This window comes from Armigeres subalbatus, chromosome 3 (genome assembly GCF_024139115.2).
Source record: "Armigeres subalbatus isolate Guangzhou_Male chromosome 3, GZ_Asu_2, whole genome shotgun sequence".
Taxonomy (NCBI): Eukaryota; Metazoa; Arthropoda; class Insecta; order Diptera; family Culicidae; genus Armigeres; species Armigeres subalbatus.
In genome coordinates this window covers 215,211,861-215,455,653 of record NC_085141.1, presented here as the reverse complement: position 1 = coordinate 215,455,653, position 243,793 = coordinate 215,211,861, and the positions used below count along the sequence as shown (strand labels likewise).

At 41.3% G+C, this 243,793-nt stretch overlaps 1 protein-coding gene across 1 annotated transcript; it reads left to right on the top strand.

Annotated features, from left to right (window-relative positions):
- Nucleotides 1–1,674: 1,674 nt before the first annotated feature.
- LOC134219542 (somatomedin-B and thrombospondin type-1 domain-containing protein-like) lies at nt 1,675–226,707 on the top strand. The gene is made up of 5 exons (XM_062698288.1): nt 1,675–1,769; nt 97,578–97,941; nt 213,494–213,688; nt 224,331–224,451; nt 225,409–226,707. Exons 2-5 carry the CDS (start codon nt 97,668–97,670, stop codon nt 225,773–225,775), a joined length of 957 nt encoding a protein of 318 aa, XP_062554272.1. The 5' UTR covers nt 1,675–1,769; nt 97,578–97,667; the 3' UTR covers nt 225,776–226,707.
- The last annotated feature ends 17,086 nt before the right edge of the window (nt 226,708–243,793 follow it).

Below are 243,793 nucleotides of genomic sequence, written 5' to 3'. Positions count from 1 at the left end.
TATAAACTTCCAACGAGTTTAGCACCGCCCAAACGTTGACCGATTTGGCTGAAATTTTGTCCAGAGCATCAGGGCATCAAATAGAACCGAATAAGAGGCCTATCAAAAAATTTGAAAAAGTGTTTTGAGCCACTCTAACGTAGCTATATGGGAACCTAAAACCTAAAGTTTTTATCACCCTTTTGGCTCATTATTTTTTTAAGAGGTTAATGTATTGCACACTGTCAGCTTCCATTAAAACATATTACGCTCGAGAACCAGAACATGCACACTCGGCGGGACGATGAATCGCTTCCTGAAAAACGTTATCCATCGTTAATGTGACGAAGTGTGAAATGTGGATACACGCTCCGGATGAGTAATTTGATGCTATTTATTTTCTTTAATTTGCACTATTGTGCCCCCAAATGGCGAATTACTGTCACAAAACGAGACAAATTGGGACGAGTTTAATTTAGAAGCTACGGCTCGATGTCCCATGCTGAGAGCAATGGATGTTTGTCCTCAGTGTTTCCGTGGTCTGTACGTTTCCCATTCCTTCAGCAGCATATGTGCTAATCATGAAAATGGGTGCGAGTGGTTTTATTTCTTCAATTATTCTAATGCATAGCATTAGCATAGCATTAGCATAGCATTAGCATAGCATTAGCATAGCATTAGCATAGCATTAGCATAGCATTAGCATAGCATTAGCATAGCATTAGCATAGCATTAGCATAGCATTAGCATAGCATTAGCATAGCATTAGCATAGCATTAGCATAGCATTAGCATAGCATTAGCATAGCATTAGCATAGCATTAGCATAGCATTAGCATAGCATTAGCATAGCATTAGCATAGCATTAGCATAGCATTAGCATAGCATTAGCATAGCATTAGCATAGCATTAGCATAGCATTAGCATAGCATTAGCATAGCATTAGCATAGCATTAGCATAGCATTAGCATAGCATTAGCATAGCATTAGCATAGCATTAGCATAGCATTAGCATAGCATTAGCATAGCATTAGCATAGCATTAGCATAGCATTAGCATTAGCATAGCATTAGCATAGCATTAGCATAGCATTAGCATAGCATTAGCATAGCATTAGCATAGCATTGGCAAATCAAATAATTGTTAATTGTGCTTATTTCATAAAAAAATGGATTAATTTGACACGGGATGCAATTATCGGCATTGTTATTTTATCCATCACCATTAATTTCCATCGTCTACCCATGTTCAATTAATTCAATCATGCAACAATACCCCGTCAATCGAAAACCATACATATGATTTTGTATTTCCTCATCCTAATACGATTACCACAATACAATCTGAGAGTGTTCATTTCATCAAAACATACTCCTCCACAATTAGCAACGGTATAACCAGCGACGGTGTAGCATCCAATCCCAACGTTCATCTCCTTCGAACCAGACACTCCAGTGCAGCGTGTTGTGCCGGGTGTCGCTATGCTGAGGTATGCTCAGTTCTGCTCTCCTTGTTCTCAGCAGAGAGCAAAACGCGGCAATCTATGCTCGGCTTAGCCACCTTCCTTCACATAACTTTTAACATGGTGAGCAAAGGTGAGAAGGGAACATTTCGATGGCGAACAGAACCTTTGGGTCAACGTGCGTGATTTCTATGCTGGTGCGATGCACAGGTTTGTCTCATTGTTGATCGGTGCGTTGTTCCGTTCGGTCGTGTCTGGCTTCTGAGGGCGACCAAGTTAGTTTGAAATTCCGGTCAGTCGCCGCGGAGTGTTACGTATTTGAATCTATTGTAAGGAGGTACGTGTCGTATGGATTGCAGCGTGCGGTGTTCTTTTGGATTTTGCTGTGATTGTGCCAAACTTTTCGACTTTGTTATGCGAGTTGGTAAACGCACTTGTTGAAGGACTTCTGTTGAGTGCATTAGGGGTTTCACTCAAGTGTAACTTTTTTTGGGGGGCCAAGTTGGAACTTTGTTTCTAGCGAACTGCAAAAACCTTCAAGACTATTTACGCGCACAAAAGTTCAACGTTTCTTTTTACATATCAGTAGATTGGGTTGGTAGTTCATCAAAAACGGAAAGTTGTTCTGCGATTTCCCGCCTGTGTGTGCGATAAAAGCGTCTATAGATTTTCGCGCGAAGTTCAACACCAAGCCTTTTTCGTGTTACGAGGATTAGCCTGCGACGTTTTCCTGAAAGCACTTTCATCGGTTGCGGATTTACCGGATAAATCTCTGCTGTTTTTGTTCATGGTGCCATAACGTGCTACTGTTCCATTAGTCTTTCTCGTGAACGGGAGTGGGGCTATGCCGGTGCTGCCGCCAACAGAAGGAATAAAACGGAGCAGGAAAATTAAAACACACGGAGTGTGAAAAACGGTGAAAAGTGTGTTTTCTTGCTCTCGGTCTCGGTAGCCAACGTGTCTGGTCTGTCTAGCCTAGCAACACCGCCGGCCTGAAACGTTCATTTGAAACGGAACGAAGTGTATGACCAACTTTTATTACAGTGCGCTATTTGCACTTGGTGAAAATGCAAACAAATAATGTTTTGAATACTTCACGCCGTGCTGTTATTTTTATTTGGTGAAAGGGGCTACCGCCGCTGATGACTGATGAGAGCTGCAGCAGGATATTGACTTTTAAAGGTATGTATCAACATAACACAAGACTGTGAATCTTGGGGTACATTACATTAGAAACGATCATAAACTATACATTTGCAGACTGTGACGGTCCATAGAAGCATTGTAGAAGATCTATAGAAAAAGTAACTAACGTGATCAGATATCTGAAAGCTATGGATTGTTCTGATAATTTTTGTGATATAAACTGAAAATGGTCGTTGGTCAAGTTTTCCTGAGGTAGATAGATTCAAATCTTTAAAAAAAATGTTGGCCAGTCCATTTCATCCATATACATAAAAATATACATAAAAATGAATTTCTGTCTGTCTGACCCTCATAGACTCGGAAACTACTGAACCGATCGGCGTGAAAATTTGTATGCCGGGCCGCGGAAGGTTCTTAAAAGGTTCTCTCCCCGCTCCAAAGGAGGGGGTTCTCACATAAATAAAACACATATTTTTAAAATAATCCATTTTTGGCGAGACGACGTTTGATGGGGCTGCTAGTCTGGAATAAAACTCCAAAACCATTCAAATGTCTTCGAAAAGTGGGAAAACAATGAACATTTTAGGAATACGGTAGCACTATATTTCACCTCCCTTAACGTATGTTTTTGCCTTTCTCGTACAACAAAGTTGTACCGAAAGGCTATCATTTCACTCCGAAAACGTACTTTTTATAGAGGCCTCTGAGACCAATAATATACCAATCGACTAACCTCGACGAGCTGAGCAAATGTCTGTCTGTCCGTGCGTATGTGTGTGTATGTGTGTGCACAAAAGGTAGGAAAAACATTAGTCAACTTTTCATCTAGTAATCCTTAACCGATTTTCTCGCAACAAGTTGCATTCGACAGGTAACAAAGCCTTGTTGATCACTATTGAATTTGATAACGATCGACCATTGCGTTTAAAAGTTATTAAGAAAATGGTACGTCGAACCATATAAGCGCCATATAAGGTTGGTGTCTTGGCTAAATGCGAGAAAGGCAGTATCACTACTCGGTGAATTAAGTTGGGTTTTCTCTGAAATTATCGCAAAACTAATCCCTCCTCAGCAAATCTGAATTAATTTTGGCGATAAATTATTGCTAATTTATATAAATATACCGATTCAGTTGAAAACCTTTTGATTCATCTTTCGCCACTCAATTTTAATTTTCGACACCTCCGTGGTTTAGTTTTCGCCATTCCTTTATTTTCCCCTTGAAATGTTGGTTTGAACTTGAGGCCTAAATGGGAGAAACGCGAGTACGAATGCGCCTCCAATTGAACTGTATAAAAAACAGCAGCCAATCGAGTAAGAGATCTGTCATCTGCCGGAAATTTTTACCTAGATATACCGTTTTGGCTCAAATCCCGAACATGATATATATTCCAAACACTGGCGTTTTAGCGCCCAAAAATTGAAACTTTCATAGATTTTCCGCACTGAGGATCAAAATTACAAAAGAATTCAAGCTCCTGTGGAAAAAAATACACGAATGAAGTCAAATGGCTTTTTAAAAGCGAGTGCTTGGAATTTGAATCATGTTTGGAATTTAAGCCAAAACGGTACACTGCCGCTCTACGCATACTTGTACCAAATTAAACAAAATGCAAATCGCATTTGGAACAAAACTACAATTTTTACTCCAGACCTCATACGAGTAGATAATTTAAAAAAATCATAACTAGACTATACTGCCGCTAACCGCAAGTCGAGCACATCTGTATATGAGGCTCCATATACAGATGTGCTCGATTTGCGGTTAGCGGCAGTATAAGGGGAACTCTATTCTAATGATCTAATGAGAAATTTAATGTGTAGCGCGAGCACATTTAGTTTTGGATTTCGTAAAGATTGTCCTTAACAGAGTTACATTTTCTATCCACGTTTCTCGTATCCAGGCTATAGTTTGAACGGATATTGAACGTTTGAAGGAGGATGGGGGCAATATGCCCAAGCTAAGCAAAGAATGCTTCCATGTCTTACCTGTAACGATTTTCATTGCTATTTTTAAATCAAGCACTAGTTGAATAATATAACTAGCTGATGCCATCTAAAATTAGAGAAAATTTTAATCAAATACATAATACCGGAAAACTCACATGGCACTCAGCTGGCAGCCCCAAGTGAACAATGCACCACGCGCCAGCGAACCAACATTTTGGTATGGACAGTGCGTGAAGACGAGTACATTTTAGGTTGGTCCCACTAGGGCGTTTTGTCTCGCCGAAATACCAAGTTTTGACTCAAATCCCGAACATGACTCATATTCCTAACACTGGCGTTTTAGCGCCCTTAAACTAAAATTTCCATCGGTTTCTGGTACGGAGGATCAAGATTACAAACGAAATCAATATCCTATGGAAAGAATTACACGAATAAAGTTAAATTGGCCATTTAAAAGTGCGTGTTCGGAATATGAGTCATGTTCGGAATTTGAGTCAAAATGGTATTAGATGTTTCATCAAAATGTGGAAAATTTGGGTTTTTCCTACCGTCCTATCTATTATTTCGACACTTTTTTCGCCTAGCTTACATAATTTTAGGTCTAGTTTTGTTATGGCCATTTCAAACACCCAAAAGTCGTTTTGCATCGGATGGCGTATTGGGGCATCTTCTAAGGCAACGCTTGTTGCCTAAGAAGAGCTGTAGTAAATAGACAAATCCAAGAAAAAATAAGAAGAAGCCATCTGATGGTGTAAATGGTGACGAAAATTAATACAGATTTAATTCTCAGAACAATCAATGGAATTTCACCAGTGGCGATAATTGAAATCACCAAATTTGCAGCCACCTTCTATTTAACTAAATTAAGACAAGAACATGATCTCTTTTATATAAAACCGTTAGTTAAATATCGCATTTTATGAATATCACCTAACCGGTGATTGTTAGATTTTCTAACAATTATGTGTAAGAACCTTCCAAAAGCTATATAAGAGCTGGGGCATTTGCGCAAATGCTAAAGTCTTATACACATATTGTATAAGATTTGCTCGCAACAAGTTGCATTCGGTGGGGAATCTTGTCACATTGTTTTCTATTGAAAATTGGCAAGAACGAACTATGGGCTCAAAAGTTATGGCCAAAATACATTTTCTTTAGACAAAAATCAGTGGAAAAGTTTAGCTCATTTTCAAAGCACTTCATTAACCGATTTGCTTGCAACAAGTTTCATTCGGCGGTGAATCCTGCCCAGTGCCGTGAAATTTCAATGTCAATTTAACTTTTTGAACCGAATGCGAACTTAGCCTACACACTTAAAATAAATCGCCGAATTCGGTAAAATTTTACCGAAATCTCAACAGCAGAACTGTTCGGTAAATAATTTTACTGATTTTCGGTGATTTTGACAGTTGAGCAATGGAAAAAATTACAAAAAATCTGTAAAAAAAATTACCGAACAGTTCTGCTGTTGAGATTTCGGTAAAATTTACCGAATACTGTAAAATGAGTTAAGTGTGTACGTAGATCTCAATTGAATAACAAAAATGTCAATTAAGTAGCCCGATCTATTCAATTGATTGACTATTACCGCATATCATGTCAGTTTGAACATTTGACGTGTATCAATTTATGGAACAATTTTTACCACAATTGGCAAACATATCAATTCAGCTTCAATAATGCATTTGAAATCAGGAATATAAAATATGTTTCTCTTGTAATTTGCTATTTTTCCAACTACCAGTCATTCGAATGGAGTGTATTTCAATTGACAAAACAGAAGCTTTCAAATGAAGAGAGGCACTGATCAATTGAGATGGCATGGAAAACGAAAGGGGCAAAAAATGACTGACTAGATTTACCATTCGGGTTTCAAATGAATGAAAAGTAATTTATCAGCACTGATCCTGCCCCATTGTTTTCTATTGTAAGTTGGCCGAATCGGACTATGGGCTCAAAAGTTATGGCCAAAATACATTTGCTTTAGACAAAACCGAGTGGAAAAGTTAAGCTCATTTTCTTTATTTTACTTATCTTTAACCGATTTGCTCGCAACAAGTTGCATTTGGTGGGGAATCCCGTCCCATTACTTCCTATTGAGAACTTGGCTGACGGTATCAAAAGCTATGGGCAAAAAACATTGTTTACGCAAAAAAGGGGTGGAAAGTCTCACCAACTTTTCAGTTTCCACCAATTGATTTGCTCGCAACAAATTGTTCGGCGGGAATCCTTTCCGATTGTTTCTCATTGAAAATTGGACTGATCGGACTCTGGGCTCAAAAGTTTTAGTCAATATACTTTTTTACAAAAAAACAGTTTTAAAAGAGGCCCGGAGACTAAATTTTTATTGGTAAAATCCATTTGAAAAATAACTTGTTTTTGGGACGCTTAGTCTTAACTTGTTTACTCACAACAAGTTGTACAGGATGGCGAATCCTGTTTCATTATTTCCTATTAGAAACCAGACTATGGGCTCAGCATTTATGGCCAGTATATTTTTTTATATGCAAAATGCGTTTCAAATACTCACTCATTTTACGGGCATTTATCCTTAACCGACTTATTGCATCAAGTTATAGCCAGAATACTAGGTATTAAAAAATAAATCATTTTTCGAACACGTTCAAAAAGAGATCTGAGTAGGCCGCGTAGTCGATAGCAGTTCTATTCTGCTGTCAGTTTTTCCATGAATTTAAAAAAATGTGAATTCGTGACAAGTGAAGTCTCAATATAGTCTACGATAAAATTAACAAAATCATGAGGATTACTACCCCTGACCACGCCCATCTTCACCGTAACTAGGAAGGAAATGTTGATGTGGTACTTACTTAAGAGAGGCCACCGACTTAGCGACACCCATAAATACCACGGAGTTGGATATTGGAAAAGGTATTCGTTGGATCAGGATTTGCCTGAAGCTAGCAATGTGACCATGGTAAATCTTACTCCGTAACACACCATGTTAAGGTGTCTATCCGGTGTTACGCCATCACAACACAGTTCAATACAAACAGAGTGTAAGAGGTGCCAAAAAAGTACTGCACTATAATTCCTAGCGTCCGGATAAATTCAAATCCCACAGCCTCGCCGACCTACAGACACAAAAATTCTACACACTTAAAATAAACCGCAGATTTCTATGAAATTTCACCGAAATCTCAACAGCAGAATGAAACAAAATTCACCGAAATCAGTGAAATGATTTAAGTGTGTATGCTAAGAACAAATGTAAACAATAATACCGGACTTAGTTAACTCCTTGATAGTGCATTATATGTAACAAAAACGTCGGATATAAACGTAAAACCCGTTTTTGAGCATAAGATGACTGAAAGCTATAACCTCAATTAAGGCAAAACATCAAACTTTTTTATTATTTTTGTTCAATTTCATATATTTTTTCAAAGTTTATATCATGTGGATTGGTTATTTACTACTTTTGCGAATATCCTGCACCCTGCACATCCAAAGCGTGTGGTCCCCCAAGTAACACCAAGCATTACAATATTGCACATATATGAATCACAAATTCGCATGCTAAATGCTAATTGCATTAGATCAGTTTTGATAGTGTAAAATTGCATTTATTTATCAACTGTCAGGCAACGATACTCTAAATCAGCATTACGAATGCAGCGATACATTACTGATGCTTTATTTCAACATGTCAACATTCAACATTGCCCTTTTACACTTTTAGTCAACTTAAGGGGTGTATTTTTTACAAGCACATATAGTAGGGTAGTTCAAAAAATCGATTCTGCTCCGCAGCGCTCATCTGATTCTTTATCATGTTTTGAGTGTCCTCTGAAAATTTGAGCTCATTTGGATTAGAACTGATTTAGCACAAGCCGTTTCAAGTTTGCATGCAAATTAGTTGAAGGGTTACGCAATTAGCTCCATAAAACTACGGTTTAGATTTAATTCGATTACTAATTATTGGAGCGATTAATCAACCTGCGGTTTTCGTTGGGTGAAGGCTCTTGAGTATTTCTTTTAGCTATATAGGTTTTCTTCTAACTTGCGCTTAATGGGGAAGCGTCATTATCGGTATAATGAAAAAAATAAATTTTCCCATACTAATTTGCATGCAAACTTGAAACGGCTTGTGCTAAATCAGTTTTAAACCAAATGAGCTCAAATTTTCAGAGGACACTCAGAACATGATGAAGAATCAGATGAGCGCTGTGGAGCAAAATCTATTTTTTGAACCACCCTAAATATAGCTTCGTAGTTACTTGGGTCGTGCCATCGGAAAAGTACCAGCCGAATACGTTAGGTAATTGTCGGGGACAAAATGGTTCTTACTTGTCGTCCGTAACTAATCAACGTTGACGCTCAATTCAAATTATGCCGCGTTGGCGCGATTGCGTATGCCGAGTCACGTGAGACGTAAGATTATCGGCAATGGATATTATACATATTACACACTGACTAACGAGAATTCAAATAACTATTAATTCATGGCACACATTTCCCCTCTTCTCGAAAAAAATAATCCTGTGCCTTCAAAAAGTTTCACGGTTCAAAAATTGTTAAGAAGCAAAATTGTAATTTGATTTCTTTGCGAAATTATAATTTGATAACTTTACGCACACATAAATTAATCCAAAATTTAAGTTAAAATTCTTACAGATAAGAAAATTGTTTAAAATATCTCTTAAAACTGTGATAGATTCTTTTTTTTTTATTTCTCATGATTGTTATCAAAATTGTAACGACTCAAAGACCCAACCCAAGACCTGCTCCAGAATGATGCGGAGAGAAGGGAAAGTTTCGTTGTCCCAGATATGTATTACGAAATAAACGATGCAGTAGTTGAGCGGATGTCGTAGGGTCATCTATAAGCATCTCTGCGATTGACCCCAGGTTCTTTGTTCGATTTCATGCTTTAGATGGCCGTTTGAATCTCTAGCAGTGATGGAGATTCAGTATTGATACGTGGTATACGTCGGATCCTAGGCAGATCATGCCGAGGGGTAGCCACTTAGCTGCCACTTGAAAAAGCTGTTCGAAGTGCATGCTGGTCAGTTGGGTCGGTCAGTAGCTGACCATTCGAGACTGCCGCAGGCATCGTTACATTTGTCTTCGCCACGTTTAAGCATCGTGAGTTATCGTAAAGGGGGCGAATGTCCCTGATTGCTGCAGCTCTTAAGAGAGCACCACTAGCGCTCAAAATGTTTTAGCGATTTGGATACGCATCGAGAACGTTTGTAAGCACCACTTGGACTCAAAATATTTTAGTGATTTCATCACGTACTGAGCACTTTTGCAAGCAACATTGCAACAATATTTCAGTGATTTTGAATACGCGCTGAGCACTTTTGCGAGCACCATTCGCGCTCAAAATGTTTATGCGATTTTTCACATGCACTGAGCACTTTTGCGAGCACCACTCGTGCTCAAAATGTTTTAGCGATTTGGATACGCACTGAGCACTTTTGCGAGCACCACTCGCACTCAAAATTATTTAGCGGTTTTGCGAGCAGCACATACGCTTTTTGTAGTTTCATTGGACATTTTTATTTATTAACTTTGATCGGCCCATCCTTTTCCGATGCCGAGTTTATTAATTTGAAAAACAGCCAGATTATCTGGCGAATTGAAAAATTCACGTTAATTTTAAATCATGCCCAGCATGGATAGCCAAATGTGTGGCCTCGTGCCATCGGAAAAGGCCCAGTTCTGCTGGACTCCGAAAGGTCCAGGGGGGGGGGATAATAAAAAATAAATATTAAAATGGAAAAATCAATAAAACTCCTCGGATTTGTTAAAGAATGTTTTGAAAATCCTGAAAATCATCCAAAATTTTTGTTGTTGTCCCCTAAAAATATAAGTTTTGGGCAAAAAAAATCCGAAGAGGGGGGGAGACATAATTGTTTTTAAATATTTGTATCGGCCTAATTTTCGGGGACAAAATGATTTTTGGGTCTGTACACAAATTAGGTAACGCTTTTGGGGGGAGGGGGGAGGTCCAACTTGCGTTTGTCGCCTACTACAAATATGTGCCTGTCCCGGTTCTGGAAAATAGTTTCGTGAAGCTGTTCTGGGATCGCGAGATCATAACGGATGTCCTCATTCATGCCAATCGGCCCGATATTGTGGTCTACGACAAAAGGATGAAGCGGGTAACCCTCATCGACATTGCTGTACCGCTAGACCATAATGTCCAAACAACATTCTCCAACAAGATAACGAAGTACCACGACTTGGCGGAGGAGTTGAAGCAGATGTGGCATCTGGAGGACGTGCGTATAATTCCGGTTGTTATCTCAGCAACCGGAATCGTCCCGAAATCTCTTCTGAGATCCTTAGGAGAGCTGGAACTATCTCATAACCTCCATAGCATCCAAAAGACAGTGGTTCTTGGAACTTGTAGCATCGTAAGAAGATTCCTGAACCACCATAACTAATACATCCGGTGCAAACGTTTATTATAGGATTTTAAGTCAACCGGCGAATGAGATCCACAGAGCCTAATCCCCTTTGGCATTCAGATTGCCCGGGGTAGGTGAAAATTCCCAGCACGCTTGCTGAGGAAGTGCCAAAACTCTATAATAATAATTATAAATTAAGGTGGGAGCTCAGGTGAAATACCCTGGGCGTCCATGAAAAACCACCATTTCGAGTAGGTGGGAGCTGAAGGCCCAATTCCTAAGCACCAATGAAAAACCACCCTCGGGCGAGCACTGGCGCTTGAACCTAGCTATTTAGCACTGTAAAGAATTAAATAACTTTACAGAACCCGTAGCTTCCGGGAATGAAAGCACACCCAAATATGGAGTTACGCTCAAGAAGAATACCACCCATGCGATTGCCAGAGGAGGGAGCCCCTACTGGAGCTGGTCCTGGAACGGGGGACAGAGCGAGCGGCCAGCGGCTGGAGGAAGGAGAGGTGCAACAGCGACCCTCTAGTCATCGGGCTCAGCCCGTGCCGACAAGGCAAAACAGAAACGGCAGCAGAAGAAATCACCAAGGCAATGCTGCACCTGCTGATGTTGCTGTGGTTGATCGACGTCAATCACTCACGTTAGCGGGCCGCCGACGGCAACGGATCATGTGGACAAGGGAGATGAATCAGTACGTGATCCGTTGCTACTACGTTTGCACCAGGATGGAGACGGATATGTCCGGCAGACCGGCGATGCTGGAGATGTTCAATGAGAGGTTCCCTCGGTTTGCACCCCAGCTTGACCAGAACAAATTGTACACACGCCAGAGAGCTATTATGTCACATAATATGCTGACTCCAGAAGACGTAGAGTACATCAAGCGGGAAGTGCAGAGGGAATTAGGAGAGGAGGAGGAGGCAAGATCGAGCGATACGTCGAGAAGGAGTTCTGTTGGGTTGGATGCATCAATCGCAAGTAACCGTCGCGATTCGATTGCACCCGCCGCTCCAGGACCAACAGTGGAATTGGAATTGGACGCCCAGGGTATTTCACCTGAGCTCCCACCTTAATTTATAATTATAATAGGTGGGAGCTCAGGTGAAATACCCTGGGCGTCCATGGAAAACCACCATTTCGAGTAGGTGGGAGCTGAAGGCCCAATTCCTAAGCACCAATGAAAAACCACCCTCGGGCGAGCACTGGCGCTTGAACCTAGCTATTTAGCACTGTAAAGAATTAAATAACTTTACAGAACCCGTAGCTTCCGGGAATGAAAGCACACCCAAATATGGAGTTACGCTCAAGAACAATACCACCCATGCGATTGCCCGAGGAGGGAGCCCCTACTGGAGCTGGTCCTGGAACGGGGGACAGAGCGAGCGGCCAGCAGCTAGAGGAAGGAGAGGTGCAACAGCGACCCTCTAGTCATCGGGCTCAGCCCGTGCCGACAAGGCAAAACAGAAACGGCAGCAGAAGAAATCACCAAGGCAATGCTGCACCTGCTGATGTTGCTGTGGTTGATCGACGTCAATCACTCACGTTAGCGGGCCGCCGACGGCAACGGATCATGTGGACAAGGGAGATGAATCAGTACGTGATCCGTTGCTACTACGTTTGCACCAGGATGGAGACGGATATGTCCGGCAGACCGGCGATGCTGGAGATGTTCAATGAGAGTTATTATTATTATTATTATTATTATTATTATTATCCTCTTCACTATTATACTAGCCATAATTGTCCCATGTTAGTTTTTGTTCTTTTTTACTTTTTATCTCAAAACAGGCTATTTTGGTGTATTTTTTTTAAATTATTAAAGACAGCGAATCAACCTTCAAACCAAGCCAAAGTTCGTAAACAGTTCAATTTACAGAAAAATATATAAAGCTCTTTTAGTGGAATGTATTCAACTGTCTAAGACGAATTAAGTACTCTCCATTTAATTCCACCAGTTAATTTTCGATATCTTTGCAGATACGTATTTCGACCACAACTGTGTGGTCGTCTTCAGTGTCTCGTAAGTCGAGTCAAGTACGAGACACTGAAGACGACCACACAGTTGTGGTCGAAATACGTATCTGCAAAGATATCGAAAATAAACTGGTGGAATTAAATGGAGAGTACTTAATTCGTCTTAGACGGTTGAGTTCAATTTAAAAATGTGTCTATCGTTATCGAATATTGTATTTCTCGACAGAACAGCCCCGCAAAACTGTTTGAAAGGTCTGGTCGCAAATTCTGTTTTCGTTTCTACAAGCTCCTTCCTAGTATTCCTTGGTTTTTGATCATGTGATGTTCCTATTCTAACAGTGTTCAAAGAAAGAAAAAAAAATCTGCCGTTAAATTTTTCACAGTTACGCGTTATACGGGGGAGGGAGGGGGTACCAAAAATGTTACTTTTTGTTACGAGGGGAGTGAGGGGGTCAAAAACTCGAATTTTTGCGTTACATAATTTGTGAACAGACCCTTTACGTGTCGTCCGTAACTAATCAGGCTAATCAGGGTAAAAACTGGTTGCTTTGCAAACGTGCTGTAAGTCATGGCCTACTGACGCTCAGTTCAAATTATGCCGCGTTGTCGCGATTGCTTATGGCGATCCACGTGAGACGTAAGGTATCGGCAAGGAATATTATGCATATTACACGCAGCCTAACGAGAATTCAAATAACTATAAATTCATGGCACACGCAAAGGTAGATATGGCAATTGTAACTATGACGAATTTGCTTGATATTATGTTAAAGTTTTTCTCAGAATCTTTTCGGCATAAGGCTTTCTGCAGATTCTTTGGTTACACGATATATAACATTGCCATCAATAGAAGGTATAACAAATCACATGGATTAAGCCTCGCAATGCCCTTTAATATGTCGTTCACTAACCAATTACAGCGAAGCTGCTTATAACTAATGAACGCATATAATTCTCACTACAAACTAGAGATCAAGATTTATATATAAATTTGTTCATTTCTATATACAGAGAACTTTAACTTACATCAAATCAGTTCAAAAGTTCGTGAAGTTTTTTTATTCATTTAGTTGATTAAATCAACAATATCTGGACTGAGAATCGAACTCGCCATCACCGGACTAACATTGCTACGTTTTTGCCAGCTGGAGACCCAATTTTAAAGTGAATCGCGGAAGAATCCAATTTAATAGGTAAGGTACTCCGGGGCAAGTGAAAATACGGGGAAGTGGGTGGCCGATGAATCGATGAACGTTTTTAATGGTAAAAATGTTCTAGAAAGATGAAGCAGAACTATCAACGAATTCACCCGACACCATTTGAGGCGCCATACTAATACTATCGCTTGATCGTGACTTTTAAATACCGGGAAAAGCTATTACTTTTATTTTAATTTGATGGATTTCAGAAAACAAATAGTCCTTTCTAAATTTATCATTGATGTGGAAAGTGAATATTTTAAGCAATTAAATAATTGAGTGATATCGAAAAAGATTTGAAAGTCTTAATTAAAGCCAAAATCTGCAATTTTAACTTGCCCTTGAGTTTTAACATACATGGGTCAAGTGGGACATATTTGAACAACATTATCGATAGAGCCGATTGTTTTTAACACTGTTTTTAAATTGTTGTACAGTGAAACATAGCTTCGACACTCATATATCATAGTTTCATTCGACAGTATAAAGCAGAATAGGTTTCAAGGGGTAGTGGGCCCTACAGATAAATTTATTTCTGTCACTACCAATTTTTTTGTAATCGGTAAAAAAATTGGTAAACTTCCAACACGTCTGCACTTCAACAACGGAAGCATATAATGATGTATATATGGTTAATGTTCTGAAATATCCTGTTTTCTAAGTATGCGTATAACAATTTTGCATTTTTTTTAAGTCTTACTTGCCCCGGGGGTACCTTACTACATCAAGCTTTCAGAAGCCTATATCTACAAAAACAAGAGACAAACAACAATAAACACCACTTTTTCATCTTTGCTCCGTTGCAACATGCAGGACAAATGATTTCCACTGATCGCCTATTAATTGACATTAGTGCCGTCGAAAACGCGAGGTGAGGAAGACGGCCATTGTGGAAGCCATTTTTGGACTCTATCTTGATTGTCCTTAATACTAGACTCCGATGCGTTTCACCATAATTACAACGTACCCCATCCCACGCGTGCCAACGATTTTCAACGGAATCAGCTCGGAATGTAGAGCACAAAAGAGACAGAATGAGCTTTGACAAATAGATTGAATATTTACCACAATTTGCGATGAAAATTATTGTCATAAAATTACTTTTTCGTTGTGTTGTTTACTTTGTGTTTGACCGAGCCAACACCAAACGTCAAACATCAATAAAATTATTCGAATAACCATAGCTTAAAAAGCAAACGATTGTCTGTTTGTCTAGGTTTCCAGCTCGTTTGCAGGTGAAATTCATTTGCATAATGCATTGGACACGTACCGATCGACTGTTGACAGAAGTCATTTCTGATTCCGTACCGGATGGAACGACGACGGTTCTCTCTCAGTGATAGTGCTTGGTCAGATAGTATGCCTGTTACGCGGGCAGATGAGTGCAAACATGCCTGGAAATCTTGAGCTGCCGGTCCTGAGAAACGCATGTCCACGTGTGAGATCGTTGCTGGATATGTCTGCATGTGTTTGCCGTGCAATCGATGGATTCATCAGCGCGTGCATTTTCATTGGCACGTTTTGTGAATTCCGACAAGGGATGTAATCTGATTGATGTGCTTCTGGGAAGTACAATATATCCGTACTTCCCAGCTTGCAGGCCGTTGTCTAAGCTGGGATGCATGTGAATCAATTCTGATTGCCAATTGAAAGGAGCTTAACTTGAGGTTAAATTTGAAAGTGATTGGTGGCAGCGGGAAATGCAGACTGAAATAACTGAAATAATAGACCAGCTAATTGACCAAATTTATGAAAGTTGATCATAGCTTTTGGGCAAGATTCTATTGATATTATAATAACTTCTATATGAATAGATTGTTCTTTAAATAAATAAATAAATAACATCAAACGACATTTCTTAATTATTCGATAATAACTGATCAATATAATCAACTGCTTTCGCGCAACACAGTTTAATTGAAGAGGAATGTTGCCAAGTTATAAACAAAACAAAAACATTTCACCAATCCGCATAGTTTACATCATTGGCTTATGAGAAGGTGGCTAGGATTTCCCGCATGTTATTAATTTGGTAGTAGTAGTAGAAAGTAGAAAACGAAATACGTATCTGATGATACATTAGTGATTATAGTGGAAGTAAATGGAAGTTTGAAATATTTTAACCTTGTAACATTTTCCCCTAAGACGCTCAATATTAATTATTTCATTAATTTGGTGTTTGCGACATACCAACCTGCCGTAATCTGAAAAAGTGACGTATGTGCCATTTTACCCATTTTCCTGTTAAAGAGTACGATAAATACTACTCGTCAACATCATTTTTGGAAAATGGCGTATACGTCATTTTGTCAGATTACGATTCAAAATAGAATTTCGATGACATTGAACTAAGTATGGTAGGGAAGATGAAAACTAACTGAAAACATATTTGGTGCCCTCTACAATATTTTCCCAAGATCAAGTTATACAGCATTGTATGGACGGTAATCAAAGGGAAGCACGTGTCACTCTGAAAGAGACTTTATTTTTTTCTGTTTTCTGCCCAACGGAGAAAAAACAAAGGTATGATAATAATGCCTACGAGAAGGCAGTAACACTACAACAGCCTGTCCAACCTTTTCAGGTTAAAACTCTCAAACATATATTAGCCTCTTCAAAGGAATGAGGAATACAATGCATGATACAATGCCCACCACAATGCAAGGACCCGCAATCAGCTTATGCGAGAGGATCGCCGCATGTTTTTGCTATTCTTCTCATGAACCTGTTTACCCTAGGTTTTCCTATTCTTCTACTGCTTTATTCCGTTTTTACAACTTACAACTCTCTCTCTTATGAAGGCACAAACTGTTGGCTTGTTGATGCCTAAGGGTTCCGCCAGTCAGTCAGGGAGGCATCACACATCCTTTGAACCTCATTGTTCTTATTTGAAGGCGTCATCCCGCTGGCTGTTAGTTCAGGTTGTTTGTTTCTAACTCCAACGTGATTAGGATACATATTCATGAAACTGCACATCTTCCGCTTTGAAATTGAAATAATAAAGCGTCGACTGTTGGGATCATGACTATTGACTATACAAAGTAGGGGAAATTTGTATAAAATGCGCCACCACTATTTCTTGGTCTATATAACCCAAATTTTGTCTCAATATCGTAAGCAGCTGAAACCAAAAAAAAAACATTTTAAAGCAGTCAAACGAAAAAAAAACTTAGTCAAGAATTTAGTATTTAAAATCGCCAACGTCCTCAATGCTTTTCTTTATACACAAACATAAGTACCGTTAGTATCAGTCTCAGTCTCCTTATTACCGCCAGTCGCTAACCTTGTGCAAAAGAGTTTAAAAATTTTGTGAAAAATATTGGAATATCTTGATAATCATTTTAGGTGGTGGATGGAAGTCAAAAACTGATGCCACACGATTGAAATTTCGTTGCAAGCCAATTATTGCGCTTGCCAGTCAATAATTTGTCCTACGATACAGTAACAAAATATTATTTCGCAGCATCCATGGCCTGACATTCATATCGATGAGTTGGAGAATGGTCTCACAATCAGTTCCACCTTAAAGAACATCGGCGATGGTCAAAGCTCTGGAAACATTTCTTTGCATTCTGAGGGTTTCAAGCTCAATCAAGCGACAACGGCTCTCGCAGCTGGGTAATCGAAAAGGGTCTCTCCAAGGCAGCTTTCGGAGCGCAGAACGAAGAAACTGACGCTGTATCGATTTGATGCGTTCCTCGCCGTTATTATAAAACGGACCCCAAACATCAGAGCAGTATTCTAATGTGGATCGTGCTAGAGAACAATAGAGCGATTTCAGGCAATAAATGAATCATTTGTTTGAGAAACTGCATAAGTCCATTTTACACAATTTCGAGAAAACAACAAAAAACTGTTTCTGAACAAATTGGCAACGAACCTTTCGATTTCTTCGATACATATTAATAGTTTTTGGCAAAACTCAACACCCTGGTGCACTTCCAGTGTAAAAACTGTAAGCAGTACTCCATAATTGCTCTTCAAAGTGCGTGGACATATGTAGTTTCTCAAACAAACGAAAAAAATTTCATATCCTGAACAATTTTTTTTTCGTGTTTTTTGCCAGAATACGTATTTTTGGAAGAGGATTCAGAATATATAAAAATCTCATTTTGACCAAAAATGTGACATATGCAGTTTCTCAAACAAACGGTTCAAATGTAGGTGAAAGTTTTTGCAATTCTAAAAATGACTCCAAGAGCTCTAGGTGCCTTATCGACGATGTAAGGAATATGATGTTTATAACTCAACTGCTCGTCCGAAATAACTCCCAAGTCTTTCACATGGTGAACACGCTCAATCTTCATCGGCTGCCTCTTTCGAGAAATCGTAATGACGGAGCACCTCACCGGATTGATAACCATACAGTTTAGATAGCACCAGTTAACCACAGCATCTAGACGTTTTTGCAGAGTCAGACAGTCCGCTATTGATCCAATCTTTAGGTACATTTTAAGGTCATCAGCGAATAATAGTCTTGGTGTTTCAATAGTAAAATGTACGTCATTAGAATACAGCAAGAAAATCAATGGTCCTAAGTGGCTACCCCGAAGAATGCTGGACGTCGCATAGAAAGTAGAAGACACACAATCACCTATGACAACTGTAAGTTGGCGGTCAACTAAGTAGGAATGGAACCACTCGAGAAGATTGCCGCTGACACCCAGCCTGTCCAGTTTGGCGATAGTAGTAGCATGATTAACTTTATCGAATGCGGCAAAAAGATCGGTGTAAACAACGTCAGTTTGAGACCGTTCAGGAATCTATGACAAAAGATCGAAAGACATAAGGTCGAAAGACAAAAGGTCGAAAGGACAAAAGGTCCAAAAGATAAAACGTCGAAGGGCACAGAAGGTTGAAAGGACAAAAGGTCGAAAGGCACAGAAGGTCAAAAGGTCGAAAGGGACAAAAAGTCGAAAGGGAGAAAAGGTCGATCAAGAACAAGTTGACAACAAGTTGGGGTATTCCAAAGAAATTTGTGAAACGCATTTAAGGCTCAAGAAAAAATAGGCGATGAAAAGAGCTTTCTGAATGATTTACCACCGGCGGTGTGTCGTCTGTCTCTTTCCGTCCTTCGGGAAATAGTGATTGTGGTAGTGCAACACCGAGAAATAACACAACACCTAATTGAAAAAAATACGGATTTATGTAGTGGTTTGATGCCAATCTGTCCCCCCCTTAACTTCAAGCATAAAAATAGCACACTAATCTCATCAATCAAAGTTGAATAATGAGCAATTTTTAAAGAAGGAGTAATTACTGTAAAACAATACAGCAAACAATTTAGCAAAAATGGTTGATTGCTGGTAAAATGTGCGATTTTCAGATTCTAACATTTTTAAGTGCTAAAGGACTGTCCATAAACCACGCGAACATGCTAGTGGGTGGCAAGGGTTAGTGAAAAGACATGGGAAATATATATTTATCATCAATGGTGACTGGTTGAGTTCCTGACAAGTAAGAACTGCATCAAGGGAATGTCCAAAAATGATGTTACGAAAAATTAACCATTGTTAATCCCTCCTCCATTCGTTGTCCCACTTTTTGTATGAAATTTTATATAAATTGATATGAGTAGTCACTTTTAGAAACCCTCTCTCTCCTCCACGTGACGTAATTTATGAACGTTCCCTAAGATAAGGTGGCATCCGTTGATAACTTAACAATACATTTGAAAATATTTGACCTCCTCAACCCTTTCGGGACGGATGTGTCATATATGCCCAGCGTTTGAGATTGGCTGTAAAAAACTACCGAAGAGAGCTAGGTCCCCAGTTTCTTCAGCAAAAATGTTCATTAGGATGTCAACTACCCAGGAAAAATATTGGAGGACAAGTTTGACTATACCCTGAAGACCTAGATATCCAAAACCGTGGGAAGATTTTGCTTCTGACAGCTTGCAGTTGGATCTGAAATATTTGGATCCTATATCACATTGTTTAATAAATCAAGTTTAGTCATCTTGATCGTTGAGACAGTGATCAGTTTTCTGGAATACGAGATGCTCAAGGTTCTTTTGAACGTTTTCGAATTCAGCCCATCAACCAAGGCTTATGCAAAATCATCATCGTCGTCATATACCCAATCCAGTCCAATAGGCACATGCACATCATTTAAATCCAGGTTTCTCAATGATGTTCAAGGTACTCCAAAACATTCTCGAGTTCAGCTCAAGGTATCTTCCAGGTCAATCAATCAAAGTTTTTGCAATGTCTTTGGCATAAACTTTATATACAATAGGAATAATGTAAACACAATTTGCTGGAATACGAGGGGTCCACGGTTAGATCCGGTCCGGTCTAAAATATTTTCGTTTGGGAAACATTCTAGATTCCCTGGGCATAGCGTTCCCTTTGTACTTGGCTCACAAGATAGGGGAGACTGGGTACTCTTGATCCCCTTTTCTGATTTCCGATGTATCACAGCCAAAAATAAATAAACATACGCGATTTCCACACAGATTCTCTAAGAAATATAGTATTTAACTTTACTGATGTATGACAGTCCTTAAATTATTGTTGTTATTGATACACAATCGATTTTCTAGAGTGCTGTCAAAAGTCTACTTTTAAAATATTCGGGGGAAATTGATCCCTCTTCAAGAACTTGCTTTGATACAATTAGAAAGGTGCCCTCCGATTTTTTAAATATTTTTCCTTCAAAATACGCGCAATTTTCGAATTGCTGTGCGTATACATGAACGATTTTTGTTATTGAATTCGACAGCACATGCAATTTTAAAATTTGGGGAGACTTGATCCCCTTTCTATGATATCTACCCAATAAATAATGTTTCCTGCCAACCCTTCATCAAATCTGTCAAATCTACAAAAAATCAGAAGCCTGAGAACAGATTTATATTTTTTTGAATTTTTTCGCCAAATTTTTGTATGGGTGACTAATGGGGGATCAAATGTCCCCATATTTAGGCAATAACTTCAAATCCAAATATCCTAAAACTTTGATGGAATGTTGACATTTTTACCAGTACAAATCATTTAGCACATTTATGGCTTTGTGCTGTGAAAAAACAAAAGCATTTGGTCATTGTTATGAAAAGTTATTCAAATTTTGCGTGGCCAATAAAAATATCTTTAGGAAGGTCAAAACATACAAACCGCCCTGCAGAATAAATAAGGTTGTCAATCCAAAAAATAACTCACCACATAAAGGTCATTTGTCTAAAGGGTCTATACTAAAAAATACGCTAGAACAAAACTACTTTAGTTCTCGATAAAACAGGGGGTGATCATGTCTCCCCGGGGATCAAGTCTTTCCACCTTCCCCTACATACTCATGCAATAGCGGGCATAGAAAAGCTTTCAATTAATAACTGAGCAAATGCCTATAGAATACTAAGTTGCAAAGCAGGCCAAGCTCCAGTTGGAATTTAGAGCCATTAAAGAAAAAGAAGAAGAAAAAGAAGGTCCTCCAAAATGATTTTGAGTTAAGATCAAGATATCTATCAGATGCACAATATCTAAGGAGGTGTGTGTTTGTGTCGAGCAATTTTGCTGCAGACTTTTTTGTTGAGGCGTATAACGGACTTGGATGATTACTTAAAACAATACGACTTCCAGAATATTTTAGCCAACCGTAAAAGCCTGCAATGGCTAGAACAAGTGATGATTGACGTCATATAAGCTAAATGGTTTCACTAGGGTATCATATCTAACATCATTCATAAGTTGGATCATTGGATAGGTCAAAGCCGTTTTGAAAATTCGGTAGTGCATTGATCTGAGATTCAAGACGTTTTGAAGAGATATAATAAAGTCGGTATTGAGATGTGGAACAGAAATTCTTGGAAAATTGTTCGAAAAGACTATCAAAGTAACCGTGAAAATATTTTTATATGGCATCATTTGTTCCAACGATTTCGATGTCGAGTCTTAGAACATCAACTCATGGAGGGTCCACTGTAGCTTGTAAAAGAATTAAGTGATATCCTACCAGCTCGATGGAACTGCTGGAATGTTTGTGATATTATGCACGGATATATCATTTAGTACTTGGTTGAACGGGTAGATCACATGTTCGAAACTTCAGAACATTTTAGACAACAGAAAATACTTGTAGTAACTTGCAAAAGTAATAAGTACCATTCTATCGGCTGGACGGACCTGCTGGGATGTTTAGTGATACACAGGTACATCTTTCAGGACTTGGTTGAGCAACTAGATCACATGTTCTGTACTCAAGGACATTTTGAACCGAAAAGGCCTGTAGCAGCTTGTAAAAGTAATGAGTGAAATACTATCGGCTAAATGGATCTGCTGGGATGTTCAACGATACATGGATACATCGTCCAGGGCTTGGTTGATCGGGTAGATCGCATGTTCTGAACTGATTTGAGCTCAAAGATGTTTTAGAGAGACTAAAAGGGCTATAGTTGCGTGTAAAAGTAATGAGTGAAATCTTATCGGCTCAATGTACCTGCTAAGATGTTCAACGATGCACGAATACGTTGTTCAAGGCTTGGTTGATCGGGTATATCACATGTTCTGAACTCCAGGGCGTTTTGGAGACCCTGAAATAGTTTACGTCTTATGATCACATAGATATTTTTGGACATAAATCCCAGCTTAGGAGATTTTGTTTGTAGACATATTTCCTACCCAAGTAACACGGTTTGTTGTATGAGTGTAAAAAATACATTTTTCGAACATATAGTTTGTTACGTTTTGGTATAAAAACCAGCTCTCATTACTTTCACACGACCCAAACAGCGCAAAAATTATCGATATTTTCAACATCTTTCAGTCGCAACCTTGTTTTTGATTGCACATTCACAAGACTAAACTTAAGTACTAATGATGTTTTCAATGACCGACTCTCAACATGGTTCTGTCAAATTGAATATCAAAACGAAAATGTTGACCAACACGTTCAAAGAAATAAATTTTATACAAAAAAAAAACGAATGAAAACAAGCATGCATGAAATGATGAATACCATTTTAAAAATATTAATAAAAATATACATACTGAATAAAAAAAATCAAATTTGTTTCCATGTCTCGGTCGAAACATTATATGCGGTTCATGTTTCATTGGCTAACTTTTCATTTTACTTCTCCTAAGTTCATGCGCCAATGATTGGAGAAAAATTTAACTAAGCCAGAGCATATTTTTTGCAATTGATATGTAAACAATTTCTCGAATCTGCAAGAGAAAAACAGAATGGCGAGTTCTTGATAAATAACAAGGTCGACGAAGAACGTTCATTGTATTGATTTTAAAAGATGTTGAAATTACGTTCAAAATGCATATTTTAGCTAAACTGTTATCATTGGGATATATATTCTGACAAAACAAGTGTAAAAGAGTGAACATGTTATAACCTTGTTCGTAAAATCTTCCTGTAGACATGTTTTATGTCGTGAGAATGTAAAACGAAACATATCAAATAACCAAACAAATGTCAAAAACAACATGTTATCAGCAAGTTGTAAGAATGTAGTATGAAACATCTTCAATGATCAAATTGCTGTATGTTTTACAAAAACCTTTTCGTAGCTTTCCTTGAACATAACATGTTTTGTATTTCATTTTCCCGACCATTATTCAACATTATTATTAGATTTTTGTTAATAATGATGTTTTCGGTGTTACTTGGGTAATGCACTCGAGGATATGTACTCCAGAACAGTTTGGACGGCCTAGAACATCCGAAAAAGTTTCTCAACGATTTTTCGGTTATATCAGAACACCAGATAACAATGTAATCATTCGTCCTGAAGTAATAAAGTGCAAACAAACCCGCATCTTGTCACTTTTATTTTGATGGGGAGAAGTCGGTGAAGAAAACCTTGTCTTGTTAGTTACGGCTTTTTTACCGCTAGTGCTTGAAATACTATAAATGCAACATTTGGCCAGACACTAAACCAAGTTATTTAATTTTAGAAGCTAAATCTCTAAAAAAATGATTGAATTTTCTTGTTGATAAAAACGGAATATTTTTGTTGACGAAATCGGAGCGTGACAAAATCGGAACGTGATAAAATCGGAACATATCTGTATTATGAATATCTGGATATTTCTGTTAAAGATAAAAAAGAGTGTTGGGAAATGAATTGCGCGGATCAGAGTTGTTCTATACAGATGGCAGAAAAATGCTCTATTAGTTGTACTCACTGAATGAATTTTATTTAATTGTTAAAAATTGTGAAAAATAAAAGAGCAGAGTTTTGTCAGCTGTGTAGGGCAACTCTGGTGCGAGATCGATTCTCTCCGTTCTAGAGTGCTTTGAGAATAGGTCGTATGTGCAAAAGAGAGTTTCTCTTTGCTTCCTTTCTCTTTCGATTATTTCAGATCTATACTACACTTTACTCCATGTTTCTTGGCAGATGACTAAAGATAAAAATAGCTTTGTCTAGCGTTCTGAAGTGAAAATGTACCAAAATATGCATAACTAGTTTATATATTAGCGAAAGAGAGCGTGACCAAAGAGAGCCTCTCTTCTGCACATACGACCTATTCTCAAAGCAATCTAGCGTTTCAGTTTATTGTCTTTCTCGACCTTTTGTCCCTTTTGACCTTTTGATCTTATTGATCGATTGTTTCTTTCGACCTTTTGTCCATTTCGACCTTTTGTCCTTTTCGACCTTTAGGCTTTCGACGTTTTGTCCTTTCGACCTTTTGTCTTTCGACCTTGTCACGATGTCAAGCACAGTAGATTAGTCGTCATCCATCGAGCGCCCAGCATAAAACCCATGCTGGTCCGAGCAAATGATATGTTTACAGTACGAAATCATCGGATCAATCACCACCATATCAAAAACTTTTGATGCGGCACTTAGCAAAGTTATACCTCGATGTGAATGTCACGCTTACTTCCTTTCTTATAAACAGGGTACGTCTGTGCCGACTTGCAATACAATGGAAACGTACCACTTGAAAGAGAAAGTTTGAAAATATGTTTAAGTGGTGAAAGAAGACTGTAAGAGTGTTTATTGAGCAGAGAGGAAGGAATTCCGTCACTGTTCGACTGAATTCCAAATGTCATCCTCGATGGCTTTCGATTTCAGCCTAGAACTCACTGCAATGAGTACACCACCTCCGGTTGTCTTCCTGCTGTTATTACTGTTACGATCACAACGGAATACCTCGTAACCGTCGCCGAATATGTAACTGGAGACAGTTCGACAGTCAAGCCACGCACTCGCGATTTGTAGTATATTGTGAAAGGCGTTTTTCGCAAGCTGTTACGATAATAAACTGATTCGGAGAGCTAAATTCCTTTGAAAAAAGTTCATATTGCATTTCAATTTGTTTTACAGATCTGTGCGAAAAAAGTGGTCCCCAACGGAAAATAAGCGAGATCGAAATGTTTTATCATAACTTTTCGGTTGTGCTGCCAATCCTATTCTATTTTTTCGCACTTGTATACAAGCTTAGCTTAGCTTAGCTTTGATTGACTATACATATCTATGGTTTGGTTGCTACTCCGTAATTGACCGGAATCAGAAAAAAATGCACAGTTAACTAACTGAGCGGCTGACGTGGATAAGTCAATCATTATCACTGTGCAAGTTTAAGTAACTCAATAAATACAAAGATCAATAAGGCCACCGGTCACATCCTTACAGTCAGTTAGAAATAAAGAAGGATCATAAGTAGGTGACTTTTGCTACTTCACCTCTGCATTTGTCATCTCTGTTGGAACATTTGTTAATGGGTAGGAATCGTTGGGTCTGGATTCGCTCTGATAAATTCTGCGGCCAATGTAAAACGCGAGCAAACGCACACTGTAGGTTTAATTTTCTAATTAATAAACTCAACCACACAAAGCAAAACCGAACACTTCTATGATCGCGCGATCGTTCTGCGTCTAATATGAGTAATATAAACATGTTCAATCGCGAACTAATTTATTATTGTTTCGACCATCCAAAACAGCACTAAGCACACGGAACCGTGTTCGGTATGAAACATGAAACACATCGTGACTCCAAATTATTTTTCGCATTCCGCATTCCTGTTCCAATTGGCGTGTCCAGCACCAAAACGATCGAACCCGCACCAACTAATTTTCCGTACTTCGATGCAGAAATTAATTTATGCCTTTCTCTTACACCGAGATGTAACGAAAATGCAATATATTCACTCCAAAGACGATTTTGTGATATTTTTTCTCACTTCGCGTTCTTCCGGACTAGCTGGCGTGCCCAGCCACAACACAATCGAACCTCTTTTTTCGGACTTGTCTACAACTGGAAGTTTCGAAAGATCTGGGTGATAAGTTCTGTTTTTCTGCAATCGGTAAGTAAAACAAACAGGGTGGTCGGAAAGTAATGCGCAAGCGCTTGTGAGTAACTTACTTTGATATAACTTCGTATAAAATAATTATTTAGTCTTTTACCAAGACAATTTCCTATAGATTACTTCTTCATTTTACCAACTATCCCTTACCCGTGGTGCTCACGGAGATATAGAGTATTGTCAGTGTTGCTAAGTTTTTATTCTTGTTGTAAATGTTATGTTCTATCTTTCTATATATATAAAAATGAGTTTACATTTCTTTTGAGGCAATATAGCTTACGAACGGATGGACCGATTTGCAAGATTTCCTTACTAAGCGATTCGTCTTGGCATCAGCTGTGTTTGCATATATGAAAAGATCATGGGAAAGATGAACAAATGTAAAAATGCTACGTTTTCATGAGTTCCAGAGAAAACCATCATGCTCGAACTGAAATCGAGTGAAAAGAGTGCCACGCTGTAATCAATTGAACGAGGGAAACGACCATACGACGGGTGGCTTCCAATGTCCTGCATACAATAAGACGATAGCGGACCATTGCCCATGATTCCATAGTTGACGTATGAAATGCTATTCTTCGGAAGCTAAATCTAAGATGGCAGCCCCATCCCAGTCAGTAGATAGAGACCTTAGGCCAGTGGTCCCCAGCATGCTTACTATCTAGGGCCGCATAGCAATTTTGAACTGTTGGAGCGGGCCGCAGTACATTTGCATGATTTGTTTTTCATTCCATGTAGAATTTTACAGCTTAATCAAAACGATTTTATTATGTGTTCCACATTTCAGTAACATGAGTTGTGATGAATCTTTTCAAATTACATACTTCTCGCGTGATTTTGAAAACGTCGTGAGTCCAAATGAGAGACTCTCTTTCATTACGCTCTCTTTTGCTAATATCTAAGCTAGTTTAAAATTTGTTGCAATATTTTCACCTCAGCACACTAGACAAAGCTATTTTCTTCAGATCGGTGCTGGAAAATCCAATGTAAATGTTAGTATGGCTTTGTAATAATCGAAAGAGAAAGTATACAAAGAGAGCCTCTCTTTTGGACTTACGACGTTTTCAAAAATCACGCGAGACTTGTAAAAACATTATATTCCACGGGTTTTATCACCGTAGCTGACTTTTTGTTGACTGACATTAACAAATTCTTTTGTGGCAGCGGACATGACACGAGAAAAATCTTTTCGCAATAAAATGTTTTTAGCATAGTTTGCAGTATATGTTCTCTATTTTCCCAAATGATCATATGTCTTCCGATTCTAATATTTTGAATTTATTTATTTATTTATTTATTTTCTTGTATATCTTCATTTGACTATATCTGTCTCTATGAAGTACTCTGGTAGGGAAAAGCACAAAAATTGGCATAAAAACCCTGCATCTTTTTTTTAGCATACAGTATTACAAATAGAACACATTAAAATAACAAAAATTAGTCTAGTTAAAAAATAAAACACATTCAAGGTACTCCAATCGCTTAAAACTAACACATAATTTACAATTATTATTCACGGATTTGGTTGCTTAATCGGCGTCCGAAATCAGCTGCATTGACATCAAAGTCGTAGCGGTCGAAGAATAGATTAAAAGTCGACATCATGAATCTTATCGGCTCAAATTGTCCATAGCGACTGTTCCTGGCACTCAATTGAAAGAACTGACGACGTCTTAGTGATCGCTCTGGCACATATATATTCAATTCGTTGAGCAAAGCAGGGGCATCAATCTCATTCGTAAGGATCTTTGCGATGAAAACGGCTTGCATATTTGACCTTCTCTTCTCTAGTGTTTCGATACCCAAAAGTGTGCATCGGTGTTCGTACGGTGGGAGGTTCGTAACGTCTCGTAAGGCCTCGAAGAGCATTGCGGACAAATTTCCGTTGAATTGCTTCAAAACGGTCAATCCAAATTCTGTTGTAAGGGCACCAGACAAGCACTGCTGACTCCAGTATAGAGCGTACAAGAGCACAATAGAGGGATTTCAAACACAGCGGGTCACGAAACCCATCAGCAAGCCTCAGAATAAAACCAAGCTGTCTATTTGCGCGAGCTATCACATCTTCATAATGAGGGCGGAACGATAGTTCAGAATCCAACAAAACTCCGAGATCTTTAACTATGTTGAGGCGTTCCAAAAGTATGTCCGACCAAAGAATAATTGAATAGAATCGGCTGTCTTTTCCTGGTATACGATATTGTACTACATTTGGCAACACAAAGCTCGAGATGGTTTCGCTTGCTCCATTCTTCAAATAAGGTCAACAGATTCTGTAGCTCCAGACAATCTTCAATGTTTTTGATGACGGAATAAATTTTCATATCATCAGCGTAGAAGATGCGTTTTCCTCTAGGCACTACAAGAGCAGCATCGTTGATGAACAGGGAAAATAAGAGAGGACCCAAATTACTCCCTTGTGGAACACCTGACGTGATTGCGATAGTCCTGGAATGCGCTGCACCTAGCCTTACTTTCATTGATCTTCCCGAACGAACGACCAGAATCGTTTAGGGTGCAATCGTAGATTCCTTTGTGTACGTTCAATGTATCGATTATACAAAAGACGGTTGTACGTTTTATACTTATTGCTGGCTAATACAAAGCAGCACTTCAGATGTAGAGAGCGGTTACGCCTGTATAGACGAAGCGCAGATCGTCTGCGACGTTTAAGTTTGCGTAGGAGGCCGTTACTCCAAGGTGGTTTCGCAGGGGCACGTTGGACCGGAACATGTTCTTGAACCACTCGCATAATTTCATTATTGAAATGTTGCAGCATATAATCAACATTTTGATGAGAGTTCAAAAAACCCCAATCGGCTGCCGATAGTGCTTCACTAAGCAGATCGTAGTCAGCACGCCGGAAATCGTACTGACGGACCGAAGTAGCTTCAAAACTTGGTGGCAATTGTTGAAGGATTATTGTTCACTACACACAACAGTAAAGGATTTCTTAACTTTTTTCTACCTGTTAAAAGACTTTAAATATGCGCCTAAATGCATGGAATAAAAAACTGATAAGTTTATTTTCCTATTTGAGCACTCAAAATATTGAAATCTCCCAATTCTATGACAAAGAACAGATAAAAATCAAAATTTCAAGACACCATTGATCATAACTTGTCGTGTCAAATAACAACAAACATGTTTCCAAAGCCAGGTGAACTTACCAGTAGTTTTGAATAGAAATCGAATAAATCTGAATTCCGTAATATTTGCCGTGTTTCCAGATTTCCGATCAATTGAATTTTACAGAAACTTTTTATTCACCATCTAATTGAAGCATGGGAAATTTCTTGACTTTGTTAAATATTTTGAGTACCATCGTTCGAGGATTCCGTCGACAAACCAGGGGCTATTTTGGACATTTTGAAACAAAATTATAACGTAAGTTACTAGCAAATTGCTATTATCACCATTTGGGTGTCGTGTTGATAGTTGGATGTCAACTTTCTGTTTAAAATTTGATATTTTTTTCGTTTATTTTTTTTGAAAATCAAAAATCCAAAGTAGCCCCAGAGTCAACAGAAGCCTTGCACTACGGTAGTGTAAAGTACGATGATATTCAGATTATTTTCTGGAGTTAAAAATAAAGCAAATTTAAATTTTGGCAAACCCTAACTTGTATTGAAAGTTTCCTCAATTCAGAGCAGTATAGGACAACATTAGTTTGACCAGTAGTTCAACATTTAGTTCGTTTGAATCTGCGAAATAATGGACGAAGTTGCTGTTTTCATAGCCCGGGGCAATACAATCGAAGTTGGCCTACGTAACATTTATGAAGTGATAAATTATCACGCTTAGGATTAAAGGGGCGTAACTGTATTGATCGATTTCTTTAAATCAATCTTTTGAATTAATCATGATGGTGCTAAAACATCGTAATTATGTGAACTTGACAGATTCCCTGAATATAACAAAAAACTGAGCATGATGAGAAGCTTTTCGTGTCATCTAAAGCTTATCAATGGGCCACATGTAGTGTAGATTCAGAAATCCTTCGCGGGCCGCAGGAAAAGGCTTCGAGGGCCGCATGCGGCCCGCGGGCCGCACTTTGGGGATCACGGCAACAACCTACTGTTCCCGAAACTTAACAAACCGTTGGAGCCAACGGAAAAAATCAAGAAGTTTTCTTGCTAACAAACGATTTAAAATAAAACGCTATAGTTCTTACCCAAACGAAATTATATTGAGCCGCCAAACAGGGGGTTTCCAAACAGTAGCCGTTGCCATGATTCCGTGTTCCGCTGATGTTATTCCGGCACTTTCTTTTTTCCTCGCAGCGCCAGAACCCGTGATTTCTTGGTTTGTACCTGGTTCATAGAAGCATAAATTAAGTAAAAATACATAATCAACCATGTTTTTATTCTTACCGTGCAAATTGATGTTTCGTCCACATTGAATATTCTGCTTGGGGGGAACTTTTGTGGGCTTCCTGTACCCTCAAGGAGAACGAAAAACTTATCAACAGCAACTCGATTGAATCCTTGAAGGCGAGCAACTGACGTGGGTTCTGCAATCCTGAGAGAAAGTTTCTGGTGCCTGGTTCGGAAGCCATAAAACCAATCCCAACCGGCCAGTTCAGTGTCTCGGTTGAACGGATGGTTTATGTTGTTGCGCTCCGCTAGCTCAAACGCAAGGTTGCGCACATCTCGAGGACCAATTCCGTAGCATCGTTTTTCAAGCTCCAAAATAAGGTTCACTAATTCCTCCTCCTGCCGCGCATTGAAAACAGGCTCGAAACGACCCAAACTCATCTCCAAGCTGGCGCCGGGAGTGTTCTCGTTGAGCTTCAGTTACTTGGCAAGTGTCTTCCTTGGAACTTTGTGTTCTTCAGCAGCTCGTTTCACCGAAGGACCGCACTGCCGCTTCCATTCTGGCCGCTTGCCAACTTTTTCGGGACGAAATTCGCTGGTATTTACGCACCATCCTGCTTCACTGTGAACGCAAAATCTTTGTTAACGTTTTTGGCAGCTTCACTCTCGAGAAAAATAACGAACATAGTAGGTGGCACTCTTGCCCCAATATTAACAAGTTTCATAAATTAACTTTTTTCGTGAAAAAAAACTTTTTTGACTGGGTTATCGCTAGAAACAATTACTCTTTCATTCAGTTCCACACTGCAATATACACTTTCTCGATATTTTGTTTATATGTAATCTGACAACTTATTTGAATTGGCTGGAATATTATAAAATTGCACGCAATTTTGTTGCTCATTATAAAATTGATCATAAAAAAGTGGAGATTTGACAATTCTATACAAAACTCCATATATAGGGTTTTTTTTTCTTCCTAAACAATTGAGGGGGAATCTGCTCAACAGACATCCTGGGTTGACCAGGAAGTGCGGGGTTAGGGATCACCGAGGGAGGCAGGACTACATCCCCGACCCGCTAAACCGTTTCCATTGCCGCCAAGCCCATAGTCCCTTCGGTACAACCAGAAAGTAATGCTTCAAAGGGGGGCCAGTGCACAACGCACCCTCGAGGTTAGCTGAGTGTCCTTGCAGCACCGAACATCGTAACTCGCTTTTTTAGAAGAACACCATGGTATCGTGCCAGCGCGTTGCCGGCTTTCCAGGTGGCCTTACCACGCCCTATGTCCTCGGAAGGTGGGAAGGGTTGACTTCGCGCCTGCTTCCCTCTGCACGACTGGTATCAAAAATGATGATGCCGCGTGCACCCCAAATTGACCTTTCTGCGATATGGCCTATTCGCCAGCACACAGAGGGACTTGCAGACGCGGTGCCTACGCCTGCCCCAGCCTTGACGAGGACCCCTTTCCGTCCTCGGGCTCGGAACCCGCCCGGTTGACCGACGCCGCGAAAGCGACGATACCATGTTGTTCTTCGCGCGGCCACTTGTTCGATAAAAGGATGGAGTTCGACCACAGAGCATGACCACCGGTATGACCTATGAAGCCGACTCCGATCCTTTGGACCACCTCTTATTTGCGCCTGAACTAGCCATCCTTGAGTCCAAGCGCCACCTTCTGTGTAGCTCCGAGACGATTTGGGCGATAGCCGATAAAACGGCGTTCCAGCCAACTTCATCTTTACACATCCTCCGTACTAGGTTGTCCGGGGTAGTGTCCAGACCACATGTGGCGAGCATGTGGTCACGCATTGCGCGAAAACGTGAGCACACGAACAACACGTGTTCCGCCGTTTCCTCTAAACCTGCGCACACCAAACACTCGGGCGAGGCCGAGCAAGCCAGCTGCGTTACCTGCACTTTGATTTTGCAGCACGCTTAAACGCCGGGCACATCGAACCCCCCATGGAGTGCTTGCTGTTCACAGCTTTGCTGGAACAAATCAAACAATTGAGAGGGCTCGTGCAGCATTGTGCCTTATGTCCCTCCAATCCGCAGCGTCGGCAGATATTGCTTCTGTCAGGGCCTTTGCAGTTCCATTGCTTGTGCCCCGGTTCCAGGCACTTGAAGCAAACTTCGGGTTGCTCGTATATGCGCACAGGGCATACCGACCATCCCACCTTGACGCTCCCTAACTTGACTACCTTGGAGGCGTCCGCTGCAAATAGCCGAACCAATGCTACCTGCGTCCCTGCCGGACCTTTCCGTAGCCGAACGGCTGCGGTGGGCGTCTCCACTTCACACTGTCGCCGCAGTGCCGTGACGAGCTCTTCGACTTCAGTGATCTCGTCCAGGTCTTTAACCCTTAGATTCACCTCCGTCGTGAGTGCCCTCACCTTGACCGTCTCGCCTAGGACCTCCTCCGCCAACTTCTTGTAGGCGGCGCCCTTTTGCGAGACGCCCCGCTTTAGCTCGAGTATCATCTCGCCCATCCGGGTACGTCTTATTCGACGTACGTCGGCGCAGAGTTCACCGAGCTTGACGTCACTCCTCATCGCCTTCAAAACATCCGAGTACTTAGCCTCGTCCGCCGTGATGACTAGGGCATCGCCCCTGGAGCGATTGGCGCCTACCCTAGACTTCTTGCTACTCTCATTCGCCTGGGCCTTCTTTTCGGCCCTTGACGTCTTCGGTTTCCTCTTGTTCTTGACCAGGGTCCAGGAGGCGTCGTCCCCCTCTATTTCCCTGGTCTGGTGCGGCTGAGAACTTTCAGCCTGCCGTAACCCATTACCACCGTCTTTCCTGAGTGGACGGACCTTTCCAGGTCCTTCCTCCCTCGGTTTTGGAGGTACCTGACCGGGGTTCAGCTTCCCAGCCCCACTACCTTTGTTCGGGGTAGTAACCCTCCGCATTTTGGAGCGGCCCCCAGGGAGCTCATCCCCTGGAGACTGTCTCCCCCGTTTTTGTATCTGCTCCGTTGGAGCAGTCACCCCCGACATACCCGTAAATACTTGAGCCTCAGTCTGGGTAGGCTTTGGCACCACCGTCTTCGCTGGCATGCCTTCGGTCGATTCGACCTTGCCCGAGTCCGCGAATCCTTGGGCCTCAGTCTGGGTAGACCTCGACTCCACCGATTTCACGGGTTTACACTTGGTCGTCCCGACCGCCCGGGCGCGCCCTCTCCAGCTTGGCGTCCAGCATCGACTTTCGAAGTTTCTGCAAGCTCCTCTTGAGGTCCTTGCTGATATTATGCTTCGATGACGCAAAGTCGATGATGGCGTCCAGCTGTTCCGTCGCCACCTCGAAGGCCGAAAGCCCATCGCGTTTGCGGTTCATCGCCTCCACAAGCCATGGGCCGTCAATAACCTCTACCGGCGTTTTTCTAGCCGAGAGGAAGGTTGAGTGACCCACGCTGGCGCTGCGCACTGAGCTGCCGACTATTGCCTCTGGCCTCCTAGGCGGAGACCTAAACAACCCACCTCTTGCGAAGGGGTTGTCGCCTACACTACTACCACTAATTGAAGAATTGACTTGGTTTTCCATTTTGGTCCCACGAGTTGCTCGGGAAAAGAGGTCCACCACGCCAGAGCCCAGCATGACGCGGTAAGGGACAATTACTGTGGAGGGTGCCAAGGCCTAGCTTATTATTTTACCCCCCTGGCCATGCATCCCCTCGGCACGGGTCGCTTGACGCCTTGGGATTAGGGGTTAGGGACGATGGTCCCGGTCTAACTCGCAGTGGCCATGGGGAGGGGTCGTCAAGCCCTTGGACAAAGTCCCTGATGCCCCTGCATATATAGGGTGTTTGACCAGGTTTGACCTACTGTCATGATGTTGTCCCTCCAATAAAGTAGTTGGTAAGTATAGTATCAAAGCTGAATCGTAGACAAACCAGCATAAAACCAAAATGTTACTGGGGTATAGATTGATAGTCAGATCATAGACAAACAGACGTAACACTGATGAACTTCCCACTAACACTGATGAAGTTTCACATCAAGGGGCGATCGTATACCTCACGGTGTCTTTGTCCAAAAAGATTTTATTTCCAAAAATCAGTATCTCTGAAACACCCACTACACGATAGTACAGGTTTCACATGTTGCAATGTTTCACGTAAGTGCAATTATAAAAACTACCAAATAATCGAACCCAGATTACTAAATGATCGAAAACATTCTTGGTGGAAAACATCAAAAAGCGGAATTTTTTGCACAGATTGTAGGACAACACTGCTCGACACAATTCGTTCAAATATATCAGAATCCCATAAAATCTTTGATAAGTCTCGATGCCGATTGCCCAACGCTAGAAACTTGCATCAACCTGCCGAGAACAATTGCAAATGCTGTGTACAGTATGGATTTTTGCCGTACAATGTTGCGTTAAACCTAGAGAAACAAAATCTTGACGCTTCCAATTTCCAAAATTATTTATCAAACTCGTATTCCCTGTGACAAGCACTAAAAATCAAACCTTTTGCGAAGATGGAGGACTCAAGACTTTTTTTTCTCTTTTACTTTCGAGAGATTTCATATCGTTCAAAATCAACACTCGAGCACGCGTGTTGCTGTATTTCGTAGTAGTTAGTTCTCCCAACAAATTTCGTCTCGCCCAATTGTGGTCGATTATTTGTTAATTTTTTAACCAGCCCCATGCTGGTTTGTCTCGTACTGGAAAATTGTATATCAATAAATGTATGTAAATTCATAGATCTAGTATACAATACCTGCAGTTGACGAAAACCTTTCAGACGTTGTCTTCACGTTAATGATTCATGTTCAACCTCGAATGTCGATAGGATAAAATGGACAAGACACACCAACCTTCGAAATTATTGTTGTATGCCGCATGTCATTTCATCCATTGATGATTTCTCAACCTAATGCTTACTACCAATTCGTCCGTGAGCAACACTATAAAACTGGTTTCGGGGGATCATAGGGATTTACCTTACCTCCTTTAGACAACCGTATACTGCAGTGCTTCATCTTCTAGCAAGCAAAATGCAACCGAAACAAAAATTGCTTCACCACAAGAAATGATTCACCGCGAAGACAAAGCATGTGCAGTGCGGTTCATAAAAACTTGCTGGTTCAGTGGAATCGAGAAAAATTAGGCAGACAACCATCCGCTGCTCCCAACCGTCTCCGCCAAACCCCAAAAGACAAGAGCACGACAAACCGCTAACTACGGAAGACACCCAGGCTCCAGCGTTGATGGTGGCGACGAAGGACGGCGCGGTGGTGGGCGACACGACCGACGCACCGCTTGCGTTCGCCAGTGACATTGCCTGCGGTGACGATGAATGACTCTATCTAAATCACTCTTGAAAGACGTCATTAAAGATAAAGATGGCAGTTAAAAATCGTTGCTCTTGATCCACAGAACGTGCCGAAATTAATTAAAACGGAGATCTGTCGCTTCCAGCTTCTGAGGGTTCTTCGGGACGTCGAGAGCGCTTTATGGAAGGTGAAATTGGGTTTTGTGCGGGAAGAAAGGGAAAATTCGCGACGATTTTCCGGGATAAGATGTTTTATCCGGCTTAGTTCCGCGGTCTGTCTGGCACGGCAGGGTTCCACAACATAGAGAGAATGAAGGGTTTTGCAGAAAAAAAAGTCAAATCGAGCTCAGCTTGCTAACGTTGATTGATTACGTGCGTTGGGAATTATTTTTTATGTGTTTGATGTGGGTTATTTATGTTTGCGGACTCACAAAAGACAGACAAAAGTGGCAACAAAATTGAATACGGAAAACTTTGGCCTATGCCATAAGCCTGCCAATGTATGACGTGATTCGCTGCTGGATACAAGCAGCATCGTAGAACATTCAAAATGTAATTACGAGCTTTACATTCGAGACACAGTCGTTTTGGCGTAGGGTGTCGGTACCATGCGGACGTATATGTAGATAGGTGTACGTATGTTGGGTTATAATATACTGCATACAGCATAAAAAGTTTTTCATTCTCGCGAGACATATATTTTGCATGTCACAAACTCAGAGTTACAAGCATGATGATGTTAACATCCGCTCCATTTTTGTTGGAATTAAAATATTAGTCTCTTTATTAAAGAAGTTCAAAAGTTTTTAAAAATAAAGAGAATTTAAAATTATGGGAACATTGAAAAAAGTGTAGCCAAAAAGTGGAAGCTTGTATCCTAGACACGACCGCCAATTGGACGTAGGATTACGTAAAGTGTGAATTATTTAATTTTGAAATTCTGAATATATTTACTGATGCTGATCTTTGGTTACACTGTAACCGCTGTCAATGCCATTGTTGCGATTGAACTGCAGTAAGCAGGCGTCCCTTGCGTCTTTTCTGTATGAATTTACATTATGGAATGAAAATGTGTACATATTTTCGTACAATTCGTAGCTGCTACTTAGTGATTGACTGGAACTTGTAAGGTTGCACAGATAACAATGTGAATGGAGCATGAGATTTGTTATCCATTATCAATGTACACGTTCCAGAAGCTCACTTATTTTAACTCAATAACGATGCCGGCCACGTCCTTACGGTCATATAGAATCTACAGAATAACACCCTACCTTCCCGACGTAATCCTACGTCAAAAATATTCGACGGCGCAGCTGAATATTTCATATTATAAACAAATAATTCTTCCTTACTCAAAATTTAAGAGACGAGTACGGCTGTCTGCACAAATTACATAATGCTTGAGGGGGAGGGAGGTGGTTGGGCAACCGCTTCTTATTGTGACATAGGAAGGTAGACCTGTGCGCTGGTTGAAATTTTACCGGCGGCGGCGGCTTGATAGATCATTTTCAGCCAGCGCCGTGGCGCCGTCACGCCATTAGTAATCGGCAGCGGCGTGTTCCGGATTCCTCTAGGAATTCCTCCGGAAGTTCCTCTAGGAATTCCTCCGGAAGTTCCTCCAGGAATTCCTCCGGAAGTTCATCCAGGAATTCCTCCGGAAGTTCCTCCAGGAATTCCTCCGGAAGTTCCTCCAGGAATTCCTCCGGAAGTTCCTCCAGGAATTCCTCCGGAAGTTCCTCCAGGAATTCCTCCGGAAGTTCCTCCAGGAATTCCTCCGGAAGTTCCTCCAGGAATTCCTCCGGAAATTCCTCCAGGAATTCCTCCGGAAGTTCCTCCAGGAATTCCTCCGGAAGTTCCTCCAGGAATTCCTCCGGAAGTTCCTCCAGTAATTCCTCCGAAGTTCCTCCAGGAATTCCTCCGGAAGTTCCTCCAGAAATTCCTCCGGAAGTTCCTCCAGGAATTCCTCCGGAATTTCCTCCAGGAATTCCTCCGGAATTTCCTCCAGGAATTCCTCCGGAATTTCCTCCAGGAATTCCTCCGGAATTTCCTCCAGGAATTCCTCCGGAATTTCCTCCAGGAATTCCTCCGGAATTTCCTCCAGGAATTCCTCCGGAATTTCCTCCAGGAATTCCTCCGGAATTTCCTCCAGGAATTCCTCCGGAAGTTCCTCCAGGAATTCCTCCGGAAGTTCCTCCAGGAATTCCTCCGGAAGTTCCTCCAGGAATTCCTCCGGAAGTTCCTCCAGGAATTCCTCCGGAAGTTCCTCCAGGAATTCCTCCGGAAGTTCCTCCAGGAATTCCTCCGGAAGTTCCTCCAGGAATTCCTCCGGAAGTTCTTCCAGGAATTCCTCCGGAAGTTCCTCCAGGGATTTCTTCGGAAGTTCCTCCAGGAATTCCTCCGGAAGTTCCTCCAGGAATTCCTCCGGAAGTTCCTCCAGGAATTCCTCCGGAAGTTCCTCCAGTTATTCCTCCGGAAGCTCCTCCAGGAATTCCTCCGGAAGCTCCTCCAGGAATTCCTCCGGAAGTTCCTCCAGGAATTCCTCCGGAAGTTCCTCCAGGAATTCCTCCGGAAGTTCCTCCAGGAATTCCTCCGGAAGTTCCTCCAGGAATTCCTCCGGAAGTTCCTCCAGGAATTCCTCCGGAAGTTCCTCCAGGAATTCCTCCGGAAGTTCCTCCAGGAATTCCTCCGGAAGTTCCTCCAGGAATTCCTCCGGAAGTTCCTCCAGGAATTCCTCCGGAAGTTCCTCCAGGAATTCCTCCGGAAGTTCCTCCAGGAATTCCTCCGGAAGTTCCTCCAGGAATTCCTCCGGAAGTTCTTCCAGGAATTCCTCCGGAAGTTCCTCCAGGAATTCCTCCAAGAAATTCTTCTAGGAATACCTCCAGGAAGTTCCTTCAGGAATTCCTCCGGAAGTTCCTCCAGGAGTTCCTCCGGAAGTTCCTCCAGGAGTTCCTCCGGAAGTTCCTCCAGGAATTCCTCCGGAAGTTCCTCCAGGAATTCCTCCGGAAGTTCCTCCAGGAATTCCTCCGGAAGTTCCTCCAGGAATTTCTCCGGAAGTTCCTCCAGGAATTCCTCCGGAAGTTCCTCCAGGAATTCCTCCGGAAGTTCCTCCAGGAATTCCTCCGGAAGTTCCTTCAGGAATTTCTCCGGAAGCTCCTCCAGGAATTCCTCCGGAAGTTCCTCCGGAAGTTCCTCCAGGAATTCCTCCGGAAGTTCCTCCAGGAATTCCTCCGGAAGTTCCTCCAGGAATTCCTCCAGGAATTCCTGCGGAAGTTCCTCCAGGAATTCCTCCGAATTCCTCCAGGAATTCCTCCGAATTCCTCCAGGAATTCCTCCGGAAGTTCCTCCAGGAATTCCTCCGGAAGTTCCTCCAGGAATTCCTCCGGAAGTTCCTCCAGGAATTCCTCCGGAAGTTCCTCCAGGAATTCCTCCGGAAGTTCCTCCAGGAATTCCTCCGGAAGTTCCTCCAGGAATTCCTCCGGAAGTTCCTCCAGGAATTCCTCCGGAAGTTCCTCCAGGAATTCCACCGGAAGTTCCTCCAGGAATTCCTCCGGAAGTTCCTCCAGGAATTCCACCGGAAGTTCCTCCAGGAATTCCTCCGGAAGTTCCTCCAGGAATTCCTCCGGAAGTTCCTCCAGGAATTCCTCCGGAAGTTCCTTCAGGAATTTCTCCGGAAGCTCCTTCAGGAATTTCTCCGGAAGCTCCTCCAGGAATTCCTCCGGTAGTTCCTCCAGGAATTCCTCCGGTAGTTCCTCCAGGAATTCCTCCGGTAGTTCCTCCAGGAATTCCTCCGGTAGTTCCTCCAGGAATTCCTCCGGAAGTTCCTCCAGGAATTCCTCCGGAAGTTCCTCAAGGAATTCCTCCGGAAGTTCCTCCAGGAAGTTCCTCCAGGAATTCCTCCGGAAGTTCCTCCAAGAATTCCTCCGGAAGTTCCTCCAGGAATTCCTCTGGAAGTTCCTCCAGGAATTCCTCCGGAAGTTCCTCCAGGAATTCCTCCGGAAGTTCCTCCAGGAATTCCTCCGGAAGTTCCTCCAGGAATTCCTCCGGAAGTTCCTCCAGGAATTCCTCCGGAAGTTCCTCCAGGAATTCCTCCGGAAGTTCCTCCAGGAATTCCTCCGGAAGTTCCTCCAGGAATTCCTCCGGAAGTTCCTCCAGGAATTCCTCCGGAAGTTCCTCCAGGAATTCCTCCGAAGTTCCTCCAGGAATTCCTCCGGAAGTTCCTCCAGGAATTCCTCCGGAAGTTCCTCCAGGAATTCCTCCGGAAGTTCCTCCAGGAATTCCTCCGGAAGTTCCTCCAGGAATTCCTCCGGAAGTTCCTCCAGGAATTCCTCCGAAATTCCTCCAGGAATTCCTCCGGAAGTTCCTCCAGGAATTCCTCCGGAAGTTCCTCCAGGAATTCCTCCGGAAGTTCCTCCAGGAATTCCTCCGGAAGTTCCTCCAGGAATTCCTCCGGAAGTTCCTCCAGGAATTCCTCCGGAAGTTCCTCCAGGAATTCCTCCGGAAGTTCCTCCAGGAATTCCTCCGGAAGTTCCTCCAGGAATTCCTCCGGAAGTTCCTCCAGGAATTCCTCCGGAAGTTCCTCCAGGAATTCCTCCGGAAGTTCTTCCAGGAATCCCTCCGGAAGTTCCTCCAGGAATTCCTCCGGAAGTTCCTCCAGGAATTCCTCCGGAAGTTCCTCCAGGAATTCCTCCGGAAGTTCCTCCAGGAATTCCTCCGGAAGTTCCTCCAGGAATTCCTCCGGAAGTTCCTCCAGGAATTCCTCCGGAAGTTCCTCCAGGAATTCCTCCGGAAGTTCCTCCAGGAATTCCTCCGGAAGTTCCTCCAGGAATTCCTCCGGAAGTTCCTCCAGGAATTCCTCCGGAAGTTCCTCCAGGAATTCCTCCGGTAGTTCCTCCAGGAATTCCTACGGAAGTTCCTCCAGGAATTCCTCCGGAAGTTCCTCCAGGAATTCCTCCGGAAGTTCCTCCAGGAATTCCTCCGGAAGTTCCTCCAGGAATTCCTCCGGAAGTTCATCGAGGAATTTCTCCAGAAGTTTCTCCAAGAATTCCTGCGGAAGTTCCTTCAGGAATTCCTCCGGAACTTTCTCCAGGAGTTCCTCCGGAAGTTCCTCCAGGAGTTCCTCCGGAAGCTTCTCCAGGAATTCCTCCGGAAGCTCCTCCAGGAATTTTTTCGTAAGTTTCTACAGAAATTCTTCGGGAAGCTTCTCCAGGATTCCTCGGAAAGTTTCTCCGAGAATTCTTTCTAGAATTCTTTAAAAAATCCATCCAAATTCCGCAAGCAATTCCTCAGAAAGTTTCATCAATAGTTTCTTCTAAGGATCCTCAAGGAATTAATTTGGAAGTTCGTCCAGGAATTCGTTGGGAAGCTTCTCGAGAATTCCTCCTGAAGTTCTCCAAGAATTGCTCCGGAAGTTCCTCTAGAAAATCCTCCTTAAGTTCCTCCATGATTTCTTTTAGAAGTTCTTACAACAATTCCTTCGGAAGTTTCTCCAGGATTTTTTCCGAAAGTTCCAACAGAAATTAGTAGGGATAGGTAATTTTCCCCAGGAACTCCTCGGAAAGTCACTCCAATAATTCTTCCCGGAATTCCTACAAGATTCAGGAAATTTCTTCAAGAGTTTCTTCGGAAGTTTCTAAATGAATTCATTCTGAAGTTCCTCAGGGAGTGCTTCCGAAAGTCCCTCAGGTAATTGAGGTAATTTCGAGCAGACCATGTCAGTTATTGCGGGACCTCGAAATTCATTAATAAATATTAACTCATTCCATTCCAGTTCCCTTCGTGATATGTATGTATGTGATATGAAAATATGTAGGTATTTCCGATAGGTTTAACTTACCAGTAAAAATGCTTTTTTTTTACAAAATGTACGAAACCCAATAAACTATTAGTTTAATAGTCCTTCAATAGTCATCGGCGTTGTAACGGCATGAAGAATTTTCAATTTTTATCATGATTGAGTCTTGTGAATTTGATCCATCAAGAACTCGCATGATGTTGGCTGGCTCATGTTGTGTACAGCAAATGTGCATTTTCAATGTTGTACTTTATAAAACGGATACATTAGTTTTAATTGAAAGATCACTGTACGCTTATTTTTTTATATTTCAATTATTTTGCTGAATGTTGGATTGCGTCAATGGATTTGAAAGTTTTTTGTTTAAAAATAGATTTTCCTGATTTATTGGAAAAGATTCCAAAAATAGGCAACCGTAGTTTGCCGTAGTAATACCCCAATTTCAGAATAGGAGAAAATATTTAAAGTAATATAACAAAACAGCGATGATCATTAACACTATATTGGTTGGTACACTATCGGTAATAGAAACACGATCCGTTGCGCTAATTTTTTTGCTTGTTAGAAGAGTCTGAGAAAACGCAAAGATTCTGGATCACTGTAGATCAGGAGGCACTGCATCAGGCAGAAGGCAATGTCTTACAGAAACAAAATTTATAATAAGTTTCAGAGATGAAATATTAAAATTGTTCCATCGAACGATATTCAGATACACCACCCTCCCTCCATAGCTGGCTACGCCCCAAAACGGGACCATAAAGTGTTCTGAAAAATTTCTTGTTGATATTCGTCTTATCGTTGATAACAATAAATATTCATTAATTTATTGGTACTGTACGATAACTAAGAACCACAAAGTGTTGAGCACTAGAAATAGGCCATGTAGCGAATTGCAAAGCTACTTGGCCTCTGAATGTGGTTGCATTAGACCCCTCTGATTGATCCTGAAAGCAATCTCGTTTGTAATGCAAATAACTAACGATAAATGCTTACAAATCCGCTCACCGCTTATTCAAGTGGCGAACAGAACGTTAACAAGCTTTCTCTGTCCCACGAATGAATGAGAGAAACGGACGGAAAACATGACAATTGCAGGAGCACCCCTTTTCGATCCGATTTGCCTGGAATCCAATCCATAGATTGTGTCCATCAGATAGCCCAATCTCGGGCGCCTGGCTCTTGTCATGTCAACTTGAAGGATTTCTTTCTGTTTATCTGATGGTATGCAGAAAAAATGGGTTGTGACAGAAAATCAGCCAACAGTCATTTGTGCACCCTTTGGGCTGATACATCTGACGTACTCTGTTCACATTCCTGAATGCTGGAAACGCTGTAGGTGCCTACACGTTGGATATGATATCTCATGCACATCTGAATCTCCGTTCAGAATCGTTGCCCTCCTTCTGGTAGCTGCCAGCCAAGCGAGAAAAGGTGCACACGGCTCCGTCTAATGAATGACCACCATGTCGGAACTGATGGACGAGTGCAACCAACTAGCAACGGGAACAGTGCGGTGGGTCGCTCGCCATGATCATCGTGGTGGTCATTGTATGAGCGGGGGTGGCGCGCAGCATTTGCAGAAGGACGATAAGGTATACGATGTTTCTGGAAACTGAATAAATAAAAGATGAGCTTCAGTTACCGAAATGTCGTTCAACCACCGCCGCATGACAACTAACACACATCGGGCTGGAGTCAGGATTACCTCACAATTATCAGAGCTAGGGTTGCAATTTCGTAATTCTGATTTGGATAGAAAATAGAATCAGAATTCGATTAGTATGGTTTACAGAGGACACCGACGTGTCATGCTTCGTGATGTTATGCAAAGCTACGACCATTCGTTTGTATCATCATTGCATTCGTATCAAAATTGCCAAACTGTATAGATATATTACTAATGTCTAAAACTAATATACAGCTGTGTATCACAATTATTATTGTAAGCCGTGAATACATAACTTATTGTTTAACGTTTTCGGGTTTAAATCAAGAGAGAAATGAGACTGAATTATAAATGATAATTATCAATTGAGAGAAAATTCTGCAATTACTGATTAAAAGTGCACATCATGAGAAGTTTCTACTCAATGGTTGACTTAAACTTCCATATTGTTGTATTTTGTAGGTTTGGGATTTGCTATCGATTCTCAACATACATGCGAAAATTATTAGGAAATTCCTGAAATCCGTAGATGAAGAAGTTAGGTTTAACGTACGGATTGTGAGAAAAATCCAACTTCGCTATCCTCCAGTTCCGGTTTTCAACTGGATTGAGAATATATTTAAGAAAGGCTCAGCGCAAACTTCTTCCGTTTTGAATAGAGACCGAAGCGTCCAACATACGTCGCAGAAAATATGGCCAGATCTATAAACAACGGGCTCTCCGTTTCCTCCAATCTCATACATATATATTTTTAAACCTTTTTAATTTATTTTATATTAAGCTTTGTATCTATTTATATACGAACGAGTTTGGCAAATAAAATGAATAAAATGCTTTTCATTTTTCACCTCAAACATTCTCTTTGAAATTGAAATTTATAATAACATTCTTGTATGACAAACTCAATTTCATAAAAAATCGATTTTATGATTTGAGTAAATGTAACTCATAATAAAATATCTCTTTAAATAACTCAAAATTGAGTTAAGGGTCGTGAACTCAATTTTGTCTTGAGCCAGTTTTTCCGATTTTGAGTTAAACTGACCCAAATTTGAGTTCAGCTGGACGAGCGTGTACATTGCTTCCATGCGAATATATTATCAACAAGTGTCATCCATGCATCATTGTCGATGTTAAACAAATTCATCAATTTTTGGTATGTTCCACCGACTCTGTGCATCTCCAATAAATATTTAAAAAATTGCTAAATTGGTTGAAAAATGGAATCCATGGTGGTATACCTCAAAATAGCCAACCACACCGAAATGCAGGGCTAGTAGCTAAATGTGTAAAATAGTTTTTGATCATTAGGATGGGATCACAAAAATATATTCTAATTTCACAACTTCTATGCTAATTTGATTCACTAGTAAATAATAATATAAATATGAATAGATAAAAAAATTACTTACTATCAGATTGCACGCTGCACACATCGTTCGTGGGGAAATGGGTATCCCCGGGAGTCCACATTTCATCCGATCCTAAGAGCATCAATAGTTTATCCTTGAGGAAATTCAGAACCAAATCTGTCGTTATGCAGCATCCATCATTTTCGGTCAGTATTTGAGTCACGTTTTTTCCAAGCATGTTTGATCCTATAATTATATCACAGTATTTAGTAAATGTTAGTTTGATAATGCCTTTTAAACAAACCTTGCTGAAGAAGACTTGACATGGATCCGAAGGAAGGCACAAAAAATCGTCGCATCCGGGTTGAGTCGCATATTCTGAATAACACCATTGATTCCATGATTTCTGATGGTTTAGTTTAACAGTGGAATTGCGTGCTTGATGAAAAGGTACTCTTCTTTGTTTTCGGTATAAGATTCCAATGGTGTACGATCAATGAGCTCCGTGATATTTGTCACTTCCGGATTCAACGTTTCGTTTTGAACAATTAGCAAGCCTTTCTCATGAATATCAAAAATAATCTGCTTGTCGCCATAAATGAAAATATTTTTGGACTCAGGGTCGAAAATCAAAAGCTGGATTCTTATTACGAAAAAGTTTTCACCAAACTCATCGTGGCCAATGAAGACAAATTGCCCCTTTTTATAATTATGATCACAATAAATAGCTTCTTCGGCGTATATATTCCGATCGCTTATCAATCCTGCTTCCATTAGTTTGGATCTTAACGCGGTTGATAAATACTCAGCCGAATCTAAATATTTTTCTACTATGAAGCTTTTATCAAATCTATAGTTTTTGGTATTAAGTAGACCTTGGTAATATTGGTGATGTTCACTACAGAACTTGACCACATTTTTAAAATTAAGCGTACTACGGAGAGCTCTTTTAAAAAAGCAGTACTTCCGTTCGCAGAATAAAGTACAATAGCTCATTAACGGACCTAGCCAAAGAATCAAATTGGGGTAATGGTTTGTAAAATGATGTTTCGGTTTCAAAGGAACATCAAACTCGAGTGTCCTCAGTTCCAAATACTCTCTTATAAGTACGGAGAGTAGCTGCACGTGCTCAACGGAAACTACGGGAGAGGTTATGATGTCTGTTATCTGTTTTATTAACAGTAACATACACAATTCTGGGCTATTGTAATCTACAGAAGTTCTAATAAAAATTAGTGGAACTATTTGAATAAGGTGCCAAATATCACAAGCTTTGGCTTTAATGGTTTTACTTTTCCTGGTAAAATCGAGAGCTATTTTGGTTTTAATTTTTAATTGGTAGAATATACTGTTTATTCGGGCCTGCAAATAGTTTAGGGATACCACTTTCATCCGTACGAGTCTTTTTAGTATCAGGAACATATCGTTATTAACCCAGTCCTCAAACAAGTCATGAGCGATGCAGGGAGCTGAACCATAATGAAACATATGGAAATAAGCAAGCTCATTCAAAATACAAGACGATTTCACCCCACGGTGAGGTATTTCCGAAGGTTTATTTTTAATCACATCAACATCTAGGTCACTCGGTTGAGGCGTTCTTGGGTCGGCTAACATGAAACAGTTTTCTTTAAATGTTTCATGTACAACATAACAAAATCGGCAAAAATATGCACTTCTCGAAAAGTTCTCGGTGAGTCCCGCTAGTTGATGAGCTCCCAAGTTATCATTCATTGTAATGAAAATTGAACCGTATATCCTCTCCTCAAAACCCCCTCCATTCACAATAATTCCACACTCTTCTAGCGTTTTTAAATCTTCTACAAGTCTTCGCAAAATTACATTTGTGCCGAAATATGCAAAATCCTTTGTTTTGCATAGTAGGACTAATTGAACGTTGTCGGTAAGGTTACGTAAATGAGGTTCAAGGTTGCCATTGAAATAAATTCAATGTTTTTCTACCAAAAAAACGACTGTTTTTGTATTTTAGTCCATCTGTGTAATCTGTCATGTGGCTTGTCACGAAATACAGCATCATATACATTTTCGTCATTCAACATCGATGTAAGCGTTTCAAGTACAGGGACATAATAATAAAAACAATTCTTATGATCCCGATCTCTTTGCAGAGGTACTTGGACAGGCGAAACGTAAGAAAAATTTCCTTTGAAAAACTTTTTCCTGGTATGACTGGAACGGAACTTGCCCTGTGGCCCGAAAAGGTCATCAAAAAGGTTATCCCTACACATCCACTGCACGAGTTCTTGCTTAGTTTCAACAGAAAGTCCTGCTTTAGTTGTGAAATTTTCACACTTGAAGAGTAAAAACTTATTGAAAATTTGAACTGCCTCATTCACAGTGTCCACGACTTCTTGTATAACCACATCAGTGACATGGTTCTTCGACAGCAATTTAAGGATCAGGGATCCAAAAACCATCTCAAAGCTTTGTTTCATTTGGAACACATCTTCGCATGCTTTCTTTTCACTAGGAGCACTATCTGGAACTAATTCTTCAGCGCCAGAAGAAATTTCTGAACACTCTACTTCTGTCGCATCATCTGACTGCGGAGATTCATTTTTGGTCACTTTTTTCAGATTGCCGATCCGATGGTAATACATATTATGTATCCACAAAGCATTAACTGTAGCGAACGGTTTTCCGGTACGGCATTTAAATGGACAGAAAACGGGATGTCCCTGGTTGATATGCTCCATTGTGTGCTTGGTCATTAACTTGAAATCGGTGGCAGAAAAATCACAGGATATAGCGGAACATTGCACTTCCACGGGGTTTTGTTTTCCAATATGGCGCTGATGCATATGTTGCACAAAAGCGCCGAAGGATTTGAAAACCACTCCACATGTTTCATTTGGACACTCAAACTTCAACTCCCTCCTATGTAATCGCATATGCTTTATAAAAAAATGAATATTTTCGGCAGATAATCCACAAAATTTGCAAATCATTTTGTTTTTCACCTTCGCGCTCTAGACAAAACTCAGCCGACATCACCGACGACGTTTTACTTATGACGTTTTATTCGTTCATGCAGCGCTTGCGTTTAAGTTCCATAGCGCGCAACTTTCAGTCATTTCACACTGAAAATTAAAGCATTCGTCATAATTATGCATTTCCCTAGCATTTCCATACTATGAATTTACGATCATGATAGAAATATTATGTTTGCTATGATATAGTAAAAAAGAATGGATTGAAGACGTCAGTTATGATGTAAAAATAAATCAAAATACAAATTACGTCACGTATATTACGTCACAATTTTCAATTGAGTCATCTTCAATATTCAGATTTTTTTAGTGTGTGGTTTCAGTATCCGTAGATGAAGGATTAAATTTGATTTTGTATTGAGTCCTGTTTTGTTAGAATTCTTAGTTCGATTTTGTTCTGTTTAAAATTTTGAATAACTGAATTCCATAACACGTGATTGATCTCCATATTTTATTTGTAATGCGTCATTGTACACAAAAAACATGATTTTTTCCTAATTTTGGAAAGTCTACATAGACTTCAAGGAGGGGAAGAAGTTTTGGAAAAGTCTACGAAAGTCTACTAGAGGGAAGGGGGGTTTGAAAATGTGAAAATTTGGTCTATGTGGTTTGTGCACAGCCCAGCGGAAAAAAAATTATAACTTCAACATATACAATATCAAAAGATTGGAATTTTTTAATTATTTATTACAGTATCTGTATGAAAAGCTTATATTTATTATATCAAAACCTTGCAGACTTCTATATGCCACGATTTCATACAATTATTGTTAGATTTGTTAGATTGTTAGATTTGTTTTCTATGAAATTATGTTCTTACGTGCATTTACCAATGTTATCATCAACGGTACGTTGGATCTATTTGTTAACGCTGAAACTTTTTATATGTTGCACATTTTTTTTTCCTGTTCGGGTGTGCCACTGCGACCAATTATTAGATCTATTGTAGCGTTACCCGTATCCTTAGTGTTTAAGTGCATGTCGAATTACTCCAGTGCTATTGAGAAGCAATGCAGTATCGGTTTCGATACAGTAGTTGTTTTGTTTTCTCAAGACCACCATGACAAGGTCCCGCTATTTAGACCCTTCATAGAGAGCAATCCCATTGAAGGCGCCCCTTATCAATGGGAAATCAATCCTTTCTTGAGAAAACAGAACAGTAATACTGTTTTTGGCCATGCATCGGAGCCCTAGCCACATCCTTGTCTTGCTTCTAGAATATCACCAGTGAAACTCTTAAAACCCGGGATTTAGCTCTGTCTACAAGACCATTTCAAGCAAGAGAATTTGTTCAGTAATAAGAACTTCCGTGTGTTCCTCTCACTACCATTGTTCACCAGTTCAAGAAGAGTTAGTACGTATTTAAACCCCTAACTCGATTTTTCCAGCAGTCAGTTCAGCCTAGGACCGGGTACCGAGGTTTTTTAACTAATTGCTTGAAAAGTTGTTTCCGCTGCATACAGTTTAGCCTCAAACAAGAGGAATTCGAGTCTTTCGACTGTCTGCAAGGTAACATTGATTATGTTTTATTTCTGAGACTGCTGTTGGTAGCAAGGACTAAATACGATGAATCCTTAATTACCACAACTTATTGCCCTAGAAAAATGGATTAGGCTAGGGCTCTGTTTGGTAGATCTTACACCGCAACACACTACGTCAAAGTGATCTACCGTGTTACGGGAACACATACTAATACTATTTCTTTATTATTTTGATCTCTCCACAGGTAAGATCGGACATCATATTTCAGCTAAAGGATATACAAACACACAAGTAAGACGACCAGACACAGAGAAATGTTGTAACTCCGAAGGTTCCTCTGGTGGCCCAAAAGGTATTGCTCCAGTAATTTTACTCCTACTGCATCGCTGATGATGTGTGTTTTTCCATACACTGCTTTTCCGGCTCCTAGGTGCGCTGTTCTCCGGTGGTAAGACAACTGCGTCTGAAAGACTGGATTTAGTTCAAACGTGCCATAAATAAAACGATTTACCAGCCATAATTTAACTGTCGACAGAAAATCCTTTTGGATCATTTTGGATCAGATCGCCAAAGTCGGAACAAGCTTGGGGTGGCATTGCGCATCTCGATTCGAACGTAATTTTATCGAGTCGAACATGTTTGGTATTACGGCTTTCGATTCGATCTCGAAAACGACTCATCGTTCGAGTATACTCGAGGAGGTACAAGAATAACGAGATGTTTTGGCATTATGGATACTCGATAGCACACTGAAAAACGACTCAAGTCGAATGAAAAACACTCGTCACCTTTCTAGCTTTCGAATGTTTTTCGAGAGTCATTTCTTGCTGAAAGTTTTTAATTATATTTGATATTATTACTCTACGGGAAGAGAATAAATCTTTCATTAACCCTTATGCGGCCAACAAAAAAAAAAACACGTGGATGGCCGACAGGGTACCCGTGTTCCACTAAATTGATATTCTCATAACTTCAACAATTTTCAACCGATTTGGATAATTTTGACAGTTTTGGAAACAGAAACTCATATACTTTTTGCCCATTGTCAAGGTTTACAGCCTTTGCCCATGGTTATTCAAGAAATCTTCGAAGTAAGGCTTAAGAGTCTACACGCGTAACCAAAAGCTATTCAACCAGTTTCAAATATGCTACAAGTTCTTTGCGCTTCTTAGAATTGAAGGTATTCACAGTATATCTTTCGGGTAATGCAAAAATCCCTTAAATGAGGTCTTAGTCATCCGAGAAATCTCTGGAGTAAAGCCTAAAGATCTACTCGCGTAACCAAAGGCCTATTATGCAAATTCAAATACGGTACATGCTCTTTGTGGTACTTAGCATAGAATGCGTTCATAGTATATGTTCCGAGTCATCCAAGAAATCTCTGGAGTAAGGCCTTAAGGTCTACACTCGTAACCGTGGGTCTATGGACTTGTCTCAAAAGTGGTACATGCTCTTTGTGCATCTTGAAATCAAATGTGATCACTACATTTGTTCTGCGCTATCGAAGAAATCTCTCGGATAAGTCCTCTGTCCCCTTCATTGCATATGTTCATGGTCATCCAAGAAAACCCTAGAAAAGGCCTTCAGGTCTACACGCGTAACCAGAGATCTTTTAGTTTGTTTCAAAAGTGATTTATGCCCTTTGTGGTACATAGAAAAGAGCGCTTTCATTGCATATGTTTATGGTCATCCAAGAAAATCCTGGAAAAGGCCTTAAGATCTACACTCGTAACCAGAGATCTTGAATCTATGGAGTTCGTTGACTACCTGGAGCCCACGACAATAAGAACTACTTGAAGTACACACATATACCAAGAAGGGGTCACAAAACTTGTTTATTCTTCGATAACTGCCTCCATTACGAAGATGGATCCACAGACCTTGACTCTATGGAGTTCGTAAACTACCTGGAACCAATGACAACAACAAGAACTACTTAGAATACAAACATATACCAAGAAGGGGTCACACAACTTGTTTATTCTTCAACTGCCTCCATTACGGAGGTTGATCCACCGACCTTGGATCTATGGAGTTCGTAGACTACCTAGAGCCCACGACAACAACAAGAATTACTTGGAATACAAACATATGCCAAGAAGGAGTCACAAAATTTGTTTATTTTTCGATAACTGCCTCCATTACGGAGATTGATTCGAAGACCTTGACTGTATGGTGTTCGTAGACTACCTGGAACTCTACCTGGGATCTTTGGGGGCCCTCCTTAGCCGTGCGGTAAGACGCGCGGCTACAAAGCAAGACCATGCTGAGGGTGACTGGGTTCGATTCCCGGTGTCGGTCTAGGCAATTTTCGGATTGGAAATTGTCTCGACTTCCCTGGGCATAAAAGTATCATCGTGTTAGCCTCATGATATACGAATGCAAAAATGGTAACCTGGCTTAGAAACCTCGCAGTTAATAACTGTGGAAGTGCTTAATGAACACTAAGCTGCGAGGCGGCTCTATCCCAGTGTGGGGATGTAATGCCAATAAGAAGAATAAGAAGAAGAACTGCCTCCATTACGTAGGATGATCCACAGACCTTGAATCTATGGAGTTCGTTGACTACCTGGAGCTAACGACAACAACAAGAACTACTTGGAATACAAACATATATCAAGAAGAGGTCACAAAACTTGTTTATTCTTCAATATCTGCCTCCGTTACTGAGGTTGATCCCCAGACCTTGACTCTATGGAGTTCATAGACTACCTGGAGCCCACGACAACAACAAGAATCACTTGGAATACGAACATATACCAAGAAGGGGTCACGCAACTTGTTTATTCTTCGATAACTGCCTCCATTACGAAGATTGATCCGAAGATCTTGACTGTATGGAGTTTGTAGACTACCTGCAACTCACGACAACAACAAGAACTACATGAAATACAAACATATACCAAGAAGGGGTCACGCAACTTGTTTATTCTTCGATAAACGCCTCCATTACGGAGATTGATCCGAAGACCTTGAGTGTATGTAGTTCGTAGACTCCCTGGAACTCACGACAACAACAAGAACTACATGAAAAATAAACATTTGCCAAGAAGGGGTCACAAAACTTGTTTATTTTTCAATAGCTGCCTCCATTACGGAGGTTGATCCACCAACCTTGGATCTATGGAGTTCGTAGACTACCTAGAGCCCCCGACAACAACAAGAATTACTAGGAATACAAACATATGCCAAGAAGGGTTCACAAAATTGGTTTATTCTTCGATAACTGCCTCCATTACGGAGATTGATTCGAAGACCTTGACTGTATGGAGTTCGTAGACTACCTGGAACTCACGACAACAACAAGAATTACATGAAAAACAGATATATATCAAGAAGGGGTCACACAACTTGTTTATTCTTCAATAACTGCCTCCATTACGGAGGTTGATCCACAGACCTTGAATTTATGGAGTTTGTAGACTACCTGGAACCAATGACAACAACAAGAATTACTTGGAATACAAACAAATACCAAGAAGGGGTCACACAACTTGTTAATTCTTCAATAACTGCCTCCGTTACGGAGGTTGATCCACAGATCTTGACTCTATGGAGTTCGTAGACTACCTGGAGCTCACGACAACAACAATAACTACTTGGAATACAAACATATACCAAGAAGGGGTCACAGAACTTGTTTATTCTTCGTTAACTGCCTTCATTACGGATATTGATCCGAAGACCTTGACTGTATGGAGTTCGTAGACTACCTGGAATCAATGACAGCAACAAGAACTACTTGGAATGCAAACATGTTTTGAGAAAAGATCATTGGATGACCCGGAATATATACTGTGAAAGCATTATATGCTAAGCACCATAAAGAGCATGCATTGTTTTTGAATTTACACGATAGACCTTTGGTTACGTTAGCAGACCATAAGATCTGATTCCAGGGATTTTTTGGATGACTTAGGCCTTACTCCAGGGGTTTTTGGAGACCCAGAATATATACTGTGAACACCTTCAATTCTAAGAAGCGCAAAGAGCTTGTAGCATATTTGAAACTGGTTGAATGGCCTTTGGTTACGCGTGTAGACTCTTAAGCCTTACTTCAAAGATTTCTTGTATAACCATGGGCATAAGCTGTTAACCTTGACAACTGGCAAAAAGTATATAAGTTTCTGTTTCCAAAACTGTCAAAATTATCTAAATCGGTTGAAAATTGTTAAAGTTATGAAAATATCAATTTAGTGGAACACGGGTACCCTGTCGGCCATCCACGTGGTAAAAAAATCAGATGCCCCTCCCCACGTCCCTCCTTACTGTATCAACGTGATTTTCTCACAGATGCTACATTTTATGGAGTTCTTAGATGTCACCGAGTTTCAGCTTTCAGCTATAAAAATTCATTGAAATATCACCACTTGAAGTTGAAAAAGGAACACGGGTACCCCGTCGGCCGCATAAGGGTTAATGTATCTTGAAGGAAATAATGTCATTATTATACCTACTTTTATAGTTTCCAGACAATATGCAATTTCTAATTATCCCGAAATCCGCGTAAAAACGACTTCAACTAAAGTTTTTTTTTGTAGTTTTCACGTATTTCTTGACAATTTCGAAATAACCGATGGGGAAAATCTGCGTATAAACGTGTATATTCTAAAATCTACGTAAAAATAGTTGAGTTAAATAACAAAAAACGCGCAAGAGATAACCCAAGTGCATTTAAATAAAACACATGGAAACATCAAAGTATTTTTTATCGAATCCTTATTTATGGCCCGTTTACATATGAGCTAGTTCTAGCATACAATTCACTATCCGACAATACTAGTGCAAAATTAGCGTAATGTGAACAGGAATTGTCATTTACTAATAGTGGGCCATTGGCTTTAAATTATTTAGCTCAAAATTTGATCTGTGGCGTATGACCCGTTTACATATTCGCTAGTTCTTGCGGACAATGCACTCCGACAATACTAGCACGATATTAGCTCAATGTAAACAGTAATTGTCTCCGCTAATAAGAGTTTACATTATGCTAATTTAGCGCTAGAATTGTCGGATAATGCATTGTCCTCTAGAACTAGATAATATATAAACGGGCCAATAAAACATAAAACTTATAATTTGTGTCGTAACAATATCTCAATCTACAAAACATATCGTATCGGCATAATGTTTTAATCGGTTGCAACTGCTCAATAAATAATATTCCTTTTTATAGTCATTGAGCACAATTTGCTTATTTATAAATTAACCGCCAATTCATACCCTGAAGGATGCCTTTCCAACAGGCAACATGCTACACGCAGATGAAATTACCCTTTTTCTCTCTGTTTAGTCACATTCGCCATGCGCTGAAGGTTGTCTCTCCAGCGGGCGGCACACTAAACACGGAGACAGCTATCTCTTATTCTCTCTGTTTACATTTCGTTTGACAGAAGATACTCGATTGAACTAGTACAGCACCATTCGAAATCTTGTACTGCGACTGAATGAAGTCGAACGAAATACATAATGCCGCATTTTTTTCGAAACGAATGCAAAAACGTACGAATCGAGTGATTCGATTCGAGATGCACAATGCCACCCCTGGTTTGCTCGAACGGAATTTATCAGTCATCCTTTTCCAAAGGATCCTGAAAAAAAATTGACAATGTGGCAGCATAACTTTTGGTGTGTATGGCTGGTGTTAAAATTGAAGGCGGAAACTTCCCTAGCTGATCGGAAGTGAGCGATCACTGGGGGGTAAGACTTCATTCATTCATTTATTTAGTTAACATCTAAACAGATAACACTGAATCAACAATTTGACGCCACAATGCACGGTTCGAGGCCGCATCTCTCCATCCTCGGATACGCCCCACGCTCGCCAAGTCGTTTTGCACCTGGTCTGCCCATCTCGCTCGCTGCGCTCCACGCCGTCTCGTACCTGCCGGATCGAAAGCGAACACCAGGGGTAAGACTTATATCCTTCAAAAGCCCGTTCGTTCGCCTATGGCAATAGGACTTCCCCTGATGCCGCAATTCCCGGGAATCCAGGCGAAAGGTGTTTGGCGTTATACCTGCCAAGGATTCCTTGGATCCACGGATGTTTTGGGGTGTGGCTTTGTAGGGCGGCGACCACACTAGCTGAGTCCGTGAGGATCGCTATTGGCTTATTTGCTGGAATGGTAGCTGCGACGAAAATGGCTACAGCTTCGACGGAGAAAATGCTACATTGAGGAGGTAGGCTCTCGGACTTGGGAAGATTGGTTCCGGAAACGCCGAAGCCTACCCCTCGGCTAAAGACAGAACCATCCGTGTACCTGATAGTATGGTTCCGGAAGCGAGTGGCGATGAGCTCGAGAACCGACCTTCTCAGCTCCTCGGTGTTATCGCCTCTCCGGAAGCGTGCGGTAATGGATTTCTCGACCTTGATGGGAGACATCAGCCAGCTTCTTGCTCCATGCCAGTAGACCCGAGCCACTGGGGAAAACCGGTGATGGCCACGTTCCTTAGGATCCGGTCAGCCTCGTCGAGGAGAGGGATCCTGTGCTCTCCTGAGGTCACAGCGGCAACGGAAGCGGCCTTGCAACAGATAGAGTCATGACGAAATAGGGTAATACCGGCGTCGACGCAGGCTGCTTTTGCTGGAGTAGATGGAAGAGTCCGAAGGCAAGCCATACGTAATTATTGAAAACGGGAGATAAAATGTCAATAAGGTCTCTCCAGGATGGTTAGCTCCAGACCATAGAGCAGGCGACTGTCTATCGACGCTTGGCCAACTCTTAGTCTAGCGCGTCAGTTTTTCATGCGGTGTTTTTGGCCAAGGTCTTCATCAGGTTGATCCGGAATTAGCAGGCCACATTAACGGCCCAGAAGTATGGAAGGAAGGTGAGCCGCCGATCGATGTCCACTCCGAGAACACGGACAATTTTCCGGTTTGGAATGGGATCACGACCGACCTTAATGGACGGTCCTCTTAGTTGGTGCTGGTCACCGCAGATGTGGCCCCGGATACACTTTCCGGCATTCATAACGAATCCAATTGTTTCAAAAACTCGAACTGTGAGTGCATCGTATCCATGGTCTCGAAGAAATGAGCGAGATCGGATTGCTGTTCGTATAATTCTATGGAAATGTGGGGATCGATATTTCCCATCGAGTGGTTCACAAGGTCACGTGGATCTCCCATGACTGCTTCATTGAAAATCAAATATACATCATCCAGAAATGGAAACGGAGCCTTTTTCTTATGCAGAATAAACGTAGTGTCAATGTTGCGTTTGATCACCACCTTCTCATAGTTAAAATGCGCCGGATTTGCGGTTTTCCGCATCATTTGCGCAATCTCAAACTTTACGGATAGGTTTGCGTAACAAATAAACCATATACAGCGCAATAAACAAACCACGAAAAATAATGAATCAATTTTTTTCTTTTGCAAAATCGTGTACTGGAAAAGATTGATTTGTTTATTTACGGATGAGAAATTCATCAAAGTGTGTTAAGAAGATTCGTGAAGTTCATTTTTTTTTTGTGATGAGAAGCAACCGTCTTCAGAATCCCAGCGAATCTCTAAAACAATTTCATCCAGAAGATCAACGAATTTTGAAAAAAAAAAAAGAAATTCCAGAAAGAACTTCCGGAGGAATTCCAGAAGGAACTTCTGGAGGAATTCCAGAAAGAACTTCCAGAGGAATTGCAGAAGGAACTTCCGGAGGAATTCCAGAAGGAACTTCCGGAGGAATTCCCAAAGAAACTTCCGGAGGAATTCCCAAAGGAACTTCCGGAGGAGTTCCCAAAGGAACTTCCGGAGGAGTTCCCAAAGGAACTTCCGGAGGAGTTCCCAAAGGAACTTCCGGAGGAATTCCCAAAGGAACTTCCGGAGGAATCCCCAAAGGAACTTCCGGAGGAATTCCCAAAGGAACTTCCGGAGGAATTCCCAAATGAACTTCCGGAGGAATTCCCAAAAGAACTTCCGGAGGAATTCCCAAAGGAACTTCCAGAGGAATTCCCAAAAGAACTTCCGGAGGAATTCCCAAAGGAACTTTCGGAAGAATTCCTGTAGGAACTTCCGGAGAAATTCCTGGAGGAACTTCCGGAGGAATTCCTGGAGAAACTTCCGGAGGAACTTCCGGAGGAACTTCCGGAGGAACTCCTGAAGCAACTTCCGGAGGAATTCCTGGAGGATCTTTTGGAGGAACGCCTGAAGCATTTCTTACAGAAATTCTGGAAGAATTTCATGAGGAATTTTCGGAAGAAATATTAGAATGATTCTGAAATAACGAGAAAATCTTATGTAAAGGAACACTATTGCCAATAAATTCTCAAAGATTTTTGTTTCCCGTAATATCCAGAAATCCTCAAAAATTCTCTCAATTCATTAAGAAATCTGGTTTGGTGTTCTCCTTCGCTTGAGTGGCTAAATTGAGACCTAAACCTACTTTTTGCCGGCACAATTACGTACTGTACATGCATGTTTTCCTTTGCGGTCGGCAACAGTATCCTTTACTGTTGCGACGCTTACCATTAAAATTGAGAACTATAAACGAACAATCTCATGTACAGTTTGTGGTACGGTTATTAGACAAATAGCAATATATTGAATGAGTTGTTAAGTTATGTCACCATAAAAAATAGGCATTCTTTACGTGCAAAATTTTTGCTCGACATTACGTCAAAAGGTTGACATATAATGCAGGAAATTAAGAACATTTTAAGGACAGCATGTTATTTATTTACATTTAGTGTTAATGTCGAGAAGTTATGGTTAAGTCGACCAAAAATCATTTGATGTAAAATTTTACAATAATGATTCAGACCATATAACATGTTCGAAAACTGATCTTAATTACCCAAGCAACCAAAAGTTCAGATTAGACTTGAGGATGGAACTAAGAAGTTCACATTTAGTTCGAATATAGCTCAATTGTTCATAAACCGCACTTAACTCTCAATTAATACTATTAATGAACTTGAAAGTTAAAAAAAAGTTGCTTATTCCTCTTCATCTGAACTTTCAAGTTCACGTCATGCTACTTAAATTATTGTTCCGAACTTCTAACAAGAAGTTCGGTTCAAGTACTAACCGAACTTCTAATCAGCTTGAAAAATCAATATTATTCCGAACTAGAAAGTTCACACCACGCTACTTTGGAACTTGTTCCGAACTTCTAATATCAAGTTCCACGATAGCACAAACTTAACTTGTTCTCAGCACAAAAGTTCACAAAATATTTTTTTCACTTCACAAGTACAAAAAGTACGAATTTGAGCATAGGCACACTGCTACAAAAACAAAACAAAGTGAAACGTCAAACTGTTCAAAGCCGCCAATCAGGTCCACATGAACTTTTTAAAAGTATACTTTAAAGTTCAGAATCAAGCTCCATACGAACTTTTTGTAAACTTTCAAATTCATATGAACTTTTTGTGACATAAAGTTCCCATTTAGTGCCACCTTGATATTATATGAACTTTCTAGTTCACATTTTATCCTAATTGAACTTATGGTGAACTTTGACACAATTGTCATATATGAAATCAACACATGAAGTAAAAATTTTCCACTTTACATGTCGGTCGTATGGAGCAGTGGTACGCATCCCGGATTATAAGAGGAGGACTGTAGTTCAATACTTGTGGTAGGCGCATCGTCACGTGGAGTCTTGCATCCTAAATAAGAACAGCATCTACGTTGTAGCGAACAATTATTGAAAAAAAATTATAATAATTCGTACAGTACATCGCCTTCTGGTTTTTATTTTTATTTGTAAAGTACACTTCAAGTTCATTGTCTAGCTGAATAGGACTCTAGGAACAGGACTCTCACCGAACTTTTTGTGAACTTTGATGTCCACTTTAGAAGCTTGAAAATAACCTAATGTGAACTTGATAGTTCGGTTAGCTACTTAAAAAGTGAGCTGAATAGAATTCTATTCAGGATCTCTTTTGAAGCTGATTAAGCCAGAAATGAACTGTTATCTGAACTTTTGGTTGCTTGGGAAAACATTTTATAACTAATGTTTGCACTCACCTTCATTGATCATTGGGTAATTCCTGTCCATGGTTAATAACTATAAGCAATTTAAGACAAAGTTAACATTATACATCCACACATTATACAGCATAAGCAAATTAAAATAGATTAATTTATATATTTCACATGCGTAACTGGAAGTAACAACCCTAGTTCGCACAAAATGTGTGCCATGACAAGTGGGGTAGAATGGATCTCCGCCACAGAGGTAAAAGGTTCATCCCACCTACCAGTCGAGCACATACATACTTCTATTATGAATGTAGATGAATGCATCGGAAAGTGCGGAACTCTGAATGCGAAAGGAAATTAATGAAAGAAAACCTGATTTGCTTTACAGAGGCAGATGAGACAAGGAGTGCACTTAATGTGTGGCTGATAGTAGAACATTAATCAAGCTACCATAGCCACAGTCAGCCCAGTTGTTGGGTGTTGGGCCGAAGTGGCGGTAGGACGCCGCTCTCTGCGGCTGCGGTTGATGGACTTGGACAAGTACCCATTCTTCTTGACTGACATTTTAACTTCGGTTGGATGCGCCTTTCTAGCCCGACGTCGTTGTCGTCCGTAGTCATTCACGCTGAGGAGCGAGTGGTGTGGTTCCGGGCGTGATGTGATATACGATCTGCTCTCATATTCAGGTCATTTTCAGTTACATTGGATCCCTGAGATAATTCCGTTTCTATGTTACAAGGGAGAACTGCATTGCGGTGGTCTTAGTCCAGCATGCGTGTGGTCCAGGTAGTTGATGCTCGATTAAATTTTTGTAATAACTCATTTATGTATAAGAAAGTAAATTTTTACATTTTCCGGGAGATTTTCAGCTGAGTTTTATGACATATATTTGTTTTGCAAACACACATCTATGAAATCATTTTGATAAACGTGTCCGGCTTAACGAAATCTCCCGCTTCGGATGGAGATTCTTATTTTGTACTGTGACCATCGATTAAATTCATTATAGACGTGATGGTTTCATTTTTTAGCTTTGACCCCATAACTAGCAAAGTTTTTTAATGAGTTCTGCAAAAAAAGACTGCACGACCTGTAGTTAAAGAAGATTACCTCCAGCATCCCGATTAGCGAAACAGGTCAGTCCGGGATTGCATATATATTTATCACTTATATCAATCAAGTTCATATCATGTTTTGTTATTCTGTTCATGGCCTCTGCCCGGGATATAAGCCGTCTGTTAAATTTGCCTTGGCAACACACTTGTGGATGTTCTACATGATGAATCAATGAGTCTGTCTGTTTTAAATTCTATTCCAGATGGTATTAAAGTTCAATGAAAGTAAAAATTAATAACACACTAAGGTATTGTTCCGTGCAATTCGTATCGATATTCTCCTGTGTTAAAATTTCAACTTCTTCGTACAGGACTTGGAGAACAAAACAATGTCTCATGAGTTGTTGGGTACCAATATTTGCACTACGCCGTTTTACTTCCAGCCAATTGGAAAGGCAGCGTCGTTTGCTATATCACAAGATAATTGATGTAACGGAGACGTAGATATCACGGAATCAACATTTATCGCCCTTATAATTCCAGCAATACGGGTGTTTCTGATGAAGGTCTGAACCTCCACGTGCTTAGTTTACAATTTTCATTCTTCGCCTCGTTTGTATAGGTATAGGTCGATAGTGATAAAGTACAGCTGCGTCATCTTTTCTCTCTTTACATTATTTTCATATTACTTTTATTTGCACAAAACACGAATGGATACTGAACTCTAATGTTTTCCTTAATAAAATGTAGTCACTCATGTAATGATAGCATAAAAAAGAATCTGATAAGTGTTGATTTTCCGCCATATATTGAAAATCACATCTCTGTTGACCCCATTCTCCTCAAATGGCACTCACAGTTTAAATATAGTCGGAATTGTATTGTATCAAGTGGAGCCTTTGTAACGAAAATGCAATAACGACCCTCTCGGCCGTTAATCAACGAATCCCAAGCTCTCGACGTGAAGCACGGTTGACCCCGCGAGTTTGCTCAATGTGCTCGATGGGTAAAAAAGGTGAAACTCGTAATTTACACCAGTTGGCAGTTGGCCGGAATGCAAACAACGAACCCAATCCGTAAAATGCGCCGCCCGCTGCCGTTCGGATTCCGCTCAACCACGGTGGAATAAACCATCGAAGAATCCCAAAAACGCCCATTAAACCTTGGAAACTCTCATTTTGCATGCTTGTCTGTCCGTTTCTTTCGATTCTGGGAAATAAAAATAACTCCAGCACAGCGCCGAGAAAGAGCAAAAAATTAAACAAAAAGGCTAAAAAAAGGAAAATGTATCATCCGTTTGACACGCAGCTTGGGGCTCGTGAATTGGCGCGTTTCCAATGAGGTAGCTAATGGAAGGGGTCATTCAAACAATTGAAACAAACTAGACAATTCGGAGTCTTCTGCACAGAAAAAATAAAGAACCTAAAAACAAGTTTAAAGAACTCAACTTTGAGTACGAAGTTCAAATTTTTAACTCAATATTAGGTAGTTTTCTCACTCCCTCTCATGAATGATATTATAAACAAAGAGAGCTGCATCGACCCAACGTATGCTGTTCCGTGGAAGAAGCCAAATTTGAGTTGTTTTCACCATAGTCTCGAGTGAGTGAAAATAACATAAATTTGAGTTGGTGAAACTTCATAGTGGGTGAAAATTCAACACGGGAGTAAAGGCAAAGTACTCACCGGAATTTTTCGCATTTAACTTATTTTTGGCTTCTTCCACGCAAGGGCGGATTTGAGTGAAAGGAACCGTTAAGTGAGTTGTTTCGCGGTTCCGTGTGGGAACATATTTCTATTTCTATCTGCTCACACTTTAACAATATCGAGAAATATGCTATTCAAACAATAGATACAGGCAGCTTTGGATAAACAACAGTGCTGTTGTTGAAAGAGCATTTAGAATTGGACTCTACGATTTGCGTAACCTGCATAATTTGGATCAGTTCAATTCGCGCTAATCAGAGCGCAATTCTACAAGCGTAATCGGGGATGACTAACGATCATCCTATCGAATCGCTAGGCTTTGTGCAAAAAATACGTAACGCTTGAGGGGGGGAGGTATTGAGCTGTTATTATGATACAGGGGAAGAGGGAGTTTATCAATCGTCACGTAACAAAAAAAATCAGATGCGTAATTTGCATTATTTCAATTTACTTACACTCCCGGCCAAAAGTTTATACAAATATAGGCAAAAGTTTTTGGCCGTATTTTCGCCATCTTACATCCGATTTCGGGTATTGTTAGCTCAATACAAAGAATATGAGTAGATCTTGCATCGTAGGTATTTTAAACTTACAATTTTCATTTTTTCATGTGCTAAAATATTACATTAAGATACATATTTTTCTTAAATTTATGTGGTAAAAATATGTTGATTTTTCTCAAAATTGAGCCCACGATATTTCGAAATAAAAAGTGGAACGGAACCCAATTTTAATTATCATTGAGATGCATTGATGAAATTTCTGAGAAAAAATCTTGTTTTATTTAAAAAATCAAAATGTTTACTCAAGTGCATGGTATGCATCGGCCAAACGTTTGGGTTCACCGTTTTTTCGGTTTAAATTTAGGCAAAATATACATTGAAGAATTGGGGCCCTTCTTAGTCGTACGGTAAGACGCGCGGCTACAAAGCAAGACCATGCTGAGGGTGGCTGGGTTCGATTCCCGGTGCCGGTCTTGGCAATTTTCGGATTGGAAATTGTCTCGACTTCCCTGGGCATAGAAGTATCATCGTGTTAGCCTCATGATATACGAATGCAAAAATGGTAAGTTGGCTTAGAAACCTCGCAGTAAATAACTGTGGAAGTGCTTAATGAACACTAAGCTGCGAGGCGGCTCAGTCCCAGTGTGGGTATGTAATGCCAATAATAAGAAGAAGAAGATACATTGAAGAAAGTTAGTTTCCAAACAAAACGTCAAGAACTGTACTTCAGACAATATTTGGCTAAAATTCAATTGAATCGCATATCCGTAGAGGGAACCCGGTGCCGGTCTAGGCAATTTTCGGTTTGGAAATTGTCTCGAGTAGTAGGGGAGGAGGTTCGGTTGTGGGCACCGTTCGGTTATGGGCACCCCTATGTATCTTTTGATAGATAAGAGATGCTGTCATTCTGACAACCGTCATTTGTTTGCTATAATAGCATGATGTTTTGTGCTCAATATCAAACCGGATGGGCATCTCTACTTTGAACTAGAAACAAATAATTTTTTTGTACAAGAAAAACAACACGAAAGTTTTTTTTTGCCTTTTTCAAAGTGTCATAAATTGAAGTGATTTAATTCAAAAAGTGAGTTCTTATGCGTATTTACACAGTAAATTTAATCTATTTTGAGGCCCAGTGTTGATTGCCATCAACATTTTAGAGGGGATTTTTTTTTCTCCACATTCCAGAAAGGCTGCGAAATTCGGTTGTGGGCACCCTAATTTTATTGATAAATCATTCAATATCGTTTTAGTTGTTCCTTAACTTATTTTTAATAACGTTTTTATGCAGTTTTATAATTATTTTGACATAATTGTTCGAAATAAGGAGTTTATTTAATATTTTTGTTCTTTGGGCATGTCTATTTATTATACACACACTTTTTGAAACAAAGCGTTGACCGATTTGCTTGCAACAAGTTGCATTCGACGGGGAATGCTTTCCCATTGTTTCCTATTGAAAATTGGTCAGATCGGACTATGGGATCAAAATTTATGGCCAAAATATTATTTTTTTAAAAGAACGAGAAAGGCACTATTGCCGCTAGGGTGATCAATCAGGATTTTTTTGACTGTGATGCATACCAATAAAACGTAAATCAATGTAAAATTAAAACCCATTCACCTAAAGTGCTATTTTAGACCTTTCTTATGTGATTTTTTTCAACATCCTCCTTAATTCACCGAGAGGGACATCATCACTGCTAGGTGAATTGATTTGAGTTTTTTAGTGACTCCTGGCTTTTAGAATAAATTAACTATTCCTTGTCTCTAAATCTGGGTGGTTTTTATTCATGCTTCTTTGTTTTTAACGAAGTTTTCAAGGGTGCCCACAACCGAACCACAAAATGAAAATGTCCAAAAATGTCAAATTTTCTAAATTGTCAATATTTTTTTCCAAATCGATGAAATCATACTAATTTCTTTGCTAGTAGTAAGGTTATACGTTAAGCTTTCTATTGCTATGCAAATGTCGACATAAGATCAACCAGGGCCAAAGTTATGGACAAAACAAAAAAGGGTGCCCACAACCGAACCTCCTCCCCTATCATTGTGTTAGCCTCATGATATACGAATGCAAAAATGGTAACATGGCTTAGAAATTTCGCGGTTAATAACAGTGGAAGTGATGAATGAACACTAAGCAGCGAGGCGGCAATGTCCCAGTGGGGGATGTAATGCCAATAATAATAATAAGAAGAAGTGGTGCAGAAGGAAGTGGTTTCTGCCCCTACGTAGAGCGTGGCCGACCCAGCCCCACTTCCGAGCCCGAATTTCTTTTCTATCGGCCTCTGGCGACAAACCGTAGCCTGTATAACGTGCTTCAAGCAATAGAAACGCTCGTTGACGAAGTACTCTCATTGGAGCGTGTATGTTTATTTGTTATAGTAGTTCAAGAGAGTCATGTTCGCCGAGAAGAAGTTTCGCCACAAATACAGTCTGGGAGTTACCTCTTCTGAGTGCTAGTGTATCGATACTCAATAATCTGCAACGTTCTTCGTACGGTGGTAAGTTGATCGGATCGTTCCAAGGAGACTTCGAAGAGCATATTGCACGAATTTCCTTTGTATTGCTTCGAACCTAGAAATCCATGTTCGTTTCCAGCATCGATCTAACTAAAGCACAATATAACGATCGCAGACAAAAGGTATCACGAAATTTGTAAGCTATTTTGAACCTTTCATCGTAGTGCACTCGAAATATAATAAGTATAACACCCAAGTCACGTATTTCTGTCACACGAGTCAACGGTTGATTGTCAATGAAGTAGTTAAAAGCTATTTCCTATCGATTTTGATGAAAGGATACAACATGCCATTTTTGTACACTTACAGTGAAAAGATTCAGCTGGCACCATTCGACGAAATCTTCAATTAACTGTTGCATGGTTGTGCAGTCCTCGATACAGCTGAATACTAAATATAATTTACCAACGTCTGCATAAAACAAGCGGCAACCGGAAGATAACTTGTTGGATAGTTCGTTGATGAAAATTAAAAATTGAATATGAGTCAAAAACTATCCGGAGTGTTCACCGCGTCGGCTACCAGTAGGTGGTGAGATAAGCTCGTCAGTTCAATCAAAATATCTTTTCTGATCAATAACCAACTGGAACCCGGAAGATAGATTCTTTCCACACAGAAAAACGAGGCTGGAAAAATAGTTAGCGTTATTTATAAACCATTGACTTTCGTGTCACCTGGAGCGGATATACAGAAGGCTTTAACGCCGAATTATCTTGCTGCTGAGCTCAAGGGCGTCACCTAACCCTTTTTTCAGATCCCGCAACGCCAGAAGTCCCTCAGGACCAACTGGCGATTAGCAACAAGCCGGAGGAATCAATTTTTGGCCATTGTATATAAGAGTACTTGCCAGGAATCGTGAGCCTTATCAAGTGGATCAAAAAAGAAAAAGAACCGAAGGTGTCAAACTAATTTTCCTCTCTTAATACTAAAGTGTGAGGACATGGCCGGCAAATGAAACTCCAAAGCATGCATAGGTTTAGAGAGCATGCATAGTAGAGAATAGTTTTCTAAACTCCGGCTGCCGACGGAGTCCAGGAGGAAAGAACTGGGGCCATCGATGCATCGACGCAGCTGCAGCGAGGAGAGGATTGGAATCGCTCGACGAGGAACCGGGATGGCAGGATAGTTCACCTCGTCAAGCACAGGAACACGATTCTTCTTCGGTAAGGTTCCGGTAAAATCCTTCTTCCGGATTTCCAGGAACTCCGCCGGCTCATGACTGCTCTTGGTAGTGACTCGATGTTTGTCGTCGCAGCTGGCGCACTTGATGTCGGCCATCTTGTCGAATTGATCCGTTGGATGCGAGTCATCACACTTGTTGCAGCGAGGCTTCATGCGACAGTTCCGAGTGCCGCTGTACCCGAGGTCGGTGCAGCTTGTCGCAGCAGCTGCAGTTGTTGCCGACAGCAACAAGTAGAAGTTGCTAGACAGAAAATGCTTGGAGGGGTTTCCCTCGCCTTCATTTGTGGTGTGCTTTGACACCTTGCAAGCGGTCACTATGGGGAATTCTCATACAAATGGGTGGCCAAAAATATTTTTTCAATGAAAACTGTTTCTATGCAACATATTTTATGTGCAGGAATATTTAAGAACCTTTTTTAACCCTTTAAGGGCCATCGTTAACCCTTCAAAAAATGTCACCCGCGAAAAAACAAAAAAAAAAATTAGTTTTTTTTCGGTATTTTTTTTGTTTTTTTTTTCAATACAGCATGCATAAAATAGCAAACAATTATATTTCTAGTAATAATGTTGTTAATTTTTTAATCATAACGAGGTATAGAGAGTAAAAACCACAATTTTCAAGAAAACTTTGATTGCAGCGTTCTCGTGAACGCGCAAATATGCGCAAGCAAATCACTCACTAGAAGGTGGTACTAGGGTTATATTTAAATCCCCCATTTACAGATCAGGGGACATTTGGGGACATAAGGTTTGCGGGACCATTTTATAGCAAAGAATTATGATAATTAAAGTTTTTGTTCTACAACTTTTTGATATTTAACTTCGCGTGCAAAACGCCCCAATCTATCGGAAAGTTAATGTTTTAAGCTTTGAAATGGTATATAAAACCTTATATTTGGAGAAAAAATGACTTCATAACATACAAATCAAAGTTAGTAATATTTTTTTATTTTTATCAGCTTTTTTCACTTCACCAGCCCATATATTTTGATTGAATAAACACAGCGTCTCAATATTTTTCCGATTCTCTTATCTAGGATATATACTTTCATATGATATATAAATAAGACAAATTGGAGATAGTAAATTTTCCGACTAATGGCCACCCTTTTCCCCATAGTGCGGGTCGGCCACTGAATCTCTTATAATGGGCCCGGGCACAACGGTAGGTTTCGTCAAATTTCACGACATAAATCGATAACTCGAAAACCATCAGTGCTAGAGTTTTGACGTCTTCAGAAGAAATGATCTGCAAGAAAAAAATTGCCATTAGGATGACCCTTTTGTGAAATTTTTTGGAAATGTATTTTTTTAATCTTTTGAGTTAGGAGATTATATTGTTCTATAAAGTTGAAGAGAATTTCATTCTAAGCATTTTTGCTTATTTAACATTAATTTTATCTCATATAGGTAATGTTTTATGACAAAATTACTATATTTAGATATAAAAAATAGTTTAGCTTCCTCTTTCATCAATACAAAATAATTTCAAAAACTATCTTTGCATCGCTTCACGGTCTTTGGATAGCGCATCTTTTGGTTACATAAGATGGTTGATAGCTTCATTTTCAAGCATATTATAAGCGTTTGTTTTTTAAATGTTTTTATTTCTCAAAATAAGTTAGGTTTTGGATAAATTAAACTGAAATTTGATGGATTATTACCTCCAGAAACTACGTTGACTATTAACAATTGATTCTGTTCAGAATACCATTCGTTTTTTTTTTCTGAATCGCAAACAGATTCTGTTCAGAACCTTCAATCGGATTCTTTTCAGAACCTCCAAACAGAATTCAAAATTTCAAACAGATTCCGGAAGGATCTCGGAAGGATCGAATCTCGACCGGAATTCTGTTCAGAATCGCGAATGGATTCTCTTTAGAATTCCAAACGGATTCTGTTTAAAATTCTGATCGGATTCTTTTCAGATTCTCGAACGAATTATTTTCAGAATCTTAACGGATTCTGTTTAGAATTCCAAACGGATTCTGTGCAGGATTCCAGACGGATTATGTTTAAAATCTCGAACGAATTTTGCTCAGAATCTCGAACGAATGCTGCTCACGCTCAGAATCCTAACAGAGTTTTTTAAGAACCCCTTTGTTATTTGCTACGAAAAGTTATAGTGATCAACAAACCTCGAGTATGAAAAACATAAGATCAAAATTACAGAACCGGTGGTTACATGATTATTTGGGAAAACATCATAGAACTTTTTCCGCCAACTGAGCCGACAACAAAGACAATTTCTTATGTCAAGTCAGCTACTGCAGAAACGGTACTATAGACTAAATGTCAGATACGGCGGTAAAATCTAAAGAAAGAAATGTCCTTACAGGTACATATTTTATTTGAAAAATATTCACATAAACAGAAAAACAAATCTTGCAAATATAATGCGGCCCGCTTCAACAGCTCAAAACTTCTGTGCGGCCCTTGATAGTAAGCATGATGGGGACCACTGCCTTAAGTATTCGCAGAACAAAAAATAACTGAGCTATTCACGTCGTAGAAATGAGAAGCAGAAATAATTTCTTAAATCCCAAGTTCTTATTTTTGGAATCTAGATATAACATGTTAAAAGTTGATTCGTGAGAAATAAAAAATGAACATTTAAAAAATTGTTTTTAAAGTTTTGATGAAATACCGCATTTTGGGTAGCAATAAATTTTTGATCCGCGAATGGACTATATTCAAACACTATTCATATACTAAACTAGCTACAATCACCTACAATGATACTTTATTATATTTACGTGTTGTCGCGTTTCAAATTTAAGAAAAAAAAATGCACACAGATAAAAAGTAATGAAACATTAAACGACGTGTAAAATAGTATCTAATGTGAAAATAAACTTGCAATGAGCTCATATATTGACAGTAAGAACGCAAAAATACAAACCCCAGCAAGATCAGGCGGTTTTTACTAGGTAGTTTTAAATAAATTTAGATTTAAATTCACAGCGCGTTTATTTTCATGCTCCAAATATGTCCATCAATGTTAATGTTATTGAAATACATTAGGAAATTTTTTAGCTTAAATTAAAACATATAATTATGAAAAACTCACTTAGCAGTGATTTGGGCACTTTTCATGTCTTAGTGTGCCCTAACTGTCCCCAAAATATGCACATTCATATGTTTGATTTCTCGTGTTTCTAGTCATTTTGTAACTGGCGGAGACGAGTAAGAGTCATAATAAACAGACAATTAGCATTGAACACCATTGATGAGATGAGTTATGTAAAAATTGGGCATCGGTGTATAAGCTTTTTCGACAACAATTTGTTGATTTTCAGGAATTAAATCCATCTCTGATCCATAATTGAACATCATTTCAATTTCCTGCGTGGTTGCGACAGAAAGTTAGCTTTATTTGTCTAGGTTAAGAATTTTAAGAACTTGACTACTCGCAACGTGTGGTTCGCTGAATCTTCCATTCACTAAAACGAGCTACATTTGATCATGAATGAAATCATCTCAAACTAATCTTACTATAATGAGACCTAATTATATTTACCTATACGTTTCAAGCTTTATTAAGGTGATTATACAACAAAGCCACAAATCGGCCATTTTGGAATCCACGTGCTTTTTCTAGTAATTTTTCAAAAGTACAAATTGAAAGAACCACAACGCCCATGGGGATGAAACATCCGTAGATCGTTTGCTTGCTTATGCTAAACAATCGACTGCAAGGGCATAAGGGGCAAGGGCTGCAAGGGCTAAGCTCAACAAAATCCAACGCACCGCTTGCATAGCCATCACTGGTGCAATTCGTAGTACACCCACTTTGGCCCTAGACGCAATGCTTCACCTGCCCCGGTTAGATCAATTCATAAAGCTGGAAGCGGAAAAAAGTGCTCTAAGGTTAAAGAGAACAAAAACACTGCTGTCGGGAGACCTTACGGGTCACCTCAGCATATTAAATGAATTTGCCATAAATCCCGCAATAGGAATTTGTAGTGACTGGATGGAAACGGTAGTCAATTATGACTTACCTTACGATGTGTTCATTCCTTCCCGCCAGGAGTGGGAAGGAGGTGGACCCAGCGTTCCAACAGGCTCTATAAATTTCTTCACAGATGGTTCGAAAATGAATAATCTGACAGGATCCGGAATCTATGGCCCTACAACAAAAATTTCTGTCCACTTAGGACAGTGGCCCACAGTATTTCAGGCGGAAATATATGCAATATTAGAATGCGTGTTATTATGCCTGAGGAGAAAGTATAGATTTGCAAAAATATGTATTTTTTCTGACAGCCAAGCGGCACTTAAGTCGCTTAATAACTACACTTGTAACTCAAAGCTAGTGTGGGAATGCATTCTGGCTTTGGCTTATCCATACGCAATCGAGTCTACCTATATTGGATCCCAGGACATACGGGTCTAGAGGGAAACGAGATTGCTGATGAGCTAGCCAGGAATGGATCTAATGAAAGGTTCATTGGCCCTGAGCCCTTCTGCGGGATCTCAGACTGCTCTGTAAAAATGGAACTGAACAAATATATGGTCAGTCAAATCACATCAAACTGGAATGCACTTCCCCATACGAGCCAATCCAAAAGGCTCGTAACGATTAACCCCAAGAAAACCCAACAACTATTAGGTCTCAACAAAGGGATCTCAACATCTACACCGGTCTAATAACTGGACACTGCCCCTGCAGATACCATCTACAAAAGATCGGAGCAATCCAAACCTCAAATTGCCGCTTCTGTGACGAGGAGAGAGAAACATCAGAACACATCCTCTGCTATTGCAGTGCACTCACCCAACGTAGGTTCAAAGTTCTCAGCAAGCCCTTTTTAGGGCCTGCTGACATATGGATCTTATCCCCCAAGGACGTGGTTGGCTTCATAAAGCTAGTCTCGCCAGAATGGGGGAGTCACATACTGCAACTCAGGATCTCTATTCATCAATAATAGATGGTCTTGAGTTCAGTCGATACCAAAGTATCTCAGTGACAAACATATTACTGAGATAACTTGCGTATTTCACAGCAAAAGGGTATATCACAATAGTCCTAAAATCTGGACGCAGTGATCTTCACCCGACAAACGAGGAAACAATCGACTTTAATTTCAGCATTGTAGGAAAATTATTACGCTAGATATGAAATTTTCATAATATGAGTAGAAAACCGTGCGATTAATTTAACCACATGGCTTGATTGTATAATCACCTCAACTGTTTCAAGTTTATCAACGTATCATTTACACCATGCGAAACAATATTTTACATTAAACAGTAATTCAATAACAGTTTTGGGGTCTCCATTGCAAGCAAATACATAGGATTGCCAATCGGAGATGGCGAGCTCGATTCTCGATCCGGTCTAGAATGTTTTCGAGTTGAAAAAATTCTCGACACCCTTGGCATAGTGTATCCATTAGAGTGGGGCGTCATGGTCATTTTTTCAAATCAATGGTTTTTCGAAGCCATTCTGGGTCCTGAACAAATGTGCAGAATTTGGGACCGATTGGTTGCTTCCCCGCTTTCCGCATCGCGTTTGAAGTTTGTATGGAAATTAGTATGGGAGAACGTATATTTTTGCATTTTTACTACTAGAGGTTTCAGTTCATCGTAAACCAAGTGGCACATTGCGTTAAAGTATAACCCAAAGGATGCCGAAAAACTTTGCTGAAGAAGGCACGTTGCTGGAAAGTCTACGAAAAAAATTATAACGCTTCGAAAATTGAGTGTTCAAACCATATGCAAAAAATCGTTTATTCTGCCAGCACTGCCGTACTACGTAAACCAATTATTTAACTGAGTGTTATTTCAAAATAATTGATCTTATAGGGCCTTAGAGCTAATATGAGCTATCCGAAATTACTTCACAAAGAAAAAATCCGGCAAGAAGGAAGATGGGTTTTGCCCTTCGATAACCATAGGTTGTCCGGTAGTGCTGGCAGAAACATTGATTTCTTGCACATGGTTTGAACAATCAATTTTCAAAACGTAATAACATTTTTTGTAGACCTTCCAGCTACGTACCTTCTTCGGCAAAGTCTTTCGGCATCTTCCAGACTATATGCTCACGTATTGAGTCACGTGATTGATGATAAATTGAAGCCGCTGGGAGCAAAAATGTAAAAAAGTACGTTTTCCCATACTAATCTCCATGTAAATTTAAAACGCGATGCGGCATGCGAGGCTGCAACCAATCGAGCCCATATTTTGCACAGTTGATTGGGGTCCCAAAACGATTCAGGAAAACCTTGATCTCACTTGATCGGACGAAGTTTGCGTTTTTCCATACAACTGCGCCCCACTCTAGTATCCATTGTACTTACCACATAAGATACATGCTCATGCAATGGCGGGCATAGAAAAGTTTTCAATTAATAACTAAGGAAATGGTAATAGAAGTTGAAAAGCAGGCCAAGTTCCAGTTGGAATGTAGAGCCATTGAAGAAGAAGGTGAAGAATGGCAGTTTTTATTCCGTGGAAAAGTTTTGCTACCAAGCAGCTCCCCCAGAAAATATCCCTTGGTACGTTAATGTGCGCTACTCGCTGGAAAAAAGGTAAGTGGAACCGAACGGAGAAAAAACGGCGGGAGATCTTCCGAATAATCCGAGTGCATTACACCTCACTGATTTCATATAATCCTCCCGAAGACCGATCGGCGTTGCTGCTCCAATATCACCCACCAAGAGCTTATGCTAAATCAGCCGAATAAAATTGAGACACAGAAGACGGAAAAAGGCACCCGTGAGCGATGACGACGGATGGTCCCATCTAAACTGCCTAGAATGTACCTTAGACTGGCCCAGGAATCAAAAAGTTGTGTAATTCCACGGGGCACCCCCCAGAATTGTGTCTTTGGGTGAGAAAAACAATCTCTGAAAATTTCAGCTCAATCGCTTGATGCATAAGCTGGCGCATTTGATTTGAAGTTTGTATGGGGATTTCAGCCAAAATGTATAGGAAAATACACCTCCGTCACTCATTCGAACTGGAAATTGGTTCTGATTGCTCGATTGACCTCAGATTTGCAAAAACGGCAGTTGGTATGCTACAGAACAATTTCACAGAACATTGTATGATGATTAAATGAACTTTTATATAGGTTTTGGCTGATGCGATTCGATCAAAAAATCCAAAAATACACAAATCATCTCCTAATAAATCAGCCGAAAACTATATAAAAGTTCATTTAATCATCATGCAATGTTCTGTGAAATTGTTCTGTAGCATACCAACTGCCGTTTTTGCAATTCTGAGGTCAATCGAGCAATCAGAACCAATTTCCAGATCAAATGAGTGACGGAGGTGTATTTTCCTATACATTTTGGCTGAAATCCCCATACAAACTTCAAATCAAATGCGCCAGCTTATGCAACAAGCGATTGAGCTGAAATTTTCAGAGATTGATTTTCTCACCCAAAGACACAATTCTGGGGGGTGCCCCGTGGAATTCGACAACATTTTTTTCTCCCCATACTAATCTGGGCCAGTCTAATGTACCTTCCTGGGCAGCCAGCAGCCCAGGGACAGAACGGAACCGAACGAATCGGACCGAGTCCAAAGGTATCAAAATTACAACATCGTCGTAAATTCGATTTAATCTCGCTTTAAACGTTTATTTCCCATTCGGTATCATCCTCATGTGTTTGCATTGGGTTCCACGGGAAAAGTAGAAATGGTTATGCAGATTCTAGTTTTTCAAACTCACAAGACAAGATAAAATACTTTACAATATAGTTAAGTGCATAAAAGTTTTAAGTCAGTGTTACATGTCCAAAACATATCCCGTTTTTGTTTTGTTTAGAATATATGGGTAAAGTTCGACAGCTTATGTCAAACTATTTGCGAGGTTGATATTTGACGATAGGGATATTATGTTTATAATGTTGATTGAATCCAGTCTCTTAATATATATAGACTTTCTAAGTGCCACTCGCCATCCTAGTGTTTGATTCATCTTTTCCATCCACGTTTGTTTTTTCTTCCTTCTCGAGACTCCCTCACAACATTGGGCAGAGCGTTTAGATGCGAACTGACAACCGGGGCATCGATTCTTGCGCTCCCAGAAGGGCAAGTAATCGTTCCAAATTTTTTACCGTCTTGAATCGTAATTTGATGATCTGTGGATTTGTTTTCTTTTCTTTCTTCTCCGCTTCGCCTGCCCCTCCACTGCCTTCCAGACTAGGTTCGATTGCTTCGTCTGCTTTGCATATGATTAATGGTCTGTAGGAACTCACAGCTCGGGACTCAATTCGATTCGGTTCAAGTTGTTCATTTCTGGGGATCTTTCGGTCCGAAAACGGCGCTAATTATAGTTTACCTTAAATGACCGCCCACTTGAAGATTGATTGAGCAAACAGGCGGGATGGATGGACCAATAAATAATGGATGGACCTGTTGTGTGTTGAGCAGTTTCGCAGAAGGAACGGTAGTGCTGCAAATCTGATAATGGACCAGGAATTCATTAACCGAAGTTCTTGCTAAATCATTCTTCGGCCTTCGTGTTGGTCAATGATGTCTGTGGAACATGTAGAAAGATTTGTAAATTCGTGATGAGAATTCAAATTTGGTACAATGAACTTAGAAAGCTTCTAGGAATTCCACATTTCTCGCATAAATTCCAACATGCAAACAAGTCAGTCCTTCATTGCTATTCAACGCAATCAATCCATAACCGTAAATACGATTTCTCTGCTATCTAAAACGGTTTTCTTACAAAGCGAATTACATTCAGCCTCGTAATCCAAATTGAAGCCTCGTGACATAAATATCAATCGGCTGAAATGAATTCCTACATGAAATTGAAACTGTCCATCTAGATTTGTACCAATGTAGGATGTTTCTGTTTTCCCCATATCAAAATTCCTTGTTGGCTTGCCGTACCTCCAGTATGTGGAAGCTTCCTTCAAACATGTCAATCCATCTTCTGTTCCGGTGCCAATCAGAACCGAATGAAGCCTCACCGACGAACTGCCTCTCTAACCTTCAATCATTTCCCGCCAATCTAAAATCGTCGGAAATTGAATGGAACCCCAATTTCGTACCCTCCTCGTATCGATGGAAAATTTTAGTACCGCAACTACAAATCCGTGGTATCCAAACGGTAAACACGGTATGCAAAATAGAACGGAATGTGCTCTTAGATTCCGGTACAGGTCCAGAACTTTGCAATCGGATATGATCCTATTATTTATTATCATAGGGCTGCAGGATTTACTTTTGCTTTGTTGTATATAAAGCATATTTTGTGACGAGAGTGCAACAGACTTCACAATTTTCATGAGAGAGTATACATCAGGAGTTAAGAAATTAACCAAATGTTACTTGAATTCATATCGACTTTCGTCAGCTATAAGCAAAAAACAACTAAGTCGATATGCAACGTAATTCAACAATCATTGACTTCTAGTTGATTTTTTTACGTAAACTTCGTCTAAGGGGAAGCCTTGGATACGATGTAGAACAAAAAGTTCCAGCGTTACGAAATGAGGTGAGATTTGGCGCACATTATCCTACGATGGATTTTAGAGATTTTCATGTTAATCGAATCAGAAATTCTCCAGCATATCTGCAAAATCTATTGAAACTATTATATTCTTGATTGAAGTTGTGTCTTTTAGTCTTTCGGAATCAAAAATGAGGTTATATGTTTTCATCTTACGTTTCGTACATATCCTAAGTAACCATTTCTACGCTTGTTCGATTTATTTAATTCTTATAGCGCATTAGGGGAAGAGGCCCCAAAACGCCCCCGAGGCAAAACGCCTTTTGTGGTTTCCCTCATATTTAGGGGAAGGGGGGGCAAAATGCCCTAGCTAAGCAAACACTGCTTTATTGTCTTATTTGTAACGCTATTCATGGGTATTTTTACATTATGCAACAGTTAAACAAGATAGCTAGTTGATGCCATTCAAAATTGTAAAAATCTCAATCATATTGATAATATTCACATTTCAATAAGTGGTGATATTCTGTTGCCGGAAAACTCATGAGGCAAAATGCCTTTTTGCTGGCAACTACTAGGGAACAAAGTACCATGCGTCGGCGAATCAGCATTCTGGTATGGATAGTGCGTGGAGACGCAAGTACATTGTAGGTTAGCGCCACTAGGGCGTTTTGCCTCGCCAAAATGTTAGATGTTTCTTCAAAATGTGGAAATTTTCGGTTTTCCGACCTTCCCATACACTATTTTGAAACTTTTCGTTTAACCTACATAATTTTAGATCTAGTTTTGTTACGGCCATCTTAATGACGGTAAATATGACGGAAACCACAAAAGGCGTTTTGCATCGGGGGGGCGTTTTGGGGCCTCTTCCCCTACCGTCATTAAGATGTCCGTAACAAAACTAGATCTAAAATTATGTAGGTTAGGCGAAAAAAGTTCAACCGTCTAAGACGAATTAAGTACTGTCCATTTAATTCCACCAGTTAACGTGGCCTTCCTTAAGAAGTGCCTAAAAGAGAAGCTGACACCCGTCAGCCATAAGACTTAACTGGTGGAATTAAATGGACAGTACTTAATTCGTCTTAGACGGTTGAATACATTCCACTAAAAGAGCTATATATATTTTTTCGAAAAAAGTTTCAAAATAGGGTATGGGAAGGTCGGAAAAACCGAAAATGAAGAAACATCTAACATATTGGCGAGGCAAAATGCCCATGTGGCACTAACCTACAATGTACTTGCGTCTCCACGTACTATCCATACCAGAATGCTGAATCGCCGACGCGTGGTGCTTTGTTCCCTAGGAGCTGCCAGCTAAAAGGCGTTTTGCCTCATGAGTTTTCCGGCAACAGAATATCACCACTTTTTTGAAATGTGAAATGTATTATCAATATGATTGAGATTTTTGACAATTTTTGAATGGCATCAGCTAGCTATTTTATTTAACTGATGCATAATGTAAAAATACCCATGAATAGCGTTACAAATAAGACAATAACACAGTGTTTTCTTAGCTAGGGCATATTTCCCCCCTTCCCCTACAGCAGTCACCATGGATAGTTGCTCAGATTTATTGGCGATCTTATTGCTATCAAAAAACCTCTAATAAATCTACTGGGAAATCTTCAAACGTCAATTGCCATCAAATAATTGTTGATTATTTTCACCAGGTAACTGGGAAGATTGTAGCGTTGTAGGTTGTACACCAAGCCATCATGCCATACATTGTCAAATGCCTTCTCGACATCGAGTAAGGCCATGGCGGATGTTTTTGAGACAAACTTGTTCCGTCTGAGGACGTTGGTAACTCGAGTCAGTTGGTGTACAGTTGACCGATCGCGTCGGAAACCAAACTGTTCCTCGAGCAAGATGTTGAGATTTTCGGCAGACTCAAGTAACCGGGACGAATAGCTTATTCGAATAGCTTAGATAATCCTGATGGATGATGACACGATAACTTTTGGGGGAGGAAGGATCCTTCCCAGGCTTCCGGATGGGGATGACTTTCGCTGTCTTCCAGGACGATGGGAAGTAGCTGAGCCGGAGACACTGATTAAAGATCAGCGAGAGGGGCTCAAAGAACGGAGCCTTCATGTGTTTGAGCTCGAGGTTCTGGATGCTGTCGAAACCTGGGGCCTTCATGTTCTTCGATGATTTGGTATAGGCCGTCAATTCGCCAGCTGAGATCTTCAACTCCTCCGAGAAGTCGTTGGGAATAAAATGGATGTTGTTAGCATGCTCGTTGACGGCTGCTTCGTGTGGACTGACGATGTTCTGCCCAAGATTGTGTGAGCTGACGAAGTGACGACCTATTTCAGCTACCTTCTCTGCAGGAGTTATCAAGCGATCCTTAGAGCCATTAGGCTTGGATTTTAGTATTTTGGTCATTTTCCAGGACGCCTTAGCATAATCTACTTTAAAAGATTACGCTTGCCCGGATTAAAACAATGGTGGATATGATCCCTTCTTTAAAAATAGGCGTTTGTCAGGATTAAAGCAATTGTGGAAATAATCCCTTCTACAAAATAAGGCCGTTTCCTGGATTAAGGAAAAGTTGTAGGTATTTCCTTCATTAAAAGTAGGCGCTTGTCTGGATTAAGGCAATGGTGGATGTGATCCCTTCTTTGGAAATAGGCGTTTGCCAGAATTGAAGTAATTGAATCGTCTTTGTTGCGAAACGATTTGTTGCTTGCAAGAAAAGTTATTAAGGAAATACTGAATCGTGGGAAATTCAAATAAACACGTAAAAGAATAACATCAATATCAATAATGAGCATTTAAGTTTACTTCATAACTTTGCTTCCAAACGACAAATCGTTTCGCAACAACAACTGGCTTTCAGCATAGGCTGTAGTCAACATGTTGATTATATTAAAATAGTTCATGGGCCACCCCAAGGTACATTCAAACTTCAAACTGCGCGTGCTTACTCAAACTACATCCAAAATGCAATCGGTTAAGCATCGGGGAGCAAAAAAGTGAAAATTTGAATCACTCTACTGTCCATATACCACGCGGACAGCTTAGGGAGATGGGGGGAGTATGACAAATGTCCACGATTTATACAAATTTATCGAAATTGTATTAGAGCAATTGTTCACGCTGGGGGAGGGGGTATCTAAAATTTATCAAAACCTGTCCGTGTGGTATATGGACAGTCCCCTGAAGTCTTTCGTTCAGGGAGCCAAATGCTTTGTACGTATGCAGTCATTCCCGCCTATGTCCAAAGTGCAGAAGGCTCCAAATAGTGACTCCAGATACTGACGAACCCTCATTGTCTCATCATTGATGATGAGAATTACGTCAAGGCGGACTTCCGGCAGCTTTCGGGGGCAACTGTTTTTCACCGCCCAGCACAAGTTTGATATTCCGGAGGAAGTAAGGAAGCGGAAGCTTTCAAAGTTTCCACTCCGGAGGTTTTAGAACAACTAAGTTCAGAATTCAGGTTTATAGAACAAGCCCCAGTTCAAGATTTGTCCTGACGTTTCGGCAAGTTATTGTTGCCATCATCAGGGGAACTGAGAGAAGATAGTGCATTTATAAATCGTTTTTAGGGAACTTGCGTAAGCCTCTGGAAAGTGATGGCTTTAGGGAAAAACAAATCGATCACATCTGTCGTTCAAAATGGAAACGGAGCCCAGAGCTAATCCTAAACCAAAACTGAATGTCATCTGCTCAACTGTTGCATCGTTTATTTCGCGATTTTGGTGATCACTTTATCATCGACACTCCATCGAACAATTCAGCTGAAATAAAGATTAAAATTAAGTTAATCAATAATCCAAACCATTCTCACCAAGAAAAAATTTCATACAAACATTTGATTCAATCAATATTGGAATGGTTTTGGTTATTGTGGTTTATCTTTTCGTGTCCACCATACTCTACCCTCCCTTGACTTTTTTGTGCCATACAATTTACATCCCGATTCGAAAAACAACACATTCGGATTTATACAAAGTCAGCTTTCACTGACCCCAGCATCAACCGAGTCCAGATGTTGTTTTCAACGTGGTGGGCGGTTCACCTGGAATGCACTACCTACGACCAGAGATGGTCAAATCCAAAAGCCTCCAACCATGCCATCGAGAGTGCACTAATGGTGTTTAAGTTTTGAACCGAGTAGTTGGAATATTGCCGTGGCAGACTTGGTGTCATATAAGCTTGTATGACAAATGATGACGGCAGTGTCCCAGTTGATACCACGAATGGACTGCTTCTGGGTCAGTGACACGACCAACCGGACTAGCATAAATGGTTGAATGTCAATTATGTCAGCACGGGGCTTAGATGCTGGGATACTTGTAGAGGTGTATTTATGGGCTTCGACTTGAATTCCATGATTTACGAAAAATTTGACGCACTTGGAACATCAAAGAAATCATTTCAAACAACTTTCCAGGCATAATAATGGATAACAGAAATTAGTACGAACTGTTGAAATGAAATATGCTTCAGTTTTTTACGAATATAATATCTAATCACCATTTCGTATTTACGCACTAATGATCTGCAAAATGATGTCACGCGTGTTGTAAGCTTTCCACCATTCCCAGGTGATATTCAACAAATTTTACCTAAGCTGTTTTATTCACAGCAGATAAACTGAGCGGAGACTGTCATTATTTAATCTCCATTCGATTGTAATTTGTCACCGTCCCGGTGGATTTCCTAGCTGAGCGATATCGTGACAAAAACGGCCCTCATTCCACCTCCTGCCCATAGGTACTTTAGTTCTGCTCCGCTTGGTGCAATTTAAATTCCGTCAATTCCTGGGAACCGCACGACTTCACCAGTGTGGTGCCACCCGGGTACAATCACTAATGAGTACATAATTATAAATTTCCGCAGTCAGCGTCACAAACACACTCACAGGCATGTGGACCCTAGCGCGCCGAACTTTTCACGCAAAATTATGCCAAAAGAGCTAAAACTGGGCTTTATAGCTTCCCTGCAAGCATTGGTTTCGTAGAGGATTTTGGGGTCTGCTAATACAGGAAATAGATTTAAACTAATTTTATAAATCACAGAAAATAAAACAGAATTATTATTGATTTAAAAGTGTATCGATCATATTTTAGTTACATTATGCTAGGGTGATGCACTTCTTTGACTAATAAACGCAATAAACCTGCGTGAAAAATCACTTTGACTCGCTTTTTAGCAGCCGCAGGCAGGCTGTGCAAAAAATTATTCGTTCGCTCAATATAGTAATTTGTGCAGATAGTTGCAAAAAGATGATTTTTTCAGCACGAGCTGTATGTTTATCCAACGAGGCTTGCCGAGTTGGATAAATACTACGAGTGCTGAAAAAATCGAGTTTTGCAACGAGTTGCACACGCTATTTTTTGCAATAACGAAAAATGAGCTTAAATATGATAAATCTGTACCAAAATGCTACAATTTTATTTACTTAACATGACCAATCTTGCCAAAAAATCATGTTGCTGCAGAAAACAAACAGATTCCATGTTATCGTGCCCCATGGTGTGTTCGACAGACCATAAGGCGATAGATAAACCTGCTTTTGGAGAATTTCATGTCGTGTCCATCAAATGATTTCATTTATTACGTAACACAGAGAGCACCACTGTTTGAACACTCACCCAAGCTATTTAGCTAAATGTGGTCATGTAACTAATGTTTTAATGCTGGTTTTCCATTATAGCACCCAAATGAGTGCTTTAATGGATTTTATGCAACCCATTTGAGTTGCATAATGTTCATTAAAGCACCCATGTCATTGGTATGGAAAAGTAGGCCGTTTTATCACTCAAACGCCAACTGTAAACCAAGTATTATGACCAGGAATTGCAAAAAAGTAGTTTTTCGAATGGATTTACCCATTATCGCACATTAGATGAACGGTCACACTATTTTAGCATTTATATGAAATTCACAGTTTTCATTAGTATAGGGATGCAAACCGTCTAATGAATTTATGTTTATACACATTGAAACTGATGGTTTGGTGATACTATAAGGCAAGATGAATACACAGCTAGGTGTTGCAGTCTGCCCAATTTATGGACGAGAAGAAGGCGGGGGTGAAAAATTCATTTTCGGTGCAAAACATAAACAAACCGGCTGGCTCTCCCATACTAAAATCCAAGATGGCTGAATCGTGAATTTGGCAGATTGGAACACCTAGTGGTGTATTCATCTTGCTATAAGGCTTATTATTAGACATTTCGTCTTATGGAGTATGGATTAACGTCTTATTTGTCGTTCTTAATTAGGTTTCGTTACATATGAATCTTTTGGAAAAAAGGTGATTGGGATAAATAATTACCGGATAACATTGATGATTGATCGCATCGAAACTGGAGCCTCGTAGCAAAACTAACCTTTGCGTTTTCAATATAACCAATCTACACATATTTACTAACTCTTTTCATTACTGCTATATCCCCTATCTCCCATAAATCGAATCCTAATGTTAAATGCAAAATAATGGAATGGTAGAGATGCCAACTACATTTGGTATACACGATATAGAACAGCACACCAGAGGGCTCACAGATATTCTATTCCTATCATCGACGATATTAGACTCAGAAAAGCAAGCATATTTATGCCAGCAGCGGTATTGTTCGAACCATTGGAACCCCAACTCCTATTATACCGCTTTATTGGATATAAAACTCAGATTTATTGAATTTGTTGAACTGAAAGTATTACAATGGGAATACAATTAAGAGTTACCTTGTCACTATCATTTTCTATGGAAGTGAAACATAATAGTGGCTTTGTGGTCAGCGTATTTATTTTTGTTGAAACATTTGTAATAATCATACAAGCCTTTAACTGAAAAGTCGTAAAACTCATTTATTTGGAATTTTCATAGCTGTAAACTAGAACTTCTGTGGCATCTGAAAATTCGTCACAATTTGCGGAGGTAAAATTGAAAAAAGCCAGATTGGCGTTTCGTGATTAATATTTCTGCTTTAATCATCTCCAGGTTACGTAGTTAGCAAAGACACATTATTGCCAGGTCAGTTCGATTCTCGATTTGGTCTGGAATGCAAAAATTCTCAATTTACTGTGAATAGTTTGTCTATTGTGTTTGCCACACAAGATTCATATTCTTACAATGGCAGGCATAGGATAGCTTGAAAAGATACACCGACCCCTAATCACAGGTCACACACTAATATGAGTCATTTTCATTTACCAACATGCAAATTGTTACAAAGCGACCCATATATGTAGGCTCTATGTAGGGTAAAGATGGTATTTTGGACATCTGAATATATTTTGGAGTTTTGCCAATATTTTGTTTATTTTGATACATAATTAAGGTTAGAAATGCGATTGTGAAAGAAGCTAAACAGACACACGATTACTATTTACTTGAAATAAGCTGCGTGGAAAAATACGCAAAATATAGCCAAAAGTCCAAAATATATTCAGATGTCCAAAATACATCAATTACCCTAACTGTGTAAATGCTGATAGAACACTAAATAAAGTTGATTTGTTTTGAAAAACTGGCGAAAATGATCGACGAAGATGATTGAGTCAAAAATATGGAAATAATCGGATAAAAGCATGACGAAATTGTGCGTAGATAATGGTGAATGTTTGTTTGACCGAAAGCTATTCGGTCGAAAGTCTTTGCCTTCTGGTCGAACAAACCAATACACTGAAACCGATCTGGCCGAAAATGATATTTGACCGAACAGGTCATTTGGTTAAAAAGGTCGTTTGGCCGAAAATGCCGTTTGGATGAACTGGTCGTTTGGGAGAATGGACCGTTTGAACGGAAATATCATTTATTATTATTTAATCAGACTAAGGCCGAAGTGGCCTGTGCGGTATATAAGAGTCTTCTCCATTCGGCTCGGTCCATGGCTTCACGTCGCCAACCACGCAGTCTACGGAGGGTCCGCAAGTCATCTTCCACCTGATCGATCCACCTTGCCCGCTGCGCACCTCGCCTTCTTGTGCCCGTCGGATCGTTGTCGAGAACCATTTTCACCGGGTTACTGTCCGACATTCTGGCTACGTGCCCGGCCCATCGCAGTCGTCCGATTTTCGCGGTGTGAACGATGGATGGTTCTCCCAACAGCTGATGCAATTCGTGGTTCATTCGCCTCCTCCACGTACCGTCCGCCATCTGCACCCCACCATAGATGGTACGCAGCACTTTCCTTTCGAAAACTCCAAGTGCGCGTTGGTCCTCCACGAGCATCGTCCAGGTCTCGTGTCCGTAGAGGACTACCGGTCTAATTAGCGTTTTGTAGATTGTCAGTTTGGTACGGCGGCGAACTCTATTCGATCGGAGCGTCTTGCGGAGTCCAAAGTACGTACGATTTCCAGCCACTATGCGTCTCCGAATTTCTCTGCTGGTGTCATTTTCGGCAGTCACCAGTGAGCCCAAGTACACAAATTCTTCTACCACCTCGATTTCGTCACCACCGATGCAAACTCGCGGTGGGTGGCTCACATTGTCTTCTCTTGAACCTCTTCCTATCATGTACTTCGTCTTCGACGTGTTGATGACTAGTCCGATCCGCTTAGCTTCCCTCTTCAGTCTGATGTAGGCTTCCTCCATCTTCTCAAAGTTACGTGCCATAATATCTATGTCGTCGGCGAAACCAAATAGCTGGACGGACTTATTGAAAATTGTACCACTCGTGTTAATCCCTGCTCTTCGTATTACCCCTTCCAAAGCGATGTTGAATAGCAAACACGAAAGACCATCACCTTGTCGTAACCCTCTGCGGGTTTCGAAGGGACTCGAGAATGCCCTGAAACTCGAACTACGCACATCACCCGATCCATCGTCGCTTTGATCAACCGTGTCAGTTTATCCGGAAAACCGTGTTCGTGCATTAGCTGCCATAGCTGGTCCCGATCGATTGTATCATATGCGGCTTTGAAGTCGATGAATAGATGATGTGTGGGCACGTTGTATTCGCGGCATTTCTGCAGTACTTGGCGAATGGCGAACACCTGGTCCGTGGTGGAGCGTTCGCCCATAAAACCCGCCTGGTACTGCCCCACGAACTCCCTTGCAGTTGGTGCTAGTCGACGGCATAAAATTTGGGAGAGTACCTTGTAGGCGGCGTTCAGCAATGTGATTGCGCGGTAGTTGCTACAATCCAGCTTATCGGGACACACGACACCTTCCATCCACTCCTGCGGCAAAACTTCTTCCTCCCAAATCTTGGTAATGACCCAGTGCAGCGCTCTAGCCAGTGCCTCACCACCGTGTTTAAATAGCTCTCCTGGTAGTTGGTCAACCCCAGGGGCTTTGTTGTTCTTCAGCCGGCCAATCTCCTCCTGGATTTCCTGGAGATCCGGAGCCGGTAGAATTATGTCCTGCGCGCGTTCTACAAGGTCCATCACCATACCGCCATCTACGTCTGCCACATCGCCATTCAGGTGTTCTTCGTAGTGCTGCCGCCACCTTTGGATCACCTCACGCTCGTTCGTAAGAAGGTTCCCGTTTATGTCCTTACACATATCAGGCTGTGGCACGTGGCCCTTACGTGAACGGTTTAACTTCTCATAGAACTTTCGTGTGTTATTAGCGCGGTACAGTTGCTCCGTTTCTTCACGGTCTCGATCTTCCTGCTGGCGCTTTTTCCTCCGGAAAATCGAGTTTTGTCTGTTCCGCGCCTGTTTATATCGTGCCTCGTTCGCCCTCGTGCGGTGTTGCAGCAATCTCGCCCATGCTGCATTCTTCTCTTCCACTAACTGCTCACATTCGCCGTCATACCAGTCGTTTCTCTGATCCGGGGCACCGTGCCAAGTGCAGCGGTTGCGGTGCTACCAATGGCGAATCGAATATCTCTCCAGCCATCTTCAAGAGACGCTGCGCCTAGCTGCTCTTCCGTTGGAAGTGCCACTTCCAGCAGCTGCGCGTATTCTTGGGCTAGTCTACCGTCTTGTAGCCGCCCAATGTTAAGCCGCGGCGTCCGACTTCGACGCGTGTTGTACACCGTCTAGAGTTTTGAGCGCAGACATACTGCAACGAGGTAGTGGTCGGATTCAATATTCGCACTGCGGTAAGTGCGGACGTTCGTGATGTCGGAGAAGAATTTACCGTCGATTAGAACGTGGTCGATTTGGTTTTCCGTTTCTTGGTTAGGTGATCTCCATGTGGCCTTGTGGATATTTTTGCGGGGAAAGAAGGTGCTTCGGACTACCATTCCGCGGGAGGCTGCGAAGTTTATGCATCGTTGGCCGTTGTCATTCGATACGGTGTGCAGACTATCCGGTCCGATGACCGGTTCATACATTTCCTCCCTTCCTACCTGTGCGTTCATGTCACCGATGACGATTTTAACGTCTCGCAGTGGGCATCCATCGTATGTCTGCTCCAGCTGTGCGTAGAACGCTTCTTTCTCGTCGTCGGGTCTCCCTTCGTGTGGGCAGTGCACGTTGATGATGCTATAGTTGAAGAAACGGCCTTTAATCCTCAGCTTGCACATCCTTGCGTTGATTGGCTGCCACCCAATCACGCGTTGGCGCATCTTACCCAGCACTATGAAGCCGGTTCCCAGCTCGTTGGTGGTGCCACAGCTTTGGTAGAAGGTAGCCGCTCGATGCCCGCTTTTCCACACTTTCTGTCCTGTCCAGCAAATCTCCTGCAGCGCCACGACGTCGAAGTTGCGGGGATGTAATTCATCGTAGATCATCCTGTCGCAACCTGCGAAACCTAGCGACTTGCAATTCCATGTTCCAAGCTTCCAATCGTGATCCTGTATTCGTCGCCTAGGTCTTTGCCGATTATATCGAGTCGCATTATCTCTTATATTGTTCGTAATGATTGGTTTTCCAGGCGGCTTATTGGGCCTGCGCAAACCTCCTGTCTCGTCGGAGGGCCGTCGTGTCAGGGCTGTTTAGCGTCCCACCTAACACCAGGACTTGGGCTTGTGCGCTTTGAGCGGCACACGGTCGCTTTGGTGGGGCCTACTTGCGGATACATGCACCTTTTATAGGAGTTTAACACGGCCCTCAGACTGTCAAACCCCACCACATCCTAGACAAGCCCCACTACTCGCAGATGTCCTGGGGAGGGATCGTCAAACCCTTGGACATAGTCCCTGCTGCCCGATATAAAAACGGAAATATCAACTGGCCATAAATTACGTCTCTTTCGGCTTAATCTGAAATGGCCTATTCTGCCAAACAACCTGGTGAGTAGAATGTTCTTCTTTGTTACATCATTTGATCGACAAATGAAATATACGACCATATAACCCGTTTGACCAAATGACATTTTCACCCCGGACCGCATCGTGCTTTCATGCTGTGCGGTTCTATTTTCTCTCTTTGCGGAAGGATAGTCGTGGGTGTTCCTATAGTTGTAGTAGTGTGGTTTTTGCCAAACATACGGAATAAACGCAGCAACCCACATTGTGTATCAATTAGTTGACCTGTCATCACGTAATAGAAGTGAAAACAGTTTTGGATTTCCTAAAAGATCGGTAAAATATCACTGAAATACGTTAATTCATTATCTGCTTTTACCAATAGTTGCGGTAGTGTTTCTATAGTTGTTAGTCCCGTATGAAAACAATGAGATTCGTAACTATAGGAACACGAATTAGAAAATATCGCAACTATTGGAACATTGCACCAATAATTGGAGGATTCATTTTAGGTAATAATGACAGGAGCTGCTGCAATCGGAACACTTTTTACTCAAAGTATAAAAGATGAGCTTTTGAATGCACCATTTAGGTAAGCGAAATGAACCATAGTTTCTACGCAAGCGAACAAACAGTGGTTGATAGGGCTTAGTTCCTCCACTATTGGGTCATTTACCCTATCGTACTGTCAAATAATACATCAGAGAACAACAATATTCAAGGTTGTTTTTACGTTTGGAAATGTTGTGAAACTAGTTTATCAATAATACGATGACATCAACGAAAGAGGAAAAATTGACAGAAACAGAATCGATCTAGTTAGGGGAGAACGGTCCAAAATGCACCCCTTAAGCTTTTTCGATGTTTTCGCTCATATAAACAAATTTCAACGTACAGGTGCAAAATTTACAAACCCAGCTACATTTCACAACGATCTCCTATTCAAAACAATAAGGTTTTCATGACTTTCTAACGCATTTAAAAAATGTTTCAAAAATATGCCTGGGGTAGAACGCCCGAATGGTGGTCTAAAATGACTCAATTGCATGTAAAATGATGGTGAACGCATGATTTTTTGTTTTTTCTTAATGGATTAAACTACAATCTTACGGATGTGGTGGAAGAATAGCAAATCGTTAAATTTGAGTGAATATGAAGGGATTTTGCTAAATTTTTCCAATGGAGCTCAACGATGGATAACTAATTATGAATTGTAATGGTAATATTCGTTCATAAAGGTACTACAACAGTGATTTTATGAGTGAGGCCATTTTGCCCCAGGGGTGCATTTTGGACCGTTCTCCCCTACATGGGGAGTGAGAGAAAAGATATTTTAGTTACCAGATAAACATTGTCGCTGTCATCGCTGTCCGGAACATCTTTTGCTGGCGAGGATAGGGGATCTAAATGTCAATGAAGGAAAAATACATACGATTTGACAGTTAGGTACCCCACATGTTTCGGACAGCAGAACAAAGGGAACCGAAGCGACAATCTTTATCTGGTAACTAAAATTTCTTTTAGTGAGAGTCATCAACATTCTCACTACTTGTTGTTTGATGCAACAATCAAAATAGTTGTTTCAATCGTGCTCACGCCGGTTGAATATTCTAGAAAACCCGAATAATTCCACAAGAATTCCAGAAATTTTGCCTTGGAAATTTCAAAAAATTCTCGCGTGAGTACTCCCAAAAAATCTTACGAAAAAAAATCGAAAGACTTCGTGACTGAATTTTTAAGAATTTGATGCTGAAGAATTGTTAGATAAAATGCAATAGGATTCATAATAGAAATTCTCCGGAGGATGTTCCATAGACTTTTCCGAGAAAATTTAAAAAATTTCTTGATTATAGTTTGAAAGATTTCCCGATTAAGTCCAAAGAAATATTTTGACGAAAAATCCCAAAGAATTTGCCTAGAAAAATCTGAAAACATTGCTAAGAAAATTCTGACGAAAATTCTAATGAATTTTCCAAACTCTTATTCTTCTTCTTCTTCTTATTGGCATTACATCCCACACTGGGACAGAGCCGCCTCGCAGCTTAGTGTTCATTAAGCACTTCCACAGTTATTAACTGCGAGGTTTCTAAGCCAGGTTACCATTTTTGCATTTGTATATCATGAGGCTAACACGATGATACTTTATGCCCAGGGAAGTCGAGACAATTTCCAATCCGAAAATTGTCTAGACCGGCACCGGGAATCGAACCCAGCCACCCTCAGCATGGTCTTGCTTTGTAGCCGCGCGTCTTACCCCAAACTCAAACTTCCAAAAAATTTGTCGAGGAAATCCCAAAAAAAATATTAAGGAAATTTCAAAGAAATAGTCGAGAAAATTGCAAAGAATTTGTCGACAAATTCTAAAGAAATTGCCGAGATTTTTGTTACGATAAAATCTGCCAAGGAAAAATCGAATAACTAGTTCTATAAATTTAAAAATAATCGAAGAATTTCGAAGAGTTTGGCAAACGAACAATTTTCAGCGGAAATTACGGAGAATTCCTTAGAGGAGTTCCGATGAAATTGAGGGGAATTTGCCGTTAGAATATTAAAAGGAGTTCCTCTAAAAAATTAGGATATTTTACACAATTCAAGAAAATAGAAAATAAAATCCTGGTTAAATATAATAATAAAATATTGCCACATCGATTCACGCCACTGCCGCCACCGGCTAAAATGAATCCCGACGTGATGCCAAAAACGCTGCCACCGACGATTTCTGGATCAGCGGATTCCTCTAATCAAGCGACCAATTCGGTCATACGACTTTTTCAGCCTAATATCCTGTGACTAGAATGAAAACTCCCCCTGAAAAATTAAAAAAAAATCCATAAAAAATAGGAAACTGTCAATAAAGAAATCAGGTTATTAGCATTTTTGTCTACCCTATCCCGATTTTGTAATGTTTTCGACCCGATTTTGTCACCCCAAAAATTTATGAAAATTTTAGTCGTTCTTTTTATTTTTGTTAATAATACCGCAAATTAATATGGTTTTAATGAAATAATTTTCACTGCATGTGGTTTCTTATTAATGTGTTCTGAGTACCTATGAAGGACTCTGTAAGCATTTAAATGGGTACTTTGGGTACAACAAGAAATAATGGGTACTTTTCACGCGTTTTGCCATTCCAATGCATAAGCTGATTCATATTTGTGAAATGAATTGAAAAATTGAAATTTGTTCCGATTTTGTCACATGCCCTATTGTAAATTCACCATGAGGTTGATAAAATTGAGATATTACTGTATAAAATTTCTCCAAATAATGGAAAATAACAATAGAATCATCAAGAATTCCCCACAAAACAAAAATAAAGTAACACTTTTATAAGCGAAAATTTCAACTATGATAGAAAAATTTACTAAATTTCCATGAATAAATCAATTAATTGCATATTATTCGGCAACACGACCGCACGAAAATATTTTTTTTTGTTAAATATCTTAGGGACAAAGCACGTGTTTCGAAATGGACAAATTGATATGAAATTTACGAAAAAGAATCCATGTGTCCTGGAGGGACTCGAACCCTCAACCTCCTACTCTCTAGATAGGCGTGATAACCCCTACACATCAAGAAAAAAAAATCCGAGTACCAACCTTCACCCCAATCTTCACATTTGCTTTACTGTTGTATATCCACAGTCAAGCGAACACACCTTGATTATTAATCGAGAGCAAAAAAATTTCACAAAATGAATGTTTTTTCTCATAAAAAAAACTTTCCACGAAGAATCAATATAGAGCAATGAAAAAAATTAGAATGTACATAAAGAAATGTGAAGGAGCAATAAAATTGAGCATTTTTATCCGAATGTACGACAATTCCCCGAAAACCAATTCCCCGAATGCAATTTTCCCGAATGCAATTTCCCCGAATGTAACAATTCGCCGAATGTAACATGTCCCCGAATGTAACAAATCCCCGAAAATAAAGTATTTTATGCAAATACATAATTGTCATCGCCCGAACAGAGCAGCGTTCAATGATATGTTCCAGAGTGTCTCTTTGGAGATGCCGAACATAATCAAATCTTTCGATACTATTGTGAAATCATACTCCTGTCGTATGTAAGGTCTATCCCTTTTTATGAAGTTACTGTAATCCTTAAAAAATAATAATGCGTATACCTGGAATAAGGCAATGGTGAATGTGGTCCCTTCTTTAAAAATAATGCATCTACTCAGAATGGATTAATTTGATCTCTACTTTTAAAGTAGGTGTTTCCCCAGAATAATAAAGAAGTAAATGTTATTCCTTCTTTAAAAATTGGTATCTACCTGGTATAAGGAAACGGTAGATGTGATTTATCCATTAGAGTTGAGCGTAAGTTTGCCTGTAATAGGTTAATGATAAATGTAGTCTCTACTTTTGATGTAGACTAGTTTGACCGGAAAGGTATAATATATGAGATCGCATCTAGCAATAAATATCAATTATATAAACCTAAAAAAATTATCGAATTCATCGACGTGTTCATTTAAAGAAGGCAATATCTCCTCCATGGTGCTTATACTGCGTAGACGCGATCATTTAAGGAAGGCATTATCTCCTTCCTTCGCTTTACTCCAGGCAAACGTGTTCAATTGAAGAAGGGTCCATCTACCCTCTTTGTCTTATATCGGGCAAACGTGTTCATTTTAAGAAGGCATTTTAACTCGTCTTCCCATAATACCGGGCGAAGCGATTATCAAAAAAAAATATCCCTTTCCTTCCCCTTATACCGGAAAACGCTTTAATTTTCTATCCTCCTTCCTTATTTTTCCATTCTCTCTTCCTACATCTCACTTTCTCGCTCCTCACATCACACTTCTAGCATCATATTTTCAACTGCTCACTTCTTACTCCATACTTTTCACTTCTTACTATGTACTTCCTTCTCATTTCTTACTTTTCACTTCTCACTTCTCATGTCTCACTTCTTACTTCTCACTACTCACTACTCACAACTCACTGCTCACTACTCACTTCTCACTTTTCGCTTCTACCTTTTCACATCTCACTTCTCACATCTCACTTTTCACTTTTCACATCTCACTTTACACTTTTTACTTTACACTTTCTCACTTCTCATTTCTCACTTTTCATTACGCTCTTCTCACTTCTCACGTCTCACTTTTCACTACTCACTGCTCATTTCTCACATCTTACTGCTCACTCAACCTAATGACGGTTCGACGCAATAGTCTTCAATTATGTCAAAAGCCAATTATGCGACTTTATGTTAAACGACGCAGATTTCTTTTTAAGTTTTAGTTTTATCTGCACTGTGGAAACAATTCGGGGAAATGTTGCATTCGGGGAATTGTTACATTCGGGGAAATGTTACGTTCGGGGAAATTGCATTCGGGAAAATTGCATTCGGGGAAATTGCATTCGGGAAAATTGCATTCGGGGAATTGGTTTTCGGGGAATAGTCGTACAATCTTTTTTTCCATAGATGACCTTCTTTAAATGCGTTTATTGTTAATGGAAAATTTAATCCACTTTATTGAGCTTTCCATTTTTTTGAGGATTTTTTTTCTATTTTTTATTGATTTATTTGTGGAAAGTTTTTTATTTTTTTTGTGAAAAAAAATGTAATTTGTGGGAAAAAATATATAGTTTACGCTGATCGGCTGCGAAGGACTCTGAGCAAAACTATACAAACTATGTTTGTGAAACTGCAAATCTCCCAACTTTATCGGAAGTACACGCACACTCACCAAAGTGCTGAAGGCTTGCAGATTCGGCATCGTAGCACTGCAGATAATGTGTAGTACGTGATCAGGTGGCGAAATAAAAAAAATTACGGAATGAGGATCAAAAACCGGTTCCTTTACTTTACCCCGCGGTTCTCAACCTGGGGTACATATACCCCTGGGTGAACCTTCGCTGGCCCTAGTGGGTACCTCGAACCAAAATGCGTAAAGGCGGATGTGTAAAAATCTCAATAAATCTTTTTAATAAAGTTCTGATAATTTTTTATTCTAAGACTTTGTCTTGTACATAATATGCATGGCGTTCAGTAAATCAAAACTTTTGAACCCTGCTTTTCCCAAGCGGGTGTGGGACAAAAGATCAAAGGCACAAAACGTCGAATAAACAAATTTTCTATGCAATCTACCTAATCGAGACAAAATGTTGAATAATATGTTAAGAATATATAAAATCAAGAATCTAAGGACGAAAGCCTCCATTTGAGAGACATGAAGGTTTTTTTCTGGAAAGATCAGTAACTTCGCTGCAAGTGGTTTGGAAGACATCTTTTAAGAGACTTGGAAGCCTTTTTTTAAAGAGGCTTGGGAGCCTCCTTTCACGAGGCTTAGGAGCCTCACCAAGTAATCATTAGCACTATATTACGCCAAACCACCATATAAGGCCTCTATACGGCTATTTAAAAACTTATAAGCTTTAAAGTAGCACTATACCACTATACCTATAACCGATTTGGCGAAATATAGTGCTTATTGGTTACTTGGGTCCTTTCAAAAGGCTTTGGATCCTCCTTTCAAGAGGCTCAGAAGCCTTCTTTTTAAGGCTCGGAAGCCTTTCTTCAAGGGGCTCGGAAGCCTCCTTTCCAGAAGCTCTGAAGTCTCCTTTCAAGAGGCTCAGAATTCTTCTTTCAAGAGGCTTGGAGATCTCCTTTCAAGGAGCTCGCAAGCCTTCTTGTAAAAGGCTCGTTAACCTAGGAAGCCTACTTTCAAGAGGCTTGGAAACCTACAATCAATAGACTTGGGTGCCTTCTTTAAAAAATGCTCAAAAGCCTAATTTTAAGAGGCTTAGAATATTTCTTTCAAGAAGCTTGGAAGCCGCCTTTCAAAGGGTTTAAGAGGTTCGCAAGCCTACTTTCAAGAGGCTCGGAAGTCCCTATTTAAGAGGCGTTGAACTCTTTTTTTAACAGGCTTGGAAGACTTCTTTCAAGAGGCTAGCAAGCCTCCTTTCAAAAAGCTCGGAAGCCTACTTTAAAGAAGCTCGGAAACCTCCTCTCAAGAGGCTCTCTTTAAGAGGCTTGGGAGTACCCCCTCAAGAGTCTTTGAAGCCTCTTTTGATGCTCAAAAGATGCTCAAAAGCCTCCTTTAAAAGGCTCGGAATCCATCTTTTGGTAGTCAGCTTTCAAGGCTCGGAGAGTTCCTTTCAAGAGGATCGGAAACCTTCTTTCAAGAGGCTCGGAAGCCTACTTTCAAGATGCTCTCTTTACACGGCTTGGGAGTCTCCCTACAAGAGACTTGGAAGCCTCCTTTTAAGAGGCTCGAAAGTCTTCTTTCAAGAGGCTCGAAAGTCTGCTTTCAAGCTGCTCAAAGAGTTATTTTCAAGAGGCTCGAAAACTTCTTTCAAGAGGCTTAGAAGACTTTTCCAAGAAGCTCGGAAACCTCCTTTTAAGAGGCTTGGAAACCTGTTTTCAGGAGGCTTGATGTATAAACGTAGTTTGAATTGAAAAGTTTCATGGAATAACAAACATTTTAGACAACTTTTTGGAGAACCGTATATCCCGTTAGTTTTCAAGTCCGTTTCGCATATATATTGAGAGTTACGCTTATTTTTATTTACGAAATAATAGAGGGGGTACCTCAATGAATGAAAAAGTAGGAAGTAGGAACTAAAGAAAAAGGTTGAAAACCGCTGCTTTAGCCGAATCAACGTCCACTGCCCACACTACCGAAGTACTGATAATGAAAAGGACGCATTCTACGCGCAGCTGGAACGTGAGTACAACAGCTACCCAAGCCACGATCTCAAAGTCATCATAGGTGTTGGATTGGCCAGGATGAGAAGTTTGGTCCTACCATTGAAAACTTCAGCGCACACCGGCTGACCAACGAAAGCGGTCAACGACAAATTGATTTCGCCGCCTCCAAGAAAATGGCCATTCGTAGCGCAGCCTTCCGTATGGGAACACCTGGAGATCATCACTGTAGACAGCATCACAAATCGACCACGCTCTGATTGATGGACGGCACTTCTCTAATACTACCGACATCAGGACCTATCGTAACGCTAACATTCGTATACCATGAGGTTAACACGATGATATATTAATGTCCAGGGAGGTCGAGAATATTTCCAACTCGATAATTGCCCAATATTCCGTTAGGCGGTGTCATGTGGGGAGCTGGGTATAACAGCCGGGGTACGATTTTCTACAGATTCAGTAAGCGCCCACCTGGGAAGCAGTGTTAGGATAGACGAGGATACCTTCGAGTTGGTTGAGAAATTCGTCTACCTTGGATCCTTGCTAACGGCTGTTAATAATGTTAATCTTAAAATACAAAGGTGGATCAACTGTGGAAGTACTACGGACTTCAGAAAAAACCGTGGTCAAAAAATGTCACACCTGGAAGAAATGTATCTTGTACAAAACGCCCTTGAGACCAGTGGTTCTCTACGGACATAAATCTTGGACTATGCTCGATGAGGACTTGCAAGTACTCAGCTTATTTAAGAGACGGGTTCTTAGGACCATCATTGGTGGTTTGCAATAGAATGGCGTGTAGCATCGAACGATGAACCACGACCTCGATCTACTCTTCAGCAACCCTGTATTCAGAAGGTGGCAAAATCTAGAAGGAAACGATGAGCAGGGCAATTTCAAGAATGCTGAACAACAACCCTACAAAGATGGTGCAGGTGCATGCTTCAGAGGCAGTTAGAAAAAGAAGGTGTGGAGCGCTGTGAGTGAGGTGGACGGACCAGGTACATAACGACTTTGTGGCCTCGAACTATGTATGTAGTGTGACGTTAAATTATTCATTCAGTGTTATCTGCTTAGATCTAAGCTAAATAAATTAAAAATGAACTGTTTCAGTCAAACACTCAGCGAACTGGACTATCGAAATTTATAACTGGCGCCTTATGAAAACTGATTATTCCACCACTTATGCGCAGTTACCTTCCCGAGTATTCAATCGTCGATGGGCGTGTGATCTACATCTCCCATCCCCGACGTCCATGGTTCGAACCCAGTCTGCCGCACTTTACTTGTTTTTAAATTAAAACCATAATTCATAAGGCAACATATTGAAATTCATACCGATTCCTAACGTGTCGTTCAACTTAGTGGCATTCGGCTAAATGGCTTTTGGCCAAACAACCTTTCTTCGTTATAATAAATATTAGCGGTGGGTGTTTGTAAGCACAAACTTACCCAATGCAATGGTCAACATTTTGTGATTTTTGAATTAGCTATGGGGCGATATGTAAACAGCTACAAAAACGAATTTTCAAGATTTTCAACCGCTAGGTGGAATAATCACGGATTTTTTCATACTATTTATCTACTTTTAAATAGAAAGTAAAAAATGGCAGACATTTCCTCCCAGCATAACCCCTACGTAATTACCCCTATCTGATTTTTTTCCTAAACACACAATTTATTTGCATTTATTTCCATTTCACATTTTTTCCAAGGAATAAATTTTATTAAATACACAAAGTAAGATTTATCTTTCTTGTTTTCGTATATCTTTCGAGTCCACAATTGCGCACGTGTTCTCTGAGGCAAAGAACTGCTAACTTTGAATCTTATAGCCGGCAAGCAATTAATCACCAACTCGTAAATTGGTATGTTTCTTTTTCACCGACAACAACATTTTGTTTATTTTTGCAATTGGCTTGTAGGCTGCCGTACCTTCGTGTGCTATCACCAGTCCGACATGTTCTTGGGATATGAGAAACCGACCAATTCCCAGGACAGGATACGTTACTGCCTCTCCGGTAGTCTTTGTTGTCTTGTGCAAGCTCGAGAAACACCGCGTGCTGGACGTCGAGTTCTTAAGGGTCCGTCGTCCCTGTTGGAGTCTCGACATTCAGCCGAGAACGAGCATAACAAAAACATGTCACACATATTTCATTTCCACGATATCATAAAATACCTATACACGTTGAATTTAATTTCTTCATTTCGTTTTTATTGCGTTTCATTTCAGATTCAGAACGGAATTGGCGCGCAGCTGCGATGCTCATGCAGGAATTCCACATACGCGAAAAGAAGGAAATTTCATGATTCATGCAAACGGAATTTCTGCCACTACAACACTTGGGGCTGCCGGTGCTGGGTCTTGCAAACTGCTGCATTTGGCACAATGAAAAGCATGGGGCACGATAACGTGAAATAACTCTTCGAAAATTTCCAAGCAGCGTTAAAATGTTTGATTTTAGTTTGAATTTAGCGCACAGTGATTATGGAAGCGATCAAAACGAAAACTCTGCTTCTGTTACAAGTAGCATGTAACACTGCACTGCACTCCGAATGAAATTGTCGATTTAATGGTTAAAGTTGAATTACTTTGAAAAGTTTTTATTTAGAATTAGGTATTTTATATAGGGGAACTGCTCCGTTTTTTATATCACTGAATATTTAGTCGCTTTATTTTGTTAACAAGCGTGCTCACTGCTAAAAAACATTAAAGTAAAAATAAAATCAAATTCCATTTCATTGCTTTGTTTTCCGTGGGATAAATATCGGAGCTATGAGATGAAGTGCAGGAGCAGTAACCCAATATAGCAATATAGCTCATGTGAAAGAGTGATTCAAGCTCGTTCAAACGATGCATTGTTGTATTTACAGATAGTTCTCAAGAATTACTGCGAAAAACCCAATTTCTTGGAAAATATCTAATTTGGTCATAAAATCGACAGTTTCACACGCTGTGAACTGGTGAAGCAAAAGCGGTGCTTGGTCTTTCCAACTGCATTTGGCGTTGAATTCGGAGCATGAAAATCTGAAATAACTATCCGGAAATTCTTGGCAGCTTTGAAACTGCAATTGATTTCAGTGAGAATTGAGTTTTGTTTTGTTTCAGCGCACAGTCAAGTGATTACAGAAGCAATCAAAGCGAAAACTCACCTCCTGCCACTGCTGTGAAAGAAAAGTTGCATTCATTTTTTGGTTTGATCCATTCCAGTGCTCAGGGGGATCGAGTGAAACGGCAGGTGAAGATTTCCCACACAGAAAATTAAGCTCGAATCGTGGAAAAAAAGTGTTCAACGTGGGTATGTGTGCTGATCGGAAAGTGAAAAGCCTCGAAATGTGTGCCAACTACTGGGGCTTAGTGGTTATCCTCATGCTGTGCGGCTTTGCGGCCGATGCCCAGGGGGGTTCCTGCCGGGAGTCCTCCCTCTGCTGCAATGGCCGCGATTCGTCCTGCGTGGTGCAAAAAGCGCCTCTGAATGCGATTATCGAGGATTTAAATGATAAGCCCTGTTACTGTGATCATGCCTGTCTGCGGCTCGGCGACTGTTGCGAGGACTTCAAGTCCCACTGTGGGGGTAAGTGCGTCTGTCGGCTCCGGTCGGCACGATTTCTGGCCATGTACAATGTTAAACTGTTTTCCTACATATCGGATTATGCAAACAGGCTGTATGCATGAATGGATAGTTATCATCGAATAGAGAGATTTCGTTTGAAATTTCCACCAACTGGTGCCATGTTTCGGGGCATTATGAATTATTAATGATAGCTACTGTGGAAGTGATGGAGCTGTAATCCTTTATTCACATCAAGTGGAGGCGTTTCCAATACAAATGTTTGAAACAAAGTTGTACCACAATACCATCAAACGAAGTTTGCTCCAGCATTGTTGAAGGGTCGACTTAGATTTTTACGGCTCAAGTGAAAATCGAATTCATTTAAGCAGCAATTGAAATTGAATTGTCTAGATAGGACTATAAGCTCAAAAGGTATGGCCAAAATTTATATTTTTTTCAAAGTGCACTTTTTTTGAAAAATTAAGCTTTCAAACTTTAAATTTTCTGCAGGAACAATAACATTTTACAGCATTAGGAGTTATCCGTTAATTTTATTTCAATAATATACATTTAAACGAATAACACTGAATCAACATATTGACGCCACAATATACGGTTCGTGGCCACATCTCTTCATCCTTGGTTGCGCCCCTAGCTCGTCAAATCGTTTTCCTAGTCCTCCAACCTAGCTCATTGCGCTTCACGCCATTTTGTATCTGCCGGATCGGAAGCGCACATCATTTTTGCCGGGTTACTTATGATATTCTTCCAGCCTTAGCCGTTTTCTGGATACTGGGTTCACTGTAGAGTTGGGCGAGCTTTTGGTTCATCCTTCGCCGCCTTACACCCACACAACTAAAGATAATCCCAAGTATACATCTCTTGAATGTCCCGAGCAAGGGCGCAGCCACAGAGGGAGATGGGAGGCCAGAAATTGGTGGGAAGCCGATAATTAAAGAAAGAAAGGAATTCCCTTAGTCATATACACCTGGCTTATTGAGATCCAATCATGTACAGAAATAGGTGATTGAAATGCAAAAGATTACCAAAAACCAAGAAAATCCAGGACCCGCAGTATATGAAACACTAGGTGCCATTAAATCGGTGGTTGGCACAGGCATCGAATGCAAGTAGTGTGGCGCATCTTACTTGATACTTGCAGAGCTACACATCCTCCTCGATGAGCATACGTTGACAGAGTGCCACCCGCCACTGGAATCGATCCTGCGCCATTCGCTTCTAGTCGCCCTGAACGCTTAGCGCCCTCAGGTTTCTCCAGCTTTGTGTTCTTTTTGAAAATATGTATCGCGATATTGTTATCGGGAAGTTAATTCTGTGCTTAAGAAAAAGGACGGATCCAGGAAGCTGTTCTAACGATGACGTTCTAAGAAGGACGCAGCTCGGTTTTGGTTCCTGTAATGTCCGGCTACGGCTGAAGTCCGTTTTTGACGCGTGTGCTTCTGAACCCTAAAATAGTACAGCTTGATGCAAATAAATTCGGCATATTTTTTTATTTTTAAAGGCAAAGCCAGTGCATTTTGAAGAATGGGCATACAGAATGCAGGGGGAACAAATCAGTACCGATTATAACAGGTTTTCTCCGGATTTTCTTCCAATTTTATAATCGCCAATAAGCAAAAAGGAGCATTCTAGGAACTTTTTTCAAATTGGCCTAACTGTATTTGACCTTGAAATTTGAATCGACTCATACTCTGTCTATTTACCAAATTTCGTTCAACTGACGTTACTACCGGATAGTCGGCAATCTATTCTTTCTGTTGAGTACATTAGTTGACCAAAATAGTTTGAATTAAGAGCACAATCGCCGTTCCAAATATCAAGGTCAGAATCAATTACGCCCATTTGAAAAAAGTTCCTAGCATTGTCAAAATAGGACTCACCAGAACGAAGCACACAGTGAAACATTAGGTAGTGGCTCCGAAAGTGAATTAGGTCGGATAGGTCGGATAGGTCGGATGAAGCGTTGCTGACTGAGGATCGCAGTGGAAAGTAAAAGCACGCGATGGCGCATCTTCTATAACGTTTTGAATCGGGTTTCCAGATACAAATTTGGTTAGATTGTTCTAATTTGCGCTTTAATTTCATTAAAACAAGCTAAATAGGTGCTGGATTGAATAATTAGGAAGTTTGTTTACGGATCCATAATGCAATTGATAATGGTAGCATAAACAGACGGGGCTTACTATAAGTAAAAGTGAACTCGGACTGGTCATGGAAAGGGTCTCTGGAGCTGCAAAAGAACTAGAACTTTCTAACTTGTAACAATAAAATATTTCATATAACTATTAACTACCGTGTAAAGCTTATGGTATCTTAGACCCGTTTGCACCTTGAGCGCCATCTCTAAAATGGATGAGACATCTGAAGCTTTTTTATCAAAGTTTACTGATTGTTTCGCGAGATCCCGTGAGTACCTCCACAAGTAATCTCATTTAGCTGACCACCGAGAGAATTTAAAGAAAAACCTATTTGAACTGGACACTCGATTTTATTTAAGGAACTACTACCTACTCGTATCGAATCTATACCAGCGGTGGTAGAAAAAGATTCATATAGGCAGCAAATAACAAGGCAGAATGAGATGGGGTGCTACCATTGCGTTCACTAATATAGATACGCAAATTTTGGGGGTTTTTATAAAACTAATTTTTCGCCTTACGTTTTACCCAAGTAACCAGTAAGCACTATATTTCGCCAAATCGGCCATATAGTGCTACTTTAATGCTTATAAGTTTTTAAATAGCCGTAAAGCGGCCCTATATGGCGGTTTGGCGTAATATAGTGCTAATGGTTACTTGGGTATTCTCGTGCGATTCGTCAACGATTGAAATTGGTGAAAAATTTAAGCAGACCTAACTCGTTCGAATAAAGACTCGACAGTTAAAATTTAGCCGAAGTTTATGCCGCAGTTTAAAGATTGTAATTTCTAAAAATCGTAGTGCCGTGCAGGTGAAACTATATTGTAATAACTAGAAAATTATTATAATTAAAGAAACTGTGTATTTCCCTTAGATTGAAATTTAGATCAGGGAAGCCATTTTGAATTTTATCCTTACATGTGCTAATTATCAAGGAGGTGTAAGGTAAGAAGATGTTTTAAAACCCTATCCGTTATGCTTGATGATAAAATTGTGCTAATTCGAATGACCAGGAAAATACCGGTGGTCATCGCGGGTGTGAGTTTGAGATCGAGAGGACCGGACGAGTTCTGTGGTCTAGGAACCCCTGTGCACTGTTGCAGTGCCCTATAGAGCCCCATATCGACGCTCACGAAAGCTTCCCACCGCCACGCGACATCGTTACCTGGGCAGCCACAACATAGACAGAGCTTGCTAAGGGGTTGCATACTCCAAGTGTGCCTGCTCTCCGCTAAGCAACGATATCATCGCGTGTGTGCTGTGCGAGTAGGAACCCAACTCACCTGTAGTGACCCGCAGTGCAAAGGCGCGCGGTGTAGTGCACCTGCTAGAAGCGTGAATTATACTGTACGGTTGCATGCGCATGCTGAACAAGACCACGTGGCCGAAGTCGTCGTTGGATGTGCTGTCCCCAGGATTTTGGGCGTAAGGAGAACCGTTTCAGCAAGGAGTAAAGGAAAGTGCAACGAACATCAAGGTCAGAGATTTTATTGTAATTTAGCTTTAAGATTCAAAAATTAGCCTAGGAAAAGAAACCCAATAGTGGTGACGTCACCTTCGAGCTATCGTTAGGCCTCTGTAAATTGATTGAAAGCAATAAACGGGATTTGAAAACCTAGGTCACCACCCCTTCGAAGGTTGACGAGTTATACAATTTGAATCGACACTGGTATTTTTCAAAAGTGTCTCATTAGGCCTTACCCTTAAGGTAATTTGCTTTCTTGGTCGAATTTGTTCCTAAGTAAGTGATATCAGTTCAGTTGGGTATAATTTTGAAGCCTGTTTGAGGAAATATCCAACCTGCCCTAGAAAAGAGCCTTTGCCGGGCCATTAACAGCCTCAGCAGCCTCACCATTGGTAAGTGGCGCTTAAGCTGCTGTAGGTCTTAAACCAAAAGCATTCGTTTCAAATTCCCGGATTAAATTTGAATGTTTAAACATACAGCTTACTTCCATAAAATCACTGCCAGACAGTGGGGGTTAGTTTGTACACACACACAACCATTCGCCACCATAACGTTCCATAACAGAAAATTACCCACCTTTAAACATAAAAGAATGGAATTTTTAAAGTTTATTTTAATCTTCTCTTAGACATTATTTAAGAATTTTATTATTGACCAAAATCAAAAACTTTTCCAATTCTGAACAATTGAAAATAACAAACAATAGTCAAAGTACCCTGCCAGACCACTTTTGGGCATTATAAGGCCACCGTCTCGTGGGTTTGCGCTATGAGCAATTTATATGGGAGAGTGGCGTAACGCTGATTTTAGAACAACTATTTTGACCAAACTGATTGAAATATTCGATCACCGAGACAATCACTACATCAGGAATTTTATATTCTTTGAAATGGGTGAAAAACAATGTGAAAGTTTTTCCGGGATTTTCCAGGATACTTCGGGGACTGCCGCAAGGTGCACACAATTTTACCACCCAACGACTTTTCCCGCGAATTACGCAAAATTCAAAGCGGTGACATATGTATTTTTATGTTCTAAACTGTTGACACAAGTCTAAAGGATGTGTTTGTTCCATTACTTGTGCGAATAAATTCAGTTTTCCCGGAAAAACTACGAATTTCCCAAGTCAGGTCAATCAAAGTTTCAATACGGAAGTGTGACTCCGGGGAAGGAATAAAAAATATGCAAAAAATTCCATAAATCATTTGGAAGTGTATAATAATAAAATCAATGAAAATCTTTCAGCATAATTTCAATATCTCATAAGTTTTCCCTGGTTTTCCCGAATTTTACATGAATTAGATGGTGAAGCGTTACGAAGCGCGAAAGAGGGAAGCGAAGGAAATATAAACGTAACGTTCCAGTCTTTGACGATCGGTATGATACAAGGCCCTCGGTCGGCGCGACCTACCCACGTATACGAGGGGATCTACGATAATGTTAGCAAGCTGCGCTTTTGCATGTTTTCTGCATGGTCATAATAAATAATTAGGTATAGTATGGGTGCGGAATCAGACATTGCAAATAGTAAGACATTGCAAAATTACGAATTATGAATGAAAATTATGTTTCAGAGACCTACATTATTCTTTTGATCGAGTTATGCTGAATCCTCATACCGGGAATATGAATATGATAAACATTATCAGCTTCAATGAAGCATCAGCTGCCCCTCAGTTATACGATCTTGTCGCACGCACGATTGCAGCGCAACATCCATGCAACACTCCTGCAAACCTTGACATATTTTCAATTGGGCAAAATATGGTCGTGAAACATAACATTCTTTTATGTAATCAACATTACTGCTCTCAATATGAAATTTTAATAGTTAGTCCATTTCCACCGGAATGAAAACATTAGATAAAATTCATATGAAAATTCATATAAGACTTAGTTCATATGAGTAACATAATGATCGCAATAATTTATACGTCTTTTCGAAAATATGTACAGTATTTCATCCTTTGTATGCAGATACCAACGACCGTGTTTCCACAGTTCGACTTTTTATTTTTGCGTTGCATGAAATTGTTCGGTTAGGAAAGACTAGTCGTTCTGCACACGGCTTGCAGAACGGTTGGTTGAGAATAGTTCCCGCATGATAGAATTTCAAATATAGGAAATTGAGAACACATGACTTTAGAATTTTAGGATTTTAGAATCGAGCGAAAAATTAAGCTTCGATATAAAACAAATAAGGCAAATAAGACAAATAAAAAAACAAATTAGATAAATAGGACAAATAGAACAAATAAGACAAATAAGATAAATAGGACAAATAGAACAAATAAGATAAATAAGACAAACAAGACAAATAAAAAAAAGACAAATAAGACAAATAAAAAAAAAGACAAATAAGACAAATAAGACAAATAAGACAAATAAGACAAAAAAGAAAAATAAGACAAATAAGACAAATAAGACAAATAAGACAAATAAGACAAATAAGACAAATAAGACAAATAAGACAAATAAGGCAAATAAGACAAATAAGATAAATAAGACAAATAATACAAATAAGAGAAATAAGAGAAATAAGACAAATAAGACAAATAAGACAAATAAGACACAAATAAGACACAAATAAGACACAAATAAGACACAAATAAGACACAAATAAGACACAAATAAGACACAAATAAGACACAAATAAGACACAAATAAGACACAAATAAGACACAAATAAGACACAAATAAGACAAATAAGACCAATAAGACAAATAAGACAAATGGGACAAATAAGACAAATGGGACAAATGACAAATGGGACAAATAAGACAAATAGACAAATGGGACAAATAAGACAAATAGACAAATAAGACAAATAAGACAAATGGGACAGATAGATACAGATGGGAAATAAGAGAAATGGGGACAGATGGGACAAATGGGACAGATAAATGGGACAAATAAAACAAATGGGACAAATAAATGGGACAGATAAGACAAATGGGACAAGACAAATAAGACAAATAAGACAAATGGGACAGATAAGACAAATGGGACAGATGGGACAAATAAGACAAATGGGACAAATAAGACAAATGGGACAAATGGGACAAATGGGACAGATGGGACAAATAAGACAAATAAGACAGATGGGGACAGATGGGACAGATGGGACAAATAAGACAAATAAGACAAATAAGACAAATAAGACAAATAAGACAAATAGACAGATAAGATAGATAAGAAAAAGAAGACAAATAAAGACAAAAGACAAATAAGGCAAATAAGGCAAAATAAGACAAATAAGACAAATAAGACAAATAAGACAAATAAGACAAATAAGACAAATAAGACAAATAAGACAAATAAGACAAATAAGACAAATAAGACAAATAAGACAAATAAGACAAATAAGACAAATAAGACAAATAAGACAAATAAGACAAATAAGACAAATAAGACAAATAAGACAAATAAGACAAATAAGACAAATAAGACAAATAAGACAAATAAGACAAATAAGACAAATAAGACAAATAAGACAAATAAGACAAATAAGACAAATAAGACAAATAAGACAAATAAGACAAATAAGACAAATAAGACAAATAAGACAAATAAGACAAATAAGACAAATAAGACAAATAAGACAAATAAGACAAATAAGACAAATAAGACAAATAAGACAAATAAGACAAATAAGACAAATAAGACAAATAAGACAAATAAGACAAACAAAACAAATAAGACAAATAAGACAAATAAAACAAATAAGACAAATAAGACAGGAATTCCCGGAGGAACTTCCGGAGGAATTCCTGGAGGAACTTCCGGAGGAATTCCTGGAGGAACTTCCGGAGAAATTCCTGGAGGAACTTCCGGAGGAATTCCTGGAGGAACTTCCGGAGGAATTCCTGGAGGAACTTCCGGAGGAATTCCTGGAGGAACTTCCGGAGGAATTCCTGGAGGAACTCTCGGTGGAATTCCTGGAGGAATTTCCGGAGGAATTCCTGGAGGAATTTCCGGAGGAATTCCTGGAGGAATTTCCGGAGGAATTCCTGGAGGAATTTCCGGAGGAATTCCTGGAGGAATTTTCGGAGGAATTCCTGGAGGAACTTCCGGAGGAATTCCTGAAGGAACTTCCGGAGGAATTCCTGGAGGAACTTCCGGAGGGATTTCTGGAGGAACTTCCGGAGGAAATCCTGGATGAACTTCCGGAGGAATTCGTGGAGGAACTTCCGGAGGAATTCCTGGACGATTGTCCGGAGGAATTCTTGTACGAACCTCCGGAGGAATTCCTGGAGGAACTGCCGGAGGAATTCTTGAAAGAACTTCCGGAGGATTTTCCGGAGGAATTCCTGGAGGAATTTCCGGAGGAATTCCTGGAGGAATTTCCGGAGGAGTTCCTGGAGGAATTTCCGGAGGAATTCCTGGAGAAATTTCCGGAGGAATTCCTGAAGAAATTTCTGGAGGAATTCCTGGAGGAATTTCCGGAGGAATTCCTGGAGGAATTTCCGGAGGAATTCCTGGAGGAACTTCTGGAGGAATTCCTGGAGGAACTTCCGGAGGAATTCCTGGAAAAACTTCCGGAGGATTTCTTGGAGGAACTTCCGAAAGAATTCCTGGAGGAACTTCCGGAGGAATTCCTGGAGGAACTTACGGAGGAATTCCTGGAGGAACTTCCGGAGGAATTCTTGGAGGAACTTCCAGAGGAATTCATGGAGGAATTTCCGGAGTGATTCCTGGAGGAACTTCTGGAGGAATTCCTGAATAAACTTCCGGAGGAATTCCTGGAGGAACCTCCAGAGGAATTGCTGGAGGAACCTCCAGAGGAATTGCTGGAGGAACCTCCAGAGGAATTGCTGGAGGAACTTCTTCAAGAACTTCCGGAGAAATTCTTAGAGGGATTTCCGAAGGAATTCCTGGAGGAATCTCCGGAGGAATTCCTGGAGGAATCTCCGGAGGAGTTCCTGGAGGAACTTCCATAGGATTAGTCTTATTTGTTTTATTTGTCTTATTTGTCTTATTTGTCTTATTTGTCTTATTTGTCTTATTTGTCTTATTTGTCTTATTTGTCTTATTTGTCTTATTTGTCTTATTTGTCTTATTTGTCTTATTTGTCTTATTTGTCTATTTGTCTTATTTGTCTTATTTGTCTTATTTGTCTTATTTGTCTTATTTGTCTTATTTGTCTTATTTGTCTTATTTGTCTTATTTGTCTTATTTGTCTTATTTGTCTTATTTGTCTTATTTGTCTTATTTGTCTTATTTGTCTTTTTGTCTATTTGTCTTATTTGTCTTATTTGTCTTATTTGTCTTATTTGTCTTATTTGTCTTATTTGTCTTATTTGTCTTATTTGTCTTATTTGTCTTATTTGTCTTATTTGTCTTATTTGTCTTATTTGTCTTATTTGTCTTATTTGTCTTATTTGTCTTATTTGTCTTATTTGTCTTATTTGTCTTATTTGTCTTATTTGTCTTATTTGTCTTATTTGTCTTATTTGTCTTATTTGTCTTATTTGTCTTATTTGTCTTATTTGTCTTATTTGTCTTATTTGTATTATTTGTTTTATTTGTCTCATTTGTACCATTTGTCTTATTTGTCTTATTTGTCTTATTTGTCTTATTTGTCTTATTTGTCTTATTTGTCTTATTTGTCTTATTTGTCTTATTTGTCTTATTTGTTTTATTTGTCTTATTTGTCTTATTTGTCTTATTTGTCTTATTTGTCTTATTTGTCTTATTTGTCTTATTTGTCTTATTTGTCTTATTTGTCTTATTTGTCTTATTTGTCTTATTTGTCTTATATGTCTTATTTGTCTTATTTGTCTTATTTGTCTTATTTGTCTTATTTGTCTTATTTGTCTTATTTGTCTTATTTGTCTTATTTGTCTTATTTGTCTTATTTGTCTTATTTGTCTTATTTGTCTTATTTGTCTTATTTGTCTTATTTGTCTTATTTGTCTTATTTGTCTTATTTGTCTCATTTGTCTTATTTTTCTTATTTGTCTTCTTTGTCTTATTTGTCTTATTTGTCTTATTTGTCTTATTTGTCTTATTTGTCTTATTTGTCATATTTGTCTTATTTGTCTTATATGTCTTATTTGTCTTATTTGTCTTATTTGTCTGATTTGTCTTATTTGTCTTATTTGTCTTATTTGTCTTATTTGTCTTATTTGTCTTATTTGTCTTATTTGTCTCATTTGTCTTATTTATCTTATTTGTCTTATTTGTCTTCTTTGTCTTATTTGTCTTATTTGTCTTATTTGTCTTATTTGTCTTATTTGTCTTATTTGTCTTATTTGTCTTATTTGTCTTATTTGTCTTATTTGTCTTATTTGTCTTATTTGTCTTATTTGTCTTATTTGTCTTATTTGTCTTATTTGTCTTTATTTGTCTTATTTGTCTTATTTGTCTTATTTGTCTATTTGTCTTGTTTGTCTTATTTGTCATTTGTCTTATTTGTCTTATTTGTCTTATTTGTCTTATTTGTCTTATTTGTCTTATTTGTCTTATTTGTCTTATTGGTCTTATTTGTCTTATTTGTCTTATTTGTCTTATTTGTCTTATTTGTCATTTGTCTTATTTGTCTTATTTGTCTTATTTGTCTTATTTGTCTTATTTGTCTTATTTGTCTTATTTGTCTTATTTGTCTTATTTGTCTTATTTGTCTTATTTGTCTTATTTGTCTTATTTGTCTTATTTGTCTTATTTGTCTTATTTGTCTTATTTGTCTTATTTGTCTTATTTGTCTTATTTTATTTGTCTTATTTGTCTTATTTGTCTTATTTGTCTTATTTGTCTTATTTGTCTTATTTGTCTTATTTGTCTTATTTGTCTTATTTGTCTTATTTATCTTATTAGTCTTATTTGTCTTATTTGTCCTATTTGTCTTATTTGTCTTATTTGTCTTATTTCTCTTATTTGTATTATTTGTCTTATTTGCCTTATTTGTCTTATTTGTCTTATTTGTCTTATTTGTCTTATTTGTCTTATTTGTCTTATTTGTCTTATTTGTCTTATTTGTCTTTTTTTTATTTGTCTTATTTGTCTTATTTGTCTTATTTGTCTTATTTGTCTTATTTGTCTTTTTTTTATTTGTCTTATTTATCTTATTTGTCTTATTTGTCTTATTTTTCTTATTTGTCTTATTTGTTCTATTTGTCCTATTTATCTTATTTGTTTTTTTATTTGTCTTATTTGTATTATTTGCCTTATTTGTTTTATATCGAAGCTTAATTTTTCACTCGATTCGGAAATCCTAAATTTCTAAAGTCATGTGTTCTCAATTTCCTATATTTGAAATTCTATCATGCGGAAACTATTCTCAACCAACCGTTCTGCAAGCCGTGTGCAGAACGACTAGTCTTTCCTAACCGAACAATTTCATGCAACGCAAAAATAAAAAGTCGAACTGTGGAAACACGGTCGTTGGTATCTGCATACAAAGGATGAAATACTGTACATATTTTCGAAAAGACGTATAAATTATTGCGATCATTATGTTACTCATATGAACTAAGTCTTATATGAATTTTCATATGAATTTTATCTAATGTTTTCATTCCGGTGGAAATGGACTAACTATTAAAATTTCATATTGAGAGCAGTAATGTTGATTACATAAAAGAATGTTATGTTTCACGACCATATTTTGCCCAATTGAAAATATGTCAAGGTTTGCAGGAGTGTTGCATGGATGTTGCGCTGCAATCGTGCGTGCGACAAGATCGTATAGCTGAGGGGGCAGCTGATGCTTCATTGAAGCTGATAATGTTTATCATATTCATATTCCCGGTATGAGGATTCAGCATAACTCGATCAAAAGAATAATGTAGGTCTCTGAAACATAATTTTCATTCATAATTCGTAATTTTGCAATGTCTTACTATTTGCAATGTCTGATTCCGCACCCATACTATACCTAATTATTTATTATGACCATGCAGAAAACATGCAAAAGCGCAGCTTGCTAACATTATCGTAGATCCCCTCGTATACGTGGGTAGGTCGCGCCGACCGAGGGCCTTGTATCATACCGATCGTCAAAGACTGGAACGTTACGTTTATATTTCCTTCGCTTCCCTCTTTCGCGCTTCGTAACGCTTCACCATCTAATTCATATCAAATTCAGGAAAACTAGGGAAAACTTATGAGATATTGAAATTATGCTGAAAGATTTTCAATGATTTCATTATTATACACTTCCACGTGATTTTTGGAATATTTTTTATTCCTTTCCCGGAGTCACAATTCCGCATTGAACCTTTGATTGACCTGACTTGGGAAATTCGTAGTTTTTCCGGGAAAACTGAATTTATTCGCACAAGTAATGGAACAAACACATCCTTTAGACTTGTGTCAACAGTTTAGATCATAAAAATACATATGTCACCGCTTTGAATTTTGCGTAATTCGCGGGAAAAGTCGTTGGGTGGTAAAATTGTGTGCACCTTGCGGCAGTCCCCGAAGTATCCTGGAAAATCCCGGAAAAACTTTCACATTGTTTTTCACCCATTTCAAAGAATATAAAATTCCTGATGTAGTGATTGTCTCGGTGATCGAATATTTCAATCAGTTTGGTCAAAATAGTTGTTCTAAAATCAGCGTTACGCCACTCTCCCATATAAATTGCTCATAGCGCAAACCCACGAGACGGTGGCCTTATAAGGCTAAAAAATAGTTTTAAGAAAAAAATGTCAAAAGACAAATGCGGGCAGGATTATTGATTTCCCGTGTCAAATCGCTTTTTCATGAATATAAGTAGGAAAAAACTGCGAATAAGAATAAAAAGAATATCAACAAGGAAAAAGCATCAATGAAATATAATTTTGATTATTTCTACGCATGAGAATAAATGTCAAATCTATTCAATTTACAATCCAGATTGATCGAAATTGATTTAAATGACGCTAAAAGCAGCCTTACACCTCGGGAATCTTGTCCATTGGTTTTGTTCCCATGTGCTCCCAAAAAATGCGGGACTCACGTAATTTCGTCGCGAAAATTGAAGAGATCCTGGTCTGGTTCACAGCTCGGACTCTCGGAGATCTCCGCCGGATTGTATTTTAAATCGGACCGAATTGCTAATTTTTTATAACGGAATCCCAGGAGCCTAATTTACAGACAAGCTCCTGATGTGTAAACTAGCCTTAACCCTTTATAAGGCAGACGAATCTAAACAATAAATTAACAAAAACAATAAGAGGACATAATGTTGACATGGTATTAAACTCAAATGTATGTTTGTTATGCATTAAACAGTTCAGAAACATTGAAACATTGGTGGCAATATAGGGGGAAAGACGGCTTTGGCAGGTTTTGTTCTATTATTGGCAGGGGGGTTTTTGTCGACCAAATTTTATGAAATTTGGCCACAATATTCTTTGATATGCAAAGAATGTTTAGGCCAAATTTGAGCCTAGTCAGTCAAAAAAAAACCCCTGCCAATAATAGAACAAAACCTGCCAAAGCCGTCATTCCCCCTAGTTGCCACTGCCCGGCAAGCGGGAAAACAGGCAAAAACAAAAATAAATAAAAGGTTTTTTAAAATTAGGTTTTACGTAAAACCTGTCAAATCCAGCCACGTTACATATTTTAGTGAAGAGTCCTAGTCGGAAAACGTATTGTTAGTGAAATTATTTTTGCGATTTTGTTCCCAAGGGGGAACCTTAGAAGAAAAAACACAATATCGTCAAAAATCTAAAAATCAAATATACAGAAAAGCAAAGCTTTTATCACACTAATTACGTCATAATCTAACACAGGAGATTCAAAATAATTAATACAAACGAGAAAAAATAGATCATTGTCGTTTTGCCTTTTTTTAACGAATTATAAATGAAAATCTTTCTTCCACTCGAAACTTACGATCTGTTCGTAAAAAAACTGTTCTCAAATTGACATTTCATTTTTTTTATGGCTCAAATTCATCTGGGGTGTTACTTGGTAGCTAATAAAGCCACTACATGGAAAGTTATGAGTAGAGCCCTTGTTAATAAAAAGTAAAACATGGTGGCAATATAGTTGCCACTGCCTTATAAAGGGTTAAAGTATGTGCGGACCTTAAATCTAGCCTTGAATCCGACCAAATTTTCCCTCGGTTTGAAAATGCCTTAAACTCTCGCTCAGTTGATTTATAAATTATTTCTTCGTTTTTTACAGTGGATGATTTCGAAATATCCAGCATTATTCAGAAAGACTTTGAATGATTCTTAATGCTTCGAAAAGAATCACATGATTGAAAAATTTGTGGTAAAGCACATTTGAAAAAAGAGATGAACCTACTTCGAAAGATTCAAAAAGAGTAATCAAAAATGAACTTAATCTGAAAATTAGAATGTCTATCCCTGCGCTTCATTTTATTGACGTTTAGGCGTGACCTGATTTTCAGGAAATACTTGACTACCAAGTTACTAATTCCGGCCAAATTTTAACGCCCCCGGAAAAAGCAAAAAAAAAATCTGGAGGGTTATGTACAAGACACGACCGCTTAACCTAAACTACATTAAACAGTTTGGTGCATTAAGAAATGCAGTGATCAGTGATCATGTATGAATATTTTAAGATAATTCATTATATTACTTTTGTTACTGGTTTGGAGATCGGATAACAAAATCGTTCAAAAAGAGCTCATAAAATTAAGTTTTCTTGTCCTTATATACATTAAATCTATTCTACAATCATTCTATGTTATAGAAACAGTGACCCTTTTCTCACCCCCAATTGACCCATTGTCTCCCCCGACGACACGGTACGATGACTTAAAAGTTTCACTTTGAAAACCCATGTGGTAATTATGCTTTTCGCGATTCCGACTGTTGGATTCGACTTAGTGTGGTAAATGCATCCAAAGGTTAATTGCCTACATTTTCAATGGAAAGAAAACGCCTTTGGGCTGATTATTAAATATGGAAAGGAGAAATATTATTTTGAAACAAAAAAAACTCTATAATTGATATCGGTAAAAGAAAACCGACTAATATTTATTACAATCTAACTCTCACTGCCTGGATGTGGCATTATGGATATAATATTCGTGCAACCAGTTTATTAATATAATTGCCACAAGCTTAGATCCGGGAGCTAGAAGGTGATAGCCCTATTATAACTATTATAGCCCGTTTCAAGAACGTATTCGATCCGAAGCTATAGTCGTATTACAATAAGCCCCGCATGATTGCACCCACATATCATAAGAATATTTGAAGTGCATTAACACTTGCTGAATTAAAATTGAATCCTTTTGATTCTGAAGCAAATTTAATAATAAAAATATAATTTATAATTTGCAGTTTGTCATAAAAAGGCTTATCATTTTCCTAAGTTATTCTTGAACCGAACATATTTGTTCATTCAGATTGCGATTATCGCATAATTTGCATTGCCCTGGCTTACAGTCGATCATCCTATGCTTAAACAAACATGCGCGTGTCTTGGGCCGACAATTATGGAGCTCTACAATTCGGTCCCCAGGTCCGAATCCACCGCGTGCATCCAGTGTGTTCGTGGCCTTCCACGAAGTTGCCGGCCTCTATCTGGTTTTCTGTTGAATATTGCTTTCGCTATTCTTTTTTCCGACTTTTGCACTAAGTGACCAGCCCACTCAAGTCTGCCGCATTTTATACGATTCACAATAGTTTCTTCTTTGAATACTTGATACAGCTCATGATTCATGCGTCTGCGCCACACACCATTTTCTAGTTTCCCTCCGAGTATTGCACGCAGCACTTTTCGCTCGAAAACTCCGAAAGCTCTCCGGCCATGTCCATAAAGGGCCACTGGTAGAATCAAAGTTTTGAATAGAGCAAGTTTTCGTCTGCATGTTGCGGGACCTAAGCTGGTTACATAATCCGTAAAAGGTCCTATTTGCAGCAGCAATACGTCTTTTCATTTCACGAGAAACGACATTGTTACATATCACAAGCGTTCCAAGGTAATCAAATGCTTCAACAACAACAAACACCAACACCACTAGGTCTTCCTTTATCTCTACCTGTCACCATGTACTTTGTCTTGGTAGAGTTGATTGTTAAGCCTATCCACGCCGTCTCCCACTTCAGTGGGACGAAAGCCTCCACTACTACTTTGCGATCGATTCCAATAAGATCAATGTGGTCCGCAAAGCCAAGCAGCATATGCGGACGTGTGATGATAGTGACGTTCCTCTGCACGCCAGATCTCCTAATAGCGCTCTCAAGTGCAATGTTGAACCATAAATTCGATAGTGCGTCACCCTGCTTCAATCCATCTAAGGTCACAAACGAGGTTGACACTTTGTCTGCAATCCTAATCAGTGACGGGAAATGTCATATCGATGTCATGGGACTAATTTGTTAATAACTTTTTTCACAAGTTATTCACATTTGTATGTTTTATATAAACATGTAGCCTTTAAAGGATACTAAAACTTTTTCTAATAGGTCATTGCTCTAAATCTGAAATTAACGGCGTGGGAACCCAATTACGGTCAAATGACATTAATGTCATGACATTCCGTGACATTTTTTTAATTTCCTTATCGTTCCTCACACTTTGTATTTAGAACAATGGTCTGTTTGGCAAAGTTGTAGCATCCTTTGAGCATTACATGTTAACCAAAAAATCTGAATTGTAAATAACTTTTGAAAAAAGTTATTAGCAAATTAGTAATAGCAACCCCATAACATTTTTTTGACATTTCCCATCACTGATCCTAATACTTGATTTCGGACCATCCAGCATCGCCGGAAAACCATGTTCGGACATTATCTGCCACAGCTCATTTCTTTTCACTGAATCGTACGCTGCCTTGAAATCAATGAACAGATGGTGAGTCTTCAAGTTGTATTCCCGGAATTGATCAAGGATCATCCGCAGGCTAAACATCTGATCCGTCGTTGATCAGCCCTCACGAAAACCTGCCTGGTATTCGCCGACGAAGGACTGCTTAAGCGGTCTCATTTTGTTAAACAGGATACGTGACATAATTTTGTACGTCGAGTTCAGAAGGGTGATCCCGAATTAATATGTAGAATACTCATTATGGTTCACAAAAAAAAAATCAAAAAATTGGAAAAGTGATTAAAATGTGGAGAATACAACCAATATGTCACAAAAAAGCGAAAAACAGTTTTTTTAACAGCTTTTTTTCAAAAATTGCTCTGCCGGACCCTCTGAACTATTTTTTTTTAATTTTGGGTTATTCTACAGAAATGTTCCAGATGCGTAACATAATGTTTTTTGGTACACCCTAAATTGTATCTGCAAGTTGTACTCCCGAGATTTAGTCTCAGGGTAAACTTTCGATCCGTCGTTGATCGATCCTAACGAAAATCTGCCTGGTTTCCGCCGATGAAGGCCACTTGCTTTTTATATTTCTTTATGGAAATTTTCATGTTTTTCATTGCTATTTATTGTTTTTTTCCTGCAAAGCTTTTAATTTTTTGTGGAAAAAAAATATTTTGTGGAAAATTTTGTAATTATTTATTGCCTTATTGTTTTTGAGCTCTTTAACAGCTTATCTTACCTCATAAAGTAAAGGCGCACTATGGGGCCTCCCCATACAAACTGGCGGACAAAAATATTTTCTCCCTTTTTTCGAGCTTATAAGATGTTTTAATGTTGTCATAACAGGAAAATATTGTTAAGTATCAATTCCAGTCATTTCGCGACTAACTTTTGAAAAGGGCTTAATATCTTGAATCTTTTATCAATAATGTATTTAAATTTCCGAACGATATCAAATTTTCATTCACAAAATATCAAGAACAAATAGGGAAGAACGTTTATTATAATAGAATATTGAAATTTGTGTTGCACTGATGTACACTAAGGAAAACAGACAAGTTTTGGAGCACAAAGTTTTTTTTTTTCAAATCGCGTTTCCTCAAAATTTGCAAGATTTTCCGTGGGAATCTGAAAGTACACATCCCAAATATGATCCCCAACTAAATATCTCCGCGGGGAAATGTGGGGAAAAAAAGAGGGTAAGAGGGTAAATCACTACTTGGGCCTATGGACCCGGTTCCCGGCTCACTGCACAGAAAACTAATGATTTATACTGTTTGAAAGCCGTAGGTTCATGATTGATAATTTTTAAAAAGTCTCCCATTTATTTTTCACAATACTCAATATTTTTCAACCACTTGTTTTACTCCTAATTGATCCAATTGTAGAAAACAAAAATTTATATTTCAAAATTTCGCTCTCCGATGCCACACCACTGAGCCGGAGTGATTCTTTCCACTTTTACAAAACGGTATCATCAAATAAACACCTACCTGAAAATCGTCACAGTGCTCGATACAACCATTGCTTGAAGCTGTTAATCACCACACCATAATTCTAAACACACGCGCTTCAATTCTTCCTAATTTTTCGTTTCACTAGAACTTATGTAAGCACATTAGAATACATTTTAAAATGTATCCTCAAACCGAACAAAAAATCACCTCGGCCCAAGAACTTCTTGCCGAACCGTGCTGCCAAAACGCCAGGAGTATGAAAATGATCCTTCATTGTTAGTAGGAAAACTGTCTAATACGTTGACGCTATCATATTATTTATAATTCTCTCGATTTCAAACGGTGAAAAAAATATTGTTTTTAAGTATTTGGAAGAAATTTGGATAAGTAAATATATCTTCTCAACCAAATAAAAATGATTATGAATAATACCATCTGGCATCTTGTTGTCGTGGAACGTGCATATTTTTGTTTACGTCACATTTTCTACCGTCCCGAGAGAGAAAGAGAGTAATAAGTTGAGAGATTGAGCAAAATTTTGCTTAGGCCGGGAACTGGTTTGGAAGTGGGCCGGAAATTAAATCGCTATGACTGAAATTAGTGCTGCACCTCGTTAATTAAAATCAAATAAAAGCTTTTTTGAACGATATTTAGCACGGATAGCTATTTTTTAATCAGAAGTGAACCTCAATGCAGTATTATACAGCCCACAAAATTCAGGAAAAGTTGCTTCCTGTCATAAATATCAATTAAATAATGCAGTCGTATGCAAGTTAGGCCGGGAATGGGGTAAGAAACCCTAATTTTCAGTGTTTTCACCGTATTTTGATTTTTCATTTTTTTTCCTTCATGATATTACGATCTTCGTTAGTACGATAATAATTATCTTTACAATGCCTCGGTATCTTATCAGAAAAAACCCTTTCAAAAACTGGTATGAAGTGCAGCAAGATTTTGAAGAGGAAAACCGCGTTTTTACCTTTTCTCAACTTTGATAACGAGTATCTCAACAACTATATCTCATAGGGACCTGAAATTTTGGGGTTTTCTTATCTTGTGTATCTACTGTCGAAAAAAATTGTTGGTGAAAGTGGATTTTTCGATTAAAGTCCGCCTAAATCCCCATAGTGAGGCGACTTTTCCATCGTTGCTAATGTTTATTTTGTTCACCGATGTACCATTACTTTCAATGTTCCACAATGTTTTGAAGTGTTGTTTCCACCTGGCAGCCGCCTCGGTCTTATTTGTCAGCAAATTCCCTTCTTGATCGCTGCACATGACGGAAGATGGCGCTGTCTCCCGTCGCACGCCATTTACAATCTCATAAAACGTTCACATATCGTTCTACTCCATTCTTTCCTGCAGCTCACTAATCACTTGTTCTTCATACTGTTTTTTTCATCATATGGTTGGTTCGTTTTTCGGCTGCTCTTGCTCCCTTCTACCGATCTCTTTTCAATCGTCTGTGAATCTCTGACACTCCACATCCAACCAACCCGTGCTGGGTCGCCACTGTGCAGTGCCTAATACTCACCTCTCCACGGATCGACTCTCATAGATCGTTTATGTTGTCGCTAACGTCGATTGCAATTATCCGTTCGCCGAGCTTCTGGCGGTTTTCATCCGATACACATTCCGCCGACAATTGCTAGATATCGTAACACATAATTTTTTTTTTTTTTTTTTTTTTTTTTTTTGTAAAATTAGTTTATTTCCTCGATGATTTAAAACAGTAATTATACAGCATAATTATTTAAACATCAATATCAATTTCAAAATCTAGTGTAGCAATGTCGATAACAATATTACTTTTAATAATAAAGGTGACATAATTGGCAAACATTTTTAAAATTTTAATTCTACTCCTTTGCTCTATTCGTTGTAGCTCCGGTTTAAACAAATCTTCTGCTTGCAGTCGGTCTCGGTTCAAATGGGCAGTCTTCTGTTGCAGTAACCTCCACGCAGCCTCGACGCGTACGCAAGCGCAAAGTTTATGCTCCAGTGTTTCACACGGATCATTGCAGTTCTGGCAGTTTTGTCCGTCGGCTCTATTCATTCGGTACATCAACTTTCGATGTTCCAGCTTTCCGTTAATTAATAGATACAGGGTATTTCGTTGAGCTGGAGTTAACTGTCTGCTCGCTATGTTCCTCCAAATTTGTGTCCAGTTTGCTGTTGGATGTTCACGCATAATTTTTGGTACTTCTGTTTGGCTGATAAAAAACTGTGGATAGCATCGACGGATGGGTTTTGCTGAATTTGCGGAGGGAGCAAAGAAAACTGCGTGAGAATCAGCTTCAGACAAGGGCAGTCTGCGGGTGGATTATGATTTGCTTGGGTAACGTAAGTTTTATAGAAAGGGATGGAATCGATTTCACGAATGTGACGGCTAATCAGTAGAGAGCGGCAATTGGATATTTAAGCCACCAGATTCAATTTTACGCGCCAGTTGAATCATTGGCACTCTTGCTGTGATGCCTCCAGATAAAGGTTCCCATCGTCGCAGTTATTTTTGCCACATGCACGGCTGCTGGGGCAAGCAATGACGCCAGATACCAAATCTTGGATGTGATGAACACGTTTAATAGGACCACCTTTTGGTGCAGTGTGAGTGTGCGGAAGGAATGGAGGTAAACTTGTTGAGCAAATTTCCCGACAAGAGCATCCCAGTTCAGTTTGTTCATGAGACGTATGGAATTGGAAAAGGTAACTCCTAAGATGCGCACTGTATTTTCACATTTTAGCCAAGGCACCGTGAGTGGCATGTCGTCGGTGAACCCGACGGATATAGACGTCGATTTCGTCAAACTTAGGCGCGCACCTGACACTCGCTCAAAACGATGAAATGTTTCTCGTATCCTCTCCATCCTTTCTCTGCATGTAACAATCACCGACACATCGTCAGCGTAAGCTACAACGAGGTCGGGTCCACAAATTTCCTTCAGTCTTTTGATCAACGGTTGAAGATACAGCACAAACAAGTGCATGGATAGGGGGTCGCCTTGTCGAACCGATCGTTGGATGGGAAACGCTTCGGATAGACGCCCGTTCACAAGGAGGCGGGATGATGATAGTTCTCCGATCCTGTTGAGCAGACGAACGAGGTTCTCGTTGAATCCGAGTGAGCACATGTTCCGAGAAAGGAAAGAACGATCGACGAGATCGAACGCATGGCGCAAATCAAATGAAGCGAGAAGGCCGCGTTGTTTACATTTGACTAGCTGTGCTATTCGGTCTTTCAATGCGAGCGTTGCTTGGAAGATATTTCTTCCGGGGCTTGAGCACTTTTGGGCGTCGCTGAGCACGTTGTGTGTTTTCATCACTTCGTCGAGGCGCCGCTTGAGAACCTGAGACAGAATCTTGTAGTCATAGTTGAGCAGAGAAATTGGTCTATAAGAGTGTGCCGTTTGCTCGTTCCCCTTTTTTTATAAGCACGATAACTCCATCAACGAAGCTAGATGGGAAATTACCTGCGAGTGCCTCATTCATTATTAGTGTCAGTTCTCTCCAGATGACGTCGAAGGTTTTGAGGTAGAATTCTCGTGGAAGCGAGTCGCCCCCGGGGGATTTGTTTGGACTGCTGGACTTGATAGCGTCGAGAATATCGGCAGGAGTTATTTCACTCATACAAGCTGCATTTGTTGGGTCGTTTACTGGGATTACTCTTTCACAGTCGAAGGTGTCTTCCACTTCCAGTACGGGGTCCTCCGCGGTATAGAGGTTACGATAGAAGCCAATCAAGTGCTGTTCAATCGCCACGGGATCATTGATGAGATTATTGTTGTCGTCGCGCAAGTGCGTTATTGTTGTTTTTCCTTCTCCTCTCACCCAGTTGGAATATCGATAGTGGTTCGCCAGCGATATACGTTTCGTTGATGCGAACAAACGCCTGTGAGAAATTCCGTTGTAATGTTAACATTTGAGCTTTCACGCGATTAATCGTTGTTAGCATCGCAGGGTTTTGGTAGTAGCCATCGTACGCTTGTCTTAACTCCGTATAAAGCCTTTGGTGTTTATTATGAAAGTCTTCAAACGCGGCCTTTGACTTCCACCGGAAAAAAGACTTTATTTTCGGTTTTGCGTACGATAGCCACCACTGCATCCATGAGGGATAATTCCTTCTTTGGCGGGTCCAGTATTGCCAGCGAACTTCAAAATCTTGCACATTTTCTGGAGACAGCAAATGAGGACGGAGCGACCAGAATCCACGGCCGGGTTCATTTCCTAAGTTCGGGAGGCAGATGCGCGCTGTCAGAGCCTTGTGGTCCGAAAATGAGCAGACATGCGTATCAGCTGACCTTAGCTGACTACGTAAACTTTGACTAACATACATACGATCCAGCCGTGATGACGAATTATGCGTGATGTAGGTGTACCCTTGCCTATTTCGGCAGATACTTTGCCAAACATCTATTAATTGTAACTGCTGTGTAGCCGCAAGGAGAGCAGGGCTGTGGTTGTGGCCTGTCGCATCACATTGCCGTATTACACAATTAAAATCGCCGGCCAGCAACGTGTGTTCCGTGTGATGGCGAAGGTAATAGGCAAGTGTGTTTATGTAGAAACGCTCGCGCTCAGCACGTAGTACCGAGCCAGATGGAGCGTAGATGTTGCAGAGAGTCGTGTTTTGAACCCGAAGTGCAATTAAACGACCGTCTAGACTTTTTTCCACATTGGAAAAATGGATGTGCTCTTTAAGCGCTATTGCCGTCCCTCTTCTGGAGTGATCCACGTTGAACACAACGCTGTAGCCTGGTAATGACAGCTGCTCATTCTCCACCTCTTGCAGAAATGCGATGTCGACGTCTAGTGTTCGTAGGAAATTTCGGAGTGCGTTCAGTTTGGTCGTGCTTGTAATAGTGTTGATGTTGATGGACGCTATGTTGTAGCTGCTGAAATCCATTAGATAGTTAAATCGCTCGGCATATTCTCGTCGTCGTCGTGATGATGTCGTAGTTTCTTTCCCGGCGGACGACCATTTCGTCGTTTGCTGCTCGTCGATGCTGATGAGTTGTCCGTTTCGTTGCCATCGCTCGTTTGCCGAGTTACCATTCGGGTTAGTGGTTGTATGTTCTGTGGGGCGGCCGGTGGACACATGAGGCTGGTGCTCTGTTCGAGATGGTTTGTTTTCATAGGTGTGATAGCAACCGACAGTGGATCGGTAGCACTCACTGCGGGCGGCTTCGTTATAGCGATCGTGTTTACCGGTTTATTTGCGGTCTGGTTTCCTCTCTGCTGACTTGCCTCACTGGGCTTCGGGCCGAACAGTTTTGCGAAAGTTGGCCTCTGTTTCGTCAATTTGGGTCTTGGGTTGATTTGCTCGGTTTCTGTTTCCTTCGTCACATTGGCATACGTTTTTTGCACAAGCAGCTTCTTGTTCTGCACACAAGAAATTCCATTATGAATGAACTCGGAGCAGTAACGACAAGTTTGAAGTTGCCCAAAATAGGACACATTTGTGGTCTGACCATCGATGGTAATGTAGCTTGCGATGTTACGCTTTACCACCATTCGCACTATCCGAGCACCAGTCGGAAGGCCTGCGAAGCGATACTTGCTATCCCAAACTTGTTCGGTGATCGAGAGAACTTCTCCGTATGCGCTCAGGAACTCAGTGATTTGATTGTTGTTTATGTCTTCGGAGAGATCGGTGAGCTTCACCTCGACTGAACCATCTTCAAGCGTAATCCGAAGCTTGTAGATTTTCCCCTCTACCTCGGTCTCGTGTTTGTTGTCGTGTTCTGACACAATGCTACGAGCCAGCTCAAGGTCGGTAACCTTCACGAAAGCACACCCGAGTGCTCTGCTTGGCTGAAGACGGACCACCTGCTCATAATGGAGCCCTAATGTGGATGCTACGAAATCGTGTAGTTCTTCGAAAGAAGGCTTTTTCGGCACGTTCGCGTAATCGATACGGAACGTGTTTTCGCGACGTACACTCATCGCGGAGGCACCCGCACTGCTAATCGCGGCGTAGCGAGAAAAGCGAGAAACTAAAAGCACCGTAAACTTGAAGAAAAAAATATCGAAATAGCCTGCGTGTGGCTTCCACTACACAGACGCGACTGCTCTGTACGGAAGTTGAGCGCTAACTTCATTCGCTGTGGTCTTTAGTTCGATACAGTTGACAACCGTGATCTATTTTTACTGACAACCAGGTATACTACTGTAGTGATCACAGTGATCGTTATGAATGTCCGTATATCGAAATCATCCGAAAAATACAGACTATCTACTAGAACATGGTCTATCTGTTTTTACCATTTGGGTGTCTCCAGGTGTGCGTTCGGATATTCCTTCCTGCAAAGAAGGTGCTACTGATGGCCAGTCCTCTGGCAGCAGCGAAATTTTCTAGCCGTTATGGGTGGCAAAGTAAAGGCTGTCCCTAGCGATTATGAGACGGCACACAGTCCTCTCTGCCGACTTGAGCGTCTGCGTTTCCGATAACATTTTTTTGTCATACTCTCCATAGGCTTCATCAAGACGTTCATAAAACGTGTCCATCAAGTCGCCGGATTTCTCGTTTGTCGATGGGTAGAAGTTGATTAAGCTGTAATTGCATAATTTGTCCCGTGTCGTCAACACACAGATCCGTTCGCAAATCGGTTGCCATCTCATTAGTCGCTTCATTTGCTTGCCTATCACTACGAAATCAACTCCATGCTCTGACTGTTTGCTGCCGCCGTAATAGATTTAGGGCTGTGCCCTGACATTCCATGTACCAATTTTCCAATCATAGTCCTTATTTCATTGCCGGGTCGGTGGCCAAACATAACGTTCTCTTTTTCTTCTTTCTTCATTTTTCGTAAGATTTGAAAGACTTCAGTTGCTACATTGTCGGGGACGCGTTATGCGTTTTGTTAAGCCGTATTGGCATGAGTGAAGGAAACAATTCAAATTACTGCCATTTCGTCATGTTTTGTCGTATTGGTTCTATCACTCAGAATACATGGTAGGACTTGAGATGCAGTCGTCATATCTGGAGTAGGTGATGGGTAAGATGCAGTAAATTCGACCGAAACTTCCTTTTTTGGCTATTTAAGTTCACCAAAATTTAGCTCTTTTCGTCTCTATTTATACCAATAAATAATACACGCGCTCTCAACTTCGTTCGAGGATCATCGGTATAAAAGGAATATTAGATCCCTTCATTATTTATGGAAGGGGCCTATAATCCCCGTCCCCGTCCACAATTACTCAGTCTCGTTTCAGAAAAGACCTTTCACAGACTTTGTTCATCACCTGAAATCTACAGATATTAGCCATGTAGTTTAGATCAAGCTATTTGATGGACATGATGCTGAATAATAAACGTTAGAAATAAGAATACCTCCGCTGCCTCTCAACTAGGTACCTTCCTGTTAGCTTCCGATTATCGTTCGACGTGTCTCTTATTGCACGAAAAATATTATGTCTAGGTATAGTCTTCATTTTCCAATTATCTCGTGACCAACCCCTTTTCTGCTTTCCAATAAAAAAAACCCACAGACCCTTTCTCACAATAGATTTTCGCACGTGTGTGTCTGATGAAAGTGGCATTGTCCAACCCAACATTTCATTTCCCGTCCCGTAGGAGGATACATTAATCAACCCGACGGCATTCCGTTTTTCAACTGTCAGGTTTAACGGCAACGTCGGTGAAGAAAAATTTCCCCCCAATAAAAGCTCTTTGTCTTCAACAGTGGAGTTTCCATTCGGAAGGGGGTGGCCTCACCTTGTGGAACGAGTATCAATCCGAACGGAAACGAGTAGGTCATTGCCGGTTGGGAAATATGAAAGCTGAAACGGATGGGATAAGCCTCAAAGGAGATGATTTTAATTCCCCGGAGAACAAACAAGATAAAAGGCAGTTTCGAGTTTTTTTTTTGGAACAGGTCAAGAGATGGATTGTAGGAAAGAGCGGTCAGCATTGAAAAGGTAAAAGCGGTGGATTGAAATCATTTTTCATCCTCTTAATCAATGCAATTTAGATGAGTGGTATTTACACCATTTCATATTCATTCTTATGGCCTAGTGAGTGCAATTGGAAAACTCTACTGAAAGGGAAATGTTGTTTATAACTATCCACTTTAACAAAATGTGTGGATAAACTGAATTGAATAATTTTCACGCGAAATATTTAATTTTCTTATATTCCGAACAGTCAAATTAATAACACAATGCTATTGCGGAACATTTCAAATCGTTTGTTGTACACGATCTGGATAAAATCATTTTTATATATTTTACATTGGCTTGCAACAGTTTGCAGCCATAGTCACCATCAATACCACCATCAATAGTATGTAAAAATCCTTTGTCCAATGTATGCCCGATTAAATTATCTTCAGATTCTGTATTCCAATTCTTCTGCATTTTAGTCATAGTGGCTACCATCCATTCATGCTTGCATACATATTTCCCCGAAGGGTATAAATCGAATATTGATTGTATTTTGCATTTTGCATTGTTGCACGTTCAGAAACGTTGGAAAAAATTTGCCCCACTTTTGTGTAACCTAGAATTTTTGAAATATGATTAATTTCTTTTCACTTTGGAAGCATTTGATTTCATCTCACTGGAATAAGTGTATATTGTCAGAGGAAAACCTTTGTTCGTATATTGGGTGCATGGCTGCAATGCAAATTCTGCTAATTTGGCTAAAATTTCCGACACGGATCAGAAACTGTTTCGAAAAGTACGTTGACTTAATGTTAACAAGATTATTATTATTATTGTCTTTGTTGAAGAGGCTTTCAGCCCTTGGCTGGCGCACCTAGTTATTTTCTTGCGGGTATAGTTCTTCAGCATTCTACAGAAACTAATCTGCCGTCACCAGTCGTTTGCCCATGCAGTGGCGATCTCTGCCTTTACCCATAGTTTGGCGTCCGCTGTCGGGACTTCTCTACTCAGAAAACTGTCGTTCCTTCCGAGATTAGCTAGTGCGTCTGCGTATTCGTTGCCTGAAATTCCTGCATGGCCATGTACCCAGAGGAGCGTGATGTTGCCGTTGGCTACGGACTCGATCGCTTGAATTCATGGGTGCCTTCTAGCTGGCGACACTAGCCGAGTCCGATACAATGAGGATTGGCAGGCTGCTGGGTATGACCATGGCCCTGAGAATTTCGGCTGCTTAGGCTAAAAAAAACCGTGCAACGGTCCGACAGTCGATGGGATTCGTCGATTGTAGAGGAATAGATTCTGATGCCGACTTTGCCGGCGGCCTTAGAGCCATCCGTAAACCGGATGTCATGATTCGGGTACTATTCCCGGATGTGGTTCTTGAAGCTTTCCTGGGCTTCGGTTGGGTTCGTGTTTCTTTTCAGGTGTCCTTTTAGCTTGAGGTCTACTTTGGGAGGTGTGGTTTGCCAGTTTCTCGGACCAAGACGTCGGAGGCCGGCAATCTTGGGTTGGCAATCAAAGGTTGTGGAACGTCTTCTTGGCGTTGTTGTTCAGGTGTTCGGGGTCTTGGCAAGCTTTCGTGAGTTCGAAGCTTTGTTGCTGGTGGCTTGGAATCGGTAGCACACCGGTTGTAGGTTGGTCCTAGTAGGGCGATGAGGTTCTCGATGTTGAGGATGTACAGCTCGATACCATAAAGGAGTCGGCTGCTGATGATTGCGTTTGCAACTCGGAGTCGCGTTGGGCGATCGCTACTGGATCTTCTTTCCGATATGTTTTTGATGATGTTGATTCGGGATGCACAATCACCGCGGAATCGGTTGCAGTGATCGCGGAAGTCCACTGTTGGAGTGCCTTCCCGTTGCCAGCAGCAGTACGTCGTCGGTGTAGATTAAGATATATATCCTTTTTGGTAATCGGTCAAAAACTCCTACCATCGCAATGAGGAAGAGAGCAACGAAGATTACGTTTCTTCCTTCATTGATCTTGATGTGTGGTTTTCAACCAGGCCCTGAAGGTTAGGTATGATAGGGAATTCTTGAGTTACTGTAGCATATTACCGGTGATCCCCATCGACTTCAGTTTTTTGAGTACATCGGGTGTCCATGTACGGTTGCACGCCTTCGAGAGTTCTAGAGCAGCCGTTTCGATGTTGTGCGTCGTCCAATATTTGACCAAGAACGACGAAATCTGGTTCATCTGCCTGACCAGAATGCATGCTGCCTGTTATCCAGGAATTAGAAGAGCCTCCGTTTGGCCATTCTCTCCATTAGTTTGAAGACGACGCTGGTGAGGGCGATAGGCCTGTAGTGAGTCGTGACCTTTCGGGATGGGTACGACGAAGATGGACTTTCATTCAGTCTAAAGCGTTCCTTCTTGCCACTCCTTATTGATGGTATTGAGGAGGGTAATTTTGCTCGGAAAATGTAAAGGGCCTGGTGAAATCTGGGTGGGATCTGGATCGCGTTAATTTCCAAAGATGGATCTCGATGTTTTTTTTTTCGGAAATGGTCTGTGTACTCCAGGAACGATGCGTGTCTTCCAAATACTGCTGCTATGCCATCCGCTACGGCGGTCGGGTCACGCTATACGGTGTCGTTGATTTTGAGTGAGATACCTTTGGTTGTGCGCTTACCTTGGAAACAGTTAACATGGCGCCAGAGCTCGGCGGAAGATTGGTCACCGTTGATTCCATCCAAAAAATTTGTCCAGCTCTTCTCCTTTTCTTCTCGGATCGTTTGCCGGCATTCATTGCGAGCAATTTGATACTCAGTGCGGAGTTCTTCGAGGTGTCCTGATTGTAGACGGTCTTTACCCCGGAGGGCTTTCCGCCTACGCTTGACGGCTTTCTTGGCGGTGTCATTCTAACAATGCGCCGCTTTCCGACCTGGATTTTGGGGCTGGATTTTGGTATGCAGCTTTTGTCCGCAAGAAGGTTGATATCAGTTAGGTTTGGTAGACGTCCCAGTCGGCACGATCGTATAACCATCTCGGTCTTCTGGAGATTTCTTCAAATTTACCATTGAGCGTCAAGAAGATCGGCATATGGTCGCTTCCTCGCGGATTTCCATCCGAGGACCAGACGCTTACGACACATCAATGGCTAAATCCGTCGTTCCGCGCCGAAAGGTGGGTGAGCCATCGTTGAGTACGGTCAGTCCCGCATCCGAAGCTGCGCTGGAGACTAGGTTGCCTCGGGTGTTGTTGGAACGGCTACCCCAAGAGTGGTGATAGCCGTTCACGTCGCCAAGACGAAGCACCGGCTGGGCTTTCGATGGTAGGCTTTCGAAAGTACTCACCAGCTTGCTGTCTAGGTCCCTAAATTTTCCGTTTGGTAAGTAGAGGGATGCGATTGATAGCGGTAATATCCATCGGGAATCAGGTATCGACGAGTGTTTCGGTGCAAGGAATGTATTTCAGCACGCCGACGGCGGCCGATTGGTAGGCGTTCGTGTTTACCTCTGCGAACCACGTGTGTTTCCTGCAGTACCTGCAGTACACTGGTTCAGAGTTGGCCTCTAGTAACTCCTAGTCACAGACGATATTGAAGAATCAGTTTAGATTCCACTGCAACGTCAAGATGGTAGGCGGCGGGTTGATACCGCGCTTATGCGTTGAACTATCTGGTGGTGTTCTGGCCTGGGACATCGTCGGGCTGGTGTCGCCCGAGTAGCACACATGTTGCACAAAGGTTTATGTAACCCATATACAACTGAAATTAGTCACATTTGAGTTGCAGCAACCAAATCGGTCCGGATTGTGCTGCTAGGGCGGGTGCTAAGGTCCGGAGAAGAGCTGGCGTTAATGGTTCGGAATCCGCAATCGGCAGAGATGGGGGAAGCGTTGGGCAAAAAGTGGTGTTGGACCAGGTTCATGTCGAGAGTATGCTCCTCCCAGAGCTCTTCCGGAAGCAGGCTTCTCACCGTTGACCGCAGGTGTTGCTGTGGTGGAGGTGGTGGCAGTAGAGGAGGGACCGGGGCGAATGACTGTTTCAGCGCCGTACCTTCTCCTATGGAGCTTATCATACTGGTCAACAGATGGTCTTCGCCCACAATGGCGGTACTAGCACTTTGCGCTTGACTTATCGTTCGGGAAGGTTCTGGCTTAATTACGGCGTCAGGGCCGTTTCTGCTCATGTGGAGCCGGTCGTAGAGGAAGGCTGACGATGATTCGGCTCCGAGTGGAAGGAAAAACATGGCTTCGTCCGCAATAGCGACACTTTCAATTTGCGCTTGACCTCCCTCATATCATGGTCTGTCGGGAGTGAGCTTAGTGGCCCGAGTGCGCCTAATGTTGAGAGCTAGCTTCCCACGCTGTTCTTTGGTGAAAAGGCTTGAGCATTGCTAGCAGGGATATCGCCCGAGCGCCGGGTGTTGTCCTCCTGTTCCGGCTGGGGTGTAACGTCCGCACTGGCGGGGCCCCGACTACCCGGGTGCCCGTCTGCTGTTTGAGTGTTCCGCGTGGCTTGACCATTGTTTGTGTTGTTGTTTGTAATTGGTGTAGTTTGAGTAACTAGTACTGGTCTAAAACTACTTACTTGGCTGTTCTACGCTGTCTCTGAAAATGTCGAAGGGATTTCGGATGCTTGTTGCGTCCACCTTGCTGGTGTTTGCTCTACTGGCTTGCTAGGTCTTCTTGATGTCCTTGTTGTCATTAATTTGAATAATGACGCGCAGCTTCTCGATAACTTTGTCCTTAACTTTTTAGATTCACTTGCAGCTTGCCGATGGTTTCCGTCAGCTCCGACACTTTTTGGATCAGATCCTCGATCGTGCCGTTTTGCTTGATGGCCTCCATACGGTTGCCAATACCGAGGTTTGTTTGGTCTTGGGCGCTGGCAGATCCTTGACCATTTTCCGCAAAACTTCGATCTCCCGGTCTTTGATTTGACTGGTTGCTTAAGCGAAGGATCCGGATTGTCCGGAGCCGAAATGTTTTCGAGTGCTATATCCTTTGGATATCGACCACCTTGAGGTACTCCGGGCATCTTCTGCTGGAGGTTTGGTGCTCGTGGCTCTTGCAGAATTTGCAGAAGGATCGGTCAGGGCATTATAGGCTAGTCGCTGGGGCCCCATTGAGGCGTCCGCGGGGTGGTGCTTCGAGCAGTTGCCGCATAATTGTTCTGCACTTAGACATCCCTAGCAGCACACATATTTCACATAAGTTACCGCAACTCATATGTGACCAGATTTAGTCACATTCTTTTCTTTTACATTCAAGTTATTGCAACCATTTTTGTCCGACTTGTGCTGCTCGGGATCTCTTGCCGGTGTGTCCAAAATTCCAAAATTTGAAACACCTCATGGGAATGGGGTACTAGTTTCTGGTTGGGCATCTGAACCAGCCGAAGGTGACCTGGCTCGGGATGACTGTGCCTGTGAAGGTCAGAATAATCGTCGGTGGGTTGGTCAACTTACCGTCGGGTAGTCGCTTTTTGATCCGATGTAGCTCCTTCAGTTGACTCAGAAGGTAATCGTCCGGAAGGTCCTTAGCGTCCACGTTCGAGACTACGCATCTGATGGAGGGCCCTCCTTAGCCGTGCGGTAAGACGCGCGGCTACAAAGCAAGACCATGCTGTGGGTGGCTGGGTTCGATTCCCGGTGCCGGTCTAGACAATTTTCGAATTGGAAATTGTCTCGACTTCCTTGGGCATAAAAGTATCATCGTGTTTAGCCTCATGATATACGAATGCAGAAATGGTAACTTGGCTTAGAAACCTCGCAGTTAATAACTGTGGAAGTGCTAATTGAACACTAAGCTGCGAGGCGGCTCTGTCCCAGTGGGGGATGTAATGCCAATGAAGAAGAAGAAGAAGAAGATCTGATGGAGTTCAGTTGAGGGTGTTCGATTCCGTCACTCAGTTTGTCAATCTGCAGCAGCTTGTCAAACTGTTTCGAGCTGCGAACCTTGAGAGCGTACGAGGTTCCATCATTCTCCTTGTTCGCGCTTTCGATTGCTCCCCCGAGGAAAGCTTCGACAGAGAGGCGGAGAAGGAACGGGTTAGCCGGAAGTGGCGGACCATTCACACCTTGCAGTGTCGCAATCTCTAGTGGTCCAGATGAGTTTTTGGGGTCCATGTAATTCGGGAGTCTTTTCCCGATATAGTCACCGTTAATATGGTCGGTGACCGTGTCATTACTGGGGCCCCCTAGGTCCCCTAGAGTCTAGACAAAAGGGGTGGCCTCCGCCATGCTAAACCCTCGCGCACCGCCAACCGACTCGGGCGGATTTCAAAGCGTGCTCGTCAAATCGTTCGCAAAAAGTTCGACGCCGTAAAAATTGTACAGCGCAAAAGTTTTACTGTGGCGCTGCCGTTACTAGCGGCTTTCTCACTCGCGAATCAAAATGTCTACTCTCCCGCTGGGCAAGATTATACTGCACTGTTTTGACGCTTTACCGACCGTTCATCTCGCTCCCACCGCGCAAGTCACAATGACAACCACCCTTATAAGATGGTTCGTTTCACAGCGAAGGGTGTAGTTGGTCGCACTAGCGACTATGCGTCTCCATCACCCCGATGGGGTGGTTTTCACCCTTCGTGCTTACTCACGAATCAGCCACTATGCGTCTCCACCACCATGCGCTCCACCAGACCGAACAAAAAAAATCACTATGCGTCTCCACCACTTTTTTCCAGGCCGAACGGCTGAAGAAACAACGTCACTGGGACTCTTCAATGTCAAAAAAGAAAAACTCCGATTCACTGGAGGTCAAGCGTGTGCCCTCCTGCAGGGAGTGCACTTTGGAATCCAACTCAGTTTTTTCAAAGTCAAAACTTGGTCAATGCGATTGCACTGGATAGTGAAAAGCAGGCATTGCAATTTATCCCATCATTTGATCTTCTTAGCAAAGATAGGGGAACTGGAGGTAGAACGCCCACGTTAAGGAAAATGCCTGTTATATCAATGAAAACCGCCAGTTTAGCCAGTTTTCACCAGCGCAAACTGAAGAACTGCTTATCTGCTACTGATTTCCGATGACAGTTAGGGTTTCTTACCCCATTCCTGACCTAACTTGCGTACGACTGCATTATTTAATTGATATTTATTTTATTATTTTGTGGGCTATATAATACTGCATTGAGGATCACTTCTACTTAAAAATAGCTATTCGTGCTAAATATCGTTCAAAAAAGCTTTTATTTTATTTAAATTAACGAGGTGCAGCACTCATTTCAGTCATAGCGATTGCCATTGCGGCATACATAAAACCAGTTCCCGGCCTAAGCAAAATTTCACTCAATCTCTCAACATTTTACTCTCATTCTCTCTCGGGACGGTAGAAATTGCGACGTAAACAAAAATATGCACGTTCCACGACCACAAGATGCCAGATGGTATTATTCATAATCATTTTTATTTGGCTGAGAAGATATATTAACTCATCCAAATTTCTTCCAAATACTTAAAAACAATATTTTTTTCACCTTTTAAAATCGATATTTTTCACCGTTTGAAATCGAGAGAATTATAAATAACATGATAGCGCCAACGTATTAGACAGTTTTCCTATTAACGATGAAGAATCATTTTCATAATCCTGGCCTTTTGGCAGCACGGTGCGGCTAGAAGTTCTTGTGCCGAGGTGAATTTTTGTTCGGTTTGAGGATAAATTTTAAAATGTATTCTAATATGTTTAAATAAGTTCTAGTGAAACGAATAATTAGGAAGAATTGAAGCGCGTGTGTTTAGAATTATGATGTGGTGATTAACAGTTTTAAGCAATGGTTGTATCGAGCACTGTGACGATTGTCAGGTAAGTGTTTATTCGATTATACCGTTTTGTAAAAGTGGAAAGAATCACTCCGGCTCAGTGGTGTGGCATCGGAGAGCGAAATTTTGAAATCTACATTTTTATTTTATACAATTGGATCAATTAGGAGTAAAACAAGTGGTTGAAAAATATTGAGTATTGTGAAAAATAAATGGGAGACTTTTTAAAAATTATCAATCATGAACTTACGGCTTCCAAACAGTATAAATCATTAGTTTTCTGTGCAGTGAGCCGGGGACCGGGTCCATAGGCCCAAGTATTGATTTACCCTATCTAATTTATCATTTTATTTGACAGAAATTTGATTTTTAAAAAGCACCCACAAAAAAATGATTTTGAAACCATGCTGGCCTGGGTGAGATGCGCCAGGGGATGGTTTAACCCTGCCTTATGAATGTATAGGTAACAGTGATAGGAAGACTAAATGCCACCGAGCCAAAATTGTATCAAAACATGCCAAAATCAGAAATGCCTTGGTCCATGTGGAATGCGGATCCTTTCAATTTCGACCTCCTTGAGTTACTCCAGGCTGACTGTGCCTGCGAAGCTCAGGTGTTGGTCAACTTACCGTCGGGTAGTCGCTTTTTGATCCGGTGTAGCTTCTTCACATCTTGCTCCTTCAGTTGGCTCAGAAGGTAGTCGTCCGGAAGGTCCTTGGCGTCCACGTTCGAGACCACGCATCTGATGGAGTTCAGTTGAGGGTGTTCAATTACCGACACCTGTGTTCCATCACTCAGTTTTCAGCCGTCTAAGACGACGAGTCAAGTATGAGACACTGAAAACGACCACACAGTGGCGGTCGAAATACGTATCTGCAAAGATAACAAAATGTAGTGGAATTAAATGGAGAGTACTAAACTAGTCTTAGGCGGACGCAAAAATCATTTTTTTTGTGTATAATTAGAGTAAAATCATGAAAAAAAAATCATGAAAATAATCACAATGGGTATATTTAGCCTTATTCAAGGGAAGGGACGCACTATCCAGCTCTTCTTTAAGATGCCCGTCGCAGAACATGAGTGTCCTGGGACCTCCCCACCGCACGGAGAGGGTCTAGCCACGGTTAAATTCCACCTCTCTGCGAGGGGGAGAACCGGCCTGAATGGCCGAAAAGAAAAACCGTCGTACCTCCTGATCCCGTGGTCGGATCAGGGGCCTGTAGCATAATCGAAATTTTACTAATAATATTAGTAGAGTAGCTTGTAACTTGTATTTTTCTGTTGCATAATGAATCTACAAGTATGAAATTACAAGACTAATATTACAAGTAAACCGCACTAATAATATTAGTGGAATTTACAAGTAACTGTTGCATAAAGAAAATACAAGTAGAAATTATTAGCGTTGGCTTGTAGTTTCTTTTACAAGTATGAATGGTGCTGTAATTTAATTTACAAGTAGCTTTTATTTTATTATTTTAGCTGTGCAAAGTAATTATGCATCGTTTAATTGTTTTTAACGACTTAACAGAGAAAGAAGCTATTATTCTAGTTGCTTCAAATTACCATATAATGAAATACTGTGCACTAAGAATAAATATCTCGTTCCCATATAACACTGAGAATAATGAAAATTTTCAAATGACTTTGGATATAGTAGAAGTACTTTAAATGCTGACATCAAGTTAGCTAAAGATCATTAGCAATTATGCAGTACACAGAAACCCAAAACTACTCAAAAGTAAGTTGTTTTAGCTCAAATCCATACTTTGGACTAATAACCCAACTTTGAGTAAAATGAGTTTCCTAAAACTTAGTAGTTTAACTTAAAAACACATAAATAAAGTTAAAAAAAAGTTTAACTTAATCCACTTAAAACATATTAACCAAAGCTGAGTTTAGTTTACCCAAAGTTGACTTTATTCATCTCAAAATTGAGAATATATTAATTTACTGAAATTTGTATTATTGTATTATTGTACTAAACAATCTCGTTTAAGACCATGCATATTGCTTTATTTATGACAACAATCATGGGAAAGAAAGGAAAAACGGAAAAACTAACTAAATTCTGAGTAGAATTTATTGCGATATTCTCATCAGTTAGTATTTTGAACTAAAAAAGAAATCGTCCAAATTTCATAATCGAATTAGAAGCAAAATCCAAACCCGCATAAGTCTCACAATACACGTAAATTAAACCCGCTTTAAAAACACACAACAAACAAGTCTAGCGGTACGTTCACGTTAATTACAAATCGCCTTAATTAAAACTTAAGTCAATCCCAAAGACCACGTAAAAACGACTCCAGTGTGCATTACATTGGCTTGGTTAAAAATGTCAATACCATGAAGCCGGCTTAAACCGCGGAATCAATAAATTTACTGAGATAATAATTCGTGTTCCGTGCATACCTATCGCAGTCAAAATATATATTCTATCCACAAATTTGCAAACAAACGTAAACAAATCGTTTACCTCCGCAATGACAGTGAACTGTCGGATGAATTTTGACAGGTAAATGAACCTGACGGACTTGTAATTTCAACCTTACTAATAATACAAGTGCTAATATTATTAGTTGGCAAAATATTATTATGCGACGCAAATTACAAGTCTTCTATATATATAAAAACCAATCTATGTATGTATGTTCGCTAACTACTTCTGAACCACTTGGCCGATTTCAACCAAATTTGGTACAGACATTCTCTATCCTCAGAGGAAGTTAACAAAGGGGTGGGATGGTCATGTAGAAAAGGGGAGGGTGGTGGGAGGGTTTTGTTCAGAAAACGAACAATTCTGTGTAACTTTCAACTCCCAGGACCGATTTCAACCAAATTTGGTACAGACATTCTCTATCCTCAGAGGAAGTTAACAAAGGGGTGGGATGGTCATGTAGAAAAGGGGAGGGTGGTGGGAGGGTTTTGTTCAGAAAACGAACAATTCTGTGTAACTTTCAACTCCCAGGACCGATTTCAACCAAATTTGGTACAGACATTCTCTATCCTCAGAGGAAGTTAACAAAGGGTGGGATGGTCATGTAGAAAAGGGGAGGGTGGTGGGAGGGTTTTGTTCAGAAAACGAACAATTCTGTGTAACTTTCAACTCCCAGGACCGATTTCAACCAAATTTGGTACAGACATTCTCTATCCTCAGAGGAAGTTAGGAAGGGGGTGGGGTGGGGATGAGGAAAGGGGGGGGGGGTGGGGGGAGGGGTTTTGTTCAGAAAACGAACAATTCTGTGTAACTTTCAACTCCCAGGACCGATTTCAACCAAATTTGGTACAGACATTCTCTATCCTCAGAGGAAGTTAACAAAGGGGTGGGATGGTCATGTAGAAAAGGGGGAGGGGTGGTGGGAGGGGGTTTGTTCAGAAAACGGACAATTCTGTGTAACTTTCAACTCCCAGGACCGATTTCAACCAAATTTTGTACACATAGGCACTACGAGGAGGTAATCATAGGGGAGGGATTTGGGAAAGGGGAGGGTCTGGAGGAGGGGTTTTGTTTAGAAAACGGGCAATTCAAAGTAAATCATGAACCCCTGTACCGATTTCAACCAAATTTGGTACACACATTCTACATCATAAGGAAAAGATAACAAAGGGGATGGGATGGTCATTGGAAAAAGGGAGGGTATAGGGGAGGTGTTGTCTTTGGAAAACGAGCAACTCAGTGTAACTCCCAACCCCAGGACCGATTTCAATCAAATTTTGTACACATATTCACTATGAGGAGCCGATCGTACGGGAGGAAATTTGGATAAGGGGGTAGGGGTCTGAAGGAGGGGTATTGTTCAGAAAACGGGCAATTTAGTGTAACTTCTGAACCCCTGTACCGATTTCAACCAAATTTGGTACACACATTTTCTATCCCTAGGAGAAGATAACAAAGGGGTGAAATGGCCGTTGAGAAAAGAGGAAGGGTAAAGGGAAAGCGGTTGTCTTTAGAAAACGGGCAATTCAGTGTAACTCCTGACCCCAGGACCAATTCTAAGCAGATTAAATGATTAAATCATTCAACTCTATGATTAAAGATTATGATTAATGAATTATAATTTTTGAAAATGATGACTGATAATGATTAATGATTAAATTCATTTTGACAATAATTAACGATTATGAATAATAGATGAAAAAAACCGTTGGATTATGATTAACGATTACCGATCGTGATTAAATGTTGACACACTATGTGTATGGTTAATGATTAACGATCGATATGATTAATGATTGATGATTATGAATGATCAAATTGCATAGTGATCCATAATCGAGTAACCTTTATTCCAAATTTTAAAAGGTATGATAATTATATGATAATGATTCAAGATTAATAAATAAAAGCAAGGTATGCAATGATCCAATGTTCCAGCATAACTTCTGTACCCCTTGCCCGATTTCAACCAAATTTGGAACAAACATTCTTTTTCTTAAGAAGGCGAAGATGACAGGGATCGATCAACTCAACACTTCATCGAAATCATGGTTTGCCCAGAGAAAAGCAATGATTAAAGTGTTTCCTTCTGGACGGTAAATGTGATCATTTCTTTAAAAATAGACGTTTTCCGGAATAAGGCATCGGTGTATGTTTTTCCTTCTTTAGAAATAGACGTTTGCCCGGAATAAAGCGATTTTGGGTTTGATCCCATTTTCAAAATCAGTCAATGTTTTCAAATGTAATCTACCTTCTTTTAATCAAATGATGAAATATCAATAAGAAAACACAATTATCCTTTTGACCTATTCCAATTCCGATGGTGAAAAAAACTGCGAATTAAACTGGCAACTCCGAGCAAGGCCGGGTACATAAAGCTAGTACTTGTAATTTGTTGACTTGTAACTTGTAACTTGTAGCTAATATTATTAGTCTGATTATGCTACAGGGCCCAGATCGCGATTTGAAACGGGTCCTGACCGCGCTACCGAATATTAACCACCAAAGATCGGAAAATAGCACAATTCTTTCACCGAAAATGTCTCAATTGACTTCATTTGCAGTGGAAAAGACGTCCGCACACAAAGCCATTTACGTAATGTGTTACACAATCAAATGCATTATGTAGATGTGTTCGTGCATTAGCTGTCATGGCTGATTCTGATCGATTGTATCATATGCATATGAAGTCGATGAATAGATAATGAGTAGGTACGTTGTAATCGCGGCATTTATGCAATACCTGACGTACGGCAAAAACCCGGTACGTGGTAGGCCGTTCGTCCATAAATCTCGCCTGGTACTGCCCTACGAACTCTCTCGTAGTTAGTTTTAGTTTGTGGCATAACATTTGGGAGAGTACCTTGAAGGCGGCGTTCAGCAATGTGATTGTGCAGTAGTTGCTACTATCCACCTTCCAGCCACCCCTGCGGCAGAACACCATCCTTCCAAACTTTGCTAATTACCTAGTAGACTGGCCCAGGAAACAAAAACTTGGCGAATTCTTCACGATCTCGATCTTCCTGCTGGTGCTTTTTCCTTTTTCCGAAAAATCGAGTTTTGTCTGTACAGCGGGTTTGCCCTCGTACGGTGTTACAGTAATTTCGCCCGTGCTGCATTCTTCGCTTCCACTAACTGCTCACATTTGCCGTTGAACCTGTTGTTTCTCTGATCCAGGGACACTATGCCTAGTGCATCGGTTGCGGTGCTTCCAATGCAATGGTGGATCGAATATCTCTCCAATTTTCTTCAAGAGAAACTGCGCCTAGCTGCTCTTCCGTTGGAAGTGCCACTTCCAGCTGCTGCGCGTAGTCTTGTTAAGCCGTGTTGTACACCGTTGAGAGTTTTGATCGCAGGCATACTGCAACGAGGTAGTGGTCCGAGTAAATATTCACACTGTAATAAGTGCGGACGTTCGTGACGTCGGAGAAGAATTTATCTTCCATTCGAATATGGTCGATTTAATTTTCCGTTTCTTGATTAGGTGATCAAATTGCAAATGTGACTTCTGTAATACAGAATTTGGCCAATGAATCGCCTGCTTTGAGCGTGCTTACAGCGGCACAATAGGAGTTAACTTTCTGAAATCAGTATGGCGAAAGGCATCTAAGGTTCAATTTCTCAAAATTAAGCACCTTAATCGAAAAAATATTTGGTAGGCGTAGTAGCGGACACCATCCCTCATAACCGGTACCAAATAGTTTTTCATGAAAAGTTCCTAATTTTGAGAAAACCAGCGTTAGATGTCTTTCGCCATACAAATTCCTGGCGGTGAACTCATGCTGGCTATTTTGCGCATATACTATAGCGCCTGGATGTGGCTGCGGCGGGTAGAAAATCAGCCATTGCCAATAATTCATTAGAAATTTCCCAGCAAGGTGTGGCTTGGAATAGTAGCTGTTTTGAAATTTTAAACAGCTCCATACCAACCATTTAGTATACCTGACTGGTCCGCTCCTTCACTCCTTGCCTTGTTACGGGCAGACGTACTAAAACCATAAAAGTAGAAATTAATAAAGTTTGAAAGGAAACTTCCAAGTATAAGGGAATTTATTATTGTTTAAACGAACTGGAAAGACATTTTCCATGATCATCGAAAGTTTGATGTAGCCAATTCAATCTAACTTCATATAAACTTTTAATTGATATTTACATCTATTGTCATCGAATCCTACTCGCTCATTTATATGCAAATAATATATGTACATCGGAGCCCTTATTGCCTCTAACAGCCGCTATTTATAGCCCAATAAATTTCCGATGACGCCTATAAATTAATACCCGAAACCAATCCAACTCGCAGCTACACGAAGACATACAGGTCTCTAATCCCTGTGCCAATTTATTCGTCCTATAGCCATCTACAGTTGAACTCGTAACTCGATGCTCCATCGTGCACCTTGTTTGCCGAATGGGGAAGGTGTTTAGCAACAAACAATAAACACAAACTCTCTGGCGAACCGTTTTCCCTGAAGCTACCATTAATGGTCTGTATTTCACACAACAATCGTCGTCGTCGTCGTGCAGTGCGTGCGTGCAGCATCGTGACTCAGTTGGAATGCCAATTCAGAATGGTTCTGCCTAGGGCTGACGATCGGTGACAAACATTTTGATTAGCATTGTTTGCAGGGAAAACATGGAATTAGCTATGAACGGTAGGCATAGAGTGGGCTGTACGAATGCAGGAAGGTTGGGCGCACGTATTCACAGACGACGAGATTTGGAAGCTGTTAAGAAGGCAAGCTTCGGCATTTTTGTGCTGATGCTTGTTGATGAAAATTGTGTCAATCAATCTGAACGTATGAAATATCACACACCATGCTTAACCATGGGACCAGCATGATATTTTCTACGAATAACTCAGCAATTTAGGTGGAAATCGAACTAACACTCGGCCATAGATACGATGCGTTAAAGTTCCTGTCAGCAGTCAGCTACGCACAGCTACGAAGCCCACAATCATGCATTCAAAGGGATTTCCAAAGCTTGGTTCATGTTCATATTTGACATACTGTTCAATCAAACTTAAAGGAATCCCGCTGGAAAATTGTTAAGTTATTCTTGCGTTTCGAGTGGTACGTCTAAAATACCCAACGAGGTGTTGAAACTTGGCTGACAACTTTTGACGAGTCGAAGAAAACGTTGACGAGTGAAAAGCATTAGCCAGCACCAATGGTTTCGTCGTATTTCTTTGTAGAGAACGTTCGCTATAGAAAATATAAACATAGCACATATAATACCATTTACTTTGCTGTGTTTCGTTTGCTTATCGAAAAGTGGCGTAGTCGGTAGTTGTGGACCGATACGGCAGTAGCAAAATGGTCCCATCTGTGTAGGCTGGATCAAATGGGGGAGCAATTATCCCGAGCTGCTAAATTAAATTATCAAACCCTTAGCAGTATGACAAATTGACCTTGCCCGTGGAAGCCGGTCAGATTAGATGTTCTCGGAAAATGGGTCACGATTTAAAAGCTTTCATGATGAGGGGTGACTTGTTAATGTGTTAATGAACAATGTTCCTAAAGTAGCATCTCATTTTCAGCACAACTTTGTTTGTTTTGAAATTTCAAATTGCATAATTATCTGCTTCGATGGTTCCACATCCACTCGAATGCTCAGTGACTAACAAGTAAATTTGGGATGTTCTGTGGAAATTTGAATTGGTCCGTGACACTGTTTACCCTATTCTCGCTGCATCGATTTCTGCGAAGTGCTATTTTCGGTCCTATGCTGGGGCTCATATAGCGTGAAAAAAATGAATATTTTATTACTTTTTCTAGAGAGTATAATTCCCCACCATCAACAGCTACACTTACACACTTGCAACTGATCAAATATTCCACGAGTGGCAGGCTCTTGAAAGCATTGCGCTGTTTGTGCACGACTCGGCGCCTCTTCACATTGCAAAATTCCATCTAGGTGGTTCGTATTATGCCTGTGCCAGAATATAGGATTCTCCACTAGAGTTTGTATAGCTTTTCCGTGTGATGAAAGCCCACGCATCGCATTCTGATGATGGTAATGCCTTCACATGATGGGTACTTCGACCAACGTACGGCACAATCCCAAGTACGGGGCTGCTCATAACGAGGACCAACTGGGGCCGGACACTTAGGATCCCATGAAATTATTTATTTAGTTTTATTTTCTGTTTGCGTTCATGTGTCTCCTCCGCGAATCGGTATCGGAAAGACTGTACAAGTGCATGAATGCGACGCGCATTTAAAGCCTGCATTTTGTTCATTTTATTAGTCCACTTAAATCAAGTATGCGGGAGGCATAAAATGACACTAAGGTCATCCATCAGGTCATCATCAACACGTTTCAAAAAATAATAGAGGTTTCTTCTTAGGAAAGGGTTGTAACTATTCGTTTTATTATGCGTGCCAAAATGAATATAAAGATCCGAAGCTATCAAGGACTGTTTTGTAATAGTTGGATATTATGCTTCTTGCAGAAATGCGAATTGTATCAAAGTTGAATGAATCTGTATTGGGATTGCAATCGTCCAAGGTTCCCCGGGAAGCCTGCAGAAGTACACAATTCATTTTAAACTCAAAAACTTACTATCGAACGATTCTTTTTTCATCGAAAAGCAAATTATGGGCGGGCAGCCAACTTGCTAACATTATCCACGGGCTGGTGGATGGCGTGGTCTACACTGCATTCCAGTTTCGATGCGTTGCATCCAATAGTCCGGTCCGCTGATTATCATGGCCCGTTTACATATTCGCTAATTCTATCGGACAATACATTATCCGAAAATACTAGCACCTAATAAGTATGATGTAAACAGACATCATCATCTGCTAATAGACGTTCACATTGAATGCCATTTTGCTGCTTATTTTTTCGGATAGTGAACAGTCCGAATTTTTAAAAAATAGAAAAATAGAAAACATCATTTTGAGAAAAAAAATCATGTCTTCGGACGCAAAAATGGACATAAAATCTTGCACCAAAGGCCCCAGATTTAAACAAAGAAAAAATTGGAGGTTGTACACAAGACACGACCGCTCGACGTAAACTACGTAAAACCAAATACACCCAGTTTTTTTTTTACACGATTTGGTTTTAGTCGTTTGGGACCTTCAGCGCCAACGAAACAATGAGTTAACCCCACCAAAAAATTCACAAAAAATCAAAGAAAATTCAGGGGGTATTTAAAAACCAGTGAAAGTTCAGGTTTACCGAGAAATTAATGAATTCCAACCGTGTAAAAAAAACCTGGGTGTATAGTACACTGAACCAACTATTCCGCTCTATATAGAAGAGAAGGAACCATCCCACGACAATACTACCCAGCTTTAGCAGCATCTCCCACTCTATGAAGGAGTAGGGACTCCACTGTCTAGCGGCTGGGCCACCCCATTCATACATCCCAGTTCAATAATAGATAATACCCTAAAAGTAGGCAATTACCAAGGATTGGAACGCGCTGTATAGGGGATGCATGATGCATGAAATAAATAAAATTTTCAATAGTTTAGCGTTGATAATCAATAGTTTCAGTACTACTGGCAAATTGGTGGAAAGTTTACGAATCGATTGATATATAAATCATTAAAATCCATTGAAAGATAAAGGACCTATTGATGTTACAAATCTTACATGATTTCGTGACGGTCTCCAGTTTTGAAATTCTCATTTGACACCCTGTATCAGAGTCTTCCCCTTAGACGTAGTTTACGTCAAAACGGCTAAGTACGGAGACAAAAACAATAATTGTGTAGAATACCACGAATGAACCGTTTTTTGGTTATGATGTCAGCCAACTTTGAAAACAAAGGCAGCAGGGACTGTGGGGGGCTGTTTATACCATCTCTAAATCCGACCACTCCCTCGTTGCAGTATGCCTGGGATCAAAACTCTCGACGGTGTACAACACGCGTCGAACAGCGTCTCTTGAAGATAGCTGGAGAGATATCCGATCCGCCATTGGTAGCACCGCAACCATTGCACTTGGCACGGTGCCCCCGGATCAGAGAAACGATTGGCATGACGGCGAATGTGAGCTGTTAGTAGAAGAGAAGAATGCAGTATGGGCGAGATTGCTGCAACACCGCACGAGAGGAACGAGGGGCAACCGCAACCAGGGCGGGAACAGACAAAATTCGATTTTTCGGAGCACCAGCACCAGCAGGAAGATCGAGACCGTGAAGAGACGGAGCAACTGTCCCGCGCTAATTACACACGAAAGTTCTATGAGAAGTTAAACCGTTCACGTAAGGGCCACGTGCCACAGCCTGATATGTGTAAGGACATAAACGGGAACCTTCTTATGAACGAGCTTGAGGTGATCCAAACGTGGCGGCAGCACTACGAAGAACACCTGAATGGCGATGTGGCAGATGAAGATGGCGGTATGGTGATGGACCTGGGAGATCGCGCGCAGGACGTTGTTACCGTCCACGATAACAATGGACCATTTATTCAGCCACTCGCTTCTATGAACAATAAGTTAAATTAACCCAAAATAGAAACCCCTTCAGAATTTTCAAAAAAACTAAACCTACTAAAAAAAACCAAATCGGCTCTGGGCTCTATCAAGGGCGAAATCTCCATCTAGACCCCACTAGTTCCGGGGCGAAGAACGAAAAAAAAGCCGAACATAGAAATACGGGCGGAGGAGATTCAAGAGGAGAACGATTCAAGAGGAGAACGATTCAGAACGTGAACGACGTCAGACGTGCTTCAACGACGGAAAAACGACGGTTGGTGAATTTTGATCATCGTTTTCCTTGGCCGTGACAATTTCGGTGAAGTGCGCGTGTTCAATACGATAGTAAGATCGACGAAGTGCCCGGAAAGGTTGCCCTAGTGTTTCTTGCACCTGGAAGACGGTGAAATTCGGTGTTTTTTACGGCCATCTCTGGCGAAGTGGAAAACCACGTGCCGGCACAATTTTAAAACCAAACCCAACCCAGCTTCTGGCCTGCCGAATCCAGTCCGGCTTCAGGCCTGCCGAATCCACTCCGGCTTCAGGCCTGCCGAATCCACCTCCAGGAGGCCCGGAGATACCAATCCCGCCGACCGAACGTAAGAAGGAAATATCATCGTGTCCAACCTATCAAGCACCACCGAAGGAAGTCTTGCAGCAAGTGCCAAACCCATCCTCGCTCGGAGGCCCGGAACCGTGGATCCTGGAAGCAAAGTGCCCGAAACCACCGAACCCACACCCACGTGGATTTCAGCGAAAAGTGTCCCCTCCTCGTTCGAAAGCCCCGAAAGGTGGGTCCACGAAGCTACACGTCCGAACCCTTAATAGCTCAGACCCGGTGTCGACCCGAGCCTGCCCCGCTGGGCCGAGAAGCCGACCAGTTCTCTTCGTCGGTTACGTATCCCAGGCTCACCTGAAGAGCACTAGCAGCGGCCAAAGTGACGTCAGTGTTGGGTGCATTCGCCAAGTCCCAATTATTCTCGGGCCATCGAAGGTATGTACGGACCAGATTTCGTACCTCCGTCATGTGGCGTAAATCAAGCATGCCACTATGGGCCCCAGCCAACCAATCGGCCGAATCAGCTATACTAACCGTTACTAACCCTATTCAAATGAACTAAAACTAACCTTCTTATACTAACATGAGCTTTCAATAAAAAAAGACAAGTAAAATGTATTCACGCTTTTCTTATTCGCTCATAAAGTGCATGACTGTCCGTTGGTCCCAAAGGTCTTCCTCTGTCCGCTTCGTGGTTGTGTGTCCCTTCGAGCCGGTTAATCGTCGACCCTGAGCAATAGAGGTGAGCTAGTTAGGGGCGTAAGGACGTCCACTGCCCAGACGTAGGGACGTCACAAGCAGTTACAATTGGCGATCCAACTAAATAGTAAAATTTTCTTCAACCAGTGGCGAAAATTTTTTTACCTGCTCGGGGAGACTCACGATACTCTTCTTTGATTGATCGTGAAGACTTCTTAGTGACGTCGGTACAGAAGACTATTGGGGAAACGGCTAAGGTTTGTTTGATCCTTTGTGGTGCTCTTACCAGTCCGAGTCACTCTACCAGTGAGCTTGTGAATTCTATTGAATTGCTTCGTTTTTCTTATTAGATTAAGTATTTTGTATTATATTTACTATTTTTCGCTTTATGAATTTCAATGAATTAGTAGACTATAAGTTGTAAATATTTAGAAGATAAGGCAATTTAGGATTAGGGTTTCTTGCGAATTTACAATACGTTGAATTGGTCTAAAGTGAATTAGAAATGGCTCAATCAGTCGAGTGCGTAGAAGTGAGAGAGGAAAATCTGCCGAAGTTGATTTTTGATATTCGCGTGGATCACCTCAATGAGGATGAATTGGATTTCGAGTTGGAGATACGGGAAATTGTTTTTGAGGATGGCGAATCAATGTCGAGGAAGCGGCGCGCTTTAAGAGAAAGAATAAAATTAGAAAAATTACAAGGTATGGAAGAATACTCGTGGAAGCGAGAGCCGAACAGTGAGCTTACGGCGTGTGATAGCAAAATGCAGGAGATTGAGAATACAATACAGGATTCTCACAGGGCTGTGCCCCCGAGATGTCAGTCTTCCTTGATACATCTGGGTAATCGAGTCAAGTTGTTGAAAAGATTTGTTGAGCCGGATAAAATTACTCATTTGGAGGAAATGCAAGAAAGGGTTATGACGTATTTAAGGGATTGTTTTTATCAGAAGCGCCAAGAGGAGGATATTGGTCTTAAAAGACTGTTCACCGAGTCCAGCCGTCCTTCATTGAAACAGGCTCAATCCGATACCATTGCTAAAGTTGATGAAGATCTTTTAGGTTCACTCCAAAGGTTAGGTTTATTAAATTCAGAAAATACGGAAGCCGAAGGTCTGAAACAAGGTATGTTGATGTTGGAGCACGAGCTTTACTTGTTGCGTAAATTCAAAGAGAAATATTCGCTTAATCCGAATCATTCTATAAGCATGGAAGCTACCGCTGAACAGTCGCCGTCGACTTATACAGGGACAATACCGAAACATACTCATCCACGAGTTGCATCCGTTGCGACACAGGGAGTAAGTTTCTCTAAACCTGCTGCATCATCTCAGTACGTCGCTTCAGTAATTACGAATCCCAATCTCCAGGGTTGGAGTAAGAATCGAGGGGGGATGTTTTCCATAAACCCGGAACGGTACGAGACTCCTCGTAGCAATACTGGTGAGTACCCAATGATCAATACGTTTACCCATTCAATCTCGTCGAATCAGGCGCCTAGAATGGCCTCAACAATTAGTTTTGGCGCAGGATACAACTGCTCACCGACAACATCGATTGACGTCACTGCCCCGACAATGGGTGCTTCTGTTCAATCGATACTAACGCCAACCCTCTCCACATCAAGTAATTTGATGCCAACTCATTCTAGATTATCAAATGAAGGATGGAAAATGGTTCCATGTGGGTGGAGCGAAAGGGTTTACAACCCAAGTAGTTCAGCCCCATCGCAGAATTTCGCGGATAGTTTTAGGAGAGTGGCGAATCCCAGCATCTTGCCAAATCCAAGTATGAATGTAATGACAGGTTTACCTACCGGAAGTATACCAGCTTCTGAGGCAACATTATTGCCAATGCAATCTGCAGGACCTATGGGTACTGGAGGATATCTGCGGACGAATCCGTCTCCGAGTACTGGAGATGATGTCCCACGATGGAATTATAATCGTAAATCCCTACCGGTTTCAAAATGGAAATTATCCAAATATGCCGGCACCGACCAGGGTTTGAAGCTTAATGAATATCTACATCTAGTCTCTCAGTTATCCCTCTCTGAAAATGTTTCTGAAAGTGAGCTCTTTGACTCCGCGTTTCATCTCTTCTCCGGGCCAGCACTAAACTGGTACATGTCCATGAGGTCAAACGGACGTTTGGCAAATTGGGCGCACTTGGTCGGGGAACTTCGTAAAGCATTTGTACATCCCGAGCTTGACTCTCTTGTACGGGCCAGGATATACCAAAGAAGGCATGCTCGGAACGAAACATTTCAAGAGTTTTACTATGAAATGGAAAGTATGTTCCGATCTATGTGCAACCCGATGAGTGAATTTGAGAAGTTAGAGGTCCTTCGAAGAAACATGCGTTCGGATTATAAAAAGGCTTTACTTTGGAAACCCATAGCTAATCTTTCGGAACTGCTCGAAGCAGGTCATTTAATTGACGCGTCGAACTTCTCACTATTCTCAAAAATGTTCGACACTGACAAGACGGCTAATGTCATGTCGGTGGAGAATTATAATCGAGAAGGTAAGAAACTAGCTTCTCGACAAACTCCAAACTTCAAACCACCGGAGAAAATATATTCTAAGGACAGAGATAAGCCTCAGCACAAGAAAGAGTCAGTGGCAAGAAACGATGCTAAACCAACACCAAATAATAACCAATTCGGCAAGGCAGAAAACCCTATGGAGGGAAGTTCGAGACCGAAAAGGACCTTGGATTATTTGGTGGAAGGTTATAGACCACCCCGAGACCACGAATGCTTATATTGCCGACAATCCAACCACTCATTGGAACAATGTCGCAGCAATAAAGGTTTGATCTGCCTAGTTTGCGGCTTTAAAGGATTCGAGACACAACATTGTCCATATTGCAAAAAAAACGGACTCCAGGCGGTCGAAAATCGCCGATCGTCGAACCCACACCCGAGCGCGTAAATACTTTTCCCTTAGGGACAACCCCTTCTGACTGTTGGGAACCAGTTCCAGAAGAGGCATACAGTGCAGATTCCCAAGAATCCTTGACAGTTTCGTTGTCGCGTCAACATGACAACCGACCTTACGCAGACATAAAAATATATGGCATACCGGTTAAGGGGCTTCTCGATTCAGGAAGCCAGTTAACTCTAATAAGCGAGAATATCTTTAAAAGAATGAACGGCACCAAACTACAACCCTTGAAACAAGTCACCAAAGTACTGACAGCCAATGGGTCGGAGCTAGCGGTGATTGGACAGTTGCTGATTCCCTTCAACTTTCAGGGAAAGTTGAAAATTATACCCACTCTAGTGGTACGACAACTATCGTCCAACTGCATTCTGGGTATGGATTTTTGGCAGAAATTCCGAATTCGGCCCACTGTGCAAGAGTGTGCACTCGTGAATTATGAATCTGCCCTACATGAGAACCCACCCCTTACATTCACGTCGACTGAGGAAGGTCAACTAGAAGAGGCAAAACGCCTGTTCAAGGTTGCCACACCAGAAGCACTATCATTAACTCCATTAACTGAACATCGCATTCAGATATCTGAAGAATGGAGACACAAGCCACCGGTACGCCAGTATCCGTACCCTTTATCTCCCAAGGTACAGGAGAAGGTTGCCACTGAACTAGAGCGAATGCTTAAATTAGGCATTATAGAAAGAGCCCACTCAGATTGGTCGTCAAATATAGTACCAGTAATCAAACCCTCGGGCAAAGTACGCCTGTGCTTAGACGCTCGAAAGGTAAACGAGCGCACAGTTCGGGACGCCTACCCGTTACCTCACCCTGGACGAATCCTGGGTCAGCTGCCTAAGGCTCAGTACCTAAGCACGATTGACCTGTCCGAAGCCTTTCTTCAGATCCCACTGGAGAAAAGATCTCGTCGATATACTGCTTTCAGTATACAGGGAAAAGGTATGTTCCAATTCACCAGGCTCCCCTTCGGGCTGGTCAACAGTCCTGCGTCTCTGGCCAGACTCATGGACCGCATTCTGGGGCATGGTGAATTGGAACCGAACGTCTTCGTGTACCTAGATGACATAGTCATCGTCACGGAGACGTTCGAAGAACACATCCGATTACTTCGAGAGATCGCTCGACGCCTATCAGAGGCAAACTTAACGATCAACCTAGAGAAATCGAAATTCGGCGTTAGTGAGTTGCCATTCCTAGGGTATCTGCTTTCTACCGCTGGCCTTCGTCCAAATCCGGAAAAGATTCAGGCCATAGTGGATTACGAAAGGCCAACGACGGTAACAAAACTGCGTAGATTCCTAGGAATGGCTAACTATTATCGTCGTTTTATCGATGATTTTAGTGGGGTCACCTCTGCTCTCTCGGACCTTTTGAAAACCAAATCGAAAATCCTTGGTTGGAATCAGGCAGCCGAAGAGGCTTTCGTTAATATAAAAGAGAAGTTGATTTCGGCTCCCATATTATCTCCACCAGATTTCAACTTAGAGTTTAATATTCAAACCGATGCCAGCGACGTGGCGGTGGCCGGAGTGCTAACCCAAACCCAGGATGGTCAGGAGAGAGTTATAGCCTACTTCTCTCATAAGATGACAACTCCACAGAGGAATTATCATGCGTGTGAGAAAGAGGCATTAGCTGCTCTCCTGTCCATCGAGGCATTTAGGGGCTATATAGAGGGGTCCCATTTTACACTAATAACGGACTCCTCTGCGTTAACACATTTAATGACGGCAAAATGGAAGGCAGCTTCCCGATGTAGCCGGTGGTGCTTAGAACTACAACATCACAATATAACAATCCTTCATAGAAAGGGCAAAGAAAATATAGTCGCCGACGCGATATCACGGAGTGTTTCCTTAGTCACTGCCGTTGATTCTGTCGAAAACGAGCGACCAAATATAGCTACTAAGGTCTCGGAAATTGATCCTGTTGACCCTGCTTTGAAATGGTATGAGGATCTTATGGACAAAGTCGTTGAGAAACCAACGGAATACATTGACTTTCAAATACGGAACGGCAAGTTATACAAATTTCTATCCTCACCTGGTTCTGTACAGGACAATCGTTTTGATTGGAAGGAAATTCCCTCTCCTAAGGATCGACAGGAGATAATCGTGAGGCACCACGATGAGTCTATGCACTTAGGAATAGACAAGACTTTGTCTCGCATTCGCCAACATTATTTTTGGCCTCGAATGGTCATTCAAGTGCGAGAGCACATTCAAAAGTGCACTATTTGTAAGGAGACGAAGGCATCTACTACTGCCCTAGCTCCACCACTGGGGGAGCAACGGATCACATCACGCCCATGGCAGATAATAGCATTGGACTATATCGGTCCGTTGCCCCGAAGCAAAAAACAAAATCAATTCATATTATCCATTGTGGACCTATTCAGCAAATGGATAATGTTAGTACCTTGTCGAAGAATAGATAGCGTCTCACTGTGTGCCCACCTTCGAGATCAGTGGTTCTTCCGTAACTCGGTACCGGAGGTGGTGATCACCGACAATGCTACGTGCTTCCTGTCACACGAGTTTAGGAATTTACTTCAAAGGTTTGATGTAAGGCATTGGTTGAATGCCAAGTACCACTCGCAAGCAAACCCGGTGGAGCGAGTGCATCGTACGATAAATGCTGCTATACGCAGTTACGTACGAGAGGATCAAAGACTGTGGGATGTAAAATTGTCCGAAATAGAGACAGTGCTAAATACTTCCATTCATTCCGCCACAGACCTCACCCCCTTCTTTACCACTCACGGTTACGAGATGGTATCTAAAGGTTCCGACCATCATCTGCTCGATTCAGAAGAAGTGCTTTCTGCTGAGGATAGGGCCACTAAACAAAACGAACTCTATGGGAAAATCTGTGACTTGGTGAAGAGCAATCTCACCAAGGCGCATCAGGAGTGTCGTAAGCGATACGAGCTCCGTCATCGTAAGTTCAGCAAACCACTTCAGGTGGGGCAGCTCGTATTCCGTCGGAACATGAAGCTGTCCAGTGCTGTGGACCATTACAACGCAAAGTATGGTCCCCAATATCTACCTGCGAGGGTCACAAGGCTGAAAGGCTCGTCGTCCTACGAGTTAGAGGACCTCGACGGAAAACCATTGGGTGTCTGGCCAGCCACTCATTTAAAACCAGGGTAAGCCGAACTGTTCTCCAGGGTAAATTCAACGAACTTTCACCATTTCGTTGAAATTCGCTAGTTTCACTGTCTCAGGTTCCGCTTAAGCAAAAATAGGACATTTGCATACTTTCGGAAAATTGCTTCCTCCCCAACGACGATGAGCTGTCACTGATTTTGTTTATATTTGGATTTTCGTCTGTTCGCTTCAACCATACAACCTGAAGTAGGCTGCAATGTTGAAGGCGAAAATCAACTGTGACTAAAGCCCCGTGCGCTTAAATTGTCACGCAGAAAAAAATCAAATTGAACCTACACCCAATCTACTTGCTTGTCTGTTCCTTTCAAATGGACAAGAAATAAGAAAAAAAAACTATTATTAGCATAAAGCATAAATGCACTCGAGACGACAAGAGGCTCGGTGAACAGAAACACAAACCTTAAGATAGAACTCATCTTCTGGAGATTAGATACTCAGACCATTATAGGTGGGTAGAAATAAGATAGGATAGTAAATGATAGAGCTTGAATGAACGAGATGGGCCCAATGAATGATGAAGAATGAATCAAATGAATGAGAATCCTTATATTAGCTAGTATAGGAATTACGCAGAAGAAAGTCAATTTGTTTCTTCGAAAAATAGGAACGGGAAAATAAAATTATGTTTCCTAAAAATAGATCTTCGAATAGATCATAATCACAAAAGCGAAAAATAGTAGAAAACACTTGTTTCGCGAATGAAAAGCCAATGTAATAAGCAATGTCAGTAGAGTTTATAGTTCAAAAGGGGGTGAATGCAAACGGGTACGAGAGTGTAAGTAAGTTATGATCCGAACCAGCGTCTTTCTGTGATAATTTTGTGCATTCATCAAAAGGAATCATCTTTCGATCATGATTTGAAAGTAAGAAACTGCGTAGCAAAAAAAAAATTAAGACCTAGAAAGCCTTAATTTTTTCCCCACAGAGGGGATAATTGTTACCGTCCACGATAACAATGGACCATTTATTCAGCCACTCGCTTCTATGAACAATAAGTTAAATTAACCCAAAATAGAAACCCCTTCAGAATTTTCAAAAAAACTAAACCTACTAAAAAAAACCAAATCGGCTCTGGGCTCTATCAAGGGCGAAATCTCCATCTAGACCCCACTAGTTCCGGGGCGAAGAACGAAGAAAAGCCGAACATAGAAATACGGGCGGAGGAGATTCAAGAGGAGAACGATTCAGGGGGAGAACGATTCAGAACGTGAACGACGTCAGACGTGCTTCAACGACGGAAAAACGACGGTTGGTGAATTTTGATCATCGTTTTCCTTGGCCGTGACAATTTCGGTGAAGTGCGCGTGTTCAATACGATAGTAAGATCGACGAAGTGCCCGGAAAGGTTGCCCTAGTGTTTCTTGCACCTGGAAGACGGTGAAATTCGGTGTTTTTGGACGGCCATCTCTGGCGAAGTGGAAAACCACGTGCCGGCACAATTTTAAAACCAAACCCAACCCAGCTTCTGGCCTGCCGAATCCAGTCCGGCTTCAGGCCTGCCGAATCCACTCCGGCTTCAGGCCTGCCGAATCCACCTCCAGGAGGCCCGGAGATACCAATCCCGCCGACCGAACGTAAGAAGGAAATATCATCGTGTCCAACCTATCAAGCACCACCGAAGGAAGTCTTGCAGCAAGTGCCAAACCCATCCTCGCTCGGAGGCCCGGAACCGTGGATCCTGGAAGCAAAGTGCCCGAAACCACCGAACCCACACCCACGTGGATTTCAGCGAAAAGTGTCCCTCCTCGTTCGAAAGCCCCGAAAGGTGGGTCCACGAAGCTACACGTCCGAACCCTTAATAGCTCAGACCCGGTGTCGACCTGAGCCTGCCCTGCTGGGCCGAGAAGCCGACCAGTTCTCTTCGTCGGTTACGTATCCCAGGCTCACCTGAAGAGCACTAGCAGCGGCCAAAGTGACGTCAGTGTTGGGTGCATTCGCCAAGTCCCAATTATTCTCGGGCCATCGAAGGTATGTACGGACCAGATTTCGTACCTCCGTCATGTGGCGTAAATCAAGCATGCCACTATGGGCCCCAGCCCACCAATCGGCCGAATCAGCTATACTAACCGTTACTAACCCTATTCAAATGAACTAAAACTAACCTTCTTATACTAACATGAGCTTTCAATAAAAAAAGACAAGTAAAATGTATCCACAAGCTTTTCTTATTCGCTCATAAAGTGCATGACTGTCCGTTGGTCCTTAAAGGTCTTCCTCTGTCCGCTTCGTGGTTGTGTGTCCCTTCGAGCCGGTTAATCGTCGACCCTGAGCAATAGAGGTGAGCTAGTTAGCGGCGTAAGGACGTCCACTGCCCAGACGTAGGGACGTCACAAGCAGTTACAACGTAATTTTACCGGCTCCGGATCTCCAGGAGATCCAGGAGGAGATTGGCCGTCTGAAGAACAACAAACCCCCAAGGGTTGACCAACTACCAGGAGAGCTACTTAAACACGGTGGTGAGGCACTGGCTAGAGCGCTGCACTGGGTCATTACCACCAAGACTTGAGAGAAGAAGGGTTTGCCGCAGGAGTGGATGGAGGGTGTCGTGTGTCCCATCTATAAAAAGGGCGATAAGCTGGATTGTAGCAACTACCGCGCAATCACAATTACAAACGCCGCCTACAAGGTACTCTCCCAAATTTTATGCCGTAGACTAGCACCAATTTCAAGAGAGTTCGTGGGACAGTACCAGGCGGGTTTCATGGGCGAACGCTCCACCACGAACCAGGTGTATGCCATTCGCCAAGTGTTACAGAAATGCCGCGAATACAACGTACTCACACATCATCTATTCATCGCCTTCAAAGCCGCATATGATACAATCGATTGAGACCAGCTTTGGCAGCTAATGCACGAACACGGATATCCGGATAAACTGACACGGTTGATCAAGGCGACGACGGATCGGGTGATGTGCGTAGCTCGAGTTTCAGGGCATTCTCGAGTTCCTTTGAAATACGCAGAGAGTTACGGCAAAGCAATGGAGGGGGAATCTGCTCAACAGACATCCTGGGTTGTCCAGGAAGTGCGGGGTTAGGGACCACCTCCAACAGCAAACGAGGGAGGCAGGACTACATCCCCGACCCGCTCAACCGTTTCCATTGCATAACATAGTTTGCATTTATTTTTAGAACTAATATTTGAACCGGTGCCAACGAAAGTGGTACTTATCACATTAAGTAAATCTTATAGGAGACGTATTTTCCCAAAAGCTTTGACCGGATTCAGAGGTCAAATTGTAGAGAGTTATGGACAATACAATAAAAAATGGACAGTTCTAGTTTAATTGAGGTGCCTATTAAAATTTCAGCCAAAACGAATCATCACGAATCCACACTTTGAATCGAGACACGATGAAAATGCATGAAAATTATACTTGCCCCATACTTATTATTGTGACTTCTCTATTTCGGGGACTTGCCCCGTTGTAAAAAAAAACAACCTTTGCGGAAAAACGCACAAACGCATAACTGAATCTGCAGAACGCAAATCAGTCATTAAATAAAGCAATGTCCACTTAGAATCCGGAATCATTTATTGTATTGCAGCGGCACGGAAAGTGACCGCTGCAATAATTCTTTTACAGCGGTTTCTCTACCAAGACGCCCACTTGCTGTGGTATAAATTTCACGAAGTTTCGTGCAGCGTAACAAAAATTATTACAGATGGAAGCCGAAAGGAGAAAAAAAAGTCTGCACACCCACGTTGATAATCCTGTCATCGACGATGGAACCTACGTCAAAATGGATTTCGGACAGCTTCCTAGCCAAAAATTCTACATGGTGACGGCACGAGGAGTAGTTCCTGCGAAGTTTAAGTTTGCTTTTTGGACAAACTTGCAAAAAAACGGATGATTTTGGCAAGGGATATGCAACTGTGGGGCATAGATCTAAGTGTTTGTGACGAATAAGACGATGGACTCGAAGCTGTACAAGGAGGAATGTCTCAAAAAACCGCGGTCGCGAAACCATAAAGCCCATAAAGGTCCCGTGAAGTTTTGGCCAGATTTGGCGAGTTGCCAGTACAGCCGGGAAGTCATCCAGTGGTACCGCGATAATAACGAAGATTTCATCGATAAAAACATAAATCCACGCAACTGCCCACAGCTCCGGCCCATCGAGACATTTTGGGCAGTAATGAAGCGGAAGCTTGAGAAAAGTGGAAAAAGTGGAAAACAGCTCGGGACGCGACTCAGATGACCAAAATGTGGAACAAATGTGCCAAGGAAGTTGACTCCGGAGGTGTGCAACTTTTGATGCGAGGAATCAAGAAGAAGGTGCGAATTTTCACTAGAAACACGAAGAAATTATTTGCATCAATAATTTTTCCTTCCAGTACAGTGAATTACCCTTGTTTTGATGTATTAACCTTATTTGTACGTCAATCCGTTACTGAGATACAGATGATTTTATTATTCCGGATTCTAAATGGACATAGCTTTAAGGCAATACAAATTTAACAAAGAGTAAATTTGGCACCAGTTTTAAATTTCATTTGACCGCTGCTGATTTCCATGAAAATACTTAGTTCACAGACAAATAGAGAGCTGTACAATATATCATGCTGTTAGAAGGTAACATTAATAAGACTAAAAGTCATATCCTGCTAGAGTTTTTTTCCTAAGCAATGGAGGGGGAATCTGCTCAACAGACATCTCGGGTTGTCCAGGAAGTGCGGGGTTCCCTTCAACAACGAAGGAGGCAGGGCTGCATCCCCGACCCGCTAAACCGATTCCATTGCCACCAAGCCCATCGGCCCTTCGATACAACCAGAAAGTAATGCTTCGAAGGGGGGCCAATGCACAACGCACCCTCGATGTTAGCTGCGAGTCCTTGCAGAATCGAACATCGTACTCACTTTTTTAGAAGCACACTATGTGCCAGCGCATTGCCGGCTTTCCAGGTGGCCTCACCACGACCTATATCCTCGAAAGGTAGGACATCGTCGACATCGCGCCTGCTTCCCTCTGCACGACTGGTATCAAGAATGATGATGCCGCGTGCACCCCAAATTGCCCTCTCTGCGATAGGGCCTATTCGCCAGCACGCAGAGGGACTTGCCGACGCGGTGCCTGCGCCTGCCCCAGCCTTGACGAGGACCCCTTTCCGTCCTCGGACTCGGAACCCGCCCGGTTGACCGACGCCGCGAAAGCGACGATACCATGTTGTTTTTTGCGCGGCCACTTGCTCGATTAAAGGATCGAGTTTGACCACAGGGCATGACCACCGGTACCCTTGGACTACCCCTTATTTGCGCCTGAACTAGCCATCCATGAGTCCACACGCCACCTTCTGTGTAGCTCCGAGACGATTTGGACGATAGCCGATAAAGCGGCGTTCCAGCCAACTTCATCTTTACACATCCTCCGAATTAGGTTGTCCGGGGTAGTGTCAAGACCACATGTGGTCACGCATTGCGCGAAAACGTGGGCACACGAACAACGCGTTTTCTGCCGTTCTCCTCTAAACCTGCGCACACCGGAAACTCGGGCGAGGCCGAGCAAGCCAGCTGCGTTACCTGCACTGTGATTTTGCTTCCCGCTAAAAAGCAGGGCATTTCGAACCCCCCTGGGGTGCTTGCTGTTCACAGCTTTGCAAACAATTGGGAGGGTTCATGCAGCACTGTGCCTTATGTCCCTCCAATCCGCAGCGTCGGCAGAGATTGCTTCTGTCAGGGCCTTTGCAGTCCCATTGCTTGTGCCCCGGTTCCAGGCACTTGAAGCAAACTACGGGTTGCTCGTATATGCCCACAGGGCACACCGACCATCCCACCTTGACGCTCCCTAACTTGACTACCTTGGAGGCGTCCCCTGCAGATAGCCGAACCAATGCTACATGTCCCTGCCGGACCTTTCCGTAGCCGAACGGCTGCGGTGGGCGTCTCCACATCACACTGTCGCTGCAGTGCCGTGACGAGCTCTTCGACTTCGGTGATCTCGTCCAGGTCTTTAACCCTTAGATTCACCTCCATCGTGATTGCCCTCACCTTCACCGTCTCGCCTAGGACTTCCTTCGCCAATTTCTTATAGGCGGCGCCCTTTTGCGAGATGCCCCGCTTTAGCTCGAGGATCATCTCGCCCGTCCGGGTACGTCTTATTTGACGTACGTCGGCGCCGAGTTCACCGAGCTTGACGTCACTCCCTATCGCCTTCAAGACATCCGAGTACTTAGCCTCGTCCGTCTTGGTGACTAGGGCATCGTCCCTGGAACGATTGGCGCTTACCCTAGACTTCTTGCTACCCTCATTCGCCTGAGTCTTCTTTTCGGCCGTCTTCGGTTTCCTCTTGTTCTTGACCAAGGTCCAAGAGGCGTCATCCCCCTCTATTTCCCTGGTCTGGTGCGGCTGAGAGCTCTCAGCCTGCCGTAACCCCTTACTATCGTCTTTCCTGTGTGGACGGACCTTTGCAGGTCCTTCCTCTCCCGGTTTTGGAGGTACCTGGCCGGGGCTCAGCTTCCCAGCCCCAACTACCCTTGCTCGGGGTAGTAACCCTCCGCGTTTTGGAGCGGCCCCCAGGGAGCTCATCCCCTAGAGACTGTCTCCCCCGTTTTTGTGTCTTCTCCGTTAGAGCAGTCACCCCCGACGTGCCCGTGAATACTTGAGCCTCAGTCTGGATAGACTTTGGCACCACCGTCTTCGCTGGCACGCCCTCGGTCGATTCGACCTTGCCCGAGTCCGCGAATTCTTGGGCCTCAGTCTGGGTAGACCTCGACTCTACGGATTTCACGGGTTTGCACTTGGCCGTCCCGACCGCCCTCTCCAGCTTGGCATCCAACAACGACTTTCGAAGTTTCAGCAAAGTCCCCTTGAGGTCCTTACTGATATTATGCTTCGATGACGCAAAGTCGATGATGGCGTCCAACTGTTTCGTCGCCACCTTGAAGGCCGAAAGCCCATTTCGTTTGCGGTTCATCGCCCTCACAAGCCATGGGCCGTCCATAACCACTACCGGCGTAGCTGGGGAGAAGGTTAAGTGACCAACGCTGGCGCTGCGAACCGAGCTGCCGACTATTTCCTCTGACCTCTTAGGCGGAGACCTGAACAACCCACCTCTTGCGAAGGGGTTGTCGCCTACACTACTACCACTAATTGAAGAATTGACTTGGTTTTCCATTTTTGTTCCACGAGTTGCTCGGGAGAAGAGGTCCACCACCCCAGAGCCCAGCATGACGCGGTAAGGGACAATCACTGTGGAGGGTGCCCAGGTATCCCACCCCCATAAAGGCCTAGCTCACCTCGGCACGGGTCGTTTAACGCCTTGGGATTAGTGGTTAGGGACGATGGTCCCCTTGGTCGCACACCCTCACTCTAGATGATGTCAGAAGGACAATAGTGCCCAGGCTGCACTACCAGCTAAGAACAAAAATCTTAGCTGGCGGTCGATTGTCATCGGAAAACCCGTGGAAGCGTGAGATTGGAACTTGTGAGGACCAGAGCTGTGTAGGTCGCTCCTTCCCAGACGTTAACTCACCATTTCGCAGCCCTTACCTGCTAGAGTCTCTAACGGAATGAAACGTAGTCCTGCTGAACGAAGTCCAAGTTTGTGACAACGTTCAGAGGATCGAGAGGTGATTCATGTATCGATGTGACATTCTGCAGCGCGGGATGGTCGATGGAGCCAAAACTTATTAGGGCATCCAGGATCCATAATATATGAAAGTTCAAAACAACTCGAAACATTTCAAAACAACTCAAAAATTCTCCTTGAAATCCATCTAGAAGCTCCTCTGGGAACTTCTGAATTCCTCCGGAAAGTTATCCACAAATTCCTCTGAAAATCGTTCAAAAATCCTTCTCATGTAATTGTAATTCCTCCTTATCTAGAAACCCCCACTATTTTTTTTAGGAAATTCACGAGGAAATTCCTTGAAGATTTCTTTTCTTCTCTCCAAGATTTACTTCTAGATATTTCTTCGGTTATTCTCTCTTCAGGAAAAATCCGGCATTTCCTTCAGGCATGCATTAGAGAGTTCCGTCAAGAATACATATGGAATTTCTTCCCAAAATTCTACCAGAAGTTTCTTCAAAAAATTTAATTGTAAATCTATAAGAAATTCCTTCGGAAATTCTTCTAGGAACTTCTCCGGGCATTCCTCTCGGAGCTCTTCCTTTAATTCCTCCGGGATTACTTCCAGAAAATTTTCCGGGAATACCTCCAAACTTTCAATAGCGAGATGATTTTTGCATTCCAATCTGGAATTCTTTGCGCAATTACTTCAGAATATCCTTCAAGAAATCCTCTAGAAATATCTTCATGAATTTCTCCTGGAATTCGTCCAAGTATTTCCCCAGAAATTCTTACAGATATTTTTTCGGGAGTTTCTTCAGGTACTTCTCTAGGAATTCCTTCAGGAATTTTCCCGGGAGATTTTCCGCGGAAGTGTACTAGAATTCCTTCCAGACTTCACTCGGAATTTACTCGGATATCTGCCAAGAGTTCTTCCAGAAATTTCTTCGGAACAATCCGCTGGGATTTTCTTCAGCAATTCATCTGGGAATACTTTCAGGATTTCATCTGGGAATTTCTGCATTATTTCCTCCTGGTATTTTCCTGCGAATTCCTTCAGATATTTTTTCGGAAATTCCTTTAGGAACTTCTCCAAGAATTATTTCAGGACTTCCATGTGGGAATTCCTCCGGAAGTGCTTGTGGGAGTTCCTCTGGGAGTTCTTCCAGGAGTTTTTCCAAGAAATTCTCCGGTAATAACTCCAGGAACTTCACAGGGAATTCCTGGACGATATTTGGCAGGAATTTCACGGGAAATGGGAATTCGGAAGTTCCTTCAGAAATATGTTTTCTCTTCCTCTAGGGTATTCCACCGGATGTTCCTCTGGAGTTCCACCAGTAGTTCCTTCGGGAATTCAATCAGGATTCCTTCCAGGAATTCATTTAGCATTTCTTTAGGCATTTATCTACAAATTCCCCCAGAAGTTCCTCGGAGAATTTCTCTGGGAGTTCTTACGGGAATTCCTCCAGGAGGTTCTTTTAAGAATTCTTCCAGGAGTTCCTCCTGGAATTCTTACGGAAGTTCCTTTGGGAGTTCATCCTAGAGTTCTTACGAGAGTTCCTCCAGGAATTCCTCCGGAAATTCTTCCTGTAGTTCCTCAATAAATTCCTCCAGAAGTTCCACCGGCAGTTCCTCCGAGAATTCCTCTGATAATTTCTCCGGAAATTCCTATAGAAAATCCCCCGGGAGTTCGTCCGGAAATTACTCTGGGAGTTCCTCCGGGAGTTCCTTTTCAGAGAAACACCCGGATAAACTCCCGGAGGGATTCTCGTAGAAACTGCTGGTGGATCACCCGGAGGAATTCCCGGAGGAATTCCCGAAGGAACTGCCGGAGGAGCTCCCGTAAGAACTCTCGGAGGAATTTCAGGAGGAACTCCTAGAAGAATTCCTAGAGGACCTCCCGGATGAGCTCCCAGAGAAACTATCGGAAGAACTTCTGGAGGAATTTCCAGCTTAATTTCTGAAGAAAGCCTAAATGATTTCCTGAAAAAAAAGCCTGAATAATTTCCTGGAATAGCTTCTAATGGAACTCCCGGAGGCATTTCCGGAGAAACTCCCGGATGAATTGCTGGTGGAATTCCCGTGGATCTCTCGAAGGAATTTTCTGGAAGAATTTCTGAAGAAACTCCCAGGAGAATTTTCAAAGGAACCCCGGGGAAACTACCAGAAGCATTCTCGGAAACAAGAGAATTCATCTTATAGACAAATCTCGTCTAGCTGAAACCTTTGTTGGGGTTTGTAGCTGGAACATCATCATCATCAGAGGACCTCCCGGAGAATTCCCTGAGGAGCTCACAGAGAAATTCTCAGAGGAGCTTCTGGTGGAAAATCTATATAAATTCTTGAAGAAGCCTAAATTAATTCCAATTCTGCCGAAATTCCCGGAAGAATTTTCAGAGGAACTGCCGATAGAACTACCGGAATTATTTCTCGAAGGAAATCCTAGAGAAATTGGAAATGCCGGTGAACTCCTGGAAGAATTCCAGAACGAATTTTCGGAGAAACTCCTGGAGGATCTCCCAGTGGAAATCTTGAAGTTTCAACCGGAATTATTTCAGGATTTCATTGCGAATTAATCTAGGAATTCCTACGAAAATTCCATTGTTGATTTCATTTTCGGTATAATGTCTGTATAAATTTCCGGTGGAATTCCTGGAGAAATTCTTTGAAATTTTTACAAGAAATTATTCGTAACAATTTACGGAAAATTTTATGGAATTTACACAAGAAATTTGAAGATTTTTCGTGAAATTCTCAGGAATGTTAACTGGCAATTCTGCGGAATTTCCACGGAATATTCTTATTCTTAAAAATTATGGGAAACAGCACGAAATTATTTGAATTTTTGCAGAGAATTCTGCAGAACTTATAAAGAAGTTCGTGAAGATTTTCTTGTAGTATATAACGGTGGAATTTTCGGATCAATTCCCGGCAAAATTTATGGTGGAATTCCTGAAGACGTCGAATAAGTTGCTGGAGGCATTCCTAAAGAATCCCTGATAGAATTTCGGATAGAATGCCAGGAGCAATTGTCGAAGGAATTCCTGGAGAAAGCTTGCATATTGATTTTTCTGCCTATTTTATAATAAATATTATTTCAGAGAGGATTTTTTTTAGAAATTCAGATGCATTGTTCTAGTTTTCTTAAACTTATGGAAGAATGCATAAGACAAGACTTATGGAAGAATGCAGGATTTTTATAATAATTGTTATAGCCGATTTTATATTCTTTCTGAATACTAAGTTCGTTAATATTTTTCTCACTTTATTTAAAAATATCTGATGAGCAATAAATCACGCATTTTAAATCCATTATTGTTTTAATCATTATTGTTTCGATTTGGTTTGGATTTGGTTTCATGTGTTAATATTCATGTGTTTTTATAAAACTACTATAAAACTACGATTTAGAAAAAAGTTGCCCCCCCCCCTTCTCGAAATCCTGGCTACGCCCATGGCGTCATTTATGACTATCTCTCTCTTTCTTCCACGAAATACATTTTTATGATTATAATCGAAAAACTCGGATTTTCTACCTAGCGGTAACATTACTTGAACGGATAATATTGCTGACTACCGTTTCATAAAAAATTAGGCAATTTTGACTGACTCATCAAATGATCATCTTCGCCTCAATGATCATCTTCCCCCCAAATGACGATATATATGATATTTTGAAAGCAATCTGAAAAAAAAATCACTTTCATAATGATTGACGGTTGAAAATTTTCTGAAGATTCGCCGTTATGAATGGTTACGAAGAAATCGCGAAGCTCTAGGATGAACTTTTGGAATTGGCCACTTTTACGGATGTTCCGGATCTCCCAAAGGCTTTCGATGAACGCTATATAGATGAAATTGCCCAGAAATGATGCATATATGAATTGGGATCATCAGAGACAATATTCGTAAGCAATTTTATGTTTCTTAGAACGAAACTCTAAATTTAGGTGCCTAAGTTGCTCAAGCAGTATCTCTTTGCAACAGGTTCCCCGGGAACTAGTGAGGTCAATTCGAATAAACCACCAATGGAACCTACAGCTTTCAAAAATCGAAAATCGAAAATCGGTTGGAATTTGAGTTTTTGGCAATCTTGGGTCAAAATGGACCCCAATGCACAATGTGTAACTTCCTAAAGCATTAGGAAGGTTAATATCCCAAAAAAGGTAAACCAAACATATGTTTCTAGTGGTGGAATTAAATGGCGAAATAAAATGCAAGCGAAAAAGACATATTTAACCGAAGCTTCCCTAGACAAGATAAAGTTATTTATGGAAGGATTATGGACTACTGTACCATGAACAACTATGTTATAAAAATTAAAATATGAATACAACTCATCATCTGGAAAGGCTATTCAATGTTAGTAAAGCACCACCAGGTATTCAACCCCCTACATGTGCTTTTCAGTGCCAAGGGCGATGAACGTAATAACTGATTTTTTCCTTCACCAACTTCTTATCTACATCCCAGGAAAACACCGATTAAATATTCCAGTGAGTGTATCTTTTGTGCGAACGCTCTTTCAGCTCCTCAATGGTCCCCCGCTCCACCCATACTTCTCTTCCGGGAAACACTTTACCACCTACAGAGAGCAATCTACGCCCCCCTCCTCCTTCACCTATCATCGCAAAATTTCCTTCCCGCAGGCGAAGCTTTTCAATGTCGCTCTTCTCCGCCGCGCCGTGCATCGTTCGAAGTTGTAACGCGCGCGTCTGTAACAAAGTATGAGACGAAAAATTTTCCCATCAATTTCCATTTCCGGCTCCTTGCGCGTTTGTCGACGGTCGTCGTCGTCGTCGTCTATTCAAGGAGCGAAATGTGATCCCTCGGCGCGCAAAAGATATGTCCCCTGCAGATGTGCAACGGTGATGATGGCGGAAGCGTCGTTAGAGAATTACACGTCAGGAAGTTTTTATCATATGTAAAGGCGGAAGAGATCGATACGGGTCAAAACAGTGGGAAGTATAATCTTGCGAGATGCCATTGGCTTTTGTTTGGAAGTGGAATTGTATTCAATGGGCCATTCATCAAATTTGTCATGACCAATGCATTGTTTTGTTGCACTGGTATCGGTAAAAAGCCTTGCAAAATAATACCTAAAATTCGCTTTTGACAATAGCACTAGCGTTCTAGTGAATGCAATAAATAAGAACTCAAATGAATGAACTAAGGTGCAGCAGGGACTATGTCCAAGGGCTTGACGATCCCTCCCCAGGCCATCTGCGAGTTGTGGCGCCTGCCTAGGATGTGGTGGGGTTTGACAGTGGGCCCTGTTAAACCTCTATAAAAAGCTGCATGAATCCGCAAGTAGGCTCCGCCAAAGCGACCGTGTGCCGCTCAAAGCGCACAAGCCCAAGTCCTGGTGTTAGGTGGGACGCTAAACAGCCCTGACACGACGGCCCTCCGACGAGACAGGAGGTTTGCGCAGGCCCAATAAGCCGCCTTTAAAACCATTACGAACAACATAGAAGATAATACGACTCGATACAATCGGCATAGACATAGGCGACGAATAAAGGATCACGATTGGAAGCTTGGAACATGGAACTGCAAGTCGCTTGGCTTCGCAGGTTGCGACAGGATAATCTACGATGAATTACATCCCCGCAACTTCGATGTCGTAGCGCTGCAGGAAATCTGCTGGACAGGACAGAAAGTGTGGAAAAGCGGGCATCGAGCGGCTACCTTCTACCAAAGCTGTGGCACCACCAACGAGCTGGGAACCGGCTTCATAGTGCTGGGAAAGATGCGCCAACGCGTGATTGGGTGGCAGCCAATCAACGCAAGGATGTGCAAGCTGAGGATAAAAGGCCGTTTCTTCAACTATAGCATCATCAACGTGCACTGCCCACACGAAGGAGATCCGACGACGAGAAAGAAGCGTTCTATGCGCAGCTGGAGCAGACATACGATGGATGCCCACTGCGGGACGTCAACATCGTTAATGGGGACATGAACGTTTAGGTAGGAAGGAAGGAAAATTATAGACCGGTCATCGGACCGGATAGTCTGCATACCGTATCGAACGACAACGGCCAACGATGCATTAACTTTGCAGCCTCCCGCGGAATGGTAGTCCGAAGCACTTTCATCCCCCGCAAGAATATCCACAAGGCTACATGGAAATCACCTAATCAAGTAACGGAAAACCAAATCGACCACGTTCTAATCGACGGTAAATTCTTCTCCGACATCACGAACGTACGCACTTACCGCAGTGCGAATATTGAATCCGACCACTACCTCGTTGCAATATGTCTGCGCTCAAAACTCTCGAAGGCGCACAACACGCGTCGGAGTCGTCCGCTGCAGCTACAAGACGGTAGACTAGCCCAAGACTACGCGCAGCAGCTGGAAGTGGCACTCCCAACGGAAGAGCAGCTAGGCGCAGCATCTCTTGAAGATGGCTGGAAAGATATTCGATCCGCCATTGGAAGCACCGCAACCGCTGCACTAGGCACGGTGGCTCCGGATCAGAGAAACGACTGGTATGACGGCGAATGTGAGCAGTTAGTTGAGGAGAAGAATGCAGCATGGGCGAGATTGCTGCAACACCGCACGAGGGCGAACGAGGCACGATACAAACGGGCGCGGAACAGACAAAACTCGATTTTCCGGAGGAAAAAGCGCCAGCAGGAAGATCGAGACCGTGAAGAGACGGAGGAACTGTACCGCGCTAATAACGCACGAAAGTTCTATGAGAAGTTGAACCGTTCACGTAAGGGCCACGTGCCACAGCCCGATATGTGTAAGGACATAAACGGGAACCTTCTTACGAACGAGCGTGAGGTGATCCAAAGGTGGCGGCAGCACTACGAAGAGCACCTGAATGGCGATATGGCAGACAACGGTGGCGGTATGGTGATGAACCTAGGAGCACGCGCGCAGGACATGCGACTTCCGGCTCCGAATCTCCAGGAAATCCAGGAGGAGATCGGCAGGCTGAAAATCAACAAAGCCCCTGGAGTTGACCAACTACCAGGAGAGCTGTTTAAACACGGTGGTGAAGCACTGGCTAGAGCGCTGCACTGGGTGATTACCAAGGTTTGGGAGGATGAGGTTCTGCCGCAGGAGTGGATGGAAGGTGTCGTGTGTCCCATCTACAAAAAGGGCGATAAGCTGGATTGTAGCAACTACCGCGCAATCACATTGCTGAACGCCGCCTACAAGGTACTCTCCCAAATTTTATGCCGTCGACTAACACCAATTGCAAGAGAGTTCGTTGGGCAGTACCAGGCGGGATTTATGGGTGAACGCTCTACCACAGACCAGGTGTTCGCCATACGTCAGGTATTGCAGAAATGCCGCGAATACAACGTGCCCACACATCATCTATTTATCGACTTCAAAGCCGCATATGATACAATCGATCGGGACCAGCTATGGCAGCTAATGCACGAAAACGGATTTCCGGATAAACTGATACGGTTGATCAAGGCGACGATGGATCGGGTGATGTGCGTAGTTCGAGTTTCAGGGGCATTCTCGAGTCCCTTCGAAACCCGTAGAGGGTTACAGCAAGGTGATGGTCTTTCGTGTCTGCTATTCAACATCGCTTTGGAGGGAGTAATACGAAGGGCAGGGATTGACACGAGTGGTACGATCTTCACGAAGTCCGTCCAGTTATTTGGCTTCGCCGACGACATTGATATCATGGCACGTAACTTTGAGAGGATGGAGGAAGCCTACATCAGACTGAAAAGCGAAGCTAAAAGGATTGGACTAGTCATCAACACGTCGAAGACGAAGTACATGATAGGAAGAGGCTCAAGAGAGGTCTCGCCACCCACCACGAGTTTCTATCGGTGGTGACGAAATCGAGGTGGTTGAAGAATTCGTGTACTTGGGCTCACTGGTGACCGCCGATAACGATACCAGCAGAGAAATTCGGAGACGCATAGTGGCTGGAAATCGTACGTACTTTGGACTCCGCAAGACGCTCCGATCGAATAGAGTTCGCCGCCGTACCAAACTGACTATCTACAAAACGCTTATAAGACCGGTAGTTCTCTACGGACACGAGACCTGGACGATGCTCGTGGAGGACCAACGCGCACTGGGAGTTTTCGAAAGGAAAGTGTTGCGTACCATCTATGGTGGGGTGCAGATGGCGGACGGTACGTGGAGGAGGCGAATGAACCACGAGTTGCATCAGCTGTTGGGAGAACCATCCATCGTTCACACCGCAAAAATCGGAAGACTGCGGTGGGCCGGGCACGTAGCCAGAATGTCGGACAGTAATCCGGTGAAAATGGTTCTCGACAACGATCCGACGGGAACAAGAAGGCGAGGTGCACAGCGGGCAAGGTGGATCGATCAGGTGGAGGACGACTTGCGGACCCTCCGCAGACTGCGTGGTTGGCGAAGTGCAGCCTTAAACCGAGCTGAATGGAGAAGTCTTTTATGTGCAGCACAGGCCACTCCGGCCTTAGTCTGATGATAAATAAATAAATAAATATGAATGAACTAAGGTTTGGTGTGGGATATCAATGGGATACGTTTATTCTGGTAAGCATGTATCATTATGACTCAAAGATAACTCTTCGGAAAAGTCACCTACTGCACAACTCTACCATGTTCTCTTATCTTTCATACCAGTTTTACGCCAACTACCTGTCTGTTTATGTTTTTCTCGGTTTACGTCATCGTTCCAACCACAGTCAGAATATATCAAATTTTGCATATTTACTATTCTATTCATATGGTTGTTTGTTTTTTCGCCAACATTGCATTTCGGATACTTGGATTTTTGACTGCTGCATATTGAACAAAGCACTGCCGTTTAGTGGCAGGCAGCAGAGCAGCATGGATGGACATTGTTCTTAACTAACGCCAGCGGCCACAACAACAGGCTGCATGGCATAGGATGGCCAAAGGGACGGTACGTGTTTTGTGATACCGAGTAGAACAGCAGCGCGCATGGCAATGTGTAACTTTTGCATAGAAATTATAATTGGAATACAGTGCGCTTATGCAAATCAGGCACATCAAAGAAACGTTAACGTCGACGTGCTTGCAATGATAACAAATCACGATGTCTGGGGGAATATCTGCGTAGCCCAAAGCGACGTTGGTTCGCTGCAGGCTCATATTTGTTTAAAAAGAAAAATGTATACTTTTTTCAACTTAGTCAATCCGTACAACGGTGAAAAAAAAAGTCATATCTTTATTGTAGGTTGAAAAATGAGCTTACACCTCTATTATAATTTTTATTGGTAATTCCTATTAAAATTATGATCCGTATTTTTGATTACATTCCGAATGAAAGCTGATCTGCGTTCTCATATTCGTCAACATAATAAAATTAGAGACCGATTTGAACAAATAGTAATCTAATAGCCCGATAGTTTCGGTTGTCCTTGAACAAAAATAAAAGAACATGAGAAAGTTAAATTAATACATTTTGAGACCTATGAACATTCAAATTATTGAGATGAGTGACGTTTGGCGCACGCACACTTATGTTTTTTTTTCTTCCTAAACAATGGAGGGGGAATCTGCTTAACAGACATCCTGGGTTGACCAGGAAGTGCAGGGTTAGGGATCACCGAGGGAGGCAGGACTACATCCCGACCCGCTAAACCGTTTCCATTGCCGCCAAGCCCATAGTCCCTTCGGTACAACCAGAAAGTAATGCTTCAAAGGGCAAAGCACCCTCAAGGTTAGCTGCGTGTCCTTGCAGCACCGAACATCGTAACTCGCTTTTTTAGAAGAGCACCATGGTATCGTGCCAGCGCGTTGCCGGCTTTCCAGGTGGCCTTACCACGCCCTATGTCCTCGGAAGGTGGGAAGGGCCGACTTCGCGCCTGCTTCCCTCTGCACGACTGGTATCAAGAATGATGATGCCGCGTGCACCCCAAATTGACCTTTCTGCGACAGGGCCTATTCGCCAGCACACATAGGGACTTGCCGACGCGAGGCCTACGCCTGCTCCAGCCTTGACGAGGACCCCTTTCCGTCCTCGGGCTCGGAACCCATCCGGTTGACCGACGCCGCGAAAGCGACGATACCATGTTGTTTTTCGCGCGGCCACTTGCTCGATAAAAGGATCGAGTTCGACCACAGAGCATGACCACCGGTATGACCCATGAAGCCGACTCCGATCCCTTGACCACCTCTTATTTGCGCCTGAACTAGCCATTCCTTGAGTACATGCGCCCCCTTCTGTGTAGCTTCGAGTCGATTTGGACGATAGCCGATAAAACGGCGTTCCAGCCAACTTCATCTTTACACATCCTCCGGACTAGGTTGTCCGGGGTATTATCCAGACCACATGTGGCAAGCATGTGGTCATTCATTGTGCGAAAACGTGGACATATGAACAACACGTGTTCCGCCATTTCCTCTAAACCTGCGCACACCTAACACTAGGGCGAGGCTGAGCAAGCCAGCTGCGTTACCTGCACTGTGAATTTGCAGCACGCTTAAACGCAGGGCAGTTCGAATCCCCCATGGGGTGCTTGCTGTTCACAGCTTTGCTGGAACAAATCAAACAATTGGGAGGGTTCGTGCAGCATTGTGCCTTATGTCCCTCTAATCCGCAGCTGCGGCAGAGATTGCTTCTGTCATGGCCTTTGCAGTCCCATTGCTTGTGCCCCGGTTCCAGGCATTTGAAGCAAACTTCGGGTTGCTCGTATATGCGCACAGGGCATACCGACCATCCCACCTTGACGCTCCCTAACTTGACTACCTTGGAGGCGTCTGCTGCAGATAGCCGAACCAATGCTACCTGCGTCCCTGCCGGACCTTTCCGTAGCCGAACGGCTGCGGTGGGCATCTCCACTTCACACTGTCGCCGCAGTGCCGTGACGAGCTCTTCGACTTCAGTGATCTCGTCCAGGTCTTCAACCCTTAGATTCACCTCCGTCGAGAGTGCCCTCACCTTGACCGTCTCGCCTAGGACCTCCTACGCCAACTTATTGTAGGCGGCGCCCTTTTGCGAGACGCCCCGCTTCAGCTCGAGTATCATCTCGCCCATCCGGGTACGTCTTATTCGACGTACGTCGGCGCCGAGTTCACCGAGCTTGACGTCACTCCTCATCGCCTTCAAAACATCCAAGTACTTAGCCTCGTCCGCCGTGATGACATCGCCCCTGGAGCGATTGGCGCCTACCCTAGACTTCTTGCTCGCCTGGGCCTTCTTTTCGGCCCTTGACGTCTTCGGTTTCCTCTTGTTCTTGACCAGGGTCCAGGAGGCGTCATCCCCCTCTATTTCCCTGGTCTGGTGCGGCTGAGAACTTTCAGCCTGCCGTAACTCCTTACCACCGTCTTTCCTGAGTAGACGGACCTTTCCAGGAAGCTCCCCCGGTTTTGGAGGTACCTGACCGGAGTTCAGCTTCCCAGCCCCACTACCCTTGCTCGGGGTAGTAACCCTCCGCGTTTTGGAGCGGCCCCAGGAGCTCATCCCCTGGAGACTGTCTCCCCGTTTTTGTGTCTGCTCCGTTGGAGCAGTCACCCCGACGTACCCGCAAATACTTGAGCCTCAGTCTGGGTAGACTTTGGCACCACCGTCTTCGCTGGCACGCCTTCGGTCGATTCGACCTTGCCCGAGTCCGCGAATCCTTGGGCCTCAGTCTGGGTAGACCTCGACTCCACCGATTTCACGGGTTTACACTTGGCCGTCCCGACCGCCCTCTCCAGCTTGGCGTCCAGCATCGACTCTCGAAGTTTCTGCAAGCTCCTCTTGAGGTCCTTGCTGATGTTATGCTTCGATGACGCAAAGTCGATGATGGCGTCCAGCTGTTCCGTCACCTCCTCGAAGGCCGAAAGCCCATCGCGTTTGCGGTTCATCGCCTCCACAAGCCATGGGCCGTCAATAACCCCTACCGGCGTTTTTCTAGCCGAGAGGAAGGTTGAGTGACCCACGCTGGCGCTGCGCACTGAGCTGCCGACTATTGCCTCTGGCCTCCTAGGCGGAGACCTGAACAACCCACCTCTTGCGAAGGGGTTGTCGCCTACACTACTACCACTAATTGAAGAATTGACTTGGTTTTCCATTTTGGTCCCACGAGTTGCTCGGGAAAAGAGGTCCTGTGGAGGGTGCCCAGGTACCCCACAGGCTCCGTTAAAGGCCTAGCTTATTATTTCACCCCCCTGGCCATGCATCCCCTCGGCACGGGTCGCTTGACGCCTTGGGATTAGGGGTTAGGGACGATGGTCCCGGTCTAACTCGCTGTGGCCATGGGGAGGGGTCGTCAAGCCCTTGGACAAAGTCCCTGCTGCCCACTAATGTGCGATTCGGCATGTGTAAACCAGAGTCTATTATATATAGAGTTACGCAAAGAGTGAAGCCAAATCTACCTATTGAACTGTCAAACCGTCTACCTATCGAGCAAAGTAAACAAACGCATGAATTGAAATGTATTAGATTTGTTCTAGAAACAGCTTCGAAAAACTTCAATACACCCCCCAATAAAGTAGCAACAAGAAACTCACGTTTTTGCACTCTGTGGGTGACTTGGTTATCGAATTAAAAAGCTTTAGCAGTGAACACTCCCGTGAAGTCACTTTAAGGGTTGAACAAAAAAGAAAGTTGCAAACACAATAACAAGAGGAATATTTAGAATAAGTGTAAGAAGATCCTCTTTGCGCAACTCTATATAATAGACTCTGGTGTAAACATATGTTTGTTTTCCTTCTGCTCATAACCTCGAAATTTATAAGTCATCACAATGATGGCAAAAGAGCCAAAAAATATATGGAAATATACTCATTTTAACCCAAGCTTTGCTGAGTTGCACCATTTAGGAGTGTGTGTTTTCCTTTTATCTTCTTCTTCTTTCTGATTTGGTTGGTGCTTTTCCACACACCCACCTAACTGGACTTGCATTGCAGGCCATATGTCCAACCTATTTCTATTTATACTCCGTGGAGTTTACAAATCGTGATCTGCTTTATCGAACTTTTACATTCTTATTTGAAATTCTGTCATAAGACTTGTTGTTATTTTTCTTTTTATGTACTTTGTATACTTATGTATACTTTACTTTCTTTTATAGTCATGTTGACTTTTTCTTGTATAAGGGCTGTGGTGGGGGTGGGAATCGAACCCATGACCATCTGATTCAGAGTCAGACGTGTAGACAACTACTCTACGGACCCCCTCCCCTTTCCTTTTATCAGCACTCACACATTCAGACGTGAGAATCTCAATTATTGCGCACAGTAAAGTTACACTCAAAAAAACATTGCAGTCGAAACTACCATTCCGAGGGTTATTTTAAGAATATGCACCGACGATTTTCAGCAGATATCAAACCCGTTTGGTTAAAAAAAACACTTATTAATCCACCTAATGGTGATGGTGCCTTTCTTGTCTCTAAGATTCACATAATTAATGTCTTTTGTCAACCCTGAAGTCTTCTTCTTCTTATTGGCATTACATCCCCAAACTGGGACAGAGCCGCCTCGCAGACGGTAAGACGCGCGGCTACAAAGCAAGACCATGCTGAGGGTAGCTGGGTTCGATTCCCGGTGCCGGTCTAGTCAATTTTCGGATTGGAAATTGTCTCGACTTCCCTGGGCATATAAGTATCATCGTGTTAGCCTCATGATATACGAATGCAAAAATGGTAACTTGGCTTAGAAACCTCGCAGTTAATAATTGTGGAAGTGCTTAATGAACACTAAGCTGCGAGGCGGCTTTGTCCCAGTGTGGGGATGTAATGCCAATAAGAAGAAGAAGAACATCTTCTTTCTATTTTCCCGTTTCTCAGTTTTCTAGTCTTTCGGTCTTTTGATCTTTCAATCTCTCTGTCCTTTATACTTTCAGCAGTCCTTAAGTCCTTCAGACTCTCAGTCTCTCAGTCTTTCAATCTTTCAGAATGTCAGTCCTTGAGTCTTTCTGTTCAGTACATTCAGTTTTTTGTATTTAATCTTCAATCTTCAATCTTCAATCTTTCAGTCGTTCAGTCCTCCATCCTTTCAGTCTTTCAGCCTTTCTGTCTCTTCAGGTATCAGGTATCAGTTAAGTCGGCTCAGACGGCGCGTTCCCCTACGGATGGGAGATTTGTGCCTCGCCTTTTGGAGCCTTGATCATCATTTACCTGATCGGATGTGGAGAAGAAAGGAATTAAGGATTGGTTGGTGGGTAGGAAAGGGGGGGAGAGGTTGGGTTTGTGATAACAAGGAACCAAGGCCATCGCGAATTTATGTTTAAAAGAACAAGCATTTAGCCTGCAGGTCAAAAGATAGCCTTGGTTACCTGCAAGTGAAAAAAAAGAGAGAAAACCGTTGCACGGTCATTAAAAAAAACAGACTAGCTGCAAATGAGAACAGTTTAGTTCAGTAAATATAACGAAGTAGTTAATGGAATGTTCTTGTTCTGTATAAATTATATAATACTATTTATACAACAGTAACATTCCATTATCTACTAAAAAATAATTCGAAAGTCAGATGAATTCCCATTATGAGAACAAGAAAGTAATTAATTTTTATTTACTTCATTGTAGGTTTAACAGACTTTTTCCGTACTAGCAAATCTGCATTCACTTTGTGGAACCCATAGTTCAAACGAAACTTTTGTTTTTCCAAAATTTTCAAAGATGCATCATCGATGCAACAAAACAACAATCTGTTCCCCATAGGTGTCATTTTTGATTGTATGACTCTCCAACGATCTGTCGGGAGCAAAGGATTTTGAAATTTCAATCGTTTCAAAACATTTATGTCACGCAAACCTTCTCTCGCGTCCCACGGAAGGTTTACGCAGATTTTATTTTTATGAGCAGCGTATGGCTCAATAACGAATCTGCAATCTCCAGCTTTTTCGTTAATCGCGGAAAGTTTTTCCACAATCCAATTATAGCTCTCCTCGTTATCCGGGGAAAACCAAACGACCATGAACCTCGCACCAGAACCCTCAAAGCTTGTGATGGATGAGGCACAGGAAGAAGAATAGAGACAACTATTCAAATCTCTAACAAGAGCATCTCTTAACGCAGGAGTAAATTGGCCGCTTTCAAGTATTACTTGTAAACGCCACTTATTTTCACCTCGCGCACTAGGATTCACAAGATAATGAGCCGCACCATCACTTGCATCAGCAACAGAACTACTTTCTTGCATCACCACACCACGTGGCAGTAGTGTACCACAATCACCAATAGCTTCGGCAATTGTAGACGGCAGAGATGACAAACCTTTTGAACTAGAAACTCCAGCCCCTACAGTCTGAGCTTCCTTGTTCATAAGGTCACCAGTCTTTGTCGTCTCAACTACAGTTTCCTGCATTTCAGCTTCACAGGAATTATCGATGGCTGCCATACCGATTTGGTTCACAAGGTGATGAAAAATTGCACTGTGATGTTAACACGATGGAATTCACCAACAGAAAGAACGAGTGCTCCTTTCGTCTGTTTGTTCAAGCCTAGTGCTGCTGTTGTGTGCTGTTTAAAAAACGCATCAGTAGTGAAGGCCTTAGCAATACAACAACGTTATAATGTAGTTACTGATTTGATAAAGTCTGCGTTGGTCCACCAATGCGTTCTAAACATGCAATACAACAATTATTCGATACAGTATACTATTTCAAGTCAATGTATGAATCGAAATATTTTCGACGATCGACAGTCATATAAACAACGACCAATATGAATATAGGATACAGAACAGAGAGCACTGCAGGCACTCAGATTGGAATGCAATGGTATAGACACAGAGAGAAATGTAACATGGATGTGTGTTAAACAACAAGCTCTAGGGTATACTACCTGATTGTTGCAAATTAACTATTTTGTTTGTCAATTAATTTCTTTGCTTTTTTGATACAGAATACTAGTCCGCATGTAGTTTAAACTATCCTACTACGATAATCTCAAAGAAGTTATTTAAAATAACTCTCTATGAAACAGTGAAGGACCGTTTAGTACCAAAGGCATTTACAACCCAGAATTCATACATTGAATTTCAATTAACCACACACTTATATTCATCTTTATACATAAAAATGAATTTCTGTCTATCTAAACCTTATAGACTCCGAAACCAATGAACCGATCGGCGTGAAAATTTGTATGCATAGGTTATTGGGACCGGGGAAGGTTCTTAAGACGGTTCGAGACCTCTGCCCCCTTTGGAAAATGGGGCTCCCATACAAATGAAACACCGATTTCTTCATAACTCGAGAAATAATCAGAGAATAAATCAATTTTAGGCGAAACGAAGTTCGTCGGGTCTTCTAGTTTTGAATAAACAGAAAGGTTGTGAACTGGAAGAGCCAAAAGATTTACTCGTGCATACAAGCAAGTTGAAGGGAGAGCTTCAGAGAGATAACACTTACCTGCTATTCTCAATTATGTAACGAGATGCGGACATCAACCGCTCATCTTATCACACTGGTGATAGTGGAGCTCAAATACATAAGAACATCACTTATAATACAATTAGGTGTATAAGTGCACAATACGTACTGACAGTGCAGCAATACAATACTTATACAATATTAGTACATATACGGTACGATGATAATTCCGCGATGAGTACATCAAAATAAAAATTACTTTTCACTTAAATTACACTATAATTTTGAGAACACTCCATATTATTTTGAAAGCACTGTGACTATTTTTAATAGAAAGCTAAACGTTATTAAAAACACAACTGAATTGTGTATAATTAACTCCATAGTAAAGGAGCATTGGAAACGTACGTCCACTACCCACTACGTCCACTACACTACAATCTTCAATCTTTCAGTCGTTCAGTCCTCCATCCTTTCAGTCTTTCAGCCTTTCTGTCTCTTAGTCTTTTTTAGTCTTTCAATCTTTAAGTTTTAAGACTTCCAATCTATCAGTTTCTCAATTTTTCAGTCTTACAGTTTTTCAATCTCTCCTTTTTTATTCTTTTTGAAAACTCTTTCATTGTATCAGTTTTTCAGTCTTTCTCTTTCAGTCTGCAGTTTTGCAATATTTCAATCTTATAGTTTATCCAAGTCTTCAAGTTTTTCAGTTTTTTCTCGCATTCTTTAAAAAAAATCAATCTCTCAGTTTTTAAGTCTATCAGTCCTCAGAATCTTCCAGTATTCCAATCCTTCAGTCTTTAAGTCTTCCTTCTTTCAGCCTTTCAGTCCCTCAGTCTTTCAGTTCCTCAGTCTTTCAATTTTTCAGTTTTTCAATCATTCAGACTTTCGGTCTTTTAAAATTTCCAGTCCATCAGTATTCAAATCTTTCAGTCTTCCAGTCTTTCAGCCTTAAGGTGCTTCAACCTTTCAGACTTTCAGTCGTTGTTTTTTTGTTTTTCAGTCTTTCAGTTTTTCTGTCGTTCAATGAACAAGTTTAATAACAACAAGTGTAACAGTTTATCTTAATCCTTGCTACACATTCAGCGATCCATTGTTGCTGTACCGCCATCGGAGGTGACAATGAGTCAAAAGGGGGGTGTTAATGGGTCACTGTTTCAACTACATAGAATACTTGTGGAATGGATTAAATGTTTCTGAGGACAAGAAAACTAAATTATAAGAGACCGTTTTGAACGATTTTGTTATCCGACCTCCAGTTTGTCGGTGAAGGCGCTGACCCATTCTCACCCCACAATGCTCATTCTTTTTGGACATTTCAATGGAAATAATGGAACTTTTTTTCAACTACGTCTCACTTCTCACTACCCATTTCTCACTTCTTGCTGGCAAAAGTGAGAAGCGCGAAGTGAGTAGTGAGACTACTTACTACTCACTTCGCGCTCCTCATTTTTTTACAGTGAGAAGTGAGAAATGAGGAATGAGAAAGGGGAAGGGTCATTTGGCCGAATGGCACTAGGCCGAAAATTGTTTGGCCGAATATACCATTTGGCCTTAAGGGTCATTAGGCCGAAAATCATTTGACCGAAAGGGTCATTTGGCCGAATAGGGCATTTGGCCGAATTGGTCATTTGTCTCATTTCTCTCTCCTCATTTCTCACTTTTCGCTGTCAAAAGTGAATAGTGAGACGTCTCACTACTCACTTCGCTAATTTCTTACTTTTCAAATGAACTGTTCAACCAAACGACCCTTTCTGACAAATGACCCTTTCGGCCTAATAACCCTTTCGGTCAAATGACCCTTTCGGCCAAATGACCCATTTGGCCAAACGACCCTTTCGACCAATCGACCCTTTCGGCCAAATGATTTTCGGCCAGATGGGTTTCCGCCTAATGGTTTCGGCCAAATGAACCTTCCCCCTCATTTTTATATCTACTCTTGAGCTATTTTCGTCTACTCGGGTTTCTATTTCAATCCCGCTTATTTTCTACTTTCATCGCGTTAAATAAATGATGACGCGGGCACTTAATCCAAAATTCAAATGAAAAATCGCTCACAGCGATTGATTGTTTATCCTCACGAAGGATGAACAATTGAACAAGATAAGCAAATGCTAATACAGTTGAATAGAAGTTGCATGGGTGACATCTCTTTCCATGATGAAACCCGATCTATGTTACTGGTAACCCCTCCCAACTAACACAACTTTCTTCCCGTGGTAATTGTGGAGATGCAGATGTATTCTCGGTCTCTAGTAGCAACAATGGCCACAAACTAACAACAAGGAAGATGAAACATAGAAAAATAAGGAAGGAAAAGGAAGTAAGAAGGAAGATGGAAGATGGGAGAAGTATGCAGAAAGAAGGAAAATTGGGATACAAGGGAAGAAGGGTGGAAGAAAAGAAAAAGAAAATAGAAAAGAAGGAAGAAGGATGAGAGATAAAGGAAGAATAAAGGAGGAAATGTTCATTTTTTGCGTTACGTGCGTTAATGGATCTTCCCAAATGAGAATTTTTCATTACTCACCTCTCACTCCACACTTTGCAATTCTCATTCTTCCCAACTTGCAATCTAACGGGTGGCCACAAAATAGCGAGAATGGAAAGTGGCTCAGGAAGAAAACCAAAAGAGGTACAGCTCAATCTTACATATGTTATATAAAGAGTTGACCCACAGTCTTCAAACTCAAATTGTCATGAAATAAAATGTATAAAAATTGTACACAGTACTTCCTGTTTGATGGCATGTTTTAAATAACCGGAAATGTTGAAGTGAAAGTGTATGTGCGACAATTTTCTGAATATTCTAAGGATTCATTCACATAGGGTAATTTTTTTCTGAAAGCATTAATGTTCTGATTGTATTGAAGTCATTCCCGTTATTTAATGGCCACCCGTTAAGGGAAAAAAATCAACTCCCTGACTAAACGGCGTTCGGCTGACACCAGAGATCACCTAAGGGGTCGTACACTTATTACGTAAGCATTTTTCTTGGTTTTTCGATCCCCTCTCCCCCCATGTAAGATTTTTCCCATACAAATGATTTTTTATTTATATGGCGCGTAAGAAAACAGCAGACCCCCTCTCCCCCTAAAAGTGCTTACGTAATATGTGTACGACCCCTAACCAAGAAAGGGAAACAAGTCGATTACGTTTTAATAGACGGAATTTTTCTTTTCACCCCTGCATTCACCGACACGCACCAGTCGTCAACCTTCGGATCCCGGAGTGTGGTGTGGAAAATTACAGCGGACCTTCTAGCTAGGGTTGAGAATCAAGGTCGAAGTTTCACTATTTGGATCCCCTGGTTGACGTCAAAACATGGCAGCCAGGATTGAGAGAGCCAATGGGTTGCTTCTAACTCTGCACAACTTTGCAAAGTGAAGAGTACAACAGCACCCTGGAACGATATGCCCAACCACAGCTAACAGCAGATCATTTCCCGTCTCCGTATCGGCCACATCCGGTTCTCACACAACTTCAGCGGAAGTCCAATCCGGATGGTATGTGGAATCTTCGGGGTGTTAAACTGAAGGTGTACGAAGGATGACGCCGCCAGCCTCGCACCCCTCGTCTGCTTGGTTAGGGATGAAGGACTGTGCCACCAAGTTAAATCGCTACTAGAGGTTTCCTGGGTACTCCAAACCGGGTGTAAGTCCTACCTCTGGCGAACGGCGAACGGGCCTGCACCAGGATTTATAAAACCCACTGGTCCAGACAATGTATCCTAACTTCAGTTCCATGATCAGCTGGATAGGGGTTTCTACTTCCTTTCAACTTGCCCACATGCTATACATAGCATGCTCTTTTCTCGCTTGCACCAACTCTTGGGTCACTGTTTTCGGAAGGTAACAAGTTCAGATTCCAGCACTGCAATACATGCAATCGAATGTTTATCCGAAGAATTCAAAAATACTTGACGTGTGGTCCAGTTCCGCTTTTTTCCTCAGGACACAGTATAAATGAATCTGATTTCCAAATAAATTTTCCATGGTCAACGAAACCAATTGCTTTGGTTCAAACCGGGCCGGGTACGTAATCAAAATATCAGGCACCCGGTGAAAATGATTTTCGATAGCGATCGGATGGGGTCATGAAGGCGAAATGTGTGGTGCCCAGCCCTGTTTCGATCACGTGGATTGACGATGATTGACGGCCCCTATAGGCTGCGTGGCTTACGACTTGTATCAAATGGACCGAGCGGGAAACAGAAATCATTTGTGTATTGCACACTGCACAGGCCACTTCAGCCTTAGACTGAAAAAATAGTAGTGATCATGTTTGAGAGACGCTAGATATGATGGAAATTTTACTCCACAAAACAACTATTTTCCTCATCTCTAAAATATTAGTCGCTAAATTTAACTTCAACATAATGTCTTCACTATCACCCATGATAACCGACCAGAAGCCACAGTATAGCGTTAAGAGTATGCTCCATCTGTAAAGTTAATCTTCGAATTAATTTATTATGGTTGCAACGGTCAACACTTTGTATGCTCCACGCCAGCAGTGGATAATACAGCTTCACACCTTCGGCAAACAGCTGCTGAGAAGCGAACCGTTCCGTTCGTCGGGTGCCGCCGTTGGTTCGGTAAAACTTCCAGCCAAAGAGGAAACTCGAGTAAACAACTTTTCTAAAATATTTGCCCATGTTTGCGCAACACTGTTGACTCGGAATAGTTTCTACATTGGTGGGCTGTTGCTGCTGCTGCACCTCGTACCTACAGCTTAGACACGAGGGACCTACACCACTTGTAGTTGTTTTAGCAAGTGGGCTGACCTCATCCTTCGAAAGATAATCTGGTAATGCACAGAGGTTCACCTCGCTTAGCCAAACTTTCACCGGGACTCTGCAGCGTGGAAATTTTAACAGCCATGTAATGTGAATTGCTATGCATTGTTGACTTAACATGGTTTGCCGGAAAGAGTTCCCATGTAAATATTTGAACAATTGTTGTTTGAAATTTGTTCAGGATATACTCATCATATGGATTATTTTCAAACAAACTCTATACTATGAGCGAGATTGTTAATATTTTAATATATTGTATCAATTGATACGTTCTTCGTCCTTCGCGTCCTTATTCCATTACAATAGAAATTCAAAAACAATCGTACATGTTACACAGTTGGCCGGAGTTCTGCCAAATCGCACCAAGCGTCACCACCTATTTTCTGCCCAAGCTTAGCAGATTTATTTGATTAAAAATCGTATTGGACTTCCCACTACCCCATAACTAAGGATATCCAACATCAGAATTAATGTGTGGAAGAATTGATATGAATTTATTTCCGTTTTACTTTTACGCTCAAAATATCACAAGTCAGTCAGTAAGCCGCTTGGTGCGTTTTGGTAGAACTCCGACCAGTTCAGTACGTATAATTGATGGACATGTACATCGCAATGAGGTCTTCCGGATTCCGAATATGTTTGTGGAGAAACATATCAAAAAGTTCCTAAAAAAACTGCAGTTATAAAAGAAGAATTTTCCATAAAGAAAATAAAATGTTCCACGGGAGAAAAAACAACAATTTCATGAATAAATCAATATTAGCAATAAACAATTACAAAATTTTCAACAAAATACATATTTATTTCAATCAAAAACTAAAAGATTTCCACAAAATAATTAACGAAGAGCAATAGAAAAATAACAAAAAATCCATAAAAGTATACAAAAAGCAATAAAATTATTTTATTTTTTTTGTGGAAAGGAAAATATTTATTTAGTGGACAATTTTGTTATTGATAATTGCTAATATTGATTTACTTATGGAAATTTTGTATTTTTTCCGTGGTACATTTTAAATTCTTTATGGAAAAATCATCTTTTATAATTGCAATTTTTGCTTTTAAAAGTGCTAATTTATTTTTGTTTTGTGGAAAATTCTCAATTGTTTATGAAAGTTTCATATTTATTTATTGCTCATTCTCTGGTGTCCTTATTGGCAATTTCCTATTTTTTCATGGAAAATTTCCAATTTTTTAGGGGAAGTTTATATTTTAATCCAAATCATTTGCGCCATGTAGACATAAATCCGTGAAGGCTGCTTTTAAAAGTGTGTATTCAATATTTGTTATAATCCACAATAGGACTATCCACAATCCACTATCACTTCAGAGTGTTATTTTTTGGCATCGGTCTTTTCGAGAATAAATTTTACAAAAATATGGCGCATCGAATGACGAAAAGTTGAAATTCCAGTTTTTGCCACAGGTGGCGCTGCAAATGTAGCTTGTTTAATAAACGATTTTCCAATATAGTGTCTTTGGCAAAGTTGAAGTGTAATTTATTATGAATATTATTGCTGAAGCCACCGAGTGTCCATCTATCATCGTTTTTGAAATACGGGTGTTTTTATGGACAGACCCTAAAACAACAGTATTTAACCTTCTGTCTGTGCCAAAAAAAAAACTTGTCTGTGCTCTGGGGTCAAATTGACCCCAAATTGAAATTGCTATAACTTTTTTATTGTTTGTCCGATTTTGGATTTTTGGGGCTGTTTCGAAAGTACTACTGCTGGGACTCCCTCTGAGCTCCTCTACCAGCTGTGGCCCTCTGAACACTGTTTTAGGGCCGGCTCGGATACCGATCGGGAATGCAGAAGACACTATACTCACTATTCACAGTATTTATTCTTTGCTCTGGTACTTACAATAGTCTGTGTGTGTGTTCGTGTATGGTTGGGCCGGCCGGCGAAGGGCTGCGATGGGGAAAGATACGATGACGTTCGCTCATCCGAGATGGGGTCGAGCTTGGGAGGGTGCTTCGGCTTGCTTGGTGGGTTACCAGTCGGTGTTGCTTGGGCTGCGGTTCCCACGCGGTCGATCGACGTGAGAGGGCGACGCCGGAGACTACAAGCAGCGTGCTACTGGAGAGCGCTGTCGACGAGAAGGTGGCACTATCGTCTGAACGCCTATGGTGATTGCAGACACTGCGCCCGAAGGGGGTGGCAAGCGGGTAAATCGCAGTCAGTCCAGGTTGTTCGTCGGGTCTCGTGCTCTACACGTGCCCTGGGATCGCCGTGCCTCAAATATCGACTTTTCCGCCCGAAAGGAGCTATTCCGGAGCTTTGGCGAGTAAAACCAATGGGTCCTGGTTGGATGGAACGAATAAGGGGGTCCTAGTATTGGGCTTATGAGTCCTTGAGCTTAGCTGTCCCATCGTACCAGATTCCTTGTTACAAAACTCTTCTTCTATTTTCTTTCTTTTCCACTATATTTAACTTTGAACTCTTCTCAAGAAACTTGCACTGTACGTCTAGTGACTTTGCTGATCAACGTGGAAAAGAACGAAGCTCTCCAAAAGGACTATGTTCGGACCCCTCTTTTCCTATTTTCAATAGAAAATATCCCTTTTCATTTTCCACTCTTTCCATATCGTATCAATATTTCCCTTCAGCTCCTTCATCCATTGTGAGAGTTTTTTGTAAAGTGTATGTGAAATGTAGGTATACATTTTATTTAGCCGTTTAAAGAACATGTTTTTAAGCAATACATTTATTTATAAATTGGCGATATCATATATTTAGATTATTCCTAGTCAACAATTATGCTTATCGGAGCATCCTATTAATTATGTATCATCAATAAGAATCAAATAAGAATCATTAATTTACTAACATTGGTTGGACATAATCCTGATGATGGGCAACATCGCGCCCGAAACCGGTCGACTTAAAAGGTAATTTTTAAAAAATCTTAGTTGACGAGTGTAAAAACGATAAGTGTTATGTCTTGTCTCGCGTCGCGTTTTATTAGTGTCGTGATGTTTTTACATGCTAACGCTAACATAAAAACCAAAAGTGAAATCATTAATTTATTGTTTCGAAACATCTCATTGTATTGAATGCATTCATACCGAGCAGTAGTATGACATTGAGTTGCTAATTTGCTTGATTGAGTTCTCGCTCCACTCTCTTGCTGCTTAGGCCTTTCTCTTAAGGTGAAACTACCTAAATGGTAACAAAAGATAATATAATCATCTTTCAGGTCGTCACCAAATATTGACTACTGATGGGCGGGTACATCGCGGGGAGGGGTTTTAATGAACAAGGGTACAAAAACCGTGATTTTTTATGATTATTTTACTTATATCCGAAAATCCTACCCATTTTGAACTGCCCTTTTTTTTTTAAAGTTTATGCAGGAAGGCGTTTGCTTTGGCATGAGTTGTTGATAAGTTTAGAACTTGGCCTCCAGATGGTGGTATGTTTGAATTCATTATTTTAGACCACTCAAGATATTCCGGTATATAGAATTCTCTTCAGTATAAATATTCTTATCGCACAAATTTAAAATTTGTTAAAATTACGTTTTGATCAAAAGTCAACTAGTGGGAATGGATTGGTGGGAGTAATAATTAGGAATTTCACAAATAGGTGGCAAATTGGCTGATCTGTAGACCCAAAAGCCTTAATTCCAGGGTATTCTTGGATGACCTAAAACATATTCTGTGAACACATTCTATTATTTGCAGCATCGCTGGAGCAGGTTGAATACAAAGAAAACTTCTGATGAACTCTACCACAACATTCATGTTTGCTGAAAATGCTACAAACTAAAATACATCAGATCTCACATGGAACAATATACTCGAATATAACAGCTCACTAATGCCCCATCTTGGAAGAAGTGCTCATTATGTTGAGCACCGCTTTGTAGTCCTGGACATCCTGAACAATGTTGCCGAATACAACTTGGATGTAGGTATGAGGGATCTCAAGCTAAAGCAATGTTTCAAACATGAAATAATATTGCAAGTACACTAGCGCCGCCTATTTGTAAATTTGTAAATTATTTATTCCGTCACATGACAATCCATTCCCACCAGACGAACTTTGTTAAAGACGTCACCTTTAAAAAATTCAAATTTGTGCGATAATACAAATATATTTATATATTTACATAATATTTACAATGAGGAAAATTCCATATATCGGAATAACTTGAGTAGTCTAAAATGATGAATTCAAATATACCGCCACCTAGCAACCAAGCTCTAAACTAATCAATACCTCATGTCAAAGCACACGCCTTCCTGCATAACCTTTTTAGAAAGGTGCAGTTCAAAATGGGTAGGATTGTCAGATATAAGTAAAATAAGTATGACAAATCACTGTTTTTGTATCCTTTTTTACGAAAACCCCTCCTCGCAAATGTACCCGCTCATCAATAGTCAATATTTAGTAGCGACCTAAAAGATGATTAAATTATCTTTTGAAACAGCCGCAAAAATCCAAAATTGGTCAACCAATAAAAAAAATTATAGCAATTTCAATTTGGGGTCAATGTGACCGCAGAGCACAGACAACGTAAGTTTTTCGAAAAAAGTACACTGTAGCGCATGTTTTCAAGATTTTTCAAGCGAATTTGCATCTAGAAGACAGATCTCGGCGAGTTTTACCAAACTACCAAAAATTAGGAGAATCGGTTGAAAACTAAAAAAATGGCAGCCACTCAAAGTGGCCTGGGGTCATATTGACCCCAGAGCACAGACAAAAGGTTAAAGATATTTTCGAAACTAACAGTTTCAGATAAATACAATGTTCTACAAAAATGTATTTATAATCAAAATAGACCACTTTCTGGAAGATACCAGGAATGTTTTTTTGCAAACATGAATTGTTATCGGCGATTTCAGGTCGAAAATAGTGTTATTTGAAGACTTTATATGCAGCAGAGGGGCGAATTGGGGCAAGGAAATCCCCACAGGATTTAAAATATCTGGTATGTAGTTTCATATGCGTATCCACGTGTATCCAAACAAATATTTCGAAATTTCATAAATCGACATTTTCAACTGATATTTATATATTAATTGAGATTTCACCACACTGCATACCACGCTGTTGAATGTTAATGTCAAAAGAAGTACAGCGTGAAGCTATTTTTCTGTTCTCTTCATCCAATCATTTCACAATCAATCACAATCAATCCCGGATAATCGATTAGTAACTAATCGATTACTCTTTATTCTTATTGAATCGATTCATCGCTGGGTAATAATCGATTTTAAAATTAATCGATTAGCACAACGATAAATCGATTAATCACCACTCAGCCCCTCCTGGATGTGACATTTCTACGTTTTTTGGGAAAACGGGCAGCTTTGCCATATTTTTATCTCTAAATGAACATATTTACATATCGTTACAAAGCTCTTAAACAGATCTACACAATAGGTTTGATTATGTAGTAATAGCTTCGTCCAGAGTTTAGTTTTTAATAGTTTTGTAAAAGCATATTTTATGAGTTGTTGTTATCGTGTGCGAACGAGCTTTTGGACTGTGGCAAATATTGGCACTATTGTAGGTACCTACCCAAACAGCATTGTTTCTCGTTTTGTTCATTCGCGTTCGCTCGACTGGTTACTAGTGCGGCGGTTGGAACGTGCAAAATGATCGTCAACACTGCCCAATTTCGTTTCCCGCGTGCCCACAAGGCAAAATAGTAAATCAGAAAAAGGAACAAACAGGCGGAAAAGAAGTGATAAGGGAAGACAAACAACGGAAATCGTACTCCGGTGTCGTTGTCGGATTTGAAGGTACTACCGGTCAATATTCAGCAGAAGCAACAGAGAACGTAATTAAAGTGCCCGAGGAAGATGTAGTCGAGTTGGATATTGATCCAACAGAAAGAGCGGAAATTCGAAATCCAGAACTCGGTGATAGAACGCGAGAAGCTAGCGGAGACGATGACTTACAATAGCAAGACAGATAGGATTTGGTTTGTTAAGAAGGGAGTAATGGGCTATACCGATTACTATTGAAAACTGAAAGAGGAAGAGGAAAGAAAGCAACAAGCGCAGTCGACGAGTCAGCGACGGGACCATTTAATTACGGACGGGTCGATGGACCGATCCCCACCGAAGAAGACATCACGCAGAAATACATCTGAAACTTCTTCGGAATAATTTGTTATTTTAAAAGTTTTCGGTTCCGTATAGTTTTGTAATAAACAATTGAGCCAAATAAATAAACGAAATGGTAAAAAAAGCATATTTTACGCAATATTTCACGAACAAAACAGTTTCTTACCCCGCAGTACCCCAAAGTAAAAGATCATGCACTACACTGTTGAACTCTTGAGCTTTCAGGACCATGAACAAAATACTGCCCAAATTCACCATTTTGAGAGATATCTGAATTTGAAAAATTTCCCATTTTTGCCTTTCTCGTAATAATATATACGTATAATAAATATACGTAGAAGCTATATGATCGCACCAAAAACATTTAAAAGAAGGCCCGAACACCTCTAGTGTTGTATACCGATCGACTCAGTTTAACGAATTGATGTGATGTCTGTGTGTACGTGTGTGTGAATGTCTTTCAAGTCGGCCTTTTGCACCACCGGAGGTGTACAGGATTCATAAGTAAGTAAGTAGGTAAAAAATAAGTTGAATTTCCAGTACTTTATATAAAATCGATCGGAGAAGGTGGAGGCCCCAATTTAGTTAATTTTATTTTTATTATTATAGATTACTAGCTTTATGTACCCGGCCTTGCTCGGAATTGCCAGTTTGGTTCGCAGATTTTGTTTACAATCGGAAAATGATAAAACCAATTGGTCAACAGGGTAATTGTGTTTACTTATTGATACTTCATCGTTTGATTAAAAGAAGGCTTTTGGAAACATTGACTGATTTTGAAGAAGGGATCGTGAGTTTGGATAGCCTTATTCCAGGCAAACGTTTATTTCTAAAGAAGGAAAAACATCCACCGATGCCTTATTCCGGGCGAAAGCATATTTTTAAAGAAGGGATCACACCCTCCATTGCCTTATCCCGGGCAAATTCCTACTTTTGAAGAAGCATTTACATCTACTATCCAGAAGAAAACACATTAATCATTGCTTTTCACTGGGCAAACCATTATTCCGATGAAGGGTAACAATAATCATTGTTTTATACTTAGAAAATGCTTGATTTCTATGCATGATTTTTCTGTTGCTGTTCATAATTATCCCAAATGCCCTTCATGTCGAATGACCTTTGGACAAATAGTGTTATATTAATGACCTGATTCATTCATGGATATGTCATTTTCAACGAAATCTCATATTCTGGGATATGTATATCGGGAAGTATTATTTACGGGAAATATCATTTTCGTTAAAGTCATTTTTGGGGAAATGTTATTGTCGAGGATTTTCCAATTTTAAGGAGTTCGGGCAATTTGTTTTCGGAGCCTTGTACAATGTCAAAGAACATCGGATGAACTAAATAAGAGGGATTTTAAATTAATTCGTTTTCTAAACAATACCAAACCCCAATAACCTCCTGCATTCCTCCTAGCCTCTCTTTAATAGCTTCCTTTGGGTAGAGATTACGTGCTTACAAATTTGGTTTGAATTGACCCATGCGATAAAAAGGTATGCTAAACTGTTAGTTTAATAAATATATCCTCTCTCTCATTCAGCTATGACACTCCTACCCGGTCTGATATAGTCTTCTTTAGACAGAGAATATGGGTTCAGATGTTATGCTGAATTAGACGATAACTAAACAATACCCCTCTCGCACACCCTCCCTCTTTTAAAATGATCTACCCACATCCACTAAAATCGCTTCCTTAGGACAGAAAATATTTGATACAAATTTGGTTCTAATCGGTCATAGGGTTCAAGACTTACACTGAATTGATCGATAACTAAGCAATACCCCTCCCCCACACCCTGTCCCTTTTCCAAAGAGCATCCCTAACTCCCATATAGTCGTCTCCTTAAGATAACGAATTTGTGTTCCAAATTTGGTTGAAATCGGCCAAAAGGTTCAGAAGTTACACTAAGTTAATAGATAATCAAGCAATACCCCTCCCCCTTTTCCAAAGACTACACCTCTATCGGCGTCTCCTTGAGATAAAGAATGTTTGCTCCAAATTTGGTTGAAATCGGGCAAGGGATTCAAGACTTACACTGAGTTGATCGATAACTAAGCATAAACCCCTCCCCCACACTCTTCCTCTTTTCCAAAGAGCATCCCTCATCCTCATATAGTCGTCTCCTTAAGATAACGAATTTGTGTTCCAAATTTGGTTGAAATCGGCCAAGGGGTTCAGAAGTTACACTGAGTTGATCGACAAACTAAGCAATACCCCTCCCCCCACCCTGCCCTTTTCCAAAAAGCATGCCTAACCCCACTATCGTCGTCGTCGTCGTTGGTTGAAATCGGCCAAGGGGTTCAGAAGTTACACTGAGCTGACTGATAACTGAGCAATAACCTTCCCCCCTCAACCCCCCCCCCCCTTTTAAAAGGTTAGCCCTAACACCTCTATCGTCATCTCCTTAACATAAAGAATGTGTGTTCCAAATTTGGTTGAAATCGGCCAAGGGGTTCAGAAGTTACATTGAGTTGATCGATAACTAAGCAATTCCCCTCCCCCCACACCCTCCCCCTTTTCCAAAGAGCATTCCTAACCGTCGTCGCCTTAAGATAAAGAATGTGTGTTCCAAATTTGGTTGGAATCGGCCAAGGGGTTCAAGACTTACACTGTGTTGATAGATAACTAAGCAATACCCCTCCCCCCACATCCTCCCTCTTTTCCAAGGAGCATGCCTAATCCTCATATAGTCGTCGCCTTAAGATAAAGAATGTGTGTTCCAAATTTGGTTGAAATCGGCTAAGGGGTTCAAGACTTACACTGTGTTGATAGATAACTAAGCAATACCCCTCTCCCCACATCCTCCCACTCTTCTAAAGAGCATGCCTAATCCTCATATAGTCGTCTCCTTAAGATAAGGAATTTGTGTTCCAAATTTGGTTGAAATCGGCCAAGGGGTTCAGAAGTTACTCTGAGTTGTTCGACAAACTAAGCAATACATTTCCCCCTATCGCCGTCTTCTTAAGATAAAGAATGTGTGTTCCAAATTTGGTTGAAATCGGTCAATTGGTTCAGAAGTTATGCTGGAACATACATACAAACATACAAACATTGAGTTTTATATATATAGATAGGAACAGTAACGGAGATAGAATACATCCTTGCCTCACACCAGCTACGACCCGGATAGGGTCGGACAAGACCCCATTGTGCAGCTCTCTCCACGAGAAGGCCTCGTACTATGCCTCGATGAGACCGATGATTTTCTCAGGAACCCCCTTGCGTCTCAGGGCGCCCCACATATTCTCGTGATTGAGACGGTCGAAAGCTTTTTCGTAGTCAATGAATACCAAGTAAAGGGACTCCGGCCTACTGCCGCCAGAGAGTCGCATCGATCTTCTCCTGAATCCGGGCTAGGATAATTTTGCATAGAACTTTGAGAACGGTACACAACAACATAATGCCTCGCCAGTTATCGCATACAGTCAGGTCACCCTTTTTGGGCACCTTCACTAAGATACCTAGCATCCAGTCGACCGGGAAAGTTGCGGTGTCCCAGATATTACGAAATAAACGATGCAGTAGTTGAGCGGATGTCATGGGGTCAGCTTTGAGCATCTCGGCTGATATGCGATCGACCCCTGGGGCTTTATTTGATTTCATGCTTTGGATGGTTGTTTGAATCTCTAGCCGTTATGGAACTTTGGTATTGACGCGTGAATATACGTCGGATCCTAGGCAGATCAGGCCGAGGTGGTGATGGCCTGGCTGGCACTTGAAAAAGTTGTTCGAAGTGCTCGAACCAGCGTTTCAGCTGGTCAGTTGGGTCGGTCAATAACTGATCAATCGCGTCTTTCGCAGACATCGTTGCATTCATCTTCACCCCACCGTGAGATATCGTAGAGGAGGCGAATGTCCCCGGTTGCGGCGGCTCTCTCTCCTTCGTCGGCCAGAGAGTCTGCCCACGCTCGCTTGTCCCGACAACATGAGCGTTTTACTTCCTTCTCAAGAGCCGAGTATAGTTGACGGGCTAAGACTTTGGCTCCTCTGGTTTTTGATCGCTCTATCGCGGCTTTGGCTTATCTTCGCTCCTCTATCTTCCTCCAGGTCTCATCGGTGATCCATTGTTTTCTCTGGGTGCGCAGTTCGCCCAGATTGTTCTCGCTGGTGGCGATTGATGGTGGTCCATTGGTTTTCCACGCTGTCACCTTCCGGAATATCTGCAGCACGCGTCTCCAGTTCTTCAACGAAGGACCGTTTCACCGTGGCATCTTCCAGTCGGTGTGTGTTGGCATATTTCGCCGATGAGGAGGTGATGATCCGACGCGATATCGGCACTACGTTTATTCCGTACATCAAGAAGGCTCCGTTTCCATTATCGGCAGATGCAGATGTGATAGATTTGATTTTCTGTAAAGCCATCACGGGAGACGCACGTGACCTTGTGGACCGGTTCCGATGAGGGAAGAGCGATCCCCCGATCACCGTGTCGTTATTACCACAAAAATCTGCGAACAGCTCTCCGATTTCGCTCATTTCTCCGAGACCATGGCGTTCCATAATACACTCATGGTTCGAGTTGTCTTCTTCGATCTTCGCATTGAAGTCGCCTAAACAGATCTTGATATCACCCTTCGGAATTTTATCTACGACGGCATTGAGTTGACTGTAGAAGTTCTCTTTGTCCTGCAGATCGGCAGCATCGGTTGGCGCATAACATTGGATTATAGTAAGGTTTCGGACCCGTGATCTAAATCTGGCAACGATTATAATTTCACTTATAGGTTCCCACTTCTTAAGCGTAGAGTGTGCCTGAGCGCTTAGTAGGAAGCCAACGCCGGGGGGTATGTTCACCTCGTAAACCAGAGTATAGCAGAACTTGTCCCGACGGCGTTCTGTGTTCTCCAAAGTTTGCCCAACGGACTTCACTCAGTCCCAGGATCTCAAGCATCATGCGGCGTGTCTCATTGGCAAGTTGTGCCAATTTACCCTGCTGGGCTAGGGTTAAAACGTTCCATGTTCCTATTCGTGTCCGTTGTTTCGCGCTAAGAGTCGTCGCCGTAAAATCAGTCCATATTCTTTCTCATCGGATTCTCGAACAATTTGAAATTTCGGAAACAGCAGGTTGTTGACCCCCTATCCACCGGGATGGGACTGCCATCTTAGGTATAGCTTCCGGAAAATAGCATTTCATACTCAGCCGCTGGATGCCAGAACAGACGCTGTTGGAGCCGCACCTCCTTGGTGAACAGACGCTCGATCAGTCGGGTCCAATTTGTTTAAAGTCCCACCCAACACCAGGACTAGTTCAATTAAAGATAATTGCCTATTTCCGGGGATTAAACCACCCGACTTGGACGTTAATTTACAATATTATGAAAACTCATATGTGAATATGTACGTTATGTGGAAGATATTGATTTGAAAAATGTATTGAGGTAACCACTTTCCCTTCGATGGGACTCGAACCCATGACCCTACAGTACGCTAGACTGGTGCTTTAACCAACTAAGCTACGAAGGACCTCCATCGGCCTTCGCAACCTAGCGGCTACTGAACGAGCTCGAGATTCCCAAATTGGACGCATAGTCAAATCACTCGCAATCCATTTATCAAGCCAATACTTCCACATGTGTATTGTACACGTCCACATTAGAGGAGCGTGAGTATTTAGAATGTCTGGCGGCTATACACATTCTTCATCAGCAACGGTACTGATCAAGTGAGGTTGTGTAAGCTATTTGCCAGTCGGTCGTCAAGCTCAGACCCGACCGCATTGCGTAGGCAAGAGCACGCAACTCAAGTTCAGTTCAATCAAAGATAACTGAACAACAAAGATAACCAGGACTAGGCTAGTGCGCTTTGAGCGGCACACGATCGCTTTGATAGAGCCTGCTTGGCGACACATGCAGCTTTTTATAGAAGTTCAACAGAGCCCACTGTCGAACCCCACCACATCCTAAGCAGACCCCACAGGACGCACCTTCTCACTCTAGCTGATGTCAGAAGGACAATAGTGCCCAGGCTACACTACCAGCGCCCCTACCCGGATGTCAACTCACCATTTCGTAGCCCGGCATATAATTCGTTCAACGGCATATAAAAAGCATTTGAATTTCACAAACTTGCTCAATTTGAATTTGTTTCGATTTACGATAGCAGCAAAGTTGAATTCAAAGTTCCATTCAATTGCATGTTCCAAATAAGTAGGTACACGGCAGGTATTTTCGTCTGTTCGTCATAGTCTCGAAAACCAATAAAAGAGGCGCTTTTTTGTAAAACTCATACGTACCAAATCGTAAGCTCAGGAGAAACGTTCTGCTATAGTGGAGCTCTAGCAAATGTACGTTGCTTTCGTTGGTTTTTGCTCCTACGACGATGGACGGAAATACCTGCCTGTCCCTACATGAAAATATATTTAAAATTACAAAATATTTTGATCTGTGTATCTTTTCAGTGGGCCACCTTTAAATTCTTCCGCTCAGTTTGGCAAGTGATTCATCTGATTACACTTTTTTGTTTTCTGCACAATCGAAAGGTATTCAGCTTGATATATGTATCGAAAAAGTTTATCATTCAGTATCATTTATACTACGGTGTCCCATTTACTTTGGCAATATGTTGCCAAAGTATTTGCCATTTGATTTTACGACACCTGTCCGCTCAAGCGACGCTATTTATGGGGGCTTCCATGAAGAACACATAAAATACTTCATGATTGAGCATCACTTTGACTCAAATCTTTGGCTTTATGTCAGGTATCTATCGATGCCCGTGTAATAATAATAGGTAAAGTCAATAAAACTATCAAATTTATTGCTCTCGTTTTATTCTTCTGGTTGGCGTCTGTCTGAATGGCCAAAAGGTGGGAACCGTGAGAACCTTCTACAAGATTGATTGAATAATCAGGTTATAATAGTACAACTACACCAAAGGGGGTAAGACGGTCGACAAATAATCTGGTTGTAAAGGTTCCCACCCATGTAATCCAAGCTCGAACTGTTAACCGCAGTACAACAGCCGTATAGTCATCGCCACAGGACGGGGCTCTACAATGTTTGTGGCGGATGCGGTGTGGTGCCAAGGAAGGAATAATAAATAAGCCATAAAATGATGGCAATATACCTACGCTGTGGTGTTACACAGCATTCTTTTCACTCTTAGATAGACCTCGTACAAACTCCGCTCCGGAATTGAGTGCAAAGCCTGTTGAAGAGCAGCTAAGCTCACCGCATCCTCGGTAACGAGGCGTCCGACGACCTCGGCGGCAATTCAGGACGATGGGAGTCGATAAGCCATAAATGAGGCATGAAATACTGTTATTGTTCGGGATTATTTTTTTTCTTCTCCCGGCTCTATCAGGATGTATGCGGTATGTAAAGCTCCGCGGTTGCTTCATATGAACCACGCTGCTCTTCTAGGCTCGTTTCCTTTTATTTTACTGCTCGCTCATCCATGGTTCACGGTTTGATTATGATTTCAAAGAGCGGCGTTTCATTTAGATAAAAAGTGAAGCTTCATTCTAAAATATGAATTTTTCGCTCGTTGTTTTTATGGGAACAATAAAGAATTATAGAAGGAACGGGATATGCGTGGTGATATGATGAAGACAATTACTTCTGTAGGCGTGCGTATGAAACCACTTTGTAAATAAGTGCGATCAATAGGCTTGGGGAGTATGAAAGCATGCGGCCACAAGTATTAGGCTTCGGCTTATTATACCAAAGTAATTGAAAATATTAATTTGTATAATTTTATGGCTCCTTACGACATCAGATGAAAAATCTTGCGGTGTGGAGCTTGAATGATACAATTTTAAGAAGAAGAGTATCCCTCCCATGTGTAAATGTTGGGTGGATTTTCTAGACTCTGTACCATGGTAATGGGACTCCATAATGCATAAACCATAAAGATATTTGCACAATAGCTCCATTGGGTCTCCAATTAGCCTTGTGAGTAAAGGCGTAGTATTGCAAATCCAGATATAGCGAGTTCGATTCTCGGTCCGGCCTAGGATGCTTTCGGGTGAAAACATCTCGGCTTTCTGAGTATAGTGTACCCATTTTACTTGCCATACCAGATACATATTTTTAAAATTGCTGGCATAGAAAATTTTTGATTTATAACCGTGGAAATGCTGAAAGAACGCTAAATAGTAAAGGAGGCCAGGTTGCAGTTTGAATGTAGAACCATTAGAGAAAAAAAAATATCTTTTTTTATTTCATGTTATTCCAATTTTATGAATGAAATGCAATTTTTCACCGCGTCGCGATAATTTCTTTGCTTAATATTACCAACCGCACAAACTTCCAGGTAGAGCGTTAGTGAATGCTATCGAAAACATAAATCACAACACCGATAAAAAGGCGATTTTCAGCAGCCACCAACAGCTATCCTGTTCCGTTTGTTTCAAGCCACAACATACCACCGATCTTATCCACATCCACCGCTACACGAGGACCAATCCAGGTCGGCCACGGTCTACCAACTGTGAACAACACGTACTACCCATTAATAAGCTTTGCGGTGAATAATCATTTCGGAAGTTCTCGTAAAATCGTTCACACGCCTTTCGAATCCCGTCAGTCCTCCCAAGCGGCAACAAAGTGCTGTACACGAACGAGTACACCCCTTTAACACTCCGATATGTAGCGTGCGTATAAATAATCCTTGCGTTGTTCGGATTCGCAACGTATAATTTGTTATCTGCCGGAATAAATCTCGAACGCGATTGAGCAATAAAGCAAGCATCCATCGAGTAGTGTGCTTCCAATGAATGGGGGCCAAGCTGGCATGGGACCGATATGGCTTCGCCCTTTTGTGGCTGGAAGGTGATGTGATCCGTTGGCAGGATGGAGCTGAATTGCACCGGAGATTGTGGTCTAATTTTCGAAACTTTCTCTGCTGTGTATCATAATAGCTATAGCATTTCAACTAGGACGGTTTCTGTTGGGCGCTATTCTGCCCTGATTTAAGTCTATATTATGCTATAAATAGTACGCAAGGAATCTAATGACATTAAATAGGTGCCCCATCCCGCATCAAATTGATATCGCCATTGTAGTCGCTTTTTACGCAGTTTAGCTTTGGTTGGAACTAAACGAAACATATACACCCGATTCTGTTTTTACACGGATGTAAAAAAACACGGCCGTGTAAAAAAATTCCCATGCAAAATTTTTGCAAAGTTGTTTTTGTCGAGAAATCATAAAACTTTTTTTACACGGATTTTCAAATTTTGAACTGAAAACTTTTTTTACACGGAACGCATCCCCCGTGTAAGAAAAGAATCGGGTGTAATCTAAACTGCAAATTTCACCCAACAACGAATAGAAATAATTCATAGAATATTAGAGTAAAATATTGTTAACATTGTGTGTAGCCTACATTCCGCATCGAACCTACATTTGGTAAAATAAATCTGTAAGAGTGCACGTGAAGCATGGCCGTCATACCTTCCCTTCAGTTCCGGTACAATAAAATTCCATGAGGAAATATTAAACAAATCTATGACAAAAGGTCGAGGGACAAAAGGTCGAATGAACAAAAGGTCGAAGGGACAAAAGGTCGACGGGACAAAAGGTCGAATGGACAAAAGGACAAAAGGTCGAAATTACAAAATTGGTTAAAATTGAAAAGCCATAGTATTGAGAACAATACAAAGGAAAACTATGATGCAAGTACCGTCATCGGGAGTGACACTTGGCCAAATAAGGGTCAGGTTGGCCGATGTTTTCAACAAATTCAGCACAAGAAAAATGTAATATAAGATACTTTTTTGAGCGATTCAGATAGCCGACCTACAGACTGTTCGTGAGAACGATGGCCCAATCTTGACTTGAACCCACAACCTCTAATTTCTACACAAAACTCTACCACCAATATGCAATATGCATAAGCACATTCATTCATTTATTTAGTTTACATCTAAACAGAAACCACTGAATCAACAATTTGACGCCACAATACACGAGTTAATAATTCGAGAACACGGAGTTCTTTTTAAAAAAAACTTAAACGTCACAACCAACTGATTTATTATTCTCAACTTTTGGCACAAATCTCCCAAATTGAGGTGAACGTGTCCCTGGAGCCGACGTTCTGATTCTCAACTTAACTACATTACAAGTATGCTGAGTCTGTACAGCGCTTCTCGATATCGTTCGTTCGGTTCTGCCACCGATGGGAACGTCGATGGAATTCCTCAAAGTCCGGTCGGCAACGACGTTAACTCACGGTTCGAGGCCGCATCTCTGTATCCTCGAATGCGCCCCACGCTCGCCAAGTCGTTTTACACTTGGTCTGCCCACCTCGCTCGCTGTGCTCCACGCCGTCTCGTACCTGCCGGATCGGAAGCGAACACCATCTCTGCAGGGTAGTTGTCCAAAATTCTTGCAACTTGCCCTGCCCATCGTACCCTTCCGGCTTTAGCTATCTTCAGGATACTGGGTTCGCCGTAGAGCTGGGCTAGCCCATGGTTCATTCTTCGCCGCCACACACCTTCTTTTTGTTCACTGAGTACTTGCATATGCACAATCATGATTATATCCTGGAACACTAATGCAGGATCGTTCATGCTGTGTACCATGAGAGAGATTTTTTCGTTAATGTTGTGCAAAATACAACATCACGCATGTTAAAGTGTTAATTAAAATGATTCGTGCGGTTGAATCACCGAATAATGTGCATAATGTAAACTGTTATGTACGGCTTAAGGCCAGTCTTTGTGTACATGCTTCAGTGTTTATTTCTTATTTAAAACCAATAACAACGTCACGTTGAATTAAAACCAATAACATCCCCATCTAATACATGATGATGAGTGGAAAATGAATTTGACACACATTTATACAAGAGACTGACAATCTTCTGATTCTCCATGATCAACATCGGAATGTATAGGAAGTCGCGTTGGCGAAATAATTAATTATACGACACTGAATCAAAGATACCAAAATCAACGTATTTCACTCAAACATGCACTCGAAGAGACACGTGTTACAAGAGCACGATCTAACAAGTATTACTTTTCAGTTCTCGTCCCGAGAACTAATCAAAATCATACAATGCTCATCCTGACTGCTGAATATTCACTGTAAATTGGTTAAAGAACTGCCCATAAAATAAAGAAGGAGAAATCTCTGCGAAATGCAATTGGCTAGATTTTTTTCAGAAACATGTATCCAAACTTGTCATATGTTTAGTATTTTTCATGTATACAGAATTATAGATTTTCAAATTTTGTCCATTCGACTTTTTGTCCCTTCGACCTTTTGTCCCTTCGACCTTTTGTCCCGTCGACGATTTTGAACAAACCCCCATATATTTTTTGATGGTTGGTGCTCGAGTTGGCGCTTCGGTCGTTCGTGTGTGATATTGTTGGTCGAATAAATTGATTGTTCGTGTTGCTGTTGATAAAACTTGAGGAATGTTTGAATAAACGAGAGGTGGAGTCAATGTTGGTCAAACTGCTTGACCCTGTGTACGTTCCATAATGGAACGTACACACGGTCAAGCAGTTTGACCAACAATGACTCCACCTCTCGTTTATTCAAACATCCATCAAGTTTCACCAACAGTGGCACGAACAATCAATTGATTCGACCAACAACATCACACACGAACGACCGAAGCGCCAACTTGAGCCCCAACCATCAAAAAAATATGGGGGCTTATACAACTTCACTACAATTGCTCAAACATGTTCAGCGAACCTTGACTCCACCCCCGACAACTCAAACCAAAATCAAACCGTTTTAATTTTTTCCAACCGAGTCGCCAACTGTCAAATGGTTGTTCGAACAACTCCACACACGTTCAAACAAAGCAGCAACCAAAGCGTTTTCTTGGGGGCGGAGCCAATGTTCGTCAAACTGCTTGACTGGTGTGTACGTTGCATAATACACTCTAAGTGGGAGTGCGCCTCTCATCATCGGCAGACTCTCTCTTCTCTCCAACAACCATTAATAAGCTGGAAGAAACATAAACAACCCACAGTCAAACTCAATATTAGAGGACGGGACTCGAAACTACAAACAATTCGCGCTGTGACGTTAAACACAATCAATTAACTAATTGGCTAGGGAGACACATAGAAACATTTTATTTGAATAACAGTTATTTATTTACTTATACTAACAGGGGCACATATTGGTTCGGGGTTTGTGTTTCGTTCGTTTAATATTTGTGTTCGTTCCATTCATGTCTATCTCCTATTTTGTGTGCGTTTTCTCTTCCCTAGCTCTCTCTATATTCTGACTGTGTGCTCTGTGCTTTATGTTTACAGTGACGTCATTTTTCTGCGCAGCGTAGCTGCTAACTAGCCTGCGCTCCTGCTACTTGACGATAATTTTCGGTGGTGGCAAAACGGGCTCACGCACGAATTTCACGGGTCCGTGATGGCGGACCCAAGCAATAGTCGGTGGGTGTGTTGTGTGTTTGGCTTTAGCAGCACATTCGATTCCTCAGTCTACGACTGGCACAAAAAACGTTTCTTCCGCGGCGCCCTTCTCGGACGCCGCACTCCAATCAAAAAAGGTTTGCTGACTCACCGGTTTGTTGTGGGTTTTACGTAACCTGACCCAGTCGATGACCTGCCGGTGGGGTCGACGCTCCCGGCTTGTTGGCGACCGGTGGTTGCTTCTTAATGAAGCGCTGCACGATGGCGGTTGCTTGCCGGCGGTTTGACGGACCGGCTGATGGATCTCGTCCACGTGGAGGATCCCTGGCCTTCCCTCGGACTAATATGTTAACGGATCGATTCGCTTCCGACCAGTTGACGGTTGTCGGGGATTTTCCGTCCGTTGGGGAGAAGCGTCGCGCTTGGGTGCGAAAAGAATCTGCGGGCGGGAAAATCAAGCCAATCTGGCTACACAAAACACATGAGCACAAACACATTTAGCACACTTTAGAGCAACAAACTTTACCTTCACAAGGTTTTCTTCGCCTACTCTCGCACACAAAATCTTTACGCACACTTTCTGCCTAATTGGTAAGGAATGAACAATTATTAATTAACTAATTACATTTAAAGTCACAGTAACACATACTTTCGAACAATTGAAATAATTACTAGCAAACGCGGACACTTCCAACTCATTAGTTGATCACGGACGAAATGATCGAGTCCGTGAATCCTCAGCTCAAGGATGGTGGGCTCGGACACAACCGGAAACACGTAATTTCCCGACCCCCTTCGTGTACGATCGTGACCTTATTGGCACGATGGATAATTGACACAAAAGTTGTGCTGCTTTCCCTCTCCCACCTTATCCGAAAAACAAATGGCCTCGACCTTAGAGAGCTTGGCTAATTGATAGTGCCCGTTTGCCTACGTCAAGGGACAATTATGTAAATTAATTGGCGATTGAAAGATGTAACTGCTTACAATCTACCTTATTTACAAAAACTATATACAAATTTATTCACAATATTCCTGACTGCTACACACTGAATCAGCAAATTGACGCCACAATACACAGTTCGAGGCCTCATCTCTCCATCCTTGGTTTGGCGCCACGGCCGCCATATAATTTTGTACTTGGTCCATCCATCTAGCTCTCTGCAATCTCCGTCCTTTTATATCTGTCAGATCAGAAGTAAACAAATCTTTGTAGGGTTGCTGTCCGGCATTCTTGCAACATGACCTAGTTGGATGAGCTCGTTATTCTTCCTTGGCATCCACACACCATTCTCTAGTACACCGTCAAATGTTCTAAGCGCAGATCTCTCGAATATCCGAGTACTTGTAAGAGCATGGTCATGCCCATAGATGATCACCAGTCCATTCGGTGCGGTTCCACATATGATGTGCTTTCGTATGACAAAAGATTCAACATGTACTTTGCTTTCAAAACATTCCCCACCGGTTAAACTTTTGTTGCCTCACGTTTATAGATCGGGGGGGGGGGGGGGGGGGTGGTTATAGATCTACCATCTTCTCAAATGTTCGACCGACAAGGTCCACATCGTCCCCAAAGCAATCGAACTGCCTGAATCTGTTGAAAATGGTACCTTTGCTGCTACACTCTGCTCTCAGCATGAAACAATAACGAAATATTTAACAACTGGCAAGTCGTAGTCCCACACTGTCGTATGTCGTCTTTAAATCGATAAAAATATAGTGCGTTGGAACCTTACATTCACAGATTTTTTGAGAAGTTTTTCGTATAGTAAATATCTGGTCCATTGTCTTCATGATGCCGCTTGATAACATATTACGAACTCATTCACTATTGGTCACAGACGAACCATTTCCAATTCCATTCCTTAGGAATGACACTTTTCTTCCACTCCTAGCTGTTCTGTTTCCTAAATTTTGTTTATCCTTACCAGCTTTTTTATTGTTCTTGAGCTGTTGAATGGCATCCTTAACTTCTAGGGAGTCGTCCAAAACCGACGTGGTTATATATAGGGGGAGGGGGTTTGGAAAATGACTACGATAAGCCACATGGGTGGAGGGGGGTGTTGCTCTCGAACCACGTGATTTTTTTTTACACGAAAAGCTTTTGGTGAATAACAATAGCGGTGTAAAAAATAACAAATCATTAAGGGCCAATTTATTCACCTTCGCTAAACTCTTAAGCGGTGCTTACTTATACGCCTTAACGTGGTTTAAGGCCTAAGCGGATGTGAAGAAAACGGCCATAAATCATTAAACGCAAAGCGCATCTTAGGGCCGATGCCCACGTAGCGTCTTTTCAACTCAGCGTTAAAAAGACGTAGGTGTGCATCGAGAAAAACCGGTAACGCAGCCATAAAAAAAATAAACGAAAAAACAGGTTGCGATTCAGTCTCAATTTCCACACAAAAAAAATGAAAAAAATGGGAAAATATAAAAAAAAATCCGCCGTGCCACGCCACCGCCGCAGATGGTTTTTGGCATCACGCCGCCGACACTTTTGCATCAGCGGACTGCAGCTACAATTTTGAAAAATGTTCATTTTTTTACAATAATTACAACAATATTACAATAATTCACTTTTGCATCAGCGGACTGCAGCTACAATTTTGAAAATGTTCATTTTTTACAATAATTACAACAATATTACAATAATTCAGGAATTTTGAAAAATATTCATTTTTTTACAATAATTACAACAATATTACAATAATTCAGGAAAAATCCAGTAAAAAAATTCCTGTAAAAACTTTGACATTACTTCATACAATCCTAATAAAGTGCTGGCATTCCGAATGATTTTGGAACAATTCTCTCTGAAAAATTTTGCTACAAATCGTTAATGAAAAAACAGCATTTCCAGTGTAAATTCCGATTTTTTTCCCTTAAAACACCGAAAAAAGTTCCATGTGATTTCTGTCTGAAAATTCAAAGCAGTCCCGTGGGAAATACATATAATTTTCGGTGGAAAAATTGTTCATATTTTTATTTTTTTTACATTCTAATGAATTTCTTCGACAAGTTCTTCCGAATCTTCACCAGAAATTCTTCTTCACTTTCAAAAGAAGTTTTTCGAACATTTTGAGGAGTACACTTCAAAATGTTCAGTCTCCAGTTAGCCTTGCGAGCAAAGGCGTAGGATTGCCCATTCGGAGATGGCGAGTTCGATTCTCGTTCCTGTCTAGGATGTTTTCGGGTGGGAAACATTCTCGACACCCTAGGTATAGTGTATCCATCGTACTTGCTACACAAGATATATAATCGTGCAATGGCTGGCATATTAAAGCATTTAATTTATAACTGAGGAAATGCTAATAGAATATACTAAGTTGAAAAGTAGTCCAACTTCCAGTTAAAATATGAAGAAGAAGAAGAAAAATTCTTCTGAAATTCCAAGAGATATTAAACAGCCAATAATGCCACATGAAACACTTTGATATTTCCGTTGATTTTTTGAATTTGGATTTTTTTTTTAATTTGGAATTTTGAAATGAAAATTTTCCGGAATACTTTTTACGCTCTTTGTGAATTCTATCACATTTTTTTAAATTTTCCAAATATTTTTTTTATTCGAAGCATTATTTAGAATTTCCACAGAAGAGTCTATGGATTATCTTCGAAAAATTCTTTGGATTTTCAAAGAATGAGTCTTTAGAATTTTCAAGGTTAATGTTTTTTGAATTTGCACCACAAATTCTTCCCAAATTTCATCGGGAATTCATTCTTCTTCGGGAAGTCATTTTGATTTCTTTGTAGGTTCAGCTAAACATTGCTTTAAATCTTTACCATGCAAAGATGCACAGGAAATGATTTAGAAATTATAAAGAACTAGTCGACCCGGCAGACGTTGTCCTGCATAGTAGGCAAAAATGCGCGTTGTGAACTGCCCATGCGAAATTTCAATACGATTCTTAATTTTAGTTTTTCACGATTTACGCAACCTTACCTCGTGATTTTTGCATTAAGGAATATCATATAAACCCGTCGGAAACGATAACGGACATATTTGCTGAAGGAATGGAGGAAATCCAACCAGCCGTTTTCGAGTTATGCGGATACGAACACAGACCATTTCATTTTTATTATATAGATTTTCACAGAAAATTACCTAATTGATCAGAAAATCTTTAAAATTTTGATTTAATTTTTTAAGGAATTACTACTGGAAATGCTTCAAAAGTACAACCTTTACAAGTACAACAAAAGTACAATTTTTTCGTTATTTCCACTTGTAAAAACATCGGAATTTCCTCGGGAAATTCATTATTGGTGTTTCAGATGCACTTTTTTCGATTTTCTACTGGAAAATCTCAGGAATTTCCATCGGAAATATTTTGGCATAGGGTAGAGAACCATTTGGGCAGTACCCCCTATTCCCGTCCGCAACGTTCATCACTCGATCGCATTACAACCGAATCACTTGTTTTTTAGTACATGGTTAGTTTCTGCCGAAAATGAAAAAAAATCCATTGGAAATTTAGAAGAATTAAAGTTCATTAAAGTTGCCCAGGATTTTGAAAAAAATCTTTAGAGATTCTGTAAAAAAAGTAAGCTGGATTTTTTTTCAAATTTATACTGGAAATTCTTTGGAATTTGATGTTTATTGGAATTTTAATCGTAAATATGCATTTCGGATCCTTCTACGGATTTTTCAATTCTTCAAAATTTTTATCGAACATTTTTCGGAGCTCTTCCACAGAATTTCGGAAAAAATGTCTCTGAAACTCTAAAAAAAAAAATCCGTGGAGATTCCGAGGAATTTCTTGTCAATATTCCGAAGGGTTTCCCTTGCAACTCCAGAATAATAATTCTTGAAAATTCAGAAGATCTTGGAATTTAAAATTAATCCAAGCAATAAATGTGGGCAATAATTTAGGCTTAAGAAGCCTAGTTTTTATGGTATTGAACGATTAGGATAATTTATCGAAACATACAATAAGATCTTGGCACCTAAATATTGTAAATGCTCGAAATTCTAGTAGTGCGTATGAAAAAAGTTATGACATAGAGAAGCTTACATTAAAAAAACAACATGAAACTCTAAATAAAATGCTTTTTAAATTCATACAAGGGTCATAGAACTAAGGAGATTCCTGCGATATGAAAAAAAAGTGGCAGTGTTCCAGAATAAAATACATTTCTAAAACAATCTAGGTTAAAAAATAATGTTATAATAACGATTGAAATTGAATTCCAATACAAATCTCAACTTTTTCAGCACGGATGGGTCATATATGCCCAGCGTTTTAGATTGTCTATAAAATCACAAAAGAGAGCTAGGCCACCATTTTCTTCAGTAAAATTGTTCATCTAGATATTGGCTTTACAGAAAAAATATGGGAGCTCAAATTTGACTGACCCTGGAAACCCAGATATCCGAAACCTTGGGAAATATTTCGATTCGAAGAGCATGCAAATGAAGTTGAAATGTTTGAATCATTCTGAACACTCATATAAGATGGGTCATCCAGAACGTTAAGCCAGTGAGTGATTAATATTCAGGAAAACGATATTCTCAAGGTACTCCAAAACGTTCTCAAGTTCAGCCCACGATATCTGTCAGATCAATAAAGACATTTTCAATGAGGTTTGTTCGCAAACTTTTTTGTAGGGCCTTAGAAGCACTGGGTTGGGACTTGAATAATTAAGCAGTTCAAACATTACGACTTCCAGGACGTTTTGTATAAACTAAAAAGTCTGTAGTAGCTTGTATAAATAATAATTGAAGTCATATCAACCCAATGGACCTACTGGGATATTATATCATACATCATTCATAAGTTGGTTAATTGGATAAATCGAATGATCCAAACTCCAAAATAATAATTGGTAAAAAAATAATAAGAGCCATTGACTGAAGCATATTCGAGATGTGGAATAGAAGTTCCTTGGAAAATAATTCGAAAGAACCATCACAGTGACCGAGAAAATATTTTTAGTATGGCATCATTGGCTTCCACGAGTCGATATCTAAATAAAATTTCAATGAAGAATTTGAAATTTTGAGAGATGAGCCAGCTCTGGACTGAAAATCTCTTTAATAAAGAAAAAAATTATAAATTTTTCATAATAAAATAGGAAATTGCCAATAAAGAAATCAGGGCATGAGTATTAGATAAATATAGAATTACTACAAATAATGCAAAATTTCCATAGACAGTTGAAAATTTTCCACAAAACAATAATAAATTAGCACTTGTAAAAACTTGTAAAATTTTCCATAAAGAAATCAAAATATTCCACGAAAAAAATACAAAATTGTCATGAATAAATCAAACTTAGCAATAAACAATTACAAAACTTTTCACAAAATAAATATTTTTTTCCTCAAAAAAATTTTTTTTTCCGCAAAATTTCTTATTGGCATTACATCCCCACACTGGGACAGAGCCGCCTCGCAGCTTAGTGTTCATTAAGCACTTCCACAGTTATTAACTGCGAGGTTTCTAAGCCAGGTTGCCATTTTTGCATTCGTATATCATGAGGCTAGCATGATGATACTGTTATGCCCAGGGAAATCGAGATAATTTCCAATCCGAAAATTGCCTAGACCGGCACCGGGAATCGAACCCAGCCACCCTCAGCATGGTCTTGCTTTGTAGCCGCGCGTCTTACCGCACGGCTAAGGAGGTTCACAAAATCGCTATATAATAAAAATGAGTTGGGATTTCCTTCCTGACGATTTAACTCGCGAACGGGTTGACCGATTTGCAGGATTTTTCCCTAATCGATTCATTTTGGGATCCGCAAGGTTTGTATATACAAAAAGTTGTTGAATTTAACGGGGAAATGTGAAAAAATCATTAGAATACAATTTTGGGTCAGCTGTTGAGGAAAACAAAACAAACGCATGGAAATTGATCTAGAGTGCGGTTCTGCAAATACCTAACTCATTATGACATTTGCAACACCTGAGCAATGCTGGGTTTCTTTCACATCAATAAAGAGCAATAAAAAATAAGAAAATTCCCATTAAAAAATACTAAAAAGCCACCAAATTGATAAAATTTTCCATGAACTTCAAACGCTTTTAACCGATTCAATCCGGATTTTTTTTCGTCGTATTTCAACATAAATTTTGGACATTCTGCTTCAAAAATGTATGCAAACCATGGAAAAGTACAAATATGGGGTAAAATATTTTTTTTGAGATCTTCTAGGGCTTCCAAACCTTTCTTGAGTTCAGATCTTGATGATCTACATAAACAACAAAGCGTTTTACGGGGCCTCAATCTTTATTTGAAGTTGGCATTGCTACTTGAGACATAATTAAACTATTTTTATCAAATCGCAGTGTTACCAAAACATAGACTCCAAACTGTTATTGAGTTCAGATCTTGGAGGTATACAAGATCAACAGAGTAGTTCATAGGTTCCCGAGCTTGTGTGTTAGTTGGAGGAGCCCCATTTAACATTATTACAGTAGTATATACAAAATACAAGACTCCCAGAATATCTACGGTACTCCAAACAATTCTTGAGTTCAGATCTTGGAGGCCTACAAGACCAACAGAGTGATTCATAGGGTCCTGAGCTTGTACGTTAGTTGGAGCAACCCCTTGGGACATCATTACACCAGAATATGCAAATCACAGCATTCCCAGAGTTCCTGGGGTAATCCAAGTCATTCTTGAGTTCAGATACTGGAGGTCTTTAAGACCAACAGAGTGATTCATTGATTTCCGAGCTTGTGTGTTAGCTGGAGAAGCCTCATGGAACATCATTACACCAGTATATAAAAAATACAATATTCCCAGAGTATATACGGTACTCCAAATCATTCTTGAATTCAAATCTTGGGGGTCTACAAAACCAACAGAGTGATTCAAAGGCAACTCAGCTTATGTGTTAGTTGTAAAAACCCCATGAGACATCATTATACCAGTATATGAAAATTGAAACATTCCAAGAATATCTACGGTACTCCAAACGATTTTTGAGTTCAGATATTGGAGGTCTACGAGGCCAACAGAGTGAATCATAGGATCCTGAGCTTGTGTGTTAGTTGTAAAAACCCCATGGGACGTGATTATGTCAATATATAAAAACATCCACATTCCCAGAATATCTACGGTACTCCAAACCTTTCTTGAGTTCAGATCTTGAAGTTCTACAACACCAACAGAGTGATTCATAGGGTTCTGAGCTTGTACGTTAGTGGGAGCAACACCTTGGGACATCATTACACCAGAATATGCAAATCACATCATTCCCAGAGTTCCTGGGGTAATCCAAGTCATTCTTAAGTTCAGATACTGGAGGTCTTCAAGACCACCAGAGTGATTCATTGATTTCCGAGCTTGTGTGTTAGCTGGAGAAGCCTCATGGAACATCATTACACCAGTATATAAAAAATACAATATTCCCAGAGTATATACGGTACTCCAAATCATTCTTGAATTCAAATCTTGGGGGTCTACAAAACCAACAGAGTGATTCAAAGGCAACTCAGCTTATGTGTTAGTTGTAAAAACCCCATGAGACATCATTATACCAGTATATGAAAATTGAAACATTCCAAGAATATCTACGGTACTCCAAACGATTTTTGAGTTCAGATATTGGAGGTCTACGAGGCCAACAGAGTGAATCATAGGATCCTGAGCGTGTGTGTTAGTTGTAGAAACCCCATGGGACATCAATATACCAGTATATACAAATCATAACATTCCCGGAATATTTACGGCACCATACATGAGTTCAGATATTGGAGGTCTAAAAGACCAACATAGTGATTCATGGATTCTGAAGCTTGTTTGTTAGTTGGAGAACCGTTATGGAACATCATTACACCATTATATAAAAATCTTGTTAGTTGGAACTGCTCAAATGGACATCATTATGTACACAATACGTAAGTACGAAAAAAAAACTTGTCATTGTGATCACAAACATCGCATCCACAATTTTTTCGTTCCTTTTATCATCTATAGTGTTATAAAGGGGCCCTCCTTAGCCGTGCGGTAAGACGCGCGGCTACAAAGCAAGGGTGGCTGGGTTCTATTCCCGGTGCCGGTCTAGACAATTTTCGGATTGGAAATTGTCTCGACTGCCCTGGGCATAAAAGTATCATCGTGCTAGCCTCATGATATACAAATGCAAAAATGGTAACCTGACTTAGAAACCTCGCAGTTAATAACTGTGGAAGTGCTTAATGAACACTAAGCTGCGAGGCGGCTCTGTCACAGTGTGGGGATGTAATGCCAAGAAGAAGAAGAAGAAGAAGAAGAAGAAGTGTTATAGAATAAAGCTTGTGCCACGGCATCTCTTGATGACCGGCTGGGCTATACATGTGAATTATTGCTACTCCATAATCGATCAGAATTAGAGTAAGTTGCACCCTGAAGGCGTTGGTACTCTCATTTTTACTTGTTTCATACTTATTATACATATCATATATTTTATACGATATGTTTACCCAAGTGTTTACCATTTCTATACGCATTAAAACCACCAAGGGGTATCATGAGATGTCAGTCTAACCAATAAATGAGGATTGCGTACCAAGAACTGAATAAAGCTCGCAATACATTCAATCGACAATATAATTGGTTTCAGTATTGCACGGAAGTGGATGTTACTAAGACTAACATTTATATGTAAGAGTAAAGTAATATACGATTGAATAATATCACAAAATTTCATTTCAAATGCTTTTCTCCATACTGATCGCAACATGAATTAAATGAAAAAGCTTAATCATGTTGCTAAAAAAACCTCTCTCTCAGTTCCTCTGCAATCATTTGATGTGATTCTTGAGATCGTCAACAGAATGCGTTTCAGTAAAACTTTCGAATCGACACAATAAGCTCTGGTGTACTGCTGTAAACATGCAGCACACTAGGAGTAAACTTTTTGAAAGCAGTGTACTAAAAGGAATCAATAGTTAAGTTTCTCAATAATAATCTTCTTCATCGAAAAATATTTAGTAGACTGGTAACAGGTCATTGTTTTTTTTCGAGAAATGCTCTCATTGTTGATGAAATTTGTGTAAGGTGGTTATTCACAAATTGCGTGACGAATGATAAAAAATAGAGGTTTATTACAAGAAGTGGCGAAGGGGAGAGGGGTGTTGAAAATAGTAATTGTACGTACTATATCGATCTTCCCTAGATGTCCTTCACCATACAATTTTTTGGCGGTAAATTCATGCTAGACCATCGTACATCTTCTTGTTGATCGATTCGAATATAACGAATTGAACTCATGGACAATTAGTATTGTCGTACATGTTCAACGAATTCTACAATGTGTCTATAATGGTGTAACAAAGTCCACTCATAGAAATAGTGTAGATCGATTTGAATATTGGGATCTGAGATCAAAGACAGTTTGGAGTGTCGTAGATTTCGAGCGAATTCTGTGGCGTGTCTCTAATAGTGTAACCAAATCCCGTGGAGCTATTACAACTCATAAACATAGTTGAGACATCGAAGATCTCTATGTGGATCGTTTTGAATATTCTGATCTGTACTCATGGATAGTTTGGAGTATAATAGATGTTTAACGAATTCTGTTATGTATTTATAATGGTTTAATGAAGTCTCATGGAGCTATTCCAACTCATAAAAATAGTGGGGACATCAAAGATCTTCTAGTTGATCGATTTGTAAATAGGGATCTGAGCTTGTTTGGAGTTCGGAGTGTCGTACGTGTTCAACGAATTCTGTGGTGTATATCTTACTGCGTACCGAAGTTCCGTGGAGCTATTCCATCTCGTAAAAATAGTTTAGACATCGAAGATCTTCATGTTGATCGATTTGAATATTAGGATCTGCGCTCAAAGACAGTTTGGAGTGTCGTAGATGTCGAACGAATTCTGTGATGTGTCTATAATGGTGTAACGAAGTCCCGTGGAGCTATTCCAACTCATAAAAATAGTGGGGACATCGAAGATCTTCTTGTTGATCGATTTGAATATTAAGATCTGTACTCAAGGATGGATTGGAGTGCCATAGATGTCGAACGAACTCTGGTGTGCCTGTAATGGTGTTACGAGGTATCGCGGAGCTATTCCACTTCATAAAACTAGTGGGGACATCGAGGATCTCTATGTTGATCGATTTGAATATTAGGATCTGATATCAAGGAGAGTTTGGAGTGTCGTAGATGTCGAACGAATTCTGTGGTGTGTCTGTAATGATGTTACGAGGTATCCTGGAGCTATTCCAACTCATAAAACTAGTGGGGACATCGAAGACCTGCATGTTGATCGATTTGAACATTAGGATCTGTACTCAAGGATAGTTTGGAGTGTCGTGAGTGTCGAACGAATTCTGTGGAGTGTGTGATGGTGTTACGAGGTATCCTGGAGCTATTCCAACTCATAAAACTAGTGGGGACATCGAAGATCTGCATGTTGATCGATTTAAATATTAGGATCTGTGCTCAAGGAGAGTTTGGAATGTCGTAGGTGTCGAACTAATTCTGTGGAGTGTCTGTTATGGTGTTACGAGGTATCCTGGAGCTATTCCAACTCATAAAACTAGTGGGGACATCAAAGTTCTGCATGTTGATCGATTTGAATATTAGGATCTGTACTCAAGGATAGTTTGGAGTGTCGTAGGTGTCGAACGAATTCTGTGGAGTGTCTGTTATGGTGTTACGAGGTATCCTGGAGCTATTCCAACTCATAAAACTAGTGGGGACATCGAAGATTCTCATGTTGATCGATTTGAATATTAAGACCTGTACTCAAGGAAAGTTTGGAGTGCCGTAGATGTCGAACGAACTCTGGTGTGCCTGTAATGGCGTTACGAGGTATCGCGGAGCTATTTCACCTCATAAAAATAGTGGGACATCGAAGATCTTCATATCGATCGATCTTAATATTAGGATCTGTACTCAAGGAGAGTTTGGAGTGTCGTAGATATCGAACGAATTTTTTGGTGTGTCTGTAATTATGTTACGAGGTATCCTGGAGCTATTCCAACTCATAAAACTAGTGGGGACATCGAAGATCTGCATGTTGATCGATTTGAACATTAGGATCTGTACTCAAGGAGAGTCTGGAGTGTCTTAGATGTCGAACGAATTCTGTGGTGTGTCTGTAATTATGTTACAATGTATCCTGGAGCTATTCCAACTCATAAAACTAGTGGGGACATCGAAGATCTGCATGTTGATCGATTTGATTATTAGGATCTGTACTCAGGGATAGTTTGGAGTCCTACGACAGAAAATGACTCACCTCAAGGACTTCCGGAATCCAAAACCAAATGCACTCGCGTTTTCAAGAGTATCCCATTCCAAATAGAAGCCACGGACAACTGTCATTTTTATTATGCCACGCAGCAAAGCTGGAATAATAAAATGACAGTTGATCGTGGTTCCCGTTTTGAATGGGGGTTTCTTGAAAACGCGAGAGCATTTAGTTTTGGATTCCGGGAGGCTTATCCTTAAAGAATCAGTGCTAAAAAAATGAGTGACATTTTTTACTCGTTAATTGTATTTTTTTTGTATTTACAATTATTGTATTTTGATCAAAATTTCTGATCCCGTAGATCGATCCGCAAATTTTCCGTAGGAAACAATAGGGCAGAATTTTTCGTCGTATTCAACTTGTTGTGAGCAAATCGATTAACGGTAGAATAATGAGTGTTCGGGGAATTGGGTTGATTACCGTCGATGATTGGGCTCAGTAGTGGATTGTAGATGTTGTTTCATCCCTGACATCGATGGAGGATTCTAACCATCAGCCAACAAGCTCGTTGCATTCATGCACCAATTTGGTCCAGGCACTTGATCGACAAGATTTCCAATCCTTTGAGATTTCGGGTTACCACATAGAAACTCGCGGCGGTTGTAGAAACACGACACTTTTATTAGTTACTAGTCGACCCGGCAGACGTTGTCCTGCATAGTAGGCGAAAATGCGCGTTCTGAACTGCTCAACCCAAATTCCTATACAAATCCTAATTTCAGTTTTCACCATTTACTCATCCTTACTCGTGATTTTTACATGAGGAAATATCATATAAACCCGTCGGAAACTGTAATAAACAAATCTGCTGAAGGAATGAAGAAAATCCATCCAGCCGTTTTCGAGTTATGCGGATGCGAACACAGACCATTTCATTTTTATTATATAGATTTGACACGAAACATGCATAAAACATATATATTATTTCTTCATCAGTAATTACAAATAGATGATATACAACACGTAAGATAAGAACCGATCATGCTGCCCGGTGGCTGGATTGAAGTGGACTGGTCATCGTTTCACACTGCAGACGGTGGACTGGTCCTCGTTGCTCTTGATGCGATGATTTTGTCGGTAAGCCCGAGAGCGATTCTCCCCGCTCTTATCTGTTGACCAGTCGTCCTTATCACTCCTTTGTGGTTGATGACGATGATGATGACCGTGCTGTGCATGCTGATGCTGGAGATGAGCAGATCTTAAGGGAGAGTGCGTGGTTCGGCGAGCTTCTTTGCCTAACCACCCGAGTTGGCGTACAGCCTCCGTCGATATTGCGATGATGAAGTTGCCTTGCTGGATCCATTGGTGTATACGAACAATGGGAATGCCTTGCTACCGATCGTCTGAACTTGTGCAGCAACATCAGGACGGAGACGATATTTTTCGCAGAGTAGTGATAGCAGGGTTGTAGCTAGTGGGATGATTTTGCTATTACTAAACAATGAGTGACAGGTAATAAACGTGAATTATTACAATGTGAACCATTTATACTAAATATAATAAGAAAATTATTTTGAGCTTTTTAGTGGAATGTTTTCACCTGTCATAAGACGAGTTTAAACAATCCCATTGAATTCCACCACTTAATTGTATCCTGACAGATACGTATTTCGACCTCAACAGTAAGGCCGTCTTCAGTGTCTTGTACTTGTAGTCGAGTCAAGTACAAGACACTGAAGACGGCCTTACTGTTGAGGTCGAAATACGTATCTGTCAGGATACAATTAAGTGGTGGAATTCAATGGGATTGTTTAAACTCGTCTTATGACAGCTAAATATAATGTTCGAAAACGAAGGGCAAATTATTCAACTATAGCTTGATCAGCCTCTATGCCCCAATGAACGTTAAGCCTGATGACGTAAAGGATGAATTCTATGAAAGCCTTGATAATGCCTACGGAGAGTGCCCAACACATGATGTAGAGAATGTCATCTGGGATGAAAATGCACAATGCGCCCTTAGACGCAAGGGGATTCCTGAGAAAATCATCGGCCTCATCGAGGCACAGTACGAGGCCTTCTCGTGTAGAGCGTTGCACAACGGGGTCTTGTCCGATCCCATCCGGGTCGTAACCGGTGTGAGGCAAGAATGTATTCTATCACTGCTACTGTCTTCCATCGAAATCGACGAGATTCTGGTAGGTTTGATTGACCATGAACCAAACCGTCGGCTGATATGGCAGCCTATAACCATGGAGCTCCTGAACGACTTCGAATTGGCTGATAACGCTCAACGGCGCTCTGATATTCAGAGCAACCTCAACGACCTTTCTGAGCTCCCTTTTTTGGTCATCAAATTCAACAAAACCAAATCGGTGGATGTAAACACGACGAGCCCTTTAAGTTTCACAGTAGCCGGGCAATCAGTGGATCGTGTTGAAAGCTTCCAATATATTGGTAGCGAGATGGCGTTAGACGGCGCGGCGGTACCAAAATCGGCATAGGGGTACAAGCTAAAATGATCTAAGTTTCTATATAATGATTGTTATTTGTATGCATGTTTGACGGAAAGACACGTTTTAGCCATAAGCCATATGTATGGAGCGCCATATAAAAATTGTGGCTTAATAATTATTCACAACTAAAACGTGCCTCTCAGTAAACATACATACAAATAACAATCATTATATGAAAATTTAGGTAATTTTAGGCTGGAAGGCCTTATAAGGTGTTATAATTATTTTTGGGAGTTTATTTTGGTCAACTAGGTAATATACCCAAACAGCGAATAAAATTTTGGCATATACAATTTCGGAAGATGTCAATACAACCATTGTATTCGTTTGTTTGAGACGTTAAATATGCAATTTGAAGAGTATTTATGAAGTACTGCTTGCAGTTATCAAACTGGAAGTGTCCAAGGATGTTGAGTTTTGCCAGAAACTATTGATATGTATCGAAGAAATCGAAAGATTCGGTGCCAATTTGTTCAAAAGTATTTTTTGTTGTTTTCTCTGAATGGTGTAAAATGGATATATGCAGTTTCTCAAACAAATGATTAAATTGTATATTTTGGTGTAGTCACCTCAGTTGAATGAACGATCTGAATTGTTATGCCTACAGATTGCCAGACAATCGCAACATTGAAATCACAATTATTAGATCATAGTAAAAAATCATTTCTGACACAACTCAATTTAAAATTCCGCTCTTGCGTCACAATTAATTGCCATCAATCAATTCAGGAGTTGTGTCTGTTATGTGCAAAGCAAAATCCTATCACGGCAATAAAAATCAACGTTTACCGTTCGCAACATAAACATGTGTATTCGACGTAGAAATACTATGCGTGCTAATCGTTTGCTGGGAACCCATCAACAGGTTATCACGTCATGAAAAAATAGTCATCTAAAACCAATTTAGATGGGAATCGTTATTGGCAGTTATCACTTCTTCGCCAAACAATGGAAAACACAGGAAAAACGTCAGCGCAGAAACCACCGGCGTAGCCAAATACAGCGTTAAAACTATAAATGGAACCATGAATAAAGTCATTCTTCTAGTTTTAATGTTTAAAAATTGCTTTCTCGTGCGCTAAGTTATAAAATTACAACATAGATAGACGAATTTATGGCAGAAGCAGTGTGTTTCTATATGTAATTAATTATTAATTTTGTAACAAATTTGCCTAGGAGAGACTCTCTAGAGGGTAAGTCCACGTGAACTTAACCGAGAACGATGTCCGATGTGCGCAATTCACCACACTAAGGGGCCGTACACATATTACTTAAGCACTTATGGGGGGAAAGGGGGTTCGTCATTTTCTTACGCACCATATAAAAAAAAATTATTTTTATGAAAAAAATCTTACAAGGGGGGAGGGGTCAAAAAACCAAGGAAAAATGCTTACGTAATATGTGTACGACCCCTAACCACCGGAAAGTAGACAAAAAAATAGATTTTAATACATAATACCAGATCTTTTCGAATCTTTCCCAAAAAAGTTTAGCCAAATTTCATTTTCCTATACATATTTGTTAGGGAGACGCTTTGCGGCATGAACTACAACAAGACACCAAAAAATAAATTTACAAGCTATAATCGAAAAAACTTGGTTCGTTCACTATATATGTGAAATTAAAAAAAAGGGGGCTTCACGAAACTCACGAAAAAAAATTTGGTTTTGTCCGGCTTTCCGCCACTTTCGACCCTGACTCGCGAAAAATAAGATTTTTAAAATATTTAGAATTACAAATAGACAAAACGAATGAATGAACGCAGACTTCTTGAATAAGCACGTACGAAATGATCGAGTCAGAGAATCCTTAATTTCCCAATCGGATAAGTTCAAAAACTCATAACAAACTCTCTTAATTTTTGACCGATTTACAAACCACACGAATCAGATAACTTCTTAGTTTTGTCTTATGCGAGAACTGTTTCGGCTATCTTCTAATACTAGACTATATTACAACAACCACTCACGCATTACTAATAGTAGACTGATTAGGAAGTACCTACATTTGAATATATGTATTACACCTTCGAAAAACTTATTAGTTACAATCAATACTATATCATATTTAATTCGATTTATAAGGGCACCTTCTTTCAACGGGTATTTCGAATGTTTCCCAGTGAAACAGCCACCAATCGGTTTACGGGTTCCACACTGCACCAAGCAAATGTTCCACTCAATAATCCATTCCGGCGGCCTGCTTGCATCACTCGACCGAATAAACAATGTTTTTTGCCACAGCCATAATAATATTTTACCTTTTTTTTTCGCCCACTAGTGATCGATTGCGTCGTGAGCGAGTGGGGCCCATGGAGCGAGTGTGACACCCACTGCGGAACCGGCATGATGTCACGGACCAGGATAATTGAACAGAAACCGCAAAATGGCGGCAAACACTGCCCCTCGTTGGTGCAAAAACGGGGCTGCCAAGGACTCAAATGCCATAACCATCACGATCGGAAGGTGCTTCGCGGTAAGTAGCATGGGGATGGGTGGTAAAACTCCCACCGGACATGGCATTGTCTTTTTTTTGTGGGACCAGCGCGTAATTTGGTATGGGCGAAATTAAATTCAACGACCCACCCTAGCAATAATGTTTTTTGTTCATTTTTTTTATGAGAGGAGAAAATGTATCCTGTCGCATTGACGATTTGTTAAACCAAACATAATTTTTAACAACAGGTCATTTTCTTTTTTGTGCAGCTGAGCTATTTTGGTATGGAGGAAAAATTTAAACAATTCGATAATTTCGCAGAATGGATACTTGCCTCCCAAAATGTTTTCGATCATTTAGTAATTTGCCAATAACTCATTAAAGAGGCTGAATTTCAAAATGTGTTGTATGATGGACTTGAGGCAGAGTTGTAGAAAAACCTACGTACTACGAAATTCAGCCTCTGGAATGAGTTATTGACTACTAAGTGATCAACCCCAGATTACTAAATAATCGAAAACATCCTTACTTTCCCCTAGCTTTGTGTTTAACAATATGATTTAGACAAAGTGTTGGATAGCTCAACCGATTTCAAACGTACTTTTGTCCAATATGCAAAGAGTATACCAAAAACAGCTCTGCTTCTTATGGACAGCATTGAACTCAATGAGTTAAAAAAATATAAATGAGTACTATTAGGTACTATTAACATAAAACTGGCACCGTTATTAATGCTTCACTATTCTGAAATGTACATTGAGGTTAAGCAACTAATCTCTCGCACGAGCCGCCGCTGTTGGTGTCCTGATTGCTGTACCATTTCCATTGTTCACGTTAATCACGGAATAGCAACTACGAATAATCGAGCTATAAATCTCTAATCCTTTCCATGTACATGTTCGTTTGTAGTTGTGTTGATTGTTAAGAGAAGATTGTTGAATATAATGTGAATTGCAAAATGGTGATATATCAACATAGAACAAAGCATAATACCGGAAAGATGAGTGATGGTTCTGCCGCTGAATGATTCGCTCAGACAAATATATGTAGATACAGATTCTTGTTATTGCTGAATCATGAAGTACACTTGTCGTCGACATTATCGTTTGCGTCACAGTTTAAAGCATAGCATAGCATGGCATAGTTACGGTGTACTTCGTAGATTCGACACTAGTGATACTCATGTTTTTCTTTTGAAATCCCTATCCTGATTGCTATCAGAAATCAAGGTGGGTGTGATCTATCGTTTGCGTCACAGTTTAAAAAAGGGAAGAAGTGAGAAAAACACTCCACAAAAATATCAAATTTATATCATGTTGTGTTATTTTGTTCAATATTTTATCCAACATTTCATTTAATTTATTTTGCTTACACGCTTTGCTTCACGCCTCACAACTAAACAAATAACATTTTGACGCCACAATACGCGGTTCAAGGCCACATCTCTCCATCCTCGATTGCGCCTCACGCTCACCAAGTCTTTTTGTACCTGGTCATCCCACCTCGCTCTCTGAGCTTCACGCCTCCTTGTACCTGCCGGGTCGGAAGCGATCACCATATTTGAAGGATTCTGAAACATGCCCCTGCCCATCGAACTCTTCCAGCTTTAGCAACCATCTGGATACTAAGTTCACCGTAGAGTTGGGTGAACTCGTGGTTCATCAGTTGTTCGGAATAGTTAATGACATCATTATTACTCATTATGGTGGTATCAAAAAATAGGGTGGCCCATTATATAAAAAAATCTTTTTTTTTGTTTTACGGAATACAGACATGTAATGTTCTACAAAATTGGAGCGCAGCTCATTCTAATAAATGTTGCTAAAAAAAACCTTACCTGTGCTGCCGTAATCTGAAAAGGTGACGTTTACGCCATTTCCCAAAAATGGTGATAATGAGTAGTATTCATCGACCTCTTTAACAGAAAAATGGAGAACTTGTTGGTTGGAAATTGGCGCAAAAATTGATATCCTCGATTGGGATAAACAAAAAAAAAATGTTTTTGCAATTCCTGGTTTACAGTTCGTCTTTGAGTGATAAAACGGCCTACTTTTCCATACCAACGGAATGGGTGCTTTAATGAACATTATGCAACTCAAATGGGTTGCGTAATATTGATTATAACACTCATTTGGGTACTATAATGAAAAACCAACATTTGAACAATAGTTACATGACTACATTTTGCTGAATTAGCTTGGAAAAGTGCTCAAATAGTGTATTCTCTGCGTCACATAATAAAAATAAATAGTGAAATGGACATGACATCAAAAATTTCCAAAGGCAAGTACATCTATCGCTTCACGGCTTATCGAACTATGCAATGAGGCACGGTAACATGGAATCTGATTGTTCTCTGCAGCAACATAATTTATTGTCAAGAATGATCATGTGGAGTAAATTAGATTAAATTTTGGTACAGATTTATCAAATTAAAGTCCATTTTTCGTCATTGCAAAATATAGCGTGTGCAACTCGTTGCAAAACTCGATTTTTTCTGCACTCGTAGTATTTATTCAACTCGGCAATCCTCGTTGGATAAACGTACAACTCGTGCTGAAAAAATCATATTTTTGCAACTAGTTGCACAAACTACTATTACACGACATTTGAAAGAGCAACTCATATTCTTTATTATGTTGAAAAATTGGAAATATGTTTTTTTATCTCAAGTTCTCAATAACACCATAACAATAACAAAATAACACCACTATTAATACGCCGAAGAACAACGCCACTAGTGCAAAGCACTAACTTTACAATGTACTTAGTGATCGTAAAACAGCAGCAAAAACTGAATATTGGCAAAACTAGAGCCTGATAGGCTGGACCCTTAACCTAGATTCCTTTTTATTTTCATCGAGGAACGGGGCCTACCCTAGCCATACGGAAAGATACGCGACTACAAAGATCGTGCTGAAGATGGCTGGTATAGTCTTGGAAATTTTCGGGTTGAAAGTTTTCTCGACTTCCCTGGGCATAAATGTATCATCGTGTTAGCTTCATGATATACGAATGCAAAAATGGTGGCATAGAAACCTCGCAGTAAACAACTGTGTAACACAGCAAATAATTTTGAAAATTCAACGACGTGTAAAATTGCAGCTTATCCCATCAAACGAATTAGCATTCGAAATTCAATAAAATTTGATTGAATTTTACAAACAAGCACCGTTTACAATTATTTCGATTTAAAAGAATAGTGAGATCGATTGAATGTTACGTTTATTTGCATGCTCCAAATATGTGCATGAAAATACATTTAAAATCACAACATATTTTTATCTGTGAAGTGCTTAATGAACACTAAGCTGCAAGGCGGCAATATCCCAGCGGAGGATGTAGTGCTAATAAGAGGAAAGGGGAACGTGAGCTTCGTGAAAATCGTACCAAAAGTGTCATTCCCTGACCTTACTCTCACCAACCGATGGCTGCCACATCCCCATTCAGGTGCTCTTCGTAGAGTTGCCGTTCCCGAGCAGGAGATATTGGCTAAATAATACTTAATTCTGTTATTGATACCATACTCTGTTATGAACTAGCCCTGCATAAGAGGTAAAATACCAAAGGAATAATACCAAAAACTAATATGCAGAATACTTAAGCCATAACAAACTCAGTTATTAAATTGAATTTCAATACCAAATGCATAACCAATTATTATTCGTTTGGTATTGAAATACCTAAGCATGGTATGCCTCAAGTATTCTGTAAATAAGTTTTTGGTATTATTTTTTGGTATTTTACCTCTTATGCAAGGCTAAATCATACCAATTTCTGTTATCGAGGTCGTCGCTCCTGCTCTGGTTACGTTTGGATCAACGCTCACGCTCGTTCGTAAGAAGTCCGTTTACGCCCCTGCCCCCTACACACATCGGGCTGTGCCACGTGGCCCTTACGTGAGCAGTTTAACGTCTTATAGAACTTTCGTGTGTTATTAGCAAATCGAGTTTTGAATTTTATTTCAATAGCCATAGTTCGAGTATTATCAAGGATATGCCTTTTTGCAAAATAGAAAATATATATGAGAAGTTAGATGCGAGAAGTTAGTAAAATGAGTAATAAAACGGTTAAAACGAAATTCCCGTTAAAATGAGTAACTCGCAAAACTGCAAAACTAAATTCCACAGCACCTACGATGGTATAACCCGCGACGAGATTATAGTTGGTTCAACACATTTCAATACATAATTTAAACTTGAGCGAGTTACCTACATCGGTTATTTTTATATTGCGCTGAACTATTGGAGTGACTATATTTGAGAGACGGTTGGATAGGAATGTTGAAAATGCACATAATCCTTTCCATAAAATTGTCCCGCTGCAGGTGAACATTGAACGTGAGACGCCGAGAAAAAATGGGAATGGAATGTTGATGAATCATGAACCTGTCGCTGTCGTGTTGATTGTTATTAGAGGATTGTAATGTGAATAGCAGAGACTGTCAGGAGAAGTAGGATCGCAGACGGAAGCATAACACCGAAAAGGATGAGTGATGCTTCTGCCATTGGCTGGCTGGTTAGCTATAGGTCGGGGGAGAATGGCCTCAATTGTACTTGTTGGGCCAAATGGCCCAACAGTACATTTAATTATGTTATTTGAAATTCAACTAGAGTCAAGTACCACACCATTGTGACGGCTGTACTGTTGAGGTCGTAACAAATACATGCTAAGTTACGATCAAGTTACAAAATAAAATGGAATTGAATCAGATCTAGGCAGATTATAATATACAATTATTATTAAAGCGTTCAGAATCAGTAGGAACATAATTGCTCTAAGTAGAAATAGTTAATGAATAATTTTGTCAAATTTGTTTTTATGTACACAGCGCAGCTTGAAGAGTGCTTTTTGGACCATCTTTTCCATTTCGGATGTCTGCTACTCGAGGAACACACTCGTCGTCGACATTATCGTCTGCATTGCTGTCGTTCTCGCCATCGTTGTACCGTTTTGACTAACATTCTGAACACTTGAACACATTTTTTGTGCAATATTGAATACCAGCCAAAATTTGCCTCAAATGGACACAAATAACGAACAAAAACTTCGCACAACACACGTACAAGACAATCTGTAAAATTTTGACATGTTGTCGTTGTTAGACAGTTCCAATGTATTTTTGTATTTGTAAAATGTCTAAGATTCATTAAAATGTTTTAAATAAAACTCCATATGAGAATGGTTGTTTGATATGAAAGTACCTATGCAGGTCTGATCAGAAATTGAAACAAAACGGTAGCTGCTAGTTCACTTGCGAAAGGTAGGAGATACACTACACATGGAATCCAAGGACAAAATCTAGGAAATGAGTGTAGTAGATAGCATCCAGTTTAGCCGAAAGTGCAAAACAAATAATCACTGATTTTCTCATTTCAAGTAAAATGAAAATACAGACAGACAATTGTTTGTTCGATTGCTCCTTCATCAGTAAATAGTCATAACTCCATTTCGACAGATCCAGAATTTCCCCCTGAGTGCGCACTAAGTTAGCAACTTGTTCTATGTTAAGAAAATTATTTTGAGCTTTTTAGTGGAATGTCTTCACTTGTCATAAGACGAGTTTTGTACAATCCCATTGAATTCCACCACTTAATTGTATCTTGACAGATACGTTTTTCGACCTCAACAGTAAGGCCGTCTTCAGTGTCTCGTACTTGACTCGACATGTCAAGTCATGTCGAGTCAAGTACGAGACACTGAAAACGGCCTTACTGTTGAGGTCGAAATACGTATCTGTCAAGATACAATTAAGTGGTGGAATTCAATGGGATTGTACAAACTCGTATTATGACAAGTGAACTTGTTCTATATTATATAGTTTATAATCACCCACCTTTAGGTGATAATGCATTTTATTTATATAGGTAGATTATCATTTTTCAAATTACTTTAATTCAATCGATCATGAGTTATATATCAGTAGCGAAAAATATTGTGCTTTGCAATAAAATGACAACTTTTGTAATCATTTTCCAAGGCTCTCATAGATGTGGAAAATTTATCCGTAGTACAAATAGCACGTGTTATGGTTATCAAAGCATTCATCGCCATAATCCACCACGTGGCGGCCAAATTTTCAAAAATATCAAATAGCTTTATATCTGGATGTATGTTTTTCTTAGGCGACTATCTGGCGCTCATTTTCAGTCAGTCATTACATGACTTACATCGAGATCAGCTTCTTTTAAAAAATCAAGGGCTACTTTGGTCATTTTAAAACAAAAACATGACGTAATTCACTGTCAAATTTCCTTTTTCACCACTCATACAAAGTAACCCAAAGTAACAAAGTAAAACAAGTTGCCCGACTTTACCAAAAAGTATTTCACGCATATTATTAACAAAATTTGTCGCGCTGAGTTGATTGGTATAGCGATTCCCAACGTTTTTCTTCAAACTTTTACATTCATTGAGGTACCCCTTATTTTTTGCTGTAAATGAAATTAAGCATAACTCATGAGATATATGAAAAATTGACATGAAAACTATCAAGATATAGGCAATCTTAAAAGTTGCCTGATTTTGCAAACTAATTTCATGCATCAAGCTTCCCATAAGGACTTTTATAGGCTTCTTGAAAGGAGGCTTCCGAGCCTCTTGAAAGGAGGCTTCCGAGCCTCTTGAAAGGAGGCTTCCGAGCCTCTTGAAAGGAGGCTTCCGAGCCTCTTGAAAGGAGGCTTCCGAGCCTCTTGAAAGGAGGCTTCCGAGCCTCTTGAAAGGAGGCTTCCGAGCCTCTTGAAAGGAGGCTTCCGAGCCTCTTGAAAGGAGGCTCCCGAGCCTCTTGAAAGGAGACTTTTTAGACTCTTGAAAGAAGGGTTCCGACCCTCTTGAAAGGAGCCTTCCGTGCCTCTTGAAAGGAGGCTTCTGAGCCTCTTGAAATGAGGCTTCTGAGCCTCTTGAAAGGAGGCTTCTGAGCCTCTTGAAAGGAGGCTTCTGAGCCTCTTGAAAGGAGGCTTCTGAGCCTCTTGAAAGGAGGCTTCTGAGCCTCTTGAAAGGAGGCTTCTGAGCCTCTTGAAAGGAGGCTTCTGAGCCTCTTGAAAGGAGGCTTCTGAGCCTCTTGAAGAGAGGCATCTGAGCCTCTTGAAAGGCGGCTTCTGAGCCTCTTGAAAGGAGGCTTCTGAGCTTCTTGAAGAGAGGCTTCTGAGCCTCTTGAAAGGAGGCTTCTGAGCCTCTTGAAAGGAGGCTTGAGCTCTTGAAAGGAGGCTTCTGAGCCTCTTGAAAGGAGGCTTCTGAGCCTCTTGAAAGGAGGCTTCCTGAGCCTCTTGAAAGGAGGCTTCCTGAGCCTCTTGAAAGGAGGCTTCTGAGCCTCTTGAAAGGAGGCTTCTGAGCCTCTTGAAAGGAGGCTTCTGAGCCTCTTGAAAGGAGGCTCTGAGCCTCTTGAAAGGAAGCTTCCGAGCCTCTTGAAAGGAGGCTTCCGAGCCTCTTGAAAAAAGGCTCCGAGCCTCTTGAAAGAAGGCTCCGAGCCTCTTGAAAGAAGGCTCCGAGCCTCTTAAAAGAGGGCTCCGAACCTCTTGAAAGGAGGCTTCCGAGCCTCTTGAAAGGAGGCTTCCGAGCCTCTTGAAAGGAGGCTTCCGAGCCTCTTGGAAGGAGGCTTCTGAGCCTCTTGAAAGGAGGCCTGAGCCTCTTGAAAGGAGGCTTCCTGAGCCTCTTGAAAGGAGGCTCTGAGCCTCTTGAAAGGAGGCTTCTGAGCCTCTTGAAAGGAGGCTTCTGAGCCTCTTGAAAGGAGGCCTGAGCCTCTTGAAAGGAGGCTTCTGAGCCTCTTGAAAGGAGGCTTCTGAGCCTCTTGAAAGGAGGCTTCTGAGCCTCTTGAAAGGAGGCTTCTGAGCCTCTTGAAAGGAGGCTTCTGAGCCTCTTGAAAGGAGGCTCTGAGCCTCTTGAAAGGAGGCCTGAGCCTCTTGAAAGGAGGCTTCCTGAGCCTCTTGAAAGGAGGCTCTGAGCCTCTTGAAAGGAGGCCTGGAGCCTCTTGAAAGGAAGCTTCCTGAGCCTCTTGAAAGGAGGCTTCTGAGCCTCTTGAAAGGAGGCTTCCTGAGCCTCTTGAAAGGAGGCTTCTGAGCCTCTTGAAAGGAGGCTCTGAGCCTCTTGAAAGGAGGCTTCCAGAGCCTCTTGAAAGGAGGCTTCTGAGCCTCTTGAAAGGAGGCTCTGAGCCTCTTGAAAGGAGGCTCTGAGCCTCTTGAAAGGAGGCTTCTGAGCCTCTTGAAAGGAGGCTCTGAGCCTCTTGAAAGGAGGCTTCTGAGCCTCTTGAAAGGAGGCTTCCTGAGCCTCTTGAAAGGAGGCTTCTGAGCCTCTTGAAAGGAGGCTTGAGCCTCTTGAAATGAGGCTTCCGAACCTCTTGAAATGAGGCTTCCGAGCCTATTAAAAGGAAGCTTCTGAGCCTCATGAAAGGAGGCTCTGAGCCTCTTGAAAGGAGGCCCGAGTCTCTTGAAAGGTGGCTTCCGAGCCTCTTGAAAGGAGGCTTTCGAGCCTCTTAAAAGGATGCTTCCGAGCCTCTTGAAAGGAGGCTTCCGAGAATCTTGAAACGAGGCTTTCGAGTCTCTCGAAAAAAGGATTCCGAACCTCTTGAAAGGAGACTTCCGAGCCTTTGAGGAAGGAGGCTTCCGAGCCTCTTTGTAGGAGACTTCCGAGACTCTTGAACGGAGACTTCCGAGTCTCTTGAAATGTGGCTTCGAGCGTTTTCAACGGATATTGATATCCTTTTATCCGTTTTTAAGCTTTCAACATTATTCACTGATGGCTCGGCCACTGCGAAGCTGGGAGAGGTCGCCATGTTCACATCCAACGATTTGGTATTGTGGGCGTTGATAACTAAACCCGCCAAAGAGCAGCGCTCGGCAAGGTCGTTGAGGTTACTCTGCATATCACACCGCCATTGAGCTAGGAGTGCAACGTCATCCGCCGATTCGAAGTCTCTCGTTTAGACGCGCGACTACAAAGCAAAGCCATGCTCAGGGTGGCTGGGTTCGATTCCCGGAGCAGGTCTAGACAATTTGCGGTTTGGAAATTGTCTCGACTTCCCTGGGCATAAAAGTATCATCGTGTTAGCTTCATAATATATGAATGCAAAAATGGTAACCTGGCTTAGAAACCTCGCAGTTAATAACTGTGGAAGTGCTTAATGAACACTAAGCTGAGAGGCGGCTCTGTCCCAGTGTGGGGATTAATTCCAATAAGAAGAAGAAGAACAGAACACATCTGTTGCGGGTGTGAACCTTTTTTGACCGCAGTTTCTTCTGGAGCTCGTAGTAGGCCCGACTTCCACAGATGATGCGCGTTCATATTTCACGACTAACATTATTATCAGCCGTTAGCAAGGATCCAAGGTAGAAGAATTTATCGACCACCTCGAACGTATCCCCGTCTATCGTAACACTGCTTCCCAGGCAGGCCCTGTAGAGCTCGCAATGGAAGTGCTCCAGGGTGTTGAGTTTTGCCAAAAACTATTGATCTGTATGGAAGAAAACGTAAGATTCGGTGCCAATTTGTTAAAAAAAAACTTTATTGTTGTAATGCCAAATGGCTTTATGCCAAATGACACATACCCGTTTATTCTGTTGTTTAGGAAAGAAAATTGCATTTTGCAAACAAATCATTGATTGTGAGCAAGCATTGTCAATTCTAATGTGTTTGCTTGCTTATTGAGATGGGTGATTGAAATTGGGGCAGATACCCTATTTTGAAAATTCAAGTAGCAGTAACCGTAACGACATAATTTTGCATGGGAACGGATATTCCTGGCAGACTTTTTTACTACTTACATTTTCGCGTACATGCTTCATCGAAGCAAGGATTAGGGGAAGAGGCCCCAAAACGCCCCTCCGGGGCAAAACGACTCTCAGGTATTCACTTATATTTACCATGTTTGAGATAGCCTTAATAAAACTAGACGTGAAATTATGTAGGCTAGACGAAAAAGTGTCAAAATAATTGATTGGAATGTGGAAAAAACTGAAAAATCTAACATTTCGGCGTGGCAAAACGCCTTAGTGGAACTATCCTACAATTTACTCGCGTCTCCAAGCACTTTCCATGCCAGAATGCTGATGTGCCGAAGCACCTAAGAGCTGCCTGCTAAAAGGCGTTTTGCCTCATGAGTTTTCCGGCAACGAAATATCAACACTTTTTTGAAATGAGAATATTATCAATCTCAATATGAGATTTTTTCTAATTTTAATATGGCATCAGCTAGCTATATTGTTTAACTGTTGCGTGAGGTAGAAACACCCATGAAAATCGTTATAGTTAAGGCATGAAAAGCAGACTATGCTTAGCTAGGGCATATTGCCCCTCCTTCCCCTAAAATTGTTTTTCACTCTTGTCTGTTGCTTGCTTTTGGAGATTTGTGCCCATAACAGCGTGAAATAGTTTCGAAATTTTATTTTCACACGATTTATCTTCAATTATTATTTTTTATTGTTCAGTTTTGCTGGTTCTGCATTCTAAGTTCTTGAATAGCTCGTTTTTAGCTAAACAATATTGCTAACATTGGTTTAGGAGCTGTGCTATGAACGGGACTTTTGCGCTATATGCAATTCAATCATACATGATTATAAAAATGTCTCCAACATAACTATTTGTGGTTGCATTTGGGTGAATGAATGAATATATATATTTTTTTAAATCCAACTGTATTCATCCCACGCAGCTTAATTAACATGATTTTCTTCTTCTTTGTGTCCTATAGAAACTGCCCTGCTGCTGCCAGCGGATCTGTCCAAGAGCCGACACGAGAACGACACCAGTGACATCCGCCGCAACTTGAGATTGCGATACAAAAACGCTTTCAAACACAACCGAGGAAACGAGTAAGTACACGATGCACTAATTAAGGATTCACTCCAGTCTTCCTTCAACTTTCTAAACTATTTATACAAACGCTTCATTGAGCTTAACCCCATTATGTTTATCTTCGCCGTCCTGCACTCGTCATCGGTACACCGCGGCGGTCCAACTATTTATTTCATTCTTTCCCCGCTGTTGTAGACACTAGATGAAAAATGCTCACTCACCACTGCATAATTCATTATCCTTATTAATTTCTTAGCGCTTGGTGTTGCAGTGCAAAGAATGCTTGGAGCACATTTCCAGAGATCCAGGATCAACACAAATTCATCCTGCACCAGCCGATAAAAATTCCGCATTTCACTTGTTTTAAGAAGGGGAAAATGGGGTTGCTTATCAATATGACAGGATTTACAAACTTCTTCCTTTTCTCGGACATTACGCTCCACAGTGGGATAATGTTGCTTCGCAGCTTAGTGTTCATTTAGGATTTCCACAGTTATTGATTCTGTAAGGTTTTTAAGTCAAGTTACCCTTTTCCGTAATCATATAACATGGGGCTAACACGATAATACTCTATACTCAGAGAAATCGAGGAAATTGAATCCAATCCAGCCACCTTCAGCATGGTATTGATTTGTAGCCGCACATCTTACCGCAAGGCTAAAGAAGGGGAGCTGATAAATGATGCCTGATACCTCTATGAACCACATAATCTGCGAAAAAACTGTTACTAAAGCTACTTATTCAACAATTAAGTAATCCTTATGCAGTTGTTTACTTTTGCTCTAAACGAGACACCAACAATTACTGAGGAACGAAAACTTTCAAATAACCACTTTGCTCCACTTCACCTTACTTGAATCTTCCGTCCCGAGCACAGTTTTAATTAACTTACTCCGGGATGCAAGTTTACGAAAGTATGTTATCCCATTTTATGCTCACTGCTCTGTTTTTCTCCGTTTCGCATTCTCGCACAGGTACTGCATAGAGTTTGAAGTAATTAAAGCAACCAAGGCCTGTCACCGGGACAAAACCTACAACTCCCTGGCCGAGGGCGACCGGGTGATTGTACGCTGCGAGCTGGAGGCCCTGCACGAGGACAAGTCCATGGTGGATACGATGGTAGCGGAGATCTCGAACAACTCAATCCTGGACGACGAGGACGACGAACGCCAGCAGCAGGAGCGAAAGCCAAAATTCCGATGTCGCGGGGAGGGCCTAACCGGACGCAGCACCCGGTTCTCCAGCTTGGCATTGCCCTCCTGCCGAGGCAAGTGGATGCGCGTGGCGGCCAAACAGCTGAAAAAATGCTCCAACATCGAGGCACAGTTCATTTTCGTCTAGATGTGGCCGTCGTCGCTGCTGCTGCTTGCACCCCACAACCCATCACCGAACGATCGGTTTGAGCTGGGAGGCGAATCCTTTCGGCAAATGAGAAAAGAGTAAAAACGCGGAGCCACGTGAAAGTGACACCATAAATGTGTGTATCATCGACAATATTCAGCTATTGGGAGGGACAGTTTGGAGAAAGGAGAAAAAAAATCCTAGAACTCAATAAAGTCACTCGGTATAATAAAAACTCTCGAGAAAAGTGAATTAAAAAAGCGCAGGAAGAATTCTCGTCACACGATATGAGCACGAAAAGGCGACGGGAACTTGTTAGTTTTAGAACAGGTGACAGTGACATTTACTGTCACAAGTTTTTAAATCTTATCTTGATAGAGAAGAACATGAAAAACTTATCGAGAGATTTTATATTTTAAGATAGACATAAGTAGATAAAAATCTTGAAAAAGCAGGACAGTGGAGAATGATCCGAGCTTGACTCGGTTGATGAAAGTAATATCAATCACTATTTATTCATCACACGAAATTAATTAAGTGAAAAGTACGGCAAAATACTCGAATTATATATGAATTTAGAGAAACTTGGTTTTAGCGCATCATTCGCCCAGAAGTATTTCGATTAAACTGTTCTCAATATTATATTACTTCCCTTTTTTACAATACGTAAATCCAATCTAATTTAACGATTTAATCCATTTATCATCTGTGGAACATCCAGAGCCTATAGAAGAGTGCCATATCGAACGAATCAAACATGCATCATTTATTTAGCAAACCAATTAGTTCTAAAACATGTTTCTACTTAAATCTTGAAAAGATGGGATAGTAAAATGATTGCAACGAGGAGTAATCAGTAAATATCATTAGGTTTACTTTTGTGGTTTAGTATAAAAGTGTAAAATAATGTTAAATACAAATCTTAAGCTAAAGTTTCTCTTTCTTTTTTAAACAATCCGAATACCATATCACGCCACCCAGATTCGACATTTGAAGAGAGACATGAGTTACGCCACCCAGATAAAGATAAGAAAATGAGAACCCTTGTTAGATGTAGTAATCTAGAAGGCAATCACACATAGGTAGTTCGGATATCCCTTTGTGTGAGGTGGCACGTTGATGATGATGGATTTGAAGACAAGCGACACGCACAATGTCTGTCCCATAACGACGCTTAAAGTTTCGACTATGTATTTCGGTTATGTGATCCAAGCATCCAATCATGATTCTTTCTTCAACAGGTAGGTCTTCTTCTTCATCATCTTCAATGGTTCCATATTCCAACTTTTAACTTAGTATTCTATTAGAATTTCCTCAGTTATTATTTGAAAGCTTTTCTATGTCCGCCATTTCATGAGTATCTATCTTGTGTGGCAAGTACAATGAATACACTATACCCAGGGTTTCGAGAAGGTTTCCAATCCGAAAACATCGTAGATCGTACCGAGAATCGAGCTCGCCATCTCCGGAGTGGCAATCTTACGCCTTTGCTCGCAAGGCTACTGGAGACGAGAGGTAGGTCATTGCAGGTTATATCAATTCGTATCTTCTTGCATTCTGTAAAATATTAGACAGCTCCGTAATAGACCGGGAGTTTAACCACATGTCCACTTGAGTGAAAAGTGTATGCATTTCCACACGATGTCCGAGTTGGCACACCAGTCGAAAATGAGTTTGCGAATACTGTTATCGGATTTCAGCAATTTTCATAACTGCTGGAATTCGTTTACTGTTCCCTTGAAGCAGGTGGCCTTGTCCGAAAGGATTTCGGAAAAGCTACGTCGTGTGAGAACTCGCTTGAGTGCAGCCAGAAATGCTGTGGTGGAGAGGTCCTCAACAAGCTTCAAGCTCACCAGTCGTGTAGAAAAGCACACAAATACAGCAATGTATGCTTTGGAGTTTTTTTGGGACTTTCTCTTCGGTTTGGGATAAAGTTACTCGGGTGCTTGGTAGGCCTTCTTTTGCTGGCTGAATCACAATAGCTTCGGCGAAGCAGATCTCTACCACTGAGCAACACGATTTTTGGTTTGATTTTTTTATATTTTGCTTCATCATTAGTTGCAGACTCGCGTGCATTAACATTCGATAATAATTTGAGGATAATGATCGGACAAAAGAGTAGCTAATCGAAGCTTTCTGGTGAGAATGGTACAGTTCTACTTTGTTTCAGGAGCCACGAAGTGTCCAATCTGGCCACCGACTCTTATCAAACCCTCGTTGGAGATCTCAGGTTTAAGCCATTTCATGGGCGATGATTTAGCGACAATTTGATTATAAGTACCTTCAGCGTGGTGCAATTCAAAAGTTGTCAAGTAAGATTATGTTTCCTTCGGGTTAGGGACAAAAGGTCGAAAGACAAAAGGTCGAAAAGACAAAAGGTAGAAAGTCAAAAGATCGAAAGACAGAAGGTCGAAGGGACTGTAACCACAAGTTCATATTTAGTAAATATAATGTCACCCACACCATGCAGTGAGAACCTAAACCCAAACTCCGCACCTCTATTATAAATTACGGACAGCCTGGTGGAGGAATCATCAACTGTCATTGAAAATGTGCAGAGCCTATCGTTAATGACAAAGTAGTGAACATCGCGAGCACTCACACCTGTCACTTATTTAGAGTGGTTTGAGCCAGGTTGTCATTGACAGGAAGAGATGACAACCTTTAAGATGCCGTTTGTCAATCTTCGGGTTGACTTCGAAACACCTTTCGATTTTCTGAGGCCAGCTAAGCAACCGAAGAATAGAAATCCCTTTCTCGAGTAAGAACCGCCAACAAACTAAGATGTGCGCGTCGAAATAAAGTTTAAGAAAATTTAATTTGTTATAATTTAACATAGTGTGAATAGAAGTAAAAAGAAAAGTTTGCTTTAAGAGTGAGCGGAAATACGATTAGCAAGAAAAGGGTCTTTTCTGTCAGAAAGCTTTCTGAAGCACCGAAACCTGTTTTCTCGCCCACAGTAAGGCCACCGGATCAGCCAGGACACGGAATCTGCCATGGTAACAGATAAGCCACGTGTAGCGGTAAGCCAGCTATTCCACGCCATTCCGCCCACCATCAAACAGAATAACACCTCCACGCCGTCGTATCCCGATCACGCAAGCTCAAGGAGCTTCAACCCCATTTCGTCAGGGCCAGAAAGCAGCACAAAGCCCGCTCTCGAAAGCAACTCGAAGCGTTACGTAGACTATTTCATCATCCGTTCGGTCATTCTATCATTCGTCCGGCCGCTCCATCATCTGCCCGGCCGTAGAAAGTACCGCAAAAGTCACGTCGATCACTCAGATTGGTCATCCATCGTCCGGCTGGACCTTCCCTCATCCGCCCGGCCGTAGAAAGCTCCGCAAACCTCCCGCCGATCGCCTAGACAGGCCCTTCATCATCCAGCCGGCCGTAGCGCCACGCAAGTTCCACCGATCGCCTAGATTGCTCAACCATCCTCCGTCTAGCCGTAGAAAGCTGCACGAAACCCCCAACGAGCGTCCCGCTTGGTCATCCGTCATCCTCGTAACCCCGCCGTAGTCAGACGAAGCAAGATCCGCCGACGAACACCAGCGCCATCCGGGCGAAAAGTGTACCGAAACATCGCATGTATGGAAAGCTCTCCACAACATCCTACCCACCATTACCACCAGCCAGCTAGCCAACATGTCGCAGCAACCCGGAAAAATCGCAAGTACCCTCCATGTATAATCTCTCAAGCTCAAAATGAGCCAATAAAACATTAGCATGTAGTTAAACTATTGGTGGTCGTTTCCTTAAGACGCACAGCCCTGTTTACTGATATACACCCTTTGGTTTGTTCGCATTCCGCACCAGAGATGCCAGATTTGAAGACATGTCTTCAATTTGAAGACATTTGAATCTCTGTGAAGACATTTATTTCGTGAAGACATTTTGAAGACTTTTCAAAATATTTGAAGACTTATCTACTTATTTGAAGATACTCGAAGACAATCAATAAGCCAGCGAGAGAAAATATAATTTTATTTCTTAGTTATAAATTCTGCGACTTCTATGGCCAAATCACACCAAGCGCCAATGAAATATTTTTTGCCAAGGTTTTCATATAATAGATTTACTTGGTCAAAATTCGCATCGGACATCGTTCAACGCCATAGCTGAGGATCCCTTACAACAAATGTACGCATGACTTAACATGGAATACTTTCCGTTTGTCTTTTGCGAACAAAATATCACAAGTTAGTCAAAAAGCCGCTTGGTGCGGTTTGGCTGAATCCCAACCATATGTAAATTATGCAAAAAAAAAATACAAAAGTAATAATAGTCTTTGTCTGGGGCTTAGAATCTCAATCATAAAAATACATTCACACTTGACTTCATACGCACTTAACTTGGAGTTAGGCGCAGGTTAAAAAATTGCCGATGGCGTGTATGTAAAAAAGTATTTAGATCATTACATTGGAACGCAATGGCCGATATAATTTACGGCAAAAATATATTGAACTCTTCTATGACTTGATTTAATCTATTCAATCGTTGAGCTAGAACCTGATCTTTTTCTAAATTCCTTATACGAATTCATTTGATATTTTCGGTATGTCCATGTGACTTTCGTCTAAATATTCGACGGGAAACTCTTTGAATTTTCTGTGAATTTTTAAAAGAATTTCCGATGAAAATTATGAGGAATTTCTTGTCTACATTCAAGAGAATTGAAATTGGAAATTCAGTACAACATTTATATTTAATAATTTCCGTAAAACAAACATAAAGAAAATCCTCCAAAAATTAAACGGAAAATTCATCTTGATTTCCACAATTCCCACAATGAATAAATCCCTTTTAATTTCCACAAGAAAATTGTCTCAATTAATTTTCATGAAAAAATCTAAGAAATTGAAATTATGCTGGTGTTAAATGGATATTTCTCATAATTTTCAAGGTAAATTTCTACAGGAAAATCTAAATACCTAAAAGAAATTCAGAGGAAACTTGCTACACACTTTGGTTAAATTTTTCCTTGAATTCCTTTGATTATTCTTCTAGAAATATTTTTGGACATTCTTCCAGTATTTACTCTGCGAATTCCTCTATGAATTTCTTCAAAAAATCGTCCTGGTATTCTTTCTGTAATCCCTCCAGGAAATTGTCCGGAAGTTTCAGGGATTTTTCCGAAAAATCCTCCAGGAATTCATTTGGAAGATCCTCCAGAAGTTTCTCCAGAACTCCTTCAGTTGTTCTTTCACGAATTCCTCTAGTAGTTCTTCCAGGATTTTTCCGAAAGATTTCCCGGGATTGCGGCGGAAGCTCCACAAGGGATCCCTCCGGAAGTTCTTCCTCTGGAAGATCTTTTAAAAATGTTGCCGAATGACTCTCCAAGAATGCCTCCGGAAGTATACTATGAAATTTATCTGGTATTTCCTCCAGGATTGCTTTCGGAAATTTCTGCAGCAATACATCAGGAAGCTCCTCCAAGAATTCATCCAGAACTACCTTCAAGAATTTCTCCAGAAGCTTCTTCAAGAATTCCACCGGAAATTGCTTCAGTAATTCCTCAGGAATATCCTTCAAAAATTCATCAGGAAAATCCTTCAGGTATTCCTCCAGAAAAAAACATCCGGAATTCAAAGGTTTCTACAGGAATTCCTTCTTAATTTCCTCCAAGAATTCCTTCGGAAGTTCCTTCTGAACTTTTTCCGGAAGTTTCTTCAGTAAATTATTTGGATGTTCCAACAGGAAATTTCTTCAGGAGACTTCCAGAAGTAATTAGAAGCTCCATCCAAAAGAAGTTATAAGAAGCTCCATCAGGAATTTATCTGGAAGTTGATCTAGAAATTTTACCGGAAGTTCCTTCAGAAAATTCTCTGGATGTTTCTTCAAGTTTTCACAGTAAATTTTGAATCCCAACAGGGTATTCTTTAAAAAGAAATTTGGAATAATTCCACGTGAAAATTCAGTTAAAACAAAATCCAGGGGAAACTCGTCATGAAAAAATTAAATAATTTTAAAGAGAATATTCTCTTGAATTCTAACAATTTTTATGTTAAAAAAATAAAAGTAAAACAAGGGGATTATTGAATTTACAAACCTATTGGATTTTGAAATTTCTCGCTATGAATCGTTATTTTAATATTGAAGACATTTGAAGACATTTTTAAACGACTGTGAAGACATATGAAAATATCTTCTGGCATCCCTGTTCCGCACTCAAAAGGGGTATTCATACCTATTGTTTTGTTTATGGTCCGCTTTGTAGTTGGATTTCCACTTTGGTCAAATTAACGGAGGAAAATCGTTTAGCATATTTTGCTTTCAAAGGAGGAACGGCAGTGGAATTGAATTCTCGTTGAAAAGTAAGTGGACTAGGGTGTTCTAGTGGGAGCTGTTATATAATTTCTTTAGATAGATCGAGCTACTTACTTTTTCAGGGTCGTCTGTTATGGCTCCTTTAGGAAATTGGTCGGAAAAGCTTCCCTTTGAAAAATCAAATCGAACAATTCGAAAGAGTAGAGAAAGAAAAAGAATGCGTCTAATAAATTATAACAAGTCAAATAGTTTAACTTAACATTATTTAATTACATTCTTATTTCACGTTCTTTTAAAACATTCTTGGAAATGGATGCGGAAAAGGATAAGTAATAGGGTGTAACACATTACCAGTGCATCTGACGGTGGATGGAATCTCCGGGCGATCCGTGACACGGTGACTTCCGGGTTAAGTGATGGCGGTGTGCTGAACACATGAGCCTAGTGTCTTCCTTCATTACTCGGACGCTTGCCTTTACTCACAGATCGATGGTCGAAAACGTGGCGCGCCAGCCGGGTCTTCTTTTTCGGAGCGGCAACTAACCGGACGAAGCAAAACGGTTCTTTTTCGAAAGCACTGATTTGCCGGATTCCAAACGAGTCTCGCTCAATGGCGTCTTCTTTTTCACTCTCCCGGCGATTTCTTCTTCCGGACAAAAATGATGTCGCACTCCAGTGATAGGCTCACCAGTGGGTAGCGTTATTCTGGCCCTAATCGAATGGCGCACTTTACCACTTCACACTTTGGCACGGGTCAACTTTATTCCCTAATTGGGGAGGTAGAAAAAACTTTTAAGGTTTAACACGAACTTCTAGATGACTATCGTTTACCTTCTGATCTCCTTTCCAGCGATGACAGCCGGTTTTATGGGGTGCGCTCTCTGTTACTGTGGATAATGCCGAACCCATCTAGGCGGTGTAACGAGATGGATTTTTGGCAACCCGGTCACCGCGGTGGTTAGTGTATGAACTTATGAGAGGGAAACAATTATCAGATTTGTTTTAATTGAAAGTAGATAGAAAGAAGAGACGAAATTAACACGAAATTGAAATTGTACGGTTTAGGAAGTGTGAAGTAGCTTATTGCGTTAAATTGGATTTGTATCCCATTATCCGGCTACGATTTGTATTATTACGTTCACGGCGAGGCATTGGAAGAACATATTGGTAGTAATAGGGTGACCAATGTGAGTAGATTTAAAGTTATTTTTCTTGAATGATGCTAATAAAATATGTTTAGCTTTTAGCATATCTCCACCAGAAAGCACAGGTGTGTGAGGCTCAAAAGACCCCGAAAATCTCCCCAACAAATCTAAAAGATTGTGGTTCAATGCTAAATATGCCTATATCACTGCCAATTATGTACGGAAAAGGACACGGAAAGGATGGTTAGCTGCGGCGGCTGCAAAACTTGGTGGCATTTTGAGTGCGTTGGTGTCAACGACAGCATCGCGGAGCCGGACAGAACATTCACTTGTCCGAATTGCCAGCAGCCTTCGCTGGTCATTCTTGCGGTCGTGGAAAATCCCGACAGCAAGTCGTATAAATCGGTTAGTTCATCTGGCAGGACCAGTTCCAGTGCTCGAGCGAAGAGAGCACAACTACTACTAGACAAGCTGGAGGCGCAGAAAGCTCTAGCTCTGAAGCGTTTGGAATTAGAGAACAAGAAGCTGCAGTTGGAAGAAGAAATGCTTGAGAAGTCGTTTCAGTTGCGGGAAGAGATGGTGTCGGACGATGGAAGCGATACACGGAGCGAGCTCTCGGAGCGCAACTCTCGCAGGAAAGTGGAGGATTGGCAGAGGAAGCAGAATGATGTTCTAAGCTCGACGATCGGTGTGACTACACCGAACAAAACGGATACCGGCATTCCGATTGAAACCACGACGACGTCCAGAATAGAAGAAAGTCAGGGCGGCGATTTGCAGCCGACTGGAGTCATTTTGGACAGGGCGTTAGCAGGTATTAATCTTGAAGATAGTGCTAGGGCAGTTCCGTTAGGAGGTATGATAGGGAGAACATCAGAGGTCGTTAAACATACAGGCGCTATTAGAAAGTCAATATTGCCCGTTGCTCCCCCTGTGTCTTCCTCACCTATTGTGAGCGGGAACAAAAGATACTCTCTTGAATTCGTTTCTCCACCTCCCCTTCTTGATAGTTCTCTGAATAATCTCAATAACAATAACATTACGAACTCCCCGCCTATCTCCAATCAAATTATAAGTGGACTTACGATGTCGAACCATGCGCGAAACGATTTGATCGCGATTGATAGTGTAAAACATGATGGTACTTCTAACAGAGTGGCTGCAAATCCGCCCGTTAGGGAAGGGCTTTTGTCAAAACGGTTCGAGCCATTGCCTAGTAGTCATCAAGAACTGCCGCCGGCGGTTCTTCAGTCGGAGCGATACCATGGGGAGAGGATGTCAACCATAGCAAGGCAACCAATCCTGGATCCAAATATGGGCCCTGCATCGAACGGCAGGCCGAATGGCTGGGGTATAAGTCCACAACAAATCGCAGCCAGGCAGGTAATATCCAAGGATCTGCTGACATTCACTGGAAACCCGGAAGACTGGCCTCTTTTCATCAGCTCGTTTATCAACTCTACCGATGCGTGTGGGTACTCAGACGCGGAGAATCTGGCTAGGTTGCAAAGGTGCTTGAAAGGAAATGCGCTTGAGGCGGTGCGCAGTCGTTTACTGCTCCCGTCTTCGGTGCCCAGTGTTATTGCTACACTAGAGACTCTTTACGGTAGACCAGAGCTACTAATATACACGCTGCTGCAGAAAGTACGTGGAACTCCGGCTCCGAAGCAGGATCGGTTGGAGACTTTGATTGGATATGGGATGGCGGTGCAAAGCCTCAGCGATCACCTAGTGGCAGGAGGGCACCAAGCCCACCTCGATAACCCGATGCTGCTGTTCGAGTTAGTGGACAAGCTACCCGCTAGCATGAAGCTAGACTGGTCACTGTATAAACAACGGTGTACGGTCGTGAATATACTGTCATTCTCGCAATACATGGCAACCTTGGTGAGAGCAGCGACGGACGTAACTCTACACTGCGAACCGAAGCAGCCACAACAGTTGCAGCAACGCGGAGAGAAGGGTAACAAAGATAGGAATTTCTGTGGCGCGCATTCCACTGAAGAGGCAACTAAAGTGCCGCGGGAAAAAGATGTCATCTGCAAAGACAAGACGGAGTCATCGTGCCCCCTGTGCCTAATCTGTAAGGACCCTAATCATCGAGTGAAAAACTGTACCGTGTTTGCGAGGAAAAGGTTGGACGAGCGTTGGAAACTCACGGAACTTCTGGGATTGTGTCGTATCTGCTTGGGTTTGCATGGCAAGCGTCCGTGCAGAATTCGGCAGAAGTGCGAGATCGATGGATGTCAGCTTCGGCATCATTCCCTCTTGCATTCGAAGCAGGGGATAAGCGAAAGTAAGCAAGAGGAAATGGAATCGAAACCAGGCCCGTCTAGCGCGATTACCAACCACCACTTTGTTGGGAAAGCGGCACTATTTCGTATTATTCCGGTGGAGCTGCACGGCAATGATCGGTCTGTGACAGCCTACGCGTTTCTGGACGACGGATCGGCAAAGACCTTGGTGGACGAGGAGATCGCGAAGGAGCTGGGAGTGACTGGTGAAACGCTGCCGCTGTGTCTGCAGTGGACTGCCAACGTAAAACGAGTCGAAGCGAATTCACAGCAAGTTGCATTAGAAATATCAGGCGAAGGCGGCGAAGCTAGATTTCCCTTGAGAGACGTACGGACGGTACGCAAGCTGGATCTGCCACGACAATCATTGCGTTACTCGGAGTTAGCGCAAGTATTTCCGTACTTACAGGGATTGCCGATTAAAGGATACGAAAACGCTCTGCCTCGAATCCTCATCGGAAACGACAACGCGCATGTTACAGCGATGCTGAAGGTTCAGGAAGGCCAGCCAGGAGAACCTATCGCAACTAAATAGCGACTCAGGTGGACCGTCCACGGATCCCAAATCGGAGGTGTTACTCACGCACACAGCTTCCATATTTGTGAATGCCGGGATGACGAGAAGACGCTGCAGGATCTATAGAAGCAGTACTTTGCGGTAGAAAGCCTGGGGTCGACATTGTGGCATATCCGGAGTCGGAGGAAGTGCGACGAGCGAAGCAGATACTGGAAAATACCACGAAACGAGTAGGGCAACGGTTCGAGACCGGACTGTTATGGAAGTACGAATGTTTTGAGTTCCCGGACAGTTACGCAATGGCGGTTCGACGACTGAAATGTTTGGAGCGGCGTATTAGTAGAGACCCAGTGGTTGGCGAAAGTGTTCTGCAGCAGTGGTCCGAATATCAGGCAAAGGGTTACGTTCATAAAGCGACCCCGAGGGAGCTCGAGGGAGCAGATCCGAAGCGGACGTGGTATCTACCGCTAGGAATCGCTATTAATCCTAAAAAGCCTTCGAAAATTCGAATATTTTGCGACGCGGCGGCTAAAGTAGACGGCATCTCGCTAAACACGATGCTCTTAAAAGGACCGGACCTACTGAACACGCTATTGGATGTCCTCTTCGGATTTCGAGAAAAACGAATCGCTCTCTGCGCCGATCTGAAGGAAATGTTCCATCAAATTCAGATTCGGCCGGAAGATCGCCACTCTCAACGTTTGCTATGGAGAGAAGATTCAACTAAATCGCCGGACGTGTACCTTATGGATGTCGCGACGTTCGGAGCAGCATGTTCACCCTGTTCGGCACAGTTTGTTAAGAACCGAAACGCCAAGGAGCATTCGTTGAAGTATCCGAAAGCGGCTGATGCCATAGTACGGAAGCACTACGTGGATGATTATCTCGACAGCGCGAACACGATCGAGGAAGCAGTGAAGATAGCATTGGAAGTCAGGCATGTTCACTCCCTCGGAGGATTCCACTTGCGAAACTGGCTGTCAAATACCAAAGAGGTTCTTGAACGGGTTGGGGAGAACGATACAGCAATTAAAAAGAGTCTCCAGTTAGACAGCAGAAGCGCTACAGAACGAGTACTAGGCATGTTTTGGAAACCGGAGGAAGATGTGTTCACCTTTTCGACGAAGCTAGCGATTGAAACGCAGCATCCTACGAAGCGGCAAGCATTGCGCGTCGTGATGAGTCCGTTCGACCCAGCCGGGTTATTATGCTTCTACCTTGTTCACGGGAAAATTCTAATCCAGAAGCTATGGAGAGCGAATACCGATTGGGATCAGCAGATACCGATAGCACTAGCACTAAATTGGACGCGCTGGACAGACTTGTTTCAACACCTCGGAGAAGTTCGAGTACCTCGCTGTTATTTTCCGCATCATGCGCTCGAAGATCTTATCGAGCTGCAACTGCACATTTTCGTCGATGCCAGTGAAGAAGCGTACGCATGCGTAGCGTATTTCCGGGCAGGTTTCCAGGTGGAGTAGAGCTAGCGTTAGTTGGAGGGAAATCAAAAGTAGCGCCTCTGAATACAGTATCGATCCCACGACTCGAACTGATGGCTGCAATGATTGGAGTGCGGTTCCTGAAATCCACTCGGAACGGGCATTCGCTAAAAATCGACAAAGCGGTTTTATGGAGTGACTCCAAGACTGTGCTGGCATGGATAAATGCAGATCATAGGAACTATCGACAGTTCGTCGCATGTCGCGTGGGTGAAATACTATCTAAGTCGGACGTTGAGCAATGGCGATGGGTGCCGACTAAGGAAAACCCGGCCGATTTGGCCACTAAGTGGGGAAAAGGTCCCTGCTTATCTCCTAGTGGCTTATGGTTTAGAGGACCAGCTTTCTTGTGTTTGCCGGAAGACAAATGGCCCAATGAAGTGAAGCCGTCAAAACAGACGACGGAGGAAGAGTTGCGGCCATGTCTCGTGCATACGGAGACGACTGTGGATTTGGTGATCGACTGGGCGCGCTTCTCCAATTGGGCACGTTTACTACGTTCTGTGGCATTTGCTCTCCGATTTTCCCAAAATCTACGGAAAAAGGTGAAGAAGCAGGCGACGACGGCTGGACCGTTGACACAGCAAGAGCTGGTGCTAGCGGAGCTGGTTATATTCCGCATGGTGCAAAGCGAGCAATATTCCGACGAAGTAGCCGTCTTACACAAGGAGCGAAATCAGCAGATGATGCCGAGTTCAGCAAGTTTGGAGCGTACGAGTAAGATCCGAAATTTGACGCCGTACATAGACGACGACGGAGTGCTTCGGTCGGAATCCAGAATCTCCGCTGCGACGTTCGTGTCACATGATACCAGATTTCCGATCATCCTTCCGAAGGAACACTTAGTGACCCGACTGCTACTACAATGGTATCATCGGAGATTCCTACACGCAAACGGGGAGACGGTAGTGAATGAAGTGAGACAACGCTTCCATGTGCCAGCTCCGTGCTCAGGTGCGCAAGGCGGCAAAATCTTGTCATGAGTGCAAAGTGAAGAAGGCGATTCCAGAAGTTCCCCGAATGGCTCCACTTCCTGCGGCGAGACTAAAACCGTACGAGCATCCATTTTCTCACGTGGGCCTCGACTACTTCGGACCGATCGCAGTTCGGGTAAACAGGAGCACGGTGAAGAGATGGATAGCATTGTTTACTTGCCTCACTACGCGTACCGTTCATCTGGAGATAGCCCATTCGCTTTCTACCGAGTCTTGCAAGCAAGCTGTGCGACGGTTTATCGGTCGCAGGGGCTCGCCAGTAGAGATCCGCAGCGATAGAGGAACGAACTTTGTGGGGCGAATAATGAACTGCGTAAGGAGATGTCCGCGATGAACGGGCGGCTTGCCGAAACGTTTACGAACACGACTACACGCTGGGTGTTCAATCCGCCGGCTGCGCCACACATGGGTGGTTCTTGGGAACGATTGGTTAGGTCTGTTAAAACGGCGATGGCAGCAATCAAAACTAGTGAAATCCCGAAGGAAGAGGCGTTAGCTACATTTGCCGTAGAGGCCGAGAGCGTTGTTAATTCCAGGCCACTGACGTTTATTCCTTTGGAAAGCGAACAGCAGGAGGCCCTTACGCCGAACCATTTTATCCTGTTGAGTTCTACTGGAGTGGTGCAACCACCGAAGATGCCGGCAGATCCAAGGATGGTCAGCAGAGCAGACTGGCAACTCTGCCGGTCCATGATAGACTAGTTTTGGAGAAGATGGATACGGGAGTACCTGCCGACTTTTGCACGGCGGACCAAGTGGTTTGAAGAAGTGAAGCCGATAGGAGTAGGGGATTTAGTGATTGTAGTTGAAGAGAAGGTACGTAACGGATGGCTACGTGGAAGAGAAGTGGAGGTCAGCGAAGGACGTGTTGGAAGAGTACGCGACCAGTGGCGAAGATTGCGCGACAGGATGTAGAAGGTGGTAAAGCTGATTAGTAGCTGTTTAGCCGCTGAACCAGCCTTACGGGTCTGGGAAGTGTTACGGTGGATAATGCCGAACCCATCTAGGCGGTGTAACGGGATGGATTTTTGGCAACCCGGTCACCGCGGTGGTTAGTGTATGAACTTATGAGAGGGAAACAATGATCAGATTTGTTTTGATTGAAAGTAGATAGAAAGAAGAGACGAAATTAACACGAAATTGAAATTGTACGGTTTAGGAAGTGTGAAGTAGCTTATTGCGTTAAATTGGATTTGTATCCCATTATCCGTGAGTATTGAATTCGATGTACTGTACTGAATTTGGATATTTATGTAGGGCTACGATTTGTATTATTACGTTCACGGCAAGGCATTGGAAGAACATATTGGTAGTAATAGGGTGACCAATGTGAGTAGATTTAAAGTTATTTTTCTTGAATGATGCTAATAAAATATGTTTAGCTTTTAGCATATCTCCACCAGAAAGCACAGGTGTGTGAGGCTCAAAAGACCCCGAAAATCTCCCCAACAGCTCTCAGTGTGTGGGAGCGTGCACGGTAGTTATGGTTTACTGTGGCTTGATAAGAACGGGTGCAGTGTTGATCGGGGAATGGGGGTGTTCAGGTGGGTAAGGTTATCGATATTTATATATTTGTATTATTTCAAATTCAATTATTATTTTAAGTTCAGTTCAATTCATGCTTAGTTCTAGTTTTATTTTATTTAAGTTAAATTACCATAATAGAGTTAATTAATAAATTATATACAAAAATCATAATGAAGTCAAATGAAACCGAAATGAGAGGTGAGCGACACAACTTTTTCCGTTAAACAACCCCGTGCTCAGCTTAATCATTACCCCAAGATTATTTCCTGTCGGAGCAGCAGTCGAATGGGACTAAAAGTGTGTATTTCTTCTGCTTGAAGTTAAATGCATTTCACAAATTCCAAAGGAACACCCAATTTGATATCAACTTGTTATTTATCGACCTTTTGTCCCTTTCGACCTTTTGTCCCTTTTGACCTTTTGTCCTTTTCGACCTTTTGTCCATTTCGACCTTTTGTCCCCTAGGACCTTTTTTCCCTTTCGACCTTTTATCCCTTTCGACGTTTTGTCTTTTCGACCTTTTGTCATTTCGAATTTTTGTCTTTCGACCTTTTGTCATAGCACAGACAAACAGACGTAACAGTTCAAATAAATCCTTCGCTCGTGATTTTTTTTTTGCGCGATTCCGCCTGCAGAGGCACTAGCAGTCAGCCACTTTAGTATTTGACGCGTGAAATATCAAACACCCGAAGCGACGCTATTTTACACATCATAGCAAGCGCTTATTGAAAAGGTGGAATCAGTAAACAATCTAATGTCATTTTCGTTGTTCTTATGTAGGAGTCTCGGTCTAGCGAAAAGATATTTTAGTTACTAGATAAAGATTGTCGCTTCGGTTCCCTTTGTTCTGCTGTCCGGAACATGTTGGGTATTAAGCTGTCAAATCGTATGGATTTTCCTTCTTTGATATTTAGCTCCCCTATCCTCGCCAGCAAAAGATGTTCCGGACAGCGACAATCTTTATCTGGTAACTAAAATATCTTTTGTCTAGCGCCGTTATATATGCAGCCTCTTCCGAAAACCTTTCCGCGGATTGGCAATAGAGGTGTGTTTGAAAGAAAATAAAAATGTTGGCATAACAACTAAAAGTACTTCGCATTTATAACTCATGTGAATAAGGTTCCGGCAGAATTTCTTTCCATGCTGTGATGTAAAGCTATACTTTAACCACCATTGCATTGGGTAACGTTGGATCTGCCTCAGATCTGATCCAATCTCACCGAGGTTTTCTCCATACTTAACCTATCATTTTTAATCGTTTCTGCTATATACTATCCAAAATTTAGTTGCAAAACTTATGGAGAAGTATGTGAAAAGATTATAGGTATATGTGGGGAATAAAGTGAGTCTGAAAAAAAAAAATTTCTAACAGAAAAAAAAGAAAGAGTAGAGACGGTGAATATTGTGGGGAATAAAGTGAGTCTGAAAAATGCCATTTGTTGGTTACATTGATGGATAAAGTGGAACGTATTTCTTATTTCATGATAAAAATAATAAAATAAACTAAAATATTAAAAAAAAAATGACATTAATAGAAAAAATGATAACGAATTTGAAATTCAATCGTAGTTGGCATTTAAAATGCCAGCATACTAAGAAGCTAATGAGAAGAAATTTGAAATTCAATCTCAGTAGGCTGACAGGAATTCTAGATGATTCGAACGGTGGAAATAAACGATCATTCAGTGTTATGTTTTTGAGGCGTGAACATGCGAATTATTCTTCGGTGTTCCGCGCTTGTTTTCGTTGGTAAAAGGCAAATCGGAAGACGGATTTGCTTGGCTACGTCAATGACGTAGTCGTTGCTCCCTACCAGCCCTGTCGTCGTAAAATATGAGCTACTTAGTCGCCTATTTTTAAAGGGGGCGTTGGTACAACAAGGTGGATATGAGGGCGCATATTTAAAAACTACGAATTTCAGTGAAACTTGGAACTGAAAGTTCGGTTCGTGGAATTGCAAATCTTCCAACCTCATTGGGAGCACACGGATCCTCGTCGATGTGCAGAAAGACAGCAGATTCGGCATCGTAGCGTTGCAGGAGGAGTGTTAGAAGGGATCAATAATGGTGTGAACGTTTACAGGTAATCATACAATCTACTAGAGTTGGTTCGGCAAAGAGTGCATACAGATTCGGAAGAAGAAGGGCGCAGTGTGGACAGTCGCGCTGTAGCAAAGAACCCGGAAGAACGTAGAACGCAATAGACGGAACCGGAGACAGCAGACCCACCCCTTCCATGAGAAGCAAAGCTCGCGGCACGAAGCCTTTGCGGGATGCGTTGAGCTTCTGATAGAACTTGCGTGTTTCTTGAGAACGGCACAGCTGTTCCATCTCCTCGCAATCCGCCTCTTCCAGGCGGCGTTTCTTCTCCTGAAAAAAGACGGGTCTGCTGTCTCCGCCTCCGTCTATAACGTTCCACGTTCTGCCGGGTACCTTGCTGCAGCGCGACTAGCTAAATCCTAGTTGTTCTATAAATAAATAAATAAATAAACAAGCCACTTTACCCCACCTGTTCACTTTACCATGGTTACCCCTTCTCTCTGTGCAATATGTACAATGCTGCAGGAAGTTTTTAATGCTACCCAATGCTATTTTAATTTCAACAGCACTTCTCAGAGCTGTTTGTACCTATTGATCCCGTTACATGTGCCTCCGTTTTACGTTGGACCCATTTGCAAAAGTAAAATTCCGGCATGCGGTGGTGATCCTGCAAGCAGAGTGTGCCGCATTTGACAGGTCTCCTGCTCGTTTGGAACACAATTTTATATGGGAATGACAGATGATTCATTCATTTCATTTCATTTATTTAGTCTACATCTATACAGATAACACTGAATCAACAATTTGACGCCACAATACACGGTTCGAGGCCGCATCTCTCCATCCTCGAATACGCCCCACGCTCGCCAAGTCGTTCTGCACCTGGTCTGCCCATCTCGCTCGCTGCGCTCCACGTCGTCTCGTACCTGCTGGATCGGAAGCGAACACCATCTTTGCAGGGTTGCTGTCCGGCATTCTTGCAACATGCCCTGCCCATCGTACCCGTCCGGCTTTAGCTACCTTCTGGATACTGGGTTCGCCGTACAGCTGGGCGAGCATGGTTCATTCTTCGCCGCCACACACCGTCTTCTTGCACACCGCCAAAGATGGTCCTAAGCACCCGTCTCTCGAATACTCCGAGTGCCTGCAAGTCCTCCTCGAGCATTGTCCATGTTTCATGTCCGTAGAGGACAACCGGTCTTATTAGCGTCTTGTACATGACACATTTGGTGCGGTGGCGAATCTTTTTTGACCGCAGTTTCTTCTGGAGCCCGTAGTAGGCCCGACTTCCACAGATGATGCGCCTTCGTATTTCACGACTGACATTGTTATCTGCCGTTAGCTCTTGCTATCCGAGGTAGACGAATTCCTCGACCACCTCGAAGGTATCCCCGTCTATCGTAACACTGCTTCCCAGGCGGGCCCTGTCGCGCTCGGTTCCGCCCACAAGCATGTACTTTGTCTTTGAGGCATTCAACACCAGTCCAACTTTTGTTGCTTCACGTTTCAGGCGGGTGTACAGTTCTGCCACCTTTGCAAATGTTCGGCCGACAATGTCCATGTCATCCGCGAAACAAATAAATTGACTGGATCTGTCTCCGCATGACACCTAGCGCAATGTTGAACAACAGGCACGAAAGTCCATCACCTTGTCTTAGTCCCCGGCGCGATTCGAACGAACTGGAGTGTTCGCCCGAAATCTTCACACAGTTTTGCACACCATCCACCGTTG

Bases quoted from the DNA above. Each gene is read 5' to 3' on its own strand.
- LOC134219542 (XM_062698288.1), top strand. From the start codon at position 97,668: ATGTGTGCTGATCGGAAAGTGAAAAGCCTCGAAATGTGTGCCAACTAC. The intron at 213,689-224,330 runs GTAAGTAGCATG...TGTGTCCTATAG, and splicing joins CGATCGGAAGGTGCTTCGCG to AAACTGCCCTGCTGCTGCCA. The intron at 224,452-225,408 runs GTAAGTACACGA...ATTCTCGCACAG, and splicing joins AAACACAACCGAGGAAACGA to GTACTGCATAGAGTTTGAAG.